Raw genomic sequence first — 281,543 nt, 5'->3', positions numbered from 1 at the left:
TCTATTTTGCTGCTTTTCTCTCCATAAAATAAGTATTTTTATTCATGTGCTTAAGATCTCCCTTACACCTAAATTAAATTCAATGAAGTCAATCATATTCATTACTCAGACATTATTTTTATAGTACTTGTAGTATCAGTTCTTTTCCAATCTCCATTTGTTGAGTTTTTTGAGACATCAGACTGATTCCAAGCGTGATTTCTCTCCTCACATTGGGAAACACTTTCCAATTCTAAGGATAATCCACTCCTACAGCACCTACAATGAAATTTTCATCAGGGATCTGCTTAGCCCCTAAAAGGAAAGGTTGACATTTTGGGGACTGTTCATTGAAATTCACTTTTCTGTATATTTCAAGTAGCTTTAGGAATAGTAGCACAAAAATTACTCCCAAACCTACCATAGTCAGTAGTGGAAGTGTCTTTTTAGAGGATTAACAAAATGTAAGACAGTACAAAAAAAAAATAGAAATGAAGAAATTGTAATGCTGTGAATGCCTCCTCTCTCTTTAATGCTAAAAACAAGTTCACAAATAAACTTTCAGTCCAAGCACAACTGGCTGTCCAGTGAGGAGTCCTTTATCAGTAAGAAAAACAGAGTTTAATGAGTCAACAGCTTCAACCATTTGCAAGGAATGTTTTAATTATGATATCTTGCTTGTCACAGAGTCTGAAATCCCATTAATTGCAGTGAACGCCACTGGTGGCAGGTCTCACCTGACTGAGCTTGCTTCCCAGCCCCAGGGCATTATTTCCACCTAAGCCTCCGAGTGCCACTGATCAGGACCAAAGGCACCACTGGAATTTACAGGAAGAACACTTAGGTAAAAATGCTCTTAAAATAGAGTGAGAGCAATTTCCCAAGCTTAGTGCAACAGTCATTAAAAGCCAGAGCTGTATGGATGAGAAATTATTTGAAAAGATTCCTTTTGGTAAATGCATTTTTGAAGAGTATATCCTTTATCATTTGTTGAAAAATCTGGAAGGGGAAGTAATTCTGTGTACCTTATTTATGGGCTACACTCACTGATTTTTAGTTTTTTTCTTTAACTGTATGAGTAATTCTTTGGCAATATGCCTTCAAAGTTAAAAGGATGAACATTAAATTATGCACAGAACATTTTAGCAAAGACTGCTCGTGCTGCACACAGGAATAAGGATCCACATTTCGAATTTTATTTGGTCTCAGGATTTTAAATGGTGGCAGATAACAATCTATTAGCTCCCGAATCTGTAGGTACTCTGCTGGTAAGTGTTTCATTTAATGCCTCTTCCACAGACTCTCCCCATGCTCTGATTTCCATTTAACAGTTTAAAGGAAATTAAGCTCTACAGGTTCTTGTCAGGTGATTTTAAATTCTAGACAGAACCAGCTTCCCTGTCAAACACGTGGTCGTTTATTTTAAGTCCACGGAGGGAAAAAACAAGTGTCTGTAGCTTTGTAGTGCTGCCCTCATTCCATCACTGAAACACAACTGCGCTCCAGGGCTGCGCCGCGGGGACAATTACAGAGGAAGGGAAGAACATTCCAGCAAGGAGAGAGAGCACGGGGAGCTGCAGGGATGTAAAACAGCCCCAGGGCTGGGGGGCTGAGACACCTGATGGGTGAGACACCTCAGAGACCACCAGGGACCCAGGGCCACCTCAGAGACCACCAGGGACCCAGGGCCACCTCAGAGACCACCAGGGACCCAGGGCCACCTCAGAGACCACCAGGGACCCAGGGCCACCTCAGAGACCATCAGGGACCCAGGGCCACCTCAGAGACCATCAGGGACCCAGGGCCACCTCAGAGACCATCAGTGATCCAGGGCCACCTCAGAGACCATCAGTGACCCAGGGCCACCTCAGAGATACTGACCCAAACCCACCTCAGAGACCATCAGGGACCCAAACCTACCTCAGAGACCATCAGGGACCCAAACCTACCTCAGAGACCATCACTGACCCAGGGCCACCTCAGAGACCATCAGGGACCCAGGGCCACCTCAGAGACCACCAGGGACCCAGGGCCACCTCAGAGACCATCAGGGACCCAGGGCCACCTCAGAGACCACCAGGGACCCAGGGCCACCTCAGAGACCCACGCTGACCCAGGGCCACCTCAGAGACCATCAGTGACCCAAAGCCACCTCAGAGACCATCAGGGACCCAGGGCCACCTCAGAGACCATCACTGACCCAAACCCACCTCAGAGACCCACGCTGACCCAAACCCACCTTAGAGACACCAACCAGGGCCATCTCAGAGACCATCACTGACCCAAACCCACCTCAGAGACCCATGGTGACCCAAACCCACCTCAGAGAGCATCACTGACCCAGACCCACCTCAGACACTGAGCCAAGGCTCTCACAGTGCTGAGTGCCTCAGCAAAGGTAAGTCCCAGGAGTGTCAAAGAGTTGGTTTTGGCCAAGGTTTTGAGCAGCTGCTCCATCAGAAAGCACAGAGCTCTGTTCCTTCACCACTGCTGCAGCAAGGCTGGGCCAGAGGCAGCTCCAAGCAGCACCAGGATGGACACTCAGAACCATCAGCACCAGGATGGACACTCAGAACCATCAGGGCGCTCTCAGGGCTGAGCTGGCCAAAGACAAACACATCTTTCCAACCCCAAGCTGGAAATCCTGGGATTTCCAATCCTGGCGAGCTGGGCTAGCTCTCCATCCCAACCCAGGTGTAGGAGACTGTGGCAGCTCCCAGGGATGGCCTCTGGTTAAAATCTTTACACTAAGTATGCAATAAGGAAAAGATTTTCCATTTTAAATCTTTGCAGTAAAGGCTGAGCAAAATGTAAAAGCAAAATGTAAAATCAAAATGTAAAATTGTTTGAAGACTTGTTGAAAAGAAGTGGAAAACTGCAGTCCTGCACAGCTAATGGCACATCACTGAACAGTAAACACTGTTTTAAGTGAACAGGTGTAAGTCACGTTAAGAAAGTGGAACTCCTTTACTCACACCCTGTCAGGGTGAATATTCTCATTATTATAATGCACTAATGAGACATCTGCAAACTTACAGAAACTTCCTTCTCTAGAGATCCTTCCGAGCCTATTAACTCCAAGGAGCACAAAAGGGAATTTTCAGGAGGATAACAGAACCACAGGGCTTCCCACCTGCACAAAACCCGCTGTGGAGCCACACCATCACTCCGAGTGCCAGGAGGCCACTTAAAGTCAGGATATTTCCTGAGGCACAGGGAACCCTTTGGTGGCTCCGTTTGGTTGCTTGCACCATCTGCAGCTCTAATTGGCACCTGTCTTGGCAGATTCAGCTGAACAAAAGCAATGGGGACTGAACAGCATTTCAATCATTTCGGAGGGAGAACGCTTAAGCCTTTACAACCAGTCCTGAAAATTCTTTTACAGCCTCCAATTTGAGGAACAAATCTGAAAAACCCAACATTGATGAACCATGCAGCTTCATCTTATTAGTTCTTGCCTAAACTGAGAGTCACAGGGAACAAGTTTTACTTTGTGGGGGATTTTTCCTTTACTTTTATTAGAGAACTTGTCTGGAATTCTCCAACCCGTCCTTGTGCCTGCAGGGCAAGGCTGGGGCTGGGTGCTCTAAGAGAGCCAGGAGAGGCTGTGAGAGAAAAGGTGGAGCCAGGAGGCGCTTTGAGAGGAAACGGGAGGAATTTCAAAAGCAAAAGCTGACTCAGGGCCTGGGCCGTGGGTGAGGAGAGAAGCTCCATCACAGAGGGCACCGGGGTCACTTCAGCACCAGGATTGTGTCCTTCTGCCACCAACAAAGAAAGTGCCAGCAGTTTTACCCAAAGCTCAGATCAAACCATGGCAAATGGCCTCACAAGGTTCTCTGATGAGTTATTTATGTTGGCTTTAACTTCATCAGCTTTAGAAGGACAACTGTGGCAGTGAAAATATGCATCAGTTAAAAATAATACTATAAAAAAAATCACATTTGCTTTTAATGTATTTTGTGTAAAACATTCGGCTTTCAAGACCTGCAATTCTTCCACATGCAAGAGCATTAAAACAAACATATTGCAACATGCTATCTTTAAAGCAAATGGAATCCAAAATCAAATGAAACAATGCCCTTCCTGGCAGCTCTTGGTAAGGCCATTTCAGGAGGAGAAGAGCAAGCACTTTAGATCACCAGAATGCTCACTGAGGACTCACAATATTCCCAAGTTGACAAGTTTCAGTTGTTTTATTTTAACAGCTGGCACAAGAAGTTGAAATCCCCTGCTCTTCGCTTTTGCCAAGCAAGATAAAAAAAAAAATCTTACTTGTCAAAAAACTCCATTTTTCACAGAAGAAAAAAAAAAAAACAACCCACCAAAGACAGACCAAGCTTTTTGTCACATATTTAGCAGTATAAGCACCATTCTTCCTTAATTTAAATTCCTTTTTCTGGTGAACACCTTGCCTTGTAGCTACAGGACATGATCTGTGACAGCCGACAGAGCCTTTTCATTTAACAGAAGCCACTTGCAGAGACTGAATCCAAAAAACGATGTGGGTCCCTCCATTCAGGTCAGCTGTGAGGAAATATTTGTTTCACCTTGGCCAGTGTGTACTTTGGAAGCAGAGAGGGGCAAACAAGAACAAAGTAAAGCAGAGTCAGCAGGAGGTAGCAGAGGCAAGATTACATTTCCACCTGCATGGGGGTTTGCAGCTAACCCAGCCAGCCCTAAACTGTTCCACTCGTCTGCATTTCCAAAAGGCTCACACTGTGCAGAATAACATCTCCCACCTTCTCCAACACCCACTGAAGTTTGAAAATGAAAGAGAATGAGTTTTTCAGAACGTGCAATTTTGATGGAGCACACTGTGCATCTACCTACTGTAAAAAGTTGCTTGATCATTGTTGTGGTTGCAGGGAGATGAACACCACCCAGCCACTCACTCAGAGAGATGGGGGAGAGAGAAGGGGAAAAAACAAAATTTGTGCCTTGGAATGAAGATAATTTAACAGGACAGAAACAGAAAGTAAATTAATAATGCTAAAATAATTAGAATATAGAAAACAAGCGGTGCACACTGCAGTTGTTCAGCACACAGAGTCAGTTCCCAGGCAGGTGTCCCCCAGCTCAGGCACAGAGCAGGATGCCACGCAGAAAGGAATGTCCCTTTGGCCACATGGCCCAGCTCTGCCTCTTGCTCATCCTTCTTTTATGCCTTATTAAACAATCAGACTTCCACTCCAGCACTCCTGATGTGCCGGGTGGCCGGTGCTGGTCCTGCGGTGCAGCCGCAGCCCTGCGGCCGGGGATGATGGAGCGGCCGCTGCCTTTCGGGCAGATCGGGGATCTCCTCTTCCCCGGAGCCAGGGACAGCACAGGGCAGTGAATTCTGTCTGTGCCAGGGCAGCAGCACGCCTTCCCAAAGGCTCCATTGGCTCTGCGGGATTCGTGACATTGCGAACTGCGGGAGGCGATCGCTGCCCGAGGCGCTCACGGCCAGGCGGGACAGGAGCGGCAGCGGGACCGCGCCGGTCCCGACAGCGGCCAGAGCGCCCGGAGCCGGGCGGGACGGGAGGAGGAGGAGGAGGAAGGAGAACGAAGGAGGAAGAGGAGGAAGGAGGAAGGAGAACGAAGGAGGAAGAGAAGGAAGGAGAGCGAAGGAGGAAGGAGGGAGGAAGCTGCGCAGGGAGGGCCGGGCACGGGCGGTGCAGTGACCGAGCGCGGCCGACAGATGGCGCGCGAGGCACGGGCAGCGAGCCTGAGCCGCAGCTCCGGCACCGCCTAAACCCGGTTTGAACCCGGCTAAAACACCAACCACAGCTCCATCCCTGCCTAAACCCGGCTAAAACACCAACCACAGCTCCATCCCTGCCTAAACCCGGCTAAAACACCAACCACAGCTCCATCCCTGCCTAAACCCGGCTTGAACCCGGCTAAAACACCAACCACAGCTCCATCCCTGCCTAAACCCGGCTAAAACACCAACCACAGCTCCATCCCTGCCTAAACCCGGTTTGAACCCGGCTAAAACACCAACCACAGCTCCATCCCTGCCTAAACCCGGCTAAAACACCAACCACAGCTCCATCCCTGCCTAAACCCGGTTTGAACGCGGCTTAAACACCAACCACAGCTCCATCCCTGCCTAAACCCGGTTTGAACCCGGCTAAAACACCAACCACAGCTCCATCCCTGCCTAAACCCGGTTTGAACCCGGTTTAAACACCAACCACAGCTCCATCCCTGCCTAAACCCGGTTTGAACCCGGTTTAAACACCAACCACAGCTCCATCCCTGCCTAAACCCGGCTAAAACACCAACCACAGCTCCATCCCTGCCTAAACCCGGTTTGAACCCGGCTAAAACACCAACCACAGCTCCATCCCTGCCTAAACCCGGCTAAAACACCAACCACAGCTCCATCCCTGCCTAAACCCGGCTTAAACACCAACCACAGCTCCAGCACCGCCTAAACCCGGCTTGAACCCAGCTTAAACACCAACCACAGCTCCATCCCTGCCTAAACCCGGTTTGAACCCGGCTAAAACACCAACCACAGCTCCATCCCTGCCTAAACCCGGCTAAAACACCAACCACAGCTCCATCCCTGCCTAAACCCGGTTTGAACCCGGCTAAAACACCAACCACAGCTCCATCCCTGCCTAAACCCGGTTTGAACCCGGCTTAAACACCAACCACAGCTCCATCCCGCCTAAACCCGGTTTGAACCCGGCTAAAACACCAACCACAGCTCCATCCCTGCCTAAACCCTGCCTAAACCCGGCTAAAACACCAACCACAGCTCCATCCCTGCCTAAACCCGGCTTAAACACCAACCACAGCTCCAGCACCGCCTAAACCCGGCTTGAACCCAGCTTAAACACCAACCACAGCTCCATCCCCACCTAAACTCGGCTCAAAACAGAGCTCAATCTTAACCCCAGCCCGGCCCAGTCACAGCCTAAACCTGAGAATTAACCAAAGTGGAAGCAGATCCACTCACTGCAATTCCGACTTGGTAAAGGTAAACTCAGTTTTGCAAATCCGAAATTTAACACAACACACCAACATATATGTGCTTAAAATAATAAGCACAAATACCCTCTCACATGAGAATAATTATAAATATAAAAAATAATAGTAAAATGTGCAATGATATTGATTGAAAACAAAGAATTTCTATGTTTGTTGCCTATTAGAAACCCAGCATCCAAGTTATCCCACACATTGCAGAGGACATGGTTCTTAGCCCTTTTTCCAGCATACTGAAACCCATTTTAAAGTGCTTATTTATTAGGATATTTTCGTAGCCATTTTGTCTGATGCTGTAGTGATAAGGAAAATATCTTACTGCCAGGCATTCCTAATTTTTAGAGGACACCAAGAGGCTGCAAATCCCATCAGATACACTCAAGTGACCAAAGAAAAGCTTACAAAAGAGAATTATTCTGAGCAAGGAAGAACAGAGGAGAATATGAGAATAGAGGATTCAATGTGAGATGGTGTTGCATCATTCATATTGAACAGTTTTACTAAGACCCAACTTCCAAGAAACTTGCTGGAAATGCATAAATTGAGAGTGCAGAATTAAAACACAGTCAGGGCTGATGAATCCCAGTATGAGATTGAGGGAAAGGGATTGCTGGATTACAGCCCTGCCTTTTATAAAAACCAGATTTTTTTTACATGACACACATCAGCCTCTTGAGGCAAATCTGCTGAAAGGAAGGAATAAGCCATACTGGAAATTATAACTGTTCTCATTATGACAAAATGTTTACATCATCTCAAAGTAATGCAATTTTTCCTTCCCAGTTTTAAATCCATGGGTTTCTTGGCCTCAGCTTTGAAGCTCCACAACATCCCCTCCTCTATTAGCTCTAATAGCACGCACCGCTCATTAGCCAGCAGAAATCAATTAGGAATTTAAAAGAACCCCAAATTATTTTTGTACCTGGGTAACATTTTGTTTTACTATGTAATTATTTTTTTATCAGTTTATTTAATTCAATTTATCTGAAGCCTCTAACTGATCATTTTGGAGGCGTCCCCAGACAGAGAGTTAATTGCTGCACAACAACATTATTTGCTGTTTCACACAGAGGCTCACATCCTGCCTTGTTTTGCTTCCCTTGTTTCTTTGGAGATGATAAACTATCCACAAGCATGGTTAACCCCAGGGTTGAAGTATTTAGTTCTGAGAAACTTTAATACAATCAATTAGGTTTTGAACACAGGGAAGCAGGCAAAGGGGGAAGTTTTAATTACCATTAGTTAGCACAACAGTCCTGATGCACTGTTTGATTACATTTTGTCTAAACTTCCCTTGATATTTCAAGTTCATTAAAGATATTTGAGTTTTTTCTGCATATTAACTTTTTCAGTATAGCACTTCAACACAAGCTTTCAAAACTAATTTTGTTGGGTTTTCCATGAGAAAAGGAGGCAGAGAGAGACAAAAGCACTTAAAATCAGGAGATGCAAAACCATGATACTTTCATAAAGAAAGTTAAAATTAATAAATCTGTATTCCATGGACAAAGCAGTTGGTTTTTTTCCGCCAGAAAACACAATCTTGAAATAAGAGAGATGTCAACAAACCAGTTCTGTTCTGTATTGAGCAGAATAAAGAAAACTCTTGTTGTTCATTAGTGTTTAAAACAAAGACCAAAGCAAATCCTCAAAAAAAAAAGAGCCTAACAGAAGACCTAAAAGTCCTAAAATTCAACACCCTCCCTATTAAACTACCATGGCTAAACCATTCCAGTAAATTAAAATTGGGTTTCTCACAATCCAAGAGCTGTCCTCAGCACTCAGCTGGTCCTGCTCACAAATTACCTTCCTCATCAAAAAGAAATTCCATCCCACGTATTCAAAATGTTTATTTATATTTATTTTATTTATATGCAAAGCATTCCTCTCACTCCTACGTAGATGCCAAAAGTGAGCTGAGCAGATCAGAGCTGCAGCTGGCAATGCACCTTCCTGACTGCTCCAGCTTCTGCCAGTGACAAATGGGCAATGCAGGGAGGAGGAGACCCCGAGCCCAGGGATCTGCTCCTTCTTGCACACCAGACACGCCCACGGTGTCACTGGGTTAATGCTGCCTCCAAACATTTGGGATTTATTAGTCTTATCTCCATTAGCTTAATTCCCAACAACCCCAAGATGCATAACAGTGAAACTCGAAGTTTAGGCTTGCAGGCAAGATTTGCTTTTACAGATCAAATTTCACCCACATTTATCTTAATTTCTGATCTAAGTTGAAGCCAAACCATTTCCAGTTCTAGCAACTAAATAAAACCCCAACACACTAAAGGGATTAATCCCTTCAACTTTCTCTTTTAAGCTTTTCTTACCCCAAATATTAGATTTAAATATATTTCACAAAGTAAACCATGAATTTTTACAAACAGAAGTCAACAGGCAGTATTGCAAAACATTAGAAGAACGTGTGGAAAAAAAAACAGTAATAATGGAAGTTGGACTAGCATTCTTTGCCATGACTTGGGGACAGATTTGAGTTAAGACAAAGCAGATGAGGGACCTGGGGCTCCCAAGCCATCCCCTGACTACGGATCAGCCACGCTCCATCCCCACTGAGGGTCACTCCTCCCTCAGAAAATGCAGCAGCACTGCAAAAGTGAGCAAAGCACAAAATGAAGTGTGGCAGCACATTTCTCTCCCTCTCAGGATTTTTCATAGAGGTGCACAGAGAGAAATGAAAGAGAAAACAATTCCTATTTCTGCTCCTTGTTTTCCCATGTGGAATGTGTTTGGAGAATTGTTTCCCTGGGGTGATTGCTTGGTTGGATTCTGGTGAGGATTGTTTGAGCCTGGTGGCCAATCCAACCCAACTGGGGCTGGGCTCTCAGAGAGGGTAATGAGTTGTTAGAGTCACAGAAAGTAGTATGCAGTTTCAGTATCCTCCTTTATATAGTATATTAATGTATTTTAGCATAGTTCTAATAAAGAAATAATTCAGCCTTCTGAACCGAGTCAGACATCAGCATTTCTTCTCATTGGGTTCGCCTGCATTTACAACAAGGAAGGATTAGTAACTCCAAAACCTGCTCCTAAGTTGCCACCTTGCCTTTTGTGTGTTGCACACGTTCAGAGCTGCCAGTCACAAGGTCACTCCTCTGCTCACCCCTCTCCTCCGGGGCTGGCTTTGCTCACACACAGCTGCAGCACCTGCCATCCCTCCTTAGGAAACACATTTTTGTACCTCCTTGCCACACCCGATTTCCACTGGAAGAGCACAGCTGGACCCTGGATATCATGCACCACACTGAAATGTTTATTCTGATGCTATTGATAAAATGGGAAATCAGCTCCACCCCACTCAGAGCCAGCCATTGAAAGGGAAGGAGCTGAGATGGGAGGGAGTGATGGAGCACACCAGGGATGCAGCAAGGAGTTAAAACCAGCACTCAGCACCCTTTGAACCCCACTCCATATGGCTACTCCCACCACAGCAGATGGTGGAGCTGTTTGTTTTGTGTTTACTCTTCATGTGCTGTGTTCTGTCTCCTGATAAGAATCGCTGTGGCCAAACAGCAGAGCTGACAGCTGCCCATTGCTGCTGTCCTTTCCTCACAGCTTGCTGTGCTCAAGCTCCAGAACACTGCTGGAGGAGGAGATTGCTCACATGCTGCAGGCTTCCCCCTGCTGCAGGGAGCAGAGCTTTCCTGGCTGGAAAACCTCACTGCTTGGGAAGCAGGAGACTCCAGAAGAGCCACAAGCCTCTAAGCAAGCCCTTGGGTAAAAGTAAATTTTGGGCAAGATGTCCTTACAACACCCAGTTAGAAGGTCCAAATTATGGTATATTTAATCTTAGGTGTCTTTATAAAAACAACATCAAAATCCACACAAGATGCTTAAGTCAACCCAGTTCAGTTTTAGAGCTTCAGACAAAGTTATGGCTTTCCAAGTAATTTAGTTCCAGCTCAACCGTGTGCCCCAGGAAAGGCTTTGTACAATTCCAGTCTCTACCCGACTCCTCCTCCTTAAAGATGAGGCTCATATTTAATTCAAGTCTTTCTCAGTCACTTCCTTCTCCACCTCAGAAATGACATTCTGGCTGCCAAAAATGCCAGGAACATGGCAGTGAGCAAGAGCTGTGATCAATTCCCAAGCTGTACCTGGATAATGGACACAGATATTTCATGCAGATCACAGAACAGTAAGGTCTTCACTACATTTTCCTTATGATTTATTGTATAAAACTGAGACGAGCCCAGAAAGTGCAGCAAAAGCCCACAATCATTTATATAAGATAATGACAACAACGTGCATCAATTTACAATGTAAAAAGACATTTCTGGGGATTATTTCAGCCACTATTGAATGAAGTCATTAGCTTTCATTTCTTGGTACGGCCAACTGAAAAATGATCCAAATGCCAACATCAAACTGAAACAAGAATTATGTACTGCTAAATTATAAAACAATCTCTTTAATACAGAAAAATCAATTCTGTAGGCAAGGTGGAAATTTGTGGAAATGCCTATTTGGCAAGAAATAAGTATTATTCATTCTTTTTGATATTTCCCAGGAGAGTTTAAACTTATATATTTATTTGAATTTGTGCAATTCAGCCTCCAGACAAGTGACCACTACAGCAGTGGCTACACTCAGCTTGCTGGTGCTGGCTCAGCTCTGGCTTTTCTCCCAAGTAAGACTGAAGTAACTTCCAGGTCTCACCCCACAAATCCCAAGATCCTGCCCTGATGCTCAGCCAGGCACTTGAACAGTGACTTTCCCACGGTATCAGTGGGAGATTTTTTATTCTTGACTGTGCTAGGGTTACAGCAGTTCCACTGTGAAATCCACCCTTTCCAAGGGACATTTCCCCAGCCTTAGCCTGAACCCCAGGCTCTCATTGTCCCACCACCAGGCTCCCCAGGGATGATTCACCTGGGCTGTAACAACACAAGAGCTTCTGCTATCATTTTGAGTCTAAAACACTCACTTTGCTCACAAAGGGATTTGCAGATTAGGTCTGCTTGAACCATTTCCAGCGCTGAGGAAGATGTGTTGTTGGAAATTCCAATGTTCTCCTACAGATATTTTCTTTTTTCCACCTTACTAAACCACTTCAAGGACCCAGGTGCCTTATTTTGGTAGTGGTGCTTGGACCACAACTTCCACTGCCATCTGCTACCCCATGCTGTTTATCATGTGTGAATTTTTGTATTTCAAATGGATTTGGAATAGTCACAAAGTTCATTACTAGACTTGAGCAATGTCTGAACAGCAAATTCCTTTTTTTCAGCACTTAGATTTATAAATGGAAATAAATAAAATGCAGCATTTGCTGTAGGACCTCAGAGAGCTCTGAATGCTGATGGACACTGAACACTGCAAAACCTGCTGCTGTTCTGTGCTGAATCCACTATTTCTGTATCACACCAATATGGGCCATAAGCATAATCCCATTTTTGAGTCTGTGTTAACCCTCCACCATGCCCTATGCTTTGTCCAGACCTGTAGGTATATAAAAAGGTAAAAAATTTTAGAAAGCACAAAAAGGCCCCAGAAAGTAGACATAAAGCTGAGAAAAGCTAAGAAATTTCAAAATCTCCTCATGAAAAGTTAAGAAAATAAAGACCAAGTGAATACATTTATTTTTATCATAAAGAACAAAAAAGAACAAGAACTTATTAATAGTTGGAGATGTGAGAAGTCCTAGATATATGCTTTACAATGATACAAAAAGTTTCAATCTTATATACTGAATTATTTTGTATTGTTTAAAGTTCATATAAAACCTGTTCTTAATGTTAAACCCACATGAGTCTTTTTCTTATTAATTAGAATATAATAACTTCACACCTTTTCTTTTATGCTATTAGTTCAAATAATATGTAAAAAAAAGCTTTAGATAAGCTACCATCTTATCTTTAATCTAGATTTACGTAGATTGTATTTTCTCTGTCTCTTGCTTTTTACTTGTATAATACAAACAAATAATAAATCCTAAGTTCACAACAAATTTTATAAGACACAATTTTATAAGAAAGATCTTCTTCTAAGATTTTATTTTATAAGATTTTCTAAGATTTTATTTTATAAGATTTTGAAGTCTCATCCAATTTTATAAGACACAAACCAGTTCAACACAGAACGGCCAGCCAGGCACACACTTCTTCAGCCAGACAAATTTGATACCCCGATTAGTTTCCAATCAATTTACCACATCAAATGTGAATATGAATGGCCCAGCACAGACAGGGGATGCAGAGGGATCTGCAATTCCTGCAGAGGCACCAGGTTTGCTGCAGGATCAGTCACTGCCACAATTATCCAGGTATTTATTCTGTGCAATGCACACTGTCACTGGAAGGTTGGGTTTCCCTGGCAACTATCAAACACATTGCTAATGTCCCTGGAGGATTTCTAGTCAATAATGCTTTCAGTCCTTTCAAGCTCATATTTTAAACTAACTTTTTGGTTAGCTTAATCCTGCCCCCAGTTTGTGTATTTAATTTGTTATTGACAACTGGCTGAACATTTTTGGGAAGCAAAGTTTTTGACCTTAGTTCTCTGCAGACAGTCAGAGCAGCACTGCTGAAGAAACCAGAGATATCAGTGTGTGGCAGCGCATTTCTCTCCCTCTCAGGATTTTTCATAGAGGTGCACAGAGAGAAATGAAAGAAAACAATTTCTATTTCTGCTCCTTGTTTTTCCCATGGGGAATGTGTTTGGAGAATTTTTTCCCTGGGGTGATTGCTTGGTTGGATTCTGGTGAGGATTGTTTGAGCCTGGTGGCCAATCCAACCCACCTGGGGCTGGGCTCTCAGAGAGGGGCACGAGTTGTGAGTTACAGTCAGAGAAAGTAGTATGTAGTTTTAATATCCTCCTTTTATATAGTATATTCGTGTATTTTAGCTGTAGTTCTAATAAAGAAATAATTCAGTCTTCTGAATTGAGTTAGACATCCGCATTTCTTCCCGTTGGGTTTGCCTGCATTTACAATATCAGTGAGAAATAAAAAACACTCAAGGCACCTACTCCACCTTTCACAGAAATCTAGAACCAAACTGAATAAAGGGGAATACAGAAATCACACGACAAACACTAATTCCCATTTATGTGTTGGTTTTTTTCCCTCCGGTAACTCCTACATGGAGAACAGGAACAGCAAATCCAGTTTTATTACAGAGATAAGGACAATCACTGAAAACACAGAAGTAAGATGATAAAAGCCAGCTGTAAATTGAGCTGGCCCCAAGATAATGTTGTTTTGGTTTTGGGGGTTTTATCGGTGTTTTAGTTTGGGTTTTTTGGTTGGTGGTTATTTTTATTTTGCTTTTCTTATCATGCTGTCCACAAAAAATGTATGTGACTGGCACAATCTGCTTTGTGTTCTTAAAGTATCATAAATGTGCACATATAATTATTGAATATTAAGAAATATGGGGGGGGGGAATACTATACTTGGAACAATATGATTCCCTTCAAGAGAATGTCTTTAATAAGAGGAATTTATGGTATCTAAACCCCCTAGAAGGCAGCCCAATTTTTGTTTTTTTTGGAGCTGGTATTTTTCCTCACAACTAAAGCTTTGCTGTAGGAGAATCTCAGCCAGAAAATAGTTTATGGGAAAAGGAAGTCAATTGGTTTTGTAAGCTATAAAGGTCAAAATACTTCTGTGAAATATTCCCTTTGGAAAGCTTGGAAGCAACCTTTTCCTCCAAAACTTTATGACAGCTGGCAAAGCAGGAAGACATATGCTTCTTTGTATTGCCTAAATAAAAGTGACTGATCTGACTTATTAACACTGATTCTCTCAAGATGCAAAAAAGAGTTTCCAGCAATTTTATGCTGTTCTTAATATTCATTAGCAATATCTGCTTTTAGATGAGCAATATTTATCCTAAACATCTGTTTGCAGGATCAGTTAGAGGATTTACAAGACACACTTGCAAATTTATTAGCTTTCATGGAAAGTATTTTTCAGTCTGTTGAAAATGATTAACTGAAGCTTTCAAGGCTACAGAAATAAAAACAAGCACTAAGGTCTGATAAAAGTCATGCTTGTAATTATCTGATTCATAAAGCAGAGAAGTTCAGCTTCTTATATTTTGAAAAAGCATCTCAGTTTTCTTTTCCATACACTTGTAAAATCAGGGAAGAGATCATTCTACAGTCTTAAAATAGAATAGTAAATTCATCATAGTAGATAAAATAATAATTTAAAAAAAAAAAAAACCTCTAAGTAAATGACACAGACATAAAAACAAGAGCCTAGTAAAAATTCTTACTAAAAACCCCATACAGCTTCCAGAACAGGCAAGGCACCAAAATTCCTCATGGAAATGCAGGCTGAGAGGGTGGGACTTGCTCAGCCTGGAGAAGAGAATGGCCAGGGAAACCTTGGAGCATCTCCCAGTGCCTCGAGGGCTTCAAGAGAGGGACTCCCACGAGGGGCAATGCCCTCAAACTGAGAGGGTTGAGCTCAGAGCTTGGAAGGAAATTCACTCTGAGGACAGTGAGGCCCTAGCACAGATTGCCCAGAGAAATGATGGAAAAATGATCCTGGCAGTGTCCAAGGCCAGGCTGGACAGGGCAAGCTGTCCCTGCCCATGGCAGGGGAGTGGCACAAGTTTAACATCTCTGTGATTTTATGATAAAATGAACAAACAAAAAAATCAACAATCAACTGGGACTCTCTTAAGAGGGAGTCTATTAAATCTCTCTCAGATTGTCTATAAAACAATCTAGAATCTCCAGATCTTTCCACTAACCCTCCTTGCTCTGGACAGCAGCAAGATGCCAGCAGCAGCAGTGCAGCTGGTTCTTGGTCAGTTCTCTCTGATGGACACGAGGACAGCCAGACACTGAACAGTGCCCAAAGAGAGGCACAACACCTGCAAGGGTACTGCCATGGGGGCAGGAAGGTGCCCAGAACTCATCTCCATCACACACTTTTCTGCAACCACCTTGACTCCTTGCTGAGCACGGGCCAGACCTGCAGAGTCCCACAAAAACACACTGGGCAGGCACATTTTAACCAAAACCCACAGGCTCCCTATCAGCATCCACAGAAAACACTCATTCTGTGCACATGAAGGCTGCTTGGCTTATATAAATTATACAGTAAACAGGAACTGGAATGTTATTAATGCCTGCAAAACCAGAAGCTGTTAGACACTATGCTATCATGCTATTTGTGCTCCCCATACAGACTGCCCCACTTCCTCCCTGTTCTAGATCATCACTAATACACTAGTCTCACTTACATGGTGAAGTACACTACTTTTTTCCCCTCCCAGGGAGTTTTTTCCACTTCTTTAATACAATCCAGCTGTTTAACACTGATACTCTCCTGATAATGGAGCAGCACAACAATGAATTCTTCCAAACTTGCACACTACACAAACACTGCCATGCAACACAGGTTTTGTCCAGTTCATCTTAACCAAGGTGCATGTCCCTTTCCTTGGCTGTCCTGAGCACACACACTCTGCAGAGTAAATGAGAATATTTCAGTTTTGTCACACTCCAACAATGCTGTAACAATATTACAGGTAACCACAAGCAAGTCCAGCAGAATTACCACAGAGGTTCCATAATAGGAAATAAAATAAAAGCTCCCCTCTCCACAAGGGAGTTGCTGTTTCACCACCAGCCACTGATTGCCCTTCTACTTCAGAGGAACACAACAAATTTTTCTCCTTCTCCTCTTCATTAAAACAGGATTTCATCAGTGCTACAGTGCTCCTATATGAAGTCAAACTACAGGGGTTTGTTTGGTTTTACTTCACCTAATACATCTAAACAATAAACTGATTAATGGATCATGCTATGGTTTTCTTCCGAATGCAAAATATTGCAGCCCACTGTTTTTCCATCACACAGACATGACATCCTTCTTTGCTGAAGCCTCCTGACAGCCACCATGTCTTGCAGATGTTGTACAATTAGCTTAGAGACTTTCAGGGCAGTGCTGCTCAGCCCAGCACCAGGTACCACCGACCCCAGGCACTTCACCATCTGAATTTTGGAATCTCCTGCCATGCTTTCTATTCTGTGCAGATCCCCCAACCAGCCAGTTCTGGGCTTTGCTTCTCAAATTACTCCAATAACCACATATGGGAGAATTAAGAGCCAAGCCAAGAGATAGAAAAGGGATAATGATTGAACAAAAGGATAAAAGGAAAGTATTGAGGAAAATCAAGACAAAATACCATGATTTAACCCACATTATAATGTGATATCTGAAGAATAAGATTCTTAAGAAAAATTCCTCAGAACTGGAAGGCAGTTGAGGCTGCTGGTCTTTGAATTGTAAAGTGCCAAGACAGCTCTTTAATCTCTCAGCCTATCTATAGTAACATTCTGCAGTTCTACAGAGCTAAGCTATTTTTTCCTTTCCTCTCACTGTTCTTCCCATGCTATCTAATGCTAATGTGCAAAGCAAGTAATTGACTTTCAGCAGAAATCCAGTTTTTCAGTTATTCTGATTCCCTGCCTGCCCTTTCCTGGGATCTCGGTGAGGTTTGGCAGTGCAGGGTCAAACTCTCTGCCCCATCCTGCCCCTGTCCCTGGAGGCCTCCAAAAGCAGAGGAAAGCACAAGAATGATTTCAGCTGGATCTTCACACAGGCCAACTGCAGCCAATATTTTGTGTCTGAACAGATGCTGCCCTAGCCTCAACAAAAACTGTGTTAGAAAATGCAGCATGCTTTGGAAATGAATTTATTCACTGATTAACCAGATTCTGCATTAAGTGCTATTTAATGCAGGCAACCAGGCAAGAGTTACAGCAAACTGAAAAAAAAACCAAAAAAAAACCCTCACTATATTCACTGTGAAAGGAAATTAATATACTAATAATTTGCCCAAATAGAAGAAAAAAAAGTCTTGAAATTCGCTGATATTACTAAGTTCATACAGCAACTCATCCACTTCTTAGAACTGATCTGGCCAATACAATTCCTATTTTCTGGCCCTTCCCTGTGAACAGAATGTGAACACAATTCCAGCTCAAATCCCCATGGTCTTTAGTTCTTTTATATTGTTTCTCTGTTCTTTGGTATTAGATTCTGAACATTTCTGTGAAAACCCAGGAGATCCCCAATCCTGCAGAATTTCAGCAGACTGCATTTGCACTGGAGATGTGCTTGTTGGTCTCACAAACAAAAGTTACAGTCCCTAAAGATGTAAAATTGGCAACTTCCTTACAGGTACATCTCGTGCTTATTTGGAGCGACAAAGTCTTGCTCCAAACCATGCAACTATAAGTAAACAAATAATCACAGAATTATTTTGTCCTATTATGTCTTGCCTCTCCTCTGAAGGCATTTATTTAAAAGGAAAGTAAAACCAGGTCTCGCTATTTAGTACTGAGTGCACTTGGATAAACTTTAGTGACCAAATCTGTCAGAGAGACGATGGATCATTATATACAAAATTACAGAGCTCATCACTCATCTGTAGCCTCAAAATGGGAGGGAGGGGCAGGAATTTCCATCACCTAAGTCACTTCAGAGCAGTCCCCAGCATCATTTTCAAACTCCAACTCTGCCATACCTCCAATAAAGTTACACTATGAGTTATTCTGTGCCTCAGCAGCGACACAAACATCAGTTAAAATACATTCCCAGCAGCCAGTGCTTTTTTCAGGTTGGAAGGCATTTAGAATTCATATGCCTACATTACCCTTTCCTTCTATTCATTATTGTCCTATTTCCAAGATCTTATTTCCACAAATATCTTCATGCACCTTGCTGACTTCCCCCAATTTCCATCTTCCTTACTGATGGCACATCTAGGAATTCATGCATAGAGCTTGTCGTCCAGATGATGACAAAATCATTTCTTCAAAAATAAACATAAGAACTCTGCCTTCTAAGGTTATTACTTTTATTGGTTCTTATTTCAAGGAAAACAGGGAGAAAAGGAGAATGCAAAAAAAAAAAAAACAAACCTCACTATTGTGCTGGTGAGAACTGTAGCAGTAAAATGTACTGAGTAAAAAGCAAATGGAGACAGGAGGATATTTTTAAAAAGAGGTACCTGTACAACAAGTATTTATTAGAACATTAACCTTTCTTGAGAGGGTCATTAGGGGAAGGGAATACGTTTCCTATAGATAGCCTTAAAGATCAAGCTTAGGGAAAGGAATCTTTATCTTGAAAAACTGTAGGGAGTTTAAAATATATCCACATAAAAGAATTTATAATCAGGTAATTCCTGCGCATAAGCAGTTCTGATAAAGCAACTTATCTTCACTTCATCAACGGATAATCCCTGTGTCTCATGGGCTGGCTTTCTTAAAATGAAAATTGGATAGAATTCCCTGGTGAGAAATGAATCTATATCCAGTGAGCACCATCCTTTTGTATGAATTTAAATCATCAAGCATACAAATTTTTAAATTTCATGTCCTAACTACAGAAAAGATTTGTTTCCTTGGAGAGCATACTTCTATGTATTCAATGTGATGCATTTAATGTTTCTCACATCGTGCTTATTTACACCCCAGAAACTGTTTAAATGATTATGCTTTTCCTTCTTTTCCATCTCTGCATCAGCAAGGAATACCGAACTGTAAAATCACCTTTTGGGACCTTAATCTGTTGCCAAGGATACTGGGGATATAATTATGATTTTATTGTAGACTAACTGAAAGACTTCTCTTTGTTGCAAGTGCAATTCAGCCTCATCCAGTGTTAATTGCAGCTCCACACCCCCTTTCATCCTGCTATTGTGGAGTGCTAGGAAAATTATACACCAACACTCCTGAGACTCCAATTCTGGGTCTATTCCATGGGCTGGGAACCTGCAGCACAGAGGAATGACTTCCTGAAGGTCAACATTTCTACTGGAAATCAAAGCAAGTGCCACCCTGATGGGGGTGGATACAGTCCACACACACCTGGCCAAAGGCTGCCCACTGTCAGGGCTGGCTCTGGGTGTGCTCAGGAACGCAGCTGAGCCAATTAATTGTAGGAATTGCAATGATAAAGAACAACAGGATGGAGAGTGAGTAATGGAGGGAGGGGGGTGTGGGGTGTTTGTTGGAGGGGTTGTCTTTTTTTTTACTAATTTTCCAATATTTTTATGGAGTAATAGACTATTCCCCCTCCTACAGCTCTAAAGTTTGGTACAAGTCCTGTGGACTTGTTCTTCTCCCCACTCTTATCTTTGAAAGATAACCCTAACCCAACTCAGCCACGTTTTCCATGTGAACCTCAAAAAAATCAGTACTTTCATATAATAGCCACACATAGCATCAACCGAGCCTTTACAAACATTTATCATTTTTAAGCATTTCACTGCTGAAACTGAGCCATTTTCTCTTTCATACTGTGAAAAGTTAAAGGTGTCATCAATGCAGCACCCACACCTAAGAAAAAAACTACCAATTACTCCACTAATTTTGGCCAAAAAAAAACCCACTAAAAACCCAAAGTAACAAACTAGTCTCTCTTTTGATTTCGGTTTTCAAATATTCAATTGTTTGCTCTTTGTACTGAGAATGCTGAGAATTAGCATCACTAGTAGACATGAAGCGGCTTAAAATATTTGTATTTCCTTTTTCCCAAAACAGAGGCCAGTCACTTTAACAAAAAGCTGTTTTGTGATGTAGGTAAGCATCACAAAAACCTCTGTGTAAGACACTGCAATAACAAACCCTTTTGCTCCCTCCTAAGCACAGGCTGTTTTTTAAAAAATATATATAAAAATAAAAAACCGTTGCTGGTTTCACAAGCAAATTGCCTCTGTGTGGCCGGCAGAGGGAAGCATCCCATTCCCAAATAGGCTCAGGAATGATAAACTCCAGTGAAGAATTTCCCAGAACTCCCCCAAAGCTCTGAGAGCCTCGCACAGGGCAGCAGAGGCCACAAACATCACAGGGAGAGATGGAAACACCAAAGCAAACTGCACCTCCCTCACCAGCTGAGGTCCGAGCTGACAGAGGATCCAATTAGGCAACATCTGGATTTTGGCACAAATGTTCTATTCACACCCAGAGTTTGGTTGGTGCTTTTTCCTGTTTTTCCTTTATGTGTTCTAAAAGATCAGCGTGGTAGTTAGAAACATTTGAGGAAGCAAATCTCTAACTATTCTTGTTTTCATCCTAATTTTATTCCAAGTCAAAGGTATATAAATTCCTTTGGAATTAATTTAAGCAAGGAATTCTGCTTAGAAAACACATGAAGATAATTATCAGAACACTTGTTTTCTAAAACACCGGATATTTCACTTCATTGTAATGGTTCTCTCGGATTTTGGAAATCCTTTCTGCATATTGATTTTTGGCTCTTTCACAAGGCCAGAACTTGAAGGGAGGCCCTGACACAAATTAAAAAAAAAAAAAAAAAAAACCAAATAGATTCCAGCAGTAAAAAGTCACTTGTAATCCATCATGCCTCCTAATTTTTGGTTTGTATTCAGACCTCTAATTAACATGAGTACTCTCTGCAGTGTCTTGTTTGGGAGCGCTGGAAAAAGCTGAAACAATTTTAGCAATAATCTGTCTTTTCATCAACCCACTCCCCTGTTTCAGTTCTTTTCCTTTCAAATAAAGCAATGCCAATTCTACCAGTTGGAATAGAAAAAACCACTGCAATACCCTCCTTTAGCAGGGCTCAAAAGCAGCGAGGGGGCACCAAGTGATCTGCAATTTTCTCTAACCTTATTTCTGCCCAGCTTCCCCCATCAGACAGGTGACTCCTGTACGAGTTCTTTATTGCTCTGCTAATAGACAGGCTCCAAACAGCCCCTTTGGGTCACAGCTCACTGTAAACCTGCAATAACAACACCTGAATCACATTTCAGTGACAAGACAGGTTCAAATGTAATTCTCTTTTGGACTGGGACAGCCATTCTCTGCTGAGCATGGCCTCTCCAAGCTCAGATTGCTTCTGGCACATGTGGAAGCTTAATTGGTTATTAATTGCTCCCCCATATTAAAGATTTTGAAATGCTTTGTCCCAGTGACCTCTCCTCCTACAGTTATTGCTGCCAGTCTGCAGTCACTTGTTAACATGTACCAGGCAGAAAGGAAAAATGGGTGTAAATTAATAAAGCCCTAGCCTTCAAGATGAAGAATTTATTACTAGTGTTTAAAATTGTATATCTGAGGTAATTTCAGAAAGCTTTGATTAGCAGAATTTGGAAAAGGCAGTAAGGCAGAGAGAGCCCTGATGAAGGGGGATTAAATCCTTCCAGTGCCTCCTGTGGCCCAGCTCAAACACAAACTGGACTCCTGCCTCCACAAACATCAGCCACTGACCCGCAGTATTTTCAACAATTACAATTTCCAGCTGTGCACAATCACAAATATATTTTTGCACAGAATGTACAGCTTTATAGTATCTTCCATGAATTATTTTTGCAGCTTTTTCCTCCGGTTCCATACTCCTGGATATTTCCACACAATGCCTGGTTTCCTGTGCCATCATCACTTCCTACCTGACAAAGCTCAGAGGGCAGAGCTCACAATGCAGCCCAGGAGTCAGGGCGAGCACCAGTGTCCTCTCTGCAGGCTCAGGAAGCAGTGGGGTGCTTTGGTGTTCCTTATAGCCACAGCAGAACACCCAGATGTGCAGAAATATATACACAAATCACCTTGTTTGTTACAGAATTTTATATTCTTGAAAAGTTTAGACGCTTCCATCCTCTGGATTTTAAAACTGTGGAAAAGTCGGGGTCAGACATGAAATGCTGACAAAATACATCATTTCTTGCAAAGGTCCCAGTTCATGCTGTTCTCTCTTTCTTGTGCAGATCTGTGCTACAGAGGGCTCAGCTGCCCTGCAGGAACACTGATTTCTCTTACACAAGTTGATTTTAAGGTAAAGTCCACTCAACTTTAACTTTTACCATGGCCAAGACACATCTCGGGGTCAGGACCAGAGTATTTCCATATCTAGGATTCACTCTCACCCCAGGAACCAGAATTTGTGTGACTTCACACTGCCACCTCTGCTTCTAGGACTCTGATGCACTCAAGTTTCAAAAGAGACTGCCAAGCACAGATCAAGACTTTTATTTTATCCCTAGGCACTACAAAACCAAGAATGAAGGGGAATTATGGAATAGCACAACTAGGGGGGAACTAAAGATGAGAAAGACTCAACAGATTTAAGTTAAGCCTTGCTTAAATTAGAATTTAAGCATTAAATTTAAGAATTAAATTAGAATTCTAATTTAGCCTTGGCTAAATTAGAAATTCAAACACAACAGCATTACATCATGTCAGAATTTCTCAAGGACTTAAAATGCAAAAAAAGAGGAACATTAGGAGAGGAAATTCAGCTGATGACTAGGAAGATGTCTGTGTCACTTGGAAAAACCTCTGTCCCCACATGGTCTGTTCTTCCAGCTGATTTCAGAACTGCAGGAACATTCTTCTCACCCACAGGCCTATTTCTAAAACTTGCAGCTTAGGAAGGTGCAGAAACTGGGCTGCTGTTTTGTACTGGTAAAGGTCAAAACCTGAATTTCTTCAAGGGCAATCAATGCTCTCTGTAGAGGATAAATCCATGTGGGTAAACCATGCACACCTCCTGCCCTTTAAAACAAAGATGCTCTGGTTACCCACAGGTACCTCCCCCTTCTGAGAGCCACAGCCTCTCCAAAATTCTGTGTCCTGTCTACAGGTTAATGACAGATTTTGACTGCAATGACTTGGTGCTCCCCAAGTGTCAGAGATCATTTCTGGAAAGATTTTACTGCAGTCTCAGCTCCATCTTCAGTTACTTTGCTGACTTTTCAAATACCTAAAGATGCAATCATGTCCTGCAACATTAATTTGTGCCTTGTTTATATTATGGTTTCTGGGGAAAAAAAAAGTTCATCACTTAATTACATTATGCCACTATTACTGAAAGCATTTGGTGCTTTTCAGCTTCATTATGGAAAGGCAAGTTTATTTCAAATAGTGTTTCACAGAATTGCCAGTGTACAGTGGTGGTGACCCATTTCCCTTTAATGATTATTTCCAGAGCAACAGCATTAAATACAACTAAAAAGTCTGGCATGCAACAAAGCTGAGTGGAAATAATTAGCAAAGACTCAGTTATGAATTGTTTTTTTCTGGATAAAAATAAAACAATAGTGCTGTAGCCACTAACTCTTGTGAAATGTCCAGGTAACAACAGAGAACTTCAGAGACAGCAGAGCAAGCTGAGGTGGTGGAAAGCTTTGGTTTGCTTTTCAGAAGCCTATTTTAAAATGTTCATAAGAGATGGCCAGAAAAAACAGAGTTCTTGGTTTACTGAGAGAAAAATGTAATTGTACATAGAAAATCTGCTTCAGAGAGCAGCAGGGAGAATGATGAGGATCAGATCACCTCCATCACTCAGTGTGACATGTTCCCACTGCTTATTTACTGTTCCACAAGTCACTTGGCAGGGAAAACAAAGTCATCTTTAATTATTTAGAGAACACCAATATCAGCAGATGACAGAGGACAGTTAAAGCCTTCCACAGTTCATGTTACAAATGCTGTGCTGATTCTGACAAGGAAGGTTCTGAGAGCAACCAGAGGCTTCCTTCACCAAGTTCCTGAACCTCTTATACATACTTCATCTCTTTTGTCCATCCCCATTTTAAGCCGATTTCCCCCAGACATCTCAAAAGACAGCCTTGACAACCTCTTTGAAGATATGTGGCAATGTAGAGGAGAGATCCATGGTACATTCTGTATTGAAACAGCAGAAATTATCCCTTAAACACCAGAGAACCTGTGTGGGAAAGAGGCAAGCACCTCATCTGGAATGATTTCAGAGTTTGTACCTTAGATATGAGAACTTGAGCAAAGCACTTAGAGAATTCAGGCTTCACTAACTCCTCTGTTCATCATGTTAATTATCCCTTTACAGCCTTCCTTTAGTTTTTATTTTTACAATCTTTCATAACTACCAAAGCATGAACTATTCAAATCTCCACTTACTTATATTTAAATCCCATATTTAAATATCTGTAATCCCAGCTTGGAGAAATCAAGGCAAGTTTTGCAATATTTCCCAAGCATCCTAACAAGCAGATGCAATGCTGCAAATCCAAATAAGAACTTAAAGTGCGTGCAGATTGGATTGCTAAAACACAACTTGATTTTCACAACCATGGTTGGTTGGAAGCTTTCTGCCTACTCATATTGCATTCAGGCTTAAATATTTTAAAAGATGGTCTTTATTTTGAGAAAAGGCTAAAATCTGCTTAGATGTATAGAATGGAAGATACATGACTCAAAATAGGAAACAAAACCCTTTATCTAGTGACCCAGATCTGCTCTGTTAACAGGTGGGAGATCCCCTTGCTGTCATGAACATCTGAGCTATTTACTTGATGCACTTATATGTAATATAAATAATCCTGTGCAGTTAAGTACTCAGCTTTACAGTATCTCATAATCTTGTTGTACTTACACGGAGTAAGTATCCATTACCACTTGGAACACTCATTTAGCTGCTCAACTGACTGCTTAATGAGGTCTGCAAAGTAAAAGCCTTATCTGCAAAAAGCCAGTGTAGGAAGAAGCATGTATGCAGTCCTTTCTCTAAAGCAAAGCATTTGTTCTGACTTAGTGTGAAAAGGAATTAAATTAAAGAGAGTGTTAAGAAAAATATAAATTAAATAAAAGATGAAATGCATATATGTAGCATTTTCTAATAATGAAAGCAATGGGGTTTTTTTTCCCATTCATTGAATACTGTGTTGTTAGAATTTTGTCTCTATAAATACCATCAGACTTTCAAAATTTCTCCTAGGGGCTAGGCCTGCTGCCTCATCCCCACCAAATAAATCCTTCAAGAATTCCACACAGCAACAGGTCCAGTACAGCTCCCTTTAACAGCTTGTTTTGGAGTGCTTAATAATGGCTCACTCTGGTCTGTGTTTCAGCTCCAGAAATACAGTGGGACATCATCAGCTGCATTCACTCAGGTTTTAATTAACATACTGGTCATCATTAAATGTTTAAAGGATCCTGAGTGCTTCCCTTTCACTCGCCACTCATTCAGAGCTCCATGCAGGACTCCCAGGCAAAAACAACCCTGCTACAAACCCTGCCAGTGCTGCCAACAGCCTCAAACCCCAGCCAGCAGCTCGGAGATGCCCAAAGGCATCCAGGAGAACTCAGCAATCCCCCGAGATGACACAGACTGTTCACCACAGATCTGCAGCGTGACTCAGGGCCCTCAGCCACAACTATTTGCTATTCAGAAACCTAAGTTTGAGAAGAGTTCCATGAACTTTTGTCCGTCAATTAGAAAATATTGTTTTAAGCAGACTTTGAGCAATTTCAATGTTTTAAATAAAGTTTATGCTTATTTTGCTGCTTAAGAGCTCACATTTTTCAAAGCAGTAATCTGTCTATATTTACTTTTTGATTAAAACAAAAACATCTCCACTGATCGTGCAGCAACCAAAGCACTTAATCCTTCCTCATGTGACAGCATTACTCAAAGATCTGCTATGCAGCAACCCTTACATCTGCAGGAACATCACTGGCACTACTGAAAGCTTCCTTTTAGTCCTGTATATGCACAAGGAGAAGCTGAACAATGGGCCAAGCCCCATAATTTGTCATTCCAGCAGCCCAAAGTGAGCTGCTCCCACTCCTGTGCTCAGGGGCAGCCCTGGGCGTGTGCCCCAGAGCTCTGCTGATGGTGACACAGCAGCCCCAAAGGAAGTGTGACAAAGAGCTGTTTCCTGCTGCCTGCTAGCTGTGGCAAGTTATTCATCAGTAACCAACAACAGCTTCAGTTTGTCTACACACACTGATATATCCCACAAAAAAAAAAAAAACCAAACAAAAAAAAAAAAAAAAAAAAAACCCTAACTGAAACAAAACCATCAAACCCAAACAAAAAAGAAGCCCAGGAAAACTCGTGTAAAATCCATATGCTTTCTCTTCCTATAAATACTTGTTTTCCACTGTTCACATAGGTCTATCCTGTGCTTATGGCACCTGTCAACCAAAGTATTTTTCCCCCAATATACCTCATTTCTCTGCCTGTATGGCAATGTTATCACTGTCAAGTCAGTTGGTGTGACAGTCGTATGAAGTCTCCAAATCACCACTTCCATTTCACAAGAGAATTGCTCTCATGAAAGACAGAATACAGTGAATTTCCTGATTAAATGGGGAAAGGTAGGATCAGCTGAAAGCTGGAAAAGCTCTGAGGTGGTAGGAGTGAACTGCAGCCAGTTTGTAACAATAAGGGCTGGGTGGGAAGCCCACATACTCTCAGGATCCCTGACTTTTCAAAGATGAGGTTTTCCCATTTTTCTGTTATCCCTTCCCTCATCTGTCAGCGCTGTTCCCAAAGCTCTGCAGCTGCTGGGCAGGAGGTGGGCAGAGCTGGAGGACAAAGGGGCTCTGCCCCTGGTGCTGCAGGGCACCGAGCTTCCACTGCACCCCAGAGAAACAGAGGGGAAAGAAAGGGGTCAGTCACGTCAGGCAGGTGCAAACTCCCAGATAAAAGCACCTCTGAAAGAGGGTAACAGCAGGAGGGTAAAAGATTTCATGTTATCAGTCACGAATCAGATTCATTCCAGCTTGCTCAGGGCTGCTGGCTGGGAATGCACAAGAAAAATGAGCATCAGAATATTGTAAATGCAGGTGAACCCAATGGGAAGAAATGCTGATGTCTGACTCAATTCAGAAGACTGAATGATTTCTTTATTATAACTATGCTAAAATACATTAATATACTATACAAAAAGAAGATACTAAAACTACATACTACTTTCTCTGACTCTCACCCAACTGGTGACCCTCTCTGAGAGCCCAGCCCCAGGTGGGTTGGATTGGCCACCAGGCTCAAACAATCCTCACCAGAATCCAACCAAGCAACACCCCAGGTAAACAATTCTCCAAACACATTCCACATGGAAAAACAAGGAGCAGAAATAGAAATTGTTTTCTCTTTCATTTCTCTCTGTGCACCTCTATGAAAACCCTGAGAGGGAGAGAAATGTGCTGCCACACCAGAACACTCCTGAGAACAGGCAGTGCTGCAGTACAGAGTTAAAACCCAGAACCACTGAGGTTTTTTTTAGCAGTGCCTCTGCCCTGTGAGCTGCTCACAGCTCCACGTCTGAGCACATTCCTGCAATGCACCACTAAAGAGCCTCCCAAATGAGCCAGTCCTTTATCAGTATAACAAATGATTCCAAGCTTTTCTTGGTGTTTCAGGTTGTTCTCATTTGTACAAAGCATGTATTTCCTTGCTGAATAGAAAGTCCAGCCAAGTTTAAGGTACAGAGAGGCAGAAATAATAACCCTGTACATATGAATAGCACTTGTGGTCACCAGTGCAAGACTAATTAATACAATAAGTACTTTGGAATCATACTTTGACTTCCAAAGAGGACAATATACAAACATCATACAGTTGTTAATGAAGATATTTCTATACCGAAATCCAAACCGAAAGACACCAAAGATGCTATTCACACTAACCACCTGGACCACTTTTTTCTTCAAAATGATTCTACAACCCAAAAGATGAGACATTTTTAACAATTAAATCTATGTTTCAGAAGCAGGTATTTCATTTCAAGCAATAGTTTTTGCATATGTTTTTTTAAAGCCATCTTTTTATGCAAAAAAGGAGCTGCCATCATAGGAATGTGCAATAGGCAAATGTTAATGCCCTGGATGTATTTCGTTGTAGAGAATCAAACTCCTCTATTCCTTTGTTCAGCTTTCAGAACGGGATACTTGATTTTGAAAAAGAAGCTCTAGAATTCTCATGCTTGTGTCACTAAACCCAGATTAACATAATCTTGGCTGCTGTGCATCTCTTTAACACCTCATTAGCTTCAGTTCTAAGTACATTAGCCCAGGACCTAGTGTTAAATAACAGAGTTATTTAATAGTTCTGATAGTTATTTCATTGTGGTTCCCATGCTAAATAAGCACACAGAAACCAGCAGAAGGCACTGAGCTGTCCAGTCTGAGAGGGAAGCCCTGGTCCCTGCAGCTCTGCCCAAAACTGGGCATTTCCCTCTCCCACACAGTGCTGGGCACTGGGAATGCCATCAGTGCTTGCTGAGCATGCCAGTCCCTCCTGATTGCCCTGTGGGTTCTGGGGAAGGTTATGGGATGGATGAACCCACAGGCAGCCACAGGGAAAGCCCAAGGCTCAAGCACTTGGTCAGGAACAAGCAAAAATTGTTTCCTCCCTCTCAGTAAGTGCCCAGCTGCTTACACACACAGTACTCCTGCTCCACTAAGCTGAGATGATAACAAGCTTCTTATTATGCCAGCTTAATATAAGAATATTTATGCAGAAATAAATTTAAGCATTGGACATTAACATAGCAATCACATTTAACAAGTTTAACAAGCTGCTGCTGAACAGCTCCTTTTGTATTTCATAGATCTTATTAAAAAAGGGAAAAGTACTGGGCAGGTGATATACAAAGAACTGGAAGTTTTTCCCCAAGTTATTGTAGTTGGGAAGAAATTATGAAAATTAGTATTATCTACCACTTTATTTACAATACACTTTTCCCACCTAAAAACCTGCATCATCCAAAGACTTTTAAAACTGCTATAAAAATTATTTACTTCTAGTTTTGGATGTTTTTATCACTGTTTAAACACTGGATGCGTTTATCCAGTAAGTTGCCCTTAACTGCTGTTGAGTATGGAAATTGTATTTTTGAATACTTGAAAGCTTAATTACTAATCAACAATGGCTATAAGATTGTAAATCTCCAAGTCTGCTGTGTGTTGTGCTCCAGAACAATTACATGATGCAGCTGTGGGAGCCCTTACAAACATAACCTCACTACAGTGAACACTGCAAAATGTTTCCAGGATTGGGAAGAACAAGCAAGATCCAAGCTGTTGTTTGTTCCCATAGGGAACATGACAGAGAGCCAATGGAATTTTCACTGATATGCAGAATTATCTGCTGGGACTCTGACTCATAAGCAGCTTGCTGCTATATTTAGCAGCAGAGGAATGTTTACTTGATTACCTCTCCTATCATAACAAATAAGATTTTACTGAAATCTGTGGAATGTACTGTTAAGGATTTCAGGGTGCGTGACATAATGAATGCAAAGCCCAAGATCCCCAATTAACCAAAGAACCCATTATGAAACTTAAAACAACCTCTCAGTTGTTAGAAACTGGGAGTTGTTCACAATGATGTCATCTCCCTTATCTAAAAATTCATAGAGTCAAAACATTTTACCTCGAGTCTGCCACCCATGAACCAGTGCCAATGGAATTGCATTAAGGGATTTGGTGACCTCTCTCAGATGATGCCTCCCAAGCACTCCTCAATCCCAAACCTGAGCCCCTGCAGCCTGGAATTACTGAATTTTCTATCAGAAAGCAAATCTAGAAAGGAATATTTTTAAGAAGTTCACCAGTCCCAAGTCTGAGCCCTGTGGTGTCATTCTCTGTCCCTCCAGCTGAGCCAAAGGGAATTTTGGACACTGCTCTGTATCAAGATTTATTCTGCCTTCTCCTGTTGGAGCACACTGCAGCCAGGGCTTGTTTAGCCAGTCGCCAATTAGAACTAAATATCATTTTGTATTGCTAGGAAAAAAAAAAATCGAGGAACACTGTGGTTTACCACTAAAATCATCCATTTTTTCAAACAAGGTAAATTTTAACCCAGCTCACTTTTGCAATTCCCTTAACATAAGTGTATGGTGCACACAGGGGAAAGCACCAGGACAGGAAAGGGTAACAGGCAGAAACAAAAAAAATCAAATCCCTTTCACAGCAGCCCTAACATTCTAAAGTATCACTAAAGTCCAAATAAAATTTGAGGCAACTTCCAGCTAATAACATTCCCTTAGCAGAATTATACATAGAAAAAGATAAAAAAGAAACTTTACAGCAAAATCTTCAGAACCCAGCAAGCTGTTACCTGCACAGAAGCAATCCTCAAAGTGTGAATGCTTCCCCCTGTCCTCAGGTTGTTAAAATCATGCCCTTAATTTGGGGGTGGGAGGTTCAAATTGCCTTTGGAGAATTTAAAGAGACCAATCCCCCCAACCATTGATATCCATGAACCACAAAATTCTAGCAGAGACAGGGGCAGAGAGATCTGTGCTAGTTCTACTCCTTTAGACAGCAGAGAAACCACTCAGTGATGCCTGGAGTGACCTTCTGGAATAGCTGGGAAACCTTTCCTGTGCCCTCTGACACCTTCAGCAGGTGACACAGCCACCTCTTGCTGTTCCTGGTTCTCCTTCAGAACCTCCTGTGGATGGTCTCACCTCTCTCCAGCTGGCTGCCAAGATTACAGTGCTCTCTCCTCTGGGTTTTAACACTCTCTTCTTGCTGTATTCTCCTTGGAGAATTCCATCCACAGATTTCTATACCATTTCTATTCTAAAGTTTTGAGACCCTCAGAAACATCAGGTTCTTCAAGAAAATGGATAATAACCATTCCTGCAAATGGAACCTCTATTCTCCTATACAGCAAACTTGCATTTTTGGTCCCATCCCTACCACTGCAGTGTTGTGTCACCTTTCTGTAATGCCTCAAGCAATGGGACAAGCATCTGCCAGGTGCTGGGGCTCATGTTCCTGCAGAGGGATTGGCTCAGCACACTGACCTGGCAGAGAACTATTGTTTTATTTTCCATTATTAATTTTATATCACTAAATTCGCTAAGGCTGCTGAGCCAATCCACTTTGCATGGATAAAGTGAGGGAAATACAAACCACTGCTACCCTGGGAGTCTCTTCTTCTTACACTAAATCAAGTCTAATGTGTGTTGTCTGGGGCTGAGCCTCAAACCCATCTTCAGCCACTTGTGTGATTAAAAATAGACAATTGTGCATGTGCAGGAGATCAGAGTTAATCTTGCTTCTCACTATTTTAGCACATGCCATCTTCATTCATTTATAAAAAGGACTAAGTGGACAAGCAAAGGATTTTGATTACGGGTTCCAGAATTTTGCTTTTCACAAGTGGGTTTAGTGTGAGCAATATTTAAGGAAATAACGGACACAAAAAGAAGAATAATTCAGAACAAACCAAAAATGTAGAAGAAGAGCAGATCCTTGTTTTCCACAGTATTTTACACAGTCCCATCCTGCTGGAACTGTGCAGGATGACAGGGATGCATATTTGATTTCAGAGCCAGGTTTTTCCTTTGGAAAAGATAAACATGCAGTTGATTTCAGTGAAAGTTACTAAAGACTCTTAAGTTAAACCCAAATTTTGAGAGGACCAAAATCAACATAGCGAGCATACCAAAAGCATTCCTGCTGAGTGTATTTCTTCTCATTCCTCAAAGCTGCAATACCTGCTTTTCAAGGTATTTAACTCAGTCTTTTAAATAACATGATGAAATTATATAATAAAATCAGTTTACATACTAAATAACTGGATCATACCACTGCATACCATCACACCTTGAAAGATGCTGTTTAAATAATCCCACTGTTAGCTCCTGTAAAAGGACACCCTTGTAAAATGTATCCATTTATTGTCCCCAAAAATGGGCTTTAGTGGAGTTAGCATAGCCATGGAAAACCTCTGGTGCAGATGTGGGGATGGAAGTCCCTCCATACACCCCCAATGATATGTGCTTCCCACAGGGCAGAACAGCTAAATACAAAGTAAAAATCCATCTCTTTCTAGTAAATGTAACTATTATTAACATGCCGAACAGGCAATGACCATGGGTGAACATTCCACAAGTTTTTATCTTATTCTTCCACTGAACAATTGGAACAAAGATTTTGTAATATGATCTTTAGCTTGAATCAGACCTATTTTTGTCCATCTGCCTGGAAGCTCTTCATTAGTGTTACTAATGCCTTCACCATGTGCATTATTTCATCAAAATGAACTTTATTTCCACCCAGAAATCTGCTTGTTGAAGTATGGGCTATGGACAGAGACTTTTCACTGATAATTATTTATTCCCTGCACTGTAGAATTCTTATTTGTTAGGGTTTGTATCATGTACAGAAATTATAGACACTGTGATAGAGCTTTCTTTGCAAACAAAATAAACACAGTAGGAAAGTTCCCAGCCTGACCATTAAATGCCCAGTTTGGTTCTGTCATGCTTTGAGTGGCCCTGGGCAGCTATAGAAATGTGGTTTATTAAGAAAATTGCTGTGGTATTTAGTTTTTGTGAAAAGCTGTGAAGATGTACAAAAGCAGGATAAATAGAAAGGTCTCTTGTGCTGAATGTGGTCAAGGGAAGCCTTGTGGTAAATGAAAGGAGTTTATTTTGAACTGTTCAGTCATGTTTGAGGAGCAAATTGTGCTCTGAGATACGAACATCAAAAGATATTTTCTAAACAATTTGAGGAAAATCTCACAGCAAGATAAGCTGAGAAGTCAGCCATGGGGCCGTGGGGGGACGTGCAGAACAGAGAGGAAAACCTCCAGGAGCCTTCAAGGGGAAAATAAAAGTCCCAGTGTGAAGATTTTCAGTTTCCTTCTGCAGAACTGCAGGCAATGACAGAACTGCACTGTCAGAGACAACCAAAACAAAGGTGCTGGGTGCCTAAAACACCAGAGATGACAGAAAAAGAATGAAAAACGAGTAGCTTTTGCGGAGACCTTGAATGCTCTATTTAAATCCACAGTTACTGTAGGGATTTGACTCTAAATCAAAAAGATGTATTATATTGTTAAAAATTGTAAGGTAGGTTAGAACATATGAGTAATAATAATTGTATGTTTAAAAAGTGGTTTACAGTGTTTAGTGGCAATGCTAACATTTTTGTTTTCTCACTGTACAGATCATCTCCAGTTCTTTCATGCTGGGAAGAAAACTCATGAAGTATTATGAGAATAAATGGGCTTTATTAACATTGAGCAGTTGTGTCCTAGAATATAAAATGTTGGGAAAAAAATAGAAGTACTAATACAAAAAGTTCTGATTATTCTATGGAATAGAATATTTGAAAGGTAAAGTGAAAAAAGAGAATCAATTATTAACTAATTACCATTACTTCACATATCAGCAGTTTCCTTAGTTTTTCTTGTGGGAAAAGTCCAAAATCAAGCAAAATAATTTTCTGTATTTTTTACAGTCCTCTGAAATAACCCTGTACTATTTTTTATACATTCCTTGTTTCTAAAAAGCATGAATGGAGAAAGAACTATGTTTTCTTACTGCTCTCTGAAAACCTGAAAGCAGAAAATCTTTTGGAGAAGACAAACCTCATTGGGAGCTAGAATTATAGACTGGGGGCTCAAAATGGAGAAAAGAGTGACAAGACAATTCATCTAAATCAGTTCATTCCTTCAAGGAGGGGAAATGCTTGTAACAGAGAAGTATCACTTGGAAAATATAAACCTAAAAACCGTATTGATGGTTTGGTTCCTAAGTATTAGGGGAGTCTGGCCTGGAGTAAATTAAAATCTCTAATGTTTTTTGTTTTTTTTTTTCAGATTAAAACAATTATTCAATTTTATGAAAAAAGTGCCTTGACACAAGTAAATGTCATATTTTTACATATATTTACAGTATCATTTAAAATGGTATAGCTCATCCAGCTTTAGAATTTAAATCAGAGCTGGATTTAGTGAGTCAGGTTGAAGTGAAATTTAAAGGAATGTTCAGAATCAGCTGTGGTTTCAATTCACATTTGTTAAAAGGTTAATGTAAGATGTTTTAATTTACCTTCAAATCACTAAAAAAATTTTATATGTGTGATAGTAACTTCCTGTGGCTTCATTTACAGAAACATTCTGCAGTGTTCAATTATTGCCTCCAGGAAATTATGGTTTAGATTAAATGAAGTTTTAGCAAACAAATAATCCTTTGAATTATCAGTGACTGGATTTTCTGTGGATTTGAGTTTGCAAATAAATAATATTTATTAACTAGTCTCAGAGAGCATTGTTTAGAAAGTGAAGTAATTTTGTCAATAGAGACTATCTATTCATATGCAATTAACGCTCTTCATTTATTTTAATTGCTTAGCAGTTAATACTTCTAATCCTATTTTCCCACCTGTTAAGATAAGCTATTCAACCCCATGCTTTTCTTGTTATTTACCACATTCTCATGCACTGTAAACAAGCTTAGACTGATTTCCATATGAAGATAAATTCAGGAATTTTAAAAAAATTCCTAGAGGTAAATCGATTCCAACTAAAACTGCAAAAAGGAGGAAGAGACAGGAGAGTAAACATTGCAGTGATGACAGGGATCAAGAAGAGAGAAAAGCTTCCAGGAGCAGGGGAAGGACTGTGGTGTGTTCTCTGTGGTACAGTGGTTGTGCTAATGACACAGAATTTCTGCATGAAAAGCTGCGGATGTACTGCTGGGTGACTTAGCAACACATTTCCTGTTTGTGGCTAAGTTAAATACTGTGTTTTCTCTTCTGGTAGCATACAGAGTAATTACTTTTTTCTTGTTTTTTTTTTTTTTTTTCCCTCCAGTGCAGTTAGGACAAAGACTCCAACACTGTTAACTTTCCTCTTCAGTTCTAGAAATGTTCTGGAGAACAGAACATTTCCCAGGGACTGAAAACTGAATCGCTGCTCTGCTGATTTGTCAACTACACTTTTCAAGCAGAAGCCTATGCCTTGCCTGGCAAATGGAAATTCTACCACTGAATTATGAATTCTCATACATCCAGAATAGTTTTCCTTTTAGGGTGTACTTGGAATGAGTGCCTTCTGCAACCCTGCATGATTGAACTTTTGGTTTGTTTAGAGGGAGAGTGTTAAGAGCTGTAAGGTCTGATATTGCTGGGTTAGCCAGCTGTGGCAAGCACATTTCTCTCCCTCTCAGGATTTTCATAGAGGTGCACACAGAGAAATGAAACAGAAAACAATTTCTATTTCTGCTCCTTGTGTTTCCCATGTGATTGCTTGGTTGGATTCTGGTGAGGATTGTTTGAGCCTGATGGCCAATCCAACCCACCTGAGGCTGGACTCTGGTCACAAGTTGGGTGAGAGTTAGAGTCAGAGAAAGTATTATGTAGTTTTAGTATGCTCCTTTTATATAGTATATTAATGTATTTTAGCACAGTTATAATAAAGAAATCATTCAGCCTTCTGAATTGAGTCAGACATCCTCATTTCTTCCCATTGGGTTCACCTGCATTTACGATAGCCAGCCATCCTCAAAGGCGGGTTTCATCAGCTCAGACAGAAAATGATGCACGTTTTGGGGATGCTCAGAATGTCTCATGCTTATCAGTGTCTGATCATTTTGCTGTCAGGTAATTGTGTGATCTCTGTGAGCTGCTGTGCTTGTGTGACTGAATGGGACTGAGATTACACAGAAGGAGAAATGTCAGCACCTACAGAGCAGCAGCTTTTTGGAGTTACACGTTTGCAGTGTTGTGAAATGATATTTGGAATAAATAGTTCTGAAATCCATTCGCTTCAGAGATGAAGCCAAGTTAAGAACAGTTTGTACAACTACTCGTTTCCACACTCAGGCCACACTGTTGCTCTCGGAGTTGAGCCAAAATGCTGCATTGCAGTGCCTGCCAAAATGAGGTTTGTCTGCCTGCCTTAGGCAGAGTTGTGGTTTTCTGGAAGGTTTTTTGTTTGTTTCGTTTTGGTGTTGAGGGGCTTTTCCCTGTAAATGTCTCCTGATTGGGACAGCTACGTTATTTCTCTTCACTCCTTTTGTTTGGAAGTATCTGCAGAGTTCATATGGTCATAAAGTTCCTTAGTTCATACATGGAATATTTGCTTCTCAGTCCTGGAAACTGGAGTGGGGTGGGGGAAGAACACTAAAATGCAGCAGTATGACTAAAAACATTTTCAAAAACAAACCAAGAGGCTTTAACTTCTGCTGAGGAGGCTGTGAAGTGGATCTAATGACACTTGATCTATGGCAAGCTTTTCAAAAGCAGGTCTCCAGCAAATCCTGGAGCAATGTTTTGTACAACACAGACAATTTTAAGCCACAGCTGAAATCTCCAAATGGAGACTTGCAAAGCATTTGTAAATCAGAGTTAAAAAAATGAAATAACTCTGTTAAGCAAGCAGCTATCTGTCCCAGGAGAGCAGGCAAACCCAGGAAGGAGAACTAAAAGCAGCTGTGGGTTGACTTTTCAGCACATGATGCAGCTGCAGCCTGATGCTTGCACATCTTTTCTCCATCACTCAGACAAGGGTACGTTCATTACAATGTGCCAGCACTGAAACAGCAAATCCCCTGTGATGTTTGCAGTGATGTGTGGCGTCCCCACACCTGCCTTCAGTGCTTTTTTTCATGTTTTGCTCATGTCAAGAATGTGATCTGAGTCTTATTCCATCAAAACTAAATTAACTCAAGGCCTGACTACATTTGCTCAGTTCTCTCGATTTCCCACACGTGCCACTTGCTCTCACTCACACCACAAATTATTTTTGGCATGTTGTGCCAGCTCTCCTGAATCTTTGAGGTCAGTTAGTGTAAAGGTTTTACTGAAGAACAGTTGGCAAGTGCAGTATGAGGAGCATTGTGGCAAATGTAGAAAATCTAAGGACAAAAAGTTCTTGAGCCCTTAAGAGTTATGCTGAACAAACAGTGCTACAGAATTTGGTTTAAAAACTCTTAAATTTGTGCACACAGATGCCAGGCTGTTGGAAATTTTTCTCTGAATGTGGACTGACTGAACTTCATGCCCCAGATATGGGTGCTGCTTAATACACAAAAATAGAGACAGCAGAGAAAACCCAAAATGGTAATTAGAGCTAATTGAAAAGAAGGAAAAAACAGATTTGAGCATTTCTTTTTAACTAACCACTGCTAAACTGTTTCTGTAGAATGATATCCTGTAAACTATAAATGGATGTAGATGGAAATAACATTACATTGCCTGCCATTGCAAATAAGTGTTTAAGTTAATGATTACTTGATTAATTTAATAATTTCAACTTAGGTATAAGATGGTATCATAAACTATGTCCAAATAATTATTGTTAAAATCATCAGAATGAAAAAAGGATTTATATAGGAAGGAAGAGATGAATCTCAAAGGAAATTTTAGAACAGAGCATCTAGACAGAGCTGGTCTATTTTATAGCCTCCTAACTTCTGCTGCCAATATTCTACTTTGATTTCAAGACACCTGCCAGTTTTAGAGCTGTTATTTATTTCAAAGCTGGTATTGTCAGATTTTACCAGCAGGTTTGCATAGCTGGATTTAAACTATAAGTATTTCCTCCAGTACTCAGGTAAATCTCAGAGAGTCGCAAGATATGCAGACAGCCCCCTGAATCTCAGGCTTTGCATCACTATGTATTAGACAGAGATCAGAAATTCACTATTCTGTCTTGTTTGCCTTTTGGGACTCTCTCTTAGAGGTCAATAAATGGATAAATTTATATCTGAATGCATTGCCCTTGTCACACCAAAACAACAGATCATGACGTTGTTCATAACTGCTTTCTCAACATAATTTAGCAGGTATCAATTCAGGTATACTAACACAAAATGTTGTATTTTTCTTTAAAAAACTGAGCTGAAGACATCTGTCAACACGATGCCTTTAATCACCAGACGTGTGACCCATGATTTTCCTCTGTCCATGCTCATACAGAGCATCCTGAGGGTCCTTCAGTTCACACAGCGAGGCTCAGCCGAAGGGATTCTGGAATCCACAGAAATGTTTAAGCAATTTTTCATTGCTGCAAGCCATGGGTAGATGAGTCCGATATTGTTGAGCAGGAGAACAGAGAAGCAGCACTGGGGTGCTCTAAGTGGCCTTCCAGAACTGCTGGGAACCTTCACCAAAGACAATTTACAAGAGCACGTAGAGACAGAACACAGGGGAATGGGTACAAGCTGGAAGAGCAAAGGTTTCTGTGAAAAACGCCAATCAATTGGTTTTTAAAATTTTAAAAGTTTAATAATAATAAAATGGTTATAAAAGTAGTAATACAATTAGAGTAATAAAGTTTAGAGTTAGGACAATTACAAGACTATAAAAAGTAAAGAATTACGGACGTCCGGATGCTCTCGGACACTAAGTCATGAAAAGCATAACTTGTGAACAAAGGAATAACCTTAAAAGCAATAGCCTGTTGCATGTTCATATATTCTTTATGGTTATGCATACATTCTATTTAAGACAAGAACTCTGTCTGTTGTATGTCAACTGTTTCCTTTAATCCCCAAGGCGAATTTGAGTCTGAGCAAGGCCTGAAGAAATTAGCTTCTTCTGATAAGAAAACCATAAATCCCTTTTCTCTGGAAGATTTAGGTGTTCTTCGAAGTGAGTAACTCATTCCTAAAAAGAACAAAAAAAGCTCCCCCCACATACATAGTCTCTATTTTAACATTATTTTAAAACCTAAAACTAAGAGAATTAATACAGCATAACTTTCTAACATTACACATATTATACTCATTGTAACGTTTGCGAAAAGCCAATCATAAAACACGCATTTTTCACAGTTTCCAGTCGGTATGAGGTAGAAATCCTCGCCTGTGAGGATGGGGCGGCCGCAGCTGCTCTGGGCAGGCTGTGCTGAGGCCGCCGCATCCCCGGGCGCGCCCAAGGCGAGGAGAGCCGGGGTTGCGGACACCTGGGCCGGCGGCAGGAGGAGGAGATGCTCTGCACGGCCCCGCGGCCCCACGGCCCGGAGCGCCCCTCAGCGCTCCGCCATTTGCTGCGGCCGCGCGCGGGGCGCAGGCGCGCGCCGCCGCGCAGGCGCGGTGCCTCGGGCGGGCCGTGCGCGTGCGCGGCGGGGCAGCGGCGCCGCCCCGGGCGGAGCGGGCGCGGGCGCTGAAGGGGGGGGCGGCCCATGGGGCCGGTGCGGCCGTGAGCGCTCGGTTCGGCTCGGTTCGGCCCGGGGACAGCCCCGCCGAGCCATGGACGGACACGGGACTCCGGGCGCGGGCGGCGAGGAGCCGCTGAGCTCCGGCAGGATGAACGCCAAGCGCGGCGGGCGCGCCGCGGAAGAGGAGAGCCGGAACAAGCCCAAGCTGGTGAGCGGCGGACGGCCGGGCTCGGGCAGCGGGAGGAGGCGGAGGGAGCGCGGTGCGGCGCTCCCCGCGGGGAGCGAGGGGCGCGGGCAGGCTCCGTGCGGGCTGCGGGGCTCCCGCCGAGGCAGCGCCCCGAGGGCCGGGCCGCGCTGCCGTGCCCGGGCCCGGCGGCTTCGCGGGGTTCCCCCGCTCGGGCGGCGACAGCGACAGCGACAGCGCCAGCGCCAGCGACAGCGCCAGCGCCAGCGACAGCGCCAGCGACAGCGCCAGCGCCAGCGACAGCGCCAGCGACAGGGACAGGGACAGCGACAGCGCCAGCGCCAGCGCTGCCCCGCAACCTCTGCCCCGCTCCGCCGCACAGCCGGGGCGCGGCTGCCTCCGGCTGAACAATCCAGAACGCCGCTGGTCAGGATGCCAGCCACGTGCTTGCCAACCTCTCACTTCATGGGAAAATTATTTAGGAAGCTGGGTGGTGCCTTATGGTTTTTAAAAGTAAATCCTTTTTAGGGCTGCAGTTTGTTCGTTATGGCTACGCTCTTTGATTTTTTTTTTTTTTTTTTTTTTTTTACTGGCAGACCTGATAAGTGAAAATACAGGCGGAGTTCAAGGCAGCATCACTGGGTTGTATCACAGTTCATAAATGCTGCAGTAGCAAAACCAGCTAATGTGAAAGTGTTTACCATTATTGTTTACATTTGTTAGTTGCACGTGTTGAATCTACCCAATTTAGCTCAGTTCTGGGTTGTATTTCCAAGAGCAACACTGTAGCAGGCACTTAAAACACCCCGAGTCTTCTCCTGGGAGAGATTACTAAAGTTGCAAACTTTATTTAACCTGTTGCAAGGGCTTTCCCCGATGCAGGTGAAACTGAGTATTGAAGTTTTCCCACCATGTGTTCCTTTTAGCGAGTATCGAGCTTGCAGATAATTAGCCTGACAACTGCAGTTTGGGTTCTTGTTGTTTGTTTGGGGCTTTCTCTTGTTTTGTTTGTTTTCCTTGTGCTGAGCATGAAGTTAGCGTTTGGGGAAGTTGGTGAATATATAACACTGAGGCATAGAAAAGTTACTGAAAGTTATCCTTGTTTCAGAGGATGACAGTTTCATGAATGACTTGAACTGTGCTTGTATTAAAAGTGACGAAGTGTATCTTGGCAAAAGATAAGCAGATGTGGTGTCTTGTTTTGTTTCAGGGTGTTATTGGAAACAAACTCATGTTTCCTTGCATAGGATAAACTTTGTATAAACAATACTTTTGGGTCTGTTTATAGTACCTCTACTATTTCCTGCTAAAGTACTGAAGAAGGCTGCCTGGAGATTCCTGCAGGGAACTGATTCAAAAATCACTCGGGGAAGTGCTTCTGTTGGAAGCTGTGAACATAAATTTGAATTTTGCTCTAGCAGAAGAGAACTCTGTTCTGATAGAAACACATAATTTGAAAAATCAAAGTGAAATGAGCTCAAAATTGGATTGAACAGGATGACTATTTCCACTGCATGGTCTATTCAGCTATTCTAGAATCACTAGAATAAACTTTCATTGTTCCATTGAGTGGGAAAAAAGAACATTATGTTAATATTTGATTTCATTCACAGCAGTATACTTTTGTTTCTTGAGGGGGTGGATGATTGCAGTCCAGCAGCACCCTGGATCAGAGCAGGGATATGTTGCTCAAATCAGAGCCTTCAGAAAGATAGTTTTGCTCTGTGGGGTAAGTGAATGGCCTTAGATGATATAATTGAGTGAGTGGGTTGAATAGGAAAGCAGATTTTTTTCACTCTGGACATGATGTGCACAAATGGTGTATAAACCTGACATGAACCGAGATTTACTTTGAAGGAGTAAGAAGGGTGGGATTCAGGTGTGCTTTCAATTGAGGTGACTGGACAGCCAGATTTATCCATTCCTACCACGGGTTTGTAAGGGAAGAACAAGCCTGTAATCAGGGAAAAGCTTCATCCATTATACAGGAGAGTAATCCTATGACATTTTGCTGCCTTTAATTTGAGTGAGGAATTGCTTCTGGAGCTGGCAGTGTCTTCAGGCACTGGGAGAGCACTCTTAGCTGCACCTCATCGCTGCTCTCTTCTGTGCAAGATAAAGGTGTGTTTGGGACTTGGGGCAGGGAAGCTGTTTGTGCTGTGCTGACTTGTCACTGAGCTCATACACCAAGTTCCTCACAGCTGGGTGTGGAGATTTCCTTGGTTCATCTCTGTAACTTACAATTCATCGGGTTTTATTGGAGTTACAGAGATGAATCAACCTGCACTCCCTGTCATGTGTTGGGTGTAATTCAGGGAGCTCAGTGTGCTGGCAGGACTGTGCCTCCTCCCAGAACTCATTTCACACGTCAGGGGAGTGCTGAGCAAGGCTTTGCTGGGAGAGGGTGTGCAGCCACACACAGAGGAGAAAGTATTTTAGGTTCCTGGCACAGGAGCTGAAATTAGACAAATCCTTGGGAAGAAGTCCAGAGGAATGATTTTTATGTGATAAAAATGGCTCTAGGTGACAGAGGGCTAGGAACTGAAGTCATTATCCCGAGGGAAGGGAAACTAGAATAGAAAGGTGGAAGTTTTTGATTTCCCTGTTCTCTTCATCTGAAACTAAAAGGTGTGCAGTGCTGCTTGGCCTGCAGAAGTGTAATGGTTTGTCTGGGGGGAGGTTTAAGGGCTGCAGCTTGATCAGTGGCACTTTTTCCTGATGGACAGGAAGTAGGACTGGGCTGTTGAGAGAGAATCTGTGCTGGGAAGGAAAACAATGCTTTAAAGTATTTCTCTGAAAGACAATTGACCATATACACACACAAACAATTAATGATGGGCTGGATCAGAACTACTAATTTATTTATTTTCTGCTTTAGGTGGTTGGGAGATGTGTTCAGGTTTCATACAATTTGTTGAATGTTACTGAGGTGCACAATGGGAATTTAGTTCCAGCTTTTATAGTAGTAGTGTGTGAACTGGAGTATTTAACTGAAGTTTGATATCAGTATTAAGAGCACCTGGACTCAACTGCAGCTGAGGAGCTCTGGGTTGGGGTTTTAGGGGTTTTTTTTTTTCCTCTTTTTTTTTTAATGGCTTAAGGACTAGAGATTGGAATAAGTGACTGGTATTTTTGTCATCATTTTTGTTTACAGTGAAATGGTCAGAAAAAAAATCTAGATTGTTTTGGCAAACAATCATCTGATCTCACGTCAGCCCTGAGAATAGGCTGGCAGGAGGTGGCAGAGAGCAGTTCCATGGGTTTGCAAACATGCTAATTTGCTTATTTTAAATCTTGCCTGTTCTGCTAGGGCAAACAGACTAAATTAAGGTTGTCAGGGAGATTGCTGGGATTCCTCTGTTGGTTAATGCTTTACTCAGATGTTCTTTGCTCTCCTCCACGCTTCAGTCACATGGGAAATAGATAATTCTGTCAGGGACCTAGGAAATGGGAAGTGCTTGAGAGTGCCAGCTTTGGTGTGACGGAGCTGGCGTAGCTTCCCAAGGTTGAGCATCATTTTGGTTGAGAAGTTGAAGTCAGACTTTTTGACAGAAGTTCATGGCAGAAGAAAGGAAGACAGAGGTCATAAAAAGGAGCTGGAGAGGAGACTAAAAGGGGAAGATGATTGAAAGGATTTTTTGGTCAGAGACACTGAAATCACTGTTCTTGGAGGTTTTGAAGTTCTGAACTTGGATAGTCTTTAGAATGCTGATGTGAATTTGGTGGGTGACCCTGCTTTTTGGGCAGGAGTTTGGGCTGCCCTGAGAAAAGAATGAGATCCTTTCCAACACCTGTGGTTCTGTGAGTCAGTGCTTGAAGAGAGGTGCTGTAACAGGATTTGGGATGCTCTGGGAGTGTTAGAGCACTGCCTAACTAGAAATTAACGTGGCCAGTAGTTTTTGGTGGTGGTTTTAATTCCAGTTAATATCTCCTGACACTTTAGGATTAGCAGAAGCACGTGGTGGTGAGGGCCATGCTGACACACGCTGCTTTACCCCCAGGTTCCCTCCAGGTCTGTGTGGGAGCTGTTCAGTGCAGGATTCTCCACTTCCTACAAACCACACTTCTGAAAGGGGCTGCCTTCCGAGTGTGATGTGGCCTTTGAAATCAGGTTAGGAGAAAGATGTTGTGTAACTTGCAAAACAAATTATTAGGGAAAGAGAGAGCTCCCTTAATTGGAGAGCAAGTGGATTTGGTGATTCACCCAAGGAGCATCTCATATTTTGTTTTAAAAGCAGAAATTGTTTGTGCTTAACACTGAAGTCTTATAAACCTCGTGTGCTTTGAGAAAACCTAGGAACTCAACATTCTGACTAATGTGCCATAACCTGGCATCAAACTCTGGGATAAAAGTTTTTATGAAGTCACTTTAAAACAGAAATAAGCTTAACGTGCTTGGGAGAGACTTCCCAGATATGTCGCATCACCCATATCAGTGCAGCAGTGAAGTGATTTAAATTGTGCCTATCAATCCCTGTCAGACAGACTGTGTGCTGCAGGACCCACCAAAATCCAAAAAAAGCAGTGTTCTTCTTGGATGACTCCTTTAGATATCCGAGTACTGCATACGTGAACTATGAGTCAGGATGAGCAGAGATTTTTGGCAATCAAATCAAATGGCTTACATTTGAAATCATAGTGTCTCTTGAGTGAAATTTGTGCATGCCTGCAGAGAGTTCTTGTTTCAGGTGTCTGCTTGAGGAAGGAGTGCACCAAAATGCTTGTGTTCTAAAAGAGTCTTGGTATTACTAGATCAAAATCAGGATATTCCAGCAAGTGAAGTTGTCCTGGGGTGACTTTGAGGCTTTTATTTCTGGGTTAACCAGATGAATGGGGATATGTTTTGCACCATTAAGAATGGTCCTGAGAGTGAAAAGGGGGGAAGAAGCACACAGTTTTTCTCCCAAATTTGTCCTAAAACAGGACAGAAGTTATCAAGGGTGCAACCATTACTGAAGAGTAAAATTAATGTCTTATGGAAGTTTCTGTTGCACTGCTGCTGACATAGGAGGATAGGGCAGGCTTGGTGCTGATGTTTAGGCAAATGCTGGAGCTTTTAATGGGAATTGCTATTGACAAATATGTTATACCTGGTAACAATAATTTGTATGGGAGAAAGGGGTGCCAGGTAAAGAATTTGCTTTTCTAGGGAGCAGTGTGGGCTCCAGCACTCTCCCTGCTCCCCTTGGTGCTTTGCTGACAAGTTTTTTGTGGCAGTGGGACAAACAAAGTCATGAAATGAGCCTGTCAGAACCACTGCTGTACTATTTGCTCTTCTTTATTTGCTAGAACCAATGAGACTGGAGTTGTGGCATGCTATAACTCCTCCTATTGTATGAATTTGTCTAAAGTCCATCCACTAGTTCAATGGAATTGTGTCTGCTTTTCTGCCTTCCTCTCCTGTTCACTTTTAGCTGGGCACGGTGTGATAGCAGCAGAGATCTGGGAAGGATCTGCTGTGGCCAGGAAATGATACTGTGATGTACATCATGATCGAATTCATGGACTTCTGACTTATAGATATGGAGAAATCTTGGAAGTTCAATTCTGGAACAAGCCACACATGGGAATTTTATGGTTTGCTACAGCTCCTGAAGGTTTTTGGTTCACCTGGGTGTGGTAATATTTGGCCTGAAGGCGTAGTGCATAGTGTAATGTCACTGCACCTTCTGTGTTGTGTAAGGCAAAATGTTCTGAAGAGTTTCTAATGGATACAGGCTCCTCCCATGTAAGCTGGAAACTCTGGAGAGTGAGGGGAGGGCAGTGTCGAGGTGGTGCTTGTGTTCCCTTCCTTTGAGTGATCCTTGGAGACAAGAGGGTGTTGGAGAAAATGATGAATATGGTGAATGTCTGATGTGTCTGCTGCCTGCAAGTGTTCTTTGCATAGTGTTACTAGGAATATTTTCAATTTGTAGCAGCTTAAACTTGTTTCGAAGGTGGAAAATGTTAAAGTGACTGATTAAAAACAATGTCATTGGAAAAAGTACTGCCTTGTATTCCTCAGTGATTTTTATGTGTGTGTAAATAGATATATTAACACACTTACTGCTGCCCTACTTATTGTAGAAATATTAACTTTTCTTTTTATAACAAGACCCCATTAACTTATTTAGTTTGTCCCTTTGAGTCAGAATAAATACAGAAGAACTTGCTTGAAGATTGTGGAACTTTGAGCACTGCTACCTCGCAGTTTAGAACAAGTTTCTAAATGAAAAATTTAAAATACAATGGGAATAGTGCTGTAGAATCCCAGCCCCTGGTGCTGCAGCACAGTTGCTCTTCAGCCAGGAGAGCAGCAGCTGTAATTTTAGGTTCCAAAGGCTGAGAGAATTGCAGGATTGGTGGGTGCAGGTTGGTTTGAGGGACACAGGCTTGGTTCTTTGTTCAGGAATTAGCTGGTCAAACATTAATGACTTTGTCCTGGCTGGAGTCACATAAACAAACTGCACCATACCACATGTGCAGGCATAAAGGTGAGAAAAAATAACCTGACACATTCAATGTCCCCATGGACACCTTTTTGTCACAAATGGTTATGTGTTCACAGGTGGCTCTGTATAAATTCAATCTCCTCTCAGGGATGGTGAACAAGACAAAATAAGTACTTGGTCAGGAAAAATGTTAGTTCTGCAGTTCATTACTTCTTCTTAAGATGGTGAGAGCTAATGATGGTTGTTTTAATGACCTTTAAGGATGCCTGTGGTTTAGTGTTTTTAATGAATGTAGCTTTGTCAGGAACAAATTCAAAGCCAATGTGAGATTCATTAGATTCTAGCCCCTAATAACAGAATATAAGCTGTCAATTCTTATACAGTATCAAGTTTTCAGCTTTCTTGTCTGCATTTTGGTTCTTCATGTTCTTTCTCTTGCTGTGAATTATATTTGTCTATTAAATTTGAGTAACTTCTGAAGTACTTTGGTTTCATAATGGAGCTGTGCTGGATGTTTGCATTTGTAATTATGTGAGTACATGAGTAGATGAGAACTTGACAGTTATTAAGAATTGGAGTGGTTGTATGTCCCAGTTGCATTAGAACAGGGAAGAATTTCCATAAAGAAAAACAACAGCACATCAGGCTGAGAATATGCACTGATGCCATGTATGTTTGAATTTTTGTGCCAGCCACATTCAGTGGGTAAATGATTTGAAAAGATTTGAGCACAAAGGCTGGAAGTTGAGGGGTGACCCCACCTTGGATGGCCAAGTTCCCCAGCTGCCACAGGAACTCAGCTCGCTGCCATCCTTCATCCTGCCCCTCTTGGGGCACACACAGTACCTTTGCTATCTCATCTTGTACACACCCAAGGGAATTTTACAGTAACAAATTCACAGCACTGAATTTTGTTTTCACCCTCCAGTTTATTGTAGCTTGGTGGAGATGTTCCCAAACTAGAAAGGTGAAGAGTGTAGCAGAAGGCTTTGGTAAAGTTTCTGCCTCTAAACCAGAAAGGCAATTTGTATTTTTAATATGCATTCATATTTGAACTTCAGACAAAGCTTGGGTGGATAGGACAGGCTTCCTAAATCCATTAAAGTTAGTTTATAGTGTTCTGTGATTCAGACTAATTGCTGAATGCCTTCTGAGATAAGCAGTAATCTTATCAGTTAACATTTTATATTTCAAAAGAATTGTTTTGTGGAAAACCTTTATAAAATTCATGTGAGTGTTCTGGGGTAGCCAAAGCACATTGAACACTTTAATATTAAGATAAACTTTTTGTTTAGTTTTGTTTTTGCTTATCTCCTTTAGCAGAAAATAAGATTCTCCATATCTATGACAGGTTTCTTTAATTGTCCTGAATTCCAGTTTCTTCTTAATAAGGACTCTCACTTGTACTGAAGTCAAATGATACCATGGGATTCCTCATTATTAAATACAATGTAAGTCCTCTCTGTTCACATGGTGCTTCATTTCCTATTTCCCCAAAGGACAAATTATCTTCTAAGGACGCTGCTATAAACAGGAAGGAATAGGGAAGAGAACAGGAAGACCTCGAGAGTGAAACAGCAGCTGTACATTGTTCAACCCAGGATTCTTTGCCTGTTGAGGTACATTATGGTCCATGCCCGTGGAAATTATTTAACCTTGAATTTCAGTTCTGGGAGGAACTGCTATCAGAGTTCCCTGCTATGAAAGCAGCACTACTCATTTTCCCAAGTTTTAGTATCACATCATTTATTATTAAGGGTGAAAAAAGTGGCTTTACCATCAACTTATTGTAATGCAGGGATCAAATACTGCTCTGATTGAGTACTTGTTCTTTACTAGTAGGTCTGTCTTGGAAGACAGACAACATTATTCTAAGAAGTTGTTGACATGATCCCTGTGACTGTGTTCCAAGTCTGCTGAGTACAGACAAAATGAATGTTCTTCACAAGGAATTCCAGCTCCTTGGCTCACTGCACCCCTTCTGCTGCCAGTTTGTTTGTGGGCTGTGTTTTGCTTGGTTGGGTTTTCTTACTACTTACAAAACAACCCAAACAAAGCAGCTACACATGTTCTCACTTTCTCCAAGGCTATCAAAGGCACTCTGTTCCATCCTCAAGGAATTGCCCAGTATCCAAGGAAGCTCCTGCAGCTTCCTGTGGGTGTTTTGCTTTATTTTTAAGTGTATCAGTCCTCTCCCAACAGATGCATTCTGCCAGTTTAACTTCTCAAATGGTTTGGTAGGAAAATCCAAATGGAGTCTGACGCTTATTTCAGTGTTTACTCTACCCACAAGAGTAAGAGACATTCTACAAAACCACCAGCATGCAGTGAAAAATCTAACCAAATCTATCTCTGCATAGAACAAGAGAAGTTTACAGAAGCTGAGCCTCTCCCTGTGGGCTATTGGGCTGTCCTTGCATACACTGTCATAGAGGAGGCAAGTAATAAAATAAAAAAAAAAGTGTGTAAGTATTAGAGTGAAGAAATTTCTCAAAGCAGTTTCTGCTTCAATTTTTAAGATAATTTCAAACCAAATCTGTCAAGTTGCTCCTCTTGAGAGAAAACAGGTTACGACAAAAGATTAATTTCAGGTTCAAGGTGTGTGATGTGGTTAAAAGGGTAAAAACTAAGACTGCAGTTCAGTCAGAGCAAAGGTGAATCTTGTCACGATGAAAAGGTGTTTCTTGAGGAGGTGAGGCATAAAAGGAGGCTTGTTTCACTCCTCTTCACTGACCCACCTCAGAGCTGTGAACAGCTCCCACTCAGTCCCAGCAGCTCCCTAGTGTCTGGATGAAAAGCTCAGCACTTGCAGCCAGGAGGGCCAGGAGCAGGGGCCAAAGGTGAGCAGCAATTCAGTGCACATCAAGTATTGCTATCAGAAAAACTGCTTTGTGCTGCCCCTGGGATGGAAGCAAAGAGCTCAATCCCACTGCTTGTATCTCAGCATAAAATTGAGATAAAGTCTGCATTTACTATATCAGGATTGTTTTGACATAGTTTTCTTTTAACTGTTCCAGAATATTTCAGAAGTACTTCACAACAATATTATACCAAAAAAGCAAAAGCAAAGTTCTTTAAAAACTCAAAGCTCAAGTCAACCACATTTTTGAAAAGCAGCAGTGATCCAGTGCTGAGCGTGGTTCTGGTAGGCACACTGCAGGAAAGCAGCTTGGCTCATTCCAAAGTCTATAATTTGCAAAAGTTTTAACAGCAAACAGTTGATAGTTTGAAGTGAGGAATGTAAAAGCTCTAGAGCGTTCTGAGGAGAGACTGTTTTTGTGTCATGAAATCATGCTGTCTCTAATGAAAAGCATGCTGCACCTCCACAAGGCACTTTTTCAGGATGCTCAAAGCAATCCTGTCCTGCAGGATCTCCAGGGACCAGAGCAGGGGCCAGGTCCTGGTTGTACAAGGGCTGGGTGGGGAGTTCTGCAGTTGTGAGCAGGGCTGTGAACCCTGCTGGACTGGCTGCTGTGGAGACTTGATGGGAAGTGTTTGAATTTCAGCTGTGGCTCTGGAAAATGCCAGAACTTCCTTCATTTGCCTCTGCACTGGCAGGTGTTTCTGCAGTTGTCTAACCTGAGTGTCCTGCTGCCACCCTTGCCCTGTGTCTCTCACCCTGCAATTTTATGGGCTTAGACTGACATGGAACTGCAGCTTTTGGAAAAAAGCTTGTAATTTTCTTCTGTTTTTTAAAGCTTATGTGTCAATGAGCACTAAGATATCATTGTCTGAAACAAACTTTTCAAAATGGTGATGGCAGTTTGAGCTTCAAATTATATATGTATATATATATATATATAAAAGTTCAGATGTCTTCCTCAACTCCTTTTGTATCTTCAGTTACAAAGCTGATGAAATTGACTGTTTGCTTACAGTGATTTTATTTGTTTCAATTTCTGAATTTGCTTTTTTTACAAAACCTCAGCCCCTGACATTTGTGAGGGAATTGTCTGATATGATTCCCATGCCTCTGGCAGGTGTTCTCTCCCTTTCTGTTTGGGAGCAGTGCTGAGGCATCTCCCAGCAGGTGATTAAGGACTGGTGCCCTCTGCTGCTAATAATTTACCAGCCTGGGTGACCCTCGGGCTTTATTTAGCATGAGGAATTGTCTGACTTATTTCTAGAGTGTTGCTCATTTGTGGATGGTCATTCTCCTGGGGGAAAAGGTGGAGAAATTGGGCAGAGCTGGCAGCTTCCCTCTGGGAGGTGGTGCCATCCTGCCCTGACTCAGGGATGCCAACAGTTCTCCATCTGCATTTTGGCAGCCCCATGCTTCCCTCCATGCTCAGACTCTAGGTTAAACCTTATTTTAAAATGCTGAATAATGCACATTCAAGGAGTTTGTGAAGCAAGCAGCTGCAAGGCAAACAAGATTTTTTCCATATGGTGTCATATAGCCCAAATGTAAATGTACAACAATAGTAACAAAACCATTGGTATTGCTCAATTCAAGTGTTTTTGAGAAAGCAGATGGATTACAACAGTCATTTCAAGGTTTTTCTGAAAGCATGGTGAATGCTCCTTGAAGTGTGAAAAATATTATGCTAAAGCAAACATTAGTAATAAAATTAGTAAAAATATAATTCACAAAATGTCATGTATACTTCATCATGGCTAAAGATCTTGAAAGGCCTAAATGAGTGTGTAGTCCTGGTTTCTGCACATCAACTTTTATAGCTTGGGTATCTTTTCACCATTTCCTAGGTGCCTTTTTAGATTTAATTGCAAAACTGAATATGTTAACAGATGGTTAAATTGTCTAATGGGAACATTATTCATTCTCTGAAGAACAGAGGTTGTAGGAGTGAGTTCTATTTTGTGACTAAGACCTCGATTCAAGATGCAGACAACTTTTTGTACATCAAATATCAACCAGTTTGGGGTTTGTCCCTTTAAACTCCCTGGGTTCAGGTGCTCATGTGGGAAGTAATTCCTTTCCTGCTTGCATACAAATTAAAAAGCTTTTGTCCTTGAGTGGAGTTTTACTGTGGCTTTTGCAGGTGTTGAAGTCGAGGTAAGTTTTAGAAAACAGCAATATCAGCTCAGTTAATAAAACAAACAAAAAAACCCAAACAAATAACAAAACAGACCCTATAAAACATGAAAGTTGAGAGAAGGCCAAGTTTCTGGTTATTGCCCCTAGAAAATGAGATTTGTGGGAGCTGCCCCATGAGCTTGCAGCCTGGCTGCAGAAATGGGTGTTCCAGCACACCATGGCTTGCCTGGGCAGTGGAGAGAAAATTGCTGTTAAATTCAGAAGTTACCCGGCTGATCATTGTTCATTCTGCATGTGGTGATCTGGGAGTTACTGCTGATTTGATTTTTGTGGTGAGAGTGAAATTCCTGAGCATAACAATTAAGAACATGGCAAAGTAATACTTAAATATAATCAACCCATGCAAATGCACCTCAGTGTACAACTCAAGGGCAGCTAAAGTGGTTTGGAAGGTTTTATTAAAACGCAAGTTAGAAAAAGGTATAAAAAAGTAGACTTGCTGTGAGTTTTTGTATTAAAAGTTGATACAATCACCTGAAGTAATTGAATTCTGTGAATGTGACATTGTTTGCATGAGGAAGCAGTGATTTCTGCATCAGGAAATGTAGTGATCCACAAATATCTTTCTATTGTTTTCATATGCAAGATTTCAATTACTCTGAATATTAACTTGACTGAGACCTCTTGAGATAAAGGAATTGTCTGGTGCAGGTGCATTAGTATATGCTATTATTTTTGTGTGCTTTGTCATGATCTGTCTGTACTTCTGAAAGTAGCCAGATACACAGAGTAAACGAAGACTGGGAAGAGTGAATAGAAAATGATATTAATTGTGGATGGACTGGAAAGGCTGTGTTTGAAAGGGAGAAGCTTTTTGAGATCTTCTAAGTACAGAATTAAGTCAGTCAGTAGGAAATAGTTCTTTGGTACAGCTGCTGAAGAAATTCTGTCGTTTGTTTTGATATTATAACTAGGAGAGAGGGATGATCTACAGCTGTCTTAAATTGTATATGTATTTATAGGTATAAATGTTAATTTGATATCCCTTATCTGCAAATGTTTCCTCGGATTTTTGTGAAGCCTTTTCCCTTGGGCTGCTCCTGCAAACAGGGACTTCAGTGTATTTAACAAGCTAGGCAGGTATAGATTTTTCTGTCCTGTGTTGCTCTGGCTGTCTCATAGATGGCAGAAAGAATAATGCTAGAGGACTACAGAGTCTACAATATCTTAAATTTCCTCCTAGGGAGGTAAACTACTTTTGGGTTATGTTCTGAAATCAGCCTGGAAGTGCGATTTCTTTGTTAGTACAAGAGATTGTCAAAATTGTGTGAGGATCTGTGGGTACAGAACTGCCTTGACTTTGCCTCCAGCTACTTGCAGTGTCTCTCCTACCTGTTAAATGTGCTGCTTATCTCGAGTGGCTGCTGGCAGCAGTGGAGCTTGTGCACCAGAAGGATATCTGGGAAGAGTGCTTGTGGGGTCTGAAAAAATGCACTGTGCTATCTTGTTTTAGTATTCTGTACTTTGCCCAGAGGAGTTTGAGTGACAAATGCAATATAAGTGTAGAGATGGGGTAGATGATCCTGTTCCAGCTTCTGGCAGAGATTGACAGTACTTAAATGAGAAGGGGAAAAAAAGTTCTCATTCAAGTAGCTCCTAAAATACATACGGAGTTTCAAACTTCTTGCTTGCCTGGCTGTCTCTTTATTAAAAACAGGGCTAGGCTTTACTTCATTTTTCTCTGTAATCTCAATTAAAAGGAGTGGTAAGTGGACATCTTAGTTTTGCTTTCAAGATGATAAATTCTATACTAAGTTCGGGTGAGGGGAATACAGGAGAGGTGTAAGGAGGGCCTTGAGATGTGGCACTTTGGAAGATAAAAGGTTGGTGTCAGCCCCTGGATGTGCAGATGTCTGTGCTGGGTCAGGCTCAGGTGGAGCTGGTTCAGAACAGCCCATCTGGTGCTGTGTCCTAGATTTGTGAGCAAAAAGCACTGGCAGAAAGAACCCAGTGCTTCAGCTTCTGCTGAACAGCCCTTCCCACTCTCCCGATTTCTGCTTCTTGTGGGCTCTCTCCAGGAGCAGGGTGGACAGAGCTGGGACAGCTCATCCTCGGTGACCAAAGACATTCCAAAACGTATCACATCATGCTGGGCACTAAAGGCAGGGCTGCAGGGTGGGGAGGGGCAGTTTTTCCAAATCATCAGGTGCTCAGAAGCTGGGTAGGCATTGGCCTGCTGATGCCAAGTGATGGCTTTTTTATTTGTTTCTTTATTTTCTTTATTCCCATCAGTTATTACATTGTCTTTATATCTCAACCATCAAGTTTTTCTTGCTTTTGTTTATTTTCTTTATTCCAATCAGTAATTACATTGTCTTTATAGCTCAACCATCAAGTTTTTCTTGCTTTTGTACTTCTGATTGGGTACATAATCCTGCTGGGAGGGAATGAGCAAGGGGCTGTGTAAGGACTGACCTGTGAGCTGGGGTCAGTCCTCTCCACTGTCCCACAGATTTCTGAATGCTTCTCAGATTCTGTCCCCCCATGAGATCTAGACCTGAACTCCTATTCATGTGTCAGCTGAGCAAAGTTCATGAACCAAATGCTTCCTTGATAATGACTGCTGATATTGGTGTGCAACGTGGGTGGCTTTTTGGCTGTGAATAAGAATTGTTGTCAGCTGATTGTTGTCAGCAGGGTGTTCCTGCTTGGGAAGAAGTGACAGGGCAAAGGGAGGGAGGCAGGGTGCTTTGTGCATCCTCATTTCAGGGGTTTCAGGCAGTTCACGTGCAGGCTGCTGTGGCTCAGTGGCCAGAGCAGCTGGCAGGGGCTGCAGAAGTTTGGGCACAGAGAGGTGGCCGGGCAGTGCTCAGCTCTGAGCTCAGAGCCCCGTGGCTCTGCTCTCACACTCCATACCAGGAGTTTGTGTTTGTTTGTTTTGGAAACCCTTTGGAGAGCCCTGCCTGCTCCTTTGTGCAGTACTGGGGGTGCTGCAGCTCTGCAGGCTTCAGGTGCATAAATTCCATACCCAGAGCATAGGCTGCAATGGGATCCTGCTTGCTTTTTCACAGAAAAAATGGACATTCCATCTCCATTTGCCTGCAGTATTTTAGAATGATTAGTGAAATTTCAAATGGTTTTTAATGTTCAATTACATGAAATAAACTCCTTTATTCTAAAGCAGTAGGTAACACTGTCTTTTTTTCTTTGATTTGTGTGTGTTGTTTTTTGTTTTTTTTTAATAGAATATTCAAATAAAAACTTTGGCAGATGATGTGGTAAGGTCTTTGTAGCATCTTAATTTGCAATGGTAACTCCACGCTGCATGCTACTTTACTCATGTTGTGGACAAAATAACATTCTTACAAGGATATTAAGCATTAGACTTCAGAAAGTTTAATAACTGTTCCTAAAGATCTTAATTTGTGGCTTCAGTTGAAGAAGTCTAATAATGATTTCTAGTTGGAGAAATTTCCTCAAGCATTTGAAATACTTCAGTAATACTGTGGCTATGTTGGAACTGTTACTCAACAGCTGAAGTGTTATTTCTCTTGACCTTCTCTTTCCCAGTAAGTGATCTGCAGTGACTCTACAAAGTTGGTTGCCACATGATTCAAGTGGAACCATTTTGGGTAATAAATGTCTACTCAATGCCAAGGAACAAGAGTGTATTCAGTAGCACTAACTTGATAAAGCTGAATACTTTAAACTGGTTCCAAAGTGTTTTTTCAGAAACTTCTATCAAAATTTATTTCATTAAGATTACAGCCTTGTATTACATATATAAAATAAAGCCAGACTGGTTCTTTAGTTAATGATTGTCTGCACATCTGAAATGAGGAAATGGTGCCTGTAATCTCATAGAAGATACCTTTGTGTCTTTCCAGTGATCTCACCAGTGCAAACTCATTGAACAATGTGTTGTTAATAAGTTATACTTGAAAGAGATGACAATGTGGTGAAATTGGATCTTAAATGACTTTTTGTGACTGTTGAATGGTCTATATAAAACTGCATTTGGCTAAATCTGGATACTGCCTTTCAGGCATTGTTGTATTCTTGGCCTTTTCACCAGGTTATGCAGTAATTTTAATTTCCAAAAATGTAATTTAAACTCTTCTAATAAGGTAAAAAATAGATTAAAGTAGTGTTCTTGCTTTGTAAAAGACATTAACAGTATCCTTGTAGGTATTGTGCTTCTGTCCACAAATATAAAAATATCTAAGGAACAAGAAAACCCCCGTACCACCCGTTCCTCAAAAATAAAAAAGTTCAAAGGGAATGCAGCTTATCTAGGGACACTTTCCTTCAGAGATTTAAGGTAATCTCGTAGGATCTTAAAAATAACAACAAAAACAATGAACAACAAAAATTAATAAAAAGAAACAAAACAACAGAAGAATAATCTTTCTTCTCCATACTCTACAGCTCTTGCTCTAGTGTCTCCACTCTGGACTCACTAATCTAAAATGAATCCCATTTTTGCAAGCAAAGTCTGTCTCTATCAGACATTTCCCACCTCAGAGAGGTCGTTTTGTTGTAGCCAATATGAATTTTGGTTTACATGTTTTGGTGGAGATGTCAGTGACTGCTATGAGTAATCCTGGTAACCCTACATAAGCTGCTGTTAGATGAAAGCACATCTTCATAAGGCTGTTGAGTGCCTGAAACAAATACAGGAGTATTTGTGGATGCAAACAATTCTTTGAGGAAAATTGCTATATACATGGTCTTCTCAAATTGAATATATATATATAATAAAGACAGGTATTAAATCAAACAATTCAGACTTTATTCAGAATAAAGCTCTATGTTACACATACACCAAAAATGGCCTTATAAGAAGGTGCTGGTTATTTCCAATATTAACCCAGTAACTGAGCATGCTTACAGCCCAGGAGTGGGGATTGGTGCAGCCCTAACCCAGAGCGCCCTGGCACTGTCTGGCCGTGGGTTTAACCATGGGTGCCTGCTTCTGTGTGAGCAAGCCTTCCCCTGCCTTTCTAAAGCTCAGCACTAATCCAGGGGTTCCTCCTCACAAACTCTTCAAGGAGTTAGGAACTATGCTTGGAGCATTAATTCTACAAACTTTATTTTACTTTAGCAGGATTTTTTTCATAAGCCTGATGAACTTGTGAGTACCTCCTTCCCCACGCTGCCTTTTTCAGTTGTCCTCCAAAGACTTATTGCTCTTCAGGTGAAGGAACATTGGACATTACCTTTGTGGTACCATATTTATTCACTATCAGGATAATTAGGAATGGGAGAAGATGAACTCAAGATTTTGAAATGCTAAGAGTTTAACCTAGCTGGTGCAATTTTGGATCAGTGAGAACTATTTAAATCCCTTCTGCATGTGACCTGTCATGAGTTTACCTTACATGTTATTGTCTTTCTTTTATTACAGTATTTTCACTTACAGTTCAGTTTAACTCTGCTGCTTGAATTAACTAAAACCGTGCACTGCTGCCATGCCATTGGCTGCTTTTCTCTCTATTTCTGCTTATTTTTGAATGTCTTTGCAGCGTGACAGAATCACAAGCTTCAGAAAAGCAGCTGTGAAGAAAGAGAAGCCTCTCATTCAGCATCCTATTGACTCTCAGCCTTCCATTAGTGAGATCCCACATGCCCAGGCACTTGTTGATGAGCGCTGCATGAACTTATCAGAGAAGGAAGTTATGGATCTCTTTGAAAAAATGATGGTAAGATGTGGGTATGGGGGAGAACTTTCCTGTTCCACTGGGTAGCTCTGTGCTGTTCAGTGCAGCAGTGAATGTCTTTTGAAGGATTGGATAAGTGTTAATTAACTCTTGCTTGATTTGCTTGTTAAGGGATTAGTTTTTAACTTTTCCAGGTAATGGTAATTGAAGCAGACAACAGGTCTGTCTCACAGAGACTAGCAGTTCTGTGACAGGGCTGTTCAGCAGCAGTGATTGCAGCAGCATTGACTGCTCTTAGGTGCCAGTCTGAAACTACTTTGACTTTTAATGGCAAGCCTAGTCATGACTAGTAATGACTGCATTGTATTTAATCAGTTAAGTTAATAGAACTGTCTTAATAGATTTAATCTAGCAAAGCATTTTGACTTTTAGACTTGTTTTAAATACATCAGTTGGAACAGTTTATCTTCTACCCCTTCCACAAGCTACTAATCCATGTAATAACAGCCTTCTGATTAGATAGTGCAGGAATGGTGTCCACTGTGATAAGATTTCACTAAAAACACAGGAACATCTCAAGATTTGGCACTTATTCATCAACTTGTGGTTTAGAATTGTTGTGCTTGTCCTCTAGTCTTACTTCTTGAGCCAAATTTCACAAATGTTAACTACCCTTGTTGCAGTTTAAATTTTGGCTAAGTCTCAAAAACAATGAATACTTGAGGTGACAGAATTAAATTAGGAAATCAGGTATGGCAAAATCAAATATACGCAGATAAACTGGAAAAAGCCACTTCTGTTTGTTTGAAAATTAATTGTTTAACAAAAGAACAAAGACTGCTGACAATCTTGAGATGTGCTCCTGATGTGCTGTGGTCTGGTTCTTTGCAGGAAGACATGAACCTGAACGAGGAACGTAAAGCTCCTTTACGAGACAAAGACTTGAGCACAAAACGTGAGATGGTTGTCCAGTACATTTCTGCAACTGCCAAATCCGTAAGTACTCACTGAGGAGAGAGCTTAGCTTGGAGGCTGATGCTCTTCAAGCTTGAAACTTGAATTTTTTTGTCTAGAATTATCTAAGAGGGGTAGGAAAAAATAAATACGTACATACCAACGCACTTCTGAATGCTTGCAGCTACATCTAAACCATTAGTTTGCATTTTCCCTGCTGGGCAATGTAAAAACTTGGTCCTTTCTTGGAAGCCATAAGAAATTGCAAATCCAATGATGTAGAGTCATGGATGGAACCTGAGCATATTTCTGTGCAATTCATCTTAAGAATTTTTGGTACCCAAAGTTTCTTTGTGGTTTCAGTAGCGATGTATGTGCAAGACTCCTTTAGTGAAAGGATGGTCTTAAAACCAGTTCCAAATTGCATTTTAATTAGAAAAAAATGTTTTGACTTTTCATTGATGTTGATTATTCTCTGTAATTTAATTGATTGATTAACCCTTCATGCAGAATTTTTGAAGTCTGTCTTCTTTGGGGTGCAAGAAGTGTAAGGAAATGACTGGATACCCCAACATTTTTGGGGTGGAGAAATATAATTTCAAGTAGTCAAGAGCTGCAGTTTATTTTCTGCAGTTGAACTGTTCATACTAACTAGTTATAAAAGATAACAGCAATGCTTTGTGCGTGTTAAAAGTTTTGACTATGGCAAATATAGAAATAAGTAAGGAGTATGTTGGTGTCTGCCTAAGGAATCTTTAAACATGGACTGCAAGCAGTACAGTTAACTTGTCCCTTGTTAACCTTGAAAATCAGCTCTGTAGAGTTCAATTTCAAAAATTAATATGACAATGACATGCAATTATTATGCAAATGCCTTGCATGAAACATTATAAACTTCAGTAAGGAGAAGTTTGTGTTATAATGGTGATGAAATGGTAATGAAAATGGTGATTTAAGTTCTGAGAGGAGTAATGTTCCTGCATGAGTTCATCTTAAACAAAATCCAGAGTCCTTTAGTGTGTGCTGGAAGGAATCCAGTTCTTTAAGCATGGTCCAACTAAATGTACAAATTACTGGAAAATTATTCAAGCTTATGCAGTGAATGTTATGAACTAGACTGTCTTTGGGAACTGTTAATTATGCTTTGTGAGGTTTTTATCTTCACTTGATGATCAATATTAAATCTGGAATTTTTCTTAGTATGCAAAAATACTTTAGTGAAGCAGCAGGAGGTGGAAGTAGAAATGGAAGTATTTGCATTTTTTTCCAAGAATTAGTTGAACAATGGTGATGTCTCTCGTGTACACTGCAATTGAAACATAGCTGCCTCAAGCTCCAGAACTGTGCAGCTGAGTAAGGAAAGCATGGCTACCATTGCATGGCTCACTGCTGAAATTTTAATGCATTGCATTGCTCCCCATGTGTGCTGCAGCATGGGACACTTAACAGAACTGGGAAGACGTTTGTCTAAATGTACTAATAATTTAAAACCAAGTCATCCTAAAAGGTCCTTGTACATGAATGTGCACTTTGGGCTTAAGTCAGCACCAGTGTGGATGTTTTACACATTGCAGAGTGTTTTTCCTAGAGGAAAACCAACTCATATTAAAGTTTGTGTGCTTCAGTACATCCTCCTTGCAATTGAATCACAGCATTTGAATGGAATCTTTCAGAAATCTACATTATCTTTCTGTAGTGTTATCCTAATTTAACTTCTGAATAGCTAGCATCTTGATTGTTAAGAAAAAAAATTAAAATACAGAGGTTAATTTTAAAATGTTGATTGGGATCTTACAGTGGTGCCAAACCTCATTTTCACTTTTAATTTCATCTTCTGTTTAGTGCAGTTACTGTTCTGCTCAATGAATTCAAGCCCTAGTCAATCTTTACTGCATTATGAATTGTCAAACTTTCCTTTCTTCATGATTGTCTTCCATGAAAATGCTGGTTGCATTCAAAATGATCTTTAGATTTTCTACCTTTTTCTTTTGTCACAGATAATTATATCTGTCTTCCTTTTTTACACTGAAAATACTTGGACCTTCTGCTTAGAGCTCACAAAACACATTTAACCGTTGATGTGACTTTTCTTGCAGTTCATTTCATGTTTGTTTTATTTAGGCTTTTGAGCTCCCTCCCTTCATGTGAAAATATCACTCTCATATGCTGATGTTGTCTTAACCAAATTATTTGAAATTTGGTGCTTCATTTTCTTTGCCTGTGTGCTGTCTGCAGCATGTTGACCATGCTTTTCTGAAACACTTGTCTTCAGAGCTCTGAGAAAGGAACTTTGGGTTGCACTGGGTGAAGAAAGTTTCCCTTGAGGGTGGAGGACGTGTAGAAGCTGATGAGCTGGATGCTTTCATGGGAAGTGATTTTCTGTGCTTCTCATTCCTTCTCTCACTTGAAGAGAAAGATGGTTGGCCATGGAAATTATACCTGAGAACTGGTGAAGGATTGAAATTCTGTTTCAGAACTGAACCCGGTGACATTTTGTGCTGTACTGAATAGTTGGACATGGGTGAGAGGAGAAGATAGGAAATTGGGAGAAGAGATTGGTGATGGCAATCCCTTCTTGTGCTTCTAGAGGAAACTTCTTCAGGAAGAGAAGTGTTGATTGTGAAAGACTCGCAGGGACTTTTGTTTCTGAAAGAATTCCTAAAGGAAAAATGGAAAAGAGTAGAAGATGAAGCAGGTAGAGGCTGAGCAGAGACAGTCACAGATCTCAGAAGCAAAGCAGCTGGTGATCAGATAAAAGGGGTTATGCAAGGAGCTGGCTGCTGTCAGCCTGCAGCAGGTGAGCTGACAGGAGAGGCTGGAGCAGATGTCCGAGCTCCTGCTGTTGCCAGGGCGTGGGCATTTGTGCAGGGTGACAGAACAGGGCACAGATGTGCTGCCTTCCTGCAGCTTCCTCTGGGGAAAGTCACCTTTTTGTTCATGAACACAGAGAGATGCTGTTCCATGGTAAAGAGAAGATGGCATTCTGAAAATCACTGTTTAATTATCCATGTAATTAAAAGCATCCATACCGAGCAGTTGAATAAAAATGTCATGTGAGATTTTCTGAAATGCAAGTTGGAGTTATAACTGTAGGCTATGTTTTTGATTACAAAAACTTAATTAAATTCAGTGGTGACATCATCTAAACAGATCAAAAGCTCCATAATAAAAGCAGTTGTTATACACAGAAAAAAGTCAGCATGCCATTAGAGTGTTCTCAGTGTCATATGTAAAGTATCTGACCTGATAATTTTAACAAATGGCATATTTAATCTTTCGAGATGTAGCTGTCAAGACAGGTATTTAGTTATTTGTAGGTAAATGTGTCAAATACTGAAGATTCAGCAGCAAAACATAAGAAATTGAAATTGTTGCTCCTGCTTTAGAGCTGCTGTTTTCCTGTCAGAGAAGCTCTAACCCCTAAACAAGTTGATAAAGTAATGAAAGAATGTAACTACTACTAATTATTAAACACTGAAAAATGTGTGTGCAACTACATCCTACTAAGTACTGTGCTGTTTATTTATGTATTATTGTTATCTTTTTTACACAATAACCTCTCTTGGCTGACCACTGCATGCAGATAGTCGGAAGTAAAGTTCCGGTGAGTACGAACATGAGAGTTTTGTTTTCTCTTCTGAACTTCCCTTTCAAGAGATTAGGCTGGAATATTTTGGACTTTTTTTTCTGGGTTTTAAAAGTTCAGTGGGCACAACTGAATCCTTGTTTTATCAAAATGATTGTCAACCACCTCAGTCATGTTTATCTAACCAGTATGAGTTCATTGCTTACACTTTTGAGGGATTTCTTCAAGTTTTCAGGGGTCTATTTCCAAATTCAAACTCACTGAGCTCATCTCTTCATTGTGAGCAACAAATATAATTTAAGCTTGTCTTTTATTGAAGGCAGGCACTTGAAATTTGAAATTGACAATATTTGACTTAATTTTGTTTAGATCTGGAATTTTTTATGTTTTAATTGTTATTATTCATACCTTGTCTTAGAAATGCCAACTTCAGCAGATCAATTTAGATTAATTTAGAAGATTCAAGAGCTCAGTATGTTGAAGATGAGATCCCTAAGAGCATAACTTTTATTAAGGACTCATCTACATTTTATGTTGTTTTGATTGAATTCAAATATTATAGACAAATATTTGGAATTTAATTTGTTGGAGTGAGTTCAGCAAGTTTGTGTTTCCTAGTAAATAAGATTTTTTTGGAGAATAATTACATATGTATTTCAAATAGTGATTGAAAACAAAAATGTTCTTTTAAATTCTGGATGGACTTTATTTTTTATTATAGCCAAAACAGGCTTTTCAGGCACAGCAAGGCTTTGTACCTAAGTCAGGGAACAATCTATGGCTTAAAACTGTCCAATCATCACCTCAGATATAGTTAGGTTTTTCTCCTACACATTATATTCTTGTATATTTTTCTCTTGGCTTTGTTTTAATCAGAGTGGCCTTTAAAGAGACTTTTGTGCTCACCAGTACTTTTTAGTTTTGTGCACACTATTGGTTCTTCCCCTAATTGAGGAAAATATCTTCATTGTGCTTATGTATTTAAAAGGGTATTATTTAATAATTTGAGGGTACAAATTATTAATTTTCCAGTTCAGTGTGTTAAAACCAGTTTCAAATAATCCTTGCTGCTGTGTAATTTCCTTTGGGTGTGAATTAGCCTGAACAGCTGCTTTATGAAGAGGCTATTTTATAAAGCAAGCTGATATTCCCACAATTGGTGGGGGGAGGTTCTAAGATGTTTTCTTCCCCATGCCTTTGGGTTCAGGGTCTGATAGAAAGCAAGAACAGCTCTGCATTGAAAGCATGTTTTTGTGCAAATAACTTGCTAAATACTAAAATAAAAAATGCTGTGCCTGGAGTTTGGCTTCTGCATATTATTGCTTACCGAGCGCTCGCACCTCCGTGTGCTCCTTCCAGGATCCATCCTTTAGGAGCTGTTCCCTTGAAGATTTACAGATCCACTGTGATCAGGGAGGAGAGGCATTTTGGGATGTTCCTGGTAGTGCTGTTGGGTTCTAGACATGGCAGAGAGGAGATTTCCCTGTTCATGGGAACTCGGGAGCTTGAACTCACTAGAATTTGACATGGGATCCTCAGCACTGTGGCACTGCTGGGTGGTGCAGGCTCTCATTTGAGTTGGCATCAGTGAACCACCCTCTGCCTTAATTGTACCACTGAAGGAGTCCAGTCATGACGGAATTTCTAATATTTTCATTCTTAAGCATTGATTTATTCTCTGAACATACTGATGTGGGGCCCAACCCTCTTCAGTTTCTTTCTACTTCACTTTTGCTTCCATCTTTATTAGGTGTTCTCCTGTAAAACATTTTTCACTGAGACCTTACACCTCAAAGTAAATAAGAAATGTTTGTATTAAAATCTGATCCATATAAAGGCATAACAATTCTTAAAAATAGTATTCCAGTCAAACTCTCTTTGAATAGGGAAATAAAAGGTAGCACCTGGATCAGCATTAGAGGTGAGAGTGGATTGAGACTGCGACATTGATTGCAGGGAATAGCAGAAAGTAATCCTGGTAAGCTGAAAATTCTCTGAAAGATTTCAAGAATGAATTTTTATGAGCTGCCTTGAGTGACCATCCATTTTGAAGAGGGAGGAAAATAAGGAAGACGACTTGGTTCCTTATTGCTGTGCAGATAAAGGTGCTTTTTCAAAGAACGAGTGAAGAAATGTGCCTGTCCTGCAAGCCATGGGAAGGAGCCTTAGCAGAGCACCCTGCCAGTTCTTCTGCTGATCTATTTTTGAGGGAGTCATGAGTCTTCTGAAAATCAGGGACTAGGCAGAGCAGAGGTGCTTCACCAATGGCTTGGATAGCACAGAAAGAGGAGGCAGCAAGATCCCACCTTGGTTTAAATATGAAGCAAAGAATAGCAAAGGCTTCAGATTGCCCCAGTCTGAAGTGGAGTCTCCTGTGGAGCTTGCAGCAGACTGCAGTGGAAGCACAAATTCATCTCTTGGGAGAAACCACTGCCTTGCATTCTGGAGTGCTGTTCAGGGTCTAGCTTAAGGCAGTGGCATTGACTGAAGCTGCCATTGTCTCATCTCTGTACACTTTGTGGCTCTCAGCAGCATTTCTGTTCTCTTCTTTTGCCATTTGGGGAATGGCTGAAATGACAAAATTTGTGCCCATTTAGATCTATACTGTGTAGGTGATGTGCATTACTTACACATAAAATCTTTTCTAATTCCCATCCATCCAATGGGTAGGATATAGCTGTTTTTTTTTCCTAGTTCTTTACCTTATGGTCCTTCAGAGGGATAATTTTTCTGAATTTTTCTGATTTTTGATGTATTAATCTGATTTACCATCAGCTCCTACTCCTATAAATATAACCCCATACATTTATTCCTTTTTCTTCCAGTGGAAGAGCATCTCTTTGTTTAGGCTGTTTGATGGTGACTGATTCTAGTCCCTTTATATCCTTCTTACTCATCTTTGCCTTGCTCCTTTCATGTGATGCCCAGCTGAAGGTGCTTTTCATGTCAGCAAGGAACATTTCCAAAGCTGACACAGGGCAGAGGATCCTGTTGTCTCACTGCAGTCACAGTCTGTCCTGGTTTTGTTCTGAATCTGAAAGTATATTGTGAACTCGGCTCTGGTTTGTGCTTCAATCTGGCTAGGTCAAAGTCATTAACTTAATTTAACCAAGGTATTTTGTCATCAGCCATACTTAGTGTATTTTTGGAAAATGAATGGTAAGAATTTGAAGAGAGCAAACCAGAAGCTTCATAAGAAGTGGAGCTGTGCAAAAAAGAGACAATTGGAATATTTTTGGTGGGAGTGATACAATTAAAACCAATTGCATATAAATCCTCTTTTAGGACAGGCACTTGATACTGCCTTTACACCCTGACATCTTTATCAGGTTCTCTTCAACAGGCCCTTGAGAGCTAAGGGGCTTTAGGAGCTGCAAATGAATCAAAACCACTCTTCTGAGATAAGCCTGCTGCAACTTGTCAGAGCTGTACAAAAGATTAGTTGCACCTTTTGGAAAAATGTTTTGTCTTGTTCAAGAGTTTGAATACTATAGCTCTAAAAACTCACATTCAAGTATTTAATAGTGAAATACTCTGTAAGTAGTTTTTCTTCTGTAGTGGCACTGCAGCAGGAGGGAATTCTGCCAAATCTCCTGTATGTTTTTTTTTTTACAGCAAACAAGATCCTCTTGACATCTCTTATTAGGGGTCAAACATGAACTATGGTATAGCAAAAAATTGTCTCAGGAAGTTTCATCAGCTGGGTTTTTTGTATGTCTCTCTTTATGATTATTTCCAATACAGTGTTCTGATGTACAATACACTCATTAAATATGTTAATGCAGCTGAATGATGGAATTAAATTTTAATATTCCATTTGTAGTACATGGACTTTTACTCGAAGAAGTGAAAAAGATTCCAGCAAAATAATTATCCTTGTAATTTAAAACCAAAAGTCAATTATCAATCCGAATCAAGTCAGCTGCCTTGAATACTTGTGCTATGATTTGGAAATTCATATGGAAATACTAGTCTTCTGTTTTATCCTCTAAACACTGTTAATCACTGAACACTCAGCAGCATTCTGCCTTCTGTGATAGGGGGGACTAAAAAACAGCAAGCACGAATGTACCCTGTCCTCACAAGAATATATCCATGAACTGCGCTCTGGAATTTCAGATGAAAAACTTCTTAATTGCCTGGAGTCCTTGAGAGTGTCTCTAACCAGCAACCCAGTCAGGTAAGCAGAGCAATTTCTGCAGTGGTTTTCATCATGCTGTTTTTGCTAAGCAGGAGAGTTGTGGGCTTTGGGGTTTTTTTTGAAACCAGGGTAATTAGGCTAATGCTTGTTGACAGGAGAGCAGTGTTCTCAGCACCCTGGATCAGGATAAGTGAAATGTTTGCAGCTCTCTGCAATATCTCCTCACCTTTCACTGTGGCTTTCAGCAATTTGTACTTGGTGGAACTGTTTGCCTTCGTGGCTGGTCAGATCTTTTGGGAAGTGAGACCAAAAGTGGAGCCTGTGAAGGGATGCACAAACAGTAATGGAGAAATAGCTTTGCAAGTTCTGCATTTGATTGAGAAATAATTAAAAGCGTTTTTCTTCTTTTCTTTGGGTTTTTTTTCCAGCTGGGTTAATAATTTTGGACATGAAGGTCTTGGGCTTCTGTTGGATGCATTGGAAAAGCTTCTGGACAAGAAACAGTAAGGACCTGGATCATTTAAAGGGAGGGATGGGGAGGTTGTGAAGCTTTTCCTTATGTGATTTTCCTCTTTCCTTTCAAGGCAAGAAAGTATTGATAAGAAGAATCAGCATAAACTTATCCAGTGCCTCAAAGCATTTATGAACAATAAAGTAAGTATTATTTTAAATTCACAGACTTCTGTCATGTTTGGTTTTGAGTTCAACATGTATATGTTGGAGAGGGAAGGAAACCTCATATATCCAGTGTTTAACTCTTTGGAAATGCAGATCTTAAACTTAGTGTAACTTCTGTTGAGAGTCTCCTTCCTGAACCTTTCTGCATTTTTTCTTAGTTTTTTTAAATATTTATGATTTTTGAAAGTAAAATGTTGAGAGGATGATAGTATAAATTTAAGGTGAATTTGGAAATTAATTACTTGGAAATTGAAAAAAATAGTTTTCCAAATTCAGATTTCAATTCAGGATTGTAATATAATGTATTTTTCACCTGATATAAATTGAGTAGCATTTGATGTCTTTTTAGTTTTTAAGTTAATAAGTCATGGGTAAAGGGTTAGGTTAAGTTGGATCTGATTTGTTTCTAACACAGTTTTCTCAGGTTTACAGACTATGAGTACCTTCTAGAAGCTGTTATGTGAAACTTGTAATGTTGCTTTATTCATAGCAAAATCTGAAGTCTTATCTATCCTCCTCAGCAAATAAAACTGCATATAAGTTACTTGTGATTAACTTCTGCACAGTTTAGAAAAATCTCACAGAAGAGCTTGTCCAATGAAGTGGAAAAAAAGCAGATTTTTCATTTATAGACAGAAAATAAAACCTGGCTTGCCTTTTGGTGGGTACTGATTTTGCAAGGTCCTGGTGTCCTCCTGAGGAGCTGAATCTCTGTCTATCAGGAGAAAGCCTCCAGTGCAAGACTGGGGTCCTGACCTGTTTCCCCAGGCAGTGATGGCCAGGGGATTTGTGGGGATTTGGTGGGGTGAGGGCTGCCAATCCCCTCTGGGATGGAGGGTTTGGGAGAACCCCCAGGATCTTATGTTGGTGATGAGTTCCCAAGGCAAGCACAAGCTTTTCACTGTGAGCTTTTTGTTTTTCCCAGTACGGTTTGCAAAGGATTCTAGGAGATGAAAGGAGCCTCTTGCTGTTGTCAAGAGCAATTGATCCAAAGCAACCACACATGATGACTGAGACAGTGAAAATCCTTTCTGCTATCTGCATTATTGGAGAGGAAAACATGTGAGTGAGATACTGAAGCTTTTATTTGTGCTTGTGAGTTGTTAATTTGCACACAGGTGAGAAAAGTTGTCAGTGAAACAAAGGTAAACTGTTAAGTCGTTAATAATGTGGTTTAAAATTAAAGATACTTCACCTGTTTTGATGCCTTAATTCAGTATTAAATCAGAGAAAAGCAAATGAGCAGAGATCTACACACTGTGGCTGAAGTGGAAGGTGTGAAAGGACAAATCGCCTCTCTACCACAGGAACCAGGAGTTTACACTTGCAGCTGGGCTTTGGAGCAGTTCAACTCAGAGTTATTTAGCACTTGCCCATGAGATTTTTAAAACTAAGATGATCACTTGGCATGTATTTCCTGTAAATTCACCACTGTGTTTATGTAGTGAAGGTTAAAATTGGCAAACTTCATGTCTTCTCTGCAATAAATAGATTAAAACATTCTGATTTCTGAAAGGACAGTTTTTTAGAATTTCTAGATGTTAAACATGTCAACTGTTATCAAGTGCACAGTCTTGTAAAGGGAGAGATTTTTAGCCCTCATTGGTTGTTCCATTGCTGAAAAAACAATATAGAGATTTAGTCACCCCTTTTTTCTTATTTCAACATTAATCTTGTAGACATTTATAACACTTGGTTCTTGGATTGTTTTCAACTCTCTGTAGATAAATGCATTTAAACTCTGTCAGTGCTCTAAGACTTGAGTTGTGTGAGTATGTTTAAAATCAGCAAGTTGGCTGTGCTGTACTCTCTTGACATTTTGTCTTTCTCGTAGCCTGGACAAGCTTTTAGGTGCTATAACCACAGCTGCTGAGAGGCACAGCAGGGAGGAACGTTTCTCCCAGATTGTGGAAGGGCTGGAGAACCACGAGTTCATCCAGCTGCAGGTGAGTTTGTCTTTGTGTGCTTCAGCTGAAGGGCTGAAACACTGTATGGCTTGGTGATCTTTAATTCACACACATCTTTTAGTGCTGTCAATCCAATGGTCAGTAAAAGAGGAAAATAAAAAGTAAGAGAGGAGAAATAAATCCCAGTGGCCTAGTGGTGCTAGATTTTCTACTTGTTAGTGGTGGGAGGCCAAGGAGATCACTTCTTGTCCCAAAAATAGGATTAAGAAATCTCCTAATAAAGAGAGCAGTTAGTGATATTTCTTTCCTTGGATTCCAGGTGTAATGTTCAGGTAATACATCTAGTCCTAGTGCTGGTACTTTAGGCAGCAGTACCTGTGGCCTCTTAAATATTCAGATATATGCTAATTATGGCAGGTGTAGCATGGGGTGTGCCCATTTTTGGCAGGGTTCCTTTTAGGATGAGTGAAGTGCAGCAGGATATTATTGGTAATTTTGTCACACTGTGTGTGTTCAACATGTGCCTTTTACCAGCCACTAGTGCCTCTCTGAGAGTAACCTAGTGAGCTTTCAAAATTATTTCTATAAAATAATAAAATATTCTGTGGCAGTGGTTTTTACCTTCATGACTTAGATCATGTTCATTGCTGCTTATGTGTCCATGGATAAAAGTTTTTATGCTCTGTGGGCACCAGAGTTTTGGTTGGTGTTAAGATACAAGCTTTTTTTTAGTTGGGATTGGTTGGGTTTTTTTGGTACTGCCATTTTTGCATAGAGGCCAAGTGGCTGAATATCCTAATAAGGGATGACTTTGACTTATGACCTTCTCATTACACAGTAGTTGTACATATTTTGTACTAAAATTTATTTTTCAGCTACCTTGGCTGAAAAATATAGAAAAATACAGGCAGGGCAGGTATCCTTGGGATGCCTTTTTCCAGTCTTGGCTCAAGTACACATCAGCTGTAGCTGCCTTAATGCTTTGTTTACCATCAGCACCTCTTGTTTCAGAGCTGATGAGCTAATGATGGCCAACAAGTTTCTATAAATGACATTCTAATCTTAATATCACTGAAGAATTCATTCTGGAGTTGTCTCCCACTCCATGACCTTGTTGATTTAAGGCAGACAACAGCCACCACCCCCTATTCCTGCCAGCCTCCCCCTCCCAAGGCTCACTGGTACCTCAGAGAAGGCACAATTGCAAGACTCATTACCTTGTTTCTGACAAAATCCTTCTTTGCTGGGAATGTATTAGCACAAGCCATTAAGGCAGAGTCTCTCTGGCAGAAGCAGTGGGAGCAGATGGCACCTCTTCTCTCTATTAATTTCAGATTGGACATGTGCTTTGGCTTGTTAAGTCATGTCATAGTAGTAAAATAACAAGAATCATTCAAGCAAGCACGATGATACTGCATTATCTGAAGATGCAGCTCTATCAAGAGAGTGCCTTTGAAAGGGTGTTTTAATAGAAATTTGAGACTCCATAAGGTGTTCTATTAAAGCTAAATAGTGAATGTAATTAAAACAGGAAGGTGCTTTTTATCTGATTTTTTTTCCACTGCAGCTACTGATTTTTTTTTCCCTACTCTAAAGCTACTTCTATTTGCACTTAACATCTTTTACCAAACTTGGTATTTCCCTTGAGTCCCATTTTAGTCTTTTAAAGTGGATCAGCACTTTTGGCGTTATGCTGTTGTCTACCTGTTTTCAAATAAATCAATTAAAGTGCACAGCTGTTCAATTAAAGCATTAGCCACTATCCTGAGACCAGGCATTTTGCACAAGTGCTCTGCAGGAATGGAAAAAACACCTGGTGATGTGACTAATTTGGGTATAGGTGTTTATTGGGTGGTTCTGATGTGGGTTTTTTTAAGCTTTTAGTTATTGTAGAAACAGTTTGTTTTCAAATTGTGAATGTTGAGGAGAAAGAGAAGGAGGTACAATGGGCAGCTTTAGTTTGGAAATAACTAGTGCCTGATTTTAGGGTGGGCAGGCCCTGGCACAGGTGCCCAGAGAAGCTGGGGCTGCTCCTGGGTCCTGGTCCAGGCTGGGCAGGGCTGGGAGCACCTGGGAACAGGAGAAGGTGTCCCTGCCATGGCAGGGGTGGCACTGGATGGGCTTTGAGGTCCCATCCAGCTCAAACCATCCATGCTATTATTCTGTGATGATCATTCATATGGTTCTCATTTCATACAGTGGAAGCATCCTGATATGGAAACAGAGCAGTATTTAATGTTGCTAAAATAAACCTGAGTGTTGCATGTGTGCTGCATAATAAATCGTTTCCATTTCTTTGGTTTTATAGTTCAGCTGTAACAGTGGCTGGAAGTATTGATTTCCATTCTGTGTTTCTGGTTACAGGTAGCATGTATGCAGCTCATCAACGCCCTTGTTACATCTCCTGAAGATCTTGATTTCAGGATACACTTGAGAAATGAGTTTTTACGTTGTGGCCTGAAGAAAATATTGCCTGTAAGTCATTTGTGTCCAGGAGCTGATCACTCTCCTCTGTGAATGTTGAAGATAACCAAACTGTTTAACCAGGACAGCAGATGGGAAGGATTGGGGCTGCAGAGGAGTCAGATTATCAATCCAAATCTGCTTTCAGCCTGCAGAGAAAATTCAGGTTTTCATGAGCTGTATAAACCAGAGTAGTAGTTGAAACAAGTCAATATATTAGAAATTAGATGAGGGTAGCCAGAGTCTGCATAATGAGCTCAAAGCACATGCAGTGAATGTGAATCTGGCTGTGGAACCAATCTTGGATTAACTTTCTTTGTATATGCTGTTCCTGTTGTTTACTGTGAAATCTTTTTTTCTTTAATCTGCTTGCTGAGAATGCATTGGGACATTTTAAGGAAAAATCAAATCAGAAATTCATTCTGAGACTGCATGTCTGTCTTCATGCAGCTGTACAGACAGGAATATTTCTGACTTGGGGAGAGATTTGTAGCTCTTAGCCAAGAAACCATTCTGATGCTTACATCAAAAATAGGTGTATTTAAGATACTCATCACTTTCTTACTAAAGATGAGAGAAATTAAGAGTACTTGCTTATATTTGTCTGAAATGGAATTTATTCTGCTGTGACTTTTAAGATGTGAAGTTTCAAATTGTCAATTTGTCAGGAACAAAAATTTCAATTTTTGGCTCATTCAGCCTTGAGACACTCTATGATGTGTGATGTTACTTTTTCTTAGGGATATTGTAGGGCTTGTATCATGTAGATATATTAATTTGATCTACTGGCTTTATTTGCTGGGGATCATCTAAAAGCCTCAAGAACACAAGTTTTTTTGGTTTTATTTTTTAATCCATTGAAATGTATTTTATAAAATCAATAAATGCTTAAACACTTTAGGAATTGGGGGTGGATTAGGTAGCAAAGAAACTGAATTGTAACAAATCATGATATGATAGAAAACTTGGGAGAGTGTACCAACATCTGCCATAGAGATCTGAGTGGAAAAGCAATTAATATTTGGTGATAACAGTCTATTTTAAGAATGTTGAACAGCTAATGTGTTGGAAAAGAGTCAGGAGGGGGATCCAGAGCTCTGGCTCTTAATCTGTTCAGCTCCAGAGCTTCCTGCTCTGCTTTCCAAGCACTGGAATTGGCACAAGCTGCTCCTGTGCTGGGGAGCACACGTGGCTGCACCCTGACAAATCCAGCTTCCATTTCAATCATGGAGTGCTCTCCCATCATTGCATGGGAAGGAACTTTTTTCATGTGCTTTTCCTGGTAGGAAGCTGAACTCGGTTCTTCTGGGAATTAGGACAAGTCCTTGTGTTTCTTAAAAGCACGTTTTCCTCTGCTCCAAATTCTAACTTGTGTGGTTTTTTTTCTCTGTATTTCTCCTTGTACTGTGGATGCTTTAGTGCCATGGTCTAGGTTAACTGAGGAACAGAAATTGTAAGCAAGTCTTCTTTACACTTCTTCTAGCTTCTTAAGCTCATGTCAATTATTGTTTTGAACTATACCTATTCTGTTTTTTAAAATGGAATTCTGACATTAAAAAGCAGGAACTGCTATGTCCCACTAAGAGAAATGGATTCAGCTGGAAGTCTGGTTTGTTCTGTAGCCCATATCTGCTCTGTGAGCTGGTATTTTGCCTTAGTTTTTCTCAGTTGAATCATGATAATAAAGCCCAGGCACTGGGTTAAAACTTGTTGCTGTTCTAAAGGTTAATTTCTTATATTTCATCATGATGCGGTCCTTCAAGTGGGGGAATTCTTGCTTTAAAAAGGAAAAATTAAGATATACTCTACCTTGAAAAACAGGCCTTGAAAGAAAAGGAAAATGACGAGCTTGATATTCAGCTGAGGGTGTTTGATGAGAACAAAGATGAAGACCACTTTGAACTGTCACATCGTCTCAATGATATCAAAGCTGAAATGGAATATCCTTTAAGGAAACGCTGTTATAACTTGTGTCGCTTCAGAACTTTATTAAATGGAAATTACAGTGCTCTATGTGCAGGTTATTTGTCTCAGTTGTGTGTCTTACCAGGGGCTTTGTCAAGCAGATTTCTCTCCAGTTGCTTTTTTTTGTTGGAAAATATTTGGATAATTAGTGCTTAAATTTGCATGTCAAATGTAAGTCATTGGGAACTGAATTAATTCTTCATAAATAACATTTATTAAGCTAAACTCTGTCTCATAATACATGAAGAGATAAAATTATACCCGTGGAAGATCATAACTTTGAAGAAAAATGAGTTTTGATAATAAAAGGAACAACATTTCTTGTAGGTTCTGAAGCACTACAGATGTGTGCCTTTTCTAGCAGTGAGGAGCAGGAAATTCCAGGTTACCTAAGTTCAGAAGAGCTGCTTGCAGGTTTTAGGAGGAAGCAGAGGGAGGTGGAAGCAATCAGTGGGAGGACTATAAAATCCCCTGAAATGTTGTTTTGCAGAACAGGTAATTGCAAGTAAGGGTCATCTGTAGGAAATGGAAAAGACTGACCAGTTTGTGTTTGCAAACAGCCTGGCTGAGCTCAGGGTGGAAACAAAGCTTTGTGTGAAATATTGCTACAGGGTTCTAAAGCACAAAGTCTATACTATGATTGTTCTGATTGCTAATGAAACATACCCTAATTGATAAACAGAGCACAGGAATTCCGTGCACAATCTTAGTAGAAAAATAATATTTACTGCTTAGAATAGGAGCTCAAAGTGTGGAGGGTTTTACTAGAACAATATGGGAGATGTCTGGGGAGCTGTGTTTGGGTGGGGTGGCTGTTCTGTGCTGCAGTGGGTCTTTTTGGGCTTCTGTTTTTTTTAACTTTGTGGTTTTTTAAGTACTGTTATTTTCTTAACAATGTTTGCACTGATGTGAGCGAAGTATTTCATCTGCTGTACAATATGGTGAAAGATACTTCTTCTGAAAATTACTTCTTGTCAATTCTCCAACATTTCCTCCTGATCAGGAATGATTACTATGTCCGGTGAGTGCCAGCTCCCAGGCTGGATCTTTTGGGGGGAGTAGAGGCAAGAATAGAAATGAAGACCCTGGTAAACTGAGTAGCTCATGCCTAAAAAGTCACTCTGAGACTGGTGTTTTATTTATCTTTCACTCCATATTAGTGCTAAAAAGATCTTGGTAAATATAATCGTGTTTATTTCAAAGACCTGAAGCTTGGTCTAACACCCTCATCCCAAAATCCTCTTGACTCATTGGGCACTTTTTCTTTATTCAAGTTTGAAGTTTGATACCTTTATTGCTTCAGAGAACATGGAAGCTGTACAAGTGATAATTGAAAATACTCCCACATGCCTTGGATCTGCTCTTTCCAGTGTAAACTCTTAATATGCAGCATGGTGTCATAGCAAGGTTGAGGCACCATATCCAAAATATTTACAAATAAGAGTTTGAACTTGATACTTTTTCTGGCAGGTGTAGAATTCAGAATTAGGGGTTAGTTGTCCCCCTTCCCCAGCTGCATAAAGGCTTGTTCATGTTCTTGATGCCTTGTAAATGTTTCCTGTTCTAGACCTCAGTATTACAAGATCATAGAAGAATGTGTGTCACAGATAGTGCTGCACTGCAGTGGCATGGACCCAGATTTTAAATACAGAGGAAGGATGGACATCAATTTTACACATCTTGTTGGTTAGTACTGTTTAAGCAGCTTTACTGTGTTTTTCTTTGTGTTCTTCTGTCTAGCCTTACACTGACTGAGAATTTTGTCAGTGTTCTGGAAATATGCATGTAAGCTACAGGTGTGGAGTGCCAGACCAAGTGCTGTGTAGCCTTTAATGAAATGAGACAGAATCAAAAAATAATGTGCCTGTTTCTTTTGTGCCATGGGCTCACAGGGTAATGATGGTTGGAAGCACCTCAGAGCTGTGATATGCTTGGCTTCACTGGTGTGTGGTATTTTATTTAAATTCTAGATGCCTGTGTGGACAAAGCTAAAGTAGAAGAGAGTGAAAAGAAAGCAGCAGAATTTTCCAGGAAGGTAAGTCCTGCTCATGGTGTGGAACAGATTCCTGACAGGAGCACAGTCAGCTTGTTTCCCAGCTGAAACTGAGAAACAGTGGCTCTCACAATTCCATTTGTTGCTCTCTGTCCTGAATTAGTCATAATTAAATAACTTAAGTGCAGGTATAAGCTTAAAAAAATGAGCGAATGTGCTATATTAGCTGCAGTAGTACTGAAGTTCATGTGTCATGGAGGTGTGTATTGAAATAATTCCAAATTTTGGTATTTTTTGCTGGTCTGGTCCATTAGGCATTTGCAGGCCAAATAACAGAGCATGTTCTTGAACGTGATGATTGCAGATTTAATTTTTAATGAATTTAAGCTTGCTGCAATAGATGTATACTTGAGTTTGGTTTGAGAAGTCTGCATTGTTCTCTGGGAGGGAAAAACCTGCACTGAAGAGCTGGATCTGGGTGGTTCTCTGTCATTGCCTTGTTGATGGAAGAAATTGTGGCACCAAAAGTGAACATGTTAAAAAAATTCTGCTAAAAAAGTTTAAAGTGCATCAATTGCTCCAGCTCTGATACTGTTCAAAAAATTCCTGCCAATGTAAGCTCTGGTGTGGCCATAACTGCACAAACTGTCCTGTGCTGGTTAAATCCCCACAGTTTGATGAAGAGTTCACAGCTCGACAAGAGGCACAAGCAGAGCTGCAGAAACGAGAGGAGAAAATCAAAGAACTCGAGACAGAAGTCAAACAGCTCCGGACCCAGGTAATAAAGAAGTATCACATTAAGTTCCACAGCTGAGCTGATTTTCTTGAGAAGGAGTTGAAAAAAAATTGCCTGGGAGTAACTTGTTTGTCTGGAGCTTGGAATGTCTGCTATAGGTGTATTGATTGGGTTTGCAGCCAGCATAAGTTACTATGGGTAGTTAATGGAGGTACATTTTACAACTAGTAGTATTTTCAACCTGCTTTATTGAGAAAAAATGCTCCTTAGGCTATAAAAATCTTACATTAATCCTGATTTTTTTCGCCTACGGATATTTGTTCATGCTTTCACATTGTTGCTTCTGTATGTTTTGCAGAAAGTTTTTGTTTTGGAAGTGTTTTATTTTTAAAGGCTTTTGGTTTTAAATATATTTTTTTACTCTTACATTTTATATAAGACTTTTTTATTTTTTAATACCATCTTTAGGTTTTAGACAGGTCATTTATACCTTTTAGGAACTAACAGATATGATTTAGTGCTTTTGCCTCAATCTGGTTTATTTTGTACTCCTTCAATGTTAGGCAAGGTCTGCCTGTTGCCTTTTTGTCTTTTTTTTTGCTGTCTTCAAGCCTGTGATCTCACTTCCTATTTGGACACGAAGGTGGAGACACTGACACTTCTGTTCTTACCTCCTTCTTGCCAATTTTCATGTTTGTTACAAATTCCTACAAGCCAGTGTTACACTGAAATGTGACAGTCTGTTTTAATGAGTTCCCAGCAATTGTTGCATTATAACTTGTGAACCAAAGAAGCACATGTGCCTTGTGCAAAGTAAAAAATGTCCTTTTAGTCCAATTAATTGTTAATCCTGTTTTATTGATTCTAACACAGTTCAGATTATCCAGACATGACAGGGCATTCACAGTAATGCTGACCACTGATTAATTAACCATGTAATTCTGGTATCTGTTCCCTTTTCTAGAGTTATGCTCCCCACAGAATATGATGACACTTATTTTTAGCTGCACTCACCCCTCTGATGGTTTAACACGCTGCTGTTTCTCTTCCTTATTAATTAAATTAGTAAGAACTTATTAGAATTGTTATTGGAGAATGGATTGCTCTTCTTCTCACCAAAGAAGCACCCTCAAACAGATTCAAAAGACAGCAGGACAGGTTGTTGCACACCCTTCACCCCTCCAGATGTCAGAATAGCTCTGAACTGGTCCTGTGACCTCTTAGACTGCAATAGCTGCTCCACTGATTGCTGGGGAAAATCTTCCAGCAGCAGATGAGTGTTGTTAAAATTCAGCATGGTTGTTCTCATCTCTGATGCCCCAGCTTGCTGGGGTATCCTAAGTGGGATAAATGTTTTGTGCATTGGTGAGAAATAAAATGCTGTTCTGTTCACTTAAATGTTACTGCTACTATTAAATTTTCTTTAAAATTGAAACAATTTGTTTTTATAAAAATGCTAGGTTATTCAGTTTAGTTGGCAGCTTTATGGTACGTGGTATAATCTATTGTTATTGTTTCTCATTTAAATAGGGGAACAGTTGCATTTCTCACTTTCTTGAGATGCAATTGGGTAAAACCATCCTGTTTGGTTCAGCTTTGTGTCAAACTGCCTCCTGTCACTGATGAAAGGAATTCCTCTGTTGTGTTCCAGGGTCCAGTTCTGACAGAAGTCCCAGGAATACCTTCAGCCCTCCCAAGTGAGAATGTCCCACCATCTCCAGCGCCTTCACTCCCTGGTGGAGCCATCCCTCCTCCTCCTCCTCTCCCTGGTGCAGCCACAATTCCTCCTCCTCCTCCGTTACCTGGTGCAGCAGCAATTCCTCCACCACCTCCCTTTCCTGGAGGAGCAGGAATTCCTCCACCACCTCCCCTTCCTGGAGGAGCAGGAATTCCTCCACCACCTCCCCTTCCTGGAGGAGCAGCAATCCCTCCCCCACCTCCATTACCTGGTGCATCCCTTCCCCCAGCGCCCCCTCCTCTGCCAGGAGGAGCCATCCCACCGCCCCCTCCTCTGCCCGGCGTGCCCCCACCTCCTCCTCTGCCCGGGGGAGCAGGGCCTCCTCCTCCTCCTCCTCTGCCCGGGGGAGCAGGGCCTCCTCCTCCTCCTCCTCTGCCCGGGGGAGCAATCCCTCCCCCGCCGCCTTTCGGGGGTCCCCCCATGCCACCCCCTCTGGGAGGGGCTCTCTTTGCTCCCTTCCCGGCGGTGCCAGCGTTGCCACACGGGATGAAGGAGAAGAAGAAGTACAAGCTGGAGGTCTCCATGAAGAGAATCAACTGGTCAAAGGTATGGCAGCAGCATGGGGGTGGTGTTCCCCCCATGCACTGCACACGGGGGCTTGGTACCGTGTGTGATGGGTTTTTAGGTGAGATTCACCTTGGCAGAGCTCCTTGTTGTACCAGGTGTCCCAGAAGCCAGCTTACTTCCAGTGCATTCTACCAGGTGCAGTGAACATCAAGAGCAGCTTTGCATCCAGTTGTACCTAAATATGCATTTATCTCCAAACTGCTCTAAAGCAGCTTTCACCCATACCTAGCAAAGCAAACCAACCTCAGCTTTTTCAATTCGTGACGTTTAATGTTGCTGTGAGTTCAGAGATTACTGATACCAAGCTTTAATGTTACTTGTTGATTATTTATCCCAGATATTTATTGGTTGTTCTCCATCAGCAATGTGCTGGAGCAGGGCCGTGGCCACTGGGAGGAGCCATGGGACTGCTCAAGGGAAAGGTTTGGGCATCATGAGCTTCCAGTGTCTTAGCTTGATTGCATTTAATCACATGTAATTTTTAAAACCATCTTAAAATCTAAGCATTACTTGAGCAGTAAAGTGCAAGCACAATCTGATTTGCAAGTGAACCTTTAAAGCAATTCCCAATTACTCCTGGCCTCTCAATATATCCAGTCCCTCTAACAGGAGAAGTTACACAAACATCCAGGTGTGTGCTGGGCTGTGTTGTTTTAAAAGCCTTTTTGATCAGTGTAGTGACTGCTCCTTCCGTATAAGAAAATTTATGTGGAGTATTAGATAATTGCAGCTGTTATCAAGACTATATCATTGCATTCTAAAATTGTGGTTGGCAATTTTTTAGTGGTATACAAGAAGACAGATATGTTGTTGTTTGGTGTAGGAAAAAGAACCAAAAGCACCAAATCATCAAGTCTATATAAAAGACATTTATATATTCCATGCTGTGTGGTTCCTCTAAATTCTGAGTAGTCAAAAAGTAGTTTTGAGGTAACAAAACAGCAAAACAATCCCACTAGTCTTGGAGGAGGAATACAGAATGTTGAGATGAGCCTGTGTAGAAATGCATGGCATGCCAATTTGTAGTTTCTTTTGGCAGAAGAATTAATGCTTCAATGATTTCAAAAGATTTGGAGATGTGCTCAAACAATCTGAAAGTGTATCTGAGGGCTGTAGTTTAAAAACAGGCTTTTAATATATTTAACTAGAATGATACAAAACAGCCTGCCATGTTTTTAGAATATTAATTTAAATAAAATTTAAAATCAGTTTGAAAATCTTTACTTTTTCTGTAATTCTCATAAAATCTACATAAATGGATAAGTGATAACTTTCCTTCTTCGTTGTGGGAGGAGGAATGCAGTGTCTTGGGGAGAAAGGGCAAATCAGGATGCACTGCAGGGGTTTTGTAGCTGTGGGACATGGACATAGACTGCTGTCCTGGAAGCATGGAGAGAAGCAAGCTTTTATTTCATAATACATGTTGGTAATTGCAGCCAATTTCATTGTGATCAGTTCCACTGGGGAGTTTGTAGGAATAATTTCTGAAGTGTCTCTGTGAACACTGGCTGTGACAATGGGAAGGAGCTGCAGATGGACGCTTTGCTTAAGTGCTCTGGGAACAGTGCCAGAGATCTCCTGCCTACTGAGAAAGTGGAAAGTCTGTTTGATCATCACTTTTAAGGAGCCATCATTTGAGAAATAAAATTCTTACTGTTTAATTTAGTCCCTTTTGCTGTAACTGTCTTCCCCATTAGTGTTGGATTAAGGTAGTTTTTTAAAATGTCTTCCCTGGAGCTGCTGGTAAAGCAGGGCTGAAAGGTGGAGGACCAGGGTGTTGCAGGGAAATTGGAGTGAGGCTGACAAAGGTGGTATTGCTAAATTCCCTGCATATCATCTTAAAATTAAATAGCCCTTGGAAATTATCTGGCATTTAAACAAACTTATAAACAATAAGTAATAATGTGTTCAGAGCTGTTAGAGGAACATATTTTGGAAGCAGAACAGCAGTTCTGAGTCATACACAAAGAGTCAAGTTGTCTTTCAGCTTTTATATTGCAGAGCATTTTCTTCCTTTAGTGCAGCCAGTAGAGAGCTCATCCTGAGTCTCTGCAAGGTCCCCGTGGCCAGTTCATTGCCTGGTAAGTTGTTCCATCCAGTTCCCAGGTAGCAGGGAAAGGAAGTGCTGAAGAGTTGGGGAACTCTCTAGAAAGTAATCAAGAGAGAGCTAGAACATTTGAAAGCCAGCTGCTGCTATTAGTTCTGTTTGGAGAACTTGCTGAGTGCAATAAAGGCCATTTGTGGCCACAGGGCAGCTCAGCTCACCGTGCTTGTGCAGGAGCAGCAGGGAGAGAACATCCCAGAGCAGGGCTGAACTTATCAGCCCAATTCTCACAGAGCTTCTGCAGCATTTATTTTAACTTGGCTGTTGAAAACAATCCTAATTGACTCTGGAGATGCTGTTTTTCTTTCAGATTGAGCCTCAAGAAATAGGAGAAAACAGCTTTTGGGTAAAAGCTGAAGAAGATAAATTTGAAGACCCGGAGCTGTTTGCAAAATTGGCACTTACCTTTGGAACCCAAATGAAAGGTACATTCCTACTTTGCTCTTTATTGTGCTTTATTAAGTTTAAAACTGTGTAATGGCAGTTTCTTTTATGCTTTGTGCAATACCATGGAATTCATTTGATGGTTTTATAGCAGGAAGATGATTTAAAACATATATTAAGCATAACAGTCTATTACAAGAATTGCTCCCCCTTCACTTTACAGCATGAGGGGAGGAACCTTTTTGCAATAATACCTTTTAAAAGTTCACTGTATGTTGCAGACTAATGTGAGATTTCTTTTAATGAAATTGTAATTGAATTTACATTCTGATCCTAAAATCATGTTTATTTGCATTATTATTCCTAGCTGAGAATTTCTGGGATAAGAACAGCAATTTTTACTAACACAGTGTTAAAAAAGATTAACTCAGGAAGGGCTCTCAGAGGACTGTAATGAACTATTTCTTGAGTAGATTCCTTGAATTATTTCTGAGGTTTTTTTTTTTTTCTGTGTCCTTTTGGAACCTCTTCAAAGAGTTGGTCATGGCTGTGTTTTTCATAAGATAGATTCATATTCCTTTCAGTAGTCAGTGAATTTAAACTATTAGAATTCTTCTTTTGCAGCACACCTTGGAACCACTTTCTGGTCTAAATGTTCAGATATTCCATGCAGTATTTTAAAAACATCCTTTGCAGTAATTTAACTTTTTTTTCCATGTCCAAGTTGGATTGACTCTTGGTTCTTAGCACTGCAGGGAGGTTAAAATGATGTGGAGTTGGTCACTTGCTTTGGTGTGACAGGAAGACCTTTAAGGGAAGGAATGCCCAGCAGCAGATGACAGAATGGCATGAGCCCCTTCTTAATGAAAAGGACAAGCTTCTGCCTTGAGCTGAATTCTTTCACCAGAAATCTCAAGAAATGTTTCAGAATTCCTGAAAAGCTTCTTCATTAAAAGTGCTGAAAAAAACCCTCTTGAAATGTTGACATAGCTGACAGTTTCCAATGAGAAGAAATTCTTGTTGACATAGTTGCACAGTTGTAAAACTAGGAACAACAGAAACTTCTCAAATAGCTTTGTGTACTGATAGCCTTGCAGATATTTTTCCTTCTTTGGTTCTCAGTTAATGGTTGTAGAAGATAAGATGCCATAGCAAAGGATGCACATTAAAAATGCTGCTGCACAATACCCAGGACATGAAAATCTTACTTGGCTGACTCCTGCAGAAAGGCAGAGTTGTCTGTCAGAGTTCAAAGTTTTTTCAAACTTGGGAACTTACTGGAAGTCAAGAAGACTCGTGGGGCCTTTAGTTGCAGCACAGACCCAAAGAACTGCATGCCAGAAGCAATTTTTTTCCTGCAGCTGCCATCTGCAAAGGGAAACACAGAATAATGTTCACTGTTCTTCCTCCCTTTTTACCTTAAGCAGCTCCATCATGTCCCAAATGCTTATTTCAGGCATCATCTGTGATCAGATTTCCCTCTTGCTTTAGTCCCATTTCATGAGGTGGTCTCCAGGTACATTCCAGGAGTGTGATAAAAAGCCAAATAGAAATGCATGTGATATTCTCTGAGGAGCACAGTCAGCATGTAAAACAAACAAAGGGATGAGTGGAAGCAAACTGACAATTGCCAAAAGCAGTTTGGATGACTTAGTGTTTACTGTCTTGTATTCTGTGGGATTTTGGAATGCCAGTGGGAATGGTAACTGAAGTAAAAGTGGTGTGCACATTTATTAAAAATTTGTGATTTGTAAGTTGCAGCACTGAAATTTGATTAAACCTCTGAATGCTATTCATGATTCTTCGGTACAATGAGAAAAACACTTGGGGAATTTTTCTCATGTAACATAATTTTGGTTTAGGATACTCCAAAAATGACTTAATGTTGGCTATCTCTAAGCTGTCAGCTGCCTTGCTCTTTGAGTGCTGCCTGCTTTAGAGGAATGCAGCCAGAGCTGAAGGGGTTTGGTGCTTCTGGAGAGGAATATTGTATTGTGCAGTTGAACAATAATTTTTGCATATTACATTATATTATTAATCCAGTGTAGTTGCACATCTCAGGAAAGCTGGGCTACTGCTTTTTGATGGAGTTGGGGGTCATTTTATGGCAAGCACTCTTTTACCAAACTTTGCTTTTGTCTCTTAGCTGATATGAAATTTTCTCTCTGGCCACCAGCAGAAGGGAGAGCACCAGCAGCACTGTCATGTCTTCAGTGCTTGCTGGAATATGATGTCAGAAACTCCTGTTTAAGTGATGGGATGTTAAATCCATGTAGAGTTGAATGCTGCAGTGTCTCCTGCCAGCTGCAGGTGAAGGCTGCAGTGCTGTGACTGCAGCCAGGTTGTGACACATCCACACTCAGGACTGTGACAATACTCAGTGCTGGGCCTGCTGCTATCCAAATCATTTCTCTCTGCTTGATTGATGGTCTAATTGTAAAACACTGCAAAGCAAGTTAATGCCGTCTCCCTAAAGGATCATGTTAATTTCTGCCTCTTGTAATTTAGGTTGTGTATTTTGCCAGTCAAGAATGATAGTAGTGCTCTGAAGAAATTAATTATGTGTACAGTAGGTCTGTAAAGGTAGTAATTAGTACATAATAGTCTGTAACTACTGGGATTGTTCCAATACAGAATTCATTATCCATCCAACTTGCCTCAAGGGAAAACTTCTCCATCAGGGTTCTGTTGCTTTACAATTAGACTTTTAAAATACAACTCAACAATCATTTTCATATGTTTTCAAAACTGAAGTAAGGTCTTAATAGCTGAGTTGTGTTTTTCACATGATGGGAATTTCAGTGGGAAGGGACAAGAGAAAAGACAAACTTGTATGTAAGCTGCAATTGAATAAAACATGAACAAAGTGTTCAGGTTTTGATTTTATATGTATAATGTATATGATATGTACATAAATAATGTGTATAATGTATATAAAGAATATGATAGGTCAGTGCACCATTAAACTTGAAAGAAAACTCTTTGCATTAATTTGCATTTGGGACTTGTAAATACAAGGAGCAGCAATTAGTACTTTTAGAAAATGGCTTTGAGTTTGCTGTGCTGAGAAGCTCAGATCTAATTCATCAGAGAACTTCAACATTTGCAAGCTTTCAGTGGATCCAGCTGTGGGCAGATTTCCTCTCAGACAGCTGTAGGTGTGAGGCAGCAGGACTCAGCTGAGTGCAGAAATCTCTGCTGTTCTCTGCTGTGTTGCACTAGCTCAGCTACCTACGCTGCTTTGTCAACACAAAAAGGAGGAAAAGCCTCTCAGCTCCCCACGAATTTGCTTCAGGATTGCAAACTGCAGGTGGCTCCCTTGGTCTGCTGCTGATTCAGGCTGAGCTTGGTTCCTTCCCCTCCTCAGCCTCTCCTTGCAGAAGGGTGGGAATGCAGAGCAGGATCAGCTGTGCAGTGTGGGGTCACCGGGGCTGTGTGCCAGAGGAATTCCATTGCCTGGGCTTGCACACCTAGGGCATCACCCTTCAGATCTGTTTCACACAGAAGTGCAGCAAATTGCTTTGTTTTCATCTCTGGATCTATTTGAAATTGTTGTTTTTCAGCAGGAGAATAAACTACCATAAAGAAGGAGTGAGTTATTAGTTTACTATTTTTCACTTTCCTTTTCTTCTCCGCTCAATTTACCCAGTAGGTAAACTCTCAAACTCAAGGGTGAAAAAAGCTTTGCATGGTTTAAACAAACTGCTGCCTGAAATTATTAACATCTAGCATAGATTTATGTATGTATATCTCTGTATTTTGATATATTTTATATACATTTTTGTAATTCTTGAATGATTAGAATTGTTTTACAGTCCAAGTCTTATTTCCAGAACACCAGGACCACCCATCACTGGACAGCAGGACTGACATGAGTATAGTGTTCAGAATGCTGTAAAAGAAAGCAAAAGTTCCAATTAGGAGAAAAAGATTGTAAATAGTTCTTAATCTTTTATTTCAAATAGCATTTTAATGCACTCGCCTTTCAATAACTTAATTTCTGTGTCAAAGACAGTTTGTAATATGGAGTCACTAAGAAAACATAATTTATTTTGAAAAAACATACTATGTAAAGTACATATCCTGTTGGTGTACCTACTAACTGTAATTGTTTTCATCATGTGACAGTGAATGAAGAATATCCCAGGTTAAAAGCTAAAATCTATTTAGACTTTTTCAGAAGTTAGGCTCAGTGTCAGTTGTGGTATTTTTGTTTATTGTCTTCTTTTCCTATAAAATCTTACATAAATAACCCTTTCAGAATGCTCGTGCTTTAGGGTTGGGCAGAGGCAGGAATTTCACTGCAGGTCACAGTGTGACACACTTTGATTGTGTCTCTTAGGACTCCGCTTTTCAAACTTTGTGGTAGATTCCTAAGGGGGGAAAATCAAGAGGGATGGCTCAGACAGATGCAATTTTCCTATCTCCAGTTTGTTGTTCCTGGAACTTGCTTTCTTTACATCTGCAGCAGAGTTGGAGTTTTTTCAGAGCATTGTTGTTCCATAAAAATGTTCTGAGAGAGAAGTTTGGACATTCTTAATCAGCATTACGGAAAGAATTGCAATAATTGCACCTTCAGAAGAACAAATACAAACAGCCTGTGTGTGAATTAAATTGTATTCGGATGAAGAGACAGGTGGGAAATCGTTGGAGGTCTGGGCTGTTTGAAGGCTGCTCTCATTATTCATGGATTGCTTGGAGGTGCAGCATAATGTATTCCCCACAATTCCTGGAGAAATGGAGTTCATTTCAGAATCAGCATTCTGTCTGTTCTGAATCCAGGTCAGATGCTCTAATGTGGAGGCCATTCCTTCAGTTTTACTCTAATTGGCAGTGCTTAACCCTTTTGGAACATCACTGGGACAGGTGAGAGCTCCCTACTGGAGACTTGAGGAGCAAGGATGTGAAATGAGGAATCCTGCTGCTTCCTGAGTGACTGCAGGAGTTCTGCAGGTACAAACTGATTATCCACCTGCCTCGTCAGTGCCACGTGGCAAACTGAGATTGGAGAAGCTCTTCTGTCTGTGTGTGCCTGCTGCAAGGCCATCTTTTGGTTAAAAAATCTCTGGCACTGAAAAATTTCTGAAAAATATTAGTGACAAAGCCCCTGCTGCTCAGATTTTATGCAAGTTTCAATTAGTAATTTTGTCAGAAAGCTTCACCAGAAGAATTTAAAGAGAATTTAAATAGAATTGGAGTGGGGACAGACATGTATTGTCTAAAAAAACCTCTTCTATGTATTTATAACAATGTTGTGACTGAGTTGTCTTAGTAATGTGTTATATTTTAGGTGGTTGCTCACAGAGTTCTTGTATTAATTTGTTATACCTCAACTCTCAGAATATGAAAATGAAAATCTTGAAGAGGAAAGATGGAAGAGCAGTTGTGACTATTAGAAATAGCCAAGGGAAGGTGAACTCTCAAAGGCATTGGATTTTTCCTACAAAGGGAATGGGTTCAGTGGGTTTTTTCCAACCTTTAAAGTGTTGGAGGTTCCCATTAGGGAAGTGTGAGAATCACTGCTGGTGGCACACAGAAATGTTCATTACCCACACGTTCAGGAGCCTGGAATTCCAGCCCACTGTGTGATAACTTGGTAGTAGTTGGTGCCTTCTGTACCTCCTCCATGCCTCCTTTTTCTCAGGAGCTGGAGCTTTGGTGTGTGTGAGCTTGCTAAAATCCAGCAGGGGAAGAAAGGCAGCTCTGCATTCCCAACTGTCTGATTGAGGCTGGGTGATGCAGTGCTCAAATAAAGCCCAGCACATTTAATGAGGAGCTGAGGACAGAGACACATGTACTGGCACTGCAGAGACAGGGATTGTGTACAAAGACTAATTAGCATGAAATATGAATACATTCATGAAGTAGTCTTGATCTATAATGCTCTTACAGAGAGGTTTTTTTTTCTGTGAATTCGATGAAAAAGAAATTCAGAAGTTGAATTGAAAAAAGAATCTGTTGAACTGCAAAAGGAAATGGGGTTTGTTTGTTTTTAAACAAATATAAATCTATATTCCTAGAATAAAACCCCTTCTGTATGAATAAATAAAGAGATTAGACTGAGAAGAATGCTTTCTCTAATGTCAAAACAGAAAAAAATAACCTGCAAAAGATGCTCCTCTTCAAGTATACAACTGCATTTTTCATGGGAATTTGGGTTAGATATTCTAAAAATCTATTTAATGTGAATCTTGTTACTCAACATGAAGGCCAGGTTGGATGGAGCTCTGAGCAACCCTAGTGGAAGGTGTCCCTGCCCTTGGCAGGGCTTGGAACAAGATGATCTTTAGGGTCCCTTCCAGCCCAGACCATTCAGTGATTAGATGATGAAATCATTCTGTGGATTTGACAGCAATCCTTTGTTCAGTGAGCTTTAGGATTATCCACTGTGGCAATTCTCCTCGAGCTGGCTTCTCCCTGATGTGCAAGAACTGAGATCTGTAGGTGTGCATGGAACACACTGCTGATGAGTTGGAGGTCACTGCTGGGTCTGTGTTCAGTAGCTCTGTGCAGAATGCTTTTTGAAACCATTCCTTTTGCCTTCTGATAGATTTTCCAGCAGTGCTGGTAAAGGAAACTCCAGCTGAGTGTTGCAGTGCAGGTTCTTCAGCTGAACATTGGCTGGGAATTTGTGACCTGGGTGAAGCAGGGGAGAATAAAGTCTAGAGGAAAGGATGGAGAGCAGACCAGCTACTTACCAGGACAGTTGGTTCTGACTATTAAATGGATTAGGCACCAATATTTCACTCTGCTGAAAATTTCCAGCAGAGTTCTGGGAATAACAATGTATTTGCTTAAATAAATAAAACCCCACTGTAAACAAAGCCTTGGTTATAAGCAAGATTTATGGTCTTACTTGAAAAATAGTTCTTTCCAGGCTGCATTAAAGAGCTGCCCCCTGCATCTTTCAGCAGAACAACTGTTAGCACATCCTGCACTTCCTCCTAAATCTGCTTTCTATCAAAAGAAATAGAATGTGCATTTTTTTTTTTTTTTTCCTGCAGAAGCATAAACTGACAAATGTGTCTGATTCATGGCCTGGTTTCAGTTGCTCACTGTGCTGACCTGCAGTGATTCTGTGTTTGTAGAAAAATGATGCCCTCTCCATGGATTTTATGTTTTATGTGCAAAACTGTTTTTTCCTTTCTTATTGCTGACCAAAAACCCCCAAAAAATGTCATCTGCTCTTGACATAGAACATTTCTGTGTGTGATAGTTGCTTCACCTGTGATGCTGTTCCAGGCTGCTTTGGACAGAACAGCTGCTATTGCAAGAATTTCTGCCATTTATAGGAGAGCAAGGATAGTTCTGTTACCTACATGAATAAGGGTTCTTTGGAGAAAGAGACATTCAAAAGCTATCTAAAGGATTAAAAGTTAACAATCATGCTATTAAGTTTCTGAATTCATTGAGAAATTGAAAATACTAGGTGCACAGGCATTAGTACAGATAATAACAAAAGTATCTTTTTGAATTACTTATTAATCATCTTAAATGGATGTAAAGCCATAATTACAACTCTCTATATTGTGTCTTGTGCAACATGAGAGACTGAAATGTCTCTGAAGCTTCTTCCTTTCAGGTGCTTTATTCTGTTCTGTAAGGTGGGAATGCATGTGATTATTGCAGAATACTGCTACTGAATAATTCCCCACTGTGAAAAGGCCGTGGTTTAAAGGGTTTCTAAAAGCAAGAAGCCCACGTGGCAAAAGTCAGTGTGGAGTTATCATTAAGTTGCACATTCTGAATGGGAGTACCTGGGGCGTAAATGTCAAGGTTTTCTTTGACATTTTTTGAGTTGTTTCACTGAGGACTTGGATCATTAGCACACAGACCCTGCCTTCTAAATGAATCACTCTAGCCAAATTTGGCTGGGGTTGGTGATGCAAAAGGTAAGCAGAGCACAGGTGATAAATTCAGGGTGTCCAGTGGAGCCTCCTGCACAGGGTGCTGAGGTGAGCAGTGGAGCCTGTGGTTGCTGCTGAAGGTGAGAGGCTGGGAGCTGCGTGTTCTGCACTATTTTTAGTCTGCTACAATGCAAGCAGCTTCATTTAGTACCCTGCAGGTCCCCTAGGAGTAATGCTGTGATGTGGCAGTAATTTATCTTGTGTGTCTTGAAGGCAGATAATCATTGCCCGTGTGTTCTCTGGGCACCTGGTGTGTTCACAACACTTTGGGGTACCTGGACCCCAAGAAAGCCTTTCCAAGGTAAATTTATGGTGGTGGTAACACACACAACCATCCAAGGCTGACTTCAGGCTGGCTGAGCCCTGGATTTCATCTGCAGCAGGTGACTGAGAGCAGCTGCTCAGTCTAAAGAGTAAATACATGTTAATATATATTAAATGTCTGCTGCTGGATGTACACAGAATCGATTAAACAGAGATACTTCTCAGCTGCCAGCAGTTGATGTTTTTTCCAAGCCAGAGGTCACATCTTTACACGCAGTAAAGTCTTCATTGTGTTTTGTCTTCAGTGAACTCAGGATCTTTCAGCATTTATAACCTGTGCCATTGCACTTCTCTGTATTTCAGACAGATGTGTTGTTCTGCAGAGTTTTAACCCTGCTGCTTCTGGTCATCCTGGTTTGCTGCCTCCTGTTTCTCTCATTGAGCATTTCATTAATAGCTAATTTATATTTATTTCCCTGTATTTCCAGAGACTGCCCAAAGGGGCAGACCCAAGTAGTGCATGACCCACAGAAGACACAGGAAAACATCTGGGCATCACCCAAAAATACTCAGTGGCTCCACCCCATTTACTGAGGCTGTACTCAGATGTGGCTGTCACCAAATGCTGCCTGGCTCTTTGTCTCTGGGGGTGACATCAGAATGCCAGAAGCTGTCCCAGGATATTGGAACTATTGGGATGACCTCGTTAGGGTGTCATTGGAGTGATGGGGACAATGGGCAGTGCGTGTGTGCCAGCGTGGGGCCTGTTCCCTCTGCTGTGGCTGCTCCAGGGGCTGCAGGAGCCTGGCACAGGGCTTGGTGGCACAGCTGAGGCTGATCCCAGGGTTTGGTGGCACAGGAGAGGCTGAGGCTGCTCTGCACAGCCTCCAAGCATTCATTTGATATTCATTTGATAGCAGCCACCACAATGCCACAGTTTTCAACATTTTTTAATGGAGGACTAATTTCCCAGCATTTTATCCTTATTTCTATTGATCAGCTATCAAAGCTCTGCTTACCAGTCAGCCTCATGGGGTGCTGACTTTTACTGCTGAAATTAATGGAATCTATTAAGGCAGATCATTTGCCAATTATTTTTAATATGATCCTTTTACCCTGTGAAGTTCTGCATTGGCCCTGATGCCTATGAATGCTTCTTTTTGAATTCTGTGGGTTCAGTAGAACAATAAATAACAGATTATATATATATTTTTTTTTACTCCAAATGGGAGAATAGAATTATTGAACTAAACATAAAATCAAATTTCTTGTGTACTAAGTCAGTGGAAATGTAAGATTTTATATTTGATTGTAGGGCAGAGTGTATAACCAGGGTGGGTTACGTTACACTAAAGAGCCAAGCCATTTGGAATTCAGTATGTTTATGTATTTTGCATGCATATTTATTTAAAACCTTATTGATAGAGCAATGCTTTAAAAAGGAAGAGAATACTAAAATGTCTGTTTGGACATGTGTATTTTACTTAGTGTTTCAATAGTTAGTCAGGATTGTTAAATATCAGATATCACAGTGATAGAAGAAATCGATTTATCACTTCAAGTTTACTAACATTTTAGTGTGTTCCATTAAGCACCAATATCTATTTCATTTGACTGTATGAAAGGATTTTTGGATCTCAGGATCTCAGCTTCATAATTTGGAAAGTTCCTTTGGGAAATGTGATTCCCATAAGTATGTTTGTTTGTGAAGGTGAGCTTTTTATGGGCTTCGTCAAGGAGAACAGTAGGTGAACTAATAATTTAAAAGATATCTGTTTGTTAGACTTCTCACAGTAATAAAAGAAAATGAGTTTATTAGAATCTTGGTAAAATACAACAGCAGTTTAATGACTTTTTTTTTCTGAGTCTTGATACTTTTTTTTTTTTTTACTTTGGAGAATTGTATGCATGAGAAACTCATCAGAATCTGGGGATTAATTACAACTGTCTCAGTTTGGTGGTGATGGTGGCCTAATGTCAGGTTAAAAATACAACTGGGCCATGTGGCTGTTGAAATTAGAAATGCTCTTATGGGCAGCATTTTATTTACATAGCAAACATCTTCTCTCCCCCAGATAAAACTTCTGTGAGAGTTGTGAAATGCAGGGATGGCTCTCCTGGGCCAGGCACTGAACTGGGGCTGTGCAGAGCTCAGTGCCCCACCCCCAGGGCCAGCAAAGCCTGGGAGCTGCTCCCAGCACTTAAGAATTCTATAAATCTGCTCCCAGATTTTTAAAAGTCTTAAGCTTTCTTTATAGTTCTTTAAAAGTTTTAAAGTTCTCATAAAAACTTTGGTAGCCTTCTAATAATGTTTACAGATTTGAGAGTCAAAGTTCCCACGCAATTTCATGTATAAATAAAATAGTTTACATTTTTCTCTGTAAGTGGAGAGAAATAATTAATTGATCTTTAAACCAGTTAGAGAAGTAGTAATTCTATCCTCCAATCCATAATCACCTTTAGAATTCTATAAATACCAGATGTTTGAATAAAATTGGATCTTTTTGTCTTCTGAATTAGCAAACTTCTGTGTACTCATTTTGTGTCCAATAACAACACTTCTTCATTTCAATATTCATGGGAAAACAAGAGGAGAGGTCATGGAAAAGGCCACTGGGTTTGATTCCAGCTTCTTACAGCACATCTCCAGCACTGGAAATGGGCCCCAAGGAAGATATTTTCAGTTTAATCCTTGTTTGCCTGCTGCTGTTTGATTTCTGATGTTCATCTGTGTTTCTGTGGCCATTTGTGTGGCATGAATTGTTAATATTTGCTTTTACTGTCTCACAGCGTCTTCCACAGGCAAAGCCAGTTGTGAAATGGGGTGTGGGTGTGTTTGGGATTTTCTGGGTGTGCGTGGGGAGAGGAGTTGTTTTGGTTGTTGGGTTCTTGTCTTTTTTTGGATATTTTTTGTGGCCCAGGCATCTCCTTGATGCTGTTGACAGGAAGGTGAAAGCCATCCCAGTACAGAGTGGGTAATTAAGTCCACTTTAGCTGTACAACTTTGCTAGAGATTGAGAATTAGACTATTTACAATCATTTTCGGGCAATTTTAACAGAGCAAGGAATATTTCATGTGAAATTAATAGAGCCATTAAATTTGGTGGTCAAATAAAGTAGCAATCAATTATAAGAACAATTAATAAGAGTACAGATCCCCTGTTACTTCTTTTTTGCAAAACTAATTTGTAAAACTAAGTTATGATCTTTTATTCTTCCACAGAGCATAATTTGTTGGGTTGATGCCACTTCCTTCAGCTTGATTACATTAATTAGGCAAAAAACATACAAGACTGCAAGAGGTTCCATGTTTTTTCCTCCCTGTTAGTTTTATTTTTTTATCTTGAGAGCTCAGTGTAAGATTCACTTTTTGATCAATTGCTTGGTTTGTAATAATTCTTTTTTTATTGCTGTACCAGGTATTGAGCTCTTCTGATTGCAGAAAGGACAGAGTGACAGCAGGAGTGCTTAATTAATTTTGCTTCAGGAATTGGTAACCGAGTGATTTTAGGTGAACTGAAAAATGCCAGGTGGCTTTGGGAATAAACATGAGATCCCACAGCTGCTGCCTGAATTGACAGGAGGTGTGGCTGACATCTGCTGATGCTCTTGCATTTCTCTCTGCGTAGTTGGGAAAACTGTTTGCAGCTTGTCAAAGTTAGAGCCCAAATGGCAGAGTGAAGGCTGTAAATGAATTTGGATGCCAAACCTCCTTAATCCCAGTTCCTGCAGTTCCTGGATCGTGTGGCATGTGTTCTGCAGGATCCAGGAGAGCTGTGGGAGCTGTGGCCTCTGCCAGAGCCTCTCTGGGATGCTCTGGCTGTTTCCTGCAGGTCTGCTGGGGAATTGCTCCTTGGTCACTGCTAGCTGGCACTGTGCTTTTGTCCTTGCTGCCAGCACTCTGCTTCTCCAGGTGACAAGGGCCAGGAGCAAACGGCTTTGGGCTGCACCGGGGCACGTTTGGATTCATCCCAGGAAAAATGTCTTCACAGAAAGGGCTGCCAAGCATCACCCCGAGCTGCCCAGGCAAGTGGGCATCCTGGAGGCGTTCAGAACCACCTGGATGTGGTGCTGAACGTGCTGCTGCTGCTCAGGATCTCAGAGGGCTTTTCCAACCTGAGCCATTCCATGAGTCCACGGGCACATGTGCTGATGTTCAGCAGCTTGGCTGGGGCACACAGACTTTGTCAGAGTCCATTCTGCTGCCTGCAGCCAGAGCTTGGCATGGCCCATCTGTTCCTGCAGGTGTTTGTTCCTCTGTTCCTGCAGGTGTTCCCCTGTTCCTGCAGGTGTTTGTTCCTCTGTTCCTGCAGGTGTTTGTTCCCCTGTTCCTGCAGGTGTTTGTTCCTCTGTTCCTGCAGATGTTCCTCTGTTCCTGCAGATGTTCCCCTGTTCCTGCAGGTGTTTCCCTGTTCCTGCAGGTGTTTGTTTTTCTATTCCTGCAGGTGTTCCTCTGTTCCTGCAGATGTTCCCCTGTTCCTGCAGGTGTTTGTTCCTCTGTTCCTGCAGATGTTCCCGTTCCTGCAGGTGTTCCCCTGTTCCTGCAGGTGTTTGTTCCTCTGTTCCTGCAGATGTTCCTCTGTTCCTGCAGATGTTCCCCTGTTCCTGCAGGTGTTTCCCTGTTCCTGCAGGTGTTTGTTTTTCTATTCCTGCAGGTGTTCCTCTGTTCCTGCAGATGTTCCTCTGTTCCTGCAGGTGTTCCTCTGTTCCTGCAGGTGTTTGTTCCCCTGTTCCTGCAGGTGTTTGTTCCTGCAGGTGGCTGCAGGAAGGTCAGGCTGTGCCCCAGCTCAGCTCCCTGGCCCCTTCCCTGGGGTTTCCAGCCTGGGAATGCTGTGGGCACACCCAGGGACACCGCTGGGTCTATTGCTGAGGGAAAAGAACAACAGCAGATTTGAGACTATTCTGTGTTTGACTTGCCTCCTTCTCCCCCTTCATTCGACTTTTATTTCTGGGAATAGCACAGAAATGGGAGACTTTCTGTGGCATTCCAGGATGATCAATTTAGCCTGACTTGGAGAAGTTTTATTGTGTTGCAACAGAATTTGCTGCACTTCTGTGCTACAAATTACTTTCTAATCTTTTGGTGGCATCCCTAGCTCTTTATTTCATTTTTCTACCAAGGCATATCACATCAGGAGGTTTATTTGGGAGGGGGATAAATTCAATGTAATTATTACTTTCAGCTGCTCAAGTCTACTCTTGTGTGTGTAGTTCACATCCATTGCAACTGTATGTACACTTAATTTTTTTCTCCTACGCTCCTGTAGCCATAGCTCTTCTCTCAGGTAGAAGCAATAACAAAGCAGTTAATTTCTTTTGTATATTTACTTCTACTGCCAAATACTGATAAATGCAATTGGGAAGCCACTTGCCAGATGGAAATAAGATGAATTTACTCGTTCATTTCCCATGACAATATAAGGATGTTTTTGTTCATTGTGTGAACAGACTTGACAGAATTTGGAGACTTAGGCTCAGGTTAAGGTAGGCTAAAGTTCACCTAAATATCTACTTTCTCCATGCTATAATTCAGTGTACTCCTTTTTAGCTCCCTTTAATTTTCATCCTCATCATATTCATGACTGACAGTTTTTGCTGTTAATTCTTTATTAAAATTATTAATTGGTAATTTAAAGAAAGAAGGGAATTTCATATGAGCTGGACATTTCAGCTGACAATAAAATGTTTTAACAGCTTCAATATTAAATAAAATCATATATATTTCACAAAACTAGTCATGGCCACTTCAAATGTTATTCAGTAGCTAAATTAATGAACAGGTGTAAAATGATAATTTTCAAGAATAATGTATGCTTCATTTTTTTTTTTTTTTTACTACAGAAGTACAAAGGTACTGATGGCAGGATTTTTTCCTAATTAAGTCTCTAAAGTATTTCAACCTGTTTGTGTATGCTCTTTGCCATGACTATCATTAGCCTTGCTTAACGTGTTTTAAGCTTGCATAACGTTTTGTTTAGGGTTTGGAGGGTTTCAAGCAGGGCACTTGCAGTGGGATTAGATGAGTTCCCAGCTGAAGGCACAGCTGGAGCTGCCCATGCACTGGGAAATGTCAGATCAACAGCAAACAATGCCTTGCAGCTTCTTGCATCAGCTGTTCCCCTCCAACACTGATAAACAAATTTATTACTGCTAGCTTAATAGAGCTGTAAATTAGGAAAAAGTTACTTATGTAGTGTTGGTGTTTCTATGTGTGTTCTGAAGCTGGCACGGGCTCTCTTCTGGCTTTGTCACAGTGGCTCTCCTTCCCTTTCCCTCTTCTGAGGTCAAGTATAAAGAAAAAAACCACCCAAAACTTTTTACAGGTCTAAATAGTGTGGGGTAATTGTTCATGAGAGGCTCAGCAGTTCTCCCCCAGAACACATCCACTGCTCCAGACCTGAGCTGACCTGTTCTCCAGTGTTCTGTTGCTTCAGTAGCAGTGCTCAGAGAGCAAGAAAAATCCCCCTCTGCTACACCCTGGGTTTTAAACTGACCATTTCTGGCATGGACACCTGCGTATGGCAGCACCAGCTCTTGGTGCTGTCTGTAAGACTCGGTTTGGAAAAAAGCTGATTTTGAATGAAGATCTGAGCCAGTACCATTATCAAAGTGCTGTAATGAATAATCACAGCACTCAACTCCAAGGTCTGTATGAAGTAATACAGCTGCTGTAGCTTCCAGATTGATTTTTCATCTTGCTTTTCTGAGCTGCCCTGTGCTGTCTGCTATAAAATCCTTCTTTCATCTCTCCCTTTGGTTCTGTGGCATCAAACCAAGAAGTGTCTTGTCTTTGAACAGGCACTTGTGAAAGGAGAGCCTGACAGGGGGCAGGAGGTTGGTCAGCAATGGTGCACTGACTTCTGGAAAGTATCAAGAATCTTTTTAATTGAGTGAATTACTTTTCCAAATTCCATAATCTGTGGTTGTGTTACAGTTGAATCACTGCTGAAATGGGTTGTGTGAGCAAAGCCTCTGGTAGAAGAGGGATGAGCTTTGGAGAGTTCTCTGATGCTCCACGTCATCTCAAGCAGTGCTGGAGAGATTCCAGGAGCTGTCCCATGTAGAAATTTTACTAGAGTCTCTTTCTGTGAATTTGGGTTTGGTAAGATTGGTATTGATGCTGTATTGTGACTTTAGTGCAGTCACATAAGCATCTAGTTCTAGTGTTTCTCTGGTTTTTGTGAACTGGCATGAAGTGAACTTTGTAGTCTCATGTGTGGGAAGAGAAAACTCTTTGGAAAGAACATTTCCTGTGGCTCTTTTCAAGTAGAAAAAATGAATCTACCCCAGAGAGCTGATGTTTGTTAAATGGATGATCTATAAGCAGTGGTGTTGCAGCCCTTCAGGCCCAAATTGGTCAGAGTAGCTGTGGTTTGTTACCTTTGGAATGTGGGATCTGCTGTAAATGTAAATGTAGCTCCTGATTTTACAGCCAGTAGAGGAGTGCACCTGCACACAGGTGAGGAGGGGTGACAAGGGAAAACTCCTCCTGTGCCCTGCACAGGCAGAGTTCCTGTTGTGAGTTTTGCCTCAGCTCACTCTCTGTGTCTATAAAATATTGTCTTTAACCCCAAACCACTTTTCCTTCTCTGATACTCTAGCAGCTGAATCACTTAATACCTGTTTTGCATTGCCCTTGAACTTCTGCTCTCAGAGGTGTTTGTCCCTTGCTCTTTCTGACTGATGTGAATTACCACTGTAGGAAGAAATTTTCCTTTCTGCGAGGTGATATTTGGTAACAGAAACATTTATTACTCTTGTTTTCTTTTAATCTGGTACTTCTGCCGTCTGCAAGCCGAGGAGCTGGGTGTGTGTTTTATGCAGGTTTGTCTTTGGTGCTCCAGCTCCTGAGAGAAATCTGGGACCCTGTTTGTGGTGTGCATGCTTGAGAGGTTTAACTCTTGGACAGATAAAGTTTGCAATGGGTCACTCATCTTCTCGAGTTTGCAATGGGTCACTCATCTTCTCTGGTTTGCAATGGGTCACTCATCTTCTCTGGTTTGCAATGGGTCACTCATCCTCTTGAATCACTCCTCATCTGTCTCAGCAGACACAAGCCCAGGCTTTCTCTGTGCTATACAGAACAGAACTCAAAATATTTGTTGCCTCCCCATGGGACAACTAATTTTTAACTCTTGGGTAGTTTTTTGTTTGTGTTGTTGAGCACCTGGTCTTATTTCCTGGTTTAATTGAGAGCAATTAGTGCTAAGGGCCTGATTAGTGGCTGAAGAGTCACTTTGGGGTTTTAGAAGGAGCTGGGTGCAGCTGGGGTCAGTGCTGGGGGTGCTCAGGGCTGCTGCTGCTCGTGGCAGGCTGCAGGGGAGGGAAGGCAAGGGGAGAGCAAGTGTTGCTTTGCTGTTGAATCAGTTTTTGTTCACTTTTCTCTGATTCAGGCTCTTTAGAAGTAGCTGGGGCTGAGGGCACTGCCTGGTACTGGCTCAGTTAGTGCAGGCATGAGTATGGCCAAGATAAACTGATTATTCAGGGCTACAAACCCAGCAGAATTCCTTTGTGCCAGATGTTTTCCTGGTGGTAATGGATGTAAGGAGACAAATACCTGGTTTCTACATTCTTTTTTTTTTTATTATTATTATTATTCAAAAGATTGAAACTTGAGTTTTATGCTACTCTTCACAGTGAAAATTAACACTTTATACTTAGGAAATACCTGCAATTAAACCCATGATGGCTCATTACAGTGCAACAAAAATAGTGCTCAGAGAACAAAACTGTATTCAGCCTGCTTGAAACTTCATCTTAATTTGACTTTCCAGTGTTTCAGTTACTTTTGAATGACTTAAAATATTCAATAAGTTCAATTAATGTTAAGCACATTAAGATTGTATTCCTTCAGTGCCAAATATGTTATGTGATATTAAAAAGGAAATAAATCCTTGTTAATGGGTTTACTTAATGCTTAAGAAAATTCTGCAAAAATTGACTGTTTTAAATTATGCAAAAAATCAGCTTATATTTTAGGTGCTCCAATGCCACATTTCTTTCCATATAAAGTGCTGAATATGAGACTAGTGAATCTTGCTAATTTAAAATAAATCATTTTCAAATATACAGTTTTCTTAGTTTTGCTCTTTACTACTGACAACATAAATAATTAATGAAAACATACAAATTATTTCTGTTGTTGGCTTTGGATGAAGAACTTAAAAATATTATTATTTCAATAGAGGGCACTCATGTGCTTCGAGGTAACACCAAATCTCTGTATTTTTAAAAATGCTTGCAATGAATTGGAGCTGAAGTGAAATTTCATGGGGTTAAAATATGTAAATATTACTTGATAGTGCTTGGGAAAATTGTTCATTGTCATATTTTTATTTCTTGCTCCTTTCAGTTTTGGACATTTCCTTTGTTTGTTTGGATATTTTACAGTAGGTGCAGGCAGTGTAGTCACTTGGCCTTGAACTGATTGTACAAAATGTATTATTATGGCTTGCTAATGGACTTGCTGTTAGCTAAGATGGAACTCTTGTAATAATGAATAGAATTTAATAAATACCTTCTTTCCAGCCAAAAAGCCTGTAGAAGAATCAGAAGAAAAGAAAGCAGCTCAGTCAAAGAAGAAGATCAAAGAATTAAGAGTTTTGGATGGAAAATCTGCACAAAATTTATGTAAGTGATGTGAAGGGCAGGATGTCAATGTCTACGTAGCATCTACACCTCGCTGTTCATAAATTATCTTTTTTTGTTTACACCTGCAATTGCTTTTTCCAAAAACTGCTGATTTGAACATGAGCCTTCAATTCTGTGGTGTTTAAATACACATTCTGAATTCACCATATAACTTGGGAAAAATGAAGAAAAGTAACATGGAAAAGTGATTTAATGAGTTACTGAGGTTTTTGTCAGTTAATTCTCTCAATTTACTGACAAAATTAACTGCTCAGGACTGGAAGGGCAATTCAATGATCACTAATTTGGGCAGAGCATGGTGTGGGTGGGGTTTAGAGGCCATTCCTGATTGTTCCTTGGGTCAGAGCAGTGAAAAAATACAGGTTCAAGGGAAAATATTACTAGATAGGCTGCAGAGGTGCAGGTACTGCTGCTACAAATGGTAACAAAATCCCGCCCAACTTCTTTCCCCTTAATTATGTAGGAAAATCCATCACTAAGAGTAGTAGAATCTTTGATTGGAATCAGAAACACCATAAATGTCACTAGTCCAGCTGTGCCCGTGGCAAATAAGTGTGCAAACCCAAATGTGGACATTGTTTAGTGCCACATGCATGAGCAGAAAATGAAGTATGACACAGTTGATAAAAAACTTCAAATTTTGACAGCATGGATGCAGGATAATCAGCTGTAGTTGTTAGGCTGAATATAAAGCACTTTTTAACAATGTTATGCTGATCCATCTGTTAAGAATTCTTTGTAGTTTACTGAATGGGGCTCTCTTGAGATTTTATAACATTCTGAGATCAAATTGCTTTGAGAGCTCCATCTTTGAAGGGTTTGCATTATTTGTGTCTCTTGTATAAGTTCAGTTAACCTAAAAGTGGTAGTGTTAGGGCATTTTTCCTACTTTGCCCAGCTCTTCATTACCACTTTGATGTGAAATATTTTCTGAAATATCACATAAATATCATTGACCCAATTGTAAGTGCAGTACAGCAATTCATACCTGGTTATGGAAGCAGTAATAATAATGGATAAAGAGATCTATTATTGGTTGAGTAGGTCTGCTTAAGTAGGAATGCAGATGTCATTCATAAAGATAAAACTTTATTGGGAAGTAACATTGCTAGGGAGCAACTGAGGCCAATTTAAAAGTTAAAATTGTTGTCATCATTTCATTTCTTAGAAAGGAAATTCATTCTAAGTCAAACTGCAATAGTGTGCCTATCTAGCATTTGTTTATATAGGAGGCTTCTTAACTGTGAAACAATTTAGATGGAGATGTGGTTTTTTTGGGTTGCTAGAAATGGTTTGCCTTTGTATATCAATCTTTTTTGACCTTTTTGATACTAATGATGTATTACTGAATTTCAGCAATATTTTTGGGTTCCTTCCGTTTGCCTTATGAAGAAATAAAAAATATCATTTTAGAGGTTGATGAGGAGAAGCTGAGTGAATCCTTGATTCAGGTATGTGAAAATGCCTCTGCTTTTGGTTATAGCTCCTTTTCCATGTGAGAATGGCAGGAAGGAGTAAGAATTTGAGAGCAGGACAGGGTATCAGCTGCAGGGTACCAGTTGTGTTTCCTGTTCCATTGATTTCACTTCTGCTTTTGAATATGGCCACATGTAGCACTAAAACTGCCTTTCAAAGACACAGTTAACAAAAGAATTCCTGGGAATTTCCCTTTCCAAAAGGAAATATTTAAAAATTCTAGAGTTTCAGCTTTGAAGAGAAGCTGAAGATGATTCAGGCTGGTGCATAATGAAGTTTCTTTTCTGCCTGTCTCTAGTGAGGGATGAAACTCCCAGAACCTTTCAGGACACTGCAATTCCAAACCTCTCTCTAAATCTCCTCTCAGGCTGGTTTAATCTCATTTTGAGCCCCAAATCTCTCAGCTGGAGAGTGGAAAGGATGGAATAGAACTTCTGTCCATCCCTGTGTGGTTTGCTCCCTCTAGGAGGAGAGCAGGGAGAGCCTCTGAGGAGTCACCGTGCAGCAGAGAGCCACGGAAACCCCAAAAGTCACAAAGATTTGGCAGCCCAGCAGTGCTGCTGTAGCTTTATTTAACATCACACACCCATTCAGATTCCTGCTGCCACACTGCCTGCATTTATCCTTTCATCCATCCCTGTCTCCTGGTTGTACTTTTGACCCATTCCCCCAAGGTTTTCTGAATTAATTTCTTCTTCCTTTTTTGGACCTGCAAAATGGTTATTCTGGGGACTCTGGTCTAAACTGAGTTGCCTCAGTATTTGAGAATAGGTGCAAAGCCCTAATTTTATTGGAGACTTGGTTTATTGATCAGAGATGTCAGATCAGATGATTAAGAATCCTTCAGGTTTAGTAAAATCAAAAATAAAGGGAACAACCCCACCTTGGGTAGCTGAAGTGCAGAGTAGTTTCATATTGATCTCGTCTAATACAAATACATTATTGCTTGGATTTCAACTTGTGTAGATATGAAAACGTTATATATTAAATACAATCTGCACTTTAAAAATGAAATATATTAATGCGTTGTTTTAAAAATTTTATATATCAAATGCAAATATACACTTCTATTGAGTATTTCTTAACATATAATATTATTCAGACTTAATAGAAATATTATCATATCTGTATTTTGACACTTTAATATCATAAAATAATTCACAATTTTCTCTGGGGACATGGATAAGCTAATTGAACTTTGCCTGAGTTCCTGTATATTTGCCATCCAAAAGATCTGAACAATTTTGGGTTGCTGACCTTTTCTTTGTAAGGTATTTTTAGAGAGTACTTTGTGCACAGATATTTGGAATGTCTAATGACTGTAAATTTTTTTTTTTTGCTACTTTTGTCATGTTTTACACAGACCTGTTATTTCTTGATTGATGTTTAATGAGCAAGATGCAACCATTAGGGTAAAAGGAGATTGTAGAGAGACAAAACTCCTTGATGCTGTCAGACCCTGAAAAATGATACTGCAACCTTTTAATACATTCTTCAAATCAGAGACTGCAGCAGAGCAGTTGATGTCTGTATTAAATAATTGCTGCTTTGATTTGATGTTTATATAACGTTAAAGCTGCGTAAATAAAATAAACGTCCCGTAATTTCCTTATGCATTTCCATGTTGTGGTATTTTAAGTGTGTTATTTTTAATATCTTAGGTAGTTTAATGTAACAAATTTGATATAATGCCTTGTTTGTTTTAGAACCTGGTGAAGAATCTTCCTGAGCAGAAAGAGCTCAATGCCTTAGCTGAATTAAAAGAGGAATACAACGATCTCGCTGAGCCAGAGCAATTTGGAGTTGTGGTATGTATTAGTGCAAGGATTGATTAACTGCAGAGCTCCTTTTTGGCACATAAAAAGAAACAATATAGGAATAAAATCTTTTTGTTAGTGTTTTTGCAAGACCTGCAATAGGAAGTTGCTATTTCCTGATGAGTAGTAATCAAGAAATCTTTAATTTGTATTAGGGCAGCCTGGGCAGGGCTGTGACCAACCAGAGTGGGGGCAGATCATCCTCAGGGTCCTTTCCTGGGTGCTCCCTCTGGTTCTGGCTGCTTTTCAGGGAGGAATTACAGTGCAGCATGCCAGACCAAATCTTTTGTCTGCCTGTCTTGCCTTGAATGTTTATTAAACAGTTCTGAAGGACCCTCTGCCTTCAAGCAGATAAATTTCCAAGAGCCCATGGAAGACCCATTTACCCCATGCCACTGAGAACTCTGATAAATTTATTTTGTATCAAAACCTGTAAACAGCTGAAAGAGTTAATATGTCCATATCTATATTTCATATAGATGTATGCATACAGATATAAACCATCTGTATTTATACAAACACAAATGTGCAGAATGGCTCAAGGAGAGGTGTGAGTTTATACTAGAATTAAAATGGTAGCTTGTGTTCTGCTCCTTTCAGCCCATGGATTCAAGAGCAGGGCTACCAGAATGGCTGGGGCCTTTCTTGGAAGAAAATTCCAGCATTTGCAGAAATTCTTTAATCCATGCCTGGGGTGAGGGTGGCACTCTGAGTTCTGTGCCAGCCCTTGGGAATCCCTTTCTGCTCCTGGTCTTCCAAAGACCTCAGGAGTCCTTAGGCAAATGAGCTCCTGTTTTCCCTTCCCTTCCTCAGCCTAGGAGATTAAAATGATGATGAGAGCCTCTGCAACGTGCTCAGGATTTATCCCCAGCTCCACAGGAGCTACAGTTGCTCTTGCTGGATTTTTAAGGCATTATGTACATTAAAATGCATTAAAACAGAAATAGGGGCCTCTTAAAAGACTTTCTTACTAAAAAGCTCTGATTTGAGCATAATTTGGCTTCAGAAGCGCCTTTTGAGTGTTTTTTTTTTTTTTAATTATTTTTCAGTTGGGGAAGTAACAGAGTATGATTTGTCCTAATGAGATTTTTTTGGAGAGGATTTAGAAAATTAAAGATATCAATGGCTTCTTTTGAAAAACTCTAGCCTATTGATTTTTTTTTTTAAATAAATGGCATAAAGTTCAAAAAATCTTTTATTTCCAAACAAATATGAGGAATTTTGGTAGAAGTAGGATACATTACTTAACTTTGCTGCAAGAAGTAAAACACTGCCATTTATTGATCAGTAACAAGCTAAAAATCTCTATAAATACATATTTGCTGCTTTCTTTGAAGCAATAGTAGCACACATATATTTAAAATATAAACATGTATATTATGGCTTTAGACAGATGAAAAAAAAACTTATCTATGAATATGTGTATCATGATATATGTATATATTATATATTATCTTATATTTACATCTATTTATGGCCATACCTAGGGGGACAGAAGTGAGAAATTTTTGTCAAAGTGAGAAATTCCTTGGGTTTTGTGCAGGGAGGATATCTGGAGTGTGTTGAAGGGAAATGCTCAGTGGAAGCAGGCAAGGTGGAGGTCAAACCAAAGTGGAACTGGAGGAATCCTGGCCTTTTCCTCTGGTCAGTGCAAAACCAAAGTGGAACTGCAGGAATTGGCCTTTTCCTCTGGTCAGTTAAAAGCCACCCAAGTTCCTTTATTTCCAGCAGTCCCAGTGTGGGCACTGCTCCACAGATTGGTGTTCCTGAGGAAACACTGACTAGAGGAAGTTGAGAGAGTTTCCAAGTATTTAATGCAACATTAATTAGCGAAAACTGCTTAATCAAACATCTCCAAATGGTGCTGTTTGCCTTACGAAGGAACCAAGTTTCCTGGAGCTTGTTTGCTTATTCAGCTTTGCCATCTGCTTTAATAAAAACCAGTGCTTTGCCTTATGGGTCCTGCTTCTGTCTTATTTCTAGAGGCCTCTAACTGCATTACTGGTGCTAAAATGCTGACTTTGTTTCTGATTATGATATCATGGAACTGGCCATTAAAGTGGAAGAAATGCAGCTGAACTTAAATTCTTGACTGAAGTTCTTTTTTCCAATGTGTCAAATTAATTTTGGAGCTTCTCATTAATAATCTTCTTAACCTTGGCTTTAGGAATAGAAGACAGACTACCTTAAATAATATTTAAAATGTGTCTCCTTATTTTTATGTAGGTTTAGGTGTGTTAATTATTAAGATATGTTAATTGGATAATCACTTTGCCCATCAAATTTAATAAAGGTTGGAATAAGTTACTTAAAATTCATGTAGAAAAGCCATACTTAGTAAAAGATTAACTTATTTGAAGGAACCAATTAACTTAAAATTCAGCTGATATGTAAATGAAATTTGGAACTGCATTTTCATTTAGATGAAATGTTAAAATCAATTATACATTCTAATTAGTTATTGGAACTTTTTGAAGTTACATCCTGGGATCAAAAAAGGCACCACAACTTCCTATGAAGGAAAGTTTGCATTGATGTTGAAGTAGGGCAAGAAAAATAGATTCACTAATCAGCTCTGTAAGTGCCTCAGCTAGGCAGTGTTTTACCTGAGCTCTACACATAAACCTTGTGCTCCAGAGTTAATTTGTGATATGGGAACAGCTGCAGCTCCAGTAAGGAACTGCATTTCCACTTCAGTGCCAGCTGAACATTTTTACTGTGACAAAAGCATAAATTTGACTGAGGAGTTGTATAAACTTGCATATCCTGTGACCCTTTTTTCCTGTGTAACCCTGTCATGAGCAGTCCTGGCTGGGGGGCAGACAAAGTGGGGAGAATTGTGCAAGTTTATTGCACCTCCATTGGTTTACAGTCATTCAGTCTTTTAAATTGAATTTATTGGCTGCTTGTTTGGCCTCATTGTAATTTTGTGAGCTGCTGCAGAATTAATCTTCCTAGAACGTTTTCAGGGAAAAAAAAGAAAACTTTAATATAACACAGGTAAGAGGCTAAGTTGCCTTAGTAAGTTGACAAATTTTTATTAGAGGAATGTCAGCTTTTTCTCAGGAAGTGAGGCAAATTTAATTGTGCTTTTTGCCTTTCTCCAATAGCCTTTGATCCTCGTTTTAATACAGGACTTGAGAATTGAATGATGATAATAAAGCATAAAGAACTGAATAAAGAACTTGATTAGGTAGAGAGTTCAGACAAGACTTTTATGAGAGCCCAGAAGGGGAAATAATGACATGCAGCCCATCACTGACAGTCAGCTGGAAAAGAAATATCCATTTTCTTGCCTCTTTAACTGCTTGCAGGGGAAACCAGTGCTTGCTGTTGTAATGTTTCATTTCTTACACGCTTTTGACACTAATTTTATTTAGAGCCATAAAGAATTTGAGCTTTCCAAGTGAATGTAGGCTTTGCTCCTTACCTGATTCTAGGAGATTGCTCCAAGTTCAGATTGTGACCCCTCTTTCTCTGCCACTGAACACGTGGATTTAGGAACAGGCCCACAAAAGGGGAAATTGGGGCAGGTGGGGCAGGAGGAACTAAAATGGCATTTGTGGCCATCTCCTACAGCCCCTAAAGGGCATCAGTAGGATATACAGTAGAATATACACATTTTTATGTGTATAAAATACACAGAATATACAATATAATATACACATTTTTATGTGTATAAAAATGTTCTCGTTTTAAGGAAACAATCCACATGAAACAGCTCTTAGGAAATTATCAAGATAGTTTAAAAATATTATGTAGGTCAGGGAATGGAATTAAAACTTACTGCTGGGTTGGTGGTCAAAAGCTAATAAATGATCAGTGTTCCATGACACTACACAGTATTAAAGAAAGGACACCTCTCTGAAGTTTAAGGATTATTCTTCACAAATGTTTATGTCTCACTCTCCTGTGGGCTTGTATATGTTTTGTTGCACTCTGGTTTTGGGATCTAAAGCTTTCGACAATTTTTTTCTGTGCCATTTTGAGTAAAAACAGCAATTGGAGATTGTTCTACAAAAGTTAAAGCAAATTATGTGATTAATTTTAATTTCCATCTACTGCAGATTAGTGTAAGTAGGTCCTTTCAAGGCAGATGTTTTCAGTATGATATTTCTGAAATGCAGGATGATTAGAAGAATAATGTTTCAAGACTTTCAATGATTTTGGCTTATAGAGGCTCAGAGCGAAATTTGTGACAATGGAGATTTATAAAAAAAGATCACTAGTTCTGCTGAAATGCTTCTTTTCTGATCCTTTCCTTTTCCTTGTTCCAGCCTGATCATAGGAATTGTTTGAGACCATCTGGAGCGCCTTCATGTTTATGTTCATTTTAGAAAGAATTCATTATTATTCAGGCCACTCAAGTCCTTCCTGTGAAAGTTATTGCTGCTGCTTCTGGTAGCTGTTGGGAGATAGCACTGCTAGAAAAATCGTGGTTCTTTAAAGGACCATGGCCAAATTTTGGCCAACAGAGACAGGAGCACATCAAAATCTTTTGCTGGTCAAGATCTGTGATTTGCCACATAGCAAAGCTTTTCTGGCTAAGTGCTTCAGGAACACCCCTGATGGTGAATACATTGGGGAAGAAATCTTCCTGTATTCGGCTAAGTAAAATGAGATAGATTTGCAACATAACCCTTCTTGCAATTAAATTAATTTCAAGTTGTTTAACAATGCTCAGTACATCTTTTTTTACTAATTTAAATCCCTCTTGTGAATTATGGTGTGCTAAGTGGGAGGAAATAACTCTGATCACTCGTGCAAAATACGACAGACACAGCCATATTTTGTTACCTAGCCTAGTGAATTTGGTCTTGGGGATTTAAATTAATGAATCAGCATTGTGGAATATTTTCAGTATCTCTGTCATTTGGCATGTTGCAAGGTCAGGATTTATAATGTCCCATCTTTTTATCAGGAATGAATGAGTGCTGTGCTGTCTTTGGCTAAGTTTCTGTTATCATGATTTATTAAAAAATATGGATATTGATCTAGTACCGATATCCAACTGTGACGGACAAAACCTCTCTACTCTCTAACAGTTTAAAGTTAGAAAGTGTGTGTTTATTGTGTATGGGATCGCTCCCAAATCCACACTGCAACTTCCAGGTGATTACAGAGTCCTTTTATCCATACAAGTATTGAATACCCAAAATACCAATCCATATTCATCATTTTGGTACATCCCATTCCTCACTTCCTATGCCAATCACTCCCAAAGCCATTCAGCATGCGTGGTTTGTCCCTTGGAATGGGTCGGTGTCCCTTTCATGGGGAGGGGTCCCAAAATGAGGAAGTCAATGAAGTCTTCCTCCTTCTGACCTTTCTACCTTTTCAATGCAAATATGACAAATGAACTCTTGGTAGAACTCCCATTCCTTGTCTTCAGTTGGTTTCAGAACAGAGGAGCCCCACAATTGTCTGATTTTCCTAAAAGCTGTTTGTTAGTTTGTGTATTCTTCATTATAAACCCAGCTAACTAAACATTGTGCTGACAAGCAATCAATTATTAGTTAACTACCAACTCTTAACTTCATCAAGGTTTACTCATTTATTTTAATTAACTCTAGTAAGGCTTATTTCTAACTAAAATCTTAGCTCCTCTAAAATCTCTAAATTCCTTAAAATGTCCGTTTCAATCGGAGCAGGAAGCAAAGAGTGCCGTGCTGTCGTTGGCCAAGTGCCTGAAGCACAGCGGTGCAGGGATCCTGGGAAATGCAAGGCAGGCAGTGAAAACACACAGGAGCTGGGGCTTGCTGGCTGCACAGCACAAAGCAGGGCTTTTGCACGTGAGCTTTCCTGAGGCTCAGCCTTTGGTGGGCTGTGTTTGCTGTGCCCTTGCAGATGAGCTCGGTGAAGATGCTGCGCGCGCGCCTCAACGGGATCCTGTTCCGGCTGATGTTCGAGGAGCACGTCAACAACATCAAACCCGACATCATGGCCGTGACCCTGGCCTGCGAGGAGCTCAAGAAGAGTGAGAGCTTCAGCAAGCTCCTGGAGCTGGTGCTGTTCCTGGGCAACTACATGAACTCTGGCTCCAGGAACGCTCAGTCTCTGGGCTTCAACATCAGCTTTCTGTGCAAGGTAAGCTGCGACCCCCAGGTGAAACTCGGCGCTCGGGAGGAAGCGCCCAAAGCCGGGCAAGCGTCACTCACTGACGTGCCATGTGCACAGTTCATATGGTTTTTGAAAAATTTCTGTCGTGAATCTATACCTACAGGTCTGATTAACGAATCACGACAAAGACAAGAATTTTTAATCATAGGTAAAGACAACAATACAAGTCTTGGACTATTGATTTTTCCAGCTGTCATTTCAGTAAACTGCAATGAGCAGCTAATGGTTGTAGCTCTGCCACTTAAAGCCCCAATGGTAATTCAACCTAAGACACCTATTGCTTTTGCAATTGTTTTACCTATGGACATATTCAAACAAAATGTATCTCAACAAAATGCTTTGCTAGCTCATCAAAATGACTGCACCTCTGTGTTTGGTCATGGGCAGGAAGTACACAGGGAGCACTCCCAACATTCCTTGGGTAATTTGAAGGAATCTTTATTTTTTTGCTCCTGAGGAATGTATTTCAGCTTTCAAGCTTGTCTAGTAGAATTTGGGAGCCTTTACTTTGCATTTTGTTATAATAACTCCTTTTATAGCTATATAGTTATAACTATAGTTATCTAGTTATAATAACTCCTTTTTTAGACCAGTGACTATCATTTAGTGGACTTTCTCTCCATGATAATAGAATTTTATTATTTTTTTGAGTCAGCTGTCAGGGAGGTGGAAGATGTCTGTGTGCACACATCTATGTGCAAAATACACACACTTGATGATGAGTAATCCTAATGTGATGAATTCATTTTTCAATGCAACCAGAGTTTTGTATTGATTTTTTTTTTTCTTTTTGCTTGTTTCTTGAGCAATCTTAAAATTAATTGTCTGTTTACTGGATGTAGTACTTACATTATCCACTCTGAAAAAAAAAAAAAAGAAGAAAAAAGGCAAGTATTGATCTGGGATAAATATTTGGTTTTGGAAAATAATTTTATTACTGAGATCTGAGTAATAAATTACTCAGATCTGAGATCTGTTTTGGATAAAACTTTTATTTAAACATGATAAAATAAAGCACAACTCCTTCCTGCACGGACTGAGGTAGAAGACTAATGACTGAGGAGTAATTGCAAATCCTTAAAAACAGATTATCTCTGGATTTTATATTGCAGTGCATTATGTTATTTAAGACAGAAATTACCTACAACCTTTGGTTGGAGAGGTAAACAGCCTTTGGCAGAAGGCAGAGAACTTGGTTTTGTTCAAATAAGAAACATCAATATCAGAATTCCTGGGATGTATCATGACCGGCCAGGGAGAGCAGCTCTTCCTGTGCCTGCACCAGAGCATCTTCACTGCCCGAGCATGGAATGCTCAGTGAAAATAGAAATACAGCAGGAAAAGTGCTCAGGCTGAGGGAGGTGCTGCAGTAATCCACTAAAGGTGAAGTTTGCTGTTTGATACGTCCAGAGGATCCAGCTGCTTTTTGAACCCCCAGTGCAGCAGGAGTTCCCAAATTCTGCTCTGTGCGAGTGGAACTGAAAGGGAAGAGGTTTGTTTTTGGGATGTGCAGGTACAGCTGCTGGTGCTGTGGTGCTGGATTCAGGTGAGGACCAGGAGCTCAGTCCCAGTGAAGCTTTTGCAGCTTTCTGGCTGGATCAATGTGTGTTCTTCTGTTAAGTGGTGCTACGTTGCTTTTTGTCCATCGTGCAAATAGAACAAGACAAGCTGTTTATCCACTCTGAGCATTACTGATGAGGGGACATTTATTGTCCAGCAGCCCTTGTTCTGGGAAGGGGGAAAGATTTCTAGCATAGGAGAAGGTCTATAATCTCATAAAAATCAATAGAGAGCCTTTTTATAGCTATAATAAAGTGTCACTCCAGTGATGGTTCGTACATAAATTTTTCCTTGCGTTGGTTGCCAGTTTAACCCTCACACCTGAGAGCTGCATCCACAAGCACCTGGGAGAACCCAGCCCCATGCTGGCATTGGGTTATGGTGTGATTGGCATGGGTTAAATGCTTTACTCTGTGCCAAGGGAGAGTTTTCTTCTGGTGGTGTTTTCCTGGCTTACAGAATTAAACACCTTACTCTGTCTCCCTGGGTTTGAGTGGTTGTGCTGTGTACCTTGCTTTAATCCTTTCCCAAGCAATGGATCTCGTGCTTTTGACCCTCAAATTAATGCTTCAGCATTCAGCTGGAGCTGCTTTCTGTAGCCCACACTGATCTGGCAATTTATTTCATTTATTTTTAAACTGAATTTATTTCCAAATTCTGTCTCTGGGGCAAAGAAAGGCGATAGACTCAAAACCTGTATTTTAAAATTTGAACACCACAGTGTTAAAAATTTATCCTGAATCATAGAATGATAGAATATTCTGAGTTGGAAGGACCCACGAGGTTCATCAAAGTCCAGCTCCTGGTCTTGTAAGCACAACTTAATAGGCTCTTTTTGCTTTTCATCCACTTGGCTGGAGTGTGTAGAACAGCAGAAATCAGGCTAAGCCATTAGGTTCTTTACAAGTCAAGAAATGTTATATCTATTGGGCAAAATTACTGCAAGTAAAAAGCTGAGCATAAAAAGTATTGCATTTATATGCAAAAAAAAAATAAATAATGGGTGTGTTACTGAATATGAGCATATATTGAATATGAGTATATGTTGAATACAGGTGCAGGGTGTGAATACAGAAACAACCAAGCTGCCACCTGCCCAGTTCTTACCTTCCTTTTCTATTTTTATATTTAAATATTATATGCTCAACTACACTCAAACGGCACCTATCTTATGTTTCATTACACAAGTGGGCTTAGGATTTGATTTTTAAAGTACAGATATTGATTCTAAATATCAAGGAGGCCTATCTGCATCCATTGTGTTAAAGATTAATATAGCAGAGACTTGTTTATGATTGGGCCAAATACATGAATTTGATACATTTGTTCAAGATCTAAATACATGTTTACTACAATGTGCTAATGCTGACTCTTGTTCTGATGTTGCTCTTGGTGGCAAAACATGTTCCTGTTGTAATTTGAAAGCAAAATAATTTTGTCCATTTAGAAAAAAAGTACTTTATCCACTTGATGATGTCAGAGAGATCAAAGACTGCAAATCCCACTACTGTTGTTCACAGGCAAATTGAAATGCAATTTCTTTTTTCCATGCAGATGTTTAGCCAGTAAATCTACTATTTTTTCAAGTCAGAAGAACTTCTGTGTATGTAACACATTAAAGCCCTTTAACTTCATACCATTACTGAGCATTGTTTAGTCTTTAATCGCTGAATTGGTATGAATTAAATTGCTTTCTTAATTGCCTAAATACCTTATATTTTTAAAAGCCTGTTTTTCCACTGCACTCATTTATTCCTAACAGGGTAATCCTTAAAGCTGAAAGGCCTCTATTAAATTGAACATCGATGGCAAGCCTGTCATGAGGATTATAGAATTAGAACTTCAAGTGATTTAGAGAATGAGAAAACAAATAGGAGATTTTACACACGCATTATGTATTCTTCTTAAATAAATCCTTTATTTCATTTGTTGTGTATGTTGTAGCTTACTTCTGTGTAAGAACTGTGCTAGATGAGTAAAATTCTGTTAAAACAATTCTTTGCAGATGCATTACTAATTCTCTGTCAAGTGAAGAGTGCTCCTCTCAAACTCTTACATGCACCTGCTCTGCCTTTGTGAATAAGAGGGAATCACTGCTCCTGCTAGATCTGCCATCAGCTCACACATCCCTTCTTCACATCTGCACAAAAATGGGCAGACTCAGAAATTTGGTCTTAAATTTCTTCTCTCATTCTCTTAAATTCATGATGTTGTGTAGACAAGTGCACCGTGCCATGGGACTTAGCCATAAAGTTATTGGAAATTTGCCACTGGTCCTATATTCAACAACTAGTTCAAGAGTTTTATTTTAATTTTTTTTTTAACTAAAAACACTCATTTCAGCAGTTCATGCATTCAGGCTAATGGAGAACAGAGCCTTATCACTTCCAGGAATACTGAATTGTTTCAGGCCACTAAAAATGCCTTGCAGTCAAAAGAATAGCAAAAATATTCATTTACCTGTAACTTCCCATTGTGCAGAGTTTTCCTGCAGCTTTTCATGAATGCAGCTGGATGCATTACATTTCCTTTAGCAGCAGCCAGGATTACCTTTACTTTTTTGTTATTCTCTCTTCTGGTAAGGCAGGGTGCATTTATTTTGTGTATCTCTATAGAATTGGTCTCCAAGTCTTTAGCCTAACACAGCGTGGTTTAGATTTCGCTCCAAGAAAAAAGAGTTGATTTAAAACAAAGAGATCCTTTAGTTTGGTCAAAATGCAAATTCTGGCTGTTAGCATAGTGTCCAGCTATGCAGCATTTCAGGGATTCCCGTGGAGATTTGGCATTTATGGCACTGAAGGAATGCTCTAATTTCAGTTCTGTTGAATCTCTGTGCACAGCTGGTTTTTACCTGGGGGATTCTGAACTGGCAGTGCTAAAATCTCAGAACTTTATGGGTTGTCTTGAGATCTTGTTCTCATCAAAATTAATCATTCTTTCTTAAAAGATGAAATCGGGTGGATTTCTTAGGTAGTCCTAAATTATGAGGAATTCTAGAAATTTAATTTTAAAATAATCTGTTTATTTGCAGGCAACCCATTATTGAAATATTTTAAGACATTTATTTTTTTTCCTTTTTGTTTTCTCCCGTGTTCACTTTTTAGATTCGAGATACAAAATCATCAGATCAGAAAACCACCCTGCTGCATTTTCTGGCAGAAATCTGTGAGGAGAATTACCGGGACATCTTAAAATTCCCAGATGAACTGCAGCACGTTGAGAGTGCAAGCAAAGGTAAGCAAACACACCAAGCACCTAAAGACAGCAGCTGTTTGCTTTGACATGAAATACTTGCAGCATTTCATCTGGGATTGTGGGATTATGTAACCTGCAAGCACTGATAATCCACATGGATTCTGCTTTTCTGGTATTTATTGAGCTGGGAAGTCAGGAGGGAAAAACAGTAATAGAGCAACTCCTCTTCTTCTGTAGTAGGCTGTGAAAATAATCCAGTTTATTTCAGTGAGGTGCTCTGTGCCAGCAGTGCAGGGGTGGTGTTGAGTGTCCCATCAAACCTCTGAAGAGTGAGCTCTGAGTGTGCAAGGAGCCTTCCTCATTTCCACACCTGGGAGAGAATAGCAAATAGCTGTGCTATTAATTTGTTATTATTTATGCAAATAAATATATTTATGTATAAAATATAGAAATATGGTATAAAATACAAAATTATGTGTAATAAATATGAATATTTATTATTTAGGCAAATAAACAGCTTGCTCTGGAAAAATCCCAGGCTGTATATGAGTAGATCTAGGTTAGTTGTGCTGCACAGGCCACAATTAATGATTATTTTTGGTTGGCCAGCAGGCCAGGCTGGGCATGTGGTAGCTGAACTCATCTGTTGGACACATTCTCATGTGGCACAGACTGTGCTGCTTGGCACCCTTGTTGCTGTTTTCTGCTGAGGCAGAAGTAGGTGGTAGATGAAGATAACACAAACTTTTAATTTGCTCATTTAATCAGAAGATAAATATAAACAGATCATTATAACAATATAAAAAATATAAATATAAATATAAATATAAATATAAATATAAATATAAATATAAATATAAATATAAATATAAATATAAATATAAATATAAATATAAATATAAATATAAATATAAATATATACAAATACCTGGGCAAGCAGGAGTACATGAAGGAGAATAGATGGGAGAAGTAGCTGGATGCACATTTCCACCAGCCCTGTCCAGGTTTTCTCCTGGAAACTTTTGTCTCCTTTTCCCCAGTGATATCAGTCAATGTCTCTCTTCAGAGCAGTGATTAGCTGTTGGATACTTTATTAATTAGGCCATCGTTTGCTCTCAGTCTGTGTTCTCCTGGCTGCTGGGAGCAGAGCTCTCGTGTCCCCGAGGAGCTGGGGAAGTTCATCCATCAGCCCAGCTCTGCCATGGTTTCACCTCACACTCTTCACACTTTTGTGTGTCTGTCTTTTTCAGACTTTTATCTTTTTTTTTTTGCTGCTTCTCAAACCTTGCATGCACCTTTTGGTTTTTTTCCTGCACATAGCCTGTGTTTTATTTGTGTGGATTAAACGTGTCCCTGCCTCACTTTGCTGCTGATCATTCTCTGAGTGCCTCTGGACAAAATGGGGCTGATTTGGGTTTTTTGGGTGTCTGTGCAGGGCCAGGAGCTGGGCTCAGTCATCCTTGTGAGTCCTCTCCAGCTCAGGATATACTGTGGGCTAACGTATTAATTAATTTATTATGCAAGTAGCAGTTTTGCATCTTATCTAAATGCCAGAAATGTTTTCTGCCACTTGATAATTCTTTTCTGGAGGTGACTTTTCATCTTTTTCTTACTTTCTTTGTAAAGTCTTCTGGTTTACCAGGCACTTTTGATGATCTTTTATGAATTTTCTTCTGTGGGTGACACTTGACCTTGTAGCTTTGAGATTTTTATAGTTTGCTTCAAAGCCTCTGATGTTCTGTAAGTTGACTTGAGGAATTAAAATGGAATAGTCAGTAAAGTTTAGTTAAGCTATAGCATCCTAAACAGAGAAAACATATTAATGGGAGCATAGCCTCCAATAATTCTGATGCTTAGAATACATATGAAAAAGATTTTATTACACTTAAATTTGTTGCATTCTGTAAGATAAAAGCTGCATTTCCTATAAACAGCACTGGCTTCTAGCAGAGCAGAAATTCCTGTTCATTTTTAATGACCAAAACTTCTCTTCCAACCCTTCTTTGCTTTCTGGAGCAAGGCAGATTTTTGGCAAAATAAATGGGATTTGTTCAAGTTGCCTCAACTGCTCCCCATGGTGCTTCTGGGGCTTGGTTAATTGTAATGTTCATCTGCTCTGTCACACGTGCTGCTTTTCTGTGTAGGAAGGGGAAGTGCTTTGCATGAAGATTTGCACTTCCTATTTATTGTTTGGTGCTTTATAAATCAGTGGTTTTGGGGATGGACAGTTGGGTTTATTTTTCCTGTGGGAAGCCTCTTTTTGGAATAAATTGGCTGGATATGAGGATGCTGGCATCGGTTATTCATAAAATAGGAAGAAATCTACCAGCAAATATTATCTCTGCATGAATTTTAAATAAGGAACTATGAGCCAGGCAGGTGAGTGTCATTACTTGAGATGGATGCTGGTATTTTTTAGTCAGGAGGCAGCCTTGTAGTCTGAACTGTGCATAACCTTCCAAATGCTGCACTTGGCATCTGCAACTTCTTTGCAATCATGCTTCATATTCTCACTTCCATGTAAAGGAAAAAAAATCATGTTCTGCTTAATTTTCACATAAGAATAAAGAACCAGCATCTGAACAACAACTGATTTTTTTTTTTCTTTTAACAAAGAGGAGATAAAGCATAAAACTGGATTTTAATATGAAAAGGTCAATGGGATTAGATGAACTCCCCATGCATGTACTAAAATCTTCAATAATCTGATATTAGGTATAATAAAATAGTTGATCTTTTTAAAGATGGAAGATCAACCTGCAGCTTTATGAAAAGTAAAAATAAATTAGGAAACAGTTTTATTCTGGAAAATACAAGCAAAAGTCAAAATGATGAACTGTCTAGAGATCATTGGAAAATACTTTATTCTTCCTGGAAGCAGACTGTGTAAGGAAAACCAATCAAAACTCACAAGGCTGTGATGCAGTGCGTGGTTTGATGTCAGTGATTTCCTTTTCCCCCTTTCTTTCCTTTTCCCCCTTTTTTTCCCTTTCCCCTTTTCTTTTCTTTTCCCCCTTTTCCCTGTCCTTTGCAACCAGACCCAGTTCTATTGGCACATTCACTTCACTTGTTATCCCACTCATTATGGGATGTTATTCCCATCCGATTTTGGGCCTCAGTCAAATTTCCAAACAAAACCAAGGTGCCTTACAAGTCAGGTATTTCTAGACAGCCATGTGGTTAAAAGTATGACTCAGAAAATAAATTTGTTTTTAAAGTTAAGGCTCACCTGAGTGTCAAGCCTCTTAGAAATCATAAAAGTGAAATAGGGTAACACACAAAATTAAGATGATTAAAATAAGTTAGCCATGTTTTATAACAGCAGCTTAATTTTAGATATTAAGAGGAGCAGTTTTACATCCCAGTTTGTGATTTAACCATTGTGCCTGTAAATAATAAAACATAAATATAAGCCATAGCTGTGTCTTTATCTGTTGGATATCACGTCCTGCTACCTGCTTGGTCTGCCAGCAGTGGCACTCACTGGGCTGTGCAGTCACAGCAAATTGAGATTAACTGGGAAAGTGGGATATATATAATAGAAATATCTGTATTTTTTAGTCTCTTTCAGTAATAACAAGGGCTTTTTTGAGCATTTAACACACCGAGTTCTTTGCTGATCTCAAGGTGTGCCACTTGATAGTTCTTTCAAAGTGGTGTTGAAAGTAAAATCAAGTGAAAGGTGCCTTGTGGGGGTGAATTAGGTCTGTGCAGTGGACTGAAAAATACCAATATCACCAGCACAGATTTGTCACTCACTTGCACATTGAAATTCATTTCATTAATTTGCAAGCATATGGTTCTGAGGGTGGAGGCACCTCTCTAGAAAGGCCATTAGCAATCGAAACACTGGGGAATGCAAATCTGTGTGTACTTTTTATTACAAATACTGTAATAAAATATTAATTTGGAGATTTTATACAGGTACTTCACTGTGATTTAATGGCATCATTTTAGAATGGGGGAAATATTTTAAAACATCCTGTGCCACTGTCACTTTGAAGTGCAGCAATTTAAAACATGCTTATAAGCAGCAGCCGTTTTTCTGTCAGACAAAAGTTTTATAGTTTGTTGCAGCACCAAAAAAAAAAAAAAAAAAAAAAAGAAGGGTTTTAGCAAAGAGATCTGCAGCATTTCCACCTTGCACAGTGGAAATTGCTGAAGCAGATTTTGCCCAATCTGGCAGATGAGTGGTGGAAGGCACAAACCTCACAGGTGCTTCTTGTGCTGCAGTTCCAAGCAGCAATTTCTCCAAGGGCTCCTTCTGGAGCCTTGCTAAGATTCTGGATTGCCTCACACCCTGCAGAATGGCTCAGTGAATTCTCCCAGGCTGTGAAGGCTGTGAGGGTTTTTTTTAGTCCCTGTCTGTGTGTAATAAATGCTGTAGAGAGCTGTGGTTGTTCTGCATTCTGGAGCTACATTTTGAAGTTATAGTTTGGAATCTCCATTAAACAGCTTTTCTGTATGGCTTGCATTTTAAGGCTCTGCTCCTCTCCCTGAAGTGTAAGTATCAAGGGCAAAATGAAAGAACAGTCCAAATAACTCTCATGGGCTGTTGCTTATTAAAGAAATTAAAGCATTTAAGAATTTCTGGCTGTAGTTAAACCAATTCAGAAGTGAAGATTGCTTTAAATGTCTTAAGTTGTGTAATCCATTTAGAATTCCTTAATACAAGCCTCCAGAGAGAGGCAAAAGCTACAAAATGGGACTTTGTTCTTTCTGCTGCTGCTGATCTGGGGTGGAATTTGCACTTTGGTGGCTGTGAGGAAGGCTGTGGCCCCTCTGTTTGTGTTCAGGAACACCCAGAATTACAGGATATGATTCCATGCAGGTGCTTTTATTGGGAGCTCTGGGAATCAGGGGTCCAGACCCAAATCTGACTCCAACATGACTTTTGAGCGGAACATATTTTATATTCTACCATTATATAACTTACATATTAATTATTAAACTTATATTGTTCTATTGTGTACATTGACTTTATTCAACCATGAGTTTCTTGTGATCTTTCTTAGGCCCCTGACCACAGTTTCTAATGATTATTCACCATTAAACAGTAATTATAGTTAATTACTAAACAATCATCACATCTAACAATTATATCATTTATCATGTACTAGATACACAGGTGCAGTTCTAGCAAGGTACAAGACCTTCATGTATCCAGAGTATTTATTTTTTCTCAGGGCCTGCTAAGCTTAATTTTCCTTTTAACCCTAAATCCCCATGACTTTAAAACCCTTTTACTATCACCTCTGGCAGTGGGTCAGGCAGTCAGGGAGGCCAGGCTTCAGCTGGATGAAGTTGTCCAATTTCTCTGTGGGTTTTCCTATCAGCAGCAGGTTGTGTGACAGCAGCTCTGCTCCTTCTCTGTGCCTTCCTCACTTGGTGTTTACTTGTCTCCTCTGCTTCATTTGCAATTTCTTCCACCCCTGCCAGCAGTTCTGCTTCAGCATGCTCGTTTAATACATACTGATTCTGTAATTATAAGCTCTCTTTTAAAAATAAGCTCAGCTCTGGAGATCTTGCAAGACATTTGTAATTAAATCAACATCAAAGTGGGGTGAGGTTCTGGAGAGCTCTGGAGGTGCTGTCCCTCATTGCCAGAAGAGCACTGCTGATTGCTGAGCTCTGCAGCTCAGTGCTCCTGGTTATTCTTCTAAAACTGGGACATCCTTGTTCTTAAAGATTTGTAGCTGTAATATGAAAAGTCAGTTCAGCTAAAGAAGTTCTGTTCTGTGGCACTGTTTGCTGTCTGCTCAGTGAGGTAAACGTGGAAGGCTGGGGAAAGGCTGCTCTTGCCAGGGGAGAGCACACACAGAGTGAATCCCCCTCTGAGCTCCAAACCAGGCTGTGACAAAGGGATTTTCCATGGAAGTTGTCTCCACCTCCCTGCAGGTGGGCAGGGCAGTGCCAGCAGTGCAGGGTGTCTGTGTTTAGGCAGGGCAGTGGAGCTGCTGTAGCACCTGGAAAGGGGAGCACAGCTCTGTCCCTGCCCTGCTGCTGGGAGCAGGCACAGCTCTGCTGGGCAAGGACACCTCCCCAGGCCAGCCCCAGGTGCAAAGCTTGGCACTGCTGGGCACGGAATGAGTGCACAGAAGCTTGGTGAGTTCAAAAGAGAAACAGAGCAAATTGTATTGCTGAGCTCACAATATATAGAATTCCAAAAGTGACGGCGGATTGGTGTGGCAGCACATTTCTCTCCCTCTCAGGATTTTTCATAGAGGTGCACAGAGAGAAATGAAAGAGAAAACAATTTCTATTTCTGCTCCTTGTTTTTCCATGTGGAATGTGTTTGGAGAATTGTTTACCTGGGGTGTTGCTTGGTTGGATTCTGGTGAGGATTGTTTGAGCCTGGTGGCCAATCCAACCCACCTGGGGCTGGACTCACAAGAGAGGGTCATGAGTTGGGAGGGAGTTAGATATGGTAGTTAGAACAAGTAAATTTTGTAGCTCTAGTAGCTCCTTTAAGCAGTATATTAATGTATTTTAGCATAGTTATAATAAAGAAATCATTCAGCCTTCTGAATTGAGTCAGACGTCAGCATTTCTTCCCATTTGCTTGACCTGCATTTACAATAGATTGGAGGATGGAATTGCCACCTTCAACCACACTGCTCAAACCAACAGTCCATCAATTCTCTCCTGCCACAAAGAAGAATGCAAAATAATCATTATTTACATAGACAGTGGGTGAGAACTCCAGCAGAAATATGTAAACATCAGAAAGCATAGGAAACTTCTTTTAAAAGAACTTTAAAACTTTCAAAAGAACTGTAAAAGGAAACTTAACATTTATAAAAATCAGGGCAACAAAGGCACATCCATGAGAAATCTGTCAAAGATTCTGCTTTGAAGCTTCCTCAGACCAAATTCCAGCACACAGTAATAGCATACAAACAAAACATTTCCATTTGGGCAGACCTGCCCTTACTCCTAAACTTGCAAACTGAAGATCCTGTCAGGGAAAAAGTCTGCTCTGCATGGTGGCTTGGTGTTAAGCACCAGGACTTGGTATCAGAAAGCTTTCCCCGTTTTTGGAAAAGGAGGATGGTGACTCCTCTAGCTGGTAGGGTGGGAGCTGTTCTTCCCCTTTGACCCTGAGGTGTTTAAACATTTAATGTCTTAACAAACAGCAATTTACTCGGTATGAATTGAGTAATCAATGCTTGTAATTCCTGCAGATTATCTACTTGCTCACCCATTTCCCTCCAAACTGCCTTTCATTCCTTTGTGAAAGACTTTCCATCTGCCCTCGGGCAATAAGAAATAAATAGTCATTAGTATGCTTACAATGTAGTTATGGTACAAATACTGTCTAGACTTAAAAATCCATGAGTTAATTTGCTTCTTACAGACTTGCTTTTGCTCACTGAAGTAATTGATGTTGTTGGCTTTCACTTCAGAGCTTTTTCCAGCTGTGGACATGGCCATCCCAGTTCTGCATCGTGATCAGAGACCATTTAAATTTCTTATGCAAGAGGCACTGCAGCTAATCAAAATGTATCATTTCACCTCTTGTTGTGGGGAGGACTCTCAGTCTGATGCAATCTTATTTTAGAAGGGATTACTCTGACCTTTGGTACTATTGCTGTATTAATGTAAATACAAAATGCTTAGCTTGACTACAGGGAGCAGCTAGTGCTCGCCATCAGCATGAGATTAAGTGCTTGGAGCATTTTTCTGGGACTAAACTGCTCCACCAGACACTCACTAAGCCTTCCTTAGCGTGCAGACTGTGCAACTGCTTTCTCCAAAATAAGTGGATAGGATTGGTTTGATGTTTTTTTTTTTTTTTTCCAGAGGAGCAATTAATATAAGGAAAATAATAAGGTAAAGGAAATTATTCCCTTCTATGTCAGAATAATATTGTGCCATCTCTTCAGTGGCTGTGATTTTCTACTATAAATAATAATATACAAAATCATCTTTTAATCAGTCCAAGATTTAATGATGTATGATTAGATGAGCTGCATTCAGTAGTTGTGCAGAGACAATACTGATGGATCTAAGTGCTTGTATTGCTGTGTCCCTGACAGGAATAACCTGGACAATACATTATTACACATCACTTCACCTTGTCTTAGTTCTGTATGTTGCAGGGATTCTGTAGTGAGTTGAAACACAAGTTTAACTTCTGCTTTTGGCTTTTTTCTTTGTCTCTTAAATCCTTTTATCCCCAGGGTTTGAGGTGCACACATTCAAGGTGCTGCATTTCTTTCATTTGTTGTTTCATTTCTTTCCACCTTTGAGCTGCAGGGGCTGTCTGCGAGCCAACCTTTTCTAAACTGAGGGCCAGACTGCCACAATTTGACACAAAGTGAGAATTCTGCTGGTGTTTTCCTCTCTTTGGCCTGGAACACTGGTCCATGTTTAGGTTTTGGGGTTTATGTGGGATTTTAAGCTGTTTGGGGAGAACACTGCAGTTCCTTCAGGCTGGTTCCCCCCATCTGCACATATTCACAGAGACTTTAAAAATTCCATCCCTGCCTCTTACCTTTGACTTCCTTCTGAACCTGCTGTCCAAAAATTCACATCATTCCTTCCTGAGCTCATTTATCCTCTGTCTTCACTGTTCCCTGTGCCAGCAAATTTGACTGACATGTGAATTCTCAGACTTTCCCATTTTTTGGATGCTGCTTTCCACCGTGGGTGGGAGTCCTCACTGTCCTGCAGAGCTGTGAGGGTAAAGGGTTCTTTACTGCTCCTGATTTGTTCTCATTTGGGAATGTGGCAAACCTGTTCTCCTTGCTAACACAAGGAAATAAATGGCCAGGCATCCTTTAGGTTGCTTCCCCTTTTTTTCGGGGGTTTGCTCATCCTTGAGTGCCTGGGAGTTACACACAGGGCTTTTTTTTTTTATTATTATTTTTCTGGTGGGTTTTGCTGTTGGGATTTTTCTTTTCTTCATGTTTTCCTCATTTTCTGTACATGCCTCATGTTCCTACCTTGCCATCAGTTATTTATGTATTGGATTTAGTTGGTTGTTCTCTCTTGCTGCAACATTAAGTGGAATAATATTGGAATGGCTGCTCCAGGGAGGCATTGTCAGTAAGAGCCCTTGCTGCTGAAGGCCAAATGCTGCCTTTCATGTCCATTTTTGAGACCAGTTCTATTAAATGCCTAATTTTCCTGTGGAGTGATGAGCAAATGGAAGGTGAACAAGCCTCTGTCTTTGAGGAGTGCAGGGGACAGGCTGTTCAGGGTGTGCATTTTGAAATGGTTTCAAGGAAATGGCTTTGTGCTGCAAGTAGAATTTATGCTTTCATAAATTAAAACCTTGCAAGAGTTTGAAGAAATTTACATGAATTTCCCTGAAAGTAGAAGGTATTCATGTTGATTCCTTTGCACATTACTGAAGTAGTAAATCTCTAATAAAAGGGTTTATGGGAGGAAATGCAGATATTTTATTATAGTCTATATATATATATGCTCCCTATTCTGTCATCTTTTGAAATTTGTCTTGCAGAACAACAACTGCATAAATTATTTGAACAGAAACTTGTACATTTGTCTGGGCTAGGGGGAGAAAAAAGTGAACAGAATTGCACATTCTACAATATTTTTTTGTTAATTGAGTGTGAGTGTAGAAGTTAATTATGGGAAGCACAGCTTTAGGATGCAGCCAGGATGTTCCTAATTGGGCCTTTCTGAACTCAGTTTTATACAAAATTGTTACTGGAAACACTTTCCATCCATCTTAATCACAAAGTTCAACAGTTATTTGTCATTGCTTGCTGAATTTCTTGGCACTTTTGCGTTCCAGACAAAAATAAACTTTTAATCTTGCTACGTGGTCATGCATTTAAGTATTTTCAAATTGCTGCAAGCAGTTAAGCCCCGTGTTATGTTGCCTATTTACTTTCCAGCTGCTATTCTTTTATGAACACAATGACCATTTGCATCCTCCTCATTTATTTTTTTTTCAGTTCCAGCATTTTCCTTCAGTGCTGTTTGTCCCCCTCTGCATCTCCACAACAGTTCATAAAAATATTACAGTAATTCAAGTTCTTCAGCTCAAGCAAAAATGTGTGCTTTGATCATATCAAACGATTAAACTAATGCAACCAGAACCTAAAAGCTTGGATAATTTGTGTTATTCAGAGTGCTTTAGTGGTTGATTTCAAGGTTAACTCTCAAATGTGAATTTAAAAGCTACAAGGATTCTCTGGCCAATATAGATTCCCACCCCAGTTGAATTAAGCTTAAAGAACTTCCACTATAATTCTAGGATTACATGATTAGTAGTTCCTTTGGTACCCAGTATAAAATGGATAAAATTGAAAACAAAATCAAGATAATGGCTGCTATAAAGGCAGCTCTGTTGGTGCCACATGTATTTGAACACGCTCATGAAATCAGTGTTACGGCTGATGTGAGTCCTTACTTAGAAAGAAAAGAAAATTTATTTTCTTCTGAGAACAGCTCCTTTATTTACCAGATTTTTATTTCCTATGTGCTGTTTTTCAGGCCATTGTGACTCAATTTCCTTCTATATTTAACCTCATTTCTTCTTTTTTTTTTTTTTTTAATAGCAGGAAAATAGAAAAATAAATGGTTCTTCAGAAAGTACTTAGTGGAACTTTTGGGCAAACTGCTTTCCAGCAAAAGATAATGAAAACTCCTTAAAAAAAAAATTAATTGTTTGCTTTTCTTGGCTGCACTGGGTGAAAGGGGTTGTGGGATTCTCTGCTTTTTCTTAAGAGCAGAGTTGGGAGCTGAGCAAGGGGAGACAAGGAATGGGAGAGAAGTTTGGGTGGCAAAAGGCAGATGTGACTGAAGAGCAAGGGCTGCTTAAATTGTTCCGTGTGATAAGATCCAGCCTGACAATTGGGCCTCCTGGATAAGGCACAAAAGTCAGAATTTCCAGGTGAGATCCTTTGAGTTCTCCAGCTGGAGCAGGAGTTTCTCTGCAGAGGCTCTCACTTCTCACCCAGGTCTGGAATTCCTTTGTGATGTGGGGTTGCTTCACCTCCACCATGCTGCTGCGGTTTTTTTGCTCACAGGATGTTTCAATTAGGGATTGTTTAATCCAAATTGGCATCCCAGTGCTTTTCATTAGAATAGCTTGTCACACAGCAAGAAGGAGTTCTTTACATCCCCTCTTTTTTTTTTAATTAGTGTGCTGTACTCTGAGTCCTTTACTTCCTTTTGATTATCAGCAGCTCTTATTATTCAGACCTTATTCAGACCTACCTTTGCTGTTAACACAGCTCTGGGCCCCAGAAATCAGTGTAACTTCAATATAAGAAAAAATATTTAATTTTTTTCCCCCATGTCTATCCTTTAAATCATTCCTGTAACAGAAATGTACGTTAATAAGATCATTCATTTAACCAAGTACACGCATTAAGAAGATGAAAGCTCTTTGAACTCTAGTTAGTTTTTAATCTTTGAATCAGATTTAAAAGAATATTAGAAATAATAATATTAGAAATATTGGAATTTTTACCATAAATTTAAATAGAAATTGAATAATTTGAACTAATGGTAGAATTAAGTGGTGACATTTCAATGTTAAATATGATGATCTGGTATATTACAGTAGATATTTCCACTTTATTTTTATGAAGGGTAGGATTTTTTATGAGCTGTAATTCAGAAAAATATGAATCTACTTAATGGAATCATTCTCTTTCAGACTATTTATACTGACATTGTTTTTCCCTTGTCTGATACCCTTTCTGGAATCACTTTATAAACTCTTTTTTTCCCTTAGTTTCAGCCCAGACTCTGAAGAGCAACCTTGACTCGATGAACCAGCAGATCCAGCGCCTGGAGAAGGACATTGAGAACTTCCCCAAAACCCAGGACGAGCACGATAAGTTTGTAGAGAAGATGAGCATATCCTTTTGGCACGTCCTCACTGGGGATCTGAGCATTCTCATCCTCTGCTTGAGCACTTGCAGCACTAGAAAATGGGTTTTAAGTCTCTTTTCATGCATTTCTTCTAGAGCAGAGAAAAAGCATCAGTGGATGTGGTGAATGTGAGCAAGCAGAGAACTGAGGAGAGCTGAAAGCATCAATAATCAGATTTTCAAGGGGTGCCCAGACAGCTTTCCTGGAAGAATTAGTTGCAGTGAGCAGCCATAAACCCAGTATGGGGATGATTTTTTTTCTGTCTGAAAAGAATTATTGAATCAACTTTAGAAAAATACCAGCAGCAAAATTCATATATTTATTATTTTAGCTCCAGATGTGTTTTTCAACAGGCAGACTATTAATTTTGGTAATGGTTTTAAGTTGTATTTTTTAACATTTTAGAGGAATATTTACATTTGTTTTCACTCTGAAGTGTTATGTCCCTTAATTTCTGTAGAGAATAGGGACTGTGTGTTCTTTAAGTACTAGCAAGTTAAATCTGTGGGGGACTTTAATGTGATATCAGTCTAGCTTGTTTTTGTGTATCCAGCTTTCCTTTTGTTCAAAAGTTTAAAGTAGCAAGCCTACTGAAGATACAGAAGCTCACAAAAATGCTGCAAAGACTGAAAAAAAACCCCCTTTAAACAACAACCAAAAAAAAACAGAAAAAAAAAATCCCAGGTTTTTATTGTGCTCGAATCCCAGCTCTGTGTGGAAATATTGGGAGGATTGGAGTGTGGTGCCCAGTCCAGGGCATTCAGTGCATTTCCAGATATTCCTGTCACATCTCTCCTCTTTGCTGCAATGGAAGTGGTGGCAGAACTGGTGGGTTTGGGCTTTGCAGAGGGAAGAAGAAGGAGGGGATTGATGTTTAGATCCATTCACAGCTGCTCATCACGTTTGGTAGGTGGATGAAATGCAGATTTCTCCCCTCTGCTGTGTCTGTGCAAAGTCAGTTTTTTTGCAGGATTTACCATCTGAATGGAGTCAGTGACAGAATTTCACAAGTAGATATTTAACATCTCTGTATGGATTTAGTTTAACTTTCTGACAAGGCTGCTGGAAAGTAGCTTAAGGGAAACAACTCCTGACTAAGTGGAAAATTGTTTCTTATTCCTTCCATCTTCCCTTGCACCTTGTCTTAAGTGCAGGGTTCAGGGACTTGCTGCTGGTAATCACTTTTATCAGTTCTGCTGTTAAACAAAGCTCTTTATTATTTCCCTGAGCTTCATTCACATCAGAAGATCTTTCAATATTGCCCTGTAATTGTTCTGTGCCTTGTCACCCCATCAGAGGCTGAATTCTGTCACGTTGACCCTACTTTTATTCATAAATTAAACCAATTTATGAAATGCACCTTTACCACTGTTTTTTTCTTGTTAACTTTGACAGCTCTGCTTTCTAGGTGACAGAAATTGTTGCTCAGTTGTATTTTTGTTTTGCTGCCTATATGTTTACTTATAGACACGATTAGCATCACTCAGATGATTTGGTGAGGAAAAAGAGCCAAGCAGATAATATTTAACATTTTTCTCTCCGCAGCTTATCACCTGAATTTCTTAGAGAAGAAAAAGTTTGTCTGACAATGCGAAAGAGTGAAAAAAAGACCCCTACTAATGGTTGTTTGGGTTGGCAAAAATAGGAGGAGCCTACAAAATGTTCGAAAGTGAATTATTCCAGTGTCCTGGGCAGCCTGGCTGCAGTGATGAGCCTTGATTCCAGATAGGTTCTGCCCCCCAGAACTGTGCATTCCTTTATTTAACTGCCTGCTTTTATCAGCTTGGGGGCTGAGATAAAGCTGCAAGGCAGGAGCTGCCTCCACCTGGGCTCTGTGTTTGCATAATGAACAGATGACCTGATAAATGCTGGGCTTCCACTGCAAAAGTCATCTCCCTTCAGATCCAGTGGTGCAGTTTGTTTCTGCTTATCACCGAATATGTTGAGGTTTTCTACACTCCCCTATTTTTTATTAGATTGAAGAACGATCATGGAGGGTGTAAAAATGACACCCTAGCCTGCAGTGTGTATGTCTTTGATTTCCTCAGCTGCCTGAAGATTTGTTGGTGATGGCACATCCTGAGATTAGAAAGTTACAGAATTTCAGGCTGAGCATCTCTCTGAGTGGTTCAGAAAATTTGAGATGTCTCAGTAGAACTTTAGGATGCAGTAATTATAATATTCAAGGCATAGTTTCTCATTCCTGTCATAAACAAAGCTATTTGCCAGGAGTTGTGGATGAGACTTTCTGCAGAGGATGGGAGAGTGATACTGCTTGGAGTATCAGATTGATGTAGGAGGCCAGTGACAAGAAAAATACCATTCATAATAGGAATTTGTGATCATGAAATTAATAGTCAAAATACAAGCAAATTCTGTCAAATGATTTAAGTAATCTTAGTTTTTCTAACTTTTTTTAACAAATAAGCTTTTGGTGCTGAGTGACAAAAAGGTGAATAGAAATTCTAACTGCATTTTCATTTTGGATTTTTTTTCTTTGTCAGTTTCTAAGCAAGATAATTTTTCTCTTCACTTAATCAGTATTTTCTTTAGCACATACAGTTATTCATCTCAGTGCAGTGTGGCTGAAGAAAATAAAGGGATTAAAATCATCCTTCTGTGAATTTCTTGCTATATTAAATAACTTATGTGTGATTCCTGAAACAACTTTTCCATGATCTGATCCGTGACTGGAATTGTATTTTACCTGAAGATCAATTTGCAAATAATTCAGCTTTAAATGGGAGAGGTTTCTTTTATAATTAGTCCTGCTGCATGCAGCACTGGGGAGTCTGATTCAACAGTTTAGAAAAGTAATTACAGACTATTCCAAATCTGGCTTTCAGTCCTCGTTTTATTTCAGTGTTTGTGCCTCTGATTGAAGATCTGTGGAGTGCAGAACTCTGGATTTTGTATTTGCTTGCTGTAGGTGTGGGCACTGATTTCAGTGATGGTAAAGCATGGGTGTCTACTTGGGATTGAGAAAGGTGTTTATTCATGGACTTCAAATGGAAATGTTATTAACAAAGATAAAAAACAACTGAATTGAAAAGCAATTTCAGAGGGAACAAATGGAAAGTTGTACAGAGTTAGCATTAATATTGATTTAGATCTATAAATACATGAATAATAAATATCACTTCTTTCTCCCTACCAACACACAAACTAAAGTTTATTCCTGTAGAAAACTATTTATTCCTCTAGAAAACAGTTTATTCCTCTTGAAAACAATTTATTCCTCTAGAAATAAGCAGGAGCTTTGAAAGCTGTTGCAAGGGGCAGCAGGGCACAGATTTGGTCACTGGGTTCATGGTTTTTGTTATCCTGCTGCCTGAACAGGAATAACTTTGGCTGTGTGTGTTTTATAAAATACCTGACATGAATTTATTTCTCCAATGAGCCTTAAATGGAGACCTTGTGTGGCTGTTCTGCTTTTCAGCTGGATCATTTAGTCTAATAAGAGACATTAAAACTTACTGAAATCTTTTGCCTACCAGAGCAATCCATGCTGCCACGTGGGTTTTCTGATTTCATGGGAAAAATTCAAAGCTTTTTTCTTTTTTTAAAAGATTGCGAAATTAAGGGAATGATGAATGAAAGAGCAAAAATTACTGCAGATAAAAAAAATTCAAAGCACTGTGCATTCATCTTATCATTAAATGGAACAGCAGCAATTTGTGAACTAATTTTAATTTCCAGTAAGGAACACCATTCATTAGAAGAGAATCCTTTTTATGGGATAAAAGAGCTGCCTTCCTGACAGGCATGTATCCTCACTTGATGTGCATTTATGCTCCCTGTTCTATCCAACCACCATTTCAGCCTCACAAGGAAATATGAGGGGTTTATTTCCTCCCTTGAAGCACTTCACTTGTACAGAAATGATCTGGGGACTTGGATGCAGTGGGAATGTTCAGGATTTCATGTGCATTCAAATCAGCTGATAATTCTCTTGTAGATTTTTTATAAAGTTTTTGTTCTCACTAGCTGCAAAAATGCCATTTGAAGAGAGTTTATTCGCAAGTCTTGACTAAAGGAGAATTATAGTTATTTATTCATAGAAAATACTTCTCCTAATTATTGTGTAGGGACAGACGTCTACCTTCCTTCTTCTGGATGGGGCATGGATTTTATTTAATTTTAAGTTGCTGTTACATCACAGAAGTCATCAGAGTGATTTTTAGAGTGTTGAGCATTTGTTTAAATTGATTCCTTCTGCTTACAGCTCAAAACGAGCTCTAAGGGGCAGGAAGCTGCAGCTGTTTGAGATGAAACAATGATGAACTTGTTGAACCTTTAGGATTTGCTTAATATCAATAAATTATAATGAGCACCCAGCAGTAGGAGGAAACTTCTATTTGGTATAGATTTTCTAAGACTTTGTAATTTTTGCAGTTGTTTGCATTTAAGCGTGAGAAATTATTTCTTAAAAATAAACTTGTGATTAATGTAACTTTCTACTAGCTTCATACAAGGAAACACCTGGTTTTTTTCTTAATTAAAATACTAAGTGGAAGGAGAAGACTTTGCAGTGCCTGTTGAAGGCACAGCACAGGAAAGTCACGATTTATTTACTTTTGAATCTAGTTTTATGAGTTTCATGTTTGAATGGAAAATATTTTAAGCAATAATTACAAGCCTTACAATGCTGCTTTGCAGTTAATTTTAGTATATAAATTGTTCAAGTTTCAAGGAACTTGTTGAAGCAGAGCCTGTATTTATTTAAGTGACAGGAAAACCATTATTTTTTTGCCCTGCTACAGACTCATGTCAATTTGAATTCATTGGTAATAATCTAATCAAATGTTCTTCAGAATATCCACTTTACACCACCTCTTCTGTAGGGTTTTATGCAAATTGGTTAAATGAGCAAAGGAGAAAGGATCACATGGGTGCTGTACCTTAAATATTGCATCTAGGATGCTCTGTTCCAAGTTCTTGGAGCTCTAAGGCAGCAAAATTTGTGATTTTGAGTATTAGATTTGAGATCCCAGTGATTTGCTTGGCTGTCTGACAGCCCCCAGTCTGCCTGCCCCAGATTTGCATTATTTGGTATTGCCCCAAATGCAAGAAAAGAATCCCTAAAATGCACTTTTGAGGAGGAAATTGACAGTGTATCATCTTCTGAGAGGTTACATTTAAAAACCTTTTATCTCTGAGCACTCGCCTGGTATTTAAATGGGGCTGCCAAAGCAACCACGACACTCTCGATTTAACTGCTCGTGCTTGTAATTCTGAGAAGTGCATCCCAGGGGCTGCTGGATTTCATCAGCACTGCCAGAAAATCCCCCTGCTCAAAGCACAGTGATATGAGATGGGAAGATTTAGTTTGTACCAATAATCTGCTTTTCTTTTCCAAACTAGAGGCTTTTTTTTTTTTTGGAAAATTCAGGGCATCGGTGAATAAACAGAGTTTTCCTTCTCTGTCTTTTGCATTGCTAATTGTTTAAGCTCGTGGCATCTCAGCAGTTTGAATCCTATTGAAGAACTGACCCTGCCAAGTTAAAAATCAGATTACAAGCAATTTGGGCTATATTTAGTTACTTATATTCAATTGACATTATTCAGCTTTAGGGGAAAAAACCACCAGTGTTTGATGATGTTGAGCTCAAATGTACTTTGGTTGCTTACTTAGTCTTTGGAGAGTGTGTCTCCCCAGCACATAAAGTGATCTGTGTGTGCAGTGCTACCTTTTTATAGGTAAAAGTTTGAAAATAAGAAAATCAGTGTGTCAGAAATATGGCCAGAACCTTTTGCAGTTAAAGGGAACAACATCAGCAACACATTCTGAAATGTCAGCCCTGAGCAGCCCAGCAACACTCACACAAACAATCCCAGAAGCTGAAATGTCTTTATTTGTTTATTTATTTGGAGAGCTTGTTGTTCACTGACAGTTGTGATAGAACTGTTGCCATTCAGTTTGATTTCCACTGAGAAATGTCCTCTGTGGCATTTACTAATCCTTTCATTTACCTGATTTTTCACCCTGGAATAAAAAAAGCACAATGCCCCCACTAAAAGAGCTTTGAAATATTTGCATGACTGGTGTCAGATTTGGTGTGGCTGGATGTTTGTCATGAAAATCAATGGATACAATTGAGTTAAGGTGAGGTTAAATGTTCTGATTCTGCTGCAGATAAATATTCCTGCAGCTCATTACCCCTTGTGTTTGCTGGGATGTGCAGCAGGTGAATGCTGTGAATCTTTGGACAAAGTTAACTTATAAAAATATAGTGCTGGAAAAGGGCAAATTATTTTGCTGTTCTAATAGAATGGCTCTCCTTTTCTGGTCCTGGCTCTTGTTTTGTTTGTTACTTAATACACTAAACAGCAGTGTTGCTAATTATTGTCCCGAATAATCATCTTTCTAAATTAGTGGGGGGAAAGGTCAATCAGTTTGTCATGATGCCATTAAAACCTAATTTCAGAATTTCTGTGCAGCTTTCTACTCTGGCCATTTAAAGGGAAATGCTTTTCCTTCATTTCCTCTTGTGCTTTGAGCATGCATGGTTACTAAGCTGTAACCCTGCTAGAAGTAGATATTTCCCAATTAAAGATGAGTTTAACCTTGTGGAAAAACAACTTTAATCTCCTTCTGTTTGGTCAAGTCGTTTCCCTACTGAGAGGCAGGATAACATGAACATTTCTGTGGTGGGGGATGCCCGAGGAATTCAGGTTTCAGCAGTTCTAGCCTTCATTTTCCTGCCCTCTGCTTTGTTTATCCTGAGTCAATTCTAAGAGGGATGGGAGAAATCCTGGCGGAAAGGACTGTCAGCCTGCCTTCTGCTCAGTCTCAAAGTTTGGAAAGTCAGCCTGGAATCACAAGGGCTTCTTGTGGGGTGTGTGGAGCTGCAGGTTTATCTCCAGCCACAGCATCATTCCAAACCAGAGCTTTGTTTTCCAGCCTCTTTTTCTCAGCTTTAACGAGCCATGCTGAAGCTTCTGGGATGAACGTGGGTGATTCTGTGTGTTGGGGGGAGGCTTAATCACTCCAAGTATGAAATTCTCCTTAAGGTGTTCTGAAATTCTCTATTTTCCTCTGTGGTGCACTAAGCATCCAAAGAATTGTTAGTCTGGTTTTATTGCAAACCATCAAGTAACAGACATGCTGTTGAGATATTTCATCTGAATTGTTTCATTTGATGTAGTCTGCATGTTGCTTGGTGAAATGGAATTTGTAAAGCTTTAAATTGGTCAGGTCTCATCTGGCAAGATTCCAGATGTTTATTTTTATCCTAATAAGAGTTTTTAACAGTACTCTGCTTGGTACCTGGCTTTGTTCTCTTTATTATATTTATGTATTTTAATATCTTTATGTTCATTGTTGGGAAAAGAATTCTACCCAGGCCTGCATAATTGATCATGAGATATTCCATTCTTTTATGAAGAAAACAAGATATAAGCCAAGAGGGAGCTATTAGTAAATCAGTGTTTCAGTGCTTGACCAGTAATGTGAAAATTGTTGATTTGCTTTGAGACAAGCTGAGCCTCAGACTCCAGGCTGCCTTAAGGGTGTGAGCACAGCCAGATGAGAAGTAACAAAATGTTCAGCAAATAAGGGATCATTCAGGGTCTTCAGGGGCTGGTGGGAAATCCATTTTTATCTGCCTGCTTCAGAGAGAGTCTGTAACAAAATTTAGTCTAAATTACCAGATTAAAAAAAAAAAATAAATCAGTAAATAATTCCCGTGCAAAAAAGCAAAATATGGAAGGTTTATGGATCAGGAGTCAACACCTCCAACTTTGGAGAGATATTCCTCCACTCTAATGAAGAAAAACAGTAATGGACTTGTGCATCTAGGAAGATGTGGTTCATGGCAGGATAAATTGTGCACTCTCTCCTCTTTTTTATGAGGTAAAAATCCAGAAAGTCAACACAGTAGGGATGGCAGTATTAACAATATGTTCCTCATAAAGTACCATTAATTAATTGAATATTTGCTAAGGGGTGTTCTCTATTTTGTGGCGCAGAGGGGGCACTGTGAGAGGGTTGATTTTTTGTTTGTGTAAGTCAGGGCACTCCGAAAAGTGCTGGCCAGGGATGAAAGGAGGGCTGGAACCTCACAGAAATACCTGGGCAGGAGAAGCAAAAGCAGCACACAGAGACAAAAAATAGGAAAGAAAGAAAAAAATGAAAAAATGAAAGAAAAGTGTTAGCAATTCATCTTCATGAAAAATCCTCCGATTTTTATGGGAATATTGAATCTGTGAACTAACCTAAAACCTTGTGTTTATATGCCCTCAGTCATGTCTGATAAAAGCTTTTGTAAACTTTCCCAGATGCTGAATTTACCCAGTTCAGCTGGGTTTTCAGGGTCTGTAGGGACTCATTTTTTGCTACCTTACTGTTGCTTTTTAAAGGGGTTTTCTCTCCTTGTTTCCCCTTGTACAGAAAGAATTAAATCTCATCTTGCCAGACTCAACAATGCTTTTTAAAGAACTTTCCACTCCCTTTCCTATCATGTAATATTTCTTTTCTTTATTTTTTTTCCTCTTTGATCCATCTTAAAGCAAAGTGAAAATTCTCACCATGTTCCAGGTGATAGCTATAGGATTATTTAGGTATAATCTTTGCTTGGATTGAATTTGAAAAGCACCTAATAATGTGTCATGTTTTACTGCACAATGTTCATTTCTCTTACAACCATTTGATGTCAAAAAAAAAAAAAAAGATAAATCCCTTTGGAAAATGATCCTTTCTATTTTTACTGGTCTGGACTAAGGCAGAGTTTTCATAAAGTTAATAGTTTAAAGTACAAGAACTTTGGAGCATTATAAATGAAAATTGTGTTATGCAAAGCACAATATCAATATTCTTTGACAGTTTATTTCTACCTTCAGATTTTCATTCCTTTTTACAAAGGAAAGCCCTGATATGAAGAGACACAGGATTATATTGATTCTTTCATAGTGGCTTGTAAGAATTCTGTGAACAGATGTCTGTACATTCCATTGCAGGGGGAATAAGGAGGAAATTGGTAAAAGTCACAAATGGGGAGGCAGAATGATGTGAAAGAGGTGTAGCAGTGAGACAGTCAGGAACTTCCAGTCTCTTATTTTTAAATTTTTATTTCCTGAACAACATACATCCTGTAAATTGTACAGAAGGGACTTTTGTACATTTAATTGCAGAGTTGAGATCAGAGATCCTTGTTGGATTTTTGGTTGAATCCCTGAGGTGATGGAGCCATACCCCAGGAGGGAGCTCAGTTCTGCTCTGCGCCCTGAGACATCCCCAAAATTGAGGATCCAGAGAGGATGGGGACAGGGAAGGAGGAGAGAATAAAAAAAAGACCCTGTGTGGGCTGGCTGGGGACAAAGAGCTTTAACAGCAGTCTGCAGCATGTGGAAAATTATACAGGGCAAAAAAATCATGTAAAGATTCCAAAGAAGAGAATTCCATGAACAGAAATCTACTTTTGTACACGTGCCAGAGATTTAATGGCTCCTTGATTGTGAATCATTGCCTGGGGGAAACTGGGCTTTCATCCTTAAATTTATATTAAACCAAGTTGTCCAGATCACTGAAAGATATTTTTGTAAAGGACTGTGCTTTATTAGAGTGATAATCCATTAGAAATACATTCCCTAATTATTGTATGCTTATTTTAAAATCAGAAATTAAAGGGGAAATGCACTCTAGAAATCCCTGGAGCTGCAGCTTTTAAATACCAAAATCAAAGTGTCCTGAGATTCTGCTTTAGCAAAGCTCTTGGTGTTGATGGAGCTGCTTTTTGCCCTCCACACTCCAAACAAAAACATTTTTTTTTCCATGGCTGAAGTGTTTTGGAGGGGAAGGATGTCAGTGAGTCTGTGAGTCTGCTCTTGGCTTTCCCCTCTGGCCAGAAGAGTTGTTAAGGGATATTTTTAAGTGCCTGTTGTCTGAGATAAAATGTTGAGGGATAACTTCACTTTCCTGACTTTTCCTTGATTTAATTCCAGCCACTGGGGCCAAGGGTCTTTGTGTGCAGGCAGCCAGCAAATAATTGCCCAATAATTTATTAATCCCAAAAATGTGGGAGCATGTGTGGAGGGGAAAGAGGAGTGGAGGGACGTACACCACCTTACTCAAATCATATTTGATGTGTGGTTTTACATAGGCACCTGCAAAATAAATTCATTTTAGTGTAGACTTTCACTTTGATTTTCTCCTGTGCTTGAGTTTGTGAACATTTCATTGCAACAGTTGTTTGTGCTAAACAAATCTCAGTTTGAATAAAGCTATTCTGTGCTGATTTTTTTATCCTCAGGTGACATAAAATTCCTCCTTGATTTGGAACATCTGGGCTCTTGAAAGATTGTATAATCAGCAGTTTTTCAGATTTCTCAAAATGATAAATTGAGGATTTCTGCCATGGCAGACCTAAAGGAAACCTAAAAATACAGGGGGGAATTTCTCTTTTCCTTCCCCAACCTTTACCAAAAACTTTCCCTGGCTGAAGAAACCATCAGATGTGATTGAAGCTTGTGAAAAGCAGGTGCAGTGACAGCTCAGACATTAATTAAACGCAGCTGAAGTGAGGAAAAGCTGCATGATCAAAGGGAGGGAAGGTGGCTGCAGCTTCCCTGAAAGATTCAGGGCACACCGAGCTGTAATTATTGTTTAAGGCATGGATTGTGTGATCCCAAGGTAAGAGAATATTCCTAGGAGTGGCCACCAGGCTTTTGCTGAAATACCTAAAAACTGGTTTTTAATGTTAGAGCGTAACTAACACTGTGTGTTATTTGAAACAGTCATAACTAATTTGAATATAATATGCAAAACAAATTTTACAACAGCATTTCATTTGTATGAGCTGCATTTTCGTTGTTTCCTTCTTGTTTTTATTCATCTAAAGAGATTTTTATCTAATTGTTCTCCAGGGAGGGGATGCTACAAATCCATTACTCTGTCTGAGATATGCTTGACTATCATATTCTCTGTGTTGCCTTCTAATTAATGCAGGAATAGTGATTAATTGTTTGCCACCACAAAATAAAAAAGATATTTGAGTTTGGAAAAAAGCTACAAATACCATTCTTCATACTGTTTGAAATTATTTAAAAATCAGAATATCATATCTGAGAATTGAGAAGTAGGTGATTTTTGTTGTCAGGCACTACGAAGACAATTTCAAAGTTCTGATGTTGATGGAGATAAGGTGTTGCTTTTGCCAGGATGAGAGGTTTAGTTGCTTTCAGGCCTTGTAGAGCTTTTAAAAACTCTTTTTAAAACAGGAGTGTGGAATTCAGGAATTATTTCTCTGTGACAATAACAGGAAAAAATTTCTGAATTCAGCAACTTTTTATTCACTTAAATAATAAAGCCCACAAGTGGTTCAGGTTACTTTAGGTTAATTCCTAGCTCTAATTTTGGACGTTTTTTTTAATACAGATATTGCCTTCTCTCTAGCCTGTGGCTTTAGAAATTTTACTTTTTGTGCTCTCTTTGGAGAACCAAATGCTCTTATTTTAAAGTTTTCTTTTCGCTACCACAGGAAATTCTTAATTTTCCACCTAAAGCTTGGAGCCAACTTTCCCAGTATGAAAGAGTTCAAGTTTTAAATTCTGTGGGGCTTTGCTCCTTGGACTGAATATTTTATAAAGTAGGCCCTTGTTTATCAGTTTTTGCCCAGAGACTTCCTCTGGGACTGTTAGAAAATTGAGCAGTGATCTTTGTGTCCTCGTTAACAGAATTATAAATAAAAAAGTAATATTGAAATGATGTTGACAAAGGCTTTCTCCTGTGCATAGCAATGAGGTGGAATCAATGGAAATTGTCTTTGTTATAGAGAAGTTTGAATGCAGCAAAGTTAGGAACTGAATTGATTGTTTGGAGCTGGGAGGAAGTAAACACAGACAGAATTTTTAGTGCTTACCAAGATGAAAGTTTTATGGCCATTTAGGCACAAGTCAGAAAGCTTCTTCTTAATTACCATGAATTAATTGCTATTCTGAGATTTTAGGAGAAGGAGCAGGTCCAGCCAGGGTTTTGTTCTTGGATGGTTGTGACCTTTCTGTGCTTCATTCCCACAAACACAAAACCCACTGAAATCCTGTCTTTTTGCACTGAATGCAGTTGTGTTACATAATTTTAATTGTTAATGATCATTTCAGGTACTAATGGCACAAAGGGGGAGGAAGAGCCCTCCTTGCTCCCAGACAGCTGAGAATCCTCTGTGGTTTGCTTTGTTTGGGTTTTTCCTGATCTGTTCTGCCAGACTCTGAATGATGAGGCAATTTGCTTTGTAATGAGAAAGAAATTCTCACACAGAGCTTTTTATGATATTTTATTAGGGAATCTTTAAGCTTTTCAGAAGCACATGATTTTGTGTACACAGATAAAGTTGGGCTCCTGCTATGGCTCTTGGCTTCTTTGGGTTCTGATTTGGGTAGAGTGAAGTGTATTGCAATAAAGAGTTCTGCAGGGTTTTTTGTTTGGTTTTGTTTTGTTTTTGCAAAGGCTTCCAACAGGAGGAAAAGATTAGGGATATAATTGTGATTCATAATTATCTGTGTATGCTCCAGAAGTCTTGGCTGCTGTGCAGTCACAGAGATGCATTATGGATGGAGTGAGTGATGAAATTGTTAGCATGTGTTTACACCCTGATAGCAGGTGGAAATAGAGCTATCAGTGGAAATGACTTAGTGCTATTAAAGCTGAATTTCTGTCTTCAGTTAATAAGTTCTGTTTGCATTGCCACAGTTCAATTCAAAGAATGCTCCATTATGAATGAGCTGGGAGATTAGAAACTAAGAGCTCTTGTGCATCCTTCATTAAAGATGACACCACTGACTCAAACTTCCTCTTCTAACAAGTTAAAACAGAGATTTAGCCTGCTGGTTCCTCAAGCCAGAATCCTGCTCTGCAGTGCTATGCAAGAAAATACGGAAAAAACAAGCTTCTGAATAAAGCACTTTCTGCTGTTTGAACAAGCACCTTTAACTTCCTAGGGAAAAAATCTGTGATTTTTGGTTTGGAGTGGCGAGAGTGAAACCAAGTTTAGAGTTTTGAAATCAGCACTTGGTAAAGCTTCAATCTCTCAGGAAAACTGTTGGAATTAAGGATTGCTGTTGCACAAAGCTGACACACCTCACATTCCTCACTAATTTTTTCATGAAATAGTGCTGGCACATCTGGCTGTGCTCCCCTGGAATTACTCCATTGGCTGAATCACTGCATTTCAAGGGGATGTTTTAAACTGCTGATATTTTAGATGCAGGAAGGTTGGATGAAGCACACAGAGTGTGACAGTAGCTGTGTTAATATTGCATGCTCTATGTCTGGGAACTATTGTCTTTACAGCTCTGCCTTGTCTTCTTCAGAATTAAGCACAGTTGAAATCCTCAATTCTCTCTTGGCTCCCCCCGTTCATCTGTCTTGCTGACATCCCTTTGTCTTGCAGGCCATCTGTTAAAGATATTTCTTACTTGCAGTTTGGTACTTAATAGATAAAAAATAATAATGTTGAAATTACACTGTCTATTTCTAAAGGGGTGCTTTAAAATATCTCCTCTCAGTAGCAGCACTGGGGTTTTTTAGTGCTTGCTGTTGTTATTTGTTATGTGATTGCAGTATCAGTGGAGAGCTGGGAGCTCTGTCTCTGCAAATCTGGAATTGTCCAAGTATTTTTTTTTATTTTAGATTTTTCGGTCATTTTTGGGTTTGTATTACATAATGTAAGGTTGTTTTTAAAGGATTTCCTGAATTAATTTGTACATTTATATGTATTTCTTTGTGGTGAGTTGCTCACGACAGCAATCTGCTGACTCTAAGGCAATTTGTGTTTTTCTAAAATTTTTAGACTGTACTCAATAATTCAGTAATGTGCCATTATTACCTATTTAATGTATTCTTGCCATTAAACTTTCATTTCCTTTTGTGCAGTTAAATGTCACTGAAGACTGAACTGCACCAGGTTTATCTTGAGATGAGCAGCTCAACAGTCCAAGCTTAAAATTCTAATCAAGCAGGTTAAACTTGTTTTCAATAAACTGAGAATGAGGTGTTGCCACTGCTGTGGCACTGCATAGGCAGATATTGTTTCAAAACCTTGATTTTATAAATGAATATCCATCACTGAGTGAGTTTCTGTTTCTAAATGAACTTCAGGAGCTAGCAGCTTTGCTCTTAGGCCACCGAGGCTTTAGTTGAGAGGATTGCTTGGAAAATTTGATATTGATAAAGTTTTCAATCATACTTTTAAGAAGCATTTTTTAACTGTTTATTTATGTACTCTCCCTTCATTAAAACAGGCACATCCAGTTGGAATATTTGGAGTATTATGGAATCCTTTCCTTTCCAAAGGAAGGCATTTTCAGCCCTGCTGTGCTTGTCTGTAGCTTGTGCAGGTCCTCAGCAGCATCCAGGAGCTGCAGAAAGGCTGTGAGCAGAACATCCACCTTGCTTTATTCTGCAGTTTGCTGACTGCTTTCTGCAGGATCCCTTCTGGATTTAGCCTAATCTCAATAATAATTTTTGTTTTTAGGATTTCTCTGTGTGGTTTGCAGCTGGCTGTTGTTCAGAGGTGTGTGAGCACAGCTGGGACTCCTGCAGGTGTGGGGAGAGGCTGGGGCAGAGCTCTGCCTGTTCCCCAGCAGAATTCTCCTGGAAGGAGCTGCAGGGTTGCTGTGGCTCAGGGAATTTCTGGTGTCCTTTATTCTTTCAGCAGAGCTGCTTTAATCCTGCATTTGGTTTTCCCAGAGATTTGTGACTTTGTGCCTCCAAACAACCCCACAGAAGAAAAGAGCAGACTAAATTGCACTTGCTTTGAGGCAAACCAATATTTCCTTTAGTAGCTTGCACCCTTCCTCTATTTGCAAAGTAATTGTCTCTTTTTTCCTTTTTCTCCACATGGGGAAAAAAAAAACCAAACAAAAAACACCACATTTTTCTATTTAAAAGCATTTTGTCAAACTTTTAATGATGGTTGCTGGGATCTCAGCAATCTCAGTCTCATTTCTAGGCTTCCTAAAAAAAATCAAGACTTCTGTTGTTCCACGGTATTTTTCTCACTAATAATTTCTCAAAGCTGTTTGTCAGTTTGCTGGGACGGGTGGGTGGATATTTCATTTTTGTAAGTTAGGTGAAATTATAGAGTTGAGATTGTGCCTCAAAAAGTGAATCTAACACAGGCAGCCTGAGGCATGAACTGTGTGGCTGGGCTGGAAAGAATCTGCAGAGAAGAATTTTGTAATAAAAGGCAAAGAAAATGAGATGTCATAGTGTATGATTTTGTCATTGGTGGTTATGCACATTTTACCTATAAAATATGTGTGTGAGGTGGGGGACGTGGCTTCACTGGGGCAGTGAGACCATAGATTCTCACAGCAAACTAAATTTCACTGTGTGTTTTCATAGAATTCCTTCTATAAAATTGTTCATCTCTTCATTAAAAAGGCCTACAGTATTTAAAAATTTTATAGAGAAAATTTTATTCTCTGGCAATGACAAATCTTCACCATTGGAAAGGGATCATTTAATAGAAGTGTTGGTATGAACTGACAGATATTAATATTATTCATAAAATGGTGGTATTAATACTATTACTAATAATATTAATTTATAAAAAGATCATATTTGGAAGCACATTTTGCACATTTGCAGTTGTACCCTTTGTGCTGAGAGCTCTTTCCTTGTGTACTTTTTCCTTTATTTACTGAGGTTTTTTTATTCCTTTATTTGTGCTGCATTTGAGTAATTTTCCTTGACAAAAGCTCACAGCTTTGCTGAGAGTGCCCGAGAACAATATGAAAAACTGTCCAACATGCACAACAACATGACAAAATTGTATGAAAATTTGGGAGAATACTTCACCTTTGATCCCAAGACAATAAGCATAGAAGAATTCTTTGGTGATCTGAGCAACTTCAGAACTCTGTTTTTGGTAAGACCTGCAAAATATTCCGTATTTTCTTACAGATTTTTTTCTCCTGTTTTAATTCTTTCCCTGTATCTCTATTTCTTTGGTGTTATGCTGAATTTTGTGTTTTGTTCCATGGCAAGAAATTGGGTGAAGGTTTCCAGAATTATTTAGATTTTGCTCATATTGTCTTCCAGTGCATAAATTGACAGCTCAGCTGTGGATAAGGTTCAGCCAAATTTAACTCAGCTTTGATATTTTTAGCAATGTAATGAATCAGTTTTAATGGACCAGGGCAAATATTAAAAGTTCACAGTTAAGGATGGGTTTTTTTGGGTTTTTTGGGGGGTTTTGTTTGTTTGATTTTTGTTTGTTTTTTGGTTTTTTGGAGGTTTTTTTTGTTTGTTTGTTTTTGGCTTTTTTTTTTTTTTTCCCCTATAAGGTGCAAAAAAAATTTACAAAAAAGAATTAAGATTTTCTGCAACATTTCGATGCTGGCAAGAAGTTTCCCCAGAGGAAAAATATGCTGAAATTCCTTTAATCTGTGGGATTTACTTTGAAAAAGTAATAAGTACTGATAAGAATTCAAGAGCAATCAGATAAGTCTGGGGGTAGAGAACATCTCCAAGCATCCCTGGAGCATGCACACGTTTGTCTGTGTCACTTTTGTCTGCTCACGTGGCTGCAATACCTCCCCAAATTCTCTCAGTGCTTGGGTGATTGGCTGAAGTATAATTCCAGATATTTTATAACCATTCATGGCTCATTTTTTCCTCTTTGCCATTCTTTTATGTTCTTGCTAGTGGCTCTCTGCTGGATAAAGCTCTTTTCTTGTGCCAAGAGCCAGTTGAGTTTAGAGGTTCTAAACTCCTCCAGGTTGTTGGAGTGTCACAGAATTTACTAAAACATTTCCACAGGATTTTCCTTTGCCAGTGGAACTCCAGTCAAATTCCAGGCTGGAGAATAAAGAAAACACAACAAGGTGTATTCTCTTGGAGCTGCCAGCTGCAGAGAAATTGAATAAAAACTAGCAAGAAGGGTGGTTTGTTGTGGGTTTTCTATTTTCCCTCCTTGCAGTTAAAGATCCACTGGATAATAATGCTTCTTTAATATTTAAAACTCTTCTGAAGAAGAAATATTTTTTAGATTTTTTAGTCTTTTATTCCATTGAAAGTAAACACAAATTTCCATTGTCCTTGAAGACAACTGCAACCTGATGCAACATGGAGCCCAAGAGGATCAAGCTCTTATCAAATAATGATTAATCAGTTGCCTGGAGCAAGAGGCCAGTTTGTTCTTTTCCAGTTTTTTCCTTAAACTTACTGTCTCACACTCTTTATCAAGTGACCTGTAATGTTTTCAGGCTGTCACTTTCTGAATGTTTACTTGTGTTGGTGGCAAAGGATTTAAAAACACCCACCATGCCTACATCTGTAAATGGACATAAACTTCCTTTCAGGCTGATTGTGCTGTGGAAGTTGTAGGAAATATGCGACTCATCATTAAATTGGAAAATTTCCTCTTTTTAAATTTTTTTTTTCCTTTTTTCTTAAAATTTCTTTTTTTTTTCTTTTTCATTTAAAAACCCAATTTTTAAATGTTTAAATTTTGTTTGTTCTCTGGGTTTCCTTTTAATGCAGATGGTCTTAAAGGTGAATTTTAAGTCTAAGAAAACAGTTATTTTTGAAGCAGGAAAAGGGATTTTTGGGTCTAGTTGCATGAAATGCAGAGAGGCTGTTTTGTTCAGTGGAGTGGTATTTTTTTTTATCTGTTTGTTTATTTTTATTTATTTATTTATTTTATTTGTATCTGTTTATCTGCTATTTTTTTTAGCAGTGGTGACTGCTTCCCTCACATTGGTGTGAATTCAGCTCTTTGAACAAGGAATTAAATCTTAAAGTACATTAGAGATGTACTTAGAGAACAGGGGCTGTGCTCCAGTTTGAGGCTGTGTTTTAGCAGATGTGAGTGACTGATCAGGTGGCAGAATGAGAGATGGCTTTGGTAAAACACCAGTGAAATAAGTTGTCCTTTTGTATCAGCGCTGCTGTTGATGGATGGCTGCTGTGTGCCCTGCACTGCAGCATCCCCAGAGTGAACATCTCCCCAAAATGAGGAGGCACATTCAGTGACAGCACACTGAGCACTTTTTATTGGTGCCCACCTCTCTGGGCTCCAGGATTTTTGAGATTGATGCCCTGAACCAGACAGGACAAGAACATCTGTTCTGTTGCCTTCATAGCAAACAGGTTTTCCCACAGTGGATTCGGTGTCCTGGGTATAAATGTTCTTGTGAGACCCTTCCTTCTTCCTGATATTTGTCTGTTTATTACTTGCTTCAAAGGAAGTTTCAAGCTCTGTGACTCAGGAGTGGTTTTTGTGGTGGCTTTTTTCAAGTGTCCCTGGAATGCAGCAGGTCATTTGCTACAGAAATACAACTCAATGAATCTACAATACATAAATAAATACATAATAAACATCTGATTTACCATGAAATACAGCGCATAGTCAGGCTAAATTCCCAGCTTTCAAACTCATAAATTGAGTTTCTAATTCAGGAGTGGTTTAAAAGAAAGGCTCTATTTATTCATTGTTCTCTCTGGTTATTTGTCTGGGAATACACTTCATCCCTTCTGCCTAAAAAGTAACAGTTCTTTAATGCAGCCTGAAAGATAACAGTTTCCAGCTAGCAGGAAGCTGGGAAAAAATGAAGAATAATGAGCAAGAAGTATTTTCTTCAGCAAAATTTCCCAAGAGGTGGTAGCAGAAGTGAAACACTGTCCTTATTAACAGGCAATATACAGCAAGCCCTTCCTCCCCCTGCCCCAAACCTGAAATACAAACATTTTGTGAGCTCTCTCAGTTCTCACCTGAGTGCATACATTCAGCTAGTGCTGAGCAGAATGGGTTTTAATCATTATCCTGAACAAATGAGGGATTAGGGGTGGGCTAGGAAAGGATGCAGGTGGTGGAATTCACATAGGAGCAGTAACTCACTTTATTTACAAGGGGTTAGTGCTGCTGGATAAGTGCTTTATTCATGATGTAAAACACGAGGATGGAATTTCTCTTGGAAGCTCCCCAAAAGGTGCAAAAATAAATAATAATAATAAAAAATAAACCGAGTGCAAGTAAACTGTGTTGCCAAGTGTAGAACCAGCTGCCTGGTTGGAGCTGGGATTTTTTTCTGACCCAAGTTGTTTCTCCCTTGAGGTGGCTGCCTTTGTAAAAGCCCTGGATGCCATATTGCAGGGTAGAGATGCCATTGATTAGAGAATATTTTTAAAAGTTATAGGAAGAACATGGTCCAGAGAAAACCATGAAGTCAAATTTCCTAATCTTGAAAGGAGCAGGATTTAAAAGTTTTCTCCAGTTTTGTTCTGTTTTATATTCAGTGCTGGTAGCAGCGAGTCCAACTGAGAAATGTCATTATTTCCAGGCATTATCTTTGGAAGTTTGTAATATTTAAATGAGGATTTTGAATCCTCATTCCACTCCAAAAGCAAGGCATAGTTTGGGATTTTGGCCGAGGCAGAGCCTAAGCTGTTGAAAAGCTCTTGTGAAGCAGTGCCTTCATTACCTGCCCTGAGTGAGCCCTTGGGGCTGATGCTGAGGCCAGGAGAGACCCTTGCACAGAGGATGTGTGCAGGCTGCAGATGCCAACATCTGCACTTACACATTTCTGAAAAGCTCTTGTGCTAAATGAACCTGACTCCTCTAAAATCTCCCCAGTTTTGTTGTTTCACATATGTAATCTTAGCCTCATCATTCTGTTTGTTCCTATATGCCATTAGGATAATTTGATGATTGGAATCCGTATTTGTCTTAATTGTGATTTCAGATTGATCACTGCATTATTGCAGCTTCATTTGGCGTGCTGACGTTGGAGTCAATTACAGCTCATTCACTTCCTGAAGTTCATATTTGCTTGCTTGGCACGTGTAGGAAAATCCAGGCAGGCAAATGGAGCTGGATAATCCTGTCAGAACACAGAGTGGAGCGTGAAGTGGAAGGTGTAGGAAAGCTCAAGTTAAAAGCTGCAGCTGTGGGAGCGTGTCCCTGCAGTGTTGTTTTTTTCTACATTTGTTATTTCTTTGCAGTGTAATGCCACACACCCTCTGCAGTGCCTCCTTCCACACTCCACCAACCATGTCTTTCAGGAAGTCTGCAAAATCTTTCCAAGCCAGGCGTTTTTATTCTGTTATTTAATTGCACTTTGTCCCTATATAGAGCACTGGTGTAATTCTCACAGTCTCTTTTAAAATGTGTCAAGAATTTCCACCCAGAAACTTTGAAACCTCTCAGCAGGTCACATTCAAGGTCCTGCTATTAAAAGGAGTAATTCACTTTTTCTACTGGATTCAGGCCCTTGTATGAACAGTTCTTACTGAGTTAGCTTAGAGTGAGTTTTTGTTAAAAAGTCTAAAGGATTGTGCTCACATGAGGATGTGCCAAAATACTGATTTGTCTCTTGCTCGATCCAGAAAATTGCTTTTGGAGCAAAACAATAATTGGTCTGTCCTGGGCCTTGGTTTCTCTGTTAGGGTTGTACCCAAACAGACAACATTTGTTTTCCTGGGGTTTTCAAGTTGTGTGTTTTTTGTAAAGACCATGACACAGCTTTGTTTTTGTGTGTGGAAGCTCTGTCAGGAATAACCTGAACGAGGTGAGAGTGTTTATTCTGCTATTCAAATATTGATGGACAGGAGCAGGAAAACCAGTTCCAAACCTGTCCACTCGAGGGCCATTTAATAATTATTCCAACTCCTACAGTCAATTAAGTGATGCCACCACTGGGGTGGCCCTGCTGCAGGAGCCACTGTCCCAACCTCTGCTCTCTGCTTCCCTGCCACCCAGCAGGAATTCAATTTGTCTGCTCTTGTTTAATGCCAGCTCCTTACATCTCTTTTCCATTATTTTCATGGGGATAACAATGTATTTAAATGTGTTATCCTCCCAGGAACACCCATGGAAGATCTCCCTTTTACATGTCAACTGATTGCTCAATCTGCTGTATTTTAACTCTGAATTTCTGTAGATTAACTTCCAGATAATCTGACTTCTGGCTGAAAGAGATTATTTTGCTGGAAGTTCAGCTGACATATTTTGCAGTTGCAAGGCAAATTTGGGGAAGGCCTGAGGGATCAGAGGCAGCCCTCATTATTGGTGCATGACCGCTTTGTAGCCAGCTGCATCTTTAATATCCAGGGAGATTTGTGCATTACAGTTTGTTTTCTTTCTTCTGGTTTTTAATAATTTACCTCCGAGAGTCTATTTACAACCGTGTCGATGTGTGAATATGTTTGTCTGTCAAAACTTAAGATATGTGCAGAATGCAAGAGATGCATTAATTTTTTATTTGCTTCTTAAGGAAGCCAAGCTGTAAACTGGCAGTGCTGAGTACCAGAGCTGCACTTCAGTGAATCCTAATAAACACAAGGGGGAACATCAAACTATGTGCTTCCTCGACTAACTCACTTAAAAAGAGATAATATTCCTTGCTGAATCTCTTTGCTCTGCTAGGAGAGACAATAATTCAGTTTTGGTTTTATTATAACAAAGGAAACCCACTCAAACTTTCCCTAACTTTTAATTTGCTGTTGAATTAGCAAAACTGCTTGCCCTTATGCACCAACCAAAATAACAGAGGGTCATGAAAAGCACATCAATAAAAGGGTTTTGTGCATTTAAATATTTCTGTCTGCTGAGATTCACTCAAATTATTTCCCCTTTTGCATGCACTTACATGTTTTCAGAAGACAGCATCTAGATGAGGACTTTTCAAAATGTGTTCTAAAGCTGTTGAGAAGGCTTTTATTCTTACCAGAGGATCATTTCTTTGTCTGATTTCTGGCTGTTAGATTAGTTTACTTTTAATTGGTGAATAAATTTAGTTGTCTAGTAGAACCCTGTGAACAGTAGCAAGTTCTTTGTCACTGTGGAAATGTATTGCAGTATCAGAACTGCTGAGTTTTATTCCCTCTTTTAAAAGCAATGCCAATTACAGAGCTATTTTTGTTTTTAGTCTTCAAACTGATCTTTACCTTGTGAAGTAATTTATCCTGTAAAACTGCACAGATAGGGGATCACTGGCATTTGATAGCTGAAAAAAACCCTGCTAATCTGGAATAGCACTGTGCTGTATTAGAAGAAATCCACTGCAACTCAAATGTTTGGGAGAGAAAAGGTCTGGGGGAACATAAAAACATGCCATGAGAGAGAAAAATAACCCTTTGCAGTGGAACTGTAGGAAATGAAACTGAAAGGATTGATGTAATTCAGGCAGAGCAAACGCTGTAGAAATCACTGTACACCTGATCAAAATTCTCTTTATTTACATTAATCATCTGTCAGTTTTGAGAAACTGTGATCAAATTTGTTAGCAATATTAATTTAAATATAAAGTACGCTTATAAATATAGATGAAAATAGATTTATTTTGCTTTCTGTACTGACTTTGATAGCAGGTGGGAGTATGTTCTTGCCAGTGGTTTATTTCCAGCTTTCATCTAACTCAAAGTGTACAGCAGTAAATGACATAACAAATATGGAATGGTCAAGAGTCCAACTGCCTGATGGAGGGGAATAACAAGCAAGTCCATTCCAGGAGGTGGATGGGTGCAAATAGATAAAAAGGGCTACTCTCACACAGAGTTATCAGTATTTTCTTATCTTGCTGTTCTTCAAGAAGATTAAACCCTTTTTATTTTTTTTTAATGGCTTTTTGTTTTTTTTAATCACCACTGGTATCCATTCTGTTTTATGAAGTGCAGTCTGAATCTTCCTGCAGCTAGAACTCATAGATTTGGTTGCTCAAGGAGAATTTCTATATAAAACAACTTCAGAGCTTGTTTAGTTGAGTCTGCTGTAGATTCCCTGGTAGAAAACGTGATGGGATCTGTGATGTGATCACAGAATGTCAGTGCCTGCTGAGCCACCAGTGCAACCAGGACATTTCCTATTTGCTGTCTCTCCTAAGGCTGGGGGCACTTCCTCCATTCCAGCTGCAGTAAAATGAAATATCTGTCAGGTGGGACTGAGAACTGGCCAAAAGCAAAAGGGCCAAGACATTGGGTTTGCCCTTTAGTTGCATTTTATGTGGAAGAAAAGGTGTTTTGTGCTGCAGCTGGCTCTGTGGTGCTGCAGCTCTTGGTGCAGTTTGGAGTGAGGCCGTGGGTGCCAGCACTGGTGTATAGATAAAAATCTATAATCTATAAAATATATATTATATATTATATATTAACACATATATTATTATATATAAAAATAAATATAAAATATATAACAGGTTACCTCAGAGACCTCAAGTATAACCTGTTATCTTAGAGACCTTTTAGTCATAATCTAAAAATGGAACTATTTTCCATTTCTTCTCCTGTGTTTTCTGAATTTTAGACATCCAGACTAGCTATTTCAACAAAAAAATGTTGATGAATTATATTTAAATTCTAACACTTGAGTTTCAGCCTCTTTGTAATTGAATTTCCATCCTAGTGGACACTTGGTTTCCTCCCCACTCATCCCTCCTAAGAGGATGGCACAGGTTTAAGGTAGACTTTCAATCTTAATAGGGAAAAATACAAACATGTTGCTGCTGAAATAATTTTTTTTTCCTTCATCATAAATACAAAGGTATTTCAAGTTTCCATGGCTCTGATCAATAATTTCCACATTAATGTTGTGTTCCCTCCAAGGTTTTGGGTCAAGCCCCTGGTTTTTCCTCCTGTGCAAAGCAGGTTACTTTGGTTTTCCTCAGTGGAAAGTCACATTCCTTTTCTCTCATGCAGGAGGCATTAAAAGAAAACAACAAAAGAAGAGAATTGGAGGAGAAAACCAAGAGGGCCAAGCTGGCCAAGGAGAAGGCAGAGCGCGAGAGGCTGGAGAGGCAGAAGAAGAAGCAGCAGTTGATTGATATGAACAAAGGTAAGGCAGCATTTTTGGCTGAGAGATTACCATTAGAAAGGCCAAACTAAGTCAGGAGTAACAAACTGAAGGCTATTTCTGATTAATATCACAAGTACTTGCTGATGGTTCTGAAAGCTGGAAAAAGTTCACTTTTCAAAGTGGAAAATTCTGTTTTGTTTCAGCCTACCTGGTCATGTCATTCCATTTCTGCCACTTAATGCGTGCAATGTTCCTTTCAAGGCGTGCTGTTGTGAATTATTGGCTTTTTTGCATTTGAAGCACTTAATTGATTTTTTTTTCCTTATGGATTGAATTCCAAGAAGAAGTGTCTTCCTTGCTTTGTTGTTAATTTCATTCTGTAAACATCTCTATAATCAAGGTATTGTGGCAATTAATGTCTTTCCTTTTGGGCTTGGGGCTCTGTGTTAGGATGGATGTTCTCCCAGTAGTCCTATTAGGGGCTGGAAAATCTAGTTGAGCTCGGAGCCTGAGTACAGAGTGACATTTCAGCACGATAAAAAGCAATGTGTTGAGCTTGTCAGCTGGGAGAATATTGCATTTCACATGAGACCTCTGTGACAGAGAGGCAGGTAAGGAAGCAGAAGGAATGGGATGGGCTTGATATTGATGTCGTGCAGATTTCCAGAAGGCTGTAAAATATAGGCTTTATTCTTTACCTGACTCCAGAAGGCAAGTAGAGGTAAAATTGGATTTAGGCAAGAGATCATTTGCAGTTTTTTGTTCAGTTTCTATGAGTTTGTGTTAATCTGCTAATCTGCCCCAGCAATAAAAACACCTGTCCTTGTTATCCATTTAAGAGGCCCTGCTCAGGGCTGATTGCTGCAATGGTAGCACAAATCCTGTTATCTTTGGCCTTGCTTGAACTGGCACTGGCACTGCATGGGATCTTCTGTAGAAGAAATTCTTTTCTACACATGACAAACTTTATTATCAGATAATTTCAAGATTAGTCTAATTTCAGTGTAGCCATAAACAAAATGTAAAATTTAAACAAAGGGGGATGCATAAATACACCTTTTCTTTGTGAAGTTAAACCAGTGAAGGTTTCTAACGAGACTTTTCTAATCCATTCTTTCAGCATATGATTAATATTTCTTTAATATCTGCCACCTGACAAACAAAATGTCCATGGTAATAAGGACAGGCATTTTCTGAGAGTGGGATGAGAAGCAGTTAAACATCCCTTCACCAGCCCACCTCTGCCAGGTGCTCAGGAGGTTGATTTCAGCTGCCATGGGGCACTGAATGTTTGGTGAGCTGATGAAAAGTGAGGAAAGCCCCCTGGGAGGCTTTTCTCAGTGACCTGGGCTGTGCTGGAGGGCTGGAGCTCTCTTTGAACAAAACTTCTGCAATTCCTCAGCTCAGCCCTGAGATCACACCTGCGTTTTGCTGCATCCCTTCCCTTTCCAAGCAGGTGAGGGGCCACCACTCTGAGCAGTGGCACAAATCACACTGACAGCATTCTGCTTTCCATCATGAAGGTCTTTTCCTATTAAATGATACAAGTAAAGTTCAATTTTGCATTGTAGTCCTCTCTCAATGAAAATGCAAATATATGAATGTCTTTACATGGCCCAATGCACCAAAACTGCCATTTAAATAACTAATGTTTGGAAACCTGTGACACAAAGTTAAATACTTCTAAAATATTTTTTCCAATTTGTAAATATTTTAAAACATCCATTTCACATATTACAGCTCTGCTGCTGTGATAGGAGTAGGGCTAAGCCTCCATCCCCAGTGGATTCTATTACATTGATATTCAATTGACTATTTTTGCCAAATAACTAATTTTTTTTTTTGATGCAGCTACTTTTGTGTGCTCATTGCTGCTTATATAAATAGTCTGTAAATTTGTCTAAGTGAATGTGACACAGCAGGCTTAGAGGAAGGAGGCAGATGTCCTCTCAAGCTGTCACTTGGACAAGGTGATTTTCACCCAAAGGCTCATTTTAACCTCACCCCTCTCAGCTCTTTCTCTGCATCTCCCAGAGTCAAATTTGATCTCAGTGCTGCAGCCTTGGAGGTCACAGCAATTGAAGCATTTCCAGCTCCTTGTGCAGTTCTAGAAGTATTTTTCCTGTTTTCTGCCTGTTCAGTGACCACTTGTTGTGGTCACTGGAGAATCCAGATTAGGTTAGTTATAATTTACTAAAAATTAATATCTGTTTCTTGGTGTTACTATAGAAAACCACAGTGTGGCCAGAACCAAGAATTGTTCTGAATATTCCCTAGTGGTGAAGTAACTCAGATTTTGCCACTATTTTGAAGACCACTTTACTCTGGTGGTTTTGTGCTTTGTGTAACTGAGCTGCCACATAAATTACATCTATTACATGTAAATAGATAAAAAAAAAACCTGCTGAACATTCCAAAATATTTAAAGATGAACACAAAAATATATTTATAAAAACCTCTATAAAAAGGAATATTCCAAAAAGTTATCAAGATTGTTAGCATTAGGTGAAAATCCCAGTTTCCTGGTGAGGTCTGGAGGCACAGGAAGGTTTGTGCCTTGTGCACAGAGCTGAAGTTTCACAGCTCCAATCATGAACAATTTTTCTCCTAATGGGAGATGAATTGGGAGGAGAAGCCTTTCATGACTTCCACCTGATTCAACATCTGCAGAATTCTTGCAGCATTGCTTCTGTGTGCTTGTCTGAAGTAGAGAGAGAAGAAGAGTTGGAGAATTCAGCTTCAAAGTGTCTACCTGCAATTCTGCTCTAAATGTTATTTAATCAGAAACAGTCTTGCTCTTCATTATATCTGATTACCATGGCAATTAAAATCACCTTTTAACTACCAGTATTCGGATAAAAGATAGAATGAGCTTTCTCAGCCCCAATTAGGGTTGAATTAATTGTTTTGAAGACCGATTAACATTCTTCCCTAATGCAGATGAGGATAATGCAAGTGCAGTTCTGTGCTGGAGGTTGATGGATATTCCTGCTTTCCCTTTCCAAGTATCCCCATAGAAGATTTCATGGGTTTTTTATTCAGACTGGTGTGTTCTGTTTCCTTGAGCTGGTGTTTGATTTCATTGGTGCAGGATATAATTCCAGGGGTTGCTTTTGCTGCAGTTTTCTAATGATTTTGTGCTTTTGTGGTTGGTTTGTCTTCCTTCCACGTCCTTTAGCATAAACAGAAATCCATACCAAGCTTATTACGAGTTACATGTTCTTTTGTAAATGTCTTTTTGGATTCCTGTATTGGCTGGTGATTGTATGGGGTACCTGGAGTGGTAAATCTTGGGTCTTATTTACATTATAAAGATTATTAGTTTGTGGTGCTGGATGTCAATGAGGCAACTGTTCAAATTCCTGTGGGAAGTCATTATTTTTCATATTGACGTTGATGGTCTGTTTGAATATGCTGCACACCTCCTGAAACTTGATATTCACAGAACAAAAAACAGATTGAGCTTTGCATTAGGCTTAAAGGTGAGCAGGTACAGGTTTGAGTTTTCCTTCTCAAAGCAATCCTGCAGGAATTGCTAAAAACCTTTGTGAGATCTGTTTGTGCAGGAGTTTAACGTGGTCCTGAGAATGGGGTGAGTGTCAGAATTGCTGAACTGATAAATGGGTCAGGAACAGCTGAGGAGAAATGCAAATGGATGTGAGAATGGACAGGACAGCTTGAAATGTAATCTCACCTTTAAATGTTTGCTGTGGAAAAGTTTGGTTTTGATAATGAAGATGGCCCATATGGTACCTTTGATTGAGTTTATCGGGGGAAAAATTATTAGACTGAAAAATCTGTGATTGGGATAATTGCAGGGAAGAAAGAAAAACTGGATTCTTTTCCCTTAAAAGTAGGTTTCTCAGGGACTATTTACTGAACAGTAGCAAGTTGTAACTTCAGGGAGTTTTCTATGCAAATTCAACTTTTCCTTAGAGAAATTATTTGTGTTTCAAAAAGTAGGTACTGTTATTAATTTTGAAAGTAGCCTTAATGTTGTTTATCTTAAAGCAACTGCTGTATAGGAGGTGATATTTTGTAGAACTTACAATGTTAAAAAGCATTGCAGGAATAATTATTGATCAGCCTTTCTATGAGTTTGGTTCAGGAATCAGGTCAGGGTGGGATGGGCTGAGGAGCAGCAGAACCCGTGGCTCTGTGTAAGGGCTGCTCAGTGGTAAGAAAAAAAACCAAAAAACTGAATTATCAACAGTTTCCAGTTCCAAAACACAGCCCCCACCAGCTGCTGTGGGGAAGATTACCCCTATCACAGTCAAAACCATCATCAGTATTAAATCAAAAAAGAAAGTAAAAAGTCATCAAGAATGCGTAAGAACTCCCCTTTCCTTGAAATGTGTTCCCAAAAATCCTTTTTTCCCCTAAAATGTTTGAGCAGTTGTTCAATAGGAAGGAAATTATTAACAACGATCAGAGCATTGATGGTTTGTTCTGCTCATCACAGAAATTAAAAGTAGCTCAGTACTGTAATTAAAATATAGCCTGGGAGCTGCAGCAGAACTTTATTTACAGGTGTCATTACTGAGGTATCATATGGGATTTTTAGGGTGTTTTTGTTTGTTTGGGGTTTTTTGGGGTTTGTTTTTTTTGGTTTTTTTTTTTTGGTGAGCTGCACAATCTTTTTTTTCCCCACACAGAGGCAATCTCTTCCCATTTGTCCCAGATAATTCACATTACAGCCTGTTTGAGGTGTGGCTCTTGCAGGAAGAGGCTCCAGGGGCCGTGTGGGGACATCTCAGTGAGGCCACAGCAGACTTGGGCCACTGGGACATTTTCTCCCAATAAATAAAAAAATGTGCATTTCAAACATTGTTTTCAATAGCCTGCCTGTACAACAAAGCACTTTTTTTTCTCCTTCTATTAATTTATTTAAGCCTGAGGTCAGGTTATCAACAACAATATTCTTAATTGGTGTGTAAACAAGGCTTCGCCTTGTTTTAAACTGACATGAGCTGGGGGTTCACTTCTCACTCACACTGTCCTAACTTGTTCTCCTCTAATTAAAAAGTAAATAAGAGGCACGAGACACCACTCTGCTGCAAGCTGCAGAGCAGGGCTGCTTCCTGGAGATATTTATTATGCATGCAAAATGAATTTAGCAAATGAATAAAATGCAAATATATGAGGAGAGCACAAAAACACGCTTTCCCAAAGACATTGAGAGCTGACCTTTTTAAGTGGAATATATTGCAATTAAAAATTCTGGTACTGGTTATGAATAAAAAGTCTTGTTTAAAAGTTTCTACAGGACACACATTAGACTTTGAAAAGTGCTTAAAAGTCCAAAGCAAAACAGGGGTAGTGCAAGATGTGAATAGAAGCATAATTTAAAACCCTTTGGAGCAGCAGGAGGCAGCATGTGTTACCTAATGTGGTATTTGACTGGTCTCTTTCAGTAAGGGCCCAGATTTATGAAAAAATTCCTGTAAACCTTTGCCCAAATGGCTGTGCAATATCTACACTTCTTATTAACTTAGGTCAGTTTGCAATCAGTATATTTGGAATAATGAGTACAAGATGCTTTGCAAGCGTGTGGCAAGCACATTTCTCTCTCTCTCAGGATTTTTCATAGAGGTGCACAGAGAGAAATGAAAGAAGAACAATTTCTATTTCTGCTCCTTATTTTTCCTATGTAAAATGTGTTCAGAGAATTGTTTACCTAGAGTAAATACTTGATTAGATTCTAGTGAGGATTGTTTGAGCCTGATGGTCAATCCAATCCACCAATATCTAAACTCTCGGGACAGGGCCACGAGTTGTATAAAAATTAGAGATAGAAAATGTAGTATATAGTTTTATATAGTATATTAATGTGTTTTAACATAGTTATAATAAATCATTCAAATTCTCAATTAAATGAAACATCATCATTTGTTCCCATTAAATTCAGCTACACTTACAATACAAGAAAATACTAGAAAATAAAATATAATAAAAATAAATATAATAAAAATAAAATAAAATAAAAAATGTGTGTGTAAGTGTGTAGGTGCTCCTGTAGCCAGCAGGGAGGGCAGCAGAGCCCAGGAGCAGTAGCAGTTCCCAGCCTCTGAGCTGGGCAAAGCTGATCCACTGGGCTGGGACCGTGCTTGGCTGAGTTCCTGCATCCCCCAGTCACCCCAGCAGTGGCACCTCCTAAAAATCACCCTCAGGTTGTGTTTGGAGCCCTTTCTGTCAATATTTCTGTCAATATTTCTGCCTGACAAGCCTCGTGCAAAGCTCAGGAGGAGGTGCAGGGGTGCTGGCAGTGCCACCCTGGCGCTGTGCTGCAGCCCCAGCCCCTGCAGGTTTTTCTTGGCTCTGCCCAGGTTCCAAAGCACAGGAGGAGCTTCTCTTGCATCCTTCCAGTGCCTGCTTTGTGTGGGCTGAAGAAATTGTGCTGCCTGCAGCATTCCGTGTTGGAATCCACCCCCTGGTTATATGAAAGCTTGATTACAGCATCCACAGAAAAGAAATCACAGCCTTTGGCTGTGATTTCTTTTCTGTGGATGCTGTAATCAAGCTGGTGCACCACTGCTCCAGCAACCACAGGGTTTTTGTTGCTGTTCCTTTGGTCACTTCTGTAGATTGGAGCTCTTGGGCATTCCCTGTTGAAGAGCTCCTGGCTGGCCTGTGAAGTTAAACATGTTATTTCAGTTGATTTTATTATTCCAAATGGTCTGCAGGTCTCTTCAGCAACACAAGGAGCAATAATATTGTTCTATGGTAGGAGAAAGTTATTTTGTCTTTATTATTAGCATTGAAACTGGCCCAAATCTGTTAAGTAAGCCCTGGGCCCTGCAGGAGTATGAGCATTTCTGTAACCTCCCAAAAACACACCCGAGTCTGGATCTCCAGCCCAGAGGGAAATATTTCAGTGTAACTGCTGTTTAACAGGTGATATTTTGTTTAAAAAGCACTGCAGATATAGCTATTTATCAGCCTTTCTATGAGTTTGGTTCAGGAATCAGGGTGGGATGGGCTGAGGAGCAGAAGAACCCGTGGCTCTGTGTAAGGGCTGCTCAGTGATAAGAAAAAAAAACCAAAAAACTGAATTATCAACAGTTTCCAGTTCCAAAACACAGCCCCCACCAGCTGCCAAAATTTGATTTAGTGTCAAATCCAAATTAAAACAAATGGGGCTCGTAGTTAACCCATCAGTTCATGACTGGGAATCCTTTTGCAGCCCTCTTTAATACCTGTAGTGACTCTGGCTCTTTTTTAAGGCAAATCAAAGTAAATTGCCAATTTTTTTTTTTTTTGCACGTCTCCACACATTTGCTCTCTTTTAAATGCTTGGGGCCAACTCGGAGAAGAAACAATGAGGAAGAAAATTACTTGTTCCAGATGAAACTCCTGTCCTTGTGTACAATGAATGACATATAAAAGTCAGATAATGATTATGTATTTTATTTCTGCTGACAGAAATGTTGGAAATAAGTTTTTAGTTTTCAAACTTCTGGCAATTTCTGTCTTTGTTTTTTATTTGTGTCTATAAATTGCTGTGGGTGGTATAAAAATGACAAATGGAGGAGGTAGCTGGTACTGTGTGAAGAACTGCAGTAAGAACTATAGAGAAAGAGTGAATTTTCTGTTGAATTTTATTTATCAGTTTTAATCAAGGCTCTCTGAAAACGCAGTTCTTTGTCCAGTTCCCACTTAGCCACCTAAAAACTGTGATTAAGATGCACTGCTGAGACCAGACCTTGCATGAATTTTACTTTGAGGACTTAAAAATCTCATCACTCTGTCCTGCAGCTTCCTTAATAATGTGTTTTATGTTGTCTATTCTGGCATCCCAAAGCCAGGCTGGCTTTTGGCAGTTGCAGTAATTAGCAGGTACAGCAGCTCACTCAGCAAAAAAGTGGAAGGCTGCATAAACATTCATGAAGTATTGAAAGATTTTTGTCTTTTCTAATAAATTCTGCCAACCTTACTTTTAATGAAGATCGAAGAATATTGTAATTTTTCTACACATTAAATATTCTAAGATATTAACTAGCTCTGGGTCTGCAGTCGCTGCCATTAAATGTTTCAGACCAACTTGATGTGTATTAATTTGGACAAAGTGTATTCACAGAGCTTTGATTTTGAAGGTAAATTTAATACAGAGCCGACAACAAATCAATGCATAAGCATCAGCAGGATAAGAAGCACAAAGAAAAACAATTAAGTTGTGCAGTTTAGAGAAAATTCTGGCTTTGGATGTGAGTGGGAATTGAGGAAAGCTAATTTGCTGATTTGTTTTGCAGGAGCTCAGTTGTTTAAGGCTTTTAGATGGGCTGTAATTAAAGCTGGTATTTCAGAGTCTTGTGCTGGTTCCTGCACTTGCTCTGCTCCCTTTGCTCTTCCCTGGAGAGAACTCTGGGTGTGTTGTGTAGCGTGTGTAGAATGGTTTCACTTAGGTAGATGTATCATTGAAAGGTATCAAATAGTTATTCTAATGATCAGCTTGTAGAAATTTGAGCCGGGTTCTGTTTTAGGTCTGGATTGAGTCTAATAATTCTGAATGTAACAGAGAATCAGGACAGAACAGCTTATTCATTAATAGGCTGCTTTTAAACTTGAGCATTTGAGAACCTGAATGTGCATTTAACCTCCCACACTTTGTGTGAGTCAGAAGTTTTTTACCATAATGTAATCTTTTTTTGCATAAAGTAATGATCTTCCCTTTCCCAGATGGGGAAATTTATATGAGTTTGGAGTCTGAGAGATGTGGTGAAATGCCCACCTACCTGCTGAGCCTAACCTATATTTTAGTTTTGGTTTATAACACAGATATGGGAACAGAATGAGATATTCATCAGTAGTTTTGTAACCTTTCAGTTCTTTGACCTCTATTTCTCATGCTGCTGAATGCTGCTGTCACTTGTTATTAACAGACTGAAATGCAAAGGAATGTAAAGACTCAAATGTATAAATAGAAGTAATTCTTCCACCCAGATTTCTATAATGCACCATAAAGTCCGGCAATTTAATGGCTGTGAGTCAGCTTGGATATGGAAAAAGCAAAATAAAAAATTGAGCAGAAGTAAAATTCAGCTGTTAAGAAATGTTACACCATTGACTTCCACTGCATGATTATCCCCTCTTCATCCTCTCCTTATGTCACCATCCATGCTATTGATTGTATAGATAATTCCTCCAAAGATTTAGTGACTCATGAAGCCAGGAGGCATCATATAAAATATTTTCTGTGTACTGCAGTACTGAACTTTCTGCTGCTCAGTGCCATCAGCTGCATTGATTAAATTGACCTGTTTCCACTTGAGAAAAGCCTTCAGATGCCTCAGCAGCGAGGCAGCCGTGGCTCAGCAGCAGCTGCCTGTCTGCTCACTGAGGATGGCATCAATAATGCACAGGGAACCATCTCCAGGCTGGAGGAGCAGTGGGGTTGGCATCACTTTTCCTGCTGGATGCCACCCGCAGCGGGCAGCGCCAGCCGCCCTGCGCCGGGACGCGCCCGCCGCGTGCTTGGCAGCGCTACGGGCACGGGACAGCTCTGGGACTTCTGGTTCTTTCTAAAGTCCTGTTTCAGCTGCACTGATGGAGTTTTCTTTCCCTGCTGCTCGCAGAGGGTGACGAGACAGGAGTGATGGACAGCCTGCTGGAGGCCTTGCAGTCGGGAGCGGCTTTCAGGGACCGCAGGAAACGAACGCCGCGCGCGCCAGGTAAGGGAACTGCTGCCAGCCCGGGGCAGGCTGAGCTTGTCTGGCACACACACAAACACTGCTTTGTGCCCACTTTTCACTGGGCACGTTGGCTGCTGTGGGGCACTGACTCACAAAGACACAAACACTGCTTTGTGCCCACTTTTCACTGGGCACATTGGCTGCTGTGGGGCAGTGACTCGCAGAGACACAAACACTGCTTTGTGCCCGCTTTTCACTGGGCACCTCTGCCTGCTGTGGGGCACTGACTTGCAGAGACACAAACACTGCTTTGTGCCCACTTTTCACTGGGCACGTTGGCTGCTGTGGGGCAGTGACTCGCAGAGACACAAACACTGCTTTGTGCCCGCTTTTCACTGGGCACCTCTGCCTGCTGTGGGGCAGTGACTCCTGTGAAAGCCCAGCACAGTCACAGATTTTTAACCTGCAGCTCCAGCCACTGGGTGCTCTAAGGGCTCCTGTTGTCTTTGAAATGGCATTTAAACATCCCTGCGCTAAGTGTGCTTAATTCTTACAGCTGTAAGTACAAATAATTCATTGTAGGTGGTGCCGTGAGGAGTGTTAGCTTCTTAACAGGTAAGACTTTGAGTGTTCGGCTGATCATCATTTCCAAGCACTGCTCGTGGGTGTGTTCTGCTCTGGTAGGAACTTCCAGTGTTTGTAGTCTTAAAAGTAAAAATACATTAAGATACCTTCATTTTCCTGAGGAGGACAATAGTATTGGACTGAACTTTGTCCACTTTACTGAGCAATTGCTTCCTCCTGCAAAGCTGATTTTGAGAAAATTGGAGAAGTTAATCAGTGGCAGTGTTTCCTTCATTCACGTCTCTGCTTACGATATTCCAGTGGCACACACTTTGTGAAATGCATTTGCTCTGCTTTCCCTTTTCATCAAAGCTCATGGTAACTGTGTTTTGCAACTTTTCATTTGAAACATGTCTTACAGTAAAAAATGCAGTCTTAAAAATCTACAGTTGAAGTTATTTGGCATAAAATCAAAAGTTTGGTTTGGATATGTTTGGCAGAAGAGAGTCATAAATAAGCCATGCTAATCCACCTGATCCTCAGTGAGCTGGGGTTAGGTTGATGTTGGCTGAGGAATTCTTTTAGAGGAACAGAAGAGTAAAGGCAAATTCTTTTACCCTCCTTAGTGGCAAAGGTAGTGCTTAATTATTTTTAATTTGCCATATGCATGATCTTATGGGAAAAAAAAAAAATACTTGATTTGTTCATATTATGAAGTAGATTCTGCTACAGTTCCAGGATCATTTTTAATTCAGGGCTTGTTTCTGCTCTCAGATCAGACGTGAAAGAACTCCTCGATCAAAATTTGTTTTTTTCCCTATCTTGAGAAGTATCATTTTGAGAGATGGTTTCTCTCTGTTGTGACTTGAGGAGACATTTGTCACCAAGTGGTGACAAAGCAAAGCTTCCCAGGGACCAGAGGAGACTGGACAAAATCTGCTGCAGCTGAGAAAGCCAAGAAGATAATTGAACCTGGGTCAAAACCAGGGATTTCCTCAGCAAAAATAGGGGACACAGCTAATTAAAAATCCCTTTGACTGATTTTCTGCTTTATGTAGTTACTTTGACATCTGTGTTTGGAATTTCATTGAGTCAGGTGATATTCCAGTGGGGCCTGGCTTTTAAATTTAAGGAGCTGATTGACTTTGGAGAACTCACTGTGAGAAAAGGACTGGGTCTTCAATTCCAAACTCTGGCCAGCTGTAAGGGTTCTGTAAGAGAAGGAAGCCATAAAGTAAAATTTCCAGGGGTAAGAATTGAGAATAGGATGCAGAAAATGTTAATCCTGATCAAATATCTCATTGCAACTTGCATGCAAATTTTCTCATGAGGTTTAGAAACATAGGTGACATCTAGTGAGAAACTTGTCTGCACTCCAGAAGGTGCCTAAAAATGTGGCTGTGACATTTCTGAGCAGTGAACTACAACATGAAAATCCTGGGACCACATTTACAACCTTCCACATCTCTCCTTCCAAAAAGGAGCAATGACAGTTCCCTCTCTGGTGCCACTCTGTCCTGCTGAGATCCAGCCAGTGAGATTGGAACAAATAATTCCATTGTGGTTCAGTGGAAGGAGGAAAAAAGGAAATAAAAGTCCTTGAAAGGAGAGACTGGGGGGTTTCTGGGCTTGCTGGGACGTGTGGTTGTGACTGGCAGATGGAATAACTCTGTCTGTGGCAGGGAACAGTGCAGGGGTTTTCATGGGAAAAAATAAATACAGGTGTTGCTATTTCCAAAGTTAGACTTGCCCAGCAAAGTTTTGGTTTTGAACTTGTCTTGGTTGCACATTATGTCTGAGAGGAAAATCCATTAATAGTTCTTTTCCCGTTTAGACACAGATATCATTTTTTCTGTGTCAGTTGTGGTTGTAGTTTAGCAAGGAGAAAAGTGAACTTCTGCTTGCTTATTTTTTGTAGTTTTGTTAATTCCTTGGTAACAGGCGGCCCCTACAGAAAGGCAAAAAAAACATCCAAACCCCTAAAAAACCCACAAAGAAAATGCCCCCAGAACCACTGAGCACTACAGTAGGTTCACTTCTGTATACTTTGCATGTGTGTGCTCTACATCTGTCTTTTTCCAAACTTGCTTATTCTGTTTGCATCTTCTCATGGTGAAAATTAAAACTGAGGAGTTTCACACCCTCACAGTGGCTGCAATCAGGTCATGGAAATTGAGCTTTTGTTGTGTTTTCTACCAGTGGTTTCACAAAGGAAATTTAACTCAGAAGGAGCAATCTATAGTATCACTTCTAGTGGTATTTTTGATCAGTTTGGTTCAAACTTCACAACTTAAAAAAAAAAAGGCAAAAAAACCCCTGTGTGTGTTCCCTGTGGCTTTAGGTGAGTGGGCTGGAGCTGGGAGAGATTAATTAATTTGGATAACAGAGCTCCAATTACTACAAAGGGGTGTCATTCCACCTCTTCAATTTGCCTTTTTTACAGGGGTTGCTGCTGTACCTTGTAGAATATTTGTGCTTACATGGTCATGCCTTTAAAATAATTTCTTTCAAACTAATTTCCAGTCAGATTCAGAACTGGGCAAGAGGTGCAGAAGGGAAGAGAGGGATTGCTCAACATTGCAGTATTCCTGCTGGGGAAAAATCAGATGGTGAAATGTACAGCCAGGTTCAGAAAAATAAAACCCATTTCGAAGATGTTTCACTGCATTCTGTTTGTTTGCTAAGGCTGGAAATGAAAAGCTACACTTTAATGGGCTGCATTACAACCCCAGATTTTTCCAGTAAAAATGGTTTTGTTATCAGGTCATGGAAGTAATAATAATAAATTCCTGCCCCCCTCCTCTGGTTTTACATTTCACTTTGTTCCTGTGTGTTCTTGCTGCTGGAGATTTCTCAGTGTGCAGGAACATTGTGTGGTTCCTCTCTCCTGAGCTCAGCACTCCACTTTATTGTTTCTGGCCACTGAATTTTAAGGAGAGAGATTGTCCTTTCAGTGGATTGCTTTGCTTAGAGAGCCTACAAAATAATAATTAGAAATCAGTTTCTAGAAATGTTGGTTCCTCTTCCAAAAATACACTTACATTTTGTAAGTTTGCCAATATTGCTATAATAAAGAACAGTTTTAGGTGACATTTATCACAGGGTGCCATTAAAATCTGCATCCAGCACTGCTGCTGCACAATAATCCCTGTCCTTTCTCCTGGCCCTGGGCTATGAAATTATTAAAAGAAGACCAATTCAGGAATAATTTTTTCTCTAAATTAGCTTAAGTGAATTTCTGCACAGAGTTAACTATTCTGCTAAGGTTCTTTCTATTAAGTTTTGAAGATTTTTGCCATGGAATTGTTTAACTTTTACAAGAGGAAAAAGGAGTTGTGCTAATAGAGTGTTGCTATTTTTAAGTGATTTTTTTTTTAAATTTTCATATGGCATTCAGACAATTTAATTTAAAATATGGGTTTAAGGATGTGGATGTTTTTCATTGCATCAGAATTTTAATAAAAGGTTATTGTTTTAGGAATATTGTGTCTTCTGCTTGGAGATACAGCTCTGCTTAAAGACTCACTTTTGCTAGTCTACCTTGCTAAAATAATTTTACCTTTGCACTGATTATAATAAATAAAATCTGGAGGATTAGTTTGGTTTCTGAGTGCACAATCCTCATTTACCTGAACCACATTCAAATAAAAACCTTCAGTCAAAGCAAATTTGCTTTCCTGAGAGCATTGTCAGTCATTCTGGATGTGACAGTTGTCTGAATAAACTGGGTTTTGATATGCTTGCATCTGTGAATTGGTGAGAATATCATAAATGTTAAAATGCAAGGAGGTGGGAGGTGCACTGAATCTGTGCTCAATAAAATGCCTTTCAGAGGAACAGATCCTTAACATTAAATACCTGTTATCAAGTTGGAAATATCTATTATGGGCCATAAAAATTCAGTCTTGAGTTTAGAAATCAGTTTGTATTTTAAACTTACTCAACTTTTCAAACATTTTTGCTTTTAGGAGCTGAGTTTTTAAAGGCATGTTTGCTATGCAGTTGTGTAATGGAGGATTTTTGCTTACAGTCAGGTGTTGTGGACTAATGGGACTCACACATGATCCAAGTGCTTCAAAATTACCACATCTGCAATAGCAAGAGCTAAACAAGATCTCCAGTGATAAATTTACTCATTTTGCTATCATGGCATTAGTGTAGATTTAAGTTTGCTTTTTATTTCTAAATATAAATATGGGCACCATTCCAATTGAATCTCAGCAAATTACCTGAGTCCTGAGAGCTCCATAAACAGTCCCAAAGCTGTTTAAAAATAGGTATTTGTGGTATAATCTATTTTTACTGTGTCTGCATTTGATCTTATGGCTTTTGTAATTAAAGGACTAGTTAGATAATACATTTTTCTGGTGGCCTGGCATGAAAGAAACTGCTTTAATACAGGGAGATTTTACTTGGTGTCTCTGCCCATGACAGGGGGTTGGAAATAGATGATTTTTAAGGTCCCTTGTGTCACACTATGGCATGAAATAACTCACACACAGATGCTAGATGTAAAAGAGGGAAGAACAGAACTAAAGAATAACTTTTTCTGACTCCACTATAAATAGAATAGCAAAAGTGACAGTGGATTGGAGTGTGCAACTGTCACCTCTCCAACCACACTGGTCAAATTAATAGTCTGTTAATTCTCTCTGCTCACAAAGAAGAATGCAAAACAATCATTATTTATATGAACAGTGTGAGGAAATTCAGCAGAAATACGTAGATATCAGAAGGCATAGAAAACTTTTCTAAGAACTTTCAAACTCTCAAAAGAACAAAACAACAGCCTTGCAGCCCAAACCTGAATTCTTTGAGTCTTCAGAGAAATTCTCCTTGCAGGCAGGAGGAGGAGAAGGGGACAGAAAGGGACTGGAGAGGTTCAGGCTGGGTGTTCCAGGTTTTTGGGTGGACACCAAATTCCCTGGAGCAGGCAAGGAGTGAAGAGGCTGCAGCAACACCTCAGGACCACAGGTTGGGTGGGCAGAAGGAAATTCAGGAATTCTGCCCATTTGCACAACTGCTTTCACCTCTGTGGGTGTGTTGCCCATCTCTGGAGATGGATTTGTTGTCTTTAAAATGGATTTTCTGCTCTTGGCATGCAGGGATTGTTCACGTGTTGGCCTAGAGCATGCCAAGCCTTTTTTTAGGTCTTGTGTTGTGAAATAGATTTATAGAAATAAAACAAAGCTTTTCTGAGAACCAGGGGACTCCTCCCAGTAAGCAGATTTTTGAGTGATCCAGGTGGAGGCTGCCAAGGTCACAGAGCAGGATTTTGTACAAGTTGGAGGTCACTCACCATTCTGAATTTATTTATTTTTTAATTCACACTGAATCTGAAAACTGTTCTATTTTAATGAGCTAGGTCCTGCTAGATGGGAAGGCCTCCATTTCCAGAGATTGCTAGCTGAGTTGTGGCTGCATCTTTATGCAGTAGCTGAAGTTAGAGGAACTTCTTTCACATGCACAGAAAGGATATTCATGCATTCATTTACCAACTACATGAGTAGTAATGAACGATATGCAAGGCTAACTTAATTTGCATTTGGCCATTTGAATTTTCTTTGTCAGTGCTGACAGTGTTATCATGCAATTATTGTGAAACACTTCTATTTGAAAAATTTTCTCCCACAGTTCTGTTTACTGAGGTAAAGCACATTGGCTTTAATATTTTAATATATATACATAATGAATGGAAAGGGAAGAGATGAAAATCACTGTTGCAGTGTATGACTTGGGAGGGGATTAATTGAAGTGACATTAGGTCCAAATGGTTATTTTGTAGATAGGGAGGATTTCTGTTCCATCCTGCTCAGGGCACACGGGGTAGATTTGAGTCCCCCAGCCTCAGCACGGAGCCACTGGCCCTGAGTTCTTAATTGTGGCTGTCATCTGAGCTGTAAGAACTTCATTAGTTTCCCTCCTGCAAAGGCAATATTTACCCTGTGGGTTAGGATGTAACAGAGCAAACCGTGAGACTTCTCATTTCCTTGTGGCATTAGCAGGAGAAAATAAGAAAAAAAACCCAAAATAACAATGCTCAGTTACAGAGTACTGATATCTGTTGTATTAACACAGATATCATCTTCAGCAGTTATGTCATTCTGTGAGAGGCCAGCATTGCAGTTGCCTCAAGTACTTTTATTTTCCTGACATTTTTAGTTTCATAATCATAATAATTTGTTCTCCTGCTGTTTTAGTTTCGTAATTTTTTGTTTCATAATAAATAAATGTATTTTCCTGATGTTTTTAGTTTTGTATCTTTCTAAGAGGATAATTTAAAGATCCAGCCCAGGTGTGCAGTGGCAGAGGGACAGGTCGAGGCCAGCAGTGTTTTTGGAGCAGCTTTGCAGAGGAGGACACCACGTGTGGGATGGACAGTGCAACCTGAATTCTGTGCTTAAACTTCTGCTGGTATTATGGTGCTCATTACAGGTGTGCTACCCAAAAGCAGAGTTTGGTCTTTATTGGTCTTTATAGCTTATTACAAGTGGAAAATGTTACCAATTTTGTGCTATAGATTTTATGATACCACCTCATCCTCAATTGGATTTCTTTTATGCTTCTAGGAATTTGGGAGAAGATCATTTCAGGGAGCAGGTTTGTGTATTGGCAGGTTGTTGGCCTGTTTTATCTGTGATTTTTTTTTTTTTTTTTTATTTTTTCATTTTTCTACAAAGCATCTCTGGCCATTTATTCACACCATGTTGGGCTTAGCAGCCTGCAGGCCTGACTTTGCATGGCAGTGCACTTTGTCAGGAGCATTCACTGCTGAGCTGAGGCCAGCTGGGATTTCAGGAGCTGTGTGAGGATGCCTTGGGAAGGCTGAGCTAGAACAGAGACCAGACAGAGCTACAGAATAAATCAGGGATTTATTAAAGCATCTCCTCCATGGATCCACCTCAGGCAGCACCAGAGCCCAGCCAGGGCTGCACCCAAATGACCCAAAATGGTCCCAAAATGCACGAGCGCTCCCGGGGCTCTCCCTGGGATCAGTTCTGCTCCATTGGCACCTTGGAGTTCATTGTCCCATTCCAGCTCCAGCCCATCAGTCCCACCCTGCTGGTTTTTCTCTCTCCAGCCCACGCTGTTTGTGCTCCTGGCCTGAGGTTTGGATCATTTGTCCTTGGTGCCCAGCTGGAGCAGGAATTGTTTTGTCTCTGCTCTGTGCAGAGCTCAGCATCCCCTGATCTGGAGCCCAGACTCACACACTAAAGCAGCACAGAACCTGAAAAATAGAAAAGCTAAAACCTGAGGCATCATCGAGACCTGGTCAATCATCATTTCAAACCCAATTTCCTGTCAGTATTTCCATTGCATTTCTGAAACTGCAGCACAGGTGGTTCATCTAATTATTGCACATTATTGCCTCAACATAATGTAGCTGAGCTGGTACATTTGTAATGTATGTAGCTCCAAAATTGCTCTCACATCCTGAGCACTATCATGCTGGTTAATTGTAGGACATTTGCACTGCTAGGTTGGTTCAGTTTCAATGCTGTTATATTTTAAAGGGTGCTGCAATTAGCGTGAAGTTATTTTTAATGATGACTAAAACCAGATGTGAGATATTGATGATGTGCATTAATAATAATTCTGATAGTTCTGTATTTTAGAGTAACTAGTTTCAAATTCCAGAATTGCTTTTATTCTGTAAAAAACACACACCAACCTTAAAAGAGCTGGTTTTATTTTGCCATCCTCAAAACACAGTGCAGAAGTGAACCTTTGATATGGTTTGTTGATCTTCTCAGTAGAAGATCTCTGCATGTTACACAGCTGATTTCTCTTTTGGAGGAAAAAGTGATATAATAGGCTTTGATATAAGGTTTTGTAAGAACATTATCACTAATATATCTATTAGTGTGTGCATTAGCTCATCTCCTTTACCCTCTCATGGAAGTATATAATGTCATAATATTGTTATTTAAAAACTATATACACACACTGTATAGTGCCTTCCAGATGGAGGCTAAAAATAACAAAGATACTAGAGTTCTTCCTTAATCCACATTATATTCACTTCTCATTTTCTCTGTGATTTCTGTATTTTTTCCTTCCATTTCTTGTTGCATTGGCTATTTCTTCTGTTGGTGAAGATTCTATTTAAATAATTATAAGGAGAGTATATAAAATTTTACAATGCTGTCTATGTGTCTGTAATTCCATGAATATATTACTGGAGTGGAATGTCAGCCTTCCTGCATTTTCCCCTACAAATTTAAATTACAAATTAAAATAGACATACCACACTGAAATGGGGAAAATGTTCAGTCATTGTGAGGATGATTTTTTTCCATTTTAAAGGGAACAGGTTTCTAAAATAACATAATAGGGAAAAAAGCCATTATTGCCAGCATTCCCTCAGGAGAGGGAGAAATAATTCAGCTTGGCCACAGCATTTTCAGTTCTGTGATCAGGTTACACTGTCAGCTCAGCTGGCTTTAGGCTCTGTAAGAATTACGTCCAAAGCAGGATGGGATGGAGGACCCAAAAGGTCCCTCTGACTTCACATAGCAGAATTTGAGTCTGAGAACAGCAGCAAATTCCATCATTACTGGGGACTGATTAAAATCCAGCAAGGTGTTCAATCAACAATTTGGAAAAATAATTATTTCCTTACGAAAGAAACAAAACAAGACAAACCGCCCAAAAAAAGAAAAAAAAGCTACCAAAAAACACCAGAAAAAGAAAAACCGCCTGGATCTGATGATTCACTCCTGAAAAATATATTATCATCCCTGTCAGACATTGCAAAGATGACTGGCAATTTCTTCCCCTGTGAAATCTGTTCATTACAAGATGGTTTTGACAAAAGCTTATTTTATTTTTAAATCTACTTTACCAGAGTGTAAACCTTAAAGGGAGATTTACTAGAAGTTTCAATTTTTTCTCCTAATGGATAACCACTCAGAAGGAAGGTGGAATTATGGTTATGGAGTCTTCTGAATATTTACTTCCTGTTGAAATAATAGAGACACTATTACTGAGGAACAGACATTTCAAAGAAAGATCTCTCTTTGCTGAAGGCAATCATCATTTTGTTTTAAAGGAGCAGCAGCTCATCCTCTCAGTGAACAGACATGAATCCATTTCTGAGTTGTCTTTAAACTTCTCAAGAAAACCCCTTGAAATGTTGTTAAAGAACCAGGAAGGTCTGCAGCACGAGGGGGGAGGATTTTGGGAGCGGAGGAACCTTTGTAAAGCACATTTAGCAGCTTGCAGGAATTGCATTTGTGCTAAACCCTCGTGGGTAGGGCAGCAGTGAAAGGAGGAGCAGGCAAAGACCAAGCAGGGCTGTGCAACACAAAGCCTGTTCTGGAGGAATTGTGCAGGCAGGTGTGGGAAATGAATTTGTAGGGAATTTTAGGGACTCTTTGTAGGTCTGTTGTGGCTTTTTTGTAGTTGTTCATGTATGAATTTTTTGAGAGTATTTAATTTTTTCTGTTTAAGAGGTTATTGATCTATTTAAATGGGCTGATTGGTTTTTTATGATTACTTTAGAGTGATAGGTGTTGATGTGGTGTCTGTCAAAAGCTGATTTTTATCTTCATCTTTTATTGGGATAACACATCCTTCATACTGTGATGGCTTTCTGTACTATGGAGACAGATGGTTGTTGATTTTCTTTTGGGAGAGGGAATTATAACGTCTCTATTATAACATCTTCATTATTACATCTGTATTATCTCACCCTTCACATAAAACTAAAAACAGAATAAAGATTTTTAAACCCCCTCTCAGTTTCCCCATCTCTGGGTCAGAAAAAGGCTTTATCCAACAAGGGCTGCTGTCCAAGGTCTGCAAACTGCAGTTCCATGCAGACTGAGCTGGAGGGTGAAATTAAACTGTGGGAGAACAAAAGCCTTTAGGAAAGGACAGGCTCTCCCTGTCCTTTGGGTGCCCACTTTGTGCAAAACCTCAGCATTAAATGCCCACTGAGACCTCTCTGTTTTGCCACGTGAGAGCTGTGCCCACCTGCACAGATCTGAGGGAAATCCTCCAGGAAGGTTCAGTGCACCCCAGGCTTTTGGGGTTATTTTTTGTCCTGCTGTGGGGTTTGACTTTGCTGTCATTCCCAGGAACATTGAATTTTCAGAGAGCTCCCCAGAATTCCTTCACGTGCCAGCAGGAATTTTGAATTTTCCCTGGTGGCTCTCCAGAGGCAGCTCCTTGGGAGGGTTTGTTCTTCCTGTGGTGCTTTCAGACTTGCTTTGCCTTCACTCCTGCCCTGTTATTTCAGGATGAACACAGGGGAGATGTAATAAAGCATAAAGCACCTTGTGTTTCTTAAGCAATTTTGGAAACCCCTTGGGGCACCACAGCTCCTGTGCTCTGGCAGTTCTCTTGCTTGCTGTCCAGTGCCTGATTTTGGAGCCCTTTTTGCCCTCCAGATGTCAGCATCTGGACACCTTCCAGACACTTTGAATTTTTGTGTGTGGCTGGGATCCCTGACTCAGAAAAACCTGTTGACATTTTCAGGGAAGCAACAGTTTAAACCGTTTAAAGTATCTATAACTTGAGGTAAAAAGTTGTTTGTTTTTTTTTAAATAATTTTAAAATCAACCCACAACCCAAACAAAACAACAACAAACCCACCCATAATTTTGTTTAGGGCCTTCAGCTGCTGGAAGTGTCCTCTGGCCCTTGTAGTTGTGAATAGAGTTGGTATCAAACTCAGGAGGAGTTAGAACAGGACAAAAATAGTTGAAATGTGGATGTGTCTGGTAATTTTTCCAAAGCACATCTCCCATGCCCTGCAGTTGCTTTGCAGTTCATGTGAATTGAGGAACAAAGAGACCAAAGTCATGCTTGCATATTCATGTCTTTGTCTCAAAGAGGCTCATGGATGGTGGAAAAATGGAGAAATTATCCCAAAGCTGCCACAGGATCAAAATATCTCAGAAATGATGCAAGAGGATTTTTAAGGATCACTGAAATATCAATCTGAGAGAAAAGTTCCTGCAAAACATTGATAATAAGGCAGTGTTGCTCTGAAAATTACATGTAGAGAAGTGTAAGAATCTGTGGATTTTAATTGCATGTTGTCATTCTTTAAACACGATGGCTGCAACTTTAGATTGCTGAGTACTTTTTAAAAATGAACTTATAAAGGAACCTATAGAAGGTAGAGTACATTTGAAAAATATTGTTTGAACAGTGTGTGTTTTCTAACATAAAATAACTTTTGTAGGGCTTAGGACTGCAGAATTTGAATATGGCACAGCATGCTGTAAATGAAAACAGGAGCTCTTAAAATGTTTTAATTTTTTTTTCTTCCAAAGATTAAGGAGGTATACAGTAGAATGAATTTCAAAAGGAATTAGGAGCTTCTAATTACCTTCCTCAGACAATAACTGGACAGTACTTTAGGCAGATCTGGTAAATTTGCACACATTCCCAGGTTCTTGTTTGACTTCACTGATGTTCTAAGGAGTGCCACGAACCCAGTGGAAGCTGGGATCTGCTCCAGCAAAGGATTTAATGGTCCAGTATTCCATTTATAAAAGATGAACTGCCTAAAACACCTTTTTTTTTAACTTGCAAGTGAACAAAAGGCAGTTTAATCTCAATAGAAGCCTCTGAATACAGGAAAGAAAAATAAGAGCTGCAGCTATTAACAGGTTGTATTTAATATGGAAACAAGAAACACTTGTAGGAATGTTTAGAACTCAATTATTTGATTGTAAAAGCAGTAGCACATAGGGACCGAGTGTGAACAGAAGTTCTGTTTAAAAAAAAGAAAATCTTTTATCTGGAAATCAAATTAACAGCTGGTATTAATGTGTACAGGTTGCATCAGGAATTGAAATGCAGAGAGGGCTCTGGTTTCTCTTCCCAAAACCAGCCCGAGCACCACCCATTCCAGCAAGAACACGATCACACTGCTGCAGACTGGAAGATAAACCTGCTTTTGTTCCTTCAAAATTATATTTTTTTTTTTGTTTTCTAACAGTCTTTTTGAAATCATCATTTTAGATTAATTTTTTACCAGATTTTCCTTACAGATATGAATGTCTTTATAATGGACTTATCTTCAAGTGCAATTCCTGTTCCCCAGTATTTTTTTCCTTTATTTAAAGCATGATATAAAATAGAGAAGCAATAGAAAATATGATGTTTATGGGACTGTGTAGCCTTTTGATTTCCACTTTCAACTCCTTTTTTCTGTACATAGATAACTCACAGAAATCACAGAATATTCTGAGTTGGGAGGGACCTAAAGGGATCATCAAATCCAGGTGTTAAGTGAATGGCCATGCAGGGACTGACCCCTTACCTTTGGTGGTTTTAGCACCTGGCTTTGACCAGCTGAGCTCATCTCTATTTAGAAATATATATATATATTTAGGGGGGGGTTTAAATGTTTATTAGAAAGGGCTTTGCCTCAACAATTGGCATGAAAAGGTTTCATTTTGATATTTTTTTAAGAAGAAATCTCTCCCAATAGCTCACTGTTACTATCAGTACTTCAGGTTAAGTGTAAATACTCTGGGCTCTGGCTTTAGCCTTTTGAAAATGACTTGCTATGAATTTACTGTAATGATGGGCTAATTAGTTAAAGTCCAGTGAGTTTAGCTAAACACGCAGTGTTTGATTTAGAGAGATAAATCTGTGCTCTGTCAACCTTTCCAGGCAGAACCCTGCTCCCAACAGTGTGTGACAGGTCGTGAGCCCGGGGATGTGCTGCAGAGCAGCTCAGCTCAGCCCTTCACCCTTGACTAGTCATTTCCCTCGTGGAGCAGAATCCACAACTGCCAGCTGGGGAGTGGGGAGACCCAAGGAAACCTTCCAAGCTTCCTTTCCTGCTCCCACGCAGCAGGAGATGCTTTGGAGGTGGTGGCTGGAACTCACCTTGCTGTGTTTTGGGGGTTTGGTAGCTGCACACCCTCTCTTTGCCCTGTATATTCTGAAATATCTTTATTTAGAAATGCTCTGCTATAAATAAGACTCTGTAAGCATTTTTAACGTTTTACATTTTTAGGATTATACCGTTCCAAAAGATAATTTCAGAAATATGTTCACGATTGAGGTGCTCACACTTCACCAGACAAATCAAAACCCCCAAACCTTATTTAGCTCATCTGGATGGTTTTTATCGGAAGGAAAGTGATGGGCTGTTCCTGTTGTAGTTCCAGGCACACAGAAAGGTGCATTTAAATCCATGATTTGCTGTCCCTGTTGGTGGGGAGATAAAAGTCAGTGGGACAGGGTGCTGTGCTGTGGGTGAGCAGGAGCACTGGATAAAAGCAGCTTTTTTGAGACAGCATCAAAGCCCCCAGCAGCAAAACCCTTTTTGCTCGAGCAGCCTGCCCCAGGAAGAGCTTGCTCTTGGCCACAGATGAGAGCAGTTGTTTAAGAAAGAAACAAACAACAAAAAGACCCACAAATGTCATCCTGTACACAGGATTTTCTGACAGTTCTCTGTAGAAATCCTGTCGTTTTAGCAAATGAATAAATTGGAAGGGGCACCTGGGAAGAGCCCTTATGGCTTAAGGAGAAAATGACACTGTCTGGATTCTGGTTTGCAATGAAAATTAATGAAAAAATAATGAAAATTAACGTTCAAAAAGTGAATAACTGAACTAACTTGTACAAACAGCAAGCTTATCCCTTCAATATTTGATGGAGCTGTAAGCAGTGAAGGCTGTGATGTGCTGAAGTGATGTCAGCAGAAGCTCTGGGCTGGGCAGGTGTTCCCAGTTTGTGTCCCAGTGCTGCCACTGGGGCCCTGTGGGTACCACTAGGTGGAACCATCAACCCTCCCTTCCTGCCAGGAGAAACTCACAGCTCAGTCTTTCAAAAGGATCCAAGCCAAGAAGGGTTTTTTGTGGCTTTTTTTTTTTTTTTTTTTTTTTTTTTTTTTTTTTTTTTTGTGTGTGTGTGTGTCTGTGAGCAAAGGAATAAATTGCTGCCTGCTTGGCTGAAATTGTTTTTACTAAAATAGGCAATGCAATCTTTCCTGTATGACCACTGGGATTATGTGCACTGGCAGTAAGGCAACCTTTGCAGTGTTCTCACCCCAAAGTTTTTGGGTTTGTGTCCCAGTTCCTGGCTAAAATCCCCTTTCACAGTGTATAATCACTTCTCCAAAAATTAAGCTAGGCTTTAATATAAATTTCTTTTTTTCCCAGGTTTTTGAATGAGTAGTGTCAGTGATGGAGAGCCTTAGAAATACAGTTTCTAGGATCACATGTAATACTTTTATACTTTATTTCCCTTCTTAACAAAAGAACAAATGGTTTTTCATTAGGGAAAACTTGAATTCCAGACTATGACTGTGAGTAAGGGGTAAGATTTCTTGATTTATTCTAATTCTCTGTGTTTGCTTGCATTGTGCTATATTGTACACAATCTTTCCTGCAGAAATTAGTCCTTCAGTGCTGTCACAAGGCTGTGCTCACTCCAGCTGCAGAGCCCTGACACGTTGCTGGACATGGGCACCTCTTGTGAAATGATGCAACAGCACTAAAAATAATTGCACCTTGAAATCGGGAACATCAAAGAATGGCAACAGTTTGTCATTGTGCTTTTTCTTTCTTTCATGGCCAGCAATGATTGTAGTAAAAGATGAGCAGAAAAGAACTTTTATGGTGAGAATAGTTCCCTATGTCTTATATTCTTTCTTTCTTTCTGTCTTTGGTGCAGCAAAGGGGGAGCTTTTCATGTGGGGACCCACAGAATGCAGCTGCAGACAGCAGGGGGAAGAGTTTGGTCAAATTGCCACTCCACCAAACATCTTTAAAACAAAACAAAAAAAATTTACGTTGCCAATGACAAATCCGAGCTGAAAGTTGGCCTTGCCTGTTGTCATTCATTGCCATTCATATTTAGGAAGCAGACTGCTGTGATAATTGATTTGATGGTCCAGCTTGAGTGGAAGCACTTCTGGGCATAGCAGGCCTCAGAGATGCCAAAAAAGAAGAAAAGGTGGGAATGAAATAATGCACTACTTTCTCCTCAGAGGCATGTGGCCCAGTTTTTGAGAACAGAAAAACATGCTTTAGAAGAAGAAAGAAAAAAAACTTAGTAACTCAGTAATAAGTACAAAAATGACCATATAGCCTCAGTCAGATAAAAATAGGCATTCAAAGAGAGACAATGAGTGTACATATTTTACTGGCAGGTGAATAATAGGAGAATGCTGTGGAAATAATCTGATTTTTAACGGACTCTGTCCAAGGGAGTACCTTTCTTGATTCTTTTTTTTTGTGTAACAACAAAAGAGGCTCTCTTTCCTCAAAACACAGACACAAAATAAAAACCAGCAAAAAAAAAAAAAAAAAAAAAAAAAATGTTTAATTTTTTTCTAAGCTTTCCAAAAAGGAATTGATAGTTTGGAAGAAGGGAAGGAATGCAATTATTGAATTGGAAAGGCAGTCGGTGTGCTTGGATTATGTGAACTCCCGTTGGGTTTATTTACCTCGAGCATAGGTGATAATGAGGCTTTTCCCTGTTTTTCTGCCATGGGGCAGTGTTCACCCTCAGCCTCCTGCTGCTGTGAATAACTCAGGGCACTGAGTGCTAGCTGGGGGAAAAAGTAGATTAAAAAACTTTTGTATTCAGTGCTTGACCTCTTAATCACGACTGCCAGCACCCTTTCATCGATTTAAAGAGCCAAACAAAGCCAGATCAGCCGTGAGCCCCTGGAACACAGAGCTGTAATCAGAACTAGTTTGTCTTTTGAGTGATGCTTGTTTACTTGCAAAACCAGTGTGGTCCCTCAATTTGCTGAACTCTTTGTATTCATAGTCCTGGTTCTTTTACCCAGGGCAAGCAGAGGGAACCGAAATGTGCCAGTAAAGATGGGAAAAGCAGAGCTGATGGAGGAGCAGGAGGCTGGGGTGTGCTGCTCCAGGTCATACATGAAAATTACTCTGATTTTCAGGGGGTGAAGGAACGATCCTGCCTTCATGAGGTGACAGCTAGTGTAAGCACAGAATGTATTCTACACTTAGAAAAGAGTCTGCAAAAACATACTTGTTTATTAGGAGAAAATATCAGTTTTTCTTACATGTTAGGACTTTTAAAATTCCTTTTTTATATATTGGAAGCAGTAGCTCAGAGTTTCATAAGCCATTAAACATCTGAAAGTGATATAACCCGTGTGCCATTCTTCCTTTGAATTCTTCTTGCTTTCTATCTGGTTTATCTATAAAATTCCTTTTTAAGTCTCAGAACACTCTATTAAATTGATGGATAGGAAACATGTTTACAGTTTTTCCCAATGCCTATTACCTATATTAAATGGTGCCTTTCCACTCTAAACCAATCTGTGAGTGCCAACATCACCAAGAACATGGAGGCGAGGAAGGAGAAAGAGGGAGGACAGGGCAGGCCCAAATCCCAAATCCATCTTAAAACCTCTGACCCCCATGTACAAAACCAAAACCCCCCTGTACAGCACTCAAAAATTCTTCCCTCTACTTTGTGACTACTTCTACTCTAATATCTAAACTTTTGTGACTTCTTGTTCTTCCTGCAAGGTTGGTAACTCGTTCCATGGTTCAAACCCAAAATCACAGCTGTGTCCAGCTGCCTGCCAGGGTCTCAAATGCTTCTGACCTGGGCCCGGAACCTCTGAAAATGTCTGAGGGACATTTTGAGTTCCCACACTGTCACAGTGGATTTGGAGCTGCCCTGAAGGACCTGCTGTCCCTCTCCCTGCTGTCCCTCTCCCTGGTGCCCAGAGGAGCTCAGGGGATGCTGGCTCAGGGTTGGGCTGAGCCCAGCCTATTGCCAGGTGTCAAAACACATCAGGGGAAGCTCCAGGTTCTGGGACTGGTTAAGTGTGCTTTCTGTGCTGTCACATCATTTTTAATAGTCACCTGCAACTGCTGCGTCATAAAAGGAACCCGTCCAAAGCTCTGCTCAAAGCAAAGCAGAGATCAGCACAAAAGCACACGATTTAAAAAGGAAGAAAGCTATTGGAAGGTGACAGCTGGAATTCCAGCGCTTAATCTGTGTAATTAAAACTTTTCTGAGGAGCAGGAAAAGCAGGTTGGACTTGAGGTAGTTTTAGGAGTTAATTAGCAAGGTCTTTTTGAATATTAAGAATGCCTTTGAAGGATAAAGTTTAAAAAACTAGTTCAGGGCTTTCAAACAGCATAAATTAAGACAGAAACTTTCTTTTTACACATCCTCAAGATGCAGACAGAGTCATCCTCCCTAACAGTGCCATTTCCTTCCATCAGAAATATAATCATAGATCCTCCTCAATGTCTGATCTTCATAAGGATTTATTAGCTTGCTAACAGTGCAGTGGTAATTTAACTGGAAATAATATTTTACAAGAGGTTTTTTTTGCACATTCACCATTGCAAATACTGAAGTCAGTAGCTCTTAAGCCATAAAGTGAGTTTCTTCCTGGGCTGGGTACTGGGATATATCACCAATATTGAAAACAGCAGCCTGCATATTTCAAGGGACAGCAGAGAATTATAGAGTGCTTTGGGCTGTATGGGAGCTTAAAAAGCACCTAAACCATCCCAGCCCCCCTGCCCCACCTCCCATCAGCCCAGTTTGCTCAAAGCCTTTTTTTACTGGGATACCCCAGGAGGGGAGGGGGCAGCGACAGCCAGTGTCTCAGCACCCTCACCATGAAGAAATTCCTCCCAAAATCCCATCCAGCCCTGCCCCCTGCACTCTGGAGCCATCCCTGGGCCTGTCACTCCATGCTCTTGTCACAAGTGCCCCTCCAGCTCCAGTGCAGCCCCTTTAGGCCCTGGAAAGGGCTCTGAGCTCTCCCCTGAGCCTTCTTTTCTAAAAGTTCTGCCTTTTTCCAGGGGAAAGCAGCTGAAAATACAGCCTTGCTTCTTCTCACGCAGCTCTGGTGGGGTTTTGTAAGCATTTGCCAAGAAATAAAACTTAAGTACACTGAAAATCTGGGGCCATATCTCTTAAAACATATGGAGAGTATGGGCTTGTTCAGTTCATATTTTATCTGGGTTTATGCTTTGTTTTGTGAATGCACTCACTTTCACGGGGAAAAAGAGCCCTGTGTTTCTTTTACATGGCTATGTGGGCAAAATTTAGAAGATGTACTTTACTTTCACTCACTTTTTATTAGTTTTGATGTACTCAACTCTTACAGAATTTCTCACCTGTGAGTTGTTTTAAACAGCTGTTACAGCAGCAGAGTGCATCTTGATATGAAACTAAATTAATTCACCTGTTTTTTTACCTGTGGGTTTAGAAAGCAAATCAACATCAGAATTGTCTATCAACAATAAATATATCAAAGCAGGACACACTCAATGAACTGCAGTAAAGTTTCTTGTGCTATCTTCAGACATGGTTTAAAGAGGAGTGTCCTGTCCTTTAGGTGGGAACTCCAGAGGAACTGCAGAATTTCATAGAACTCAATCATTCACAAGGCATTATTTAAGTATATTTTAGAAGAACATCCAATCCATTGAGCACTTAAGCTTCCCAAATGTCCAGATTTAGAAAAAAAAAATTCAACAGGCTTCAAAACTACTCGATGAAGAGTCAAAAATATCCAGCTCTGAAAAGGAAGATGAAGGCATAAATTAGTATTTGAAGTTTTACCTCTGCCCAGTGGTGAATTATTTAGAAATGTTTCACTGATTGCTTCATGAATCAGTACTCCTTAAAAATGCTCTAGAAATTTATAAACAGAACTGTCCAAAAGTAAAATGCTCAGCTTCTAGGATGAGGGGGCTATCAGGATTCCTAGTTAGAGGAAGCAAATGACAAAAAAAAAAACCAAAAAAAAAAAAACCACCCAAGAATAACAACAAAACCCAAGTCTGAAGTACATTATAAAGCAGTGTAAAAATAGCAGAATTTCATGGCAATGGAGGCATTTTCCCAGCTCTGTGTGGAGGTGCTGGTGAAGAGGCACGTTCCAGCTGTGGTCTCAGCTGTGCTCAGACACCAAGGATGGAAATTTGTTACCCTGGAGAGCTGCAGCCCCAGCCCAGTTTGGCCCCACAGCTCTGCAGATTATTTACCAATTAAAAGGATGTTTGGCCTGCAGAGAAAGCTTTCATGGTTTGTACCTGAGGTGTGTTGCAGAAATAGTGTCAAGCATGAAATAATTGATTCATTTGTTCAGAGCTGTGAGGTTTGTGGCAATACAAGAAGAGGCAGAACCTCGTGGCGGAGCGTATGTCACGTCTCCTCTCTGTTACACTTCAGCTCCATTATTTAGGATTTTTGGATGCCTTTTCTTTGGTAATGTCTGCCTCAGAATCAGAGAGAGTGACTCTGATGCTCGTGGTGTTTGTCAGTGTGCCCTTGCCCCGGTTTTAGCAGGAATGATGAAGAAATGCTCCGTGGCATGTCACACACAGCAGGACCTCAGCCAGCCTGTGAATGGAGCAGGCAAATCTCTGAGGAAAACGCTCCCTGAGCAGGGCTGATGTATTTAAGAACATATTTTAGACAACCTGTCTGTGGTGCAAATTAAAGATGTGAGAGGTAAAACACTTTTAACATAAATGTCAAAACATTTTATCATTCAAAAAGCACCGTGTCTTTTTTATCTGTCACTTCTTGATGCTGTGGAAGGGGCAATCTTCAGGCCTTAAATGTCATTTTTGCTCTGCAGAAAACAAGACCAAAATCTCTCTGTGAATCTGTGAATCTGTGTTGGATTCTATATAGACAAATACACGCGTGTGTCAAAAATTCTGTGGTGGCACCAATATTTCATGAAGGTACAAAATTTTACACTGACTCAAAGCAGACAGTTCAAGACTGGCTCTGCATGCAGAAATAACCCAAAATGTCCAATAATTTCTATAAGAAAGCTAAGATGTAGTTTTAATATGTTAATTTATTTTAGCTGACTTGTAAATTTTCCTTTTAAGATAAGCCATATACTGCCTGTAGTTTTAGTGTCACCTTGCCATTTATCTGACTGTCATCATGCTTTGAAGAAAATGTTTAAATTGCAAAATAATTATGTCTTTAAATATTAGTTCAATTTGTCTTTATTTCTCATTTTCTACACAAAAAGTTTTTTGCTGCTTTTTCTCTTTTTGGCCATAAAATTCACTAAGCTGTTCAATTAGTGACGTTTTCCATTGAAGCTATTTCCCCTGCTTGGTGATCTGACTCCATCTCAGGTTATTTGTGGGCTTTAGCCAGACTTAGATGAGTACAGAAGTGACCTATATATATATATATATATATATATATAAATATATATATATATATATATATACAAACCAAACCCCAAGAAAATATCATCCCAAATGCTATTCTTCTGTTGGGTTTATTTCTATTTTGGCTACACAGTGGGCAAGGTAATGGCAACATCTTCTAGCAATATTTATCTTTTTAACTCTGTTTTAGTTTCTTTAATGAAAGCAGGGTTTTTATCTGGGACAGATATAAATCCTGATGTGTGCATTAAACGTGTGCTGAGCTGGCCAGCCTCATGTGGAGTGCAGAGATGGAAATTCTCTCTTTTGTCTGTCACTGGTAAACACTCTGTGCTCCGTGAGAAGAAATATTTCTATCATCAATGGAAGTAAGATTGATTGCTCCAAGAGTTGTCAATTGGGGTTCATTTTAAATCCATTTTCACATTAAATCCCTGTTTGTCAGAGTTTTTTTGGGCTCCTGGAGCAAACCCCACCCCAGGCTCTGCAGTCAGATTTTAACCCAAGGCTTTTGCAGCTGACAGAAACCCTTTCAAAGTTCATTTTCCTGTGGTGAGCTTCCAGGTGACAAGTTGCTATAAAATGGGTGAGCTTGTGCTGAGGAGTGTTAGCAGGTAAACAGCTTTTTATTTCTAGTTAATCCAGGTTGTTTTTCTTCACCTTCTACTGCCTTTAAAATCGGTAAGAATCATCATTATCCTATAACTAACCCCTCCAAAAGTTGAATATAAAAGTAATGAGATATTTATTTTTACAGCTCAGGGAAAAACAGATATTCCTGAAGTAAGAAAATGCTTTTATCATCAAGAAAACTGTTTTGTTCAATTTTACACAGCTTTAATTAGTGACCTGTCTTGAAGAATGTGTTACAGTTTTTCAATTTCCAATTTCAATTTTTCTTCACATCTTTTATTGACAAGGTAAAGGATATGAGAGTTCACAAAATGCAGCCAGTATTTGTCTGTCAAATGGAGTTCCTCCTTCATCAGAATATGCAAATATCTGAAATATCCGAAATATTTTCACTTTTTTAATATCCTCTGATACTTTGTTTTCAATTTCTTTTGCTGAGTTGTATGCATATTAAAAACTAAGAAAGAGTAAATTAATTAAAAACAATCAAATTAGACTACTCAAAACTAATGATAATTTCTAGGGCAGATGAATAGAAAATTACTTTGATTTGTGTGTTTGTTTCTGATGCTAACATGGCTCAAAGAAACTTTCCTTGTCATAACCCAGTTTCTCCCAAGGACAAGTTTTTCTCAGGTGCAAAGAAGGATTTTTGCAACTCCAGGCACCTTTTCTTACCCAGTATAGCTCTGCTACTTCTAATTCTGCTGCTTTTACTTCTGCTGCTTTTACTTCTGCTGCCTGAATTCCTGTACAGTCCCAAGGTTGGCAGGAGAGCACTGTTGGCCAGTTGAGTTGTTAGTCTTCACAGATATTTCTATTTACTCTTAATTATCTGCTATTTACAGTCACATATTTGTATCTGAAAAAGATATTTTTATCCACTAAAGCCTGAAGCAGCTTTCTTGAGAATAATTACTATAGTTGCTCGCATCTCTGACCATAAATTCTCAACATCTCCCACAAACATTATTGAAAGAGAGTTTTTTTAAATAACAAAGGATAATTTTAAGTGACTTTCCTTTTCTGATGGCCTTCAATTGTCACTTTACATCTTTCTCCAAAGTTCAGAAATAGCCAAAATAGCATTTTAGTGCTTTGCTGTGTTTTGCTCTGACATAGAGGGTGCAGTGGTGTTGGATGATGAGTTTTAGAGCTGTAGTGTGGCAGGCACATCCTTCTCTCTCTCAGGATTTTTCATAGAGGAGCACAGAGAGAAGAAAGAGAAAACAATTTCTATTTCTGCTCCTTGTTTTCCCATGTGGAATGTGTTTGGAGAATTGTTTACCTGGGGTGTTGCTTGGTTGGATTCTGGTGAGGATGGCTCATCCAACCCACCTGGGGCTGGGCTCTCAGAGAGGGGCATGAGTTGGGAGTGAGTTATAGTAGTTAGGAAAAGTAGGAATATAGTTCTAGTATCTCCTTTAAATAGTATATTAACATATTATAGCATAGTTATAATAAAGAAATCATTCAGCCTTCTGAACTAGAATTAAACTTTATTATTTCTTCCCACTGGGTTCACCTACATTTACAATACTGTAGTTCCACTGGTCTGTAAAGCTGTGAATTAAAAATGCCTCACCTAATATTTTCAGTAGTAAAGCAGAGTTCATGATAGCAACCAGAGCACACTACTTGTGTCTTAGATCTTTTGTGTTCCCAAAGTACCTGAAGCTAGTTTTTTCTTGGCTCTGCAGGGTGTGATGCTGAAGTGGTGTCCAGTTTCCCAGCTGGTTGCATAATTCATAGTCCAAATATAGAGCAAATTAGTGCAGATTTCTGACTCTGTTGGAGGAAGTTCAGTTTGGAAGTGATTTCCATGCAGATAAAGCTATAGTGGTCTTGTGATGTGTGTCGTTTTATTCTAACAGATTTTCTAAAGGGCAGAGAGTTGTCTTTAATGCAGTGTTGATTTTTTGAACATAACCTCAAAATTAATTTATTGAAATAGGTGAGGTTTTTTTTTTTGTTTGGTTGGGTTTTTTTTTTTTTTTTTTTTTTCCCATGCAGCTTCACATATAGTCTGATTCTTGACAGCTGTTTTAAAGGAAGGTATGATCATGACCACAAGGAACTGAAAATGGCAATTCTGAAATAAAGGGTTTGAGGCTCTTGGGGGATGGAGAGGGGTGGAGAGGAGCAGTTTGGCTGTGCTGAGAGGCACTGGTGGGGCTGTTCCATGGCACTGCTGCTCTGCTTCCAGCAGAAATGTGCTGCTCTAGTCAAGGTGACTCAGAGAGAAAACCCAGGGGCAGCCTGACTTTGCCATCCCCTTGCTGGAATATGCACAAATGCAAAGAGACAGGGCCCTGGTATTTATGTTTTATGAAGCTGAGCACTTAAAGGCATCCTAATAAACTCCTCCTGAGAGCTCTGCTGGTGCTGCTGTGGTGGCAGCACATGCTTCTGATCCTTACTTTGGTCTTGGGATACCTCTGGGAGTATCCTGGCATTTGCAGCCTTTGCTCTGCACCTTATTGGCCAATATTTGGGGTTTGTGTATTTGGCCAATATTTGGGGTCTGTGTGTTTGGCCAATATTTGGGGTCTGTGTGTTTGGCCAATATTTGGGGTGTGTGATGTTCTCAGTGAGCACTGTCAGGGAGAATCTATCAGGGCACAGCTCTTTGGATACACACACCCCCCCCCTCACTCTCTCCACAGGGACAGACAGCTTTGGGAGTGTCATACTGGGAGTTTGAAATTATCTGTAACTTTGAGAATTAAAATTATTAGGAAAATCCATATTTTAGGCCAGAATAAGACATCCCACATTAGCAAAATGGACAATTTAACTCCAGGTGCAATGGTAGCAATTTGAAATCAGCCATTTGCCTCAGCATGGGAATTTTCTGATGTGGTTCATGCGTGACAGCTCCTTTTTCACTCGGTTATACTCAAAGCACTTAAATTATTCTAAAGATCTCCAGACAAAAATGTTCAGAAAGCTGTAATTGCATCATCCGTGTACCCAGTGCTGACCTTCCAATCTGCTGGAGCTGCACAGGGAAAAGAGAGCGGCTTTGGGGACTGCTGCAGAAACTCTGAGGTCAAATCAAGACTTTTGTTTTCCTGGAACGTGGGCAAGGAGTTCATTTAGCTCAAGTGCCCTTTATGAAAAAGGAATAAGGTCACAGATTGTGCTGCTGCTCCGTAGCTGCAGGTGGATTGCAGACAGTCACTGCAAAAGGGCTTTTTTCTCTTTCTGAATGAGGTGTTTTGGTTAAACACATGGCCTCTGTTTTCCTCTGGAAGAGAAGTGCAGAATTCATGGGGAATGGAGATAAAACCTTGGCTTTGCTGTGTCCTGGGGTGCTGAGGCTGGGAAATCCATTCTGGGCTTCAGAAGAGCTGGGACTGATGGCACAGTCATGAATAAAACCATTTTGTCCTTGTGGTGAGCTAAGGATACAGAGCTGCCTGTCAGAAGTTTTGGAGGCTTGTCTACGTTGTTCAATTCTTTAAATTCCAAGAGATGATTGCAGGTGCAATACCTGAGCCTCAGGACTGGTTTGCACATTGGTATGCATTTAATGTTCTCAACACAATCCAAATAGCCATATTAATTTGCATTTTATTATTTTATTTACTCTGATATCACGTTTCAGAAAAAAATATTATTTTATTGGATCATCATCATCTTTTGAAACTCTTCTGCTGTAATTAACCACGCAAAGTAATGAATTCTAAATTACATTTTCAATTACTCATGACTAAAATTATCTTGAATTTTTTAAAAAATGGGGTTTTCCTCTGGAAAGATTCATTGCTTTCTCAGTGTTGTGGTAGAGCTCTAGATTAGGGTAACTTGATTCTTAAATGTCATGTTTAATTTACTGTTAGGAACATAAAGGGTATACCTGTATTCTGAAGGAGAAAATAGTCACTTCAGCATCATTTAATAGTGATGTATATTTTAAATCAGCTTTTTACCAGCTGGATAAAGTCTGGAAGAACAAAGGAAGTTTTTATGTACAAAGGAAGATTTTAGGTCCCCACTTTTGTATGGATGGATCTAGAATGTGTCTGCACACAGTGCTGGGAATAGAGGACTCTGCAGTTTGGTCACAGATCTGCTGGAAAGAAAAGATTCCACAATTCAGTACTTCCCATGAAATATGAATGGCTTGAGAAATGTGAGATTGGCCTGTTGGTCACAGACTCCTCGGGCTGATGCTGTGAGTGGATGGATTTAAGTGTTTGAGGTTCCAATAAAACAGCACCACGGCACAATGAGGGGAAGGAAAGTAGGAACAGAGGGGAAGGCATTGAAACAGGAATTTAAATTTTTTGAAGAACTTGTAGGGAGCATGTTTAAGACTGTATTTTAGGTATTACTTGGTATGAGGTAGAGTTATTCAATTTTTTCATTAACAGTTTTCAAAACAAAGAACTTTATCTGCTCTACTGAGATGAGAAAAGGCTTCTAGTGAAAGGAAGTTCCATTTTTTCCTCATCATCTGCAGCAATGTTCTGTGAGCACTGAGCTCAGCCTGTGCTGTAGGTGTATCTCCTAGGAGAGATAAAATAGGAGAGCGATCCTTTTAATTAAAATATTCAAGATGTGAGGGTTTTTTGGGCCAGTCTAATATTAAACTTGTAGGGAACTTTAAAGGGAAATTTGGGGAGTGTGGTTCACTTAAATCCACAACAGCATCGTTGTTGGCGTCATTTGTCACTCTCACTTCTACTTACTGCATGGGGACAGCAGTGCCATCGATGGCACAAGTGCCACATCTGTAGCTCCTCCTGGCCCTGCTCTGGCATTCCAAACTGGGCTGGGGAGGGTGGCAGCCCGAGGGGGCTGTGACCCTCGGAGGTGACAATGAGGGGCTGTGACCCCTCAGAGGTGACAGTGATGGAGCTGTGACCCCTCAGAGGTGGCAGTGATGGAGCTGTGACCCCTCAGAGGTGACAATGAGGGGCTGTGACCCCTCAGAGGTGACAGTGCCACCAGTGCTTTGTCCAGGGCAGGTTCTGCCTGTGCCCCAAGGGCAGGGCTGAGCTCCCCTGAGCCCAAGTGCTCACTAAACCCCAGAACTGAGTTCCTGCTCATTTTCCAGTCCTCTTCCATCAGCAGTCTGAGGTCCCAGCCTCTCTCGAATGGTGGGATGGCTCCTCCAAAGACTTTTCCAAAGTGACAGAGCAGAATGGGAAGATTGAGATGGGGAGGGCTTGGAAGGCAAAGGAAAGTTAATTACTTCCTGCAAATCCCAGGTTCCTCCTTTGCCACTGAAGATATTCAGCACTTTTCACAGCACCTTTTAAGTTTTATGTTGAAAACAGCAAAGAAATGGATTTTATGGGTAAAATGGCATCTTGGGGGGGCCCAGAAGTGGTATAAAGTTAGCATGAAGGACAACTCATTCACCTTTAGCTCAGTGTGCATTCTGCAACCCACTTAATGTGAGCGCTGTGTGCAAATTCAGAACTGTTCTGATACAGATCAAAAAATTACACGGATTAAAGGCATGGTGTAAACGTGAGGGGAATGGCAGAGACATGGCTGGAACCCCCTGGCCAGGGGCAGGCTGAAAACACACCTGCATTTATTTGAAATACGTGATGACAGGGCAGAAATGCTGAAGGGGTCAGAATTGCAGTGGGGAGAAAGGAAATGCTGTTCTTGTCTTTCATCATCAGCCAGCATTTCTGCAGATGAAAAGAAGATCTCCAAAATCTTTTGTCAATTGCAGCACAGGCAAGTTAAGGCAAACAACCTAAAATCAAACTGTGCTTTGTAAAATTTTCTTGGTATTCCACAGTGATAGGTTTTCTTGGTATTTCTTGATAGGTTTTCTTGGTATTCCACAGTGAAAGGTTTTAAGATTTTTAAGGAAGGCAAAACTTTGAGATGGTGGTGTGGTTTTTGTTCAGGCATTTATCATTTCATGGCCCTTACATGCTGGTAGCTGGGCTGGGGAAGGTTTCTCAGGTGTTCTGCTCTCCTCCCCTGAGACAGGACCTGCAGGACACATTCCCATCCCTCCTCTTCCATTGGATGGGAATTCCTGGGATGCCCAGGCTGAAACAAACAGATCTGGCATCAGCAAGAGTGATTTTTCCAGGGGTCAGATTAGCAGCAACCTCTAAATGCTGTTTCAAGTTCATACAATATAAATTTTTGGGAATTTCAGGGCAGCATCTGCCAGGATTTTTCATTGCAGTCAGGATTCAGTGGAGCTGCCTTTGGAGCTCGCTGTGGCTCTCGGGGGCTCTGGTGCAATCTTTCACTCGGTGCTCACAGAACTGCTGCCCTGCTTTGTGTTTTCGTGGTAATTGCATCGAGGAGAGGCAATGCTCCATCCATTGCAGAGGCACAGTGTTAACTGATTTGAAGTATAAATGCCAATAAACAGCCCAGGGAATAAAAGATGAGCGGTTGGACACCAGGGGAAGGTTCTGCCCCCAGAGGGGCTCCCAGGGGATGGGCACAGCCCCAAATCTCAGCTCCCAGAGCACCTGGACCGTGCTCAGTGCAGGTTTGGTGTTCAGTAATCCTGCAGGGAGTCACACTTGGGGATCCTTGTTGGTCCCTTCCAACCTGAAATATTGTATGATCCTGTATATAAATAGATTGTCATTGGCTCGCTCTTGGTTTTACAGTGTTCCTGCTGCCAGAGAGAGCTCTGGGGCAAAAAAAAGAAAAAAAAAAAAAAAATCAATGCACAGGCTGTACTGCTTCTGCATCCCCATTTTTCACACCACTGTTAGTTCTAATGTTACTTCCCTGCAGACATGACCTGAAAGCTAAAAATTTACCTAAAAATCACTTACTGCATATCATTTTTACTAGGCTGAAATCACTTGCTCTGTAAAATTGCACAAAGAACATTATTTTAATGCATTATTTTGGCCTGATGGCCCTGGGTGAATAGATGCCTTGATCTTGAGAGCAATGTTGTCTTAAAGTGAGCAGCAGTGTTTCCACAAGGTCACTGGGTTAAAATTCTTCCATGTGTTTTCCCATTCCAGGCTTTTCTGGAGGAGTGCTTGAGGGGTTCAGTTTGTGTGTTTGATCAAAGCACAGGGTTAAAGCTCTGCAGATTTTAATGAAGGCCCCTTTTACCTTCTAAACCTTTTGCTGTACATACCAAGACAAAAAATATCAACTTTTTGCTCTGTGTTTTCTTAAAAATTAGTTACTGCTCCATAGGAAATGCCTAAATGGATGTTCTGTATGAAGTTTACCTTATATATGTAAAATCATTTTCTTTTGCCTGAATTATCATCCCAGTTTACTTTGTAATTCCTAAGGGTTATCAGATGATCATTAAATCTTGATTTTCTGTCAGGAAGAATTAATAATCGTGACTTGTGAATGAATTTAGAAGCAATAGGGGATTGGAGTCAAATATTTGAATACCATTTCAGTGTTAAATCAGTTATTCATATTTCAACTTAGGCTTACTGGTAGATAAAAAATAAATTCAATTCATAAATCCTCCTTTGCATTTGAATATTTTTATTTTTTTACCCCCACAGCTGGGTGAGGATTGCTGCTTGAGTGCTCAGAGCATATTTTCATATACATTCCAACACAGAATTTATGTAGCCGTTTGCATGTATCATATATGATGCATTTTTAAAAATCAGCTGCGTAGAAGAAAATAAGAGCTGATTTCTGGGTGAATTGGTCAATTTAAGATAAGGAAAGCTCAAGGTAAAGGTAATATTTGATAATGTGGCACTGCCCCACCAGGAACTGCCCCTTGGGAGCTCTTATTCTCTCTTTTGTGATGACTTCAGTGGCTGTGCTTTCATTAATTACTCATTGCTTCACTCCTCAATCACTGGAATTAAAACCAGTGACGTGCCAACATTTCCAAGGTGTTTGTGCTCTGTTCCTCACTCTGGGGCCCGCAGAGCCACCTTGTCCCACAGCTTTTGTGGTGGCCAGGACTGCTCTGGTGGCACAGAATATTCACCCAGCACGTGGCTGTGCCAGGCACAGGAGGTCACTTCATCCTCTGCTTTCTCTAGTCCGGTTTTTATTTCACTTACAAACATTTAAAGGCTTCCCTGACACTCTAGGAAAATGTTTTCATCAGCTCTGCTATTCCAAATTAATTAATTTCTCTGCCTAGTTTTTCCTACTGTGACAGATTTCTGATCAGCTCCTCTAAATGCCATGGATTTCTCCCAGATATATTTGTGTACATCTATGCACACATCAGCAGTGGACATATATTCCACATATTATGGATGTGTTTATGGCTTTAGGCTTGGAGTCTTTACAGTGTTTTGAACCCATATGTCATCCCGTCTGTCCTTTGAAAATAAATCACATTTCTTGCCTGTATTTTGTTCTTCTTTCTGTGATTAGCCTGAGCTTGAGGACACACTATTCAGCTCTCACTGAATTTCTGAATCTAAATTTTCTTTTAGTTTCTGTAGCCCAGCTTCAAAAAGCCACAAACTGAAAGCAAAGATGTGTTGTGGATTCAGTCTGAATAAGTACATTAAATTCTAGATGTAATGGCATTAATTAATTAATTAATTAATTAAATGGCAGTGAATCTTTTTGTGGATAACAAGCAGGTTTACTTTGAAGCTACAGGAAAATATTTAGTCAGAAGGTCAAAATCAGTCTGGTTTACTATCATGAAAGTTAGTTTATCTTATTCTGTTTTCCTGTTGATTATAAAAGGTTTTTCTATAAAAATTAATGCTTATACTGTCTAGAATAAGAGCTGATTTTTAATAATGCTTTGCTGATTTATCGGCTTTTTTCCCCATTTTATCTCTAAGGCAAAGGTCCTACCTGAACAAAGGCTTCCTTGGCAGGTGCAATTTTCAGTGGTGGCTGAAAGTTATTCCACAACTCAAGGGAAAAGATGATTGGGACAATTTATACCAACCAGTTTATTCTTTCCTTGAAGTTGCCCTGTAATTTATTTTGTTTCCAATCTTAGCACATGTCATAAAAAGCAAAGCTGAAGTTGCTGTTCGTGTTTTCAGACCACGCACGCTTGAGAGACATCTGTCAATCACTGCAGGCCCTGCAGATCCCAGCTTTGCTATGATAAGGCCACAAAAATAACAAAACAGCACCAAAAAAGCCACCACATCACGAAGCAGTCTGATGGGCTTTTTTTTTTTTCTCCTTTGGTTTAACTTCTGAATTTCCTTCTGTTTTTCCTGTGCTGACTTTTCTCAGTTACATGTCGTTTCCCTCTCGTACACACATTCACAAATCAGTGACACCTCAAGGATTTGTCAAAACTTGCTGCTTTTCTTGGAATGTCCTTACTTGCTGTTACAGAGCAGATCCTGTCAGCCTTGTGCTGGAGTCCATCAGCAATCTAATTAATCAAATTAAGCCAGGAGAACTAAGTTTTCCCAGTCTTCCACTTCCCCCTCCTTCACCACCCTTGCCCAGCTTGTTCTCTGGGTGTTCTGCTGAGATGATCTTGAGAGCTGATTTAGGGTTCTGGAAACCTGATTATGGCTGCTGTAGTTGTGAAAATAATATTAATCATGTTTCACAGCTATTAAATTCCATTGCTGGTAGTTTTGGGAATCCTAGTTCTATCATATCTTCTGAGTCCTCGGGAAGGGGTGAAGATCCCCTCTCTAAAACTTTGGTTTATTTTTTCAGTATATGCTGTAGCCCGTGGGCATATGTTAACTATTCTAAGAATGAAGCTGAATAATAGATGTTAATTTATTTTAATTTTGTACAGTTATTTATGAAGAAGTCTCACTGAAGGGTTCTGGCTTAAGCTTTGAACAGATTAGAAATGATAAATTGGCAAAAAAAAGAGCCCTTTCCTTTTTGAAAAATATCACTGAAACAGGAGCCTTGGCATTTAGAACTGCTAAGAGCGTGGATGTAAATACTAATGACAAGCCCAAAATAACTAATGTTAATACTTATTATTTCTGAGTGCCTCCATGTGCTTGCCAAGAACCCGTGAGTTGATGGGGTGTGAGAAATGTTTGAAAGGGCTTTGGGGATCCATCTCCTGCAAAGCTGCCCAGCTCCTGGGCACCCCAGCCCTGCATTCCTTGGGCAGAATAGGGGTTTTTTTTATTAATTAAAGCAGCAGGTTTGGGCTGCTGGCTCTTGTTTTCCCTCCTGGCTGTGCCCAAGAACGTTTGACTGGGGTTTTGTGATTTTGTGATTTTTGTTCTTAGGTCATTTCCCAGCCCTTTGCTTCACAACAGCCAACAAGACCAAGTCCTTGAACCTCTTTGTAGCCCACAGGAACAGTCACCTGTCTCCAGGTCACCTGAAAGAAAAAGCAGGACAAAACATCTTCACAGGCTGAATTTTCTTCCTTTCTTACAGACAGAGCCCGTATGACCTGAATTCATTTGGGGGGGTTTGTATCCAAAGTAGATTTTGCAAAGGCAGGGGATTGGAGACGGAAGAATCAATGATTTTAGTGAATTAGCTGAATACAGACAATATTAGAATCATAGATTAACCATCGATTCTGTAGGATAAGAATTAATGTCTGGCTCCATCAGCTGTCAGTTATAGGCAGGAAGCTTTTTAATTGCATAAAGCCAGGCTGGATGATAAAGCCATTTCCAGGGAGAAAGAAGGAAAGACAGCTTTACTTGTGGCTAAACTACAAGGATCAGACCCAGCATATCCAGGGCTAAGTGGTTTGCTTAAATGCTGATTCTGTATTTGACCTGGGATTTTTTAAAGATACTTAGTGAGATTTCCAGCACTGCTGAGATGAACAGGAAATAATTCTGCCAGACATCTTTCACTGGGAGAGAGGGAGGGATGAAAAACCTCCATGCTCTTATCCAATCTCATGAGCTGGGGTGGAAATAGGGGTGGAAATAACATTGCTGCTTCTTGTCCGGGGCTGGCTTTGGGAATTTCGGGGTGATGCAGAGATCATGCTGCTTTGCTGGAATGATTTAGACAAGATTGGAGCTTTTGGAAGGATTCCTGCTTGTCCAGAACAGCTTCTCTGCCCCTCCCAGCACTGGTACCTCCCCTCCATCCTGTATCATGCTCAGTCTCTTTCTCCATTTATTTCCAAATTTCCATTTATTTCATAAATTCCCCTTTATTTCCTGCAGTGGCTGGATTGTTGTAAAACAGCTCGGGGAAAACCAGATTGTACCTGTGGATTTAGCTGCTCTATAAGTTAATTGTTAAGTTAGCTGATGTTTTATTTACAAAAATAAGAGTGCTCTGCATTTCTTACAGGCTTCCAAGCATATTACTGAGACTTGGTGGGGTGTAAATTATTTTTCTCGGTGACAAATTGGTGTGAAGACTCTCCCTTTCTTATTTTTTCCATTTTAGAAAGCTGAGGGGTTGTTGGTGACACAATTTAATATGCAAAACAGTCTTCTCCCTGTCATGGATCTCACCAGATAGCTCTTGGCAAAGTGCAGTTAGGATAAACCTGTTAAATATCCTCACTCACACAAAAATCATGAACCCCTCACGGTTGCCTTGCTTTGTTTTTTGCAAGGATTCTGAAACTTTATATCACATTTCCTTATTACTCCCTAAAGAGGTGCACACTTAGCAGATTGAACCTTTTGTACTTCATTATGTGAAGCAGAAATAAATCACTGGAAGTGAAATTATTTGAAAAAAAATCATTTGGTTATGAGCAAACTCAGCAGAAACTGAGAAAAAAAAGTAACTCAGAGGTGTACAAATTCAAAATAATCTGTAAGTGTACATAGATATTTCATAACAAAATATTGCAGGGTGCTGTTAATGCCTTTTTTAAGTTGAGGGTTTGGTGGTGCAAATGAGAATGGAATTAATGTTGTCAGCAGCACAAAATGCTCCCCTGATCCTCCCTGCCTCGTCTGCAGGGGATGGCCCTGGACAAGAAACATCCCCAGAAAAGTGGAAATTATGTCAGTGCTTAAAAATCTTCCCGAGGAGGAAGAATTACTATCTTGTGTAATAATGTATTTTCAGAAGATTTAGAATGTGCTGGAGCCATATTGCTCTATATAATTACCCTAGGCCTGATTTCTCTGTTTCAAAAATGGTGTGGGGAAAGTATTGAAAATGGTTAAATATTACATTTCATTTTTAAAGGAAAAATGTTTTGTTTCTTCATTTAGTCAGTTTATCAGAACTCCAATTAATACTAATTTTATTGGGCTTTGAGAACATTTTTAGATCTTTTTACTTCTACTCAGATTTCAGATGGAAAAGGTTTCTGAAATGCTCTGAGAATGAGCTTAAAATGCTAAAATTTGCTAGATTTAGTGGTGTCTTAAGTGTTGTCTTTAAACTGCAAAACCAAAATGGTTTTCAGCTGCCAATCCAAGTTCAAAGTGACCAGAAATAGAGTGAGAACCATTTTGACTGAGTTACTGCAAAGCTTTGGAATTTCCAGACATCATACAAATAGTCATTACCTATGTCAAATAAAAGACAGAAATCCTGGATATCAGCTGTTTATCATTTTTCCAGTGAAACTTTGCCTGTCAAAAAGCTAAGTTGGTGTTCCTCTGAAATATACATTTATGTACATATATATAAACTTATTTTAAATTATCCAGAGCGTTTTTATTTGACTTTTGGAAGGTCCCTTCTGTGCCCAGGTTCATTCATGTGGGTGAGAGTGCAGCAGACAAGGGATGATATTTTAAAGAGGAGAGGTTCACAGACCTTCCAGCCTGATGCAGATTTTTTGAAGGCACCCTGCTGGACTTTTCCTGTTCAAACTCTTGAATCATTCCCTATTTTAAGGATCTGATGTGCCCTGAAGGTGTTGTGACATTTTCTAATCCTTCCTGCTGGACTTTGCAGATATTGAGGCTCTCTCATGCTGGGTTGGACTTAAAGTGCCTAAGGCTTGGGTTTGAATAAACTCAAAACAAACCAAATAAATCAAATTGCAGTCAGCACTCTGACTCTTTTTTACTGGCATTCCAGGAGTGTGTTCCTGTAAAAAAGAATTAAAAGGCATCTGAAAATACTTTGTATAGTTAAGAGTATTTATCTTCCTTGGATTTTTCCCTTCTGGAGTGAGATATCATTTCCAGCCCTCTGCAAGCATGCTGTTTTATGAAATAGTTATTTGCCTTAAACTGAGTCAGTAGAAGTCTTGGAATATAAGTAGTCAGATTTTCATAGTTTATGGAAAAAAAAAATCTCTGTAACAAACTTTGTAGTAAACCTTTTTAAAATATTTCCTCTACAGTTTGCTTTGCTGCTGCTGAGTAGGAAATTCCAAAATCACAGCTGTGAATTTCATAGAATTAAAACAACTCCATATTTTAAAAAGTCCCCATCCTCACAGAAAATTCCCTAGAGATGGCTTTCTGTATCCAAAGCCTAGAAAACTTGCAAATCAAGTTGTTAAGCTGAAATACAAGCTCTTTTATTTGCTATTTCAGCTTTTTGCTATTTTCTATTGGAAGATTAGGTTGGAAAGTTGGAGGAGTTTGCTGATCACTTTTTAGGTTTTCTTTCCAGTCATGATAAACAGCTGGTTAAGCATTTTTAAGATCATCAAAAATGTAATTTTTTCCCCTGTAAGTTTATAAAATCATGTCCTTGAGTATCCAGTGCAAAAGAAGTACCTGGACAGCAGGAGTTTATCATCAAAGTGCAGCAAAGCCTCAGCCCCGTTTTACAGAAAACCCTGTCTGAAACATCTGTTTAAAGAGGATACAAACAAAAAAAGGTAACAAGTCCTTTGATCAGACATGGAAGTGAACAAAGTGGCCTTTTCTGGTGCACAATGGACAGGCTGCTCTTGGTTTCCACGGATTTGGATGGAAAGAATCAGAATCCCTTGGCTTTGGGAGCTGTGGGAAAGCCCAGGGAAGGTGATGGTTGAAAGGGCACCGTGAATCTCAGTGAGGTGTGAGCTGTTGACACCCTGCCTTTGTTGTTCCTGAAGATGAAACTAGTTCGAGCATGAAAAAATATTCCCTCGGATGGAATAGAAGCAGCTTGTAGTTAAAAGTGTTTATGTACAGCAAAACATAATTCTAAAGGACATTACCAGCTTTAGGCAAAAAATAGCTGATGGATTAATGTGATTTTAGTGGCACTAAGGGTGTATTTTCCTAATCATTTTATCCAGCAGCAAAATTCATCTAAGTTCCTACTCCCACCCCAGAGAGAAACTCCTGGCTGTTTTCTTTCACCCAAGTTCATAATTTCCTTGTCTGTATGGTAAAACTTCTTTTGGACTGGTGCTGCAAAGGAGATCTCTGAATTGGAACAGAACTGGAAAGAAAAATGATGTTTGTTTTGTGGCACAAATCATTCTTTTCAAGTCTAAGGGCTAGATGAGCAGTGGTGGGGATCCTGAAGTCTGTTCCACATGAGAGTGAAGGAGATGAGGCAGCAAGGGCCACCCTGATGAGCCAGGCAGGACCTGTGGAGGGCAGGGTTTGTCCCCAAATTGCTCATTTTTGTGCCTCTCAGCAGTGACCTGTTCTGAGCCTGCTCTGAGCCTGTTCTGAGCCTGTTCTGAGCCTGTTTCCTCCCCCAGACACAGCCAAGCTCCCCGTGCCTTATCCTTCAGTCTCACGTCAGCCTGGAAAAGGCTGCGGAACAATTTAAACCCCAAACTCCTCCTGGGTACCTTTGTGCTGCTTCCCCTGCAGCCCAAGAGAATGTGAATATATTTCTTATATATTTCTTCATTCTTTACATCCCCACCTGTTGTGGGAGCTGAAGGAGGGGCCTGGTTTAGTCCCTCTGCATCTAGAGAGAAAAAAAACTCAGAGAATTTGGAGCAGCAGATAGAATAACCCTCCTCAGATACAAGTGTTGATAAATAGAAACTATTTTTAAGCTATTTAGGGACACCTCGTTGCCCTCTCCCAGCATTAAGTGCTTCTATATTTTTATTCTTCATATGAAAAGAAAGGGTCAAATTCTGTTTTACGTGAGCACGGGGTTCTCACACTGAATCATAATGGAGTTGTCCGTGCTCAGCCAAGAAAGAAATTAGACTCCTAAGTTCTTAAAAGTTATTATATTTTACCTCAGAGCTTGCCATGTATAGTCTAAATTACTTTCTTGTATGAATTATTTTAATAAGCAACAGTTTCACATTCACATAACCTGCACATGCAAATAATATAGATTAAAAGTCACTTTCAGGATGGAGTTTTCTCAGTTGGGCTGCAGAGAGGTAACAGGTGGTGGTGAGATCATCCTGCCAGGCTGGAACAGGAGCTTTTCTTTCATGTCCTGTGCTAAAATTCAGATGGGCACAGAAAACCATGGCCTGTGCCAGCCGGCCATGCAGGAGTGATGCCGTTTCAAGTTTTCTCATAGCATATTCAATTCCACTTAAATATTGCAAAATGCTGAATTGTAAATGTTAACCTAGCCATGAATAAAAAATGCTGATATTTTATTTAATCAAAAAAAATTATGGATATTCTGCCTTTATTGTATTATTTAAAATATTTCATTTTACTTGTAGGCTACAAGTTACTGCAGAGTGGGTTATATATATATATATATATATTTATATATAGTAAGAATATTTTTCTGATGCATAAAAAATACAGAAGACTGACTTTTGCAGGCTACAAGGAATATTGCCACTGTCTGGGTATGGAGAAAAATCAGTTTACATGAACAAGGAGGAAATAGCTGCTTTTCAGGAGTGTTACCCAGCTCCTGGTTTGAAAGAATTTCCTTTTTCTCGCAGTCTTTGAGTTCACTGCTGAGTGCAGAGGACAAAGCAGCTGTGCAGGAGATGTGGCTGCACTGTTGGAGCTGCTGGCAGAGGAACCTGCAGTGGAGCTGGGGTGTCAGCCTGACTGCTTTAGGGTGCAGTGGGGTCAGGGATGCAGGGGGCACTGGGGTGTCAGCCCAGTTTTTATCAGGACAGATGCAGTGGGGTCAGGGATGCAGGGAGCCCTGGGGTGTCAGCCCAGTTTCTATCAGGACAGATGCAGTGGGGTCAGGGATGCAGGGGGCACTGGGCTCCCTCCTGTGCTCTTCATATTCAGAACCTATCACTGCTGTATTCCTTGTCCTGCTTTGTAACCTCACTGTCACCTCACCTCCAAAGCAAGTCCGAATTGTAGGAGTGGAGGTGTTAATAGGGGAGCTAGGAACAGACATTTTAAATTTCATTATTGATGGGGAATACAGCGGATTAGCACCAGACAGATCTCTTTAAAATGTGAATTCATGTTTTTTTTTGCAGTGTCACATGCTTTTCCTTAGCAGAGAAATAGTAGGGACAATTAAAACAGGAAAACACAGTTTTCACATCTGCAAATATGTCCTGTCTGACATGAAGTGGTTTTTGAGTAGAGGCTCTACATCTACTTTTGGACAACTACAGAAAGTGTGTGTAGGCATGAAAGAAGAATAACAATCTCTGAGTTTTGAGATTTGGATTCTTTCAGTACTGAAGGAGACAATTAATTTACCCTGAAACTTGTTTCACCCTTCTGATTCATCAGCTAAATGTTTTCACTGTGCAGGAGAGGTTACAAATGAGAAGTTCAAGGGAAAAGATATCTGAATAAATGTATTTTTATTGCCAAGGATCTCTCTCTCTTTTTCTTTGTTGCTGTTACTTAGTCCTGACCTTGCTGGATTTGACACATTCGATTCTCACGTGTCTTATTCTTTTCTTTGAGTTGTTTTATGCAGCACTTTCATTTGTCTCATTTGGCTTAAAACAAATCATACGTTCATGTCCTAAATGTTTCACTAGTCAGAATAATTAAGTTGATCAGGTCTGGGAGAATTGGAAGGAGAATAATAGGGTCACTGAAGCATTCAGGCTCTAATGGGAACCTGAGTTCACTCGGATATCAAATCTAATAATTGCCTTACACCTGTACACACTCTCCCAGTGAGCGAGGTCACATGAATGGTTTAGTGCTTTCAGTACTGTTTTGAGGGAATATTCTGCTTGTAGAACACTAAGTTGTTTTGACTTTTTTCAAGAACTTTTTTCAAAAACAAGAACTTTGTTCTTGTTTTTATGTATCAGTTGTAGCTTAGCTGATTGCTCATCTTTATGCACAAGGAACTATTTTCACGTGACAATCTCTTATTAAAAGTAGAATGTGATTAATGTATTGCAAAACCAGATTTAATAGCAATCAAAAAAGTAAGAAGACTATCATCTGAGTTTCACTGCTATCAAACAATTTATTAGCCAATTTAAATGCACTGTATACAATTTAACAGTATTCAAAGGCTGAAACTGAGTCTGTAGGTGATTATGTGTACTGCACAGCAGAAGGATTCTAGGGATATTCATAGCCATGATTGCTCCTTGAAAAAGGCAATTTCAGAAGAATGAGGTAAAAATCAGTATTACTTTGTGAGATTTTATGGGAAATGAAGCAATAATTATAACTCCTCAGTCTGACTAAATTTGTGATAAATCTCCATGAATGCTGGTGGTACAGGCTGTCATAAAAATTCGAGAAAATTTTATCACAATCAAGAATAAAAAAATACTGCCTAGGAAAATGACAGCTATTCATAGCAGGTTTCAGTAAATTCCAGCCTCAAATGCTGGTCACAGTGCTGCTTGTTATTGGAGCGGATTTGAACTGATGCAATCGTTCCTCTTCATCTTCTTTTTATTTTCCCACCTTTATAAGTTTACCTCTCAGCTGAGAATTCCAACTGAAAAAGAAATGGAAAATGGCTGTATGTGTGCCTGCATTGTGCTGACATGAAGGCCTATTTTTCTCTGTAATTTTAAAGGCCAATTACCCTTGGAGGAAAGGAGAAAAATAGATTGATTTGTCTTGTAACCCCTGAGGCAGGCATGTGTTGTCTCCTGCTAAGGCTTTTCCAGTGCAACTCTTGTGGAAGAGCTTTCACTGCACATCCCAAGTGGTGCTATTAACAAAGAAAGCAAAGGCAAATTAAAATATTAAACAGATCATTTAAAGGTTTAAGGAATCTTATCTTACTGGGCCAATTCTTTCTTTGTTTTTCGGGTGGTTTGGAAATCTTAAGGCCCGGAGTAAGCAATAGTGAAATATCCTTTAAACTGATTACTTGAAAATAGAGTTTACAAATCCATTTTTTCATCCTACAAATGCTGAACTTCAGCTGTAAATAGGGTAAGTATTTATTTCTTTATTGGAATTATGATACAGATGGCCAATATGCTCAATTTGGGTTGCAGCAGTGTGACTTTCATTGTGCTGCCACGCTGGATTGGCCGTGGTCACAGCTGGATTGCGCTGAGCTGCTAAATGTCATCACACATGCCATTTAGCATTAAAACTTCCCACATTATTCCCTTTTAAAGCATTTTTTTGTGTCTAACACACAGGACACAAATAAATGGGTTTTCTACTGATGTTCTGCATTTTCCTTCGACTCAAAGGCTACAATTAACAGTGCCCAGCAAGCTGGGTCTGAGTGGCAGCACAGAGATTAGACGTGGCTTTGTTCCCTTTTAATCTGAGTGAAACTCTTTTGTGGCAGGGCTTAAATTCTCTAACTCTCTGTATTTTAGACCTGCTTCTGTACTACAGCACTGCTGGGTATTAACAAATTTATTTAGCAAGTTAAAGAGGATCCAAACAGCCACACATCTTCTCCAGGAGAAATTGTTCACACGGAATAGTCTGGAAACCTGAAAATGAAGGTGCTGTGTGTTACCTAAATGACTTAACAGCTCTGAAGGCAGTACTTCTGAACAGAACACGACACTCCTGACTCCTGCAGATAACTCAGGAGATGTGTTCCTGCTTTTTTTCCTGAGGAGGAGCCATTCAGCCTTCAGAGACATCCTTTTAAGTGCTGCAGTTCTCCTTAGTGCTTCTTCTTCATCCGTATTTCTTCTTAAACCTTTTCTTCCCCCTCAACGCCTTACAGATCAATGGATTTGTAAATATCCCAGCAACCAGGAACATATTTTTAACAAATGATGTCTTTATAATTAATGTGCTCAGCTGTGCTGTCTTGATTTTGGGGGCTTTAAAAAACAAACAAAACAAAAAAGTGAACACCAAAACCATTTTGTTCTTTTTTTTTTTTTTAACCTAAGGGTAAGTTTCTGTTTCTCTATCATAACATTTATAAACCCAGGTTATCACTCAGCTTTCACATGAAAGTCTTGACCTAAACCAAAATAAACCAGGATTCATAGAATTTGACCTTACAGCTCCAGGGTTTGCTTGAAATCTCGATGTTTTCTTTGAAACTGATGCTAAAATAACCTTTTTAGCTGGCATTTAACTTTGATTGTTGAGAATTTGAGATTCTGTTTAGCAAAAAAACCCAAAAAGCTGAGAACAGGGATGTTGGATCACTTGATCTGTTCTCATTTTTGGTTACAGAAATATCCAATCCAAGTGAATGTCAGGTGCCCTGGTGAGATGGTTATAAAGGGCCAAGGTCAGATTTTGCCAGGCATGTTTAGGTTGAAATGAGAGTGGTTTAAATACTTAATGATTAACAGAAAACATGTTAACTGCACAGTGTTTCTTAACCCAGTTAGAAAAGTGTTTTATTTGCTTGTTTCATTGCTTGGCAATAAGGATCTTTTGAAAAGAGCTATTTCAGCCCTTTTTCTGCAGTGTTATTTCGGCTGTATTTCTCCCATAACTGATTTTTACCTTATTGCTATTCTTTTTCTCTATAGGCCATACATTCTGAAAGATCAATTTGAAATCAAATCTCACAGAGATGGAGTGAATCTTACCAGAATTGAGGTTAGGAGAGCCATTTTCTCTCAAAAAGGGTTTTGCTGCAGACAGCGACAGCAGTTTTGATACTCTTAATTTCCTTTCCTGGCTTTTTTCTCAGCTGGGATCTCCAATAATGTCAGAGGGACAGGCCAGGCAGTGCCACAGGCAGTGCTCAGTGCTAAAGAGGTGCTGGGTGTGGATGGATTTCCCTGCTGGTTTACTCTGGGTCAGTTCTGCTTCTGCCTCAGAATCCATTCCATTTTCCAAAAAAAATTACCTTTCATTGTGGGGAAGCTAAAGGTGATGAAGGCGCCTGCAGTCCATAAAGGAAAATAATAATAATAAAATAAAAACAGCAATAATAAAATTAAAAGTACAACCAAATTTTTTTTATTATAATTTTTATTTTTAACTTGGGTTGTTCCTTCAAGCAGTTGGTAATGTGCTGTTACAGCAAATGATGAGCTGGCTTCAGTTTTCCCTGTGCTTGGGCAGCTCCAGGAGAAAACTGAGGTTACCCAGGCTCAAGTGAATGGAATTTAACCTAACCTGTCACAACTTTAATCAGTGACACTAGAAAATATTTGGTTTTCCTGATCAGAAAAGAGTGTACTCGTAAAATAAAATTCGGGTTTTACTTTTTTCTACAGAGTAAATGCCAGTGTCATCATCATTATTAGATGAAGTGTTTGATCCTTGGAATCCACCTGTTGTGGCACTTTATCCATTTAAAACCTACTAAAATGAGTTGCTTTCTCATTTTTTCATCATTCCACACCTGTAGGAGATTGTCTTGCTTTCCTGGCTGTTTTTCCTGCTGCAGTGCTTGGGACTGCAGGAGTATTTTTCCTTTGGTTGCTCATGAAAACAAGATGTGTTTCAGTAGGATTTCCTGGTGAACAAGATTTTACATGAATGAAGAAATAAATGTTTTATGTAAAGGCTTTCATTGATTCCCCAAGGCACGGGCCATACAAATTCCCTTACAGCACACATTTCTGTCTCTTTTGCATAGGCAAAACTATTTCAAAAAGATGAAATTTTAAATATTTTATTAACTGCTGAGAGTTCTACCTTCTTGCTGTGATCATTTTCAAGGCAAGTCAAACCAGGACCTCCTTTCTCTGAGCATTGAACAGTTTTAATTATTATTGTCAGCTGTGGAAAGGTCAATTCTTTCACCTTGAGGAGGTGATTTTGGAGGGGAAAAGGAGTCAAATCAGGTAGCAAGCCCAAGGTAGCAGTTTGTAACACATTTATAATTTTAATATCAGGGCTGAGAGATAATGATAGAAGAGAACTTTTTGTCTTGTCGCAGGATAATGCAAATTCCAGTCAGGTACCTTTGAGGTATGGTTTTATAGACTTTGTCTTTTCCATTATCAGATATCTCAGTGTCATGACCAGTCCATTGGACTGCACAACATCTCTATTAATACTAGCATTGATTGCTCATAAAAAATAGGGTTTATAATTAGGAGTACATAAAGTTACTACCTGGAAGAGTGGATAAGGAGAAAATGAAATGAAAAAGTCACTTAATCTTAGTACTGCAGTTGTGCAAAGTGCCATTTATTTTTCTCTTCATATAACTGAGTTCTGTGTTGATAACAAGCTACTGAGTTAATAAATCTGTGGCAGCTATTGAGACTTCTCTTTTAATAACAGAGCTAATGAAGGAGCATTAAGGAAGGAAATATAGATTTTGCAGGGTTTATTCCCATCTTGGTACTGTGCTGAGTGCAAGAAGACTTGAGCAAGGAATTGTTTTTATAGCAAAGCCCATCTGTTTTTTGCATGGTCACTATTGCATTCCAGGGTTATGTGTATTAAAAAGGAACTGCTGGTTTGATTCCTCAGCATTTAATTTTATATTTACTTCATTTTCATTTGATCCAGCTAGCTAAAAGATGGAGATTATCTTGTGATATAAAATCTGCTTTGTTTTCCAGTTTAGTCCTTGACTGTTCTACCTTTCCGTGCTCTAAGATCCTTTAACAGATTGAGAGGCCACTTTGAAGGTCGTGTGTTCACTCCTGAGCTAGATGATAATGTCTGTAATGGGAGCAGGGTGGGTGTGCCCTGCTCTTAAAAGAAATGGACTTCTAAGATTAAAGTGAGAAATACAATTCTCTCCCTGTGGGGTTACCCAGAAGGCCTGGCTGGTACACACAGAACCTGTGATCATGTTTTCTAGTCATGTGTGCATGTTTTCAAAGTACACCTGAGCCTTTGGGTAATGACTTTGCTTTTCATTTCATTTCATTTCATCTACTTTTAACTTACTCTTATTTTCCCTCTCCGTCTTCCCCTAACAAAAGGAAATAGTTTCACCATTTATTGATGTTACAGTTGATTTTATGCCAGAATAGTCAGTCATGTTTATGAGACAGACTTGCTTTGAGTTGTATTCAATACAGTCTGTTACAGAAAAAAAGGTAAATACAGATGTTGGAGACAGCTGAATGTGCATGTTGAAAGTGATAGAAATTTAATGATTTTTCTAAATTCTTGCTCAAGTAATTGAAATGCCAGCCCAGCCCAGTTTCACAAGGCATCAAGATATAAAACCATAGGAAACTCTTTGTTTTAACTTAACACATAATGTATTAAGAAAATATTTTGTTATCACGTGAAGAAGGAAATAAATTTTTTTTTTTTCTATTTTGTTTTGTGGTTTTGTGTTTGCCTGAAGTCCCAGCCCAGCTTTGCAATTGCATGACGGTAAAAAAACTGAAAGGAGAACATCTAACAAAAAAAAAAAAAAATAAAAATCAACAGTTCTTCGACTCTGTTAATCTGTTTTTAACCGGTGGAGTTGATGGGTTGAAGCAGTGTTGGAGGGCCACTGAGAGCAGGTATCACTGCACCCTTTGCTCTCGAGGAGCAGCAGCACATCGGAGCTGATGACTTCCCTTCCTTTGTGCTTTAATTGCCAGCTCTTAGTGACACTGCAACCAGCCTGGAGATTTATTCCCATGCAAAACAGATTGACTTAGGGTAATTTGAATACGTTATGCATGGCTAGGTTCATTAGGAAGAGGAGGCAAGGCAGAACTATAAAAAGAACTAATAATCTTGCTAAAGGAGCCGTTAATTCCCCACAGCATTGGAGACACTTGCAGCAGCAGGGGAAAAGGAGGCTGATTGTGCAGCCTCTGTTCCCTGTCCAGGAGCAGATCACACACATGATTTTCTTTCTCTTCTTTAATTTCCTGCCCCTCTCTGGCTCTGCTGGGTTCGAGCAGAGCCTGAGCGTGGAGGGGCTCTGGAGGTCCAGCCTGGTTCATGGAGCTCAGGCAGGCCTGGGATGGATGGAATATCTCTGAGCATGGAGCCCCCAGCCCTGTGCGTTTGTCTCGGGGTTCTGAGGTCAGGGTGACCCCGGGAAATCAAAAAGAATCTTTGCTTCCCTGGCCCCACAGCCAGAGAAGGAGCCTGGAATGGTTCCCATTGTGTTTCAAGGTTGTTTATTCTTCTTATCTAAACATTCTCTCTCTGACCTGCCCAGCTCTGGCTAGCGAGGAGGCCGTGGCAGTCTGCTCTCCCTCTCGGGTGGTGTTTCCCATTTATATCAAAAGTTGTGTACAGTCTGTTTATTAAAAAGCAGCAATATCTGACATCTATGTTGTGTGTCCTTCTCTTAAACCAATAGAAAAGTGTCACCATCACACCAAGACATGGAGAACAAAAGAAGGAAGAAGAGGCTAGGGCACGCCCAGATTCTTCCATCTTGGACGCCTGAATTACATTCTAAAAAACCTTAAAATTCTACTTTTTCACCCTGTGTCAATTCACCTATTACATTACTCAAACCCCTGTGGCTTGTAATTCCTCATACAGAGTTGGCAGCTTTTTCCATGGGCTAAAATCGAAGCCACAGGTGTTTTTGACTTTGTGCCAGGGTCTAGAGGCTGCCAGGGCAGCCAGAGGGATGTGCTGGACTCCACATCTCCCTCTCCTCTTTGCACCAAAAACACCTTTTTGGCAGCCCTGTCCATGGCTGTATGCATTGAAAAAGGCATGGCAAAATGAACAGAAGAATTACAAACCCTGCTAAAATCACCTGTCCTGGGGCAGTGCCCAGTGCCCTTCAGGAGGAGTTTGCTGCTGCTCAGTGCCCTGTGGCCAGCTGGACTCTGGTGGGCAGAGCCTGGCTGTGCTTGGCACCATCCCTGCAGGTGCTCACACCAACTGCTGGATGCCAGTGGATCCCTGCTCCAGCCTCTCCCAGGCACTCAAATTCACCCAAAACCCAGCTGGCACAGAGGCTGTGTGCCCCCAGAGGTGAGGATGCCAGCCTGGTCAGGCAGGGAGAAATGGCAATCGTTTCTCACAGTGGCTTGTGAGACTCTTTAGGGAGCTGTAGGAATGTGATAACTTGTTAGTATAACCAATCTGCAGGTGGTGTATTTCCACTTTGTTTTTCTGTTATTCTCAAGGACGATGTGAGAGAAAGATGTTTTTATTAACTAGCCAATCCAGTAGAATGTATCACATCGGTCTGTATAAGCCAGAGAATCCTTTGTATTAAATCTTCTTTTTCTCCTCTTGCAGTTTGATCTCTGGTCTGTTCTTGTGTCATTCTTGGTGCAAGGGTGACACAGAGGTGTTGTGGCCCCAGCTCTGTGCCCAGCCCTCAGCATGGCACTGCCAGGGCACAGGCTGGGCTGAACCTTTGGGGAAAGCTGAGTGCCTGCAGTGTGCCTGGCAGGTGGTTTTGCTTCTGAAGTGACTTTGATGCCTCAGGATTTGAGCTTTTCTATTTTCCATCTATTTGTAATCCTGCAGCTCTTTAGTGTATAATTCTAAACTCCATGCACAGTGTGAGCTGCTGTGTCCCATTCTGGGCAGACACAACAATTCCTCTCCAGGCCTGGCAGTCAAGGACACCTCACTGCCTCAGAGCCCAAGAAATTAAACAAAAGTGAGTTTAGGGGGCAGCAAAATTGGGGTAAACTACTACCTGAAGCTCTAATTGGAAGATTAACCCCCAATATGCAAATGGACCAAATTTATAAAAGTGTGAAAACCTGTGGTCCATTTTTGGGTGCAGCCCCTTGGGGACTTTGTCTGCCCTAAATGTACCTGAAGATCCTTCAAAAAATATAACAGCTTTTATTCCCTTAATTCTGCCTGGCCTCTGTTTTCAGGTAGCCCCAAAATGCATCAAGTTCTTTATGATATTCCAGCCCTGTGTAAAAGTCCCAGCCCTCTTTTGGGGCATGCAGGTCCTGCAGCAATGTAGGGACAGAAATGCTGCAGAGCAGCACCTGAACAGGACGTGGGGGAAAAGGTCAAAAAGAAGCAGCCACAAAAAAAAAAAGAAAAAAAAAAGGAAAAAAAAGAAAAAAAAAAAAAGAAAAAATGTGCTTGGCAGGAGCTCATTGTCAAAAAGAAAGATGCAAACCTGCAGAACATTGAGTGGGAGTTAATATTCTGCCCTTTTGTGTGTGTGTGTGTGTGTGTATTCATGGCTTTAAAATTTTATTGTAAAGGCATTTAGGAGCATGGCTGGTACTTGGTGATTGTTTTCCTGTGATAGAGATGTATTTATTATTCATTGCAATAATTACTGTGTAATATTTTATACTAAAACTTGTTCACGTTGCACAATCAGGAAATGCTTAGGAAGTGGCTCATTTAACTGTTCTATTTTTAACTCTGTTCCAAATTATAGTGAGAGGTGTTTGGGCTTTTAGGCTTGGAGCATCTAGCAGGTTTTCAGCACTGCACTGGTCAGTGCATTCTCATGAAACTTGAAATGCATTTTTCCAGAGATTCTGTGCATACATTATTTATAAAATTTGAAGGATTTTTACCCAGAATTGTATTTATTACGTGCTGTTTCCAAGGGGACCGTGTTTCAGGATTCTCCTAATGCTTTTATCACCCAGCTTCTCTGATCAAGAAAGTAATTTATTGCTGATTGCAGAACTCTTGAACTCAGTCTGGCAGCTGCAGTGTGAAACTTCTCTGATCCAGTCTCCTACTCACTTATTTACATATCATTCAGAATGATTTTCAGGGCTGTTTGAAAACCTCTTGACATTGCATTATCCGTGTTTCAAATCTTGTGGTGATTTGTTTTTTTCTCTCTTTTTGTTACAGATAACAAACGAGTAACTTTGGAAAGGTCTCGTTCTCGACACAACGGAGCAATTGCAGCTGTATGATTCTTCTGATGCCAAAGAATTAATGAATTGTCTTATTTACAATGGATGTGCTTTGGGAAGAGTTTGTCATCCAAATTGGCAATGATCATAAAGGAATACTGGGATTGATTAAATGAGATGGTGTAAGAATATGTAATTTTAAAACTGTTGCTAAAAAACATCCACATACTGTATCTTATTAGCCCAACTACCAAGATCTGTAAACAGTGTTAAACAGTAGGGTTTATATCTTATTTTCTTATGTTATTTTTTTTTTCACCCCTTTTTGTTTAAGCTGGCAACTCACATGAAAGGAGTTGGGGATTTCTAGGTTATGTTTTATATGGGTAAGAAAATACACTTCTGTTGAAAGAGTATAGCTGTGGATTCCATTTGCAGTTCTGATTTGAACATGAAAGGAAAAATAATAAAATTGTATGTTAATAAATTCAGAGATGAGCTGGTCTACATTATCAGAATCTTTTTTGTAACCATAAAAAAGCAACACATAGCCCCAGTGAGGTTGCTGAAAACCTTATCTCAGTGTAAAGCCTGGCGGATTCAGCTGTTTCAGCTGCCAGTAGGATACACCACATATCTACACTTTTGGTGATATGATGAGGTGTAGTTACTTATCACTGCTAAAAAGAAAAAAAATATTAAATAAAACAGAGCATAGGATTTTTTCCAAAATTATATCAAGGGCAGAATATGTTTTTAAATGTATCTAAGGAGGGATTTTTCTAATTGTGCACTTATATATTCTTTATAAAGCTATTTGGGGGAAAGTATGATTGTCCTATTTTGATGATGCTAGAATACCTGTGTATAGGTTTTTAGAGACAAGCTACACGATGAAGTTTTTCAGAACTGCCTCTGAGTTTTTCCTCTGTTTCTCAGGTAAAATACGTAGCAGGGTCTCCACTGGTGGATTTTAATGCTGAGAGTTCAGCAGCTCCCAACACATTTCCTACCTGGAGCACTGCCTAGCAGTGACCAAGTCTGATTTTTGGGAGGCTCCTCCCGTTCCCCTTCGTGTCCAGGCCCTTGCACTGCAGTTCCTGGGGTGAGCAGCTGCCCCTGGTTGTCCTGGCACTCCCTTTGTCCCCTTTGTCCCCTTTGTCCCCAGGGCAGAGGCCAGCCTGGCTCAGGCCACTGCCCCACCCTGGCCACCCAAACTCCACTGCTCACCTGGAGGGTTTCAGGTGGGATTCCAGTGGAGCTACTGCATCAGTTGCTGAGCTATGGTATTTTTTAAAGAATCAGGATGCTCTGTAGTAGCTGGCACTTGTTCTCAGATTATTAATGCTTATCACTGATTGATGAAATTATTGTGGATGCTTTCATTGCCTGGGGCTCTGGGGAGCTTGGGGTTTTTTAGTGTCTGTAAGGCTGTTTGGAAGGTGAGGTGTCCGTGGCTGCTGTGCACACACTGCTTGCTCTGGAGGGACTTTGCTCCTGGGGCAGTGGATCTTTGCACTACTGCTTGAGCTGAGCATCTCTGTACAGTAGATTCTTTTTGCTTCTCTGGTGAGATCCTCTTAAAACTATCTGAGTAGTTTGGGAGAAATTCCCACAATTACAAACTGTATTAATGTAAGAAAAGATACAGCTTCTTTTCAATCTAGTATTGAATTGTAATTTTTTTGTATTTTTTTTCAAAGTATACAGGGGGTTTGCCCATAGCTCTAAACACAGGAATGGCACTGAAACCTAGTGAAATGCTTGCTGTCAAGTAAACTGTCAAGTAAACTGTCCCTAAACTGTCTGGGGGCTTTAGGAACAAACTAAAAGGTTGTATGATACTTCAGGAAAAATAATAAAAAAGAAAAAAAAAAAAAGAAAAAAAAAAAAAAGCATGCAACAGGATTTTGTCTCCTGGTTTATCAGTAAGAGCTAAAAATAATTCTATCCTGTTTCTGCAAGGTCAACATCAGCCTTGTACTGAAGCTTCTTGAAATGGAACTATTAAATTTACACTTATAAAAATGTGCTTAATGTACAAAGCCAGTTTAAAGGATTAGGTTCATAATGTCTATAAAAATCAATAGTGTCTTAGAATTCAGATTTTGAAATTACCATTTTGCTGGGATTTACAAGTATTGGTATAATCTTTATATGTGAAAACTCAAAAGCTCTCCACAGAATCTTTATACGAATGCAGTAGTTATTAGTGCACAAGTTTTTCATTTCCGTGGGTTATTTTTTTTTTTAAAGCTGTGAAAGCTGGCTACAGATTTTCAAGAACCAAATCTTAGGAAAAAAAGGCAAATCCAAAATAACAACATCATCTGATGCTTCTATTTTACTACTATTTTTTTCATATTTGAAACATTTATATAATTTAATGGACATATCTGTTAGAAGGAAAGTGTCTTTCAAAGGAAAACTAGTTTAGAAGATAATTTATGTAAATATAGGGTGCTCGTATTTATGAAGTCTAAAATATTTTCTGAAATTGATGCTGGTCACTTTGTCTTTTGATAGTTTTTCAGTCTATATTAAATTGCAGATATTTTTAATGTTTTTATTATTGATCTAATTTTCAGAGGTGTCACATGTTTATCTAGAAGTGTAGAAGAGTAGCACCTTTTTCAGAAATGCACTTGCCTTATTTTCTAATTTTAAAAAAATGAAATATATCAGTTAAATTATATTTGTATTCAAAGTAATCCCAGAAAGAAAATCACTGGAGGGTTCATACATAAATTTCTTGCTAATTATGTTTCATTCTCTGTCCTCTGAGACATGACGTTAACAATATACCAGCACATCTGTTTGCATTCACATTTTACCAGTTACAAGTACTGAGAAAGGGTTTTTTTTTTTTTAATGATGTTACACTGTTTACATTTCTTAGTTTATTTAAGAGGAAGATAATTTTACCTTTGCGATGAATCGAACTCAACCTCCGAATGTCATGGGAATGAAGTGTTTCAATCATGTACAGATATACAGATCTGAAATGTTTCAGTGGTGTACAGGTATACATATCTGAAATATTTCAGTGGTGTACAAATATATCTGAAATGTTTCAGTGGTGTACAAATATATCTGAAATGTTTCAGTGGTGTACAAATCTCCAGCTCCTGGTGTGCAGGGCAGAAATGGAAAGGCACTGGTTCTGCTCCAGTTTTATGCAGTTTGCTGGGAGAACAGCCTGCCCTGCCATGTATGTTTGTCTGATTCAAAGGGATCCTTTCCCAGCACACCTGTGATGTTTGTGTTAATCTGATTTTTTGGCTAAAACCAAACCAGGAGCACTGGCAGACAGCTCCAGGGAGCGTTCCCAGGAATATTGTCACTTGTTCTGGTTTCAGCTGACTGTGGTCCACGTGAGCAGTGTGATCTAAAATGATCTCTTCTTCTTGAGAATTGAGATACAAGAGCGTTCCCATAGTTCCCTTCTGTAATATGCAAATAATCATGGATATCTGTATATTTTTGCATTTTTGTGTGTGGTATATGTACTACCTCAGACAAATGCTGTAAAAAAAACCATAATATTTTCATGGTTTCTATCCAAGCCACAATTCATTAGTAACCTACTTTAAATTCATCCCACAACACCCCAAACTCTGAGAATCTGGCCGAGTTTTAGGTTTGGCTCTGGAAATCCTCCTATAGCTTTTGTTAAGGAAACTTTGCAGCGTTCAGCTTTCACATCCCTCGGGCAAACCCTGCTTTGATGGGTGACTCCTGCCCTGAGAATGATCTAGCTGGTGAATATTTCAAACAGGTAATAATAGTTCTGTGGGAGCAAACTTCCCTGTGTGTGTAAATTGCTTTTTTTCCATTCAGCAAAGGCTTGGCCGAGTTCTACTTTGCTGTTTGCCTTCCAAGTGCTGCAAGGTCGGGCAGGACAAGTGCTGAGCAGTGTCCAGCCCACCTCTGATGTGCCATACTGTATCTGCAAGTTTTAAACTCATTTTTAAATAAGTATTGTGAGAAACCTCTCCTTCTGCGGTGTCTCCGCACACGCCCGCGCATGCACGCGAAATGTAAATAAAAAATAATTAATTAAAAAAAAAAAAAATAAATTAATCAAAGCAAATGCAGCCAAACGCCTCAGCTTCAGGTGTCTGCAGGTCTCCTAGTGCTGCTTTTGTGCTGCAGGGAGGGAGTTGTGCATCCTGCAGTCCTGCAAGCACCCACTGGTGTCACGGGCAGAGTGGGAAAGGAGAAGGATTTGTTCTTGGAGTGCTCCTAGCACTGTTTGAGGTGATACATATGCCACAGAACGTGAACAATAACCTACTACAGCTCAGTCAATCTGCTACCATGCACCATTTGATTTCCCTTTTGGAAGTCATAGGACTCCTGATGCCAAAAAAAAAAAAAAAAAAAAAGGATCAAAAAAAAAAAGGTGACAAAACTCATGCATTTCTATTTTTTAAACAGCTCTGTGTTTGTATGTAATGTTTAAAATAGGAATTTGATGAAATCACAGCCTGGCCATTGTTAATCCATGTATTTTGAAAACTGTAATAAAGATATACATACCATGATTCTGGTAGATGCACCAATGTTTTACTTGATTATCATGATTATTTCTTATTGAATACCATCACTCAAAGCCTGGGTTTGCTGTATATAAAATTGTCATGCTGAAATTACATTCCATTTTAGCTTACTGTCGTTTTGTGGCTTTCTGTCTTTTTTTTCTCTCTGAGGTGTCAATTCTATTTGACTTGAATTTGGGGAACCAGGTGCCTTTTCCAATGCAGGAGGACTTTAAAAACCAAATAACCCAAAAAAGTATATAATTTTTAAAAACCCAAATTAAATCATGGCGATACCATTTAATTTTTACAAAAATAACAATAAAAGGGAATTAATGCACAAATCCTAAGGGTCCATATTTATTTTAAGAGGCTGGATTTCAGTATAGAACTTTTAAGCAGACATATAGTCAGACAGCTATTGCTGATGTTATCCAGATTGTTTAATTCCTTCCTAGAATGGTTTTATCAGAACAGAAACTTGACAGACTCTTCCCTTCAAAACTGTTAAGGACATCACCAGAACTGAACTGCACAACAGTATAGAGATAGCACTGGATTTTACTCAAAATTCTAATTGGATTTAACCCTAATGAATATCAGCAGCCATGCTGATACAACTCTCCTTAAGTAACTTTTTATATGTGGAAAAGATGTGCCCAGGGATGGTCAAAGGCACCACATATAAATACATAAATTTCCCTCAAACCTGCTAATGCCCACATAAATATTACATTTTATACCCCCCTGTATAGGTGCTAAAACTCTTTTGTGTAGCATTAATTTTTTTTTTCTTTATTTTGTAACTACTTTTACTATAATATCTAAACTTTTGTGACTTTTTGGGGTTTTTTTGCAAAGTTGGTAAATTATTTTATGGCTTAAATTTAAAATCACAGCTGTTTTCAGCTGCCTGCTCGGGTCTTAAATGCTTCTGACTTGGGCTTGGAACCTCTAAGAATATCTGAGGGACATTTTGAGTTCCAACAGTGGTGGGATTAAAATCCAATCTGTTGACTATTGGTTTTCTCTCCCCCCAGAGGAGGCAGTCCCCTGCCAGAAAACCTTCTGAGAAATGGGGAAATGAATCTCATGCTGCAGGTGGCAGAGTTAAATTTATCCAAATCCATCTCTGGGCTCGCCCCTAAAGCTGGCCCAGCCTTCCTGCAAGACAACAGCACCAACACCCAGCACAGAGGCTGATTAAAAACTTTTCCATTTAGAATAGGAGTTGCTATACTGAGATGCTGAAAACTGTAAACAGTATTTGCATTTTGTTGTGAATGTTTTGCATAACTTTAAGGATGTTTTCTCTATCCCCAAGTGGGTCTGTTTGCAGCCCATAATGTACTGTGAAGTTCCAGGAACAGGAAAATTTGTTGAGCACAAACAGGCCAGTATCACAGCAGACGTAAGAGTGTTCAAGCAAGGAGTGTTTTGCATCAAAAATGTGTATATATTTGCATTTTTGATGCAAAAAGCTGCTTAATCGGCGCTGCAAATGGAGCCCATAACTGAGGCAGTGCAGGGTTCTATGAAATTGGAAAGTTCTGTATAATTTCTGAAAAACAAAGTCTATTTTGCACAGCTCTAACTATAGCTAATATTTAAACCAATTTAATCATCAGTGAGCTAACGTGGCAGAAGCACTCTGAGCCTCTCTATCACTGCAAGTTCCTCATGTCCTTAGCTCTGTGCAGGGTGCTTTCTTTTAAACATTTTTTAATTAAACCTTTATCCTCTTGAATTGCTAGGAAAAGAAAAAAGTGCAGAAAGATTGAGATCTGAATTTTAAACATCCTCATTTTAGGTGTGTTGGTTTTAGTTCTCAGTTTTAAGGGAGCTGCACTGGGGGAATCCCAGCACAAGATTCCTCTGGAGAGCCAAAATTGAAGTTTTTTATCCCAGTGAAGGTGCCTGTCCTGGAGCTGGCTTTGGGATTGCACTCTGTGATTACTGCCCCGAGCTCATTTAGAATTCCAGACTTTTATTCCCAAAATCCTGACTTTGGAAAACATTATTTTATCCAGAATGAGTTCTGTTTTCTAGTATTAAACTGGTCCTCTGAGCTGGATTCTACCTGGAAAAGGGAGTGGCCTCCATCTCAGAGCAGCTTTTAATCCAGTTAATTGTTACTGTCAACTGTTAATTGACAGTATTATTATGTCTATAGTCTATTATATTGTATACCTTATTATAATGCAACAATAAGGTATATCATATAATTTATTTCTCATGCAATCATCCTTGCTCGTGTTGCTTGGTTTTTATTTTATCCACTATCAAAATTGCACCACACATTCATTCTTACCAGAGTGCCTGGACGATGCAAACTGAGCAATGATTTCATACCCAGTGCCAAGCTCCTGTCCCTGAGCTGAGGAGGTGGAACAGGGCTGTGGAACCTGGCCAGGACTCCTCATGCCAGTTGTTTCACTGGCTGGCACAAAGAACTTCTTGCTTGGTTCCAGAAAATAGGAAAAAATAAAAAAAATCTCAATTTTTTCAAACTGTGTTCATAACGAACCCTGAATTTCAATATAGGGTCTGAGGAAATATGTAATTTTAAGTCAGTAGTGTGGTTGGCCTTTTTAATTTTTTGCATTGGCATTATTAAATTAAAAGGAGATCCTTCTTTCACAGAGAACTGCTAGAATAAGAGAGAACTACTTATTCCTTCTATAAGCAGAATTTCTTGTGTCACAGGCTTAAGTATTTTGTAAATATTATAACAGTGTGAATACAGTCTGAATCTGAATTCTGGGCTGTGATTGCAGCGTTTCTAGGCAATGTCATTAGCCTGAGCAGGGAATCTCAGTCAAATGTCAGGATCTTGTCTGTAAGGTATTTCCACTCTTAAGTGTAGTGCAGAATGTCACTGTCATTCCAATTAGTGCAGCTGATTGCTAGTAAACTTTTTTTATTTGACATACTGCAATATTTTGCTGGAAGCCAGACATTTTGTACACCATACAGAAACACCACATAACAACAGACATTAAGGCTAGTGGCAGACAGGGCCTCTAAGAATTGTCAAAGAAATCAACTTTTATAATTTCTGCAGTGTTGCAGCCCTATTTGTTGCAGCAATTACTGACAGATATTTTAGGACAACACGGGGATGTAAACCACACTATTTGTATTCACGTGTTCCTGCTTTGCTGGGCAGTAATATCAATTTACTTTGCCATGTAAGGACATTGATTTTTAACACTTCACTCATTTGTCATAGTACATTCACTGCCTAGGAAATTGAAATTTAAAGGAAGATCCTTAATGTTAGTCCCCCTCTTCTTAAGTGGCTTCTGAATTGGGCTCGTAAGGCTTTGGAATCCCAAGGGTGGAGCAGTTCTCCTTCCCTGCAGGGATTTTCAGCAAGTGCTGTATTTGTCCTGGGTCACAGAATATTCTGGGTTGGAAGGGACCCACAGAGATCCTCGAGTGCAGCTCTGAGCCTCCAGGAGCACCCAAGGGTCCCACCAGGGCTCCTGAGAGGATCGCTGGGTGCTGGCAGGGAAATGTTTCTCAAGTGCTGGGGCAAGCACGTCTTTCTCCCTCTCAGGATTTTTCATAGGGGAGCACAGAGAGAAATGAAAGAGAGAACAATTTCTATTTCTGCTCCTTGTTTTTCCCATGTGGAATGTGTTTGGAGAATTGTTTACCTGGGATGTTGCTTGGTTGGATTCTGGTGAGGATTGTTTGAGCCTGGTGGCCAATCCAACCCACCTGGGGCTGGGCTCTCAGAGAGGGGCACCAGTTGTGTTAGAGAAAGTAGTATGGAGTTTTAGTATCCTCCTTTTATATAGTATATTAATGTATTTCAGCATAGTTATAATAAAGAAATCATTCAGCCTTCTGAATTGAGTCAGACATCAGCATTTCTTCCCATTGGGTTCACCTGCATTTCCAATAAAGTTTCAGTGCTGGGCTGGGAGGATTTCCTGTGTTGCAGGTGAGGCTGCAGGACAGAGCCCCGAGCTCTGCACAGGGGATGTTTGATCTTTGCCTCACCTTCCCCTTCTCCTTTCTGCCATGCAGGGCTCCCCAGCCTCCTGCCTGCTGCTGGGCAAGTCCTCAGCACTCCAACGTGCCTTGGGGGCCCTGGGGGGAATATTCCGGGCAGAATTAGAGAACCCAAAGGTTTGCAGTGACAGCTTTGCAGTTTTTCAGGAGATGTTGAAGAGTGAATGGACTGGACACTGAGCTGCTCTGCTATCTGTTATTATTGGCCATGAAAATGGAATAAAAGATGTGCTGGCAAGGCACTGGGGAAGGCATGGCAGAAGAGGAGGAGCCCTCCATCAACACTGCCCATTTTTATATAAATAAACCCTCCTGTGTCTGCCTGTCAGTCACACATCCTCCACTAGATTCACATCAGAAACATTTATGTGTGCCTAACTTCACATTTTACCTGCTGCAGTGCACTTGTACTGCACAACAGGGCTCAGCTCACCCATCTGAGGTTGGTGGCTGCAGTAAGAGCAGCAGAGAACAATTGCTGAACCAAAGGAGCTCCTCGCACGATTAACACAGCTCTTCTTCCCACATTAACCCAGCAGTGCTGGTGGGACAAGTGACAGGTTTCCCTCTGCAGGACAGATCCCTTGGGCTCCCTCTCAGGCACAGACCAGGGCACCATTTCCATCACAGGGAGCCAGCAAGTTTCAGGAATTCCTTGGTAACAGGAAATGTTCTGGACTAGAATGATAGCAAACAGCTTGAGGGATGTGAGAGCAGGAGGGTATTACATACTGGGAATATTTATGTAGACATATTTATAAAAATAATCCCAGAAAAAGCACCTTTCTATGTCTTGAATGTCACAAGAGGAAATTTTCAGAGGATACATTGCAATCTCTAAATGGTTCCTGGTATATTATTTATTACACTGGCATTTGGGGAATTATTATTTTTGTTTTCGCTTGTTGTGGCTTTCAAAACACGATGGTACTATCCACATTTTCAATCAATAACGTGACATTCTCAGGCATCATTTCTCTGGGATCCAGTGATGGCCAGAATTTCAACCATCAGCCCGAAATATCAACACAGGACTGCTCAGCCAAGTGAAGCATCACTTCCCTTTCCTCAGAGGTTCAAACCAAACTACATAAAGCAGACTGGTCCTTTAGGAGACTTGGCTCAAATTAGGACCCAGAAAAGGTTCTCATAGTTCAAAATTAGTGTTAATAAATTCCTAAAAAGGATAGAAAAAGATCTTACAAGCTGCAGAGCTTTTCTCCTCCCCATGAGAATGTACAGCTACTACTGCCATATTTAGCTGGGACTAACAACTAAATTAACAACTAAAATTAACTAGAGAATAGAAAGAGAGATGGAATATTCTTAGTCTGGAAGGACAGTACAGACCTGAAAAGATTTCTGGGCACTTTTAAGGGCACAGAAGAGGCTTTTCCATGCAGACATTGGAGCTTGGCACGCCTGAGCCTTGCTCCCAGGCACAGCTGGGTCTGTGCAGAGGCACCAGAGCCCACGCTCAGAGAGGGGCTGGGCTCCTTGCTGTGCTCCTGGTGCTTGCAGAGTTTTGTTTGCACTCCATTTCACTGGGCAGAGGGCAGGGTGTCGGAATCTGAGGTATTGATGACCCCAAGATTGTAAAAGTCTCTGTCTGTCAGCCCCCTGCCAAAGCAGAAGCCAGAATTGGTCTGTGCTGGTTTCCAGGTTGTTTATTCTGTTGATCTCTCACATGTTCTGCTGCCCTGCCCAGCTCTGTCCTGCAGGGCAGCGTGTGGGGCTCTGCCCTCAGTGGGATGTGACAAACATTAAATACCAGAAACTCCCTGGGCTGCATTTACAAGAACGTGCCAATATCTGTCACCTACGTTGGACAGTGTGTCCCCAGCCTGAACCAACAGAAAAATGCCAACACCACAGTGAGACATGGAGGGCATGAAGAAGGAGAAAAAGGACAAGGCACACCCAATTTCCTCCAGCTTGTCCCCTTTGGACCCCTCATCTAGAATCCTAAAATTTTACTTTTGCACCCGTGCCACGCTTAATTATTACTTAGAGCTTGTAATTGATCCTGTAAGATTGAAAACTCTTTTCCATGGGCAGAGATCACAGCCAGTGTCTCTGGGGGCTCTGTCCAGGGGGTTCCTGTCCCCTGCCAGGGTCCCAGACCTGCCAGGGCAGCCAGAGGGATGCTCTGGGCTCCCACACCAGGGGAGGGCAGGAGCTGGCTAGCACTGGGGGTATTTACACAGTGCACTGTAGCTGCTGCTACAAGGGGAATATAAAATTGCTTAATGGTGCCAGGAGAGTCCCGTGAAAGTGAGGAATGCAAGGCAGACCAGGAATCATCCCTCTGGGAGAAGCAAGAGTTCCCTGCCCAGTGGAACCCAGGAATGGGAGGGTTATGGCTTGTTGGTCCCTCCAGCCATGAACTGGAAAAACCAGCAGGAGCACAGGGAAATTAAAGCAAACAAAACCTTTCCTCATGCAGCTGTTGCACAGCTTTTAATGGAGGTGATATGTGGATGGAGCAGAGCTGCACCAGGAGCTGCTGTAATAGGGGTAATATATCCTGTAGATAAACCCAACAAAACATCCCACAGAAAGCAGGCATGGCCCTCTGGGATTTTATGCTATAGCTTTACAGACTTTTCAAATGAATATGTATTAAATCTAGCATATTAAATATATGTCTAATTACTTGTATTTTTAGTGGCTGTTGACAGAATTTATTCCAGCAGCTCTATTTACTCATGTATGAGAGAAGAGACTCTATTATCTACTGCTTGCAAAGTCTACATCTGTTTTTGTTCCATTCTGCTGCCACGTAGCTTTAGCACAGCGAGCAGGAGTTACTTCATTCTGTCAGAACACATAATCATCCCAGGTTAATTCAGAACTTCCCTTCTTTCTCCCAGCATTACCCTTTTACATCCATTGCTTCCTTTGTTTTGGGTCACTGGGCCAGGCTTTCTGTCTTGTTATCAGAGTTTTACAGTTCACAGTCTGAAACCCCTCCAGTTCTTAACAGATGCTGCAGGCAGGAGGTGTTTAACCACTGCTGCTGCACAGGTAAACAGAGCCCTCGTGGCAGGAGGTGAACAATTGCATTCCCAAACAGAAATGGCACACTGAGATGTTTTATTGCGGCTCATCTTACAATTATCCGAGGTTTAGAAAATCCACAGTGTCCCTTTCCATTGTTTGCCTTCTGTTGTCCCTGGGATTTCAGTCCCACTGCCTTTGGAGGCTCTAAGCAGATGCACCAAATAACAAATATTGCTCTAAATACTGCACTGGGCAGAACTGTGTCTCAGGCCCTTCTGTTCATCAGCCTGAACAGAATTATGGTGACAATAAAGTCCTGACCTTTTAGTCTAATACAGACTTTATCCACCTGGGATATCAACCACATTAGTCAATAGATAATGATGAAAAGGAGGGTGTATATTAAAACTTAAATTCCTTGTGAGTTTGGGAGCCTAATCCTGGTTTGAGGTTTTAAAGCTCAGGTCAGAATCTTGGAGCTGAACTGCTGTGTCGTATGTCTCAATAATCATCACTATTTTCTCTTAATACATATCTAAAGAAAGATGTATTTCTGCTTCCTGATCTCTCCTTTCATATAATGTGAAAAATGTGTATTTTATGATTGGCTTTTCGCAAATGTTACAATGAATATTATATGTGTAATGTTAGAAAGTTATGCTGTATTAATTCTCTTACATATTGTGTTAAGTGTAGTTTTAGGTTACAACATAATGTTAAAATAGAGACTATGTATGTGGGGGAAGCTTTTTTTTAGGAATGAGATACTTGCTTTGAGGAACACCTAAATCTTCCAAAGAAAAAAGGAATTTATGGTTTTCTTATCAGAAGAAACTAATTTCCTCAGGCCTTGCTCAGACTGGAAGATGCCAGGGGATTAAAGGAAACAGTTGACATACAACAGAGTTTCTTGTTTAGAATAGAATGTATGCATAACCATAAGGGATGTATGAATATGCAACAAGTGCATTGGTTTAAGGTTATTCCTTTGTTCAAGTCATGCTTTTCCTGACTTAGTGTCCGAGAGCATCTGGATGTCTGTAATTCTTTGCTTTTTATTGTCTTGTAATTCTCCTAACTCTAAACTTTATTACTCTAATTGTATGATTATTTTTATAACCATTTTATTATTTCTAAACTTTAAAAAATTTTAAAAACCAAGTGATTGGCGTTTTTCACATATAACTTTTGGCCCTATCATTTTCTCTGGGAAAATAATCTTCCCAGAAGCAGGAGGCAGAATTATCCTGCCTCTGTGTTGGCATTCCTGAGAGCACTCCAGGCTCATGAGGCTCATGCTCGTGTTTCCCACTCCACGGAACATATTTATTCAACACCTTTTTTTTTTTCTTGCTGCAAAACGTACAGACAATCCTTTCAGCTGCTGAACTGCTGTATTACAAGAGGCCCCAGCCAAGCTGCTTTTACTCTGGCAAGCTGCTGTGCTTGCTGAGTTTCCTGCAGAGCACGAGCATGCATGTAAAGCATGGGCAGGGAAACCCGCTGGGAAGTGCTGCATCCCAGGGACAGCAGAGAGGTTTTGGATGGGATGCTTGTGCCCAGCCTCTCAGCACAGAAAGAGGCAGCCTTGAGTGTGAGCTCCTTGTCAGGGGGAGGAAATGCAGAATTTTACACACTGCAGCCCCCCCAGTGATCACCGGTGGTTTTGGAGATAGATAAAATGAAAGTTTGAATTTTAAGTGTATGAGCCAGACAAGTTTCATTTCTGCTGGTGATATTGTTACAGTCAGAGCAAACAAAGCTGATGCTGCTGTGGTAGTCCTTTGTCTGCTCTATAAATAATCTGGAAGTGTTCAAGGCCAGGCTGGATGGGGATTTGAGAAGCCTGGAGAAGTGGAAGGTGGCTGTGTCCACAAAAGGGGGTTGGATGAGGGGATTCTTAAGGTCCATGCCAGCCAGGACTCTAGGAATTTTAAACTCTCGTGCACCTACTCTGGTATCTTTCACATTTGTCATCCATGGGAAAAATGTGCAATTTAACTCCATTTATTGAAGCTGAGCTTGGTCTCCTCTTTCCCTGAATTTTGTCATAGCATCTCTAGAAAAAGGATGGAGGAAAAAGAAGAATTTACTGTTTGTCCTGAGTGCTGTGAGTAAAGGAGAGCAGCCACAGCAGGGCCGTGCCTTGCTCACTTCATTCTCCAGTCCCATGTCTATTGTTCCACTAAATCTTTTTGGCAAAACTTCATATGCTTATCTGCTTGATTAAGTATCCACTATCTTCTTTTATCCCCATCATTAAACTGACAGTAATTACACCAAACTGGATGCATGACCTCTGTGTGTTTGCCCCAGTAAGTTACCAGAGAAGGACTGCTTGTACTTTAATCTACTTTCATCAAAATTACAAAGATTTAGTTCTCCCAGTGCAGAGCCAGTGATTCCCATCAGAAAAAGGTGCAGATAATTGCCATTTATTACCTGCAACACAAATCAGGTCTGAATCCCCTGTCTCTGTTGGCATGAAAAATAACCACTACTCAGTGGAGCAAAAGGTGGTGACCCACCAGCTAATGAAGTGTCAGAACGAAGCCAGCAAAAAGGATTGACTTTCAAAGTCAGTGAAATGGACAAGAAAAAAAAAAAAAAAGCTAAATATTTTATATATTTTAGAGGATTAACACTGATTAAGTTTCTTACTTTTTTTATTTGCTCTTGTTGATTCAGTCCTGCAGAATAGGCTCAACTAAACCCGAACATTTTTGTGGAAAAATAACATTTTTGTGGAAAAATAACATTTTTGTGTATCATGTTGGGAAAGCTTAAAAATACAGGCAACCCCCGCTATCATTCAAATAGAGATCCCTCCTGCTTCTCTGTTCTGTCAGACAGAGCTGGCTGTGCAGGATGCAGCCAGCCCTGCTCCATCAGCCCAGGTCTGACAGGCTGCAGCAAACCCCAGCTCTGCTGCAAGGGAACCGAGTCACTCCTGTTTGTTTAGCACAACGAGCAGGGATAAATGTCACTCCAACCCCTTCCCAGGTAAATGTCCACGTCTGTATTTAACATTTTGACCTAGATGCAATTGGCTCTAATCAATCACTAATTGCCTTCAATTTAAACGTACATGAGAACTAGTAAAGTGCTGTTCTTTCAAATATTTCCCTGCTAGAGCAGATTTTATTGGAATTATTCCACAAGAAGTTGTAGTGGCACAGGTCAGTGTCTAGGCTACTTTTTGAAGAAAACAAAAGAATTCAAGTTTATTGGCTTTATCTGGAAACGATTTCTATGAGCTGTTACAAAAGTTTTGTTTGCTACATGACAATTTCCTACTTTAGTTCCTAACTTGCATCAGTTGGCACATAATGAGATCAAGTGAGAGCTCAGCCTTAAGCTGTCTGTCTGTCAGCATATTATCTGTTCTGCCACGGAATAGCAGCTAGCAGAGCAGCTTGGATAAATCAGCTTTTGCAGTTGTCATTTCCTGCTATATGGGGACTTTTTGGTGGAAATACATTGTCTAGATTAGGCATGGATTGATAGCTGTGCTCTCCAGAATGATGAGGAAATATCAGAGATGATCATTATCCACAGAGGCAGCTTCACTGCTCCACCTTCCATGGGAATAACTTTTTTCCCTCTCCTTCCAGAGAGCTGAGCTCGTGTGAGAAGCAGTGAAAAATTCCATCTGTGGGTGCCTTTGTGAGCACTGCTGGGACAGAATCCCTGAGAGCTCTGCACTGGCTGGACACAATTCCTCACCTGCTTCCAGGCAGCAGGAAGGCAACATCACATTTCATTCAGCAGGAAGCTGAAGGGAAGGGTAGGAGGAAAAAAAAGAAGAAAATTCAGGCTCTGCAGAGCAGAGTGAGGTGCTGAACGTGTCACAGGGCTGGAGCAAAGGTTAGAACAGGAATGTAAAATCTCAGTTTGAAACCCAGTGCGTATCTGGGCAAGGTGAGGCTGCTGTCACTGAAATTTGGAGTTGGAGCCCTCTCCTTTCCCTGGCTGGCTCAGGAGCCCAGGGAGCCCTGGCAGGAGCTGTGTGAGCCATGCTCTGTGGGCTCTCTTCTGAATTGTCACCTCTTTTCTGCTACAGCACTTCATTCCTTGTAGAAAAGACACAGAAAAAAAAAAAATCTATTAAAGTACATTTCTCCTAACTTTAAAGGTATTTCATATTGGCACTTTCTGGTGTATCCTGGTATCAGGCCAGATCTTGTAATGTCTCCCTTTCCAGCTGTCCTGCCTTTGTACCCATCATGGAATTTAGGAATTTCTGTTCTTTTGACCTCCTGGTGAAGGCAACAAAAACCACTGATGGGTTTGTCTGTAGTGAAATGTGCTGATGGTGAGGATGCATTAGGTTACTAATGCTGTGTATATTTTATTATACCAATAATTACATGGAAGTCTGCACCTGCCTCTGTATATTCAGTTTTCACACCTCTGGGACCCAGAAGTGCTGGGTGGACACAGTCCCTGTCCTTTAGAGCACTGGCTCAGGTAAAAACGATTCTTACACACAGAGCAGTGACTCCCAGAAAAATCTGATTTCATAGCTGCCCATAAGAATCCTTTGATTTGAAAATGCTGGTTTTCCATGTGAGATAACTGAAGCATGAATATTTCCACCATGATAAAAGATGAATCAGCTTTCCCCAGGAGCATCTCCAGACCCGTTGCAGTCTGTCAATCCAGGGCTTTGCTAAGCTGAGCCTGCCACTCCTGCCAAAGTGTGATCTGGTTCTGAGATGTGGCATGTGGGCACTGAGATCAAACCTCCCAACTTATCACTTACAAATTCAGCTGGGATTGAACATCAGAGGCATCAAAGTGTTTCTTGCCCGTATCACAAACTGAAGAGATTTTTATACTGTTCTGACAAGGCACAAATAGAAGAATCAAATCAAGGAAAATTTGTAAAGGAGTAATGCAAGCAATGAAATCAAATGCTGTAGGAGCTGAAACTTGAAGTGCAGGGATTTGATAGGAGCCTCTTTTGTACTCATGTAAGAATGAAATAAATACTATCTGGCAGCATGTGTGGCAACGTGCTGAGGAAAACAGAGAAGGTGATCTCTAACTCAGGATGATAAGATTCCTGACCCCATTTCTGCAAACGCTTGTTGTTCACAGTCTGGGAGCTATTGTTATTTTTGTAATGCAGATGTGAACCAGGTAAAAGTCTAGCTTCAATTCATTACTACATTTTCACTGCTCACCTGGGAGCACCCTGGAACTCCCACCTGAAGGCCCCAATTTTGCAGGTTCTTCCCCAGGTGTCAGGATTTAAATGCAGCCAAATGCTGTTGGCTTTAACACCAAGTAAATAGAAAGACTTCTGACCCCAGTTACCACCGTCCTGCTGCTATTGGACTTGACAACATCCTTATATTCCTGTCTCCACAGAGTTCTTCCTGGCATCTCTACAGAAGCAGAGCCTGCCCTGTGCATTGCAGTTTGAAGTAAGATTTTTTGTTTGTTTACCTAATTCCCACTAAGCCTTTGAAAGGAAGGAAACTTATGGATGCTATATATAGGAATTAATGGTCTCCAAATAAAGTGCAGCTACCTGTGGACGCAACAAAGCAGCTGCTTAAAGATCACACTAATTTTTGAACAAAGAAAGCAAAACGTGATTTCAGGATCTTTGTGCAAGTCAGCAACATCTGTGTTTAATACAGCAATCAGGCAGAGCTTTGTTTTTGCAAAAGCACAGGATTCAGTTTAAACCTTGGGGATTTCAAACGAATCAAATTAAAGACCAGGCCGGGGACTGATGCTTTAAAGGTGGATGCTGATGTAATTTTTTCTAACAGAATGCCCCTACAGCTGGGAGGAAGCAGTGAGGCACACTCCCTGCCCTGGTGCTGTCTGTGCAAACCTGCACAAGTGCCACTGGAACAACGCTCAGACCTTGCTGGGCACACTCCTGGAGCAGTGGGGGGATTGTCAAACATTGCATTCACCTCTCTGGCAATCAGCAAGCTTGGATGCTCCAAAGGATGAACTTTAGCAACGGCCACTTCTGCATAATCAGCACTAAATAAATGCCAGCACGCAGCAAAAACAGATATGGTTTGTGTAGGAATGGCAGAGATAGCATGTGCATGCTAATTATTTTAATTTTCATGCACTTGTGCTGCATTTTCCCATTTCCCACCCTACTGAAGATGGTCATAATGCCATCATGGTGTAGATGAGAAAATGGACAAATAAAAAGGACAGTTAAATTATTCTTCAATTACAGAATCATGTTTATCAGTTCAGTAGCTGCTTTCATATTACATGTTCCTTTTATTTCTTTGTTGTTAAACAACATTTAAATATTGTGAAAGATTATGAGCTGGGAAAAGCAGAACATTCTTTACACTCCTTCTATACTGCTAGAACATTATTGCAAATAAATCAGAGAATTCACTTTGCTGGTATTTGGTTTAAGGCTTTTTTCTTTCAATTAAAAGAAACGTCTAAAGCGAGCTGCTTGCCACCTACAGAAGAGTTTGCAATATGTAAAGGTTACATTGAAAATAAATAAAACCTCAAATGCAAACCCATTCAGGCTGTGATTTTTCTCCTCGGAGCAGCCCAAAAAGTGTTTATTTCCCTGCCTAGTGCTGGGGATCATTTCAAGCCCATTAGGTCAGACCTGGAGAGGGATTGTTCAGAGCTCTTGAAACTCCCAAGAAGAAATTACTATTTTGGTCACACTGAGGCTTTTGCCTCTCCCCCTTCCCATCTGTTTTGAAATGTCTGGATGCTGGAGCGTCCCTGTGGGAAGGTGCTGAGGGAGCTGCTCATCATGGGGTGAGGAACAAATGGAAGAAATGTTCTGCACCCCCAGACACAGGCAGGGAACTGCTGCAGGTCTGGGCTCCTCATCCTCTGCTGGCTCCCCAGCTCTGCTCCAGCTTCACTCCCAGAATGAAAAGAGTTTAGCACAAGCTTTATATTTATATTTAGCTTCCCTCGTCATAAATTATTCTGCTGCCTCTGAAATCTGTGGATGTTATTTTTAATGGGCAGGAAGATTTGATCCGTGTTTTCTGGTAAGATGCCCAGAGTCTGAAATGGGTTTGTGTTGCTGGAAAATCTGAATTTTACCTTTTGTCTTAAAGATCACAAAGAGCAAACTTTCTTTTGAGCATACATCAACTGATATGGTTCAAGGTTTTTTTTTCATTCATAACAGTGAAGCAGAATGTTTGGAGGCCATTAAAACCCAAATAATGTTAAATAGTAGCTATAGAAATGCCAGCCAAAGAGGGGAACCTCGGGATGGAGTTATTTTTTAATAATATAGGTTTAGTAAGATTCCATATTTAACTGGAATATGGTAGAATTCACACTTTTATATGCATATATCACAGTTGGAACCACAAATGTATGGATACAACTTCAATCTTGTGCACAGAACTGTACAAAACCTTTTCTACAAAGCCAGGTCCTTTACAGAAAAGCAATTCCCCAAAAACAGAAATGCTAATTTCTATAATTAATTAAATCAAGCTAAAGCAAATGTTGTAGATATTTATATTTTTATTTGAATGTTGATAATATTTAAATATTTGGTTTTCAGAAATTATTTTGGTTCATCCAGCTTTCTTTGTGTATTATGTTTTGTTTTGTGATCTGAGTATTATTGAATTATCTATTGAATGTTAATATGGAAACCTTTTAAGAGCTCCACATTACTAAGATTTTGAGATTTCTCTCAGATTTCCATCCCTTTTGTTCAAAATGTAAAACTTATATTGAATTTCATTCTAACCCAAAATAAATATTAACTGGGATTTTTCCATTTTGCAATAAACTCAATCAATATGTGATATAACATATCACATATTCAGAATTTAATTTTGTGTACACAACAAACAATACCTTGAGGAATAGTACGGAGATTTTTTCTGCAAGTACTTTAAGTTTTTGGTTTCCTGGAGGTTGCTCACTTATAAATTCAAGTTGCAAAATTCTAATAATCACTCAACTAAAATCATTTAGATATGATCTCAGCTGATTGCCACAATTTGATGTAGTAAATACCAAATGCAAACCTAAAATTTCTTTAGGTTCTGACGCCTTGTCAATACAAACTCATCCCAGGTTGTGGTGGCAAGGCTCAGTTTGTTCATGGAATGCATTTCTCTGTTCTGATAATAAACTGCTGCTCACTGGAAGGTATTGGAATCTTAGAGAGAAGCATGAATTTGAACAGAAGGCAATTTCTATGCTGCTAAATGTGAAATCATAATGTTTTTGCTACATAAACCAAGCTTATTTCACAGCACAGAAAAAAACCAAGCAAAAACCATGATACACTGAGTCACCAAAGTGAATCAATCTTTAAGAAAGCCTAAGGTGTTAATTTAAAAAAATCTGCCTAAATATTTTCTGCATAGAACTCGTTTTTATACTTCTCAGAATGAAATCTTCTTTTCTTTTAATTCCTGGGCTGGGGGGATGTTTCACAGCCAGTTCTGCAGCACACAGAGATGGGAAGGAAGGTGAGGAAAGGAGAGTTTTGCTCAGAAGGTTCTGTCCAAAATGTGGCACCCAATCTTGGAGATGTCCAAGATGTGGCACCCAATCTTGGAGATGTCCAAGATGTTTCACCCAATCTTGGAGGTGTCCAAGATGTTTCACCCAATCTTTCACTCCAAGCAAGCAAAGCCCCATTCCTGCAGAGGAATTGGCAGCTGGAAAAGCTGCCTGGGGGTCATCAACAAGGACTGATGGTTTTTTTTTGCCATCTCATGCACTGCTGGGACCCGTGCAGGAGGTTTTGGCACCAGGAAAGTTGGAAGGTGCAATCAGCAGAGCACGGCAGGAGGGGAGCATCACATCCCTGCAGAGGAGTCTGCTAGGAGAGTAACCATCAGAGGGCTCACAGGGCCAGCTTTGTGGGGAAAAGAGAGGAAAAGCAGCATTTAAAAAGAGAGAAAAAAACAGCACTTCAAAAGAGAGGAAATACAGCATTTAAAAAGTTCCTCCTGTTGAAAGCGTTGAGTTTGAGTACCTGGAGTTTTCAGCTCACTTAAATTACACCTTGTGAAAAACACACACAGGAGAAGCTGGTTTAAAGCAGATTTTCTCCATCAGGTGGAAGATTTAACTCCTCAGCTGGGCAGTGGGAGCACGATTGTGGCACCCCACAGAAATCAGAATCAGGGATATCAGCCATGGGTGGAACACCTGGCCCAGGCTCATGCCAGAACAAACTTTTTTCTGAACAGGAGAAGGTTTCACTCCTGCAAATCGGGAATTCTTTCAGGGGAAATGTGATGAGCCAAGCAGTGAGATCCTTTTTAATTGGCAGAGAGAGAGCAGTGAGGTTCCTGTATATTTTCAGAGAAACAGTGACTTGTAGAAATACTCTGCATTCCCTGTGCCCAATTTCTTGTCTGCCTTTAAAACTGTGGATCCCAAGAACTCAGACTGAGGTCAGCAGAGAAAGTGGCTTTCTATGGCAGAATTTTGCCCAGAACATGAGATTTCCATTCTCATCTCCTGAGGTGGAGAGGAAGGTAAACGTTTACTCAAGTCTATAACATGAGATGTGGGGTTTTTTAGGCCTTCTTAATAATTTTGGTGTTTTACAAATGTTTTGAATTAAACAAGATTACAGGGGGAAAAATATCCATTCTAATTCAATCAAATTAAATGTAATTAGATTTTATATTAATTTTTTCAGTGTCAAATTTATTACCTTTAGGAGGATATGTAATATAGTATAAATTGTAGCTCGTAATAAGGGGTTTGAGTAACAGTAAAATGAGCTTTTATTTTATTAGACTTTACAATTATGAGAGTGATTAATTTCTTCTTTAAAAAGATTTGTTCCTTTACTTGACAAGTCAGTGTTTATGAATGAAACTTTTAAGTTTAGTTACCATCACACCACTCTCAAAATCAATAAATGCAGATTTTTATTATGAACAGTATTTGTGCTATTTTTAGCCTCATGACATAGAAAAGAAAGAGAAAATTGAGACTGGTTTGCTCCTTTCTGCTCCGCTGGATGAAGCAAAAATTCTGTCTGTCCCTAAGTGCATTGAACAACAAACAAATTCCATTTTTTAGGAAAACCTTCCTTTGGGAGCCAGAATTTTAGGAGGCAGGCACAAAGGCAGAACGAGATGCAGCAGCTGCCTTTAAAGGCTGCTTTTGTAAATGGGGGTGAACCCAATGGGAGGAAATGAGGATGTCTGACTCAATCCAGAAGGCTGAATGATTTCTTTATTATAACTATGGTGAAATACATTAATATGCTATATAAAAGGAGGATACTAAACCTACATAATACTTTCTCTAACTCTAACACTCTGAGAGCCCAGCCCCAGGTGGGTTGGATTGGCCACCAGGCTCAAACAATCCTCACCAGAATCCAACCAAGCATCACCCCAGGTAAACAATTCTCCAAACACATTCCCCATGGGAAAAACAAGGAGCAGAAATAGAAATTGTTTTCTCTTTCATTTCTCTCTGTGCACCTCTATGAGAATCCTGACAGTGAGAGAAATGTGCTGCCACAGGCTGCATTTGTGCTGCTGCTGGGGCCAGGCTCAGCTCTGAGCTGGAGCTGCTGCTCAGCTGGAATGCAGGATTGTCCAAGCCCTGAATCCAGGGATTCGCTGCACTTCCTACAAACTTTCCTACAAATTTAGGCCATTTCAACTGATAACAGCAGCTCGGGTGGGGTTGTCAGTGTGTCCCAAGGAATGTGGCTTTGCTGAGCTGGGGCTGTTGTGTCAGACCTCTCCTGCTCCTTTGCTCTCCTCTCACTGAGCATTCTTTGTTTCCTTGCCCCACACCCTACCTGTGCTGTTCCCTCCTGGTTTTTGGCACCTTTCAGGGCCCTGCAGTGAATCAGAGTCTTTCATTTCTCCCCCTGCACACTCTGACCTTTGCCCTGACTCCAGCATCCCATTTTCCAGCTTGGGGGAGATGCTGAGCACTCCTTGTTGAGCTCAGGTTATCAGACATCTCCAGTCAGGGCTTTGGCTTATTTCTAGAACAGCAACGAATATTTTTTACCAATTTTCCCTTGTAGATTCCTTAACTCCCCATAAAATACTCTCAAGATTGGATTCATCAGCTCTTGCCAGGCCACAAATTATTGCAGATGAATAATAGATGTTCTCCCCTCCCGGGTTTGCCTCCCTTGCCTCAGCCTGGCCCTGCTTCCGAGGGGCTGCTGAGCCTCCTCAGCTGCTGATGGAAAGCAAACAGCCACCAAGGTGGTGAGTGGCACAAATTCATCATCCCGTCCTCCATTCCAGGGATGCCTTGCATTTTTGAAACTATTTTCATTCCTTTTGGAGCCTGGAGACTGCTGAAGTAATAACAGCTTACCCTAGGAGCAGATTTCTTAGTAAACACTATACCTCTGTGAAAAAATAGCTATTATTGTGTTCGAAAGGAAGCCAAGGAGACAGATTTATTGGATTTGCTTTTTTGGTTGGGCTTTTTTTTTTGTTTGTTTTTGTTTTTGTTGTCTGTTGATTGGCTGCAGTTTTTTTGGTTGCTTTGTTGTTTTGTTTTGTTTTGTTTTTTAAAATTCCAAATCCTTGTTGCTTCACTAAAATAAATAGAATTTGGGGGCATTTTAATCCACCCATTCCAGCATAAAGGAGTGTGACTTGCCTTATCTGGGTAACTGTCATTGTCATTAGAGATGATTTTTTGTTAACTAGATGCCTCATAACACAGCTTGCATCTCTGTATCTCACAAGCCAAAATTACAGTCTACTGAGCAGAACCCTCACCTGTGCTTTAAAAGTCCCAGACCTTGGTGAGGAGGAAACCCAAAGCTGATTTTGGGACTCCTGTCTGTATCCTTTCCTCCCCTGTAGCTGAAAGGACTCACTGTCAGTGAGACTGGAGATCTAAGAAAAGCATTTCTATTTTGATACCTCCACAGCTGAGGTATCAGATCTGGGAATTTCATGCTTTGGGGATACTTATGCTACATGCAAAGATAGGTAAAACTGAATCAATATTATGAAAAAATGACATTTTTTCTATAAATATTAGTGGAAGGGTTTAAATATTTGGTTTCACACTGCTCAAGCTGGTCCATGCAGTCTCAAAAGCAGCGTAGAAGTGACTGATGACACATAAAATCATCAATGCATTCCAGGCACCCAAAATCACCTTCCTCTTTTCACCTAATTGGGCAGCCCCAGGTTTCTTCCCCAAACTTCAGCACTGATCTGCAGAGGGAGAGGCAGCAGAGACATTAGCAGCATCAACAGCTGGTGTCACTAGCCAGGGACAGCTCGTGCTGCTCTGCGTGTCCCACCCCTCAGCACCCCAATCAAACTGCAGCTCATCAATAGCTACAATTGATGAGGCTTCTTGCAGGTTCCAGTTAAAAATCAGCAAGGATTTGGCAGCAATTAAATGCCAGCTGCCTCTGGAGTTACTGATGAAGAGACTCTTTGGTGGTGATACCAAAAGTGTTCTCTAGATCAATTCTCTTTGCTTGCTAAACTGGGTGAGAAGGCCACCATAAGCAAAAAAAAAAAAAAAAAAAAAAATTAATTATATCTTTTTTTAATAAGAAATACAAGTTATTTCTGTCTCTTCTTCTTGCAAGGAGGAGTTCACCAGCAGGCTGCTGAGGAGCCAGTGTGATCTCCTGGATGTCTGAGTGTGCAGCTAAGAGATGCTGCCAGTGTGGTGCTATGCAGGTCTTCATTATAACATGCCTTTCACACCTCTGATCAGCTGGGAGAATTCTTATATTAAGTCTAATTGCTACAAGTATTCCACACCAAAAACCCCATAATCTCATTAATTCAATAAAATGTCTTTCTGTATGAGTACAGATCTATTCACAGTTAGAATAAAGAAGCAGAGAAGGTGTTATAAAACTATAGATAAAAATGGATAAAAGGTACAAAGTCACTTCCTTTGCTTGAGTTTGATTATTTTGAAAGCCTAGAAAAAGATTTCAGGTGGCCTAGGTGCTGAGAAGTCTGGGGAATCTTGGATTCTTCTGAAGAATCTTCAATCCTTTATGATTTTGAAACCACCTCCTGGTCATTATTATTTTAGGAGAATGTTGGAGACCTGTTACAGCTGGAGTTGTGAGTTATTGCAAGGTTAGAGCAACATACATATTTTGGATATTTAATGGAGAACCAAAAAGATGACTTAAATTACAGGGCTTCTTGTGAGTTCTTGTCTATCAACCCAGAAAATAATTTCAACCTGTCAGGGAAAAATGAAAACTGGAGTCCTACTCAACAAGGTGCAAAATTGTTGCTTAATGTAATAGTAAATAAGCTTATTTTGCACTGTTATTCAGGATGACTGATTTGCACTGCTATTTATGATGATTGGTTTCAGTGCAAATGAAATTTTTTTCAATTTCAGAAAAAAAACCAAGTATATTTTAGGTCCTTTATGCAGATAAAATATCTGGGTGAATACATGGGTGAGAGAGCCTTCCACTGAACTTGTTCCGGGAAAAGCAATTTTCTAACAGCAAACACAGATTTCACAGAATCAGTTATGGATTTCTGGGGCTCTTTCCAGGGGAGGAATTTTTTGACTGAAAAAGCAGAATGCACAGAAGCAGGGAGGTTTTTTGGTTTTGTTGAGAACGTGTGATTGCTGGTATTTCCAGGAGAACTCAGGGAGCTCATTCCCTGATGTGCTTTCATTTTCTTTGCACCAGGAGAGAAAACTCTGGGAGATGGGAAGGCAGGACAGTCCTCAGCTCCAGGGGGAGCAGAGGTTAGCTGGACAACCACATCCCAACAGGCAATTCCACTCCACTGGAAATTCCAGGGACCCCAGAGCTTCATGGCATGGAAAAGCAGCCCCCAGCAGCCTGGTCTCTCCCTGTCCATATTCCTGCTGGTTCATATTCCAGCTGTCCATATTCCTGCTGGTTTTTGGCAGGGCTGTGACTGCTCCTGCAGCAGGCTGGCCTCGGTGCCCTGGGAGAAGCAGAACACGGATCGGCAAATTTAATAACAGCCCAAGCTTGGACATTTCTCCTTTCCGTGCCCACACAATCCTGGCACCTGCAGGCTGGCCCTGATTCCCCTTCCTGCCCAGCACAGGGGCATTTGGGGGATCAGCAGGCAGCAGAGTGAGCTGGTGAGGGCACGTCGTGAGTGCTGTGCCCAGCTCTGGCCACTCAGTTTGTGTTGGACATTGAGATGCTTGAGAACATCCAGAGGAGGCAACGAGGCTGGAGAGGAGCTGGGAACACAAATCCTGTGAGGAACTGGGGTTGTTCAGCCTGTTCAGCCCTGTGAGGAACGTGTGAAGGAGCTGGGGGTGCTCAGCCTGGAGAAGAGGAGGCTCAGAGGTGCCCTCATTGCTCTCCACAGCTCCTGAAGGGAGGTGCAGACAGGTGGGGTCGGGCTCTCCCACCTGCAGCACTGACAGAACCAGAGGACACAGCCTCAGCTACATCAGGGAAGGTACAGGTTGGATATTAGGGAAAAAATTTTCACTGAAAGAATAATAAAGTATTGGAATTGTCTTCCTGGGGAGGTGGTGGAATCACCATCTCTGGATGTGCTCAAAAAAAGACTGGACATGGCACTTGGTGCTGTGGTCTAGTTGAGGTGTGAGGGCATGGGTGGGACTTGATGATCTCAGAGGTCTCTTCCAAACTCATTTTTCTGTGATTGTGATTGATTCTGTGATTCTGTATCACAGCTGTCAGGATCCCCAGACTCACACTGACAATTTGTACTCTGCTAATCAAATCCCTGTGTTTCAAACCCTGCTGTCTAAACAGAGCTGCCCACCTCGTCCCTCACATCATTGTCCAGAGGGCTGGATTGTGTTCTGTTGTTTCCATTTTATTTGAGAAAACTCAGGTGTGTTTTTTAGAAAGAGCAGAGTTTAAACATTTTGATTGCTTACAGAAGTTTTGATTTCGTCTCTCATCTCCAGCTTTACAATTATCAGTACTAAACTTCAAATAACAAAAAGTGTGGAAGCACCTGGGCAGGAATTCCCCAGGAATTTGGAATGTGCTGAATGATTTAGATCACTGACTCCAGCAGTCTCTGAGGAACGTCTCTTGAGCAATTACACCTCCCTAATCCCTGCAGCTCAGAAGTGGCTTTGTTTCCTTCATGTTTTCTGCTAATACCACTGCACAGTAGCAGCAGGCAGTGTGCAGACACACTGCTCCAGCCTCTGCCTCTCCTGCAGGGAATTCTTCGGGATCAAATGAGCAGTTCTGCTAGTGGTGGTGCTGCTGCTCTCCCTTCAGCCTGCGTGACCCCAGCCAGGACCTTTGGGGCTGTGCAGGGGATAAAAGGATCTGGCATGGGCAGCTGGGCAAGGGAAAACACAGGAAGGAATTCCTTTCTGTAGAGGTCCTGCAAATCCTGCCTAAGATTTCTTGCACCTCTGCATAAAGCAGGGTTTGCCTGCTGCTCTCCTCTGCTGAGGAGTCACGACCTTATTTCCCCACTGTGCATCTCCAGAGGCACAGCCAGACCTTGCCTTTGGATGTGGTGCTAGGGAGCAGGATAAATCCAGGAGAAAAAGAACTGCAGGAGACCACATCTTTGCTAATGAAGAGTTTACTTGCATGTGCTAAGGAAAGCTTCACCAGCTGGTCTTCTGTCAAAAAGTTTTCATTTTAATCTATTCTCTTTCTCTAGGTAATTTTAGCACCCACATTTCTAAGTAGAACGGAAGGATTTTCTGTTCCCTGCCAGGAGGAAAGGCAAGTGCTGCCACTTCAGGTGACAGCCTGGGCCACCAGCGAGGCTGACAGAGCTCTGACCTTCCCTGCTGCCCTCAGCCTCTGGTTTGGCCTGCTAACTCAATTAAGCACCTTTCTAATTGCAGTGCCCTCGAGGAGGAGTTTCTGCAGTGCTGGATGTGGGTATGTGACAGCACAAGTGCTCCCAGCATTTGTGGCAGAGCTGAAGCTCCTCATCTCCTGCTTCCCAGGGCTCCAGCCAAGGGTGAAGAGCTCAGGCACAGCCGGGGAGCAGAGCTGGGACAGACACAGCAACTGGGCTGGATGGGTTCCATCCTCCCTTGATGGCTGTTAAAATCCACCCAGACAGAAGCAGAACCAATTTCCATCCTGGGACTTAGGAGTGATTGGGTTTTTGTTGTAAGTGGCCAATTTCTGAAAAGAAAAGAAAAAAAAAAACAAAAAAAGCAAACAAAAAAAGCAAACAAACAAAAAAAAAAGAACAAAAAAAACCCCACAAAAAAACTTTTTCTCAAACATATGTCCCTTCTTTCCCCCCGCCCCCACCTAAAAACCCAACAGCATTCAGCAGTTTTTAATCTCTATTTAGATTGAAAACCCAACAGCACTCAGGTGTTTTTAATCTATACGTAACAGCTATTTAACAGATTAATATTATAGAGAACTTGAGTGGGTAACGGTCACATTTAACTATTTCTGATGTAATTTCTCTAGGAATTAAGCTGTGCAATCCTGGCTCCCCACACTCACCCTAAGCCTGCCTGGGAGCTGCACTCGTGTCTAACTGAAGGTAAGCAAGGGAGTTGTTCTCGAGAGCCACAAGACTTTATTTTACTAATTTATTAAACCCAATAAACTAACTGGGGAGATGAAGTCCAACAAAGCTACAATGCCACCATTTTTGTCAGTCTGTAATTAATTTGTTGTTTCCACAGACAATGGTACCATATTTAATTTTTAGTAGCTCTTTAATTTTTTGTGACCCTAAGAATTTTCTCTCTGCTAACAGTACACTGTAGTATATTTCTGTTTATTTCTGAGCATTGTTCAGTTTCCTGTTTTGTAATAGAATCCTATTAATTTATCACTTATTTATCCAGAACTCATTACTTACCTTCATTCCTCATCTTTGTTTAGCTCCTGCAAATATATTTTTACTGCATAATGCTCTCATTTGATATTTCATTCAACACTTTATGTAAATGACATGACATTTTTCCTTTCCTGCCTCTGAATCACTGAAGATTTTCTCAAGTGCTTTTGTCCTAAATGTATGTTATGGTCTCCATAATTTTGTGCTTATTACTGTGCACCCTTCCATCACAGTATTATAGTTGATTTTTTTCTTTATTTTTTGTATTACTTTTCCAACTGCAGTGCTTTCTGCTTCCACTCCTGTTTTTGACACTATAATTACTATACAGACCTGACATTATGTATTAGATTCCTTTAGTATATTATTTTATCTACTTTTAATTCTCATTTTTAATTTTGATTTATTAGCAGTGTTTTCCTCCTGTTCTGACAACTGTACAACATATTCTGATTCTGCCACATCCTTCCTCATCCTGCCCTCTTCCTGCTTCCCTTCCCCACTGTCATATCCTAGCTGATACCATCTTGATGAATAAATTATCAAGATTGTTCTACAAGAAATCTGTCATGGGGTATCTGACCTCTTTTAAATCTGAGTTTTAGCTCTGAATCCCAGATCAGCCCTGCACGAGCTGCTCTGATGGAAATGTGCAGAACAGGTGGCTGGCAGCTTCTTCTGAAGCCTTCCTCTCTTTGTTCTGCCTTCCCATCCTTCTATAATTTATCACTTTTAGGACACAGTAAGTGACTTGGAAAAGGATGTTTTGCCCCAATTACAGCTTGATTGAAGTCAAGTTCTAACAGCTGTACTTGGAATATTCTAATACTACATATTAGGGAATAAACATGCATAGACACATGAAAAATGTGTGGGTTTTCCCTCCACCTTTATTCTTTCATAATTAATAAATGGTGGAAGTGTCAAATTATGATTGTGAGAATCACTTCTAGATTTTAGTTCAGCCAGGGGAAGGTGGAGCTGGAAGCCTCTGCTAAAACATTCTCTGAATGTTCTTTCAAATGTTCTAGATTGAGGAAACATTTGTATTGTTTGGAGTTTATTAACACCTTAAAGTACATCCTTTAGCAGTAAAACAGAAAACCCAGGGGTGACACAGTGAACTTTCAAGGTAAAACATTCATTTTAATGTTTTCTGTTGTGAAAATGGTGCAGTCATCTCAGACTTTCCATAATGGTAAGAAACATTAAAAAACGACAAAGTGGAAACAAATTGGAAAAAGATGAGTGGCAAACAAAGATTTTCACTTTTCTGCTGCTTCTGAAAGCACCAGGATCAATCTGCTCTTTAACCCCACGTGCTGCTTTTTCAAGTGGAAAGTTTTCCAGCCACTTTTCTCCTCTCCCTGTGCACCACAGCTCCTCACAGTGTGGGGCCGCTGAGGGGTGAGGATGATGATGATGATGAGCTCTGCCCTCTGATGATGCCTGAAGTTTTAGCTTTTATACTTTTCAGACTCTGTGCTGCTTTAGTGTGTAACTCTGAGCTTCATATTAAATGTCAGCAGGTTCTCCTCCCAGGGTAGGGAGACAGAGCAATCCTTTTCCAGCTTGTCCAAGGACAAACTCCAGGCCCCCCCAAAAAAAGTATAAGCAAGGGAGAATTGAAGAGAGAAAAATGAGGATGGAAGTAATAAGCTAAAGCTGGAACTGGGCAATGAACTGCAAGGTGCCAATGGAGCAGAACTGATCCCAGGGAGAGCCCCTGGGAGCAGTCAGGGATTTTGGGACCATTCGGTTCATCCCGGGTGCAGCCCTGGCTGCTCTGGTGCTGCCCATGGAGGAGATCCTTGAATAAATCCCTGCTTCATTCTGTCACTCCATCCAGCCTCTGCTCTGGGGCAGCCTCTCAGGGCATCTCTGATGGGAGCTGTGGATTTTGGGGTGCACTCAGGGAGTTCTGAACACTTGCAGGGTGGCCCCAAACCCGAGGCAGTCTCTGTTTAATAACTGAGAGGGATGGGCTGTTTGGAGCCCGTCTCTGTAGTCTGTGCTGGTGTCATTACGGTGTGCAAGACTGGGATTAATTAAACTCATTAGGTCCAGATTAGTGCTGCCTGCACTAAGTGCATCTCCTCTCTGCTAATATATTCACTGCATATTTAGTTATATGCATAAAGGATTGCAATCAGCATTCTCTGCTTTATATTTGTGGCTTTCTAAATGCAAGTGGGGCAAGCACAGTGATGTCCCCAGATGTGAAACATCCTGAGGAATTCTCAGACTCAAAGTGGACTCAAAAATGGAATATAAAGGGCAAATCCTCTCTTTTAGTCTACAAAGGAAGAGTATTTTTATATGAGAGTGCTTTTATATATTTTATATATAAAATATATTTTCATTCATTGTCTGTAAGGAAAAAGTGAAAAATTGATAACTAAGTGACTTCCTAGACTGAGCAGCAAAGAGTTCTTGCAGATTTTCATTTGCTTTAAAAACTGCTCTTTAGACTCTGAGTGTAGCTGTTGTTTAGGAATTTATTTTATATGGGAGGCCCTGCAGGTGTCCCAGAAGGTGTTTGGGGCACTCAGGTGCTGCAGTGCCAGACACAAAATCTGGGTGCAGGAATGGGCTGAGGCAGAACCATGCAAGACTTGGTTTATGAGCATCCCAATTCCCACACCCCAACAGCTCTCCTTTATTCCCATTATTGGATCACTGTCTTATCCTTTATGAGGTCTCTTTCTGCCTTTTCTGGGGCTTTCATAGATGTGCTTTTATTACAGGAACATTTAGAATTTAATTTCTGGTAATTGTTTCTCCATATTAACTGCATATACTTTATGTACAGGAATAAGTCTCATTATGCCTATATCTTTTCCCAGGAGAATTATCCAAGAGACAATATTCACCATGCTCAACTAGGCAAAGCAAACTGATCATTTCTGTGCCAGCAATTTTGAAAAAATACAAATCCACTAACTGAAAATCCAGTCTTGAGAAAGCAAATATTTTAAAAGCAGTTTCACCCAGCTTTCTTGGAGGCATTATTCTCCTGATATATCTGATACATATCCTGATATACAGAGAAAAATCAGTTTCATTTCAAAAAAGTGTAGAGGAATGTGGGGTTTGTGTGCACAGGTCTGAGATCCAGGGAGAGAAAAGCAGACAGCTGATTCTGGGTTTGAACAAGGGTTTTTCTGTGTGTTGAAAGAGTGTGTGACCGCAAAGGGAATAATTTACAACAAACTTTGGAGGCTTTTGGGAGAAGAGGATGTATTTTGGGGAGTTGGGAGGAGAAATCTCTGTATTTTATCAGAATGTATTCAAGCCTGAAGAATGACATTTTATACAGTACAAAGCTCTGAGGTTCAGAATTCAGCTCTGGGAGAGTTTGGTGTAGATATGCAAAATGTGGCATTTCGCACAGGGGGACAGGAGAACACTGAAAGCAGGGACACGAGGGGCTTGTTCTAGTTATTAACTGCAGCTTGATTAGATAAGAAGGGAAATGCAGATTATGGTGGAAGCGTGGTGTGACACAATGCAAAAATGCCTGTAGTGGTGCAGCCCTCCAAAACTGAGCAGAAGAGTTCCTCAGTTCATCAGTATTTGCATGCAAAGGCAAGAAAACACCAGTTAATCTTTAAAGGCATATATCAGTGATTTCCACAGCCAAGCAGGGGATGGATTTGCAGGAGCCTCACAAAGAATACCAAAGAAAATAGGAATTACAGTAGAAGATAATGACTTTTAGCATGCTTTAAACCAGATTGTACAGCCCTGCAACACCCACGGTGAAAGAGAAAACATCTGGGAGGTGGAGGAGCAGCAGATTCTGCAGAGTGAAGGCTCTTAGAGGTTTAATTGCTTGCCAGCACAGCCCCTGCTGGGGGTGACACCGGTGTCACCTGTGTGCTGTGGCACACAGGGGCTGCTCAGCTGCCATCTGCCAGTAGCAGGAGGGTTTTGGGCTGCAGGATGTTCTTTCCAAGCTCTGTGTCAGAACTGAGTCCACAACCCTCCATCACTTCACATCCTGTCGGTTTTTCTCCCCCCCTCACTTCCAGTGCCTTAGGATTTTTAAGTTCTTTGCTCGTATTTCACAGCTCACACCTAAGGGGCTTTGCAGAAAATTTTCACTTAACTTTCCTTAAGTGTGTGCAGTATAAACTGGCAACACTAGAACAGAGCTCTCCTCCTTCCTCAAACCCCTCTGTGACCTCACAGGGACCTCTGAGACCCCTGAGGAGCTCTGGGGACGTTTTTCTCACCTGGGCAAAAATTCCCAATGCAGGTTTTGTGGGTTGGATCTCAGGGAAGGTGTGTGCATGGATATGCTGGCCAGGCAGTGGCACAGTGGGGTCTCCATCCCTGGAGATGCTCAGGGGGTGTTCAGATGTGCTGCTCAGGGTCAGGCATTGGCTGGGTGAGGTAACAGCTGGGCTCCAAAATCTTACAGGGCTTCCCCACCTTTAACCATTCCATGATTGAGCAGCTCTTGCTGCAGCTTTTCCCACCCCTGAGCATCCACTGAGTCCCCCTGTGGCTGCACAATAATCATCAGCACTCATCAGTAGCTTTACTTAAAGTCAGCAATTACTGAAAAAACTCAGATCAGTCATTTATTTTGTCTTAATTTAAAGACAGGCATGAAGAATCCAGCAGCTGCTCTGTTTATTACTCAAAACCTTATTTCTGGTGGTATAGTATACAGTATATATACTCTAGTATATATATAGTATAGTATACAGCATATAGCATATATATACTATAGTATACAGTATACAAAACCTTATTTCTAACATTTCATGCAACCCTTTGTGACCCTGTTTTTTTTTGTTTTTTTTTAAAAAAAGGAAAATTAGAAACTTTTTTAAAATTCTGCTCAGAACATAAATGGATTGGCTCATGTTCCATTTCTTCTCTCTTCTTTTGATAATTTCATAGTCCTAGGGACTCTAATGTTCTGGAAACTGCTCTGTTCCAGTTATGCCCTGTTGGTACTGGGGCAGGGAGGAGAACCTCCCTCATTTTTTGGACCAACACAAAGAACTCGGGGAATTCATTCCAGAGGCTTTCTCCCTTTTGCAGGGAAACAAAGAGAATGAGTTTCCCTGACACTCCAACACCATTCTGGGCTGCTTGGTTGTTTATTTACCACTCCACTGTACAGCACTTACAGTGATATTTTCCATCTGCCCAAAGTGTTTTGGGGAGAGAGACAGAGAGTGAATCCAATACTTACTTCCAAGGCACAAATCGATTTTAACTAGAACCAATGCATTTTATATTCCTTTGCATCTGGGGGCTGACTTGGTATTCATGGTGCTTTTCCTCATGCAGTCCTTGTGGTGAGTTTCATTTGCAAAGTGGCACACACAGGAAGAAAGGCACCGAGCCCTTCTCCCTCCTGCAAAAAGAAAATTCATTTTCCTTAGCATTCTGTCCCTTCATCAGCTGGGAGACCTGCTGCTGGTGAAATTCTCTCCTGATGTCCAGTGCAGTTTGGAACAAATCTGTAGTTTGTTTGAAAGGCAGCTGCAGTTTGTGTATAAGCAGCAAACATCTGCAGTAATTCAAAAGGAAAAGGTAAACCAGTAGCACCAGGGAGAATGATCAGAGACAATCAGGTGCAGCAGATGTAAATGTTGTCACAAGCAAGGGAGCCAGGCTGCTTTAGGAGGCCCAGAAGTGTCCAGGAGAAACAGAGTTTGCTGCCTGTCCTGCCACACAGAACTGTTAGAGGACTGCAAAAACTACAGGAGAAAGTCAAATGACAATGCTCACTTCCAGCTTGGTGGAAAATGTTTGGTTTCACTAAATTCTAATCTAATGGATTTACTAAATTCTAATCTAATGATTTACTAACTGCTGAGTGTAGGCGCAATTTTCCATGGTATCCACTCAGTGAACATTGATGAACACTAATTGTCCTTGTGCTGATAATGTGCCGCTCCTAAAATCAGAATTTGGCACCCTTGCTGCAGAAAGAGAGCTATTCACACACACAGAGATGCCTTCAAATGTGCATTTTGTTCATTTGTTCAAGCACATCACCCCCCCAGATATCCAGCTTTTATTTGCTTTTGCATTTTCAGAGCAGCAGACAAAATCCTTGCTGAGACTGAATCTGCTTGGGAAGGCCTGCTTCTTTTGGGTTGGACTTTCTTCCTTGCAGGTACAGAGGGCTCTCAGTGCAGTTAAGTGACTTTCCCTAAGGCGTGAGAGTTGGCAGGGAGAAGAAATAAAGAGTTGAGGCAGGTTTTTGTGCCTCCCCTTTGGTGCTGCATCCACCAGCACTGCTCCACAGAGCCCTCCTGGCTGACACCAGGGGGAGAGGTGGCATTTTTGGGGAGCTGTGTGTGGCCAGGGGGGCTCACACAGAGCTCAGGAGCAGCCCAGGGCAGGTCAGCATCCCCAGCAGGCTGAGTCCTCTCCCTGCTCCTCCCACGCAGCAGGAAAACAAATCTGCTCTGTGTGAACACGCAGCACAACAGGCTGGCGAGCAGTGAGCAACCACAACAGATTTCTGACAAAATCCCTCTGTCAGCTCGGCACATCTGAACGCCACGAGCTTCGCTAGGATGGGGATAGCAGAGGAAAGAAAATGCTGATTTCGTGATGCTGCCCTGAGCTGCAGGAAAATAATTGAAGTGCTGAGCAGGAAATGATGTCAATTTACCTTGCCTTCTACTCTCCTCCTTTAGCTTCCTTGTCTCTGTGTCTCTTAACTCTATCTCACATAATTTGTCTCATTTTATTCATGTTCAGATGATCTTTCTTCAAGACCAGTTTTTTGTATGCACAGTCATACCCACTCTTCCCATATACATCAAGATGCAACTTTTATTCCTCTTATTAATTATTCTTCTCTGTTCTGGCTTTAAATTTTAAACACCAAAAGATTTTGGAAGTCTCAAAAATCTTACTGCTTAATAGTTCATATTTAACTCATGTTAAACTGCTTTTATCTTGCAAATGTCAGTTCTTCTGACTGGTTTATCTCCCTTTAGACTTCATGATCAGTTTGTTAATCGTGAAGTAGAGAACTGCAAATGTTTAGAAATATATTTCAAGTACAAATGAAAATTCACATGGCTGGGAGGTATTAATAAAGAACAAAGCTAGAACTTCTGGAAGATTCAGGTCACTCCTCTAATCCAAGAGTAAGATTTACATTAGGGCCTGAAAAGCAAATTCCATTACTGACTGACATTTCTTTTTCTTGGAAAACAAAGTTTTGGAAACCTTTAATTCCCCACTGAAATAAAAATGGAGCCACTTAATAGTTTTCAGAAAGGGGGAATGTTATTCTAAAGTTTATATTCAGCGTTTGCTTATGGGCCCCAGATTCCATATAAAAATATTTCATTCCACAGCACTTTGAATAAAGCAGAACAGGAATTTAAGTACTGCCACAGACCAGTCTGGAAATGGGCCTGCAGCAGCTTTTGATTGAGAATTCCAGCCCAGGTCTTTGCTGGTGGTTTCACTGGCTTTCCTGAACAATTGCTGCATTGTAGGTAATGGTTTTAGACCAGTGAACCAAATCCTGCCTGCCTTTCTCTTTAGTTTCACTGGGAGTTTGTAAGCAAAACATCAGAGCTCAGAAAATGGCACACAATCCCACTTGAGCTAAGGGGAGAATTTGGGGTAGGTGGAATGCAATTATGAGGCTGGAATTCTGCCAGGCTGCAGGCAGGAGCTGTGAATCTGGCAGGTGGATTTGGAAGGTCTCAAAGTTGTCCCCAAAGCAGAGGGAAAAGAGCATTGGGCTGAGAATTCCAGGGAGATTGGGCTGAGAATTCCAGGGAGATTGGGCTGAGAATTCCAGGAGCATTGGGCTGAGAATTCCAGGGAGATTGGGCTGAGAATTCCCTGTGCTCTGCTCCCAGGTGCAGAGGTAAGGGTATAGTAAAACACGTGGCACCCCCAATGGGGAAGAAATGCTGATGTCTGGCTCCAGATCAGAAGGCTGAATGATTTCTTTATTATAGCTATACTACATTACATTAATATACTATTTAAAGAGCTAATATACTATTTTACATACTTCTTACTTACCTAACTACAAACTTGTGATTCTCTGCTGAAGCCCGAGCCACAGTTGGATCCATTGGTCACTGACCCCAGACAACTTCACCAGAATCCCACCCAGCCATCCCTGCAGGTGAACAATCCCCACACCACATCCCACAAGGGCAAAACCAAAGAGCAGAGACAAAGATTGTTTTCTCTTCTCCTCTCTGTGCTTCTCCAAGAAATCCTGAGAGGCAGAATGATGTCTGTCTGTGCAGAGAATGGGGATGTCACAGTAAGGGGGAAGGTGAGGAGCAGGAGGAGCTGCTCTGCAGACATTCAGAGAAAGGCAGGGAGTGCCAGTTTGGGAGAAAAGCCCAGGCAGTGGCAGAACACAGAATTTCTGCCCCGTTCAGGTGAGCACCAGCAGGGCTCTGCTGTCACAAAGGCAGTAAAACACCTGGGAGCTGCAGGCTGTGTGCTGTGGAGCAGCCCTTTGCAGGAAATGCCAAGGGAGAGCAAATTAAGGCGCAGAACCTCGTCCAAATCCAATTTTCTGAAGCATTAGAATTGCCCACACAGACCTCTATGGCTGGTTATTCAGTTATGAGAAGCCCTTTATTGCCTCTCCCCACCTGCCTGGAGCCCAGAAATTCCTTTTGGTAAACAGGACCCAGGCAGAGCTGGCTGCAAATTGAGATTTTCTTTGGTTCTACTCTGCTGGAAGAATTAAGGAGAGATTTTTGATGCTTCTGATCAGTCCCCAAACTGATACAGCAGTAATTAGAAGGGATTTTTCTGCTCTTTTCCTCCCCTTTACCAGGTCAGTTTTTCTAGACAATAACTTTCTCCAGAGATTCAAGTAACAAGACTGTGTTTAAATTAGGAAACAACACGTCAGAAATAGATGCTGATTGCTGGATTTGCAGTGTTGGACTCCAAGAAGCCCCACAAAAATATGGCAGAAACCGGAAAAACTTTAATTTTTAATTTTCTTCCTGACCCTTCCTGGAACTTAATTTTCTCCAATTAAGTGATATTTTGAAAGTCCTGTCTGTTTCATCTGTGTGTTGAAATAGCATGTTATTTAAAATGTTTCTGTATTTTTCACTTCCTTTTTAATTTTAAAATATTTTCTTGAATTTAAAATGAGTTCAGAGACTGTTAAGAACAGCAGTGATGCAGTGTTTGCCATTTTTTTGCCCAATACTACTTCAATAAAATGTTTTACAGATTAGATACATGTACAGGAAAAATAAATAACATTTCCTTAATCAGATTGTCAAAAATATGGTCAAAACTGAAACATAACCCCAAAATTTGGACATGCGTGTAACAGAGCTATGCTGTGGAACCAAAAAAAACCCCAAAAGATCAAAAAAGCCTATTTAATTCTTTAAGAAACCGTAATTACCTTTTGTAATAAATGTTCCTTCTAAATGGCTACACAGGGAAGCGTCTTCTGAGAATGGAATATGAAATGATCTTAAGGCAATTACAAAGAAGTTTTTGATTTACAAAATTTAGTATAATTATGTAATTTTCTTTTGTGTGCAAGCAGGCTTGGCATTGAACTCCCACAAAATGATGAGTCACAGGGAGCTGGTTATTTCCTTGAGAACAGCAAGAAGCGAGTGAAAATCATCTTTTGAATTCGAGAGGCCAGGAGTGCCATGCATGGATCTGATTTTACAGAGGGACCCGTGGCAGGAAGCTCACCCTGCTGCTTGAGGAAGGTGAGCTCTGGAGCACCTGGAGGCGTGGGGAAATCTCCTTCCCTGGGATGGTGTCACCCTGATTGTTAAGATTTTCTAAAGCCTTCTGAGTTGACATTCTGTTGGAGAACTTTCCCACACAATTTCTGTAAACAACATATTGTTTTGCATTCCTTCATGGGGGTGGAGAAACTTGATGTACTGGTGGTTTGTCCAATGTCTTTGGAGAGGTGGCTCATTCACTCTCCAATCCACTGTCACCTTTGGGAAAGTATAAAAGTTGGAGTCAGAAAATCAACCTTCTTCTTTACCTTGCAAGTAGCAGTGGCTCACGTCGTGCTTTCACGTGTGCTGTAGCGACAGGATGGGAGGATGCTCTCAGCTCTCAGCCCCAGCAGAATTCCCTCCATCAAGGGTTTCATTTCCCTGCCAGGCTGTTTGCAGTGGAGGAGCTGTGAGAGCATGTTTGACTTTATTTTGCACTGTGAGAGGTGAACATATTGTAGGCACCTAACAGGTTCCTTCTCTCAGCCTGGGTAGAAATGGAGAGCTCAGGAAATTCGGTGTTGCCCGACTGAGTGCGTGTGTGGGTGGGGAATGTGCTGCAGTAGGTGCAGGGACAGATCCAGCCTTTAGTCACTGGGGCTGTGCTCCTGAACTGAAAATTGCTCATCTCGCTGATCTTAGCCCACAAAACCTTTTGGATTACATCCCAGCTTTGTCTACCTCCAAGAAAAGGCTATTAAATGGCTTACAAATAATCTTTGGGATTCCTTTTGGTTTTCAAAGTCCTTTTTACTGCTAAATTCGTGAGTGCAAGGTGCTTTGTCACATTGTGGAAGTGCAGTGTTCTACCAGGAGCAGGGATTCCATTGTAAAAAGGCACTTTGGATTAAGCAGCACCTTTTGTATTTTTTCAGAATGGCAACTATTTCTTCACAGGTTTTGTTTTATATAAACAATTATTAGAATTAAGTTCCTTTAAAAACCCACAAGTGTATGTCAGTGGTGCCCAGTGACAGGACGAGCAGCAGTGCCCATAAACCTCGATGCGGGAAATCTAATTTAAATATAGGAAAATCAACTTTTGGGTAGTTAATGTGGTGGAATAGGTTTGTGACAGGATGAGAAAGGGAATTCTAGAAGTACTGAAAACAGGTAAGGGCAGTTACCTTCTTCCCTAGGAGAGGGAAAAAAATAAACCAAATTCTGTTTCAAGAATTTGTTTTTTCACAAATTTGTTTTTCCCAAAAGATGAATAAAACTAACTTAGCAAAGGCAGAAATCTTAAAGAAAAAATAATTGTGGTAATTATCCTTTCACTTTCCTCTGCATGAGGGTGGTTGCTTGAAGAGATGAAATTTTCATTATAGACGTAAAGTCAACAAAAATTTCTTTGTCTAAAGCAGGTACAGATTTATTCTGATTTTACAACTAGTGAAGTTTCTACTAACTGAAAATGGAAATATAAAGGTAAATAGAAGAAAAGTTAAATGCAAATTTTATAATAACTCCAAAAAGGTGATCTTCCACTTCTTTATTAACATGTATTCTAATTTAGATGGCTGGAGTGTTGTGAGTAATCTATTGCTATGAAACATCATTTATAATACAGCACTTAACACGTCTTGTGTGAAGTATCTATTATTAGCAGACTGTTGATTTCTAAAGAGCAGAAAAAACCATCAAAAGTAGAGGTGAGATAAAGGATGAAATTTCACTTTTGTAAGTAGTTTTTAAGGAGACAAAAGAAACCACGGAAACTTTTAGCAATTATTATTTTTAATGGGATGCCATTATTATAGAAATTCTTAAGGGGATAAATCTGGAGGTCAGGTTTAAAAACACAGAGTAACAGCACGATATGAAAAACAAAACGTCACATTTGAGAGCTCCTCCAGCACTATTTTGGCACAGTATCAGCCCTTCTCAGACATTCTGCTCAAGCAGCAATCAAGGTGGCCCAGCACAAATCCCATTTCTCAGAACCCTGCCCTGGGCTGGGGCTCTGCTGGCTCTGGGGGAGCCCAGCAGTGCGAGAGAAGCAGAATTTCCCCTCCAGAGCCCACAGAGACAAGGCTGCACTGCACCTGCACTTCACTCTCAGTTTTTCTGCTTTTTTTAAAAATTTTATTTCATCTTTTACAAACTCCAGGTTGTTTTTCTCCTGGGGATGAGCCACTTTGGGAACCCAAAATGTTCCTAAATGAGAGACAAAAGCAGGTGACAGGGATGTGACGTTGGCCAAAGCTTCTTATTGGACATGAAATGAGTACAGAGAAGTTTGGTGAGTTCAAGAGAGAAAAAGAGCTAATTTTATTTTTGACTTCGTAATATATATAATTTTAAAAGTGACAGTGGATGGGAGGATGAAATTGCCACCTCTCCAACCACACTGCTCAAACCAAGTCCATTAATTCTCTCCTCCCACAAAGAAAAATTTAAACCCATCATTATTTACATGAACATGTGTAAAAACTCCAACAGAAATATGTAAACATTACAAGGCATAGGAAACTTTTAAAAGAACTTGAAAACTTTCAAAAGAACTATAAAAGAATCCTTAAAACTTTTAAAAGTCAGGGCAACAAAAGCTGGGGGCTCTGCCCTGAGAGCAGGCTGGCATCTGCTGGGTGGCGTGGCAGAGTTATTCCAGTGGTGCTTTTGGTTTGTTAATTTGAGATTTTGCTAATTTGGGGATTTTTTGGGTTAATTGTATTAATGACAGTGGTGGTTTTCGTGTTGGTTAATTATGAATGCACTCAGTTCTTGTTGTGAGATAGGATCAGGAGAAAAGGAAAGGAGGTTTAAAACTTTAGAAGGTTATAAAGAAAATTTGCTAACAGTAACTAAAAGAAAGAGTAATAAGAATTGGAATTAAACCTTTAGGGTGCTTCTCTTTTTGCTATAACTTTTTAATTTTTATTGATAATGTAAAGAAAGAAAATGTAAATTTGTTTATAATTTTTTTGTTGAGTTTTGTTGGTTTTGAATTTATGTATTTGTTGTGTTAGAGTTGTAGTAGATTTTTTACTTTGTTTTTAATTTATTTATATAATGATGTAAGAAGAATTATAGCTCAGCTCATGGGGTGTATTTTTTTTGTTGTTTGGGAGATCTCTATGTTTGGTATTAGAATCTTTGATTATATTATTGAGATTTGGAGAAAGCTTTTTAAATTTTTTTTATTTTTTTGTGATTACTTTTTCAATTTTATTTTTCAATTTTTGTAGGTGTGTTTTTATAGTTGTAATTTTTGTATGTGTTGGGTTATGCATAGTATTTGTATATGTTTGGAAGTTTTTGATAAATATAAATATATTTTATAAATACACTAAATATTTATATTTATACAAAAAATTCATATTTTATATAAAAATATTGAATATTAAATATATTTTATATATATCTTGATATTTTGGCTTTACCAAAGCTCTGCATTCTGATGTGAATGTCCATTTAGTAATGGCCAGTTCTGAATGAATTGCAGCCATGAAAAATGGGGGGTTTATGTCAGATATCTCAACACCTCTTTAATTTCAGTTCCTGAGAGTCAATCTTCAATCTTGCACCGTGGTCAGGGCACTGAAGCCCTGCATAATTCACAGCCTCCTTTTGATAGACAGGACAGATTATTAGCTTCTTCTTCTTTTTTTTTTTTTTTTCCTAATTTCTCATTCTTTCAGAATAGCTCTGCTTTTGAAGGCAGAACCAGGAAGTTTTTCTGAGGACAGCTACAACAGATTGTGTAGAAATACTTTTTCCAAGACTTGCTTTCCAACAAGATTTTCCCTTTATTGTTTTCCTAAATGAATAAAGTCAGTGTTTAATATCCATTAATCATCTGCTTCTAGGAGGATGTAAGTGCAATAAAGACATTTTATTCATTTATTTGTATGCTATCACTCAGATCCCCTCGTTTTTAGATCATGGCTGGGTTATTCAGGGCTCTCTGCAGACCCATAACAAAGAAACAAGTGCTCCAGAGAATTTACAGTATACATGAAAGAGAAGATGAAATAACAGAGCAAGACAGACAATCAAGGTTGGGGAAGAAAAGGAAGATAAAAAATGAACAGAACTAGGCAGAAAACAAAAGTCACTCCTGACTCCTGGTAAAACAAGACACAAATGTGAATGTATGATATTTGATCAAAAATGTTCTGAGATGCACAGATGTTACAAAATTAATAGGATCTGCTTGCATTATTTCTAATTAATTACCTAATTTCACAGCCACATTTACATTTTAGGGACCAAGACTCCTTGCCTCTGTTTGCATTTCGGGCTATTTTCCATTTTTCTCAGAGTTTTGAGGACTTTTGTCCTCAGGGTCTTTGGTTTACCTGGTCTGCTTCTCAGTTTTTTCAGTAGTGCTCTCTGTGGACAGTTATTCTTTGGGTGTTTTTCGTTATTAGTGACTGATTTTGAGAACTGATCTTTCATGCTCTTATTACAGAGAGGCTGAGAAATAAGTTGTATTATGTTTTAATTATATATAGAATATGCCCTTGGTCAGCACTCTACTGTCAGCTCTCTCTAAGTTGTTAACTCCAGATTCAGAACTTGTTTATTCCATTGAGAAAACCTTGACCAAAGCTGGTTTCTACCTTCAAGAAAGATTATTTTCCTGTTGCCTGACCTTCTGCACTAGAAAATGCTTAAATTTGAATTATTTCTTACTAACTAGCCTTTCCTGTGCTCACATTTACCTCTACAGTCACATGCCCTACACTTAGAGGTTTATGGAACAGAGGTTTATGGAATCCTTGCAACTCCAGAGGAAAACATGTCTCACTAAATACACAGCAATTAATTCCCATTTCAGGGCTGTAATGGTTCCTGTTCCTTGGTGATTTGTCACTCCAGCCCCTGGTGGGCACAGCAGAACCTGGGGTTGGAACGTCCTGGAATTCCCTCCCCACCTGTGCTAAGGGCACACGGCTCTGCTGATGGATGTCCCGTGCTCTGAGCACTGATGTGCCATTAATCACATTAAGAAATAGGCCTAACAAGCCATAATTTAAAAGCAAGACTGTGTTACCAGCTCTCTTTTTAGTAAAAATGAAGCAGTCCATGAATATCTCTGAATTTGGGGTGCAGGAGCACCTGGATGTCCTTTCCCAGGCGTGCTGCCCATGCCAGGGATCTGAGCTGGAGTGGGACAGAATTCCCTCCACGGCCAGGAACCCCCTTGAACTCTGCCCAATATTGCAATAATCACAGCAGAGCTGGGGCAAATTGCTGAGCCCTGATCCTCATTTCCTCTTTCTGGGAGCAGAATCAGAATCTGCTTGGCATCCACCCTCAAGGACTCCAGGAATCCCCCCAACAGCCACCCTGAAACTGTCATTACCAGGAGCTGCATTATCTCAAAAGGTAAGTGACTGCAAGCAAGAGATATAATTAGCATAATCTGTTTTTTAAAAGCTACACCTGCCATTAAAGTTATAAAGAAATGAAATCTTAGCTGAAATCATCTTTGTAATTTACTAACACTCATTTCCATACAATTTTTGGTGTTGACACAGCCTGAGCCTTCAAAGTTGGGCTCAGCTTATGCAGTTTTCCTGTCTGTGAGACTGACACTGATTTTCTCAGATTTCCTACAGATTTTCCATTTAACTCTCAGTGTTTTATAACCAGTTTTGAGCAGGTGAGATGGGTGAGAAACAATTCCCCCTGTTACTGAGCACAGATCCTGAGTGAGCACCTCCCACTGCCATCAGATGAATGCAGAAAACACATTTGGGCGCTGCTCTGTGCAGTGTTGTGGGAGGGGAACGTTGTTCCTCTGACTTGGCTCAAGTCTGACTTGGCTCACGTTCAACTCCCTGAGCACAGCACCCCCAAGTCCTTTCCTCAGTGCTGGAATTTACCCAGGACCTGGTAGACCTCCACATGCTTCCTTGTTTATATTTGAATTTTAAAAAGCCAAGCATCTGTACCTGTTCACCTTGAATAGCCTTCTAAGAACTATTCTAGAAAGTCAAACCCTAACTTTTTACAGTTCCTCTTTTCAAGTAGGAGAAAAAAGACAGAAATATCACATTCCACGAGGAAAAAATAGGAACTAAAATTGCAAAGGTCACTTTTCACTTGTAACTGCAAAGATCTGTTATCTCAGGTGTTGGAATGTCGAAATTCTTTTATTCACTGAGGTGCCACCTTTGCTTGGGCTTGTGAAAATCCTCCTACAGCTACACACATTTAATGAGAAGTAAACAGGCTTTTTAAAGCCCTGGACTCTGCAGGAGCCAGTGCAGGTAGAAACATTAATTGTTTTAATATTCAGGTGTTTATTTCAGGGCGTTCTAGCAGTAAAAACTTTCTCGTTCATACACTCTTCAGCAAAACTGTGCAAGTACAGAACAAGTCACAGATGTGTTAAATAATAGTTTAAGCTTCTTAATTTTGTCTTAGCTGACAGGTGAGAGATTCTGCAGGTGAGACCCCACCTGAGGCGTTTCCTTGGAGCCCCGTGCTGGGGCAGCACCGTGGGCTGGCAGAGCAGAGGGGTGGCACTGGTGGCACTGCCCTGCTCCTTGTCTCCTCCAGGACATGCCTGGGGCTGCAGAGATCCCATGTGGGAATCCAGAGCTTCCCTCTGGCTGCCCTGGGACCCTGGCAGGGGTCAGGAACCCCCCTGGACAGAGCCCCAGAGACACTGGCTGTGATCTCTGGCCATGGAAAAGAGTTTTCAACCTTACAGGATGAATTACCAGCTCTGAGTGTTTGATATCAGTAATAATTAAGTGTGGCACGGGTGCAAATGTAAAGTTTTAGGATTCTAGATGAGGGGTCCAAAGGGGACAAGATGGAGGAAATTGGGTGTGCCTTGTCCTTTTTCTCCTTCTTCATGCCCTCCATGTCTCACTGTGGTGTTGGCATTTTTCTGTTGGTTCAGGCTGGGGACACACTGTCCAACGTAGGTGACAGATATTGGCACGTTCTTGTAAATGCAGCCCAGGGAGTTTCTGGTATTTAATGTTTGTCACATCCCACTGAGGGCAGAGCCCCACACGCTGCCCTGCAGGACAGAGCTGGGCAGGGCAGCAGAACATGTGAGAGATAAACAGAATAAACAACCTGGAAACCAGCACAGACCAATTATGGCTTCTGCTTTGGCAGGGGGCTGACAGACAGAGACTTTCTACAATCTTGGGGTCATCAATAGCTCAGATTCCGACGTTCCCAGGGAATCCCTGAGCAGGGATGGGTTCCAGGCTGGGCTGGCTCTGTGTGCAAAGGCACATCCTGGCTCCACCTGCCTTCCCCCAGCACTGCCAGCTGGGGAGAACAAGGAGAGGCAATTTCAGTGCTCAGAGGGAGGATTTGAGCCTTTCTCAGCCAACCACAGCACTGGGTTCAAACCTGCTAAAATCTGAGTTTGGAAAAGCCGGTTTATCTGTTTGTGTGTAGGGGTGCTATAAAAAGCACATCACCATGGCATCCCAGCTCTTTCCAATTAAAGAAAACCATTCCTACCATTTACTTAGCAGCTCTGACAATAGCCTGCAGCAGCAGTAAAACAACTTGACTGCCTGGCATTTTACAAGATAAATTCTTCACTACACTCTGTTTTTTCTTGCACTGTTGCTTGCAAAGACTTAAAAAGTTACTGCTTCTGCAGCGACTGGGACTGGTGTTGCTGCACTCATTTGAGCTATGGATCACTGGCTACACTTTGTGCCTTCACATGCCACTTTGAGAAAAATCAATTCTAGTCTCGAAGAGCTCAAACTGGTGTTGCAGAAGATCAGTGCACATTTCCAGGTGCTGCAGGGCATTGGCATCTTGATGTGGATTCAACAAAACATGACATAGGTATGGTGCAAAATTGCTTACTCTTATGCTAAGGGATCTTCTGAAAGAAATTACACAGTAAATCAGAATACTGTGAGGGCGTGCAAGGCACAGCAGCTGCAGTAAACACCTCCACGTTTTTTCACAGTCTTAGCACAAAAACATAATTTATGTTGCTAACTATAAATGGCTATGCTAATAAATGTTGCAGGTACAATAGGAAAGTCAGATAATATTTAATATAGAGACTAAAAATAGCACGTAACTGATGCTGAGGAAAGATGCAGTTTGATCCTAATAATGGTTGGAAGTATTTAAAAAGCTTCTGTCCTGGATTAATTGTCACCTAAATTGGATGTAATGTCAACACAGTTGCTCTCTACTTTTGCTTAGATTTTATTTTAAATCTCTTCAGTGTTTTTATGCATCTGCAAAGCTCGAGAAAAGGATCACTTACTTTCTCTGCCCTGCTGTATTTCCACACAGAGAGAGGAGTTAATTTCTGTCTCTGTAATTTAGCAGTGGGTGTAGCCCTGTCTGTCTGAAGGACTCAGGCTGCACTTCCACGGGATATTAACTGTGAGCACAGCCCAGAAATGCTGAGTCCATAAGACATTCTGCTGAACTCACAGGATGTTCCCTGCCAGATCATATTTCTGAACGTTTTCGAAGGAGGAACCTTGTCTCCATAGAGGTTGTGCTAAATCAAGTATCATCTGTTTGTAAAAATTTAACTTCCTGCTGGGTCAGGTGCTGTCTCTGCTCCTGCAGCTGACAGAAGTCAGATGTGTTCTGGAGCAGGGATAAAGCAGAATATTCATTTCCCTGGGCATCCAGGCTCACTTGATGCAGGTCTGTGCTTCTGCCTGGAGTCCCACCAGCTGGAAGCTGCTGCTACTTCCTCTCCACACCAACAGCAACGAAATCCATCCATAATCTGCTGGATTTCCTTGCCTGGGTCCCCCTCAGCAGAGCAGGCACAGGGCAGTTCTGCTGATCAGACTATGGGGCTGGATCAGGTTTGGGGTTGCTCGGTGGCAGCAGTGACCTCAGGCACTGCAGGGTGTGAGCGCAGAATCACAGAATCAAAACTTCACAGCATGAACTTCTTATTGGGCACAAAGTAATTTGGGAGGTTCAAAGGCTAAAAAAGAGAGTTTTTTCTTTGAGTATCTGATATTTATAGAATTGCAGAGGTGACTGTGGATTGGAGGACGACATTACCGCTTCTCTAGCTATATTGGTTAAACTAACAGTCTATTAATTCTTTCCTCTCACAAAGAATGTAAAAAAATTATTATTTACATCAGCAGCACGTGAGAACTCCAGTAGAAATATGTAAATAGATTAGAAGGCTGAAAAAGTTTTATGAGAACTTTTAAAAGAACTATAAAAGAAAACTTAACACTTTTAAAAATCAGGGCAACATGATTTAGGTTGAAAAAGAACTTCAAGATCCCCCAGACCAACCTGTGACCTGAGATTATTGCACCAGCCTTGCTTTACCTGGAGAAGGAGGAGTGAAAACTGATGAACTGATAAATGGGGTGTGGATCCTAAACAAACAGAGCTTGGAGCTCTCCATTTCCCAGTGGAAGCAACAAGTACACAGCCAACTGCTGGCTCAGGAGCAAAACCAAAAGAGCAGCAAGGGAGGTGGAGCAGACAGACTTCTCCAAGGATTTGCTCCTCTTTTCTTTTTTTTTCTGTGCAGTTTTTCAGAAGATACAGTTAAACGAGCAGGTGAGGTATTGAAATACACTCTGCATTCTTCCCACAACAAATATGGATTTGTGCAGAGATAGTCAAAACTTCCCTGGTTATGCCAGCTTTGTTTGTGCTCTGTTTGGAAGAGAAAAGCAGATGAAATTCACTGCCAGATATCAGCTCTCTAGAACAAAATGGATAAAGGAGTTCTAAAATAAGACTGAATTAAGAAATTCCAAATCTATGACTCAGCTTGATCATAAACCAAGTCTTCAGTGAAATATGAAAACCAAACAAGGATGTTTAAAGTGCTTCATTATGCAAATTCTGGATTTTTTCTTATTGTTTCCTTTAAAAAACAGATGGTGATGGTGAGGAGGATTTTGTGACAAATGTTTTTGACATTTACACATTCTACTGAATGCTACTGGACACTTGTAATTTATTGCAACGATTTATGAGTGAAGAAGCCTAACAGTGTTGAAGCCCTGATATATTTTGTGCGATTCTGGCAAAGATTTTCTAAACAATAATGCTCTCCTTTTGTAATTCAGGGTTTTTACAGCACATAGAACATTTACATTTGTTCCTACAGGGGAAATTTCTCAATGACATCACCTTCAATTTATCTTCATTTTCTTGAAAATACCTTCGTAAAAACAAATCCGTTTTTTTTTACATTTCTAATTTTATGATACTCCAGTTACAGATAATTTGTATCACAAGTGCATCAGGAAACATCTACTTATCAAAAATATTGTCAAGACATCCAGTCTTGCGCGAGTTCCCTTCTAGTGGGAGCAAGGATTCTGTAGGCACCAAATACACTCAGTACAGTTCTTTTCAAAGAAACCTGAAGGAAAAAATCACTTTATCTTGGAGGGGGTGCTGTTGTTCCATTTTTGTTAACAAGAGTGTTAAATATCAGGAGCCTGGTTGATAAATTAGAACAGCTGAGGAATAAAAAGGGACCTTGGGCAATGTGGATCCAAGTCCATTCATGGAAGTCACTGTCAGGAGGGGGATCAGTGGGTTCTGTTAGCAAAAACCAGAGCAGGAGTGAAGGGTCCCAGCTTTGCTGATCCTGTCCACGTGTTGCAGGCCAGAATTGTTGGAGCATTTTGATGCAGAACCCCGTGGAGTTTCCTGGTGCCATTGGAGCTCTTTTATTTCCACTTGTTTTACCCAATGAAGAAATCTGTCCCACTCACAAAGAGAAATTCCTACATCTCCCACCAAAAACGAATCCCACCGTTCAAAAACCCAGTGGAGCAATGTAAACATTTCCTGGAAATCCTCCTCGTGTTGCTGTGTGCTTGGCTGTCAAACTCCAAAATGCATTTGATGAAATTATGGCTGTGGAAGCCCACTTGTGTGAGCCCTAGCATGCAATTCCAGACTGTTGTCATGCTGTTCAAGAATTGTTCTTCCTATACATTGCCTTTCCTGACCATATGCTTAAAAGTTTATTTTCAGGAGAAGAATCGGTTGATACGGCTGAGTTATATTTATATTATCTTCACTGTTGCACTTAAAGAAAGCAAAACTCAGTTTTGGAGATTTTCCTAATTAGTCATCACCTTGAATGGAGTGGGCTCAAGGAAGAATGTCTCATCCATGGTCTACTTCTCATTGCTTTCTATTTGTTTCTTGTGTTGAGGGTAATGTTTAGAGCAGCATTATTGCTCATTACCCTGCTTAGGACTTGACTGTTTCCACTAACTGCCAGAATCTTTTTTTGGAGAAAAATATACTTTTCCTCTTAGTTTGCTGTTTCTAAATTCAACAAATATATCACATGCCATTTCCTCTTTTTGCAGTTTCTGCAATACCATACTTCATGTAGAAAGCTAAAATTATCTGAGCGTTCAATTCTAGGTGATTTCAAAATTAGCTCATTTATGGAAAATATTTTGGAATGAGTGTCTAAAGCAACTCTACCCTTATTCCTTTTCATACACAAGAGAACTAAACCCACAATTTTTTCTGTCTTTCTCTCCTTACTGCCTCACATGAAAAGCAGATTTTTTTTCCTCTGATTATTCCCTGGATTGCTGCATTTTAGGACATCTTTGAAGAAGCTACTCCAGGCAGCTAACATAGAAGGAACTGAAAACTCATAAATTAATTAGATAATCTCCTCCCAGCCTCAGCTGGCTCCAGTGAGTGCTCTTTTAAAACCTCATCAGCTTGTTTTGACTTGTAGTGGCTATTCAGAAGGATCTGGAGCTTCTCCTGCCCATGGCCAAGTGTGCACTCCACACTTGCCATGATTTTCTCTCCTTAAATCTGGGGTAAAGTTATTTGAGCTCAGTTGAATGACATGTATTTTAAATATTGACTGAAAAGATGGTTAGAAGCCCAAAAATGTGAGTTCAGTTTGTTTAATTCTGGTTTAGCCCCACTCATTACACCTGGTGTTTTTTTCCTGCTCTGTGAACAGCAAATGTATCAGGGGCTGAATCAAACCCAAAACCCTGCATCTCTACAAGGAGTATATTAACTTGTCAGAAATTCATTAAAATGATAATTTGTGAGTGTTTTAATGAAATTATTTTGACACAGAGACAGGAGAAGCAGCAGAAGGATACAAGAAAAGTGTGAGTTAATTACCTGAACTTAAAAGCCTCAACTAAAATATCAAAAGAAAAAAACAGTGTTTATTTTTGCTTCCATACTTGTGACACTTCTCACAGATACATCTTCTTTACCTGTGGTGCTATAAAAGACCTTTTTGAGACATGAATGATAGTGAGAAAAACAATGCTCTTACATTAAACATCTTTATTAATATGGATACTGTGTGATTTAGCTGTGTCTAGCTTCAAAACATGATGTTTTGGAAGACAAAGTACAACCAGAATTTAGAATGAATGTGAGAAATAAGTATTTGTAGATGGATACTTCACTGACAATTCGAGTTTAATCCTTATTCAAATTGAATTTCCTTTGAGAAAGCTTAAGGCCATCAATGTATTATCAGACAACAAAACTGACTATTACTCATTGAGTTGGCTTTGTTGTTTTTTATTCCACCTGAAGGAAGTGTGGTGAACTAATGTGTTTGTAAACCCAGCCTGCAAACACCCAGCAGATTGATAGTCATGTTTAATTTGGGCAGAAAGGAGCTCTGGTGCAGTTTGTGTTTCCTGCTCCTTTTTGCCCTCAGCTCTGGCTCCTCTCCTTCCTGCTGTCTGGGCTGCTTTCTCCTGCTCTGCTCTTGCTGTGTTTTGCTCTTTTCTCCTCCTGGGCAGTGTGAGGCTGTGCTGGTGTGGGCTCACAGCTGGCCGAGGTGTCTGTGCTCCCCAGCAGCTCACAGGGACCCCAAGGTTACACAGAACTGTTTGTATGGCAAAACCTTTAAAATCTGCAGGGAAACCCTTGGGATGCCACGTCTGGCTTGCCTTCAGCAGGGCAGGGCAGGAGTGGGATTTACCCTGCAACAAGGGCCATGAGGGCCAAACATCTGCAGGGCTGCTCCAAACATCTGCAGGGCTGCTCCAAACACCTGCAGGGCTGTTCCAAACCTCTGCAGGGCTACTCCAAACATCTGCAGGGCTACTCCAAACATCTGCAGGGCTGTTCCAAACCTCTGCAGGGCTGCTCCAAACATCTGCAGGGCTGTTCCAAACATCTGCAGGGCTGCTCCAAACATCTGCAGGGCTGCTCCAAACCTCTGCAGGGCTACTCCAAACATCTGCAGGGCTGTTCCAAACACCTGCAGGGCTACTCCAAACATCTGCAGGGCTGTTCCAAACACCTGCAGGGCTGTTCCAAACCTCTGCAGGGCTGTTCCAAACCTCTGCAGGGCTACTCCAAACATCTGCAGGGCTGCTCCAAACCCAGGGCACTGCAGATGACTGGAGCTGGAGCAGCACAGTCAGAGCAGAGCCAGCTGCTCTGAGCCAGAGCTGAGCCCTGACACAATTCCCTGGGCTGTCACAGCAGGCACAGGACTGGAGCTGGCACAGATTTTGCACCTGCAGGGAGCCTTTCAGGATAATCACAGAATAGTTTGAGTTGGAAGAGACCTTAAAGCTCCTGTGGCCATGGCAGGGACACCTTCCTCTGCCCCAGGCTGCTCCAGCCCCAGTGTCCAACCTGGCCTTGGGCACTGCCATGACCCAGGCAGCCCAGACACCCTGTGCCAGGTCCTGCCCACCCTGACAGGGGACAATTCCTGCCCAAAATCCAACCTAAATCCACCTTCCTTTAACTCAAGGTCATTAATGTTCATCAGTCATCTGCTCATTGTCAGGTTTCACCCTGCTGGCTGGGCTCTGCAGCTCTGCTCATCTCTGCCCTGAACCAACAATCTCATCTCTGAACCTCCCTTTTATATGAGCAGTATTCCTTTCTCCCCTCCTGCTCTTTAAAATAACATTGATTTGTTTATTTTGCCAAAAGAATGCTTCTGGGGGACCAGCCAGGACCAATAAAAGTCACAGATACTAATTAAGGCAGTCACACATTAATAGATTGCTTTTCTAGAGGTTTGAAATCACCATACGTTCTAAAGTCAAAATTAATCCTCTTTAAGTGACATGTAAATGAGGACAGGTTATTATTTGGGAAACAGGAGCAAAACCTGTAGCCTCTATCTCATTAAGTTATTTTGGTATAGAACCATAATAATCAGTGTTGCTTGGGGCTGAAACAGATGCCCAGTATTGTGATTAAAGCTCTGTTTATGCATATATTTTAAAAGAAAGCCCCAGAGACGAGGGCACGGCAGGATTCTGTATCCAGGCAGTTCTTCTGAGCAGGGAGGGGACAAGAATGACATTGCTCACCTCCTTCCCTTTTTGTGAACAATACTTTAAGGAATAAAACTCCACACTACCAGCAGGAGTCCAGCTGATAGGTTTTTTGGGCTGAATGTGCTGCTCAGCCACGGCAGAAGCAGCACTTTAGGTAGATTCAGTTCCATTTTTCCTCCTGATAGTTGTATCATTAGGATTTTGCTTGAATTTTAGATGTTAAGTGTACAATAACACAAAATGATTAATGGCCTATCCCAGGGAACGTGTCACGTCAATAAAACTGGTCTTTAATAGCACTGCTGCAATTCCCAAGTTGAAAGAATTTCAAGAGTCACTTAAGACAAAACCTATTTTTCTTTATCAAAATTCCTTAGCAGTTCTGTACCTGAGCACAGAGGACAGGATGGGCTCAGTAACCACACAGAGGATTATTGCCACTCTGCTCCCATTGCCTCACTCCTTATCAGGGAAGACAACAACAAAAATATTGCTTGAAGTTCCTTTCCTATATCTCCCACCATCCCAGTAACCAAATTAACCTGCGCTGCAGAAAAAAGGGCTGGAAATATCCCTGACTTCAAGCTACCAGAATACAGAAGCTGTGTGCCCAAAACCATTAATTGGAATATTTAGAAAAAGCATTTGTTCCCTTTGGGAATTTTTCTGGGACCAAAAAATCCTTCATCACACCTCATCCACTTCCTCAGTGTTGTGTCTGGAAATCAGTCATGGATTGGATGGAAGGTGATGACAACTTCCAGTTTTTGCATTGGCCCAGTGTCCATTTCTTGTCTGTGCCCCCAGGAAGGCAGAAGCAGCTCCTAGGGTCAGGTAGGTCTCCTGAAAAGGGAACAGTTAATAAAAGGAAAAAAACAAAACAAAAAGCTTTAGATGTCTGGAAATGCTGCTGCTGAAAAGCTCCAAAATTATAATACTCAAACTGATTGCATGAAATTTCCAGCTGTTAAAAGCTGAACTTGATTCCTCCTTTAATCACTCTGAACACATAATACATGTCTAAAATTAAAGGTCATCCACTCACCCAGGGCCCTACAAACGTGCTTTGACATTAAAAGGTTTACAATTAAAATCCACCAGGACTGGGAGGCACCAGCAGGGCCTGCAGGGGTGGAGCAGGGCAGTTCCTGGGGCCATGATCCAGTTTTATTTGGTGTTGGGGCTGAGAGAGAGGGGCTGGGTGGGGTCAGGCAGGGGGACCCCTCCTGCTGCCCCTGCTCCTGGGGGTGCTGGCAGCTCTGCCCAGCGGTGTGGGCAAGCTCAGGGGCAGGACAGAGGTGTCCCAGTGCCTGCCAGCCACAGCTGCAGGGCTGGCACACCTCTGAGGTGACAGGGAAGCCACAGACGTGTCCTGGTGTAGCCAGGGGTCAGCAGCACCAGAGTCAGGGACAGCCCCAGATGTGCTGGGGATCACAAGGGTCAGACACAGCTCCAGATGTGCTGGGGATCACCAGGACCAGACAGCTCCAGATGTGCTGGGGATCACCAGGACCAGGCACAGGGACAGCTCCAGATGTGCTGGGGATCACCAGGACCAGGCACAGGGACAGCTCCAGATGTGCTGGGGATCACCAGGACCAGGCTCAGGGACAGCCCCAGATGTGCTGGGGATCACAAGGGTCAGACACAGCCCCAGATGTGCTGAGGATCACCAGGACCAGGCTCAGGGACAGCTCCAGATGTGCTGGGGATCACCAGGACCAGGCACAGTCCCAGATGTGCTGAGGATCACCAGGACCAGGCTCAGGGACAGCCCCAGATGTGCTGGGGATCACCAGGACCAGACACAGCTCCAGATGTGCTGAGGATCACCAGGACCAGGCTCAGGGACAGCCCCAGATGTGCTGGGGATCACGAGGACCAGCTCAGCCCCAGATGTGGCACAGCTGGGCTGTAGGTCAGGCTGCAGCCAAACATGCCAGTGCCCACTGCAGAGCATCAGGGGGCTCAGCCCTGGCCCAGGGCACCCTCAGCTCTGCCTGGGCACGGGCACAGCCCAGAGCTGCCCCACAGCTGGGCTGCCCTGAGCCCTGGCAGCGGGAGCTGCAGGAGGGCAGAGCTCTCAGGGCCATCACACTTTGATGCATTAATGTTTAGGGGAAATCTGGCCCTTCCTCTGCTTAAAATAATTTCTTTACCAGCAGAGCAGAGAGTCTCTTTTTCTTTACATTTCTGTCAAAAAACAATTGGTGTGTCAGGCTGCATTATGTCACATCGTTTGGTGAAACACGAGCTGACGTGCTGTAACCCAGAGGGATTTGAACATATCATGTCAGAAATTGGAAGCAGGAATACAGCCTCTTGCTCTCTCTGTCTTGGCAGGGGTTCTTGTTTTCCACTCTTGTTTTAATTCCTCTTGATTGCCAATTTAAGAAAAAAAAAACCACTGCAAAGACAAGTGTCCAGTTTTGCTGCCTGTGCTCAATGCCCCTTTAGTCTTTCCTTCTGTTCCTTGAGAAAATACAAAAGAGCCATAAAAGCAGACTAAAGTCTACCCAGGTCAGAGAATTTGCTTACAAAAATCCCCTGTGAGACTTGACAACCTGAAGAAAGATTAATTAAAATAAAGAGAAATTTGGAAATGAAAGAAACAAGAAAAACCCCCAAGGAGTCAATAGAAATCAGTGCATAAGAAAGCAGAGAAACCTGATGCCAGTCATCATCATTTTGTGGGATGATACATGTCAAAGATTGAAATTGAGAGATTGGCAGTAATTTTTTTTTTTTTTAGGGAGAAATCCAGGGCAATTTATGCTCCTGTCTCAGTGTGTTGGGATTAGGAACCAGCCCTAGGCATCCCCTTGCTCTTGGTCAGTCTGAATTTATGTGCCCCTGACGTCTCCTGAAATTCTACCCAATTTATAAACTCATTCATTCATTGAACTGTGTGCTTTTACATTGATGTTTTTCCAGAAACTGAAGAGAAGGAAATATAATCTTATTAGGGTTTGTTCTCCTTTCCACCACTCTGATATTCACTCCCTTTTCTGTCACTGCTGTGCTTTCTTCTTTTTCTGTCTTCATTCCTTGATTCTGTTCTTGCCTTGCAGATCTCCTCAGCACATTGCCCTTCTCCTTTCTCTCAACCTTCCCCTTTCTTGTTCTTCTCCAATTGCCTTAGGAACTCCATTCTTTCCCTGCATTATTTGACATATTTTTCTCACTAGAATATCCCTCTCTTGTCTTGCTCAGGAGTTGAATTTTGCTGGAAAGGGCTTTGCAGAAGCTGCTGCTTCCCCAGTTTCCTTCTGCTGCCAGAGTTACCCGAGCTGAGGCTGCTGTGGCCTGCATTAATATTTACAGACTTGTTTTATGAATCTGAAGATTGATTTAGCATGAGAGTAATGCAGGGGAGCAGATGAACCATGGGAATGGTAAGGTCTACTTTGCTAAGATTCATAAATCTAAAAGCCATGCTGAGGCGAGCAGCTTTTAGAAGAGCAGCACCTAATGACTGAGAATCACTGGATGTCTAAAGCCTTAAAAAAGTTTGAAACTTATCTTTCACAGGTACCAAGAAATGATATTTAATGGTTAAACACATCCTCCAAACTCTTACAGAATTACAGCCTTTCTCTTTAAAAGGTATAAAGTCTGAGGAGTTCAAGGAACAGCAGTTTTCCTAGGCAGTCAGGTGATAAATGTGCTATTTGTTAACATCAGGTATGCATTTTCTTACAAAAGCACAGCATATTTAAGATAGTCTTGGCACTTTCATCCTTTTCTTTTTCAAAAATTATGGGGTTTTTTTTCCCACTGAGTTTTTTGTCTTCTAGATACTGAACCCAATGATTTTTCAAGGTCAAACCACGCAGTACAGATTTAATTTCAGCACGGACACGTGAAATTCTAATCCACTCATAGTTATTATGAACTCTAACAAAATATTCCTATTACAAGTGGAACTCAGAATGACTTTTACACCCCTTGCTACAGAACTGCTGTGCTTTGAGTCCACCTAGGAAGGAACATTCTGGAATAAGTGTGACATTCAGAGGTTGGGCTGCTTTGTGTCTTATGCACAATAAGTTCTGCACTGGAAGGATTTGGGCTCTGTCTGAAGCAGAGGGTTTAACACATTTCCTGCCCTGCTGGCAGGGCCAAGCTCGGGATCTGTCACACAGACTTGGTGTTCAGAGTAGGACACGTTCTTCTCCTGGCAAGCAGTGGGAGGGAGCACACCTGAGAAATGTAGCAGCCAAGGACTCTGCTTTCCCTTTGTGCTGTGTGTTATTTTGTGCTAGAAAAGCAAGTTGAACTCCAGGGTGAGTCTGGATGTGTATCTGTGTAGTCCATGCACAGATGCTGCCTTTTACCTGTAAACCCATTTTGCTTTCAGACAAGCAGAAGAAACCATTTTCCTTGAACCACTGAGCTCTTCAAACTCCACCAGTGAGACCTGCCTAAACCAATCAGATTATTGAGGTATTTCCTGCACATTGTTTGATGTATTGTGAACGCTTCTCCTCAATTTAGGGCTAAAAGGTTGACTTGTATAACTGAGGTACATGATAAAAATGAAAAGTCAAAAGCATCACAGTGTGCAATTAAAGAGTAAATCTGCAAGAGTTCTGTTTTCAAGAGGGTTTTTTCCTATCAACCTGTCATGCAAAGTGATGTTTATGTAGCTGCTGTGAGTGTCTCCACATCAGAAAAATACACATTTTGGAAAACAAAGTGGTGCCTATTCAGGATGGAAATGTACAGGAAAGGTCACTGCAGAGGAAAACCAAAAAAGACTTTTGGGGACCTACCCTGGATTTTGAATAAAATGTGAAGCTGGGCACAAGGTGTGAGGAGAACTTGCAGCAGCTGCACTGAAGGGATTCAGTGCTAATGAAGCATTTTCTAGCACCATCCATTGTTCTCCTGGAAGAATGTGGTACCTGGTGGCACTTGGCAAAAATGATGCATTTTGGTGTTTCTCTGCTGCCTTCCAGAGTGCTGCAGCACCTGGCACAGCCTCCAAGCATCCCCAGGAGAGCATTGAGAACTAACTAAGGAAGTCGGAGTTCTACAGCTTGGCAAAAGTTTTGGGAAAAAGCCCCCCGCAAACCCCAAACCCCGTGTGAATACTGTTTGAATTTGTATCTGTTCTGGATTCATTATTCTGATGGTAAAATTTGAAAACAGAGCAGGAGGTGTAAATGTTGCATTGAACACAGTGGCTTGCAAAAGTGTCCTGAGCATTTCTAAAGAACCAGTGCTGCCAGGAGGATCTGATCATTCCAGGTTTGCCTGTTTATTCTTACTGCAAAAAGCTGTGGTCTTTATCAATATTTGAAGAGTCAAACCATTCCCCCCAAATGATTAATAGAATCCCCTAACATATAAGGGAAGAGGTTTAAATTTTATTTTTTTTAAAGTAATCTAAGAATAAATTGTTTTCATATAGATTTTTTTCTGAACCTATATTGAAGCATTTGAATTGTGCTCATGGAGCTACATTTATAAGGAAAAGTATTATCTTTTATTAGATCACATAGTATATCTTGAAAAAGAAGCATCTCTGGCTCACAAATGCTTTCTTGGCCCCTCTGTAGGGATATGGAAAATAATCTTGCTGGGAGGAAGAGAGCTCAAGGGAGAATATAGATGTCCTGTTAATCAGGACATAAAAAAGAAAGGAGAAGCTGTGATGTGACAGTGACTGGTGGGAGAAAATCTGGCAAACAGCAGAGAGAGGATTGGGAGATATGACAATTTGGGAAATGTATGTATAATTTATAAATGCAGACTTATTTTATCAATTTCATGTAGCAGTCTTGCTGGGTCTGTATTTAATCTGCCACTTGCTGTCTGGGGCTGTGCCATAGATCACACACTCTGGGAGCAGCTACCAGAGAGATCTGGGCACAGATCACAGGGTTTGATTTTTGCTCAGAAGAGCACTACTGCTAACCAGGTTAAACCAAAGGGAGCTGATGGGCTCAGGCTGACAGAGAGAGCAGTGGGAGCTGCCCAGGGACAGAAAAGATGCGGAGAGCTGCTCTGGGAGCTGCAGGGCTCTGGGCTTTACCACCATGGAGAATTATCCAAAACTCCAAGGTCTTACAGGGTTACAACGTCACAGAGAGAAGGTTTGCATTTTCTGGATTTTCATTTGCCTTTTATTTTATAAGTCTAGGTGCTTTCTCCATTAGCATGGTCTGGGTAATAATATAAATTTACAGTCTCCACTGGCTTTGTAAGGGCTGTAGGGTCTCACAGGAGGAAACTGCAAGCTGCAGTATTTTGTGTCTGGAGTGGGAGCTTATCTCCTTCTCCTGGCTCCTGCTGCTCAGACTTTGGTTTGAGCTTCCTGCTCATTTCACTGACACAAAATATTCAGTTTGGCTTTCAGGTGTGTTTACCAGCAGCACTTTGGCACACCCACCTTCCCTTCCTCCTCCCCGGGTGTTATGGCCTTGAAGAAGTTTCAAGTGAGGGTGAGCACAAGTTTTTTTTTGTGTTCTCTTGTCCTGAACAGGGAGAACATTTGCCAGAACATTTTCAGGCAGCAGCTGAAGTGGAAGCAGGGCATCCTCTCCACAGCTCAGCACACAGGTGTTTGCTGTCTTCCTGCCTTCCTTAAAAGGGAAATACTGCCACAAGTTTCAGTTGTGACAAGTTTCAACTGGGCCTTTTTTTCTTTAACAAGTCTTTTAGGATCACCAAGGTCATGTCCCTGTGATCCCAAGTTGCTATTAGAATACAAATATTTTCTAAACACAAATGTAGCACGAGTGCTGTGACAAAAATGTGTGTACTGAGTGCCCAGCCTGGCCTGGAGTGAGCACCCTGAGAGGGGGGTACAGCCCAGGGTCTGTGCCTGCCTCCTTGCTGGCAATGGTCAACCCATTAATGGAAATACAGGAATTTTTTCATCTTGTTATATTTGCTAAGTCTTTATTTCATAATAATAATATTTCATATTTATTAATAATATTTCATTCATAATGAAATATTCAGATTGTGGATAAAATGACTCCTTTTTTCCCATCAGAGCAGTTACAACTTCTTTGTGTGAGGAAGAGGAGGGGCAGGCTCTGCTCTCTTCTCTCTCATGACCAGGGAAGGACCTGAGGGAATCGCCCAAAGCTGAGCCAGGGAGGTTTAGGTTGGATATTAGGAAAAGGTTCTTCATCCAAGGGATGGTCAGACACTGGGTCAGGCTCTTGGGGAGCACCAAGAGCTCGGGAAGGTTTGGACAGCATCCTCAGACACAAAACAGGACTTCAGCTGCTCTGTGCAGGACCAGGACTTTGATGATCCTTCTGACTCTAATTCAGACTTGGAGCTGTGTGATCCAGCTGCTCTGTGCTGTTTGTATTCCCTCTCCACACAGCTTTCCTCACACAGCATATTCACAAAATCAGAATTATCTGTGTGAGAGCTGCTCCTTTGTTGGGGGTCCCTCCCCAGAGGAGCCAGCCCGAGGTGTTTCTGTGCTACTGCACTGGGAATAAATGGCTTTATGGGACAGCAGAAGTGTCAGCACAAAGGGCAATCAGCAAGGTCATAGCTGGGGGAAAGCACCTGAAAAGCAACCTTTAAGGACACTCTGGTATTGTGTAGGTGATATCTGGTATACACCAGATAATTTTAAAACGCTTGGTGGGTTTGGCTTTGACCACCGTGCTGAAGAGTGAACAAGTTTTGTAGGAAGTGTTGGACTCACTGGGGTTTTTGGAATGCATCCTACAAACCTACAGCTGGACGTGTCTCCTCCTCCTGCAGCAGGTCCAAAGCCAGCAGGCAGCACACAGGAACAATGCTCTTTTTGACAGAAATGTCAGATTTGTCTTACATTTGTTTCCTTTGCCAAATAACGCCACTGAAGGAAGCACAGAGGAAACACTCGAGAATTGTTTTTCAAAAACAAGTTCCTCTGGCAAATCAAGAGACTTTTTTTCAAACAGTTATTTGCTATTTTTAGTTCCTGTTGTAATATCCACTTTTCTAGTTGCCTTTTTTTTTTCTTTGTACCAGAAGGAATAACAGTATCTTTAAGAAAAAAAATTGATTTCTGAGGCTAGTCTTGGTTCTTAGAGCTAATCTTAGTTTCTACTACTTTTTGTTTGTTGTATATAACAAGAAGTCTTCTCATGCAAAGCAAACATTTCTGAAAATGTATAAATATTTGCTTTGGAAATCGAGGCTTTTAAGCCAATTTCAGTGAAATTATGCTTACACTGATGCATCAGAGCAGAAACAGCACACTGCATGCCTTGCTTAGACTGGGATATAACACTGCACTTTGGGGCAGCCTTGCTAATTTAATTGTTTCACTTTTGTGCAAGATTTCTTTAATTTGTTGGAGTTTTTTTTTTTTTCCAAATTATTCTGGAAGGTGTCTTAGTGTAGATCCCATTCCAATGAATGTTCAATTTGCATATTTTGAAAAATATCTTTTTTTAAATTTGGAATCTGAAAACTAAACAAGAGAAGTGTCAGGCAAAATGCAGAAAGGATCCCTTTAGCTGCAATTTCAGAACTCCACTGGGCAGGAAAGCAGCAGTTTTGGGATGTTTACAGGTGCACAAGTACATGGTGAGAGTACAGTCCAAGAACTCCTTACTCACATCTCATTTAGTTCTTATCAGTGTGCTGATGAAGCACAGCTGCATTCTTTTAGCTGGTTTTAACATGGAGCACTAAAAAACAATATATATTTATAATACCCTTTTTCTGACATTATGAATTTCTGTATTTCCTATATCTAGCTATAATAAAAATTGGTAGATTATAAATTATACATTTCTGTATTTTCTATAGATATCTATAATAAAAATAGATTATAAATGTCTGTATTTTCTATAGATATCTATAATAAAAATAGTTAGGTGATTATTATTGTGTTTTACCACCAGATGTGTAAAATTAAGAGAGACAATTTAAGAGAGACATCCAAATTAAAAGCAGTTTTGTGCTTTTGACTTAGAAATCTAGCTTTGATTTATTTTTTTTTTTTTTAAAGAACTTTATGAGGATGCAGGGAGTCCTGGCTGCCTGCAGGGATGTCCATTTCCATCTGACATTGTGCTAATTGCGAATTGCTAATTGCTTGGCCCACCTGGCTGGGGCAGGGCTGCCAAGCCTTCAGAGCTCGGTGGCACCATGGGGTGAGGGCATCATCTGCAGCTGGCAGAGCCATCCCAGGAGCTCCTCGGAGCCCCGGGTCCCCTGGTGCCTCTGCTGGGCCACAAGGGAGCCCGGCTGCTGCGGGCAGGGAAATCAGGATTTCTGCAGCAGAAGGGGCCAGCCCCACTGCAGTGGCAGCCTGGACCTCTTGGGCTCCATCCCGCAGGAAAACACTGCCTGGCTCTGGCTGCAGAGGGAAAATTCAACCAGCAAGGCAGAGATTGTGGCCTCACCCTGAGGAGCTGGCTGATGCTGACACAAAGTGGAGGAGAACAAATGGTCTCGAGTCCAGGTGGTGCCATGGACAGCTGGAATTCCTGAGCCCGTGTGGAAGGGCTCCTCCTCCTCCTCTGCTAGGAGCTGGCTTTGCCTTTCCTTTCATCACAGCCATAATTTCCTGAGCAAAGTGTCTTTTTCCTGAGCAAAGTGTCTTTTCCCTGAGCAAAGCTGGAACACACTTCTGCTGCAGCACTCAGCATCGGGTCACCCCCAGATCTTGACAGCAGCCCAAGATATGATGTGTACTTGGAAACCACACGACTCAGTCCTCAATAGATGCTTGACAGGTGCTGTAGGCAAATGTTGCTTTAACTACCAAAAATTGCATTTGAAGGAGTCTCTGGCCTAAGGGAGATGTAAGCCTGTGCATCGACATGTTTCAGCTCAGTATGGAGCAGAGGCATTGCTCAGGACATTTTATGTCCTATTCCATTATAGATTTGTCCATTTCTATTAACTCTTGGAGTTTTAGAAATGGGAGAACGTCCTGTGTGTTTCTTGGTGTGATATGTGAATCCTGGAGTGAGTATGTAACACATTTTTTTTTTTTTTTTTTTGTGTCTATCCTATCTGCTGACCTCGTTGTGTCTGACACCCATCTCCTAGCAGTGGCTGTCTTGAATATTTCCTCTTCTAAGCAGAACACCTTCCTGCTCTCCCTCCAGGAGCTCTTAATGCAGCTCAGTCTCTGCTGGAGCTGTGAGCCAGCTCTGAGGAAGTGGGGTCCTCTTGGATGGAGAAGCAACATCATCCTGGAAATACCAATGAGGATCAAGAAATACCATCTAGAGGTACAGGGAAGTTTCCAGCTGGCTCCTTTCCACAGTGACCACACACCCTCTGTTCCACCTGGTCTAGTGCTCACACAGCTGGAAACAAGAGGGTGCAGAAAGATCCTTTTGGACTTGTGTGCAACCTTCATTTTACATCTCGGGCTTTCTAGCAATAAACACAAATGAAAATAAAATACCTGCAAAGAAAACAACCCCTTGAGAACAGCCATTCCAAACCCTGCTCAAACAGGGTCAGACAGAGCAGGGTGCTCAGGATTGTGTCCATTCAGGTTTGAGCATCTCCCCAGAATCACTGAGGAGGGGTTAACATGACTGAACATCTGCTACAACCAAAAAGCAATTACTGGTGCAGCAGGACATGGCTTGCTTAACAAGGCCTCCCCATTTTTCCTAATGACTGCTGGAACAGAGCAAGGATTTCGGAGGAGCAGGAGAAACAGAATTGGACTCTCTAAATAATTACAAACTTCTTTATCCTGTGTAGTGCCTGCATAGTGTGGAACCCAAGAAAGTTCTCAGAAGATGTTTAGGGAAATGTTGAGTGTGGTGATAAGTAACCAGTGCAAAATTTTCCCTCAAAATATCCCAGCTGGAATTCAGCCATGAAGCTCACCCCAAGCACTGCTATTGTAAATGCAGGTGAGCCCAATGGGAAGACATGCTGAAGTCTGACTCAATTCAGAGGGCTGAATGATTTCTTTATTATAACTATGGTGAAATACATTAATATGCTATACAAAAGGAAGATATTAAAACTACATAATACTTTCTCTGACTCTAACACAACTGGTGCCCCTCTCTGAGAGCCCAGCCCCAGGTGGGTTGGATTGGCCACCAGGCTCAAACAATCCTCACCAGAATCCAACCAAGCAACACCCCAGGGAAACAATTCTCCAAACACATTCCCCATGGGAAAAACAAGGAGCAGAAATAGAAATTGTTTTCTCTTTCATTTCTCTCTGTGCACCTCCATGAAAAATCTTGAAAGGGAGAGAATTGTGCTTGCCACACACTGCAGCATTTGGCGTGGAGGAGGAGATGTCCAGGGCTGCCCCAAAAGCAGCATGTGCTCTTGGCTTTGTGGCTGTGTGCTTTTTGCTCGGGGAGCTGTGAGAACACATCTTCTGTTTTGAGAGATAACAAAGATACCTTGGTATTGAAGTTAAATTTAGGTCTTTGCATATTTAACAACTGTATGTGTTTAAATATGCAAATAATAACTTATTCTGGATTTACTTAATCGCTAAAATATTTGTACTCCAAACCTGGGATATTTTACAGGTTCTGAGATTAACTTTGCAGACAGCTTGTCAGTGAGTGGGGGTTACTCGTGTGGTCTGGTGAGATGTTTTTGACAATCTGTTGCCAGAATATCTGTCTATCAATAAATTTATCAGTAGACTTCATTTATTAAAGAGAAAATTAGTAGCTAGCTTTGTTGCTTTGTTTTTCTTTTCTGCCTAAGGAATGGAATAAATTCTCAGTTGTCATGTTTTGTTGTTGTATTTTTCCCTATATGTTTGTGGTGGGGTTTTGTTTTTGTGTTTTTTTGTGTTTCTTTTTGTTGTTGGTGGTTTTTTGTTGTTGTTGTTGTTGTTGTTGTTTGTTTTTTTTTTCACTGCAGTATTTGCAGTTTGATTTGAATCACCCGAAGGAATAAATTCCATTTTCAGTGATAAGGATTAAAAGAGAGCACCAAGGTATTACCATAGTCAGACAACATCCACAGTGTCCTACATTAAGCATTCCCTGAAAGTAAAGATTTGCATGCTCCACGTTAATTATCCCACCTCTAATTGTACCCCCTTGCCATAATACCCTAATGGAAGTGCTATTTATATTAATAAAGCATTACACTCCTAGGAACAACCCATCAAACTGGGCTTCACTCTACATAAAAACCCTCTAAAATTAAAAAGGGAGAAGAAGAGCCCTACCCCAAGCAGAAAGTGAGAGACTGGCAAGGAGCACATCCACGATCTCATCTGACTGAGGGGTACATCACACCTCAGACAACCTCTTCCCTCCCTCAGGGATGTTCATTCTCTTTATCCACTCAATTAGCATGTAAAATTAACACCGTTCCTTAGAATATTAGTGATGGGAATTTTAGTAATGCTCACATCAGTGTGAATCTGGCTGCATTTTCTGTGACAATTCTGAGGCAGCAGAATTCTGTGGTAAGAGCCCTGTGCCATCCCTGCCTGCCAGGCACTCGTCCTCTGCTCTTGCACAGGAGACTGCTAAAAAAACCCAGACTATTGCACTTCAGAGGGAGAAATTTCTTTTTTGCCTTTTCTCAGTGGGCTCACTGTGATAGCTGACACTCATCAGTAATATTTAATCACGGTGTGGAGTTGATGCAGAGTGACTTTCCTGAAACATCTTAGCCTATGTCTTTAAAATAACTCTGTCACATATTCATAAACAAAAATAGAGGTCAGATAATGTTACTTGTCAGGTCTGACTATGCCCCGGCTTTTATTAGAAAGTGTAGAGAGACCAATCGTAATAAGAGAACAGCAGTGCTGCATTTGAATTACATGCTTTTTGTCCTTTACTTATTTGAAAATCCTGCCTGCTTAATTCGGCAATAAATTAGGCCCCACTGTTAAAAGCAGATTTTCATTGAGGCTGGAGGAGCAATGTCCCTGCTGAGGAGAAATGAGTGCAGTGAAGAGCTCTGGGTCATTCATCCTCACCTTAACTGAGCTGCAGGAGTCTGGATTTAGATCCCAGCCAGTCTCTTCCTGGCAAAGATCAGCCTCAACAAAAAATGGGATTTTAGGGTCCTATGAAAAGATGGCTTGATCTGCATATTTCCCTTTTCCCTGCTCCTTTTCCCCACTGGGCTGCCACGTCTTACCCATGCTGCCCTCTCCCCTGTGCTCCTCCTCTATGAATCTGTGGCCAGGCTCAAAAGGGAAAAAAGATATTTATATTGAATACATACATATATATCCATCTATAAAATGGGATATATGTATCATGTATCAAGCAATTTTTAATACTCAGAATTAATTTCTTAACAGGAAAGTAAAATTCTCTAATAATATACTTTACTAAAGCTGTTCCATGGCAGTGAGCATGATTAAGAAAGAGCAGTTTTCATCCTGTAAATTATATTTTAAAATTAAATTTTAATAAAGTGGTAGTGCTGTCATTCATGTTTCCTCTATTTTTAATAAGTAAATTGATTACCTTTCAAATCTGGTATAAAACTGGATTTCTTTCCTGTGACAAAACTGAAAGTAGTGCTTTTCCTAAATTATTAAATTATAGAAATTAAGGGGAAATTCCTAAGAGATTTAATTTTCACTCTACATTTAATCTTCCCATTTGTGTTTATAGAGGTTTTCTCTGGCTCTTGTTTCTAAAATGAACCTCCTGGTGAGCATTCGTTACCACTGGAGCCATAGCAGCAGACATTTATTGACACTGTTAAAATAAACTCAGTCCCTCCAAACGAGAGCTTGGTTATACATTTTAATTTCTCTATTTATCTTTGTTTTTCTGTCCCAGCCAGTAGCCAACCTGAATAGCTCTCTGCTATTGGCTGTAATGGCTCGAGTGGAAGAGCTCAGCAATTATTTCATTAATTCTGCTGAATATTAATGCATGTGGTTGCCAAGATATTTATGAACTGGTTCAGTTCACTCGCCCTGAGGAGCTCACTCCTCTTGGAAACCACTTCTCTCTTTCAGATCAGCACCTTCCCCTGAAAAATACACATATTTGTGGTTTATTTTGCTTTCTGCCACACGGCATGAAGAGGGGCTTGTACTTTTTCCTGCTTTTTAAAACAGAATTCCTACGGACTGGGGTGTTTTATGTGGAGCCTTTAACTGCATTCAGAAGGGCAAGCACAGCAAAATGAGGGTTGTTTCCTGGTGTTGGATTACCCCGGTTTCAGGGATATTTCAGAGGAATTATGGACAACCACAACTTTCTGAAGCCCCCATCCACCCCATCTGGGTGTGAGGCACAGCTCGCTGTCCCCTGAGCAGGAACACCCCAGGGCAGAGCTGGTATTCAACTGGGTTCAGCCACTGCTAAATTCTCTTTAAAATTCTTACCTGTGTCAAACTGAGGAGCTCTCACCTGTGCAGAATTAACTCCTAAAAGCAGGGGCCTGTGTTGGCAGAATGTAAAAAATCATCAGGATGTCATTCCCAAGGGCACAAACCTCACTGTCCTGTTATCCCCTGACTTCCACAGCACCAGAGTTTGGTTCTAAACAAAATCAAAACCTCCGATTGCTTGGGCAGGAACACTCTATAAAACTGTAATTCTGGACCTTTGTCCAGAAAAAAAAAATCCATCTAAAATCACATAGGTGGAAGAAATTGCACCTTGTGGGTGAGCTGTGCACAAAGAGCAAATTCAAGAATAAAATGTTCTCTTAAACATGAAGTGTTTGGATATTATTTTGTATATTAATGCCACTATGGTGCACTCCTGGTCTGAAAACACATCCTGCAAACACCACAGAGCTCCTTTGGAAAGCAGCAAAACTTTGGCAAGGGTCTGAGACAGAGAATTTGTTCCCCATGGCACTCAAAACCAGAGAGTGGAGCAGAAGAAAATCTCAGCTGTTCAAAAAGTGACTACATATGGTTCCCAACAAATATTGTAAGCTCAAATTTGGCTAATTCTAAAAAAAAGCATCTAAACAAAGCCTGAAGCAAAATACTGGAAGAAAATATTCAGTGGGAATGTGGGCAATTATTTGGGCATTATTTGGGCATTTGAGCAGAGGTTAAACTTCTGCTGGCAGCAGGTTGGAGGAAGGTAAGACCAGATCAGCTGTTTCATCTGCTGATTTCAATTAGCTAATTTTCCAAAATACAGACTGATTGAGGGGATCAGTCTAAACATTATTTGCTACTTGGATCTGTAAAGTTTCATAGCTGCCAGTAAATATTGCATTTTCTCCATGCTTCCCTGTCTCAGAAATCCTCCCAGTGGTCAATTCTTTGGGAAAGAGAGTTTTTGGATTGTCAGGAACCTTGGAGCAGCAGCACCTCTGAATCAGGCTGGGAATGGGGTGGGTTTTTCCAGGCCACCCAGGCAGTCTGGTTTTATCTTGCCTCCTAGATTTGCAAAGACAATTTGGTTTCTCAACCTTCTGCCGAGAGTGACATGATAACAGCAGCTCTGGTGACACTTTGGGCTGTGGGTATTATCCACTGGAGCTCTGGACCAAACCCATCAATTCTCTGCATCCAAAGGATGAATTGAGCCACGGGCAGCTCTGCCTTTCAGCCTTTGCTGATGGGGTCAGCAGGGAGCCAGCGACCTCTCCATGGGTGCCACCATGGCCTGCCAGAGCTCCCGTTTAAAATACTCCTCTAAAGTGGATAAAGATACGTCCTAATCACTAATCAAAGAACAGCTTTAATGCCTCAGAAATGTGGAGCAAGCTGCAGGCATCAGAATAAATTACAACTGAGTTCGAGCAGCGGTTGAAGGGAAAGTTCAGGGGCCGTGCCAGAAAGTGCCCTGGGACTGGGTGATACAGCATTAATTCAGTCTGGGAGCTCAGCTCCTGCAATGGGCCCAAAATGCCAATTAAACATCCACAGCTCTTTTATTTTTTACAGCTCTGTGCCACGCTTAGCACGGTGGGCACGTTGTGAAGAGCTGTGTGCTTGTTCAGCTCTGCAGGGCACGTGCTGAGGGTGTGCTGAGCACTCCTTTGGACAAAAAACATTTACACAAACATGGAATTGTGGCTCTGCACGGAGCAGCCGGGGTGCTTTTTGTATTTTCTGTTATTCCATTGTCTGCATTGCACCTTCCCCTCCTGCCTTCATTGGGCCTTGCCAAGGGTAGACCCCGAGGCAAAGCACCCACAGGTTTTCCTGCCTGCACTTTTCCTTCCTCAACTTTATAATATTTCTAATTTATAATCTATTTTTATTATAGATATCTATAGAAAACACAGAAATATATAATTTATTATCTACCAAATTTTATTATAGCCAGATATAGGAAATACAGAAATTTATAATGTCAGAAAAGAGGTATCAAATATATATTGGTTTATAGTGTTCCTTCCTCTACTTCCTCAAAGAATTCAGCAAGAATACCACAGACTAGATTCTTCCTTTCTCTTCCCTTACTCCCCTTCCTCCCTCCTCGCAGTTTTATTGCCTTTACTGCCAATAAACATTAATAAAGCACCATTTGAATTCTTGATTTTACAAAACCCCACAGAAAAGTTCCTTTTTGGAACAAAGGCTTTGGGTGAATGACCACGACGTGGAGAAAGACATGAACAGTAGTTTTGAATTCTCTGTAAATTTTGGTTTTTAGGTTAGTGCCACGTGGTTTTAAGCAGATAAATGCTCAGCAGAGCTGCCTGAGTTTCCCACGGTGCAGTACTGCACTTTTCATATTTTCATGGACCAGTTTCCCTGCAGGGAAGTAAAACCTTGGTGTTTGCTGGCATTCCAGCTAATCAGGCAAAGAAAATGCTAGAGAACCCAAAATGACTTTTTTTTGTCATTGTTCACCTTGCAAAGGTAAATCTTTCTCTTAAAACACAATTTTCAAAGTTGTCTTGTGGAAAAGAATTCTTGGAGACTTTTCTTCTCTAAAAATAGAAACCCTTATTTATAAGAATTAAACTATGATACATTAAAGAAAATTATTACACCAAACATAACTTTTTCTTGCAGATAAAAATAAAATGCTTTATAGTTACAGGTTCATACAGCTGATTTATTCATGCATTTAAATCTTCCCGGGGATATGTGCATTTGCAGCAACCTTTCTGTGCTTTAATTTGCAGCTTATTCCAGAGTGCCTTTGTTAGAAAAACCCATGTAATGTCTTAAAAATATGGATTTGTGGTATTAAAATAATAAAAAAATAAAATTAGCAGTTTGGAATGAATCTTTCTGCCTGTTTTACCTGCACAAACTTGGGAGTAGTGAGAAAAAAAGTAATTTCATGTCTAGAAAGTGCACATCTGACTGAGGGAATTGGCTGCACAGGCAACACACTCATCAAATGGCTTGGACTTGATAAAGCCGGATTGGCTCTCAGCTGGCTCCTGAAGGAACTTTGGTGTGTGAGGCTGTTATCCGTGGGAGAATTTTTTTTTCATTTAACAAGTAATTCACTGTAATTAAAATAAAAATGAAATGGTTTCCACTGTAATATCCTCAGAGAGTTTACCAAACTAATATCCTAACTATGTAAAGGCAGAGGTAATTTTTCATCCATCAGGTTTTTCTGGAAATACATCTATTATTTCCCAAAGCAGAAAATGATACATTTTATTTAAACTGCATTTTTTAAGCAGGAAGATTTTTTTTGTAACAGAATATTTTACACAGCACATAATTTATAGACCCTGGGAACAGGTGATTAAAATGTTGTTCTCAGCTGAGAAGGCACCTTTGACACACCTTAAATTCACAATATTTACATTATATTTACCATAAATTTTTTGATATATTTATGCAGTTTAATCTTCACATGGAGCCTTCACAGGACAAAAGAGAACAATCAATTCTTGATGACTTCTCAATTATCCCTTCAATGCATTTTCAGTTTTCTTGCTTTTACCACACTTTACCTTCTCCCTCATGGCTAAGCCACTTCCCAGATACTCACAGGAAGGAGAAACCTTTCCCCACGGTGTTTGACATAACCAAACAGTTGGAGTTTACTCTGAAAAGTTTGGAAAGTATTAATGATAATTTAAGAACTATACCATGAAAGAACTGTATACTACATATATGCATATATATATATATACACACACATATATATACATACGTACATATATACATATATATACACATATATACATATACATATACATATACATACATACATATACATATACACATACGTACATATATACATATATATATACATATATACATATACATATACACATACATATACATATACATACATACATATATATATATATATATATATATATATATATATATATATATATATATATATAAAAGAAAAGGAAAAAACTATTACTTCTCCCGTGGTGCTTTGTGCTTTACCTCCCTTGTGATGAAAACTGTGCTGCTGACAAAGAAATGAAACTAAGGAGGTAACTCACAGAGCCTTTTCCTCTGCAGCATCCCTGGCTGGCCCTATTTCTCTTTATCAGTCTATTCTGATATTCTGATATCCATTCTGTGTTTACAGGGCAATTTATTTTATGTTCTGCTTTAAAAAAAAAAGAAAAAAAAGAAAAAAAAATCAATATGGGCTGTTTTGAAACGAAGCAAACTGTAATTAAAGGCATTGATGGACAGTTCCATGAGCAGCTCCCCAGCAGCTCACCTGGGCCCATCTGCTCTGCAGCTCGGAAGGGGTTAACAGCATTTGGGTGGCACAGCCCAGCCCGGCCCTGCCAGGCTGGGAAGGGGCACAGGGCAGGGCTCTGGAGCTCCAGCCCAGCCCCTGCTGCCAGGCAGGCACAGCACTGGCTGCTGTGAGCATTATTGCATTATTGCATTATTGCATTATTGCCTTTATTTCTCGGCAGACTCGGCCAGCCAGGGGCTGTGTGTGCAGCTCAGAGGTGGCTAATGGGAGTTATCGAGGTTTGGGGCTTGCTGGTGGGGAGAGCTGCTGGTTAAAAAAAAATAAAATTGGGCAAGGTTTCAGCAAATCACCAGATTATCTTCAGAAAAACTCTGAAGCTAATGGAGAAGGCATTGTGCATCTTCTGTGCAAATGGGGTTTTTTTAAATGATGCTGCTCATGATCAATGCTGAGAATATTGGCACAGAAGGAGCAGCTGGGCTGTGTTTTGGGGTCTGGCACAGAGGGCTGGGGCTCCCAGGGCAGCTGGAGGTGCCAGGGCTGTGGCTGTACCTGTGCCCAGGTGTGGGGCTCACCTGGCCCGGGGCACGGCGCCGCAGGGGGAGGCTGCAAGGAAAGGGCTCTGGGAGTGAGCTCCTTACTGTGGCTTCATCCCTTTGGCAGCAGCACAGTTCTCATCACAGGGGAGAGGAAAGCACCACGGGAGATGTTATAGTTTTGTCCTTTTATTTATATATATATATGTATATATGTAGTTATCAATTCTTTAATGGTATAGCTCTTAAATTATCATTAATAGTTTTTACAAACTCTTCCAAGTAAACTCCAACTGTTTGGTTATTTCAAACACCGTGGGGAAAGGTTTCTCCTTCCTGTGAGTATCTGGGAAGTGGCTTAGCCATGAGGGAGAAGGTAAAGTGTGGTAAAAGCAAGAAAACTGAAAATGCATTGAAGGGATAATTGAGAAGTCATCACCCCTGCTATTGATTTCCTCACAGCAGAGGAAGCTTTGTAGCAGATGAGAGCCTGGCTCTTCATTCTCCCACCTTGAAGAAAAGTGGTTGTAGGAGAGCATTTGGTTATTGCTCTCAACTGGGTAAAAATACTCGAGGGCTTTGTTTGGCTGAGTTTAACTGTTTGACCCTAACTCAGGCAGAGTCCCTGGAAGGGGGAAATTGTTGAAGAAGCTGAAGAGGTGAACTGTGCTGCAGTGGCTATGCTTTTATCAGCCAGGAGAGCCAGCTGCAATGTGGCAGGAATATCCTGCAGTCTCCTGCAGGACTCCTGGAGCTCTGCAGCGAGAGCAGGAACGTGGCACAGCATCGGTGCCCCTGGGTTCATCCATCTCCATCCTCCTGAGCTGCTCTGCCTGCTCAGCTCAGCTCTCCCCGAGGGCCAAACCCTGCAAGGGAACTCCAGAAAATGCCAGCTCTTCAAATGCATAGCCACAGCATGCAGCAGAGTCATTTAACAGTGAATCATCAAAAACGTGTCTGATCAATTTAAAAAAAAAAAAAAAAAAAATCACTGAAGTGTTTCTGAGTGGCTGAGTAACCTCCAGAGCAAGAAATAACACTTGTAGCTGTGAAAAGAACTAAGTGAACAGGGATTATAAATGAGAGAACTTTATTAATAATAATGTCATAAGAGGAAGACGTAGAATAATAATGTTACTCTATCAAATATCTTGTGTGTCTGCATCTCCATGAAAAACATAAGAAAGAAATTTAAAAATATGTACAATGAAAAAGAGGAACTGGGGGTGTCAGCACAGTGTCAAGCTTATGGTGTAATTGGTGTTCAGAGACTTGAAGGAATAATTCACATTTTGTAAATTCTAAATAGTTTTTAAATTTTACAGGAGTATATCTTGAAAATTAAAAAAAAAAAAAACAAAAAACCAAAAAATAACAAACAAAAATCCCCAAAAGACTGAGAGTGGTATCTAGAATTTTTGTATTATTATTTTTTTTTTTAATATAAGAACAGGGGAATTATAGCTGAGACAGCTTTATTTTTGGGAAAAGCAGCCAACCAAACATACTCCTGGTTTTTCTTTCTACTTTCCTCTCTCTGATCTCCAAGCAAATGTCTCAATGAAAGTGCCCAGCTGTACCACTGAAATGGGTGGAAGATAATTAAAACTTGGGGAAAGTTTTCCTGCACCTTCTGCTTCCCCTTCCAACCCCATGGCCAGCCCCATGTGCTGGCTGGCTTTAATTGCAAAATATCACCATATTTTGATCCTCATGCCTCAGGTTTGCTGCTCTGCAGGTCCTGTGATTTGTTTTGAAGTAAACTCTGCTATTGATACATTATTAAGTGGGTGTGGGGTTAGCACAGCCTTAGAGTAAGATTTTTCCAAGGGTTGTAATTTCTTCAGCAGCAGCAGGTTCTGTTTGATTCCAGACACTCTGTAGAGAAATATTTTGCAGGCTGAATTTCCAAGTACTCTCCAGTACCTGAGCTGACTTATGTGCCCATAATAAAAGTTTGCATCGAGAAAAAGGCATATCCTGCTATCCCTGGTGTCGTATTTTGCCCTCTCTTCTAGGGGGGAAAAAGAGAAATAAAGTTGTTCCAGTGCTAAATCCTTCCAGTTACAGCTGTGCTCCTGAGCAGACACAGCCTGGCAGCTTCCACCCAAAATTTCTTTGGTCAGCAGCGAGAAAAGCCAGAGAGTCTGGGAAATATTTGAGCTTTAAATGTGAGTACAGTGCCTGTGCATTTGGAGGGGTTTTGCTGTGTCTTGCCATTGGACAGCCTCATTGTGTTAACCCTGAATTAGTGCTTTGCTCTCCTTCCCAAAGGATTTGCTCTATTTTATATGTAGAACACATAAATTTTTATATAATTAATGCAGGAAATGAGCAGGAGATGTAAACCTCGCTGTTCAGCTTCTAAATTGTATCACCAAGGTGTGGTGGGTGTGTGTTTGCTTGCTTTCCTCTTGGGTTGGCTTTACCTTGGTTGTTTTTATAAATCAAAACCAAGTCTATGGTCTCTATCCAAGCCATTCCATCCATTAAATTCTGAGGGAATTTCAGAACTGGATTTTGCGTACTTTGAAAATCAAATTAGTTTTCAATTCTTTAGGGATTTGTCTTCAATTTTCCTTCTGAATGCAAATTCTTAAAGACATTTCTTACCCAGAAGAGTGTCTTCCTCATAGATTAACATTACCAAAGTTACTTTAGAGTTTAATTACTGTTTTGTGTAGGGTTTAAAATCAATAGTCCTGCAGGAGCTTCTGCTCTGAGAACTGAAATTTACAGGATCTGCATGTGAGGTGTACAGCAATATTTTATATTATAAACTTCTCTCAACTTGAAATGCCACACTAATGCCTTTAACATTGCAGCAGGAAACCCAGTCTAACATAGAAATATGTCCTGGCCTGTGAAAGTCTTTACAACTTTGATTTCATTATGTTCATCACAATTATAGAGCCCAACCTCCCAGACTCCTTGCAGATATCTTTAATTTATGAGCCTTGGGCCCATTTTGCATACGGAGTTTTTAAGGTTGTTTGATTTAAATTTTATAATTTTTTTTGTTGTTGTTAATAGATTGGTCATCCTCATATCTTAATAAAACAAAAATTGAATTATATGCACCACTAAGCAAGCATGACAGGACTTTTGCTCACAGATGTAAAGTGTGAAAACCTGTGGGAAAATCCCATTCATTTGAGGTTCCACTTGAGAACACTGCAGTGCCCTGCAAATGGATTCAGTCTGAAAAACACAGGAGCAGGGGAACAATGGAAATCAATGATTTGAACCTAATTAAAAAGACCTGATAAAAATTCTGGAGAGCCAGATGGCAAAGTCAATTTCTCAGTATAATATCTGTGCAGATAAAGAATATGATTAGCTGTTGACATTCTGCAAGGGTAGAATGATCTTATCAGCAGGATGTCAAAGTATTTCTTTAACAGTATTAGACTGTGCTTTTATAACTATTGTACACCTGACTTAATGGAAATAATTTTTCTTCCAGGAAGTATGAGCCATAATGTTTTCCTCAGATGTCACAGAGCAAAACTCACGAGTTGGTTATCTCGATAAAAGCTTTAGACTTTGACTGCTGAAGGCAGACACGAACATGACTTGAACATTAAAGCTGAAATCAAACTCCAGTTGTAGGTGCTGGTGAACACTTTTGTATCTATTTCTACATTTGTGTTTATGGATTCCAGGCAATTCTGTTAAATTAGAAGGAAAATTTTGAAAAAGCAAGTTTCCTGTGCGCATGTGTAGTGAAGCAAATATTTCGGTGCCTGCAGCTGAGCTGTTCAGTTTTTTGTGCAAAATGCTTGAAAAGACAAAATGAATAAATGATGCGATGGTTGCATAGCTAAAATAGTCATGCTGGAGAAAAGATTTCTGGTGTCCTTCAGCTCCTCCTCCACTTCATAGACTGGAAACACCAAAGTGTAGACTGCAAGGAGGTGATTTGAGAGATTCCTGGGAGGGAGAAGGGCCAAACTGAGGTTTTTTCACAGGAAGAATTAAATCTAGGTCCTGGATAAGCCAGACCAGAGTGGTCTGATCACACATCTACTGAGTACAACAGAGTTTACAATCACAGAACATTGTTTTGTCACTGCCTCCCCTTGAGGTGTTGGGTACAATGATTTCTAACAGAGGTTTCATGTTCATTTACTGCTGTGTGCAGAGATCTGGAATGAATGTGGGCACTAGCAGGACGATGAGCCATTTAATTCTGGTTTAAAAACCACTCGCCTGGTGGTACTGATGTTAGCTTTTGGGGAAGATGTCTTGAAAGCTGTTTATTCCTGAGTTACCCAGGCTGGCTCGCTGCTGGGTGCTCCAGCCCCAGGGAGCTGCTGTGAGCTCCTGTCCCTGCCCAAGCCCTCCTGAGCAGCTCCTGTCTGTATTCTCCAGACAAGAGCTGCACATGGCTGGAAAATGAGGAAAACAAGCATTTTTTGCCAATTGCATCTATTTCTCTGTTAAGTGGTCTGGGTTTCGGGGTGGTTTCAGCTGTTTCAGTCTGGGTGCTGGACACTGGAGTGGTCCAAGCTGGTGCAGGGACAGTTTGGTGGCCAGGCCACATTTCATTCTTCCCCTTTCCCTGTGCTTGGTCAGTGATCTTTGACTCTGCAGAGCAGCAGGGACATGCCACACTGAACTTTTCTGCAGTGTTGCTAAATGTATGTCTGAATGTGCCTTCCTTATCCTTTTCATCCCTAAAAGAAGCATTCTGCATTAACTGCTGGTGTTTCACGCATTGCTACTTTTTATTATGTGCATCAAACTTCTGTGTGTATAAATATTAGTGTTTCTAACATAACCATTTATTCTTTTGAATTCAGACAATAAGAAGTTACAGCTTTTATTTTTAAAACCTCAATAATTATGGACAGCCTGTGATGCAAGCAGCTCAGGTATAAATTTTAGAACAGATGAATCTTCCTTAAACTACACTAATTAAAGTGGCTTTAAAAATCTGGGTAGGGATAAAGCAGATGATGCTTTCCACTAGTAAAACACAAGTCTGTCTGACAAGGCTTGTCTGGCACACAGTGCAGGGGGAGCAGCTCTGAGTAACTGAGCATTGAAATCTTTATAGCTTTCAGATAAAATCAGAAGCAGAACTGCTGACTAGCAATTGGCAAATAACAATATTCATATCCTGGCTTCAAAGCAACGTGAATTACTCTGTTTCGCTGTATATTTGAATTTAAACACCTTTTAAAGACCTCTGAGCCCTCTAATACTTGGACTATGTCTCCCCTGGGAATTGGAAAGGGCTGGCTGAATACAGGACGTGGCTCATGGCAGTTATTGACTCGTGCCCTTTATTGAGATATTAGACTTCATTATGCTAATGTCAGAATTTGTCTCTGTCCATGCTGAACATTTAAAGAGGAGTAAGAGTTCTGATTAAGTGATAATTGATGAGGTGACACAGATGAGGAGCAAGATGCAGCTTGGGGTAATCAGGGCTCCAATAACTGATCACCAACTGCTGCTGGGCACAGGAGCTGGCACTAATGAATTGTTCCACAGATAAATGCAGTTCCCACTGTCCCAGTGGGAAAAGTCACTGTATTGACAGCCCTTTCTCCAGCCTTAAGACAATTTAGAGGCCTGAAAACCCTCCTACTGTGGAAACAAGAAGAAGAATTCACCTGCTGCCTGATGACTTTCTTAACTAAGAGTGAAACTAATATGTTCTCTGGTAACAATTATACCTGTATTTCCTTCATGGTATATTCAGTGAAGTATTTCTTAGGTGATTAGATCCCATCCAATCTTCCTGGATTTTGAAAGCTCCATTTTTTCCTTCTAATCTGTGTTTCATACTGCACAGACAGCAAGATAATATTTGTAATGCGAATGACT

The 281,543-nt window shown here is 40.5% G+C and overlaps 1 protein-coding gene across 5 annotated transcripts; it reads left to right on the top strand.

Annotated features, from left to right (window-relative positions):
- The first annotated feature begins 39,569 nt into the window (after positions 1 to 39,569).
- On the top strand, positions 39,570 to 204,825 carry DIAPH2 (diaphanous related formin 2). Of its 5 annotated transcripts, none has more exons than XM_077786469.2 (28): positions 39,570 to 39,788; positions 54,440 to 54,472; positions 56,720 to 56,896; positions 57,746 to 57,850; positions 61,392 to 61,412; positions 65,435 to 65,574; positions 65,964 to 66,038; positions 66,120 to 66,189; positions 67,139 to 67,275; positions 68,048 to 68,159; positions 70,485 to 70,595; positions 72,405 to 72,523; positions 73,453 to 73,569; positions 74,116 to 74,234; positions 74,519 to 74,583; positions 75,215 to 75,319; positions 76,929 to 77,561; positions 79,997 to 80,111; positions 97,770 to 97,871; positions 99,249 to 99,343; positions 101,075 to 101,176; positions 107,033 to 107,272; positions 111,970 to 112,099; positions 123,780 to 123,905; positions 139,622 to 139,785; positions 147,549 to 147,684; positions 157,218 to 157,313; positions 204,328 to 204,825. In XM_077786469.2, exons 1-28 carry the CDS (start codon positions 39,672 to 39,674, stop codon positions 204,390 to 204,392), a joined length of 3,627 nt encoding a protein of 1,208 aa, XP_077642595.2. In that variant the 5' UTR covers positions 39,570 to 39,671; the 3' UTR covers positions 204,393 to 204,825. The 5 variants fall into 5 exon arrangements, with proteins under 5 accessions (XP_077642595.2, XP_077642597.2, XP_077642596.2 ...); XM_085570691.1 differs by having other exon boundaries at positions 39,583 to 39,788; positions 54,440 to 54,504; XM_077786471.2 differs by lacking the exon at positions 54,440 to 54,472.
- Positions 204,826 to 281,543: the final 76,718 nt, after the last annotated feature.

Source organism: Lonchura striata, chromosome 4A (assembly GCF_050655825.1).
Source record: "Lonchura striata isolate lonStrDom1 chromosome 4A, ASM5065582v1, whole genome shotgun sequence".
NCBI classification, from domain to species: domain Eukaryota; kingdom Metazoa; phylum Chordata; class Aves; order Passeriformes; family Estrildidae; genus Lonchura; species Lonchura striata.
The sequence above is the reverse complement of the archived record's forward strand: the minus strand, read 5'-3'. Positions and strand labels throughout refer to the sequence as shown.

Excerpts from the sequence above, each read along its gene's own strand:
- DIAPH2 (XM_077786469.2), top strand. The coding sequence starts at position 39,672 with ATGGACGGACACGGGACTCCGGGCGCGGGCGGCGAGGAGCCGCTGAGC. Across the intron at positions 73,570-74,115 it reads AGGAATGATTACTATGTCCG|ACCTCAGTATTACAAGATCA; the intron begins GTGAGTGCCAGC and ends TTCCTGTTCTAG. Across the intron at positions 77,562-79,996 it reads AGAGAATCAACTGGTCAAAG|ATTGAGCCTCAAGAAATAGG; the intron begins GTATGGCAGCAG and ends TTTTTCTTTCAG.